The following is a 251,161-nucleotide window of genomic DNA, read 5'->3' on the forward strand; positions in this document are numbered from 1 at the left end:
GTTCTCTGAAAGAGCTGACAGAAACAGAACTTTCAGGATGAAGTCCCAGTTCCAGTGACATCAACACCCTTCTTTGGCCTGCCTAACAATGGCAACCACACTATAATATTTGCAAAAGATTGATCAGATAGGTGCAGTAACCCAAATTCACCTCAAAATCACCTCCCAAAAGACCCTCTAGGAAGTTGCACTCCTGCACCAGCCACTAAGGAACACTTCTGTACAACACAGGAGTGTAGGTTGTGCACACAGAGCTCTGGATGAAGATCAAAAATGGAGACAGCTTGTTCCTAACAGAACAAAGGCAAGACTGTCACTGCCTTTTCAAAGTAACAAGTTAGACAAGTAAGAAGAACTTAAATATCTGAGGCAGGAACAGGACTGTATGGAGGGGAAAAGTGACATATCACCACATTGCCATTTGGAGAGACATCTGTACTTTGCTGCCAGAACTCCTGAGGATTCTTAATTGATACATTTCCATAGCACAGTTCAAAGCTCACATGCCTAAATCACCAGTTATAGACTCTAGGACTGGAAGTCATAAATGCTGGCTTGGACATATGTCTGTTTGAGTTATCTTCTTTGGGATTTTGATATTGGGATTTAAATGTTACCACCACCATCCCAAATGCCTCTGATCAGCATAAAGCTAATTATATGCTGCTATTAAAGGAGATTATATTAGACACTGACAGTTGGAAAGGCCTAATGACCAGATGGATAGAAAAATAAGAAATCAAGCTATGTTGTTCTGTAATAAATTTGCCAGAATTTTTATAGGCATTTTTATCATCAGCTTCATTATTTCATCCTGCCATTAAAAAACCCAAAGAACAAATCCAACAAACAGACAAAAAACCCAAAATCTAAACCTCGAACACAACTGGAAAAAAATCAAGGTAGAAAATGCAATTAAATTTATACTGTCAGCATAATCCATCATTAATCATGCAGGCCAGTCCTGTTCAAAAGGTGAAGATTCTTCTGAATATCCAATGAGAGTTTGGAAACCACAACCTGCAAGAATAGAACAAAACAATCAGGAATTTGTGGCATGTGTGCAAATCCTCAGAGAGAGGGCACTGACAATGGAGCTGCTCCCATCAGGGAGAATAAACTGATTTAATTCCTCCAAGTCCTGCAGGGCTGGGCTGACCACAGTAAGAGAAGCTGAAAGGGACCTCTGGAAGCCCTTGAGTCCAACTTGACTCAAAGGAGAGACAAATTAAAGGTTACTGCTCAGGGCCTGAAGTGATTTTGCATTTCATCAAGTGTGATGGATAAATTTCAGTCAAACAGGTATATCTGAATCTCCTAACAAAAGTCAAAAAAGAAAAAGGGCAAACCCAAATTCCCCCTTTCAGACAGAAAGAAGCCATTCAGACAAGTTAAATTTGGACTCTGCACTGCCTTTTGAAACAGCACCTAACCAAGCAGTGAAATCAACAAACCACTTTGGCAATGATGTGACCCACTGCAAGAATGGGCAAAACTCACAGGAAGGAGGGGGTTTTTCTCACAACTTAAAAAGCTCAAAAGCTGAAAGCCTAGGCTAACCCACAACTCAAAAAAGCTTCAGTGTAAGAAAGAATTAAATAAGTTATTAGTGCAAAGAATACACCAGACAACAGCATTTTTCCAAAGGTAACTGGTCAGGATTTTCCTAGCCAAGCTTGGTTCTCATATTTTACATTCCTTCTCTGTCTGGTCACTGGCACCTCCTCCATTTGTGCATCAGAGATCAAAATCTGTAGCTTGTGTCAACTCGACCTTCAGACCCCCTTTGAGAATTCTGCAGTCAAACCTCTCCCATGTAAATCAACAAAAACCCATCCACACAAACCCTCCAGCTCACTTCAGCTCCATTTTGTTCCCATGATGGAGAAAAGACTCCCCCAGCCTCCTGCTCCCATCACCACCACCCATCATCTCCAGTACTTTGTATTGTGCTCACAATGAGCTGGTTTGGAGATTGATTAATAATCGAAGCAGAGCTGAGGCATTTAATCAATCTGAACAACAGATTATTGCTTTGTGTACCACAAAGAAAGACAGATTATCCTTTTATTATTGATTCTAGCAGCAACACTCCTACCAGCTCCATTGCCTTTATTTCTAAATATTTTTGCTCAGCAAGTTTTCAACTTGCACCAGTCTTAAAGACAAAAAACCAATTGTTGGGGCTTTAAACACATCGAGGAGCTTCCTACCAAAATCCCCCTGTTTCTGCTGGGTGATGCAGTAGGAGCAGCACACATGAACTTATTTGCATTGCCTTCTCTCACAGCAAACACCCTGAGCACACTCACACCTTCCACCACCTCTTCCGTCTCCCCTTGGCTCAGCTAAAATTGCTTCCATCTTCACTCCTAACACACCTCCAGAGGACTGGTTATCATTTACAGCTAACATTTGCATCATGTTCCAAAAGGGTGGCTTGGCACTGAGCTGCCCAGATGGGAAAAGAATAACCAAAATAATTAAATCAAAATTAAAACCAGCTTGAGTTGAGCACAGATTCACAAAATCCCTCAAAACCGTCAAACACCAGCAGATATAAAAGTCTTTATGTCTTTAGACTGAAGTTACTGTTAAAAAACTTCCAAATGTAACACACACTCCCAGCAAGGTGAAAGGAGAACCTCACTTCAGTGCTCACAGAACAGGACTAAGCTGGTGACTTTCCCCTGCTGCCAGAGAAATGAATTAGAAGTAGGCAATTCTTCACTGTAAGTTAGTGAAGAACTGCATCATGCCACTCTAATGAAATAGTTTCTGGTGCTGCATTCAGATTTTTAAGCAGAGATAAAGATTTAAGAGAGAGTTCAGTGGATTAGATGACCTCCTCCTTCAGCCCTGCTTTTTTCTGATTGTGTAAATGCTTTCAAATAAATTATTTACAGGCATTGCACTGGAGATAGGATTTGTTTATTCTCAGATTTACCAGAATGAAATCAATTTTATACAAAACATTTGTGTTAAGAATTTGCTCTTTAACCTTAACTTGAAGGAGAAAACTATTATTCTCTGCTCTAAATCTCTGAATGATGAGCCAAGATGCTAAAGCAGAACTGAGGCAACGATGCCAGTGTGATTTTTCATTGTTGTGACTGGAGACCTTTTGCTGTGTTGACATCAGCACACAGACACTCCAGTCTCTAAGACTGCAACATCTCCTTTCCCACTTGGTAGAGTAAAAACATCATTCCTCATAATTCTTGGGGGAGTTAAATATCCTGGTTTAATCCTGGTTTATCCTAGCCTGTTTGTGTGGTGTCTATTTGCTTTTTCAGAGATCTTTCCTCTTTGGGAGTGACCGGTGAAAATTCATCACTGAATCCTCACAGGTTATCTATCACCTGTGAGAATTCATCACTGGGGCTGAGGTACACCTTCAGCCCCAATACCTGAGCCCTCCTCAGGGGCTGACTCTCCCCTGGAACTGCAGCCCAAGGTGTAATTCATTTAAAAAACCACAATAGTTGTGGATTAAGCAAGACAGTACTAAAAACCTGATCCATCTGGAAATAATAAGGCAGCCAATAAACCCACAGCTTGTATTAATGTAGAATTCTGTGATTTCGTGCACTGTTACACACAGTCACCAAGTCATTGTGCATCACTCTCACACATTACAAACCATGGAATCAACAAGGTTCAGAAAGAACCTAAAGACCACCTGCTCCAACCATATTCCAGCACCACAATCACCCCTGAACTGTGACCCCAAGTGCCACATCCAAACTGAAGTCACACCAAACTAAAATAAATCACTTTTGAACAGAGCAACATCTTCTAACAAGACAGAAGCTGAAGCATGTTCTCTGCCAAGGATGTTATAGTTAAAGGATTATGTATTAGGTTGGCAAAAAAGCCCTAAGAATATTTTAAACCATTTGTAACAGAGAAAAGTATTCCCACCCAGTACATTTTTATATTCACTTCATAATTCTGCCAAAGCACACCCTGAGGAATTCCTCTCTTCCCCATTCTGGTGCAAAGCCATCCTGCAGTGAGGCCAGGCTCTCCCTGCAGACAGAGTCTTTTCCCTTAGAAAATGATTCATCTTAAACTGCTGTTTGTGCAATGCCTGGTTAGTGTCAGATTCCTAACATTCACCTCCAATATCTGACCACTGCCACTCATTTATCCACTTGTTGTTCTTGAAGAGGAGATGGACTCATGTCAGAGTGGACCAAAGCAGGACAGTTTGTTCTGAGTGGCTGCATTCCATTCCCAGAGAAGGAAGGACACAGGGGCAGCCTCCAGGGCTACAGCTCTTCCAGGGACACAAATGGTTGGGACAGATGGAAGTTTGACAAGAGTCTCACAGACACAAAGACACATGTGCTTGGCAGAAAGATTTTGAAATGTAGAATCTGAGGAAGGAATAGAGATGAAAGTAAGTTTTGATATTGAACAGAATTGCTGAGCCACTCTTGCTGGGCCACCAAGAAAGTAAAGAGTATGTTAGTTAGAGGGGGCTTTTATGGCTTAGAGCAAAGGATAAACCCACCCCAAACACAAGATATTTCTACCAAGCAAAAAGATTCCACAGGCAAACAAGTCAGAAAATGTTGCAAGTAGAAAAAAGGTCTCCGAATTTCCCACTGCAAGAAAACTGAAAAACAACTTCTAGCTTAAACTGTAATGTACTGACTTCTAGTGATTGGATAGTGTTGACTGTAATATGGTAATTATAGCAGGTATGACAGGCTAGAGGTGAAAGTTAAGGTATAGACTAGTTCTACTGTGTGAAGATGCTCAGCAAACTAAAGTAAGGAATGCATTGTAACCAAACCCAAAAGGTCTCCAGGCCTGTCTGCAGCTGGAGCTGACAGCAGTGGGCACAGCTCTGTCACCCAGGGCCTGGACTGAAATATTCACATGAACCTGTGGGTCAGAAGTAGTTCACATTTTCGGGTAATCTCATACTGTAAAGGAGTTATCTGGTTCACTAATGACTGCTGGGTGGGGCCAGGGAGGGAGGAGTTCCCATTTATCACAGGAATATTTCTGTAATTTTTCACCAGTTCCACCATTTTAGAGAGCGACATCAACACAAAGAGCACAGATCCCTGCTGCTAAAAGGTTTGTGTAGGACCCTGCTTTGGGCACAGTAAACTTTTATCCTATTCTCATTTTAATCTGCACCACTGTAGGGGTCTCTGCCTAGAGATGGTGACAATACTGAAGCACTACTTAGAACACTGAAGAAGGATTTATTTAATATTTAATGCATGAAGATAATTTTCACTCTTGTGTAAGGTTGAGAATGCTCAATATACCACTTGGATAACAAACTAATCCTAAACAATGGACTTGTCTGCTCCCAGAACTCTGGTTGGCCAAGTCTTCTCTCTGAGTATCTGTAACACAACTGGCATCCTTTTGGAAACTGGAATTGCTTATCTTCTCCCAGTGTTGTCTATACCTGCTTTTAAACTGACTTAGCTTTTTATTTCATCTTTTCTCTGGGGTTCCAACCTCCCATAATCACCTTTTCACCCACTCTTTCCCTTCAGCAGTCTCACTTTCCACCTGTGATTCTGTTTATTGGCAGCCTCAGGAACCTGTCTGGAAAGCATTTTACAGACAAAGCACTCATCACTGCAGATCAGCTGGAAGCTGCATGGATTAACTCAGCTCAGCAGTGAAATCAAGTCAATAAAGCTCCAGAAAGGTCTGCTGCCATTAAACCAGGCTCTGTTCCATACTACCCCAGCTTCTGCCTGGCTGGCAGCCACTCCTGCCTGCTGGAAAAGGCAGCAGAGCAGATTTCTCTGCTGCTCTGCACCTCCAGCCATCTCCCAGCCACTGGTACCAGACCTGCAAGGCCAAACATTTTAAAGACAAAAAGATTTCTTAAGAGTTATTAAAGCACACATTTCTTCTTGTCAGGGGTGTGATGGCCATTTCCATTTGTGTGAGCAGAACCCTCTGGAAGCAGATCTGCTCAGAGCAGAGCTCTCTGCTGGCCCTCAGCACCACAGGCTGCTCTGCTGAGCCAGAGGCATTTGTTCTCAGGAGGCTCCACACTCAGCTCCCACAGCCCCCAGGGGAAAAAAAAAACTGGTTTATGGGGGGTTCCATGCTTTGGCAATTTGTTTCCATTATATATTTGGTTAAAGACCTTTGAGAAGCTGTACTGGAGTATGTAGGAAGGGGAAAATATACTGTTTAAAAAAAAGTGATTTACCATAACCCTCCCAAATGCCTGAATAGTTCAGGGTTTTTCTGTACCAGGCAGTATTTTTTACAAGCTGAATTGGAGAGCTTGAGAGAAAGAAGAACATGAACTAATAGTGAAAAAAATGCCCACATTTCATCTGTGGGTTCAAGTCATTGAACTCTAAGGTGAATTTCCAACTTACCCCAAAACATTAAGATTTCTTTACATTCTGACAAGGGAACAAGTTCTCAGTTTAATCTATGAGAGGTGCCATATAAATTAATTTAAATTATCTAATAAATTCAGGTAATACAAAAAAAATACTCCAGGTATTTTTCAAATCAGAAGAAATTTTGGAGAAATGTTACCGCAAGTGAGAACATATGCTTACTTACCTGGAAGTTTTTTATCTTGACCCCTTTTCCCTCTCTAAATCAAACCAAGCTTCAGAAGAGTCTCTTGAAGGAACTACTGAACAAAAATAAAAAAAAAATCATCATTCTTTATATGGTCAATAAAGTCACTGCAGGGAGCAGACACAAATGGAAGTGAAATTGCCACAGAATGTCCCTTTCAACTGAGAGCAAGCTCAGAAAAACAACATTCTGTGTGGGCAGGAAAAGTGACTTTTTAAGATCCTTATAGAAGGGAAAGTACAAAAAAAAATTGTGATGCCCATGAAGTTTTGAGTATGAATATTTTCAACATTTCTGATGCACTTCCAAGGGATGTTTGCCTCAGGACTGGCATGCCAGGGATAGTGGTGGTAAAAGCAGCACAACACAGAGCTGGAGAGCAGGTTTTGGCCAGGAACACCTGCAGGAACACCAGCCAAAACCAGAGGCCAAATTGCAGCCCCAGTGACCACAGTGAGTGTGTTATGTTGAGGTCCCATTGCAGCCATCAGCCCTGTGACTGTGCAGGACAGGTAAGGTCAGACCCAGCCACAAGTGATGTCCCTCTCACCAAGCACAAACTGGGAGCTGCTTTATCCCCCAACACCCCAGCTCTGAGGCAGCTGCCTACAGCAAATCCTGAGCAAAGACCAAACACAGTCTGGCAGCTGATGGTGCTGGGAAGGTCTTCCACAAGACATTTTTCCCCCTCTGCCTGCCATAACACCAGCATAAAATGAAAAGAACAAACCTTCCATGAGGTTTTAGACTAACTTTTGCCTAGGCAGCACCTCAAACCTGGCACATCTCGTGGGTTTAAGAAGCTGAGTGCTGCAGGTTAAAGCCCCACCAAACCTGTCGGTGCTGGAAAAGAACTCAAAAACTCTGCTAAATACAGCACAGCAAGGCAGAGCTGGCAGCACTCTACAAACATTTTGTGTGCCAGAACACCAACATCAGCCCCTGAGTCAGCTGCACAGCCTGTGCTCCCCTGGCACATGGAGAAACAGCCAGCACCAGGGTGACAGCCTGGGGACCACAGCCACAGCACTGCTGCTGCTGCGCTCACAGCAGCACCTGCAGCCTCAGCAGCTGCCCTGCATGCCCCACCTCAGCCCTGCTGCAGCAGGCACAGCCCAAGGAGGCTGCAGCACACCTTCTGCACCTCCTGCAAGGTGCTTGTGCTCAGCTGGGGCTGGGCTCCTTCTCCAGGAACTGACAGAACCAGAGCTCACAGCCTCCAGCTGCACCAAGGGAAATACAGGGTGGATAGCAGGGAAAACAGAAAGGGTTTTGAACAAACCCAAAGTTCTGGAATGTTCTGCCCAGGGAGGTGATGGAGTCACCATGCCCTGGGTGTGTTTAACAAAGTCTGGATGTGGCACTGGGTACCAGGGTTCAGTTGAGGTGTTGGGGCAGGGTTGGACTCCATGATCTCAAAGGTCTCTTCCAGCCCAGTCATTCTGGGAATTCTGTGAATTCATCCAGCTCGTGCAGCCTGGCACAGCCAGCACCACAGTGTCACTTGCAGAGAGGGCCATGAACTGATGCCATCCACGAGAGGATATCAGCAGGGCGCAGCCCAGCGCCGGCAGCCGCAGGGCGCAGCCCAGCGCCGGCAGCCGCAGGGCGCAGCCCAGCGCCGGCAGCCGCAGGGCGCAGCCCAGCGCCGGCAGCCGCAGGGCGCAGCCCAGCGCCGGCAGCCGCAGGGCGCAGCCCAGCGCCGGCAGCCGCAGGGCAGCCAGAGAGCCACAGCAGCAATTCCCTCTGAACTCCAACAAAACCACAGTTTGTTCTGTTCTACAGAAAGCTCACTTGATCAACCTGCTGTGCACACCTGCACTTCTACAGGAGTTTTATTCTATCTGCTAAACACCTGCACCTTTAGGACTATTTGTGCCTGAAGGCCCTGTAGTAGCAGGGCCAAGAATATCTTGGAAAAAATTTAAATATCACTAAACTAATTCAAATTCATGTGAACACTCACTAAGTAGAACTAAATTGGTTCCAAAATACACTGCTAATAGTTGACAAATCAAATCAAGTATTTGCAACAGGCAAGCTTTCAGCATGTGAATTTTAATTTAAGAAGCACTGGGTTCAAAATGAGAAATCTAGCACAATGTCCATACTCAAAGGTGCCCAAGTGAAAAACAAAACCAAAAAAGTCTTGGAATGCTGTTGATCATTCTGCTCTTTTGAATGTATCTATTTTACACAATTTACAGTTGTTTTATACAGCTTGCAGTAATTCCATATGCATTAGGAGCAATATAAGCTTGAGAATCCAGGTGTACACTAGGTTTTCTAAGTGTGAAAGCAGCAGATTTTCCCATGAACATATATTTTATTTATATAAACAAGTGTTTCATGATACCCAACAACATCTGGTATAAAACGTGCTTCATTATGATGGAGGGAAGTGTGTGTTCTTTATGAAACCCCTAAAACCTGCAGCCAAACAGGCTTCAGCTTGACCTCAGAGGCTGCTCTGAGGAGGGGCTGATCCCATCTTTGTCTGGAACCAACAGAAGTTACATCTCTGACCTCCAACTCCCAGGCACTCCAGACCTCTTAGCTAACTTCCCATTCTAACAATGCCAGACCATATTCCCAATAGGAAATAGAACAGAATGCTTTTTAAGGACACTGCTGGTGCAGCAACACACAGTTCTTAGGTCAGAGGTAACTGCAATTTGAATTACAGAGTTAAGCTGCTAAAGCAGACATCAGTAACAGATGGTGATTTCTAAAGGTGAGGGCTTCAATTCCTAAATCATTCATCACCAGCAAGCTGTAATAAAAAAAAAAAAATTAAAAGTGTGAACTACAGCATGTTTTAGTAAAATCTTCGCAGCAGCTCAGCAGACAGAACTTTGCATAAATGCTGCTCAGTGATGCACACACATTCACATCAGGTGGGCAGGGAGTGGAAAATCAATCCCTGCTTGTTGCACAGATATTTGATGAGTAGCTCAATACCCCGAGCGTGGATCAGATTGCATTGCTTGGTGTTGTAAAGATATTTCTTCTCTGCTCTGTGTCAGATGGCATTATTGATTCAGTTTAGCCAAAGCACTGCACAAGTGCTGCCATCCACCTGTGCCCCTTGAGCTCCAGCTATAGATCTCTACAAGATACCAATCAATGCTTCTATCATGACAATGAGAAAATGACTGCCAAGTAAATAACCTGTTTGTTTGCCCTAACAAGATTTAATGGCACACACTTCACTTCCATGTCTGATTATGAGGAGCTTGAGATAAGAACTTTTTTCTTTTTTTGTTCTCATATCTAATAATTTGAAATAATGCAACTCCAGATCCTTCATATCTGAATGATTTGGTCACCTGTGCTAAAGCCACCACAGGTGTAAGAGCTGCTGATCCTCTGCTGGACCTTAAGGCAGGTGTGTTCCACATGCCAAACACAGCCACCCTGCAGGGACACAGGTGACCTGAGCCAGGGGAGCACGGGACACAGCCAGGGCAGCAGGAACACGGTGCCTGCCATCCCTGCACAGCACAGTCCCCTCTCCCAGTCACTGCTCCCACCTTGCTGCCCTCCTCCATCCCAGCCTGGCTTGATGAGTCCCAAGCAGATGGCTGCTGCTGGTGGGCAGATAAATTATACCCAGCAGAGAGCAGAAAGCTTGGCATCACTGCCATGGTGAAAAACTGGATCCTCAGGAAACAACATTATATATAACTTTACACTGCATCTAAAAAAAAACCCCTAAATTTCTGAGGTTTGCTTTACAAAGCAAGCTAACAGTTTCCTTTCTTGTGCCTGAAGCTTGGCAATCACTCTGTTTCTGAACTGTATTTTTTCATTAGTCTTATGCTTCCAAATATAATCTATTATTTGGCAGCAAAGGCAGCAAAACATTTGTTCCCTCTCAGTACAGCTGCAACCAATTGGATTTTAAAAAATGGTATTGGCTATCCAGCAGTCCTCTATCATGTTGATTTTTCCATGGAAACAGAGTTATATTTTTTTCCCTTTGGGGGGGTGGGTGGTGCTGGGAATAGGATGCAGAAATGCATTTCTAGCTCTCATCCCTCCACACACCAGGCACAGGGACTGGACCAGAGTCCCCAGCTGCAAACTGGGAACTTGAAACTTTTTTCAAGTATATTTGTGCATTATTACCTTTTGTCTTTTCATTCTCAGGTACGAATGCACAAAAGAAGTTCAAACTGTGTCATTATACCTAAATACTCAACACATCTCAGAACTACCCAACCATTCAGTGCCTGCAGCCTTAAAACTGTAACTCCTGAACACACTGCAATAACTGCAATGCCAAATGCAGGCTTTATTTCAAATTAAGAGCTTATAGGTATTACTGAGTAAAAATGAAAATAAACTAAAAATCCAGAACGGGTAGGTAGCAGATGAGGGGACAAGCCCTCACCTGAGCCCCCCTGAGTTAAGGCATTTGCAGGGCTGGGGGCAGGGGAGGTGGGGAGGGAATTCCTCCCTTTCAGAATTGCAGTTCACCTCTGCAAATGAAAACAACACAAAACACAACTGCAGAGAGAATCAAACAGAAGCATATTGATTTACCAAATGTTTCAGAGCTGTAGGACTCATTTATCAAACACAAAAATTTACTTCTGTTTTCAGGCTACATTAGGAAAGGAAAAAAGAATACCCACACAAAACCACATGAACTGCTACCACTGCTTGGTGAGACGAGTTTATCCCACAAGTGTGGAACAGATCAGGAAAGCTGTTCTTGGTCTTTGCCCTCGCATGGATAAACTGATAAACTCACCAGGTTTCTGAAAATTTGGTGATGTTTCCTAACCATAAACCCAATATAACGGAATGAGTACCATGATTTATGCAGGATGTGGGAGGGAGACAGTGATGCTAAATGAAGTTGTACTCTGCTGCTCCAGAACCCAGCTCAGTAACTGCCATTGATTCTTCTGTTTGACTTCATCAATATTTAAGCTACTCAACTTTCACAAACATTTCATAATGTACTTTCTGGTAATTGTTCCCCTTACCTATAATAAATTTTCCTATATATTAAGTTTAATGAGCTACCCAAAGTACTCCCACCAGCTCAAAAACACTAACACAAGCAGGATTTGACAATAGGATTATTTATCAGTCCGTGGGACAAAGAATTAAAAATATATATGGATGAAACATATGCTATCATTTTGAGGGTTTAAAGACAAAAGGAAGTTAAAATAAATAATTGGAACAGCACAAAAGAACAGACACAGATCAGAGAAAATACTCTCAGGGCATCAAAGAGTAATTTATCAGAATAGCACATAATAAATGAAACTCCAGTCATAAGAGCACCAGAGCAGTCTCCCTCCTCAATTCACAACCAGCCCAGTTCTGCAAGGCATCTGTGCAAAAACAAGGCTTTGGGAAAAGGAGACATTCCCCTGGGCCTTCCCCCTCATCTGCTATCCCACCAAGTCAAAATAAATTTTTGCTGCCGTCATCTCCTGGTAGCTCTACAAGTCAGCAGAGACTTGGTTCTCCTGTGAAAGTGAGCAGATTTCCTAAATTTCAACCAGTGGGGGCAGGACAAGCAGGCTGAAGTCATCAGTCTGGCATTAAGGCAACTAAAACTTATCTCTGCTTGACAAGAGTTTGTGTCAGTCATTCCCCAGTGACTTTTCAATCAAGGCAACTGAAGGAGTACTTTAAAAAATAAAAAAAAAATGCTCCAAATCAAGAGAGCCCTGCAGATACAGTTATTTCAGTGGCTGACCCTGTGAAAAGAAGCCTCTAACAGCACCTTTAAAGTCACTTTGAGGAGCACGAGCTGATGTCAGATTTCATCTTTGCTGGAGCAAGGGTGACTCACAGCAGATGCCTCACAACCCAGGCTTGGGACAGCTCTGCCGGGTCCATGTGCATCCCATGGCTGGCTCAGAGGTTTGGAAGCGTGGAAAACCACGAGGTAGAATTCATCATCATCCTAGTTTGGAATAAAACATCAAGGCTTGAAGGGCATTCTCTGCCTTCCACTCCCCAGCAGTGTGACAGACAGACAGACAGGGTTTCATTAAAATTAAGTTACTCCACAGTTTGACAATTTCATGCAGTTAAGGATATACAGTTACAACCTCTTCCCTGGCCTCTTTTCTTCAATTGCCATTTTTGATAGCTCTGTGTCAAAGTATTTTAGAAAGTCATTGTCTAACTTGCCTAATTCAGATCACTCTGCTTTTTGACCTTGCTTCACACTCCACAGCAGAAACACTTCAATTCCAATCATCATGCTGTGCTTATATTCTGAAGTGACAGAACTCAGATGGCAATCAAATCCTCACAGAGTTTTTGAAAACACTTCTTATTTTCTAATGACTTTTCCTGCTCTGCTTGCAGTCCCCATCCTCCACCCCTTCCCAGCACACCTAAACCCTCATGTCCCCTCTCCCAGGACAGCATGAAGGACCCAACAGGTGACAATGCCCAGGCAAGTGGCCTCATAACAAAGTGTTACTGAACATTCAGCAAGCACTTAATTATTCCAGGTTCCAAAATAAATCAAATCCATCCCATTGCAATTTCCCCAGAGAGCCAACATGGCCCCAGCACTGGGGGTGCCTCCAGCATCCTCATTTCTGGACTTGCCCAACACAAATCCCTCGCAGCTCTCACTGCTGACACTCAGTTGCAATCTCTTTGCAACCTTTTCTTGAGTAACAAGCTCCTGTTGTTCCCTTCCACTTCCATCTTCCATCCTCAGGGTTGACTGTTTCACAGAAGCAAACCCAAGGCAGATGTGTCTACCAACAGCACAAATCTGGCACGAGAGAATCACAGAATGGCCTGGCCTGGAAGGGACCTTAAAGATCATCTTGTTACCCACAAAAACCCATGGAAAACAAGGTCATAAACTTCATATTCACATAGCCAGCAGTCCTGCACTCTCTACTACTGCAGATTGCCTTGCCTTCAGGTTTTCTCTACACAAATACTTGAATGGGGATTAGAATATGAAATTGAGCCACATCAGAACACCCTGACTCTGATCTTCCTGCAAAGCCCTGGATGTTCTGGAGAGCTCCTCACTGTGCCCAGAAGGATAATTAATTCTCAGAACACTTACACCAAACAAGAGCTGTTTAAAAAGTAAATAAACAAGGATAATAGTAGGTTCCAAGTAAAATCTTCTCTACTGGTATCTTATTATTGGCACATGTATGGGGCACTTCCAAAGAAATGTTATTTTAGAAACATGGGTTAGCTATAGAAGGATCTCCTTAAATTACAATTAAAATTCTGTTAGAACAGTTAGAGGACCACAGTAACCACTGTTAACTCATACGCTCTTCTGGATTGTTGCATGCAAGTTCACCTAAGTGTTATTGAACTTGAGTTAAAATAGCAGTAGTTTAATAATTTACCTTATTTCACCAGGGGAAAAATCATTTTTGATAAAGCAGCAACTTACAGAAATTTAAGCTACTGGTGGCTGCAAGCAATCACATGAATATATTCAAGCACATGATCAGTCTTCGTTGTATAACAAGCTCCACAGAGATTGTTATTAGTCACAGATAATAATTCCCACTGTTACAGAAAATCTGTGCTCAAAATAGTACCTCCCAAGGAAAAAATTCATTGCAAAGGCAATAAAGCTTGGTATGACAATCCTCAAGTTGGGGAATTGGGAAGGAAAATTGAGAGCTTGCACAAAATCATCTGTCATTGCAGGAAAAGCAGCAAAGCAATCAGATCTTCCAAATTATGTTGCAGATAACATACCACAGTAGGGGGAAAACACCTCTTGTGAACTACAGAAAAATGAGATTTACCTTTTTAAGTTAATTGAATTATAAAACCACGGGTTTAAGCTCACTCAGAATTAATGGGCTCCAGCTTTTGGCTCTAGGAAGTGAGAATTTGATTTTACAGCTTAAATGAAGGACAATTTTAACAGGATAGATTCAGAAGGAAAATCAACACGTTAGATTGCAGATTCATCACTCCCTAGCAACAGGAACAACGCTCAGTGCATCATCTGAGCTGCACCATGCTCCCAGCAGCATGCCTTGATGTGTGAGCTGGTTACACCTCTGTGCTAACTCACATCTCCTTCACAGCTGCACCTTTCCACATCTCACTGCCTCAAGCATGAGAACTCCATCCTTGGAATTACAAACACCAACTTCTCCCACTGATTTCAGGAAAGGGTTACAATATTTTCTTGACTTTAATTAGGTTATATAAAACAAGTGAGTTTCTTCTCTCTTGTAACTAGAACAATTCAACACTAAAATTTTAACCCTATTTAAAATTAGTCCTCTTTCCCCATCTGATACTGAGGAAATAGCTGTAAGCCCCAAATGGTTTGCTTGGCCAAATTGAAATACAAGTCCTGATAATTCACATTTATCAAGTGTCCCTGTCACCAAAATACACCAATAATTAAGCAACTCTTACATTGCCGCAAGAATAAATGCACAGTCTAAAAAGGCTCTTAAATATACCTTCAATTTGGAAGCAATTTATCAGTTCAGATGAAATTCAGTTACAGAAATCCTGATATTTTTCTGGAACTTTACTTTTTACTGTTACTTCCCTAGCAAAAAATGACTTCTTGGCACTTGAAAAAAATAAGTTGGCTAGGTTCTATCAGTAATGCAGAATTACTCATTCCTTTGGATTCAGTGTACTTGTTATGAGTTTCATCAAATGAACTTTTCTGAGATTCATCATGAGGATTTTTATTATGTTTACAGTTACTGAAATAGTTCAGTTTATTACTACTGCTTGCTGTTGAAAGGCTGATATTTCAGTTTAACAGGTCTATCAGTTCTCAAGTTTGTAACACAAATATCAGAATATAATTTTAAGATTCATATTTTTGTACTTATTGGCTTTGCTTATGAGTTTACAGCTTAAAAACAGTGTGGTGTTTGAATCATGAACTGCATATTCAGAATGCACTTATAAAACATGAACATAAAATAAAATAAATGGGACTAGAGCCCTTTTTTTATTAAGAATCAGATACCTCTCTTAGCCCAACCTCATTATCTTGGGTAATATTACTTGTGTCATTGGCTAAAAGATTTTCCAGTTGGCTCTGGTCACATGGGAACATTTCACTGCCAGTCCTGCTGAAGATACTTTTAAAAAGGGATTTAATCCTGTTTGCTTGGCATCAAAACTAGTGGGAAACTAGAACATAACTGGACTTGTGAGTGCAGTAATGTATGACCACAATTATCATTTACACAACTGGGACTCCTGTGTCCCCTTCTCCCCACTATTCCTACCTGACAATCTGATTTTCTCTCTTTATGGTTCTTGTCCCCTCAGCCTGTTCTTGCTGAGCTGCCTGCAGGGAAGCAGAGACAAGTGCAAGGTGTCCCTGCACTGCAGCTCTGAACATGGAATGGGTTGGGGTGGAAAGGGCCTTAAAAATCAGCCCCTTCTCCCCCCTGCCATGGCAGGGGCACCCTGCCTGTCCCAGGGGCTGTCAGCCCTGTCCAGCCTGGCCTTGGGCACTGCCAGGCATCCAGGGACAGCCCCAGCTGCTGTGGGCACCTGTGCCAGGGACTCCCCACCCTCACAGGGAGGAACTGTGCTGGGTTTCTAAATCTGAGCCCTCCTCCTTCAGTTTAAGGCCATTCCCCCTTGCCCTGTCACTCTGGGCCCTTGGCCAAAGTTCCTCTCCACCTCTCCTGGAGCTCCTTCAGGCACTGGAAGGGGCCCTGAGGTCTGCCCAGAGCCTCCTCTCCAGGCTGAGCAGCCCCAGCTCTCTCATCTGGCTGATAAACCATTGTCCATCTTTTTCTTTTCAACATCTCCGTGGGTATTCATTTTTGATGCGATGGTGACACAGGGACACCAATGGCATTACACAGAATTCCCTAAACACCAACTGGCCCTGCCCTAAACCCCTCCTGGCAGGATTAGACAGAATTAGAGGAAGCACATCCTGCTTCAACAACACTTCACCCTCCAAGTGCCACCCACCTGTGCCTGCTGGGAGCTCGGCTGTCCCTGCAGGGGCTCTGCCTGAGTCCAGGACAGCCCTGCGGCAGCTCCTGTCACTCACACAAACAGCCCCATCATGGTGGGAGAAGCAAATGCTGCAAGTTCCATTTTCTAAGAAAACTTTCATAGGCTAAGCAAAAAAAAAAAAAAAAAAAAAAAAAAAAAGCTTGTCATTCCAGTATTAATGACCATTTATGTCTAATTTGGATTTCCCTTGATTTCTCAAGTAAATAATAGCAAGCACTGAGAAATACCTACAAATGACAGAAATGATGATTTTCTAGGAGGAAGGAAGAAGTGGCAATATTTCAGTGGAATGTGTTTTCGAGCTCCTCAAGGTAAATTTCAGGGGAAAAAAGTCTGCTTCCAGGGGCCATCTCTGTACTCTGACAAAAAAGCCTTTACATCTCAGCAGTCCAATACTTTATTATCCTTGCCACAAATACTTTCTAAAAACATCTCCTCCAACATTGTATTCAAACTGAACCATCCTCCTCTAACGGGTAACATTACCTGCCTGATTATAATTTACAATTTTATATCATTCTGGTTTTATAACTCCACTGCTTAAATGCAACTAGAAGCTAATGGCTTCCATTTTATGCAGCTTTTGAAAGAAACATCCAATCCCAGCCAATACAGAATTTCTATATTGCAGTTTTATTTCACTTTCCACTATATGGAGCATCCCTTAGTATTTTTCAAGGTAGTTTAATATCTTCCCTCTGTAGGCTTCTATTTTGTGCTTGTGGAAGAATTACAACCAAACTTGAGAAATGTGTAGGCTTTGGAAATTATTTAAGCTTGGTGTTTCTGAATTACTGTCTCTTTGCACCAATCTCAAATTCTTTCAGTGCTCTTAATGGGGAGAAACAGAGAAACCATTTCCTCTATTTTGCTGCTTTTCTCTCCATAAAAAAAGTATTTTTATTCATGTACTTAAGATCTCCCTTACACCTAAATTAAATTCAATGAAGTCAATAATATTCATTATTCAGACATTATTTTTATAGGACTTGTAGTATCAGTTCTTTTCCAATCTCTATGTGTTGAGATTTTTGGGATACCAGACTGATTCCAAGCATGATTTCTCTCCTCACATTGGGAAATACTTTGCAATTCCAAGGATAATCCCCTCCTGCAGCACCTACAAACACTGAAATTTTCATCAGGGGTCTGCCTAGCCCCTAAAAGGAAAGACTGACATTTTGGGGATTGTTCACTGAAATTCACTTTGGGATATGTTTAAAGTGCTTTTAGGAATAGTAGCACAAAATTTAGCCCAAACCTACCATAATCAGTAGTGAAAGTGTCTTTTTAAAGGATTAACACCATGTGAGACAGTAGAACAACAGAAATAAAGAAATTGTAATGCTGCAAATGCCTCATCGCTCTTTAATGATAAGTTCACAAATCAACTTCCAGTCCAAGCACACCTGGCTGTCCAGTGAGGAGTCCTTGATCTTTGAGAAAAACACAGTTTAAATGCAGTTTACTGAGCAAACAGCTTCAACCATTTGCAAGGAATGCTTTAATTATGATATCTTGCTTGTCACACTGAGTCTCAAATCCCATTAATTATGACAAACATCACTGGTGACAGCTCTCACCTGGCTGAGCTGTCCAACTCCAGTGCATTATTGCCACCCAAACCACTCAGTGCCACCGATCAGCACCAAAGCACCAATGGAATCTACAGCAAGAACACTCAGGGAAAAATGCTCTTAAAATAGAGTGAGAGCAATTTCCCAAGCTTACTGCAACAGCCATTAAAAGCCAGAGCTGCACGTATGAGAAATTATTGGAAAAGATTCTTTTTGGTAAACGCGTTTTTGAAGACTATATCCTTTATCATTTGTTGAAAAATCTGGAAAGGGAAGTAATTCTGTGTAGCTTATTTATGGGCTACATTCACTGATTTTTAGTTTCTTTTTTAACTGTATGAGTAATTCTTTGGCAATGCACCTTCAAAGTTAAAAGGATGAACATTAAATTATGCACAGAACATTTTTGCAAAGACTGCTCGTGCTGCACACAGGAATAAGAATCCACATTTTGAATTTTATTTGGACTCAGGATTTTAAATTGTGGCAGATAACAATCTATTAGCTGCTGAATTTGTAGGTACTCTGCTGGTAAGTGTTTCATTTAATGCCTCTCGCACAGACTCTCCCCATGTCCTGATTTCCATTTAACAGTTTAAAGGAAATTAAGCTCTACAGGTTCTTGTCAGGTGATGTTCAATTCTAGACAGAACCAGCTTCCCTATCAAACCTGTGGCCGTTTATTTTAAGTCCACAGAGGAAAAAACAGGTCTCTGTAGCTTTCTACTGCTGCCCTCATTCTATCACAGGAACCAAAGCCACTGCAGGCTCTGACTGAGCAGCAGTGACAAAGAGCCAGGAGGAGCAGAGCCACGCCAGCCTCACCCACAGGAGAGAGCATGGCAGTGCTGCAGGGCTGCACAGCAACCTGGGTGACTGCAGGGCTTCCACCTGGGGCTCAGCCACCTCGGGGACCCTGCCCCGGGCCCACCTCGGGGACCCTGCCCCGGGCCCACCTCGGGGACCGATACTGAATCAAACATACCTTGGAAACCCACATTGACCCAAGGCCACCTCAGAGACATTGACACCGACCCAAGGCCCCCTCAGAGGCCAACACTGACTTAAACCCACTTCCGAGACCTACACTGACCCAGGGCCACCACCTCAGAGACCTACACTGACCCAGGGCCACCACCTCAGAGACCCACATTGACCTAAGGCCACCTCAGAGACACCGACCTAAACCCACCTCAGAGACAGAGACACAAGGCCACCACAGAGACCCATGGCCACCAAAGAGAGCCACACTGACCCATGGCCACCTCAGAGACGCTGACATTGGCCTAAACCCACCTCAGAGAGCCACACTGACCTGAGGCCACCTCAGAGACACTGACCTAAACCCACCTCAGAAACACAGACACAGAGACACAAGGCCACCTCAGAGACCCACACTGACCTAAATCCACCTCAAAGACCCATGCTGACCCAGGGCCACCACCTCAAAGACACACATTGAGCCTCGGCCACCACCTCAGACCCACGTTGACCTGAGGTCACTACCTCAGAGACCCACGCTGACCCATGGCCACCTCAAAGACACTAACCTAAACCCACCTCAGAAACACAGAGACACAAGGCCACCTCAGGGACCCACATACAGAGACACAAGGCCACCTCAGGGACCCACATACAGAGACACAAGGCCACCTCAGGGACCCACATACAGAGACACAAGGCCACCTCAGGGACCCACAACGACCCAGGGCCACCTCAGGGACCCACAACGACCCAGGGCCACCTCAGGGACCCACAACGACCCAGGGCCACCTTGGACCCACAGTGCTGAGAGCCTCACCAAGGCAGTCCCAGGAAAGATGAAGAGCTGCTCTTGGGCAGGGTTTGGAGCAGCTGCTCAGGCAGAAGGCACAGGAGCTCTGTTGCTCCAGCCCTGCTGCAGGAAGGCTGGGCCAGAGCCAGCTCCAGCAGCAGCAGGATGGGTGCACAGAGCCCTCGGATCGCTCCCAGCCACCAGGGCTGAGCTGGCCAAGTGAAAACCTCATTTCTTGCTCAGCCTGGCAAGCTGGCCTAGCTCTTCATCCCAGCAGAGTTGGAGGAGACTGTGGCAGCTACCAGGGATGGACTCTCATTAAAATCAGTAAGTATTCAATGAGGAAAAGATTTTCCTTTTTAAATCTTTGCACTAAAGGCTGAGGAAAATGTAAAATGAAAATGTAATGTCATTTGAAGACTCGTTGAAAAGAAGTGGAAGATGTCCTGCATGGCTAATGGCACATCACTGAACAGTAAACACTGAGAAGTGACCAGGTATAAATAATCTGAACAAAGCAGAACTCTTCTATTCACACTCTGACAGGGATCATTATAATAATGTACTAATGAGACATCTGCAAACTTTCAGAAACTTCCTTTTCTAGAGATCCTTACAAGCCTGTTAGCTCCAGGGAACACAAAAAGGAATTTTCAGGAAGATGACAGAACCACAGGGCTTCCCACTGGTATAAAACTGGCTGTGGAGCCCCTCCATCAGCCCAGGTGCAGGAGGCCATTTACAGTCAGGATATCTCAGGAGGCACAGGGAACCCTTTGGTGGCTCCTTTTGGTCGCTTGCACCATCTGCAGCACTAATTGGCACCTGTCTTGACAGATTGAAATGAACAAAAGTATTGGAGACTGAGCAGCATTTCAATCATTTCAGAGAGAGAACATTCAAGCCTTTACTGCCAGTCCTGAAAGTTCTTTTACAGCCTCCAGTTTGAGGAGCAAATGTGAAAAACCTAATATTGATGAACCAGATAACTTCATTTTATTAGTTCTTGCCTAAACTGAGAATCACAGGGAGCAAGTTCTGCTTTGTGGGGGATTTTCCTTGACTTTTATTAGAGAATTGATTGGGAATTTGCCAACCTGTCCTGGTGTCTGCAGAGCAAGGATGGGGCTGGGTGCTCTAAGAGAGGCAGGAGAGGGCTGTGAGAGAAAAGATGGAGCCAGGAGGGGTTGGTGCTCTCACAGGAAACAGGAGCAATTTCAAAACCAAAAGCTGACCCAGGGCCTTGGAAATAGGTGAAGACAAAACCTCCATCCGAGAGGGCATTGGGGTCACCCCAGCACTGGGGCTGTGCCATTCCCTCACCAGCAAGGAAAGGTCCAGCACTTGCACCCAAAGTTCAGGATCAAAGAACTGCAAACAGCCTTACAAGGTGCTCTGATGAGCATCTCAGTAATTTATGTTGGTTTTACCTTCATCTGCTTCCAAAGGACAACTGCAGCAGTGATGATATGAATCAATTAAAAATAATACTAAAAAAAACCACTTCACCTTTAATGGATTTTTTGTAAAACATTCAACTTTCCAGACCTGCAATTCTTCCACAAAACAAACATATTGCAACATACCACCTTCAAAGCAAATGGAATGCAAAATCAAATCAAACAATGCCCTTCCTGGCAGCTCTTTGTGAGGCCGTTTCAGGAGGAGAAGAGAAAGCACCTTTAGAGCACCAGAATGCCCAATGAAGACTGTGATGTTCCCAAGCTGACAAGTTTCAGCTGTTTTGTTATAACAGCTGGCACAAGAAGCTGAAATCCCCTGCTCTTCGCTTTTGCCATACAGCAAGATGAGAAAAAAAAAAAAAACAAACTTACTTGTCAAAAAATTCCATTTTTCACAGGGAAAAAAAACAAAACACCAAGACAGACTAAGCTTTCTGTCACATATTTAGCAGTATGAGCACCATTCTTCCTTAATTTAAATTCCTTTTTCTGGTGAACACCTTGCCTGGTAGCTGCAGGACATGATCTCTGACAGCACCACAGAGCCTTTTCATTTCCCAGCAGCCACTTGCAGAGACTGAACCCAAAACACGATCTGGGTCCCTCCACTCAGGTCAGCTGTGAGGAAATATTTGTTTCACCTCAGCCAATGTGTACTTTGGAAGCTGAGAGGGGGAAACAAGAATGAAATGAAGAAGAGTCAGCAGGAGGCACAAGAGGCAAGATTACATTTCCACCTGCATAGGGGTTTGCAGCTAACCCAGCCAGCCCCAAACTGTTCCACTCTGTCTGCATTTCCAAGAGGTTCCCACTGTGCAGAATAACAGCTCCCACCTCCTCCAACACCCACTGAAGTTTGAAAATGAAAGAGAAGGAGTTTTTAAGAACGAGCAATTTTGAAGGAGCACACTGTGCATCCACCTACTGTAAAGAAGAAAGTTGTTTTATCACTGTTGTGATTTCAAGGAGCTGAACACCACCCAGCCCCTCACTGCCTCACCCCCTCCCCAGTGAGAAGGGGGAGAGAGGAGGGGGGAAACCAAAATTTGTGCCTTGAGATAATTTAACAGGACAGAAACAGAAAGGAAATTAATGGTAGAATAATTAGGATATAGAAAACAAGTGGTGCACAGTGAATTGCTCAGCACACACCGAGTGATGCCCAGTCAGTTCTCAGGCAGGTTCCCCCAGCTGAGGCACAGAGCAGGATGCCATGCAGGAAGCAACATCCCCTTAGCCACACAGCCCAGCTCTGGCTCTTCCCTGCCTCTTGCTCTCCCTTCTTTTATGCTCTACCAAAAAAAGCTTATTTCCACTTCCAGCCCTCCTTGCTGCGTGCAGGGGACTGGTGCTGGCCCAGGATGGCTCTGGAGCAGCCCCCGGGATGATGGAGCAGCCCCCGGGATGATGGAGCAGCCCCCGGGATGATGGAGCAGCCCCCGGGATGATGGAGCAGCCCCCGGGATGATGGAGCAGCCCCCGGGATGATGGAGCAGCCCCCGGGATGATGGAGCAGCCCCCGGGATGATGGAGCAGCCCCCGGGATGATGGAGCAGCCCCTGTGCCTGTTGTGGTTCTGGCAGATCCAGGGACATCCTCATCCCTTGGAGACCTGCACAGCGTTGAACAGAACTCACGAGCCAGGGACCAGCACATGCAGTGATTTCTGTCTCCCTGGCACTGCCAGAGCAGCAGCAAACCTCCCAAACGCTTTATTAGGTCTGCGGGATTCCTCACTCGCCCAGGGTGAAATTCCAAAGTGCAGGAGGTGATCCCTGCCCGAGGCACTCGCACCACCCAGGGCAGGCGGCGCGGCAATAGGACCGCGCTGGTCTCAGCATCCCGGGGATACTGGGAGCTCCCAGGAGCGGCTGGGACCAGGCGGGAGGAGAGGAGGAGGAGGAGGAGGAGGAAGGAGAAGGAGCCGGCGCAGGGGGGCTCGGCACGGGTGGTGCAGTGACCGAGCATGGCCGACAGATGGCGCCCGAGGCACGGGCAGCGAGCGAGCCGCAGCTCCGGCACCGCCTAAACCCGGCTTAAACCGGAGCCTAAAAATAACCTCAGCCACAGCTCCATCGCCGCCTAAACTGGGGTTAAAACTCAGCTTAAAAATAACCTCAGCCACAGCTCCATCGCCGCCTGAACTGGGGTTAAAACTCAGCTTAAAAATAACCTCAGCCACAGCTCCATCAGCGCCTAAACCAGAGCCTAAAAATCACCTCTGCAGCAGCTCTGTCACCACCTAAACGCGGCTCAAACCACAGCTCAATCATAGTCCCAGCCCAGCCCAGCCACTGCCTAAACCTGAGCAGTAATGCAGTTATTGGTCCCCAGTTTTAATGCGTGTCTTTCTTGGCCTCAGCTGTGGAGCCCCAAACATCCCCTCCTGAATTAACTCTAATAGCATGCCCCACTCATTAGCCGTAAAAATGAGTTTGGAATTTTAAAAAATCTAAATTATTTCTGTACCTGGGTAACATCTTGTTTGCTATGTAATTATATTTTTTATTAGTTTTTTCAGTTCAATTTATCAGAAGCCTTTCAGTGATCATTTTGGAGGCATCCCTGGACAGAGTTAATTGCTGCACAACTGTATTATTGGCTGTTTCACACCAAGACTCACATCCTGTCTTGTTTTGCTTCTCTTGTTTCTTTGGATATGATAAAGCACCCACAAACATGGTTAACCCCAGGGCTGAAGTATTTAGTTCTGAGCAACTTTAATACAATCAATTATGTTTGAACACAGGGAAGCAGGCAAAGGGGGGAGTTTTAATTACCATTAGTAAGCACAACAGTCCTGATGCACTGTTTGATTACATTTTGCCTGAAATTCCCTCGATATTTCCAGTTCATTACAAAGATATTCGAGTTTCTCTGCATATTAACTATTTCAGTATAGCACTTCAGCACAAGCTTTTAAAACTAATTGTGTTGGGTTCTCCATGAGAAAAGGAGGCAGAGACAGAACCATCTAAAATCAGGAGATGCAAAACAATGATACTTTCATTAAAGAAACAAAATTAATAAATCTGTATTCCATGGACAAACCAGTTGGGTTTTCTCTGCCAGCAGAAAACACAATTCTGAAATAAAAGATGTCAGCAAACCAGTTCTGTTCTGTATTGAACAGAATAAAGAAAACTCTTGTTGCTCATTAGTGTTTAAAACAAAGGCTAAAGGAAATCCCCAAAAAACAGAAGCAAAGAGAAGACCTCAAAATCCTAAAACTCAACCCCTTCCCAATTAAACTCCCAGGGCTAAATCATTACAGTGAATTTAAATTGGGTTTCTCCCAGCCCAAGAACTGTCCTCAGCACTCAGTTGTTGTCCTGCTCACAAATCACCTCTCTGATCAAAAATTCCATCCCACATATCCAAAGCATTTATTTATATTTATTTTACTTTTATTCAAAGCATTCCTCCCTCTCCTAGGTAGACAAAAGGCTTCCATGACAACAGGGATGCCAAAAGTGAGCAGAGCAGATCAGAGCTGCAGTTACAAATGCACCTTCTGACCATTTCAGCTGCCATCAGTTCAAACCTGCAGGCCAAAGGAGAGCCCTGAGCACAGGGATGTGCTCTGGTTGCACACCAGACCCAGCTCCTGGCACCCTCAGGATGTCACTGGGTTAGTGCTGCCTCCAAATCTTCTGGATTTATAAATCTTACCTCCATTAGCTTGATTCCCAACAACCCCAAAGTGCATAACAGTCAAACTCACAGCTTAGCTCTACAGGCAAGATTTGCTTTTACAGATGAAATTTCATCCACATTTATCTTAATTTCTTCATCTAATTTGAAGCCAAACCCTTTGCAGTTCTAGCAACTAAATAAACCCCAACACACTAAAGGGATCAATCCCTTCAACTTTCTCTTCTAAGCTTTTCTTACACCAAATGTTAGATTTAAATATATTTCACAAAGTAAACCATGATTTTTTTACAAGCAGAATTGAACAGCCAGTGCCTGCTATTCCAAAACATTCAAAGACTGGGTGGAAAAACCCAGGAACAATGGAACTTGGAACACCATTCTTTTCTTGGCCATGGCTTGGGGATAGATTTGAGACAAAGCAGATGAGGGACCTGGGGCTCCCAAGCCACCCTGACCAGAGATCACCCTCCCTCCATTCCCTCTGGAAGGCCACTCCTCCTTCACAGAAAACACAGCTGCACTGCAAAAGTGAGCAAAGCACAAAATTAAGGATTAGTAAGTCTTAAACCTGCTCCTAAGTCATCCTCTTGTCTTTTGTGTGTTCCACAGATCCAGAGGTGCCAGTTTAGAGCCATTCTCTGCCCACCCCTCTGCTCCTGGGCTGGGATTGCTCACCCACAGCATTGGGAGGCCCAGCTGCAGCACCTGCCATCCACCCTCAGAAAACACATTTCTGTGCCTCCTGGCCCTCAGAGGATGAGAGCAGCTGGACCCTGGACATCAGGCACTACACTGAAATGGTTATTCTGATGCTATTGATAAATGGGAAATCAGCTCCAGCCCACTCAGAGGCAGCCATTGATAAGGAAGGAGCTGAGCTGAGAGTGACTGACTGAGGGATGCAGCAAAGAGTTAAAACCAGACACAGCACCCTTTGAACTCCACTCCATATGGCTACTCCCACCACAGCAGATGGTGGAGCTACTTGTTTTCTGTTTACTCTTGATGTACTGTTTGCTGTCTCCTGGTAAGAATCACTGTGGCTAAACAGCACAACTGACAGCTGCCCATTGCTGCTGTCCTTTCCTCACAGCTTGCTAGCTTCAAGCTCAAGAACACTGCTGAAGGAGGAGATTGCTCATATGCTGCAGGCTGCCCAATTGCTGCTTTCCCACTTCCCACTCCTCCACAGAGCAGCTTTGCCTGGCTGGATAACCTCCCTGCTTGGGAAGCAAGAGCAGGAGACTCCAGAGGAGCCAAGGTCCACCAGCACTGGATAAAAGGAAATTGTTGTTCAACAGCTCCTCACAACACCCAGTTAGAAGTCCCAAATCATGGTACATTTTATCTTTGGTGTCTTAAAAAACAACATCAAAACCCACACAAGATGCCCAAGTTAAGCCAGTTCAGTTTTATAACTTCAGACGAAGTTATGGCTTTGCAAGTAATTTAGTTACAGCCCAGCCGTGTGCCCCAGGAAAGGCTCTGTACAATTCTACTCTGTGCCTGACTCCTCCTTAAAGATGAGGTTCATATTTAATTCAAGTCTCAGTCACTTCCTTCTCCACCTTAGAAATGACATTTTGGCTGCCAAATATCCCAGGAACACGGCAATGAGCAAGAGCTGTGATAATTCCCAACCTGTACCCAGATAATGGATACAGACATATTTCATGCAGATCACAGAACAGCAAGGTCTTCACTACATTTTCCCTATAATTTATTGCATAAAACAGAGATGAGCCTAGAAAGTGCAGCAAACCCCCACAATCATTTATATAAGATAATGACAACAACGTGCATCCATTTACAAGGTAAAAAGCCATTTCTGGGGATTATTGCAGCCACTATTGACTGAAGTCATTAGCTTTCATTTCTTGGTATGACCCACTGAAAAATGATCCAAATGCCAACACCAAGCTGAAACAAGAGTTATGTACTGCTAAATTATAAAACCATCTCCTTAATACAGAAAAATCAATTCTATAGGCAAGGTGGAAATTTGTGGAAATGCCTATTTGGCAAGAACTAAGAATTATTCAGTCTTTTTGATACTTCCCAGGAGAGTTTAAACTTGTATACTTATTTGAGTTGGTGTAATTCAGCCTGCAGACAAGTGACCCCTACAGCAGTGGCTACACTGGCTCAGCTCTGTCTTTTCTCCCTGAGCTAACTCCTAGGATTCACCCCACAAATCCCAAGATCCTGGGCTGAACTCACTCAAGCAGGGAATTTCACATGGTATCAGTGGGAGATTTTCTATCCTTGGCTGCTTATAGAGTTACAGCAGTTTCACTGTGAAATGCAACCTTTCCAAGAGACATTTCCCCACCTGAACTCCAAGCTGCTCCTTGTCCCAACACCAGGCTCCTGGAGGATCATTCAAGTGTGCTCTAACAACATAAAAGCTTCAGAGTCTAAAAGCTTGAGTCTAAAACACTCACTTGGCTCACAAACAGATTTGCAGATTAGGTTTGCTTGAACCATTTCCAGCACTGGGGAAGATGTGTTGTTGGAAATGCCAATGTTCTGTTACAGGTGTTTTCTCTTCTTTTAGACCTTATTAAAACACTTCAAGCACCCACGTCCCTTATTTTGGTAGTTGTGCTGGGACCACTCTTACAGCTTCCACTGCTCTCTCACACTGTTTATCACGTGTGAATGTTCAGATCTCCAATGGCTCAGTCCCTAAGTTGATCTCTAGACTTGTGCTACATCTGAAGAGCAAACTCCTCAGCACTTACATTTCACCTAAGGAAGAATGAACAAAGTGCAGCATTTGTAGGACCTCAGTTTCCTGCATGCTAATGGACACTGAACCCTGCAGAACTGCTGCCGCTCTGGGCTGAACACTCTCTTTCTGTATTCCAGCAATGTGGGCCATAAACATAATCCCATTTGGACTCTGTGTTAACCTCTGCAATGCCCTGCAATTCCCAGACTGGCAGCCAGGCACACAAACCTGGCACCCTGCTTTGGTTTTCTCTTTGCCACATCAAATGTGAAGCACGGATGGCCCAGCAAGGGCAGGGATGCTCCTGCAGCTGGATGCAGATGCACCTGCAATTCCTGCAGGGGCACAGCGTTTGCTGAAGGATCCGTCACTGCCAGAATTCCTCCAGGTACTTATTCTGAGCTATGCACACTGTCACTGGGAGCTTGTGTTGCCCTGGCAACTATCAAACACATTCTTATGTCCCTGGAGGATTTCTAGTCAATAATGATTTCAGCCCTTTCAAGCTCATTTTTTAAAGTAACTTTTTGGTTAGCTTAATCCCACCCCCAGTTTGTGTATTTATTATTGTCAGCTGGCTGAACAGTTTTGGGAAGTGAAGTTGTTAACTTTAGTTTTCTGTAGACATTCAGAGCAGCACCTCTGAAGAAAGCAGAGATAACAGTGAGAAATAAAACCAGGCAAGGGACCTACTCCACCTTTCACACCAAACCTAGAACCAAACCTAGACCTAGAACCAAACTGAATGAAGGTGAATACTGAGCTCAGATGACAAACACCAACTCCTATTTATGTTTTTTTTCCCTTCAGGTAACTCCTACATGGAGAACAGGAACAGCAAATCAAATTTAATTGCAGAGATAAGGACAGTCATTGAAAACACAAAAGTAAGATGTTAAAAAACAGCTGCAAACTGAGCTAGCCCCAAGATGATTTTGTTTTGATTTTGGAGTTTTGTTATATTTTTGTTTGCGGTTATTTTTATCTTTCTTTTCTTATCATGCTGTCCACAAAAAAAATGTATGTGACTAGTACAATCTGCCTTGTGGTTCTTAAAATGAAAGTATCAAAAACATGCATATGTTTAATTATGTTATTAATCACATGTTTAATTTAATTACTGAATATTAAGAAATATTGGGGGGACATCTAAATTCGGAACAGTTCCCTTCAAGAGAATGTCTTAAAGAAGAGGAATTTACAGTATCTAAAACCACTAGAAGGCAGCCCAGTTATTTTCTTTGGAGCTGGTATTTTTCCTCACAACTAAAGCTTTGCTGCAGAAGAATCTCAGCCAGAAAATACTTTATGGGAAAAGGAAGTCAATTGGTTTTGCAAGCCATAAAGGTCAAAATACTTCTGTGAAATATTCCCTTTGGAAAGCTTGGAAGCAACCTTTTCCTCCAGAATTTTATGACAGCTGGCAAAGCAGGAAGACATATGTTTTTTTGTATTGCCTAAATAAAAGTGACTGATCTGACTTATTAGCACTGATTCTCTCAAGATGCAAAATAGAGTTTCCAGCAATTTTATGCTGTTCTTAATATTCATTAGCAATATCTGCTTTTAGATGAGCAGTATTTATCCTAAACATCTGTTTGCAGGATCAGTTAGAGGATTTACAAGATACACTTCCAAATTTATTAGCTTTCATGGAAAGTATTTTTCAGTCTATTGAAAATGATTAACTGAAGCTTTCAAGGCTACAGAAATAAAAACAAGCACTAAGGTCTGATAAAAGTCATCTTGTAATTATCTGATTCATAAAATAAAGAAGTTCAGCTTCTTAAATTTTGAAATAGCATTTCAGAGTTTTTTTCCCACACACTTTTAAAACCAGGGAAGAGATTATTCTATAGTGTGAAAATAGAATAGTAAATTCATTGTAGCAGATAAAATTATATTTAAAAAATGCTAAATAAATTACACAGACAAAAACAAAAACCTGGTAGAAACTCTTACTAAAATCCCATACGGCTTCCAGAACAGGCAAGACCCCATAATCCTCCTGCAAAACCAGGCTGGGAGAGTGGGACATGCTCAGCCTGGAGAGGAGAATGCCCAGGGAAACCGTGGAGCCTCCTCCAGTGCCTTGAGGGCTTAAAGAGAGGGACTTCCTACACAGGCACAGTGACAGGACAAGGGGACACGCCCTCAAACTGAAAAGGGCAGGTCTAGATCAGAGGTTAGAAGGAAATTGACTCTGAGCCAGTGAGGCCCTGGCACAGATTGGCCAGAGAAATTAGCGGTGCCCCTGGATGTCTGGAAGTGTCCAAGGCCAGGCTGGGAGCACCCCGGGACAGTGGAAGGTATCCCTGACATGGCAAGGGAGTGGGACAAGATATTCCCCAGCATCCCATCCAGCCCAAACCATCCTGTGATTTTATGATAAAAGGAACAAATGAGAAAACCAACAATTAGCTGGGAAACTTTTAAGAGTGGGTCTATGAATTGCCACTCAGAACTCTATAAAATAATCTGGAATCTCCAGAACTTTCCACTGACCCTCCTTGTTCTGGACAGCAGCACAACTCTGGTACCACCAGTGAAGCTGGTTTTGGGTAAGTTCCCACCCACGGACACAAGAACAGCCAAGCATGGTGGGCATGCTGGTGGCACTGAACAGTGCCCCAAAGAGAGGCACATGTGCAAGGGGCTCCAGGGAGGGCAGGAAGGTGCTCAGGAGCCCAGGGAGGGCAGGAAGGTGCTCAGGAACTCCTCCACATCACACACACTTTTCTGCAGCCACCTTCACTCCTTGCTGAGCACAGCCCAGACCCGCAGAGTCCCAAGAACAGGCTTTGGGCAGACACATTTTCTCCAATACTCACAGGCTCCCTGTCAGCACTCACAGAAGGCACCAACATTTTGTGCACATGAAGGCTGCTTGGCTTAAAATACACAGTCAACAGGAACTGGAATGTTATTAATGCCTTCAAAAATAGAAGCTGTTAGACAGTTCCTGATGCAGACTGCCCCACTTTCTCCCTGTTCTATATCATCACTAATACACTAATACAAGTAGTCTCACTTACATGGTTAAGTACAGAACTTTTCTTCCCCTCCCAGGGAGTTTTTTCTACTTCTTTGATACAACCCAGCTGTCTAACACTGGGACACTCTCCTCATAATGGAGCAGCACAACAAACTTGCAAACTTACACAGCAAACCAACACTGCCCTGCAAGACAGGTTCTGTCCAGCTCTTCTTCACCAAGGCTCATCTTAACCCTTTCCTTGTCAGCAGGCTCAGTCCTGAGCACACACACACTGCAATGTAAATGAGGAGATTTCAGTTTTGTTATACTCCAGCAATCCTTAGAAACACTGCAGGTAACCATGAGCAAGTCCAGCAGAATTACCACAGAAGTTCCATAATGAGAAATAAAAGCTTCCCTCCGCAGTGGAATTGCTGGTTCATCACCAGCCACTGACTGCCCTTCTACTTCAGTGGAACAAAACATATTTTTCTCTTCTTCTCGTCTTACTAAACAGGTTTTTACCAGTATTACAGTGCTCCTAGATGAAGTCAAATTACAGGGGTTTGTTTGGTTTTACTTTAGGTAATACATCTAAACAAGAAACTGATGAATAGATCATGCTGTGGTTTGCTTCCAAATGCAAAACACTGCAGCCCACTGTTTTTCCATAACATCCTTCTCTGCTGAAGCCTCCCAGAGCTCCCTGAGACCACTATGACTCACAGATGTTGGACAATTAGCTCAGAGGCTTTCAGGGCAGTGCAGGTCAGCCCAGCATCAGGTACCACCAACCCCAGGGACTTGACCTGAGTTTAGCAATCTCTTGCTGTGCTTTCTATCCTGTACAGATCCCCCAACCAACCAATTTGGGCTTTGCTTCTCCAATTACTCCAATAACCACATATGGGAGAATTAAGAACCAAGCCAAGAGATAGAAAAGGGATAATGATAGAACAGAAGGATAACAGGAAAGTATTGAGGAAAACCAAGACAAAATAGAGTGATTTAACCCACTTTATAATGTGATTTCTGAAGTATAAAATTCTTAAGAATAATTCCTGAGGACAGGAAGGCAGTTGAGGCTGCTGGTCTTTGAATTGCAATGTGCCAAGACAGCTCTTTAATCTCTCAGCCTATCTATAGTAACATTCTGCAGTTCTACAGAGCTAAGCTATTTTTTCCTTTCCTCTCTCTGTTCTTCCCATGCTGTCTAATGCTAATGTGCAGAGCAAGAAATTGACTTCCAGCAAAAATCCAGTTTTGCAATGACTCTGATCCCCTGCCTGCCCTTTCCAAGGATCTCAGTGAGGTTTGCCAGGGCAGGGTCAAACACACTGCACCATCCTGGCCCCCTGTCCCTGGAGGCCTCCAAAAGCAGAGGAAAGCAGAGGAATTATTTCAGCTGGATCTGCACACAGGCCAACTACAGCCAATGTTTTGTGTCAGAGCAGATGCTGCCCCAGCCTTAACAAAAGCTGTGTTAGAAAATGCAGTGTGTCATGGAAATGGGTGTACTCACTGGTTCACCAGACTCTGCATCGAGTGCCATTGAATTAATGCAGGTAACCAGGCAAGAGTTACAGCAAACCAGGAAAACCTCAGTATATTCACAGGGAAAGCAAATGACTCTACTAATAATTTACCCAAATAGAAGAAAAAAAAAAGTCTTGAAATTACCTGATACTACCAAGTTTGTACAGCAACTCATTCACTGACTAGAACTGATCTGGCAAACACAACTCCTATTTTCTGGCCCTTCCCTGGGAACAGAAAGTGAACACAATTCCAGCTCAAATCCCCATGGTCTTTAGCTCTTTTATATGGTTTCACTGTTCTTTGGTATTAAATTCTGAACATTTCTGTGAAAGCCCAGGGGATCCCCCATCCTGCAGAATTTCAGCAGACAGCATTTGCACTGGAGATGGGCCTGTGGGTCCCAAACACAAGAGTTACAGTCCCTAAAGCTGGAAAATTGGCATCTTCCTTCCAGGCACAGCTCCTGCTTATTTGGAGCTACAAAGTCTTGCTCCAAACCATGCAATTACAGGTAAAAAAAAATAATCACAAAATGATTTTGTGCTCTTAAGTCTTCCCTCTCCTCTGAAGGCCTTTATTTAAATGGAAAGCAAAACCAGGTCTCAATATTTAGTACTGAGTGCACTTGGAGAAACTTCAGTAACCAAAAGTGTCAGAGAGGAGATGGATCATTGCAGACAAAATTACACAGCTCATCACTCATCTGTAGACTCAAAATGGAAGGGAGGGGCAGGAATTCCCATCACCTAAGTCACTTCAAAGCAGCCCCCAGCATCATTTTCCAACTCTAACTATGCCCTCCCTCCAATAATGTTATAATATGACTTATTCTCTGCCTCAGCAGCAACACAAACATCAGTTAAAGTACATTCCCAGCAGCCAGTGGTTTTTCAGGTTGGAAGGCATTTCAAGTTCACATGCCTACATTACCCTTTCCTTCTATTCATTATTGTCCTATTGCCAAGATCTTATTTCCACAAATATCTTCAAGCACCTTGCTGACTTTGCCCCATTTCCATCTTCCTTACTGATGGCACATCTAGGAATTCATGCATAGAGCTGGTCGTCCAGATGATGACAGAATCATTTCTTCCAAAATAAACATAAGAACTCTGCCTCCTAAGGTTATTACTTTTATTGGTTCTTATTTGAAAGAAAACAGGGAGAAAAGGGGAATGCAAAAAAAATTCACCATTGTGCTGCTGAAAAGTGTGGCAGTGAAATGCACTGAATAAAAAGCAAATGGAGACAGGAGGATATTTAAAAAGAGGTACCTGTTCAGCAAGTATTTATTCAAACATTAACCTTTTCTGAGAGGGTCATTAGGAGAAGGGAGTGTGTTTCTATATTACTGTATATGGCCTAAAAGATCAAGCTTAGGAAAAGGAAGGAATCTTTATCATGAAAACTGCAGGGAGTTTAAAATATACCCACAGAAAAGAATTTATAATCAGGTAATTCCTCCATATAAGCAGTTCTGATAAAGCAACTTATCTTCACTTCATCAAGTGGTAATCCTTGTGTCTCAAGGGCTAGCTTCCTTAAAATGAAAATTGGATAGAATTCCCTGTTGAGAAATGAATCCATATCCAATGAGCACCATCCTTTTGTATGAATTTAAATCATCAAGCATACAAATTCTTGAATTTCACTTCCTAACTACAGAAATTATTTGTTTCCTTGGAGAGCACACTTCTATGTATTCAGTGTGATGCATTTAATGTTTCTCACATCATGCTTATTTACACCCCAGAAACTGTTTAAATGATGATGCTTTTCCTCCTTTTCCATCTCTGCATCAGCAATGAATACTGAACTGTAAAATCACCTTTTGGGACCTTAATCTGTTGCCAAGGATACTGGGGATATAATTATGATTTTATTGTAGACTAACTGAAAGACTTCTCTTTGTTGCAAGTGCAATTCAGCCTCATCCAGTGTTAATTGCAGCTCCACACCCCCTTTCATCCTGCTATTGCAGAGTGCTAGGAAAATTATACACCAGCACTCCTGAGATTCTGCTTCTGGGTCTGCTCCACCGACTGGGAACCTGCAGCACAAAGGAATGACTTCCTGAAGGTCAAAACTTCTGCTGGAAACCAAAGCAAGTGCCACCCTCATGGGGGCTGATAAAATCCACACACACCTGGCCAAAGGCTGCTTCCACTGTCAGGGCTGGCTCTGGGAGTGCTCAGGAATGCACCTGAGCAAACCCCCCCTGTGTTGCCCAGGTTTCATCAGACAAACTCCACTCCAATACAGGTGCTGTCACTGCTCATGGGCAGCTGGGACCTCCCTGGCCAAAGCTGCCAGCTCCCAGCAGGAAATATCAATTAATTACCTAAGGTTACCCTCCAAAGAATGCAGAACTTGAAGGAAAGCTGAGCCAATTATTGTTGCAATTGTAATGATAAAAAGCAATGGTATGGAGACTCAGTAATGGAGGGAGGGGTGGTGGGGGGTGTTTCCCCTTGCTTGTTGGGTAGAGTTGTCTTTTTTTTACTAATTCTCCAATATTTTTGTGGAATAATACACTATTCCCTTTTCTACAGCTCTGAAGCTTGGTACAAGTCCTGTGGACTCATTCTTCTCCCCACTCTTATTTTATAGCAAAAGAACTCAAATGAGAAGGGGGAAACCTAATTCAAAAAGAAGGAAAAGACCACACATTGAGCTAAGGTGCAATTCAACCCAAATGCATCCATCAAAAAGATGAAAACCATCATACCAGGGGGAAAAAAAAAGTACTACAGGGCTCAAACAACTTGGAGAACTTCAAATTTCAGGCCCTATACTCACTGCCTCAGGGATTTCCTGTCACAGCTGAGGAGCACATCTCCTACAGCTGGCCTAAAAGCAGGTCCAGAGCAGAGTCAGCAGCTCAGGGCACCAGGACATTGCTGTGCCACATTTCAATCCGTGCCCATCCTGCTCTCTGCAGTTCCAGCAATTCAGGGGCACCAGGACATTTCTGTGCCACATTCCAAGCTGTGCCAATCCTGCTCTCTGCAGTGCCACCCATCCTGGTGGCCCTGGCTGATGTGCATCCAGCAGGGCTGTAAGGTGGATTATGGAACAGCTCTAAGCTCTCATGAACTGACTCCAAAAACACTCCTCAATCAACTCAGCCCTGTTTTCCATGGGAACCTCAAAAACCCAAAGAAAATCAGTACTTTCAGATAACATCCACACATAACACCAACCAAGTCTTCTCAAACATTTATTTTTTTTAAGCATTTCACTGCAGAAACTGAGCCGTTTTCTTTCATGCTGTGACAAGTTTAAGGTGTCATCAATGCAGCACCCTCACCTAAGAACAACAAAATAACAACTAGCCCACTAACTCTGGTCAAAAAAAAACACTAAAAACCAAAATACCTTTAGTGCACTCTCACTTTGATTTTTGTTTTCAAATACTTCATTGCTTGCTCTTTGTCCTGAGAATGCTCAGTGTTCCATCACTAGAAGACACTAAACTGAAAGCATTTCTGTTTCCTTTTTCCCAGGACAGAGGCCAGTCACCTTAGCATAAAGCTGGTCCGTGATGCAGGTAAGTGATTTAATTAGCCCTGTGTAAGACACTGCAATAACCAACTCCTTTCCTCCCTCCTAAGCACAGGCTGCTCTTTAACAACAACAAAAATTCTTTGCTCGTTTCACGTTAAGATTTCCTCTGTGTGCGGCCGGCAGAGGGAAGCATCGATTCCCAAATGTGGCCAGGGATGCTGCAGCACAGTCTGAACGTTTCCTGGGGAAGCTCCAATAAGAACTTTCCCCAAACGCTCCCTGAGCTCTGAGTGCCTCTCCAGGACAGCGGAGGTGCCACAAACCCCGCAGGGAGACGATGGAAACACCAAAGCGAGCTGCACTTCCCTGACCAGCGAGGGTGAAGTGAGACAGGATCCACATCAGGCAGCACCTGTGGGGGCAGCAGGACTTGGACATCAATGTTCTATTCAGACCCAGAGTTTGGTTGGTGCTTCTTGATGGTTTTCCTTTACAAGTTCTAAAAGATCACAGTGGTAGTTAGAAGCATTTGAAGAAGCAAATCCCTAACTATTCCATAGTTTCCTGTTCTCATCTTACTTTTATTCCAAGTTGAAGGTATATCATTTTCTTTAAAATTAATTTAAGCAGGGAATTCTGCTTAGGAACCACATGGAGATAAGAACTATTAGAAGGTGCCCTTAACAAAAATCTTGTTTTTTAAAACAAAGCCTGATATTTAACACTGAAAGAAGCACCACTGTAATGGTTCTCTCAGATTTGTGGAAATCCTTTCTGTTCCCAGCATATTGATTTTTGGCTCCTTCACAAGGCCAAACCTTGAAGGGAGGCCCTCACACAAATTTAAAAAAAAATACAAAACAGATTTCAGTGCTAAAAAGCCTCCTGTAACCCATCGTGCCTTCTAATTTTTGGGTTGTATTCATTCCTCTAATTAACATGAGTACCCTCTGCAGCATCTTGTTTGGGAACACTGGAAAAAGCTGAAACAATTTTAGCAGTAATCTGTCTGTTCATCAACCTACCCCCCTGTTTCAGTTCTTTCCCTTCAAATAAAGCAGGGCCAATTCTACCACTTGGAACAGAAAAAACACTGCAATGGCCTCCTTGAGCAGGGCTCTAGAGCAGAAGGGGACACCAAGTGATCTGCAATTTTCTCTAACCTTATTTCTGCCTCAGCTAACAGACAGGTGAGTCCTTGATGGCTCCTTTATTACTCTGCTAATGGACAGTCCCCAAACAGCCCCTTTGGGGTCACAGCCTGCTGCAAACCTTCAATAACAGGACCTGAATCACATTTCAGTGACATTGCCGGTTCAAATGTAATTCTCTTTTGGACTGGGACAGACATTCTCTGCTGGGCATGGCCTCTCCAAGCTCAGACAGCTTCTGGGACATGTGCAACTTAATTGGTTATTAATTGCCCCCATAATATTTGAGATTTTGAAATGCTTTGTCCCAACGACCTCTCCTCCTACAGTTATTGCTGCCAGTCCACAGTCACTTGTTAACTTATATCAGACAGAAAGAAAGACCGGGTTTAAATTAATAAAGCCCGAGCCTTCAGGATGAAGAATTTATTACCAGTGTTGAAAATTGTATATCTGAGGTAATTTCATAAGTAGCCTTCAGAAAACTTGGATTAGGAGAACTTGGAAAAGGCAGAAAGGCAGAGAGAGCCCTGCTGGAGGGGGGACTGAGTCCTTCCAGTGCTTTCTCTGGCACAGCTCAGACACAATGCTGGACTCTTCCCTCCATAAAAATCACTCACTGGCTCGCAATATTTTCAACAATTACCATTTCCAGCTGTGCACAATCATATTTTTAAACAGAATATGCAGTTTTATAATTCATAAATTATTTTTGCAGCTTTTTCCTCTCGTTACCCACTCCTGGATGTCTCCATACAATGCCTGGTTTCCTGCCCCATCATCACTTCCTATCTGACAAAGCTCCAGAGGGCATAAATCACAATGCAATCCCTGAGCCAGTGCTCACAACGTCCTTTCTGCAGGCTCAGGAAGCAATGTGGTGGTTTGGTGTCCCTGACATCCATAACAAACTGAGACATGCAGAAATATAGGATTTATACCTGTGGAAAGACACACAATCAAATCACCTCATCTGTTATTGAATTTTACATCCCTGAAAAGTTGAGATGCTTCCATCCTCTGGATTTTAAAACTGTGGCAAACTCAGGGTCAGACATGAAATGATGACAAATACAGGAATTCATGCAAAGCTCCCAATTCACACTGTTGTCTCTTGCTCTGTGCAGGCCTGTGCTACAGAGGGCTCAGCTGCCCTGCAGGAACACGGATTTCCCTAACACAAGTCTGGGTTTGAGGTCAAGTTGATTCAACCTCAACTTTTTCCATGGCCATGACACATCCCAGTGCCAGGGGCAGAGTATTTCCATTTCCAGGATTCACTCTCACCCCCAAACCAGCATTTCTGTCATTTCACACTGCCACCTCTGCTTCCTAGCACTCTGATGCACTCAGGTTTCAGAGAAGAGACTGTCCAAGCACAGGTCAAGACTTGATTTTATCCCTAGGCACTACAAAACAAAGAAAGAAGGGGAATTATGGAATAGCCCAACTGGGTGGGACTAGAGATGGGAAAAGACTCAACAGTTCCACTTCTGATTTTAGGTTAAGCCTTGTTTCTATTCCCAGCCTCAAAGCCAATAACAGCACTACATCATAGCAGAATTTCTCAAGGACCTCAAATGCAAAGAAAGAGGAGCAGTACAAGAGGAAACTCAGCTGGGGACTAGGACACTGCCTGCCTCTGTCGCTTGAAAAAGCTCTGTCCCCACACAGTCTGTGCTTCCAGCTGATTTCTGCAGTGCAGGAGCATTGCTCTCACTCATGGGCCTATTTCCAAAACTTGCAGCTTAGGAAGGGGCAGGAACTGGGCTGCTGCTTGTACTGTTAAAGGTCCAAACCTGAATTTCTTCAACAGCAACCAATGCTCTCCATGGAGGATAAATCCACGTGGGTACATCACTAACATCTCCTGCTCTTCAAAACAAAGATGCTCTGGTTACCCACAGCTAGCTCCCCCTTCAGAGAGCCACAGCCTCTCCAAAGTTCTGTGTCCTGTCTACAGGTTAAACACAGATTTTAACTGCAATGACTTGGTGCTCTCCAGGTGTCAGAGATCATTTCTAGAGAGCTTTGACTGCACTCTCAGCTCCATCTTCAGTTACCTTCTTGACTTTGCAAATACCCAAAGATGCAATAGTGTCCTGTACCATTAATTTGTGCCTTATTTATATTATGGTTTCAAGGAAAAGAAAAAGTTTATCACTTCATTACATTATGCCACTATTACTGAAAGCATTTGGTGCTTTTCAGCATCATTATGAAAAGCAAGTTCACTTCAAATGGTGTTGCACAGAATCACCAGTGTACAGTGGTGGTGACCCATTTCCCTTGAATGATTATTTCCAGAGCAACAAGCGACAACATTAAATACAACTAAAAAGTCTGGCATGCAACAAAGCTGAATGGAAATAATTAGCAAAGACTCAGCTATTAATAGGTTTTCTTCTGGATAAAATTAAAATAGGAGTGCTGTAGCCTCTAACTCTTGTGAAATCTCCAGGTAACAACAGAGAACTTCAGAGACAGCAGAGCAAGTTGAGGTGGTGGAAAGATCTGGTTTGTTTTTCAGGAGCCTGTTTAAAAATGTTCATAAGAAAGAACCAGAGAAAACAAAGCTCTTGGTTTACTGAGAGCAAAGAGTAATTGTATGTAGAAAATCTGCTTCAGAGAACAGCAGGGAGAGTGATGGAGATCAGATCACCTTCATCACTCAGTGTGACACGTTCCCACTGCTTATTTACTGTTCCACAAGTCACTTGGCAGGGAAAACAAAGTCATCTTGAATTATTTAGAGAACACCAATATAAGCAGATGACAGAGGACAGTTAAAGCCTTCCCCAGATCATGTTACAAATGCTGTGCTGATTCTGACAGCAACCCAGAGGCTTTCTTCACCAAGTTCCTGAACTACCTGTGCTGTACATATTTGCTCTCTTTTTCCATCCCCATTTTCACCCACTTTCCCCCAGAGACCTCAAAGGACAGCCTTTAAAACCTCCCTGCAGATGAGTGGCAATGTAGAGGAGAGCTCCACGGTAGACTCTGCATTGAAACAGCAGAAATTGTCCCTGATACCAGAGACCTCTGTGTGGCAAGGAGGCAAGCACCTCCCTGCAGGAATGATTCCAGAGTTTACACCTTAGATATGAGAACTTGAGCAAAACACTTAGAGAATTCAGGCTTCATGAACTCCTCTGTTCATCATATTAATTATCCTTTTACAGCCTTGGTTTTGTTTTTATCATCTTTCACAACTCCCAGAGCACAAGCTATTTGAAATCTCCACTTACTTATGTTTGAATATGTGTAATCCCAGCATGGAGAAATCAAGGCAAGTTTTGCAATATTTTCCAAGCATCCCAAGCTCCTGCAATGCCACAAATCCAAATAAGACCTTAAAGTGTGTGCAGATTGGATTGCTAAAACACAACTTGATTTTCACAGCCATGTTGGGTTGGAAGCTTTCTGCCCACTCATATTCCATCCAGGCTCAAATACCTTAAAAGAGCACCCTTATTTTTTGGAAGAGGCTAAAAATCTGCTTAGATAGATGGAATGGAAGAGAGATGACTCAAAATAGGAAACAAAAGCCCTTATCTGGTGACCCAGATCTGCTCTGCTAACAGCTGGGAGATCCCATTGCTGTCATGAACATCTGAGTTACTCACTCGATGCACTTATTTGTAATAGAAATAATCCTGAGCAGTTCAGGACTCAGCTCTACACTATCTCATCATCTTGTTGTACTTACACGGAGTAAGTATCCATTACCACTTGGAACACTCATTTAGCTGCTCAACTGACTGCTTAATGAGCTCTGCAAAGGCAAAGCCTTATCTGCAAAAAGCCAGTGTAGGAAGAAGCATGTATGCAGTCCTTTCTCCAAAGCAAAGCATTTGTTCAGACTTAGTGGGAAAATGAATTACAGAGAGCATTCAGGAAAATAGAAATGAAATAAAAGATGAAATGCATATATGTAATACTTACTAATAATGAAAGCAATGTTTTTCCCCACTCACTGAGTATAGTATTGTTAGAATTTTTTCTCTATAAATACCATCAGCCTTTCAAAATTTCTCCCAGGAGTTCGGCCTGCTGCCTCACCCCCACCAAATAAATCCTTCAAGAATTCCATGCAGAAAAAAGGTCCAGTACAGCTTTATTTGGAGTGCTGAATAATGACTCAGTCTGGTCTGAGTTTCAGCTCCAGAATACAGTGGGACATCAGCAGCTGCACTCACTCAGGTTTTAATTAACAGACTGGTCATCATTACATGTTTCAAGGACACTGGCAGTGAGTGCTGAGTACTTCCCTTTCACTCAGCACTCATTCAGAGCTCCATGCAGGACTCCAAAGCACAAACAAACCCAGTACAAACCCTGCCACTGCTGCCAACAGCTGCAAACCACAGCCACCAGCTCAGGGATGCCCACAAGGGATCAAGCAGAACTCAGAATTCCAACTGAGATCACACAGACGTGACTCAATGAACAGCATGACTCAAAGGCCCTCAGCCACACCCTCAGGAACCCAAGTTTAAGAAGTGTTCCATGAACTTTTATTTGTCTGTCAATTGAAAAATATTTTTTTCAAGCAGACTTCGAGTAATTTCCAATGCTTGAAATTAGTTCATGCTTATTTTGCTGCTTAAGAGCTTGCATTTTTAAAAGCAGTAATTCATCTGTATTTATTTTTTCATTAAAACAAAAACATCTCCACTGATCATGCAGCAAACAGAACGCTTAATCCTTCCTCATGTGACAGCATTGCTCAAAGATCTGCTATGCAGCACCCCTTCCATCTGCAAGAACATCCCTGGCACCACTGAAAGCTTCCTCTCAGTCCTGCATATGCACAAGGAGAAGCTGGAAAATGGGTCAAACCCCCAGATTTGTCATTCCAACAGCCCAAACTGAGGTGCCCCCATCCCTCTGCTCAGCCCCGGGCGTGCCCCAGAGCTCTGCTGATGTGTGGTGACACAGCAGCCCCCAAAGGAAGTGTGACAAAAAGCTGCTTCCTGCTCTGTGGCCACGTTATTCATCAGTAACTAACAACAACTTCAGTTTGTCTACACTTGGTTACACATACTGACATATCCCACAAAAAAAAAACCAACCAAAAACCAAACCCTAACAAAAAGAAACCCAGGAAAACTTATGGAAAATCCATATGCTTGCCCTTCCTAGAAATACTTGCTTGCACTGTCCACACAGGTCTGTCTGTGCTTATGACACCTGACAGTCAAGGTATTTTTTCCCCCAATACAGCTCATTTCTCTGCCCTTATGGTGATAAAATCACTGGCAGGTGAGTTGGTGTGACAGTTGTATGCAGTCTCCAAATCACCACTGCCATTTCACATGAGAAAGACAGAACACAGCGAATTTCCTGATGAAATGGGGAAAGTAGCATCAGGTACAAACTGGAAAAGCTCTGAGGCAGTAAGAGTGAAGTGCAGCCAGTTTGTAAAAAGAAGGGCTGGGTGGGAAGCCCACATATTCCCAGGATCCCTGACTCTTCAAAGATGAGGTTTTCCCATTCTTCTGCTATCCCTTGCCTCATCTTCCAGCACAGTTCCCAAAGGCCTGCAGCTGCTGGAAGCAGCAGGAGGTGGAACAGATCTGAAGGGCAAAGCAGCCCTGCCCCACCATGACTAACAGAGCCCAGTGCTGCAGTGCTCTGAGCTTCTACCCAGCACCAGAGAAACAGAAACCAAAAGAAGCAGGTCAGTGATGTCAGGCAGGTACAAACTCTGAGATAAAACCACCTCTGAAACCAGGGAACAATAGGAGGGTAGCAGATTTTTGTTATCAATCAGGTGAATTTCAGCTCATTCAGGGCTGCTGGCTGGGAAGGCAGAGGGAAAATGAGCTCCAGAACATTCCTGAGAAGAGGCAGTGCTGGGCAGGAAGGGAGAACCCAGAAGCACTGAGTGTTTTCTGAGCAGTGCCTCTGCCCCAGGAGCTGCTCACAGCTCCACATCTGAGCACACTCCTGCAAGGCAGCACCCAAGAGCCTCCTAAATGAGCCAGTCCTTTATCAGCACCATGAATAATTCCCACCTTCTCCCAGAGTTACAGGTTGTTCCCATTTGTACAAAGCTTGTATTTGCTTGCTGAATAGAAAGTTCAGCCAAGTTTAAGGTACAGACAGGCAGAAATAAGAACCCTGTACACCTCAATAGCACTTGTGGTCATCAGTGCAAGACTAATTAATACAAGACCTACTTTGGATTCATACCTGGACTTCCATAGAGAACTCTAAACATGATACAGTTGTTTATGAAGACATTGCTATAGCAAAAAACCCCAAACCAAAACCACCAAAGATGCTATGCATGCTAACTACCTGGACCACTTCTTTCTTCAAAAAGATTCTACAACCAAAAAGGTTTGACATCTTTAATAATGAAAGTGTAAGTTTTAGAAGTAGGTATTTCATTTCAAGCATTAGTTTTTGCATATATCTTTTTCTAAGCCATCTTTTTTTAATGCAAAAAAGGAGCTGCCATCATAGGAACTTGTTACAGGCAACTGCTAATGCCCTTGATGTATTTCATTTTAGAGAATCAAGCCCCTCTATTCCTTTGTTCAGTTTTCAGAACAGGATACTTGATTTCGAAAAAGAAGCTCTAAAATTCTCACACTTGTGTCACTAAACCCAGATTAACATAATCTTGGCTGCTGTGCAGCACTTGAAGGCCTCATTAGCTTCAGTTCTCAGTATGTTAGCCTGGGACCTAGCATTAAATAACTGAGTTATTCAATAGTTCTGATAATTATTTCATTGTGTTTCCTGCACTTAATTAGAAATAAACATGCAGAAACCAGCAGCAAAAGGCCCTGAGCTGACAGCCTGAGAAGGAAGCCCTGGAGCTCTGCTCCCAGCTGAGCATTTCCCTCTCCACAGAGTGCTGGGCACTGGGATCTCCAGCATTTGCTTCCTGAACATGCCAGTCACTCCTGACTGTCCTGCTCCTTCTGGGGGACATGGCTGGGTGGATAAAACCCCCCTGCCAGGGCAGCCACCCAGGGAAAGCCCAGGGTCCAAGCACTTGGTCAGGAACACCCAAACACTGATTCCTCCACCTCGGTCGAGTGCCCAGCTGCTCACACACAGTGCTCCTGCTCCTCTAAGCTGAGATGATAACAAGCTTCTTATGCCAGCTTAATATAAGAATATTTATACAGAAGTGTAAGCTTTGGACATAATCTAGCATCACATGGAAGAAATTCCAACAGGCTGCTCCCAAGCAGCTCCTTTTGTCTATTATAGATCACATTAAAAAATAAAATGTACTGGGCAGGTAATCTACAAACAACTGGAAGTTTTTCCTAAGTTATTGTTATTGGGAAAAAATGATGAATATTAATTAATATTATCTACCAATTTATTTACTAATATGAATTTACAATACATCCCCTAAAAAACCTGCAACAACATCCAAAGACTTGGAAAACTGCTATAAAAATGATATACTTCTAGTTTTGGATGTTTTTATCACTGTTTAAACACTGGATGTGTTTATTGAGTAATTTGTTCTTAACTGCTGTTGTGTATGAAAATTATATTTTTGAATACTTGAAAGCTTAATTACTAATCAACAACAGCTATAACACTGTAAATCTGCAAGTTTGGTGTGTTGTGCTCCAGAACAATTACATGATGCAGCTGTGGGGTCCCTCACAAACATAACCTCACCAGAGTGAGCACTGCAAAATGTTTCCTGGAATGGGAAGGACAAGGAAGATCCAAGTTGTTGTTTGTTCACATAAGGAACACGGCAGAGCCAATGAAGTTTTCTCTGCTCTGCAGAATTATCTGCTGGGCAGAATTCTGACTCATAAGCAGCTTGCTGCTATATTTAGCAGCAGAGGAATGTTTATTTGATTACCTCTCCTAGAACAATAAATAAGATTTTCCTGAAATCTGTGGAATGTACTGTTAAGGACTTCAGGGTGTGGGACATAATGAATGCAAAGCCCAAGACCCCCAGTTAACCAAAGAACCAATTATAAAACTTAAAATAACCTCTCAGCTGACGGAAACTGGGAGTTGCTCACACTTAGGTCATCTCCCTCATCTAAACATTCACAGGGCCAAAACATTTTTACCTCGAGTCACCCATGACCAAGAGCCCACGTAACTGCATTGAGGGAGTCGGGGATCTCACTCAGATGAGGCCTCCCAAGCACTCCCAGACCCAAACCTGAGCCTTGCAGCCTGGAATTACTGACATTTCTACCAGAAAGCAAACCTAGAAAGGAATGTTTTAAAAAGGTTCACCAGTCCTGAGCCAGAGCCCTGTGGTGTCACCCTGTGTCCCTCCAGCCAAGCCAAAGGGAATTTTGGGCACTGCTCTGTGTCAAGGCTCATTCTGCCTCCTCCAGCTGAAGCACACTGCAGCCAGGGCTTGTTTAACCAGCTGCCAATGCAAAATAAATAGAGTTTTGTATTGCTAGAAAAGAAACTCCAGGAACACTGTGGCTCCCACAGAAAAAGCCATCATGTTCTGGAAGCTCTAAGCAGATTCCTGGCTATAGAGACTGGCCTGGGACAGGAATCTGGTTATGAAGGAGAGAATAAACAGGTTTGTTAAAGCACAGATTGACTTTGGAAAAATATTTTCAAGAGTTAATTTAACAGGCTAGCCATGGCTAATCAGATCACACTAGGATTAAATTAGTAGAGCACAAAGTATGAAGAGAAATTTGCATCATACTAAGACAATGGGATGTTATTAATTACCTAAAAGTTTCAAACAACTGGTTTGCAACTATGCTAGGCTGATAGACAAAAAAAAGGAAATAACTAACAAAACCACAAATGGCCTTTTGAATTCTTAGGATGACCTAAGGCCATGAGTTTATTTAAAATACAACATTAAGATGCAAAAAGGACCAGAAATAAACAAAAACATTCCTCTTTACTTCAACTGATTGGTCTACATGCAATTAAATCCAGGAAAGCTCTTCTGCTGCCATAAAAGTAGTGGATGCTGATATTTCCCATGCAAGTGAGACAAAAGCCATCCCTTTGCATAATTACCAATGCAGACCAACAGTGGTGCTAAAACAGCCTCCACCACTGCCAGGGGCTCTTCTCAGGCACCCTCAGCTCCCAGGAGCTCCACACAAACACAAAATACATAAACAGTAACCTAACAGCAGAATGGGGGATTAACAGTTATTTCATTATTAAAGTTATTTCATTAGGAGCAGCACACTCACCAGGCTAACAAAACACTTGGAAAATCCTTGCTGGCCACACAAAACTCCCAGGAGATAAAAAAGGAGCTTTTCCTGGCTGAAGCATTATCATTGCTACGTGGACACCTTTCATTAAGTCCTTCCTATTTTCACTTAGGATTTCTTCTTAATGTTTTTCTTTTTTTAATCCTTAAACCACCAAAAAGCCGAGCTCAGGCTGCAATTCTGCTCTTTCCCCTGCCCTGGTTGTGATTCCCAACCTTCTCAGAGCTGTTCTTCAAAACTGGACAAGTCCCTGCAGCCAGGCTGGGGCACTGGGCCAGCTGAGAGCAGAGTCAGGCTCCTGAGCAGGGCTCCAGAAGTGGGAAGGGGCTCCTCACTTCTCTTCCTCACCTGGCCCCCTTCTTGTACCACTGCAGGCATTTCAGAAAACACATGATAGGTAAAAGCAAAGGACTGAGCTAAAACCAGCATTTTTTCAAGGAAGGTAAATCTTAACCCAGATCACTTTTGCAATCCCCTTACAACAGTCACATGAGGGTTTGGTGTGCACAAAAGAAAGCACCAGGATAGGATAACAGGCAGAAACAAAAAAATCAAATTCCTTTTGCAGCAACCTTGGTAGTCTAAAGTAGCACTAAAAACCAAACAAAATTTGAAACAACTTACAGCTAAAAACATTCCATGAGCAGAACTACACATGGAAATTAAAAAAAAAAAGAAACTTTACAACAAAAACTCCAGACCTAAGCAAGCTGTTACCTGCACAGAAGCAGTCCCCAGGGAGTGAAAGGGCCCTGCACCTCAGGTGGTTTAAAACAGGTCCTTAATTAGGGGGTGGGAGGTTCTAATTGGCTTTGGAGGATTTAGAGACAAATCCCCCTAATAACAATGACCATTTCCATCACAGAACCCCAAATTCCAGCAGAGTAAAGAGCCTAGAGAGCTCTGTACCACTTCCACCCCTTTAGAGTGCAGGGAGACCATTCAGTGGGGTCTGGAATGACCTTCTGGTGCAACTGGGACACTCTGACCTTCCCAGAGCCATCAGACACCTTCAGAGGTGACACAGCCACTTAAGCTCCCCCTTACTGCTCCTGGGTCTCTTTCAGAGCCTCTTGGGGACAGTCTCACCTCTCTCCAGCTCTGTGAAGATTACAGTGCTCTCTCTCTCTCTGGATTTTAACTCTCTCTTCTTGCTATGTTCTCCTTGGACAATTTCATCCACAGGTTTCCATACCATTTCTATCCTGGAATTTTAAGACTGTCAAAAACACCATGTTCTTCAAAAAAAATGGATAATAACTATCCCTGCAAATGGAACCTATACTCTCCCACACAAGAAACTTGTATTTTTTGTCCTGTCCTTATCAATGGAATTGTGTCACCTCCCTGTAATAGAATGAGCATCTGCCAGGTGCCTGGGCTGATGTTCCTCCAGAGAGGCCTGCGCAGGAGAGGAGTTTGCACTGGCACCTTTGGATTCATACTAAAGCCTCAATAAAGAACGTGATGACAAAGAGCTCTGACCCAGAAATGGCAATAATATCCACTGATATGGCTGATGAGCTTCACTTCCCATAAACCTATGGACTTTGCCCTCTTTGCACAATTCCCATTGATCCTCAAACACATGGCTGAGAGCTGGGGCAGCCTGGTGCTCAGGGCTGGTCCCTGAGCCAATGTGGCAGCAGGAAAGGATAAAAACCCTGCCAATTTTCACAACATAAACTGTCACATCTCATGAGCCAGAGCACTTGTAGTGGAGAGTTAAAGGTGAGAGAATATTACTGGGAATCTCTCACTGCCACATTTGTGCCAGAGCTGGGGACACTGCAGGTGAGGATTGGCTCAGCAGACTGACCTGGCACAGAACTGGTCTTTTTTTAACCCTTCTTAATTTTGTATCACAAAAACCACTAAGGCAGCTGGACAAATCCACTTTGCAGGTGGGTAAAGTGAGGAAAGCACAAACCACTGGCACCCTGAGAATCATCTCTTACACTAAATCAAGTCTAATGTGTGTTCTCCTGGGCTGAGCCTCCAACTCATCTTCAGCCACTTGTGTGATTAAAAATAGACAATTGTGCATGTGCAGGAGAAGATCAGAGTTAATCTTGCTTCTCAGTATTTTAGCACATGCCCTCTTCATTAATTTATAATAAGGGCTAAGTGGACAAGCAAAGAATTTTGATTATTGCTTTTCACAAGTAAGTTTAGTGTGAGCAATATTTAAGGAACTAACAGACACAAAAGGAAGAATAATTCAGAACAAACCAAACATGTAGAAGAAGAACAGATCCTCATTTTCTGAAGTGTTTTACACAGTCCCATCCTGCTGGAACTGTGCTGGATGACAAGGATGCAGATTTGAATTCAGAGTCAGGTTTTTCCCTCACAAAAGATAAACATGCAGTTGATTTCAGTGAAAGTTACTAAAGACTCTTAAGTAAACCCAAATATTGAGTGATCCAAAATCAACGCAGGGAGTATACCAAAAACATCCCTGCTGAGCATAATTCTTCTCATTCCTCAAAGCTGCAATACCTGCTTTTCAAGCTATTTAACTGTCAGTCATTTAAATAACAATGAAATTATATAATAAAATTAGTTTACATACTGAATAACTGCATCATACCACTGGTTTATCCCCCTTGAAAGAAGCTGTTTAAATAATCCCACTGTTAGCTCCTGTAAAGGGACCCACTTGTAAAATGTGTCCCTTTACTGTCCCCAAAAATGAGCTTTAGTGGAGTTAGCATAGGAAAAGTTAGCAAAGGAAAAACCTTTGGTCCAGATGTGGTTATGGAAGCCCCTCCATACACCCCCAGTAAATTATATGTGCTGCCCACAGGGCAGAAGAGTCAAACACCAAGTAAAAATCCATCTCTTTCTAGTAAGTGCAGCTGAACAGGCAATGACCATGGGTGAACGTTCCACAAGTTTTTTCTTATTCTTCCATTGAACAATTGGAACAAAGATTTCATAACATGATCTTTAGCTTTAATCAGGCCGATTTTTGCCCATCTGCCTGGAAGCTCTTCATTAGCATTACTAATGCCTTCACCATGTGCATTATTTCCATCAAAATGAACTTTATTTCCACCCAGAAATCTGCTTGTTGAAGTAGGGGCTATGCAGAGAGACATTTCAAGCTACTCCACTGAGAATTATTCATTCCCTACACTGTAGAATTCTTATTTGTTAGGGGTTTGTGTCATGTACAGAAATGATAAACACTGGGATAGAGCTTTCTTTATAGACAAAATAAATAAAATAGGAAAGTTCCCAGCCTGATCTTTAAATGCCCAGTTTGGTTCTGTGGTGCTCTGAGTGGCCCTGGACAGCTATAGAAATGTGGTTTATTAAGGAAATTGCTGTGGTATTTAGTTTTTGTGAAAAGCTGTGAAGATGTACAAAAGCAGGATAAACAGAAACATCTCTAGTGCTGAATGTGGTCAAGGGAAGCCTTGGAGTAAATAAAAGGAGTTTATTTGGAGCTGTTCAGTCATGTTTGAGAAGCAAATTGTGCTGTGAGATAGGAACATCAAAAGATGTTTTCTAAACAATTTGGGGAAGATCCCACAGCAAGATAAGCTGAGAATCAGCTGTGGGCTGTGGGGAGATGTGCAGAACAGAGAGGAAAACCTCCAGGAGCCTTCCAGGGGAAAATGCAAGTCCCAGTGTGAAGAAGCAGGTTTTCAGTTTCCTTCTGCAGCACTGCAGGCAATGACAGAACTGCACTGCCAGAGTCACAGAAAACAGAGGTGCTGGGTGCCTAAACCACCAGAGATGACAGAAAAAGAGTGAAAAAGGACTGGCTTTTACTGAGACCTTGAATGCTCTATTTAATCCACAGTTACTGTTGGGATTTGAGTCTAAATCAAAAAGATGTACTATATTGTTAAAAACTGTAAGTAGGGTAGCACATATGAGTAATAATAATTGTGTGTTTAAAAACTGGAATCCAGTGTTTAGTGGCAATGTTAACATTTTTCTTTTTTTTTCTCTCTGTACAGATCATTTCCTGTTCTTTCAGGCTAGGAAGAAAACTCATAAAGCATTATGAGACATAAATGTGTTTTATTAACATTAGGCAGTTGTGTCCCAGAATAAAAAATATTGGGAAAAAATAGAAGTACTAGTGCAAAGAGTTCTGATTATTCTGTGGAATAGGATATTTGAAAGGTAAATGGAAAAAAGAGCATCAATTATTAACTAATTGCCATTACTTCATGTATCAGCAGTTTGCTTAGTTTTTCTTGTGGGAAAAGCCCAAAATCAAGCAAAATAATGTCTTGCATTTTTACATTGTCCTCTGAAATAACCCTGTGCTATTTTTTATACACTCCTTGTTTTTAAAAAGCGTCAATGGAGCAAGAGCTATGTTTTCTTACTGTTCTGTTAAAAACTGGAAACAGAAAATCTTTTGGAAAAGATAAACTTCACTGGGATCTAGAATTATAGACTGAGGGGTCAAAATGGAGAAAAGAGTGACAAGACAATTCACCTGAATCAGTTCACTGCTTCAAGGAGGGGAAATGCTTGTAACGGAGAAGTAACACTTTGGAAAATATCAACCTAAAAACTGAACTGATGGTTTGTTTCATAAGTATTAGGGGAGCCTGGCCTGGGGTAAATTAAAATCTCTAATGATTTTTTTTTCAGATTAAAACAATTATTCAGTTTAATGAAAAAAGTGTCTTAACACAAGTAAACTCCATATTTTTACTGTGTCATTTAATAATGGTAGAGCTTGTCCAGCTTTAGATTTTAGATCAGAGCTGGATTTAGGCAGGTTGAACTGCAGGTTTGCTGTAAGCATAATTACCTCCCCAACATATTCTACATGAAATCTTTCCTGAACAATAGGTGGGGAACTCAACTTCCTCTTCCTACAAGGCAAAACGTGTAAGTGATCTTGGAACTGGAAAGTTCAGAGCCCAATAAATGAGCTGTGTGCAGCCACCTCACAGCTGGTTCAAAACAAACTGCAGCCACTGAGAATTAACCTTGCTCAAGTGCCATCCTGAGCCATTCAAAGGAATGTTCAAACTCAGTTTTAATTACCATTTGTTAAAAGGTTAATGTAAGATGTTTTCATGTACCTTAGAATCACTAACACCCTTTATAAGTGTGTGATAGTAACTTCTTGTGGCCTCATTTACAGAAGCACTGCAGAATGTTCAATTATTGCCTCTAGAAAGGCAGGAAATTATGGGTTAGATTAAATAAAGTTTTAGCAAACAAATAATTCTTGGATTATCAGTGAGTGGATTTTCTGTGGATTTGAGTTTGCAAATAAATTATATTTATTAAGTAGCCTAAGAGAGTATTGTTTAGAAAGCAGGTAGTTTTGTCAACAGAGACTATCTATTCATATGCAATTAATGCTCTTCATTTATTTTAATTGCTTAGCAGTTAATACTTCTAATCCTACTTTCCCACCTGTTAAGATAAGCTATTCAACCTTTTTATTTACCACATTCTCATGCACTGTCAACAAGCTTAGACTGATTTCCATCTGAAGATAAGTTCAGGAATTTTTAAAAATTCCTCAATGTACATCGATTCCAACTAAAACTGCAAAAAGGAGGAGGGGACAGGAGAGTAAAAACTGACTGCAGTGATGACACTGATCAAGAAGAGAGAAAAGCTTCCAGCTCACCAGAACAGGGGAAGGATTGTGGTGTGTTCTCTGTGGTACAGTGGCTGTGCTAATGACATAGAATTTCTGGATGAAAAGCTGGGAATGTACTGCTGGGTGACTTAGCAACATATTTCCTGTTTGTGGTTAAGTTAAATACTGTGTTTTCTCTTCTGGTAGCATACAGAATAATTACTTTTTCCTTTGTTTTTTTTTTTTTTTTTTTTTCCCTCCAGTGCAGTTAGGACAAAGAATACAACACTGTTAACTTTCCTCTTCAGTTCCAGAAATGTGGAGATAGAACAATTCCCAGGGACTGAAAACTGAATCGCTGCTCTGGTGATCTGTCAGCTGCACTTTTGAGGCAGAAGCCTATGCCTTGTCTGGAAAATGGAAATTCTATCTCTGAATCATGAATTCTCACAAATCCAGCACCATTTCCCTTTTGGGATATACCTGGAGCGAGTGCCTCTTGCAACCCTGCATGACTGAACTTTTGGTCTGTTTAGAGGGAGAGTGTTGAGAGCTGTAAGATCTCAAATTGCTGGGCTAGCCAGTCATGCTCAGAGGCCTGTTTCAGTTCAGATATAAAATCATGCACGTTTTGGGGATGCTCAGAATGCCTCATGCTTATCAGTGCCTGATCATTTTGCTGTCAGGCAATTGTGTGATCTCTGAGAGCTGCTGTGGTTGTGTGACAGAAAGGGACTGAGATCACACCTAAGGAGAAATGGCAGCACCTACAGAGCCGTGGCTCTTTGGAGCTCCATGTTTGCAGTGTTGTGAAATGATATTTGTAATGAATAGTTCTGAAATCCATTTGCTTCAGAGATGAAGCCAAGTTAAGAACAGTTTGTACAACTACTCGTTTCCACCCTCAGGCCACACTGTTGCTCTCGGAGCTGAGCCAAAATGCTGCAATGCAGTGTCTGCCTGAATGAGGTTTGTCTGCCTGCCTCAGGCACAGTTGTGGTTTTCTGGAGGGCTTTTTCTCTGTTTCATTTTGAAGTTGAGGGGCTTTTCCCTGTAATTTTTTCCTGATTGGGATAGCTATGTTATTTCTCTTCACTCCTTTTGTTTGGAACTTCCTGCAGAGTTGATATGGTCATAAAGGTCCTCACTTCATACATGGAATATTTGCTTTTCAGTCCTGGAAACTGGAGTGGGGTGGGAGAAGAACACTAAAATGCAGCAGTATGACTAAAAACATTAAAAAAAAACCCAACAGGCTTTAACTTCTGCTGAGGAGGTTGTGAAGTGGATCTAATGGCACTTGATCTATGGCAAGCTTCTCAAAAGCAGGTCTCCAGCAAATCCTGGAGCAATGTTTTGTACAACACAAACAATTTTAAGCCACAGCTGAAATCTGCAAATGGAGACTTGCAAAGCATTTGTAAATCAGAGTTTAAAAAAATGAAATAACTCTGGCAAGCAAGCAGCCATCTGTCCCAGGAGAGCAGGCAAACCCAGGAAGGGAAACGAAGAGCAGCTGTGGGATGACTTCATCACATGATGCAGCTGCAGCCCGATGGTTGCACATCTTTTCTCCATCACTCAGACAAAGGTACATCAATTACAACCTACCAGGAGTAAAACAGCAAATCCACTGTGATGTTTTCAGTGATGTGTGGCATCCCCACACCTGACTTCAGTGGGTTTTTTCATCTTTTGCTAAAATCAGGAATGTGATCTGAGTTCTACTCCACCAAAACTAAATTAACTCAAGGCCTGACTGTACATTTACTCAGTTTTCTCAATTTCTCACACGTGCACTTGCTTTCACTCACACCACAAATTATTTCTGTCATGTTGTGCCAGCTGCTCCTGAATCTTAGAGGTCGGTTAATGTAAAGGTTTTGCTGGAGAACACTTGGCTAGTGCAGCATGAGCAGCATTGTGGCAAATTTAGAACATTTGAGGACAAAAAGTTCTTGAGCGCTTAAGAAGTTATGCTGAACAAATAGTGCTCCAGAATTTGGTTTAAAAACTCTTCAATTTGTGCACAGAGATGCCAGGCTGGTGGAAATTCTTCTCTGTTTTCTCTGAATGTGGACTCACTGAACTTTGTGCTCCAGATACGGGTGCTGCTTAATACAGAAAAATAGAGACAGCAGAGAAAACCCAAAATGGTCATTAGAGCTAATTGAAAAGAAGAAAAGAACAGATTTGAGCATTTCTTTTTAACACACCATTGCTAAACTGGTGCTGTAGAATGATATCCTGTAAACTCTAAAGAGAGGAAGTTGGAAACAACATGACATTGCCTGACATTGCAAACAAGTAACTAAATTAATGATTACTTGATTAATTTTTTCATTACAACTTAGGTATGGTTAAGATGGTATCATAAACTATGTCCAAATAATTATTGCTAAAATCAATAGAAGGAGAAAAAGGAAGATTTATACAGGAAGGAAGAGATGAATCTCTAAGAAAATTTTAGAACAGAGCATCTAGACAGACTGGCCTATTTTATAACCTCCTAACTTCCGTTGCCAAGATTCTACTTTGATTTCAGCACACCTGCCAGTTTCAGAGCTTTTAGAGCTGTCCTTTTATTTGAAAGCTGGTATTGTCAGATTTTATCAACAGGTTTTCAGTGCTTGATTTAAAAGGTATTTCCCCCAGTACTCAGGTAAGCCTCAGAGAGTCACGAGAAATGGAGACCTCCCTGAATCTCAGGTTTGTATCACTGGGTATGTATTAGACAGAGGTCAGAAATTCACTACTCTGTGTTGTTTGCCTTTTGGGCCTCTCTCCTAGAGGGCAATAAACTGATATATTTATATATGAATGTGAACTGCAAAGGATTGCCCTTGTCCCCCCAAAACAACAGATCATAATGGTGTTCATCACTGCTTTCTCAATATAATTTAGCAGGCAAAGATTCAGCTATGACATCACAAAATGTACATTTGTCTTTTAAAAACAGCCACGATATTGATAAGACACATCTATCAGCATGACGCCTTTAATAACCAGACGTGACCCGTGATTTTCCTCTGTCTGTGCTGTTACAGAGCATTCTAAGATTCCTTCAGTTTCCACAGCAAGGGTCGGCCAAAGGGATTCTGGAATCCACAGGAGTGGTTTAAACAGTTTTTCATCGCTGTAATCCATGGGCACGGGTGGATGACTCAGATATGGCTCGGCCTGCAGAAGAGAGAGGCACTTTGAGGCGCTCTAAGCGGCCTCCCAGAACCTGCCGGGAAGTTCCCCAAATACTGGGCATAACAATTTACTAGAGCACGTAGTGACAGGACCTGGCAGAATGGGTTCAAACTGGAAGAGCGAAGGTTTCCATTCGATATTAGAAAGAAATCCGAATAGAAATCCCAATCCTGGGCGGAGGGGCGGCCCTAGCAGAGGCTGCCCAGAGAGCTGCGGCGGCCCCTGGATCGCTGGGCGTGCCCAAGGCTAGGTGGGACGGGCATTGCAGACACCTGTGCTAGCGCAGGTGTCCCGCCCCTGGCAGGACGGGCAGTGCACGGCCCCTCCCACCGCACCGTGCCATAACCCCGGGCCGGGAGGTGGCTGGGCCCTTCCCCGCTCCGGGCCGAGCCGGGGGCGTTCCGAGCGCCCCTCACGGCTGCGCCATTTGCTGCCCGCTGCCGCAGGGCGCACGCGCGCGCCGCCCGCTCAGGCGCGGTGGCTCGGGCGGGCCGTGCGCGTGCGCGGCGTGGCTGGGGGAGCAGCGGAGCCGCCCCGGGCGGAGCGGGCGCGGGCGCTGGGGGCCCATGGGGCCGGTGCGGCCGTGAGCGCTCGGCTCGGCTCGGCTCAGCTCGGCTCTGCCCGGCGGGGGCAGCCCCGCGGAGCCATGGACGGACACGCGGCTCCGGGCGCGGGCGGCGAGGAGCCGCTGAGCTCCGGCAGGATGAACGCGAAGCGCGGCGGGCGCGCCGCGGAAGAGGAGAGCCGGAACAAGCCCAAGCTGGTGAGCGCGCTGGGAGGCGGGCGGGGAACGGCCCCGGCTCGAGCGGCGGCAGCAGCCGGGGGCGCGGGTGCGCCGCTTCTAGCGGGCAGTGGGAGCTTTCCCGGGGATTAAAGGCACCGCGTTCCGGGGTTCCGTGGGGGTTCGGGGGCTCCCGGAGAGGCAGCGCCCAGAAGGGCCGGGCCGCGGTGCCGCTGCACGGGGCCGGGTGGGCGCTGAGCGCGGGTGGCAGCGGAGTTCCCACGCTCGGGAGAGCACAGCGACAGGGACAGCGGCAGGGACAGGGACAGCGCCAGCGCTGCTCCGCAACCTCTGCCCCGCTCGGCGGCCGGAGCCGGGTGCGGCCGGCCCCGGCTGAACCATCCAGAACGCGGTGATCGTGATGCAAACCACGTGCTTGCCAATGGAACCTCTCACTTAATGGGAAAACAATTTCAGAAACTGGGTGGTGTCTTACGGTTTTTTTGAACGTAAATCCTGTTTAGGACTGCAGTTTGCTTATAATGGCTGTGCTCGTTAATTTTTTTCCGACAGACCTGATAAATCAAAATAGTGGTAGAGTTCAAGGCAGCATCGCTGGGTTGTGTCACAGTCTATACATGCTGCAGCAGCAAAACCTGTAATGTGACAGTGTTTACCTTTGGTTGTTTACATTTGTCAGTTGCACGTGTTGAATCGACCCGATTTAGCTCAGTTCTTGCTGTATTTCCAAGAGCAACAGTGTAGCAGACATTTGTAACTCCTTTAGTCTTCTCCTTGGAGAGAGTACTAAAGTTGCAAACTTTATTTAACCTGTTGCAAGGGCTTTCCCCGATGCTGGTAAAACTAAGTCACTGTTGAAGTTCTCCCCCCATGTGTTCCTTTAGTGAGCATAGAGCTTTTAGATAATCAGCCTGACAACTTCGATTTGGGTTCTTGTTGTTTCTTTGGGGGTTTTTCTTGTTTTTTTTTTTTTTTGTTGTTGTTGTTGCTGAACATGAAGGAAGTTAGCGTATGGGGAAGTTGGTAAATATATAACATTGAGGCATAGAAAAGTTACTGAAAGTTGTAATTGTTTCAGAGGATGTCAGTCAGAAGCCTGAATGCCTTGAACTGCCCTTGTATTAAAATTGGCCAAGTGTATCTTGGCAAAGGATAAACAAATGTGTATCTTGTTTTGTTTCATGGTGTTAGTGGAAACAAACTCGTGTTTCCTTGCATAGGATAGACTTTGCATAAACAGCACCTTGGGTGTGTTTATACTACCTCTACTATTTCCTGCTAAAGTACCTAAGAAGGCTGCCTGAAGATTCCTGCAGGGAACTGATTCAAAAATCACTCAGGGAAGTGCTTCTCTTGGTAGCTGTGAACATAAATTTGAATTTTGCTCTAGCAGAATAGAACTCTGTTCTGATAGAAACACATAATTTGAAAAATCAAAGTGAAATGAGCTCAGAATTGGTTTGAGCAGGGTGACTATTTCCATTGCATGGTCTATTCACTTATTTTAGAATCACTACAATAAACTTGCATTGTTCTGTTGAGTGGAAAAAAGAACATTATGCTAATATTTGACTTCATTCACAGCAGTATGCATTTGTTTCTTGAGGGGGTGGATGATTGCAGTCCAGCAGCACCCTGGATCAGAGCAGGGATATGTTGCTCACTCAGAGCCTTCTGAAAGATAGTTTTGCCCTGGGGTAAGTGACTGGCCTTTGGTGATGTAATCGAGTGAGTGGGTTGAGTAGGAAAGCAGATTTTTTTCACTCTGGACGTGACACACCTGACACGAAGAAAGATTTACTTTTGAGGGAGAAAAAGGGCTGGGATTCAGGTGTGCTTTAAATTGAGTTGGGGTGAGTGGGCAGCCAGATTTACCAATGATTGCCATGGGTTTGTTAGGGAAGAACATAGCCTGTAATCAGGGAAAGGTTTCATCCATCATACAGGAGAGTGATCCTAGGAAATTTCGCTGGCTTTAAGTGGAATGAGGAGTTGGTTCTGCTGGGGTGGCAGTATCCCCAGGCACTGGGAGAGCACTCTTGCTTACACCTCATCCCTGGTCTCTTCTTTGTGCAAGATAAAGATGTGTTTGGGCCTTGTGGCAACGAAGCCACGCTGTTTGTGCTGGGCAGAGTTTCACTGAGCTTGTACCCAAAGTTCCTCACAGCTGCGTGTGGAGATTTTCTTGGTTCATCTTTTAACTTCCAATTCATCGAGTTTCAGTGGAGTTGCAGAGATGAATCAAGCTGCACTCCCTGTCATGTGTTGGGTGTAATTCCAGGAGCTCAGTGTGCTGACAGGAGTGTGCCTCCTCCCAAACCTATTTCACACATCCAGGGGAGTGCTGAGCAAGGGCTTGATGGGAGAGGCTGTGCAGCTACACACAGAGGAGAAAGTATTTTTGGTTCCTGGCACAGGAGCTGAAATTAGGCAAATCCTTGGGAAGAAGTCCAGAGGAATGATTTTTTTATGATAAAAATGGCTCTAGGTGACAGAGGGCTAGGAATTGAAGTCGTTATCCTGAGGGAAGGGAAACTAGAATAGAAAGGTGGAAGGTTTTTATTTCCCTGTTCTCTTCATCTGAAACTAAAAGGTGTGCAGTGCTGCTCTGCCTGCAGAAGTGCAGTGCTTTGTTTGGTGGGGTTTTAAGGCAGCAGCCTGTTCAATGGCACTTTTCCTGATGGACAGGAAACAGGACTGGGCTGGTGAGAGAGAATCTGTGCTGGGAAGGAAGACAATGCTTTAAATATTTCTCTGTAAGACAATTGACTATATACACCCACAAGTAATTAAAGGTGGGCTGTATCAGAACTACGAATTCATTTCTTTTCTGCTTTAGGTAGTTGGCAGAGGTGTTCAGGTTTCATGCAATTTGTTGAATGTGACTGAGCTGCACAATGAGAATTTAGTTCCAGTTTTTATAGTAGCAGTGTGTAAACTGGAGTATTTTACTGAAGTTTGATATCACTGTTAAGAGCACCTGGACTCTGCTGCTGAGGGAGTTCTGGGTTGGTGTTTTGGGTTTTTTTTCCCTTTTTTTTTTTTGTGGCTTAAGGACTAGAGGTTGGAGTAAGTGCCTGATATTTTTGTCATCATTTTTGTTTACAGTGAAATGGGCAGAAAAAATCTAGATTGTTTTGGCAACCAATCATCTGATCTCACGTCAGCCCTGAGAATAGGCTGGCAGGAGGTGGCAGAGAGCACTTCAAGGGTTTGGCAACATGCTAATTTGCTTGTTTTAAAGCATGCCTGTTCTGCTAGGGTAAACACACTAAATTAAGGTTGTCAGGGAGATTGCTGGGATTCCTCTGTTGGTTAATGCTTAACTCAGATGTTCTTTGCTCTCCTCCACGCTTCAGTCACATGGGAAATAGATAATTCTGTCAGAGACCTAGGAAATGGGAAGGGCTTGAGAGTGGCAGCTCTGGTTTGACAGAGCTGGGGGAGCTTACCAAGGGCCTGGCAAGTTGAGCATCTTTTTGGTTGGGAAGTTGAAGTCAGACTTTTGTCAGAAGTTCATGGCAGAAGAAGGGGAGACAGAGGTCATAAAAAGGAGCTGGAGAGGAGACTCAAGGGGAAGGTGATTTGAAGGATGAAGAAGTATTTGTTGGTCAGAGGCACTGACATCACTGATGTTGGAGGTTTTCAAGTTCTGAGCCTGGTTAAAGTCTTTAGCATGCTGATGTGAATTTGGTGGGTGACCCTGCATTTTGGGCTGCCCTGAGAGAAAAATGACCAAAGAACCAAACATCTGTTGTTCTGTGAGTCAGCACTTGAGAAAAGGTGCTGTAACAGGGTGCTCTGGGAGTGGTAGAGCACTGCCTAATGAGAAATTAACGTGGCCAGTGGTTTTGGTGTTGTTTTTAATTCCAGTTAATATCTCGTGTCACTGTAGGATTAGCAGAAGCGCGTGGTGGCCAGGACATGCTAACACTCACTGCTTTCCCCCCAGGTTCCCTCCAGGTCTGTGTGGGAGCTGTTCAGTGCAGGATTCTCCACTTCCTACAGACCACATTTCTGAAAGGGGCTGCCTTCTGAGTGTGATGTGGCCTTTAAAGCCAGATTAGGAGAAAGATGATGTGTAACTTGCAAAACCAATTGTTAGGGGGAAGAGAGAGCTCCTTTAATGGGAGAGCAAGTGGATTTGGTGATTCACCCAAGGAGCATCTCATATTTTGTTTTAAGACCAGAACTTGTTTGTGCTTAACACTGAAGTCTTTTAAACCTCGTGAGCTTTGAGAAAAGCTAGGAACTCAGCATTCTGACTAATGTGCCATAACCTGGCATCAAACAGTGGGATAAAAGTTTTTATGAAGTCACTTTAAAACAGAAGTAAGCTGAGTGTGCTTGGGAGAGGTTTCCCAGCTGAGTCGCACCACCCATGTCAATGCAGGAGTGGAGTGATTTAAATTGTGCCTATCAATCCTTGTCAGACAGACTGTGTGCTGCAGGACCCACCAAAAAAAAAAGAAAGGCAGTGTTCTTCTTGCATGACTCCTTTAGATATCTGTGCAGTGCATACGTGAACTATGAGTCAGGTTGGGCAGAGATTTTTGGCAATCAAATCAAATGTCTTAATTTGAAATCACAGTGTCTGTGAGTGAGATCTGTGCATGCCTGCAGAGAGTTCTTGTTTCAAGTGCATGCTTGAGGAAGAGGTGCACCAAATGGCTTGTGTTCTAAAAGAGTCTTGGTATTACTAGGTCAAAGTCTAGATATTCCAGCAAGTGAAGTTGTCCTGGGGTGACTTTATGATGCTCACATTCCCATTGGTCTGTCTAACCCAGAAATAATTTTGCACCTTTAAGACTGTGAGAGCAAAGAGGAGGGAAGAAGAAGCACACAGGCTGGTTCTGAGAGCAAAGAGGAGGGAAGAAGAAGCACACAGGCTGGTTCTGAGAGCAAAGAGGAGGGAAGAAGCACACAGGCTGGTTCTGAGAGCAAAGAGGGGGGAAGAAGAAGCACACAGGCTGGTTCTGAGAGCAAAGAAGGGGCAAGAAGAAGCACACAGTTTTTCTCCCAAATTTGCCCTAAACCAGGACAGAAATTATCAAGGGTGCAACCATTACTGAAGAGTAAAATTCAAGTCTTCTGGAACTTCTGTTGCTTGGAGTTCTCCTGGTCAGGCGCTGCTGCTGACATGGAGGGTAGGGCAGGCCCGGCGCTGATGTTTGGGTGAATACTGGAGCTTTTAATGGGAATTGCTGTTAACACCGTGTGAGGTGATAGAGACAGTGATAAGCCTTTCTGTGGTAGTTAAACTTCCTGAACTACTCCTTGTAAGACAAAGCTGTAGAGCACCTCTGAACACTGCAGGAAGCTTTGCAAACAGAGCAGATTCCACCCAGGCCGGGTGGAAGGCAGCTGTGGGGACTGGCAGTGTGCACAGCAGATGGAAGTGGTGCTTGCTGAGACTGCAGGCAGCATGGTGCTGAATGTTCAAGTGTTCAGGGATCAGCTTTGGTTCTGGGGTCACAGGGTAGCTGTGAAGATGGCCAGTGACACTGGGATTGCTGGTGACCCAGCAGAAGGGAAAGATCTGCCTCTCCCCATGGAGATGACTCCATGATTTCTGCATCATTTGCAGTTCTCTAGAAGTAAACCATACAGCAGTAATGGCTAATAACATCCCTCTGATTCTTTTCATCCTTGTCCAAATTCAGAGTACAACAAGCAATGTCAGTTGCTGCTGGAGTAACTGTCAATTTCAGTTTGTTCTTCATCAGTTTGCTTGTTCAACCTTGAAGCACAAGAAGTTAGGAAATTACTCAAATAAATGGTTTTACCAGTTGCTTACAGATTTTATATCATTATTCCTTAGAATAGGAATTGGCAGTTACTTTGTTTAGGAGGAAATATGGGGTTTTTTTTCTTGAAATCAGCTATGGTGTAGAGCAGATAATTCTGAGAGATTGAAACAATTAAAAAAACCTTCTTTAGTATTTGTGTAGCAGTTGATAAAATTCCAGGTAGACAAAGGTAACTTGTCTTGAACTCGCATATTGGTTTTGTATCCAACTGATGTTCAGATCTTGTCAATGAAATGGCTTTTTGCTGCAGCATTGGAGGAGTGAGCAGCCCAAGGATTGCACCTGTAGCTTCCTGCCAGGTGGATAGGTGGGATGTTGTGTGCACTAACACAGCCTGCAAGGCAAATGTGTTATACCTGGTCACAATAAAATGTATGGGAGAAAGGGGTGCCAGGTCAGGAACTGGGTTTTTTAGGGAGCAGTGTGGGCCCCAGCACTCTCCCTGCTCCCCTTGGTGCTCTGCTGACATCAGTTTTGTGTGGCAGTGGGCCAGACAAGGTCCTGAAATGAACCTGTCAGAACCACTCCTGTGCTATTTGGCTGTCTTTGATTATTTGCTGGAACCAATGACATTGGAATTATGGCACGTTATAACTCCTCCTCCTTGGGTGAATTTGTTTAAAGTTCATCCACCAGTCCCATGGAATTGTGTCTGCTTTTCAGCCCTCCCCTCCTGATCACCTGGTCATGGTGTGATAGCAGCACAGATCTGAGAAGGATCTGCTGTGGCAGTGAGATGATGTTGTGATGTATCTCATGATCTAATCATGGACTCTCCTGGTTTATAGAAATGGAGAAATACCTTGGGAGTTCAGTTCTGGAACAAGCCACACATGGGAATCTTATGGCTTGCTTCAGCTCCTGAAGGTTTTTGGTTCACCTGGGTGTGGTAATATTTGGCCTGAAGGTGTAGTGCAGAGTGTAATGTCACCACACCTTGTGTGTTGTGTAAGGCAGCAATGTTCTGAGGAGTTTCTAAGGGATACAGGCTCCTCCTGTGTCAACAGGAAACCCTTGGAGAGCGAGGCAAGGGCAGTGTCGAGGTGCTTGTGGCAGGCAGCTTTCTTGTCAGGCTCCCTTCCTTGGAGTGATCCTCAGAGAAAGTCATTGGAGACAGGAGGGTATTGGAGAAAGTGATGGATATGGTGAATGTCTGATGTGTCTGCTGCTGCCCGTGTTCTCTGCACAGTGTTACTAGAAATCTTTGCGGTTTGTAACAGTTTAAACTTGTTTCAAAGGCTGAAACTGTTAGTGTAAAAGGGACTGATTAAAAACAATGTCATTGGGAAAGGCACTGCCTTGCATTCCTTGGTGATTTTTTTTTTGTGTGTGTAAATATATATAAACACACTTAGTGCTGCCCTACTTATTGTAGAAATATGACCTTTTTTTATAACAAGACCCCATTAACACATTTAGTTTGTCCCTTTGAGTCAGAATAAATACAGAAGAACTTGCTTGAGGGTTGTGGAGCTTTAGCACTGCTACCTTGCAGTTTAAAGCAAGTTAATAAATAAAAAAAAAATATTTGGGGAATAGTGCTGTAGAATCCCAAGCCCTGGTGCTGCAGGACTGTTGCTCTTCAGCCAGGAGAGCAGCAGCTGTGATTTTAGGTTCCAAAGGCTGAGGGAATTGCAGGATTGGTGGGTGCAGGCTGCTTTGAGGGGACACAGCCTGGTTCTTGGTTCAGGGATTAGCTGGTCAAACATTAATAACTTTGTCCTGGCTGGAGTCACATGAGCAAACTGCTCCATGTGCAGGCATGAAGGTGAGAGGAAATAACCTGAGACCTTCAATGTCCCCGTGGACACCTTTTGGTCACAATTAGTTGGTTATGTGTTCACAGGTGGCTCTCTGTAAATTCAGTTTGGGCTCAGGGATGGTGGAACAAGACAAAATGAGTATTTGGTCAGGAGAAATGTTAGTTCTGCAGTTCCTTACTCCTTCTTAATATGGTAAGAGCTAATGATGGTTGTTATAATGGCCTTTAAGGGTGCCTGTGGTTCAGTGTTTTTAATGAGTGTAGCTTTGTCAGGAACAAATACAAAGCCAACATGAGATTCATTAGATTCTAGCCCCTAATAACAGAATACAAGCTGTTAATTCTTGTGCAGTGTAAAGTTTTCTGCTTTCTTGTCTGCATTTTGGTTCTTCATGTTCTTTCTCTTGCTGTGAATTATTTTTGTCTATTAAATTTGAGTAACTTCTGAAGTACTTTGGTTTCATAATGGAGCTGTGCTGGATGTTTGCATTGGTAATTGTGTGAGTCGAGGAGTAGATGAGAACTTGACAGTTATGAAGAGCTGAAGTGGTTGTGTGTCCCAGCTGTATTAGAACAGGGGAGAATTTCCATAAAGAAGAAACACAGCAGCACATCAGGCTGAGAATATGCCCTGGTGCCATGTATGTTGAATTTTTGTGCCAGCCACAAAGAGGGCCAAGCTCCACAGCTGCCCCAGGGGCTGAGCCCACTGCCATCCTTCAAGCCTGCCCTGCCCCTCCTGGGGAGCCACACAGGAACTTTGCTCTGGTTTGTACACACTGAAGGAAACTGTACAGTAACAAATTCACAGCACTGAGTTATGTTTTCATCCTCCAGTTTATTGTAGCTTGGTGGAGATGTTCCCAAACCAGGAAGGTGAAGAGTGCAGCAGAAGGGTTTGGTAAAGTTTCTGCCTGAAAACCAGAAAAGCAATTTGCATTTTTAATATGCTTTCATATTTAAACTTCAGACAAAGCTTGGGTGGATAGGACAGGCTTCCTAAATCCATTAAGGTTAGTTTATGCTGTTCTGTGATTCAGACTAATGCCTGAATGCCTTCTAAGATAAGCAGTAATCCCATCAGTTAACATTTGATATTTCAAAAGAATTGTTTGGTGAAAAACCTTTATAAGATTCATGTAAGTGTTCTGGGGTAGCCAAAGCACACTGAACACTTAAGATAAGCAATAAAAAGAGATGGTTGATCTCCTTTAGCAGAAAATAACAAAATGTCCATAATCTATGGCAGGTTTCTCTAATTGTCCTGAATTCCAGTTTCTTCTTAATAGGGACCCTCACCTGTGCTGAAGTCAAGTGATACCATGGGATTGTTCATTATGAAGTACAATGTAATTCCTCTCTGTTCACATGGTGCTTCATTTCCTACTTCCCCAAAGGACAAATAATCTTCTGAGGATGCTGTTATAAACAGGAAAGAATAGGGAAGAGAACAGGAAGACCTGGAGTGTGACACAGCAGCTGAACATTGTCCAACCCAATATTCTTTGCCTGTTGAGGTATGTTATGGTCCAAGCCTGTGGAAATGATTTAACCTTGAATTTCAGTTCTGTGAGGAAAAGCCAGAGTTCCCTGCTATGACAGCAGCACTACTCATTTTTCCAAGTTTTAGTATCACATCATTTATTATTAAGGGAGAAAAAAGGGGCTTTACCATTAACTTATGGAAGTGCTGGGATCAAATGCTGCTCTGATTGTGTACTTGCTCTTTACTAGTAGGTCTGTCTTGGAAAACAGACAACATTATTCTGAGAAGCTGTTGACATGATCCCTGTGACTGTGTTCCAAGTCTGCTGAGTACAGACAAAATGAATGTTCTTCACAAGGAATTCCAGCTCCTTTGGCTCACTGCACCCCTTCTGCTGCCAGTTTGTTTGTGGGCTGTGGTTTGGTTGGTTGGATTTTCTTACTACATACAAAACAAGGCAAACAAAGCAGATACACATGTTCTCACTTTCTCAAAGCCCATCAAAGGCAATCTATTCCATTCCCAAGGAACTGCCCAGTATCCAGTGAAGATCCTGCAGCTTGCTGTGGGTGTTCTGCTTTATTTTTAAGTGCATCAGTCCTCTCCCAACAGATGCATTCTGCCGGTTTAACTTCTCAAATGGTTTCGTAGGAAAATCCAAACGCAGTCTGACACTTATTTCAGTGTTTACTGTACCCACAAGAGCAAGAGATGTTCTACACAACCACCAACACACAGAGAAATATCTTACCAAATCCATCTCTGCACAGAACAGCAAGAAAAGTTTGCAGAAGCTGAGCCTCTCCCTTGCAGGGCTGTTGGGCTGTCCTGTGTACACTGTCACAGAGGAAGCAAGTAAGCTGAAATGCAAAAAAGTGTGTAAGTGTTAGAGTGAAGAAATTTCTCAAAGCAGTTTCTGCTTCAATTTATAAGATAATTTCAAACCAGCTCTATCAAGTCAAGTTGCTCCTCTTGAGAGAAAGTACTTAGGTTACAACAAAAGATTAATTTCAGGTGTGTGGTTGTGGTTAAAAGGGTAAAAAGTAGAATTGCAGTTCAGTCGGAGCAAAGGTGACTCTTGTCACGATGAAAAGGTGTCTCTTGAGGAGGTGAGGCATGAAAGGATGGCTGCTCTCACTCCTCTCCACTGACCCACCTCAGAGCTGTGCAACAGCTCCCACTCACTCCCAGCAGCTCCCCAGAGTGTCTCAATGAACAGCTCAGCACCTGCACCCAGGAGGGCCAGAGCAGGGGCCAAAGGTGAGCAGCAATTCAGTGCACATCAAGTGTTGCTCTCAGAAAAATTGCTGTGTGCTGCCCCTGGCATGGAAGCAAAGAGATCAATCCCACTGCTTGTATCTCAGCATAAAACTGAGATCAAGTCTGCATCTACTATGTCAGGAATTGTTTTGACATAGCTTTTCCAGTTTAACTGTTCCAGAATATTTCAAAAGCACTTGACAATAACATTATACTGAAAAAGCAAAAACCAAGTTCCCTAAAAACTCAAAAGCTCAATCAACCACAGTTTTGAAAAGCAAGCAGCAGAGATCCAGTGCTGAGTGTGGTGCTGCTTTGCAGGAAAGCAACTCGGCTCTTTCAAAGTCTAATTTGCAAAAGCTTTAATGGCAAACTGTTGATAGTTTGAAGTGAGGAATGTAGAAGCTGTAGAGCGTTCTGAGGAGAGGCTGTGTTTTTGTGTTGTGAAAATCATGGTGTCTCTAATGAAAAGCATCTGCACCTGCACCATGCACTTTTTCCAGGTGCTCAAATCAATCCTTGCAGGGTGCCCAGGGAGCAGAGCAGGACCCAGCTCCTGGCTGCAGCCAGGGCTGTCTGGGGAGCTCTGCAGCTCCAGCAGGGATGTGAATCCTTGTCTGATACAGCTATTGTGGAGACTTGATGGGAAGTGTTTGGATTTCAGCTGTGGCTCTGGAAAATGCTGGGACTTCCTTCACTTGTCTTTGCACTGGCCAATGCTCCTCAGATCAGTCTAACCTGATCTGAGTGTCCTGCTGCCACCCTTGCCCAGTGTCTCACACAGCAATTTTGTTGGCTTAGACTGACATGGAATTGCTGCTTTTGGAAAAAAAGCTTATAGTTTTCTTCTGGCTTTTAAAGCTTATTTATCAATGAGCACCAAGAAACCATTGTCTGAAAACAGTGATGGCAGTTTTGAGCTTCAAATTATATATATATGTTAAAAAAAAGTTAGGTCAGATGTCTTCCTCAACTCCTTTTGTATCTTCAGTTACAAAGCTGATGAAATTGACTGTTTGTTTACAGTGATTTATTTTCTTTTCAATTTCTGAATGCATTTGCTCTTTTGTAAAACCTCAGCCCCTGGCATTTGTGAGGGAAGTGTCTGATGTGATCCCCATCCTCTGGCATGTGCTCCCTCCCTCCCCTTCGGTTCGGGAGCAGTGCTGAGGCATCTCCCAGCAGGTGATTAAGGATTGGTGCCCTCTGCTGTTAATGATTTACCAGCCTGGCTGACTCTCGGGCTTTATTTAGCACGAGCAATCATCAAACTTCTTTCTGGAGCATTGCTCATTTGTGGATGGTCATTCTCCTGGGGAAAAAGTGGAGAAATTGGGCAAAGCTGGCAGCTTCCCTCTGGGGGGTGGTGCCATCCTGCCCTGACTCAGGGATGCCAACAGTTCTCCATCTGCATTTTGGCAGCCTGTGCTTCCCTCCATGCTCAGGCTCTAGGTTGAGCCTTAATTTAAAACGTTGAATAATGCACATTCAAGGAGTTTGTGAAGCAAGCAGCTGCGAGGCAAACAAGATTTTTTCCATATGGTGTCATATAGCCCAAATGTAAATGTACAACAATAGTAACAAAACCATTGGTATTGCTCAATTCCAGTGTTTTGGAGAAAGCAGATGGATTGCAACAGTCATTTCAAGGTTGTTCTGAAAGCATGGTGAATGCTCCTCGAAGTGTGAAAAATATTATGCTAAAGCAAACATTCGTAATAAAATTAGTAAAAAATATAATTCACAAAATGTCAGGTGTACTTCATCATGGGTAAAGATCTTGAAAGGCCTAAATGAGTGTGTAGTCCTGGTTTCTGCACATCAGCCTTTATATCTGGGTATCTTTTCACCATTTCCTAGGTGCCTTTTCAGATTTAATTCCAAAACTGAATATGTTAACAGATGGTTAAATTGTCTAATGGGAACATTATTCATTCTCTGAAGTGAAGAACAGAGGTTGTAGGAGTGAATTCTATTTTGTGACTAAGACCTAGATTCAAGATGCAGACAACTTTTTGTACTTCAACTATTAACCAGCTTGAGGGTTGTCCCTTTAAACTCCCTGGGTTCAGGTGCTCATATGGGAAGGAAGTTATTCCTTTCCTGCTTGTATGCAAATTAAAAGGTCTTGTCCTTGAGTGGAGCTTTACCGTGGCTTGTGCAGGTGTTGAAGTTGAGGTAAATTTTAGAAAACAGCAGTATCAGCCCAGTTAAAAAACCAAGAAAACAACAGAAAAGCCCATGAAAGTTGAGAGAAGGTCAAGTTTCAGGTTGCTACCCCGAGAGAATGAGCTCTGCTGGGAGCAGGGGGAGCTGCTCCCTGAGCTGGCAGCCTGGCTGCAGGAATGGGTGTTCCAGCACACCTTGGCTTCCTGGACACTGGAGTGAAAATTGCTGATAAGTTTAGAAATTACCCAGCTGATCATTGTTCATTCTGCACGTGGTGATCTGGGAGTTAGTGCTGGTTTCATTTTTGTGGTGAGAGTGAGACTCCTGAGCGTTAACAATTACCATGGGAAAGTAATACTTAAATATAATCAATCCATGTAAATGCACCTCAGCGTACAACTCATGGCCAGCTTAAGTGATTTGGAAGGTTTTATTAAAACACAAGTTAGGAAAAGGTATAAAAAAGTAGCCTTGGTGTGAGTTTTGTATTAAAAGTTGGTGCAATCACCTCAAGTAATTGAATTCTGTGGATGTGACATTGTTGCTGCTGTAGCCTGCATTGTTTGCATGAGGCAGCAGTGATTTCTGCATCAGGAAATGGAGTGACCCACAAATATCTTTCTGCTATTCTCATGTGCAAGATTTCAATTACTTTGAATATTAACTTGGCTGAGACCTTTTGAGATAAAAGCATTGTCTATGCAGGTGCATTAGTATATGCTGTTATTTTTGTGTGATGTACTCTCATGATCTGTCTGCGCTTATAAAAGTAGTCAGATCCACAGAGTAAACTGAGACTGGGAAGAGTGACTAGAAAATGATATTAACTGTTGATGGACTGGGAAGTTTGTGTTTGAAAGGGAGAAGCTCTAACACTTAAATCTTCTAAGTACAGAACTATGTCAGTCAGTAGGAAATAGTTCTCTGGTATAGAAATTCTGAAGAAATTCTGTGGTTTGTGTTGACATTATAACTAGGAGAGAGAGAGATGATCTACAGCTGTCCTAAATTGTATGTGTATTTTAGATATAAACGTTAATTTGATATCCCTTACCTGCAAATGTTTCCCCTGGGATTGTTGTGAAGCCTTTTCCCTTGGGCTGCTCCTGCAAACAGGGACTCAGAGTCTTTAACAAGCCAGGAAGCTGCAGAGTTTTCTGTCCTGTGTTGCTCTGGCTGCCTCATAGATGGCAGAGAGAATAATGCTAGAGGACTACAGAATCTTCAATATCTTAAGTTTCCTTCTAGGGAGGTAAACTACTTTTGGGTTATGTTCTGAAATCAGCCTGGAAGTGCCATTTCTTTGTTAGTACAAGAGACTGTCAGAATTGTGTGAGGGTCTGCGGGTACAGAAGTGCCTTGGCTTTGCCTCCAGCTACTTGCAGTGTCTCTCCTACCTGTTAGATGTGCTGCTTATCTTGAGTGGCTGCTGGCAGCAGTGGAGCTGTGCACCAGAAGGATATCTGGGAAGAGTGCTTGCAGGGTCTGAAAAAAGGCAGTGTGCTATCTTGTTTTAGTATTCTGTTCTTTGCCCAGAGGAGTTTGAGTGACAAATGCAATATAAGTGTAGAGATGGGGTAGATGATCCTGTTCCAGCTTCTGGCAGAGATTGACAGTGCTTAAATGAGAAGGGGAAAAAATGTTCCCATGCAAGTAGCTCCTAATATGTGTGTGGAGTTTGAGAACTTCTTACTTGCCTGGCGGTCTCTTTATTAAAAACAGGGTCAGGCTTGACTTCACTTTTCTCTGCAGTCTCAATTAAAAGGTTTATTTACCAGAGTGGTAAGTGGACATCTTAGTTTTGATTTGAAGATTATAAATGTCATTCTAAGTCCAGATGAGGAGAATACAGGAGAGGTGTAAGGAAGGGCCTTGAGATGTGGCAGTTTGGAAGATGAAAGGTTGGTGTCAACACCTGGAAGTGCAGGTGTCTGTGCTGGATCAGGCTCAGGTGGAGCTGGTTCAGAGCAGCCCATCTGGTGCTGTGCCCTAGATTTGTGACCAAAACAGCACTGGCAAAAAGAGCCCCGGTGCTTCAGCTTTTGCTGAACAGCCCTTCCCAGTCTCCAGAATTTCTGCTTCTTGTGAGCTCCCTCCAGGAGCAGGGTGGGTGGCCTGGAGGTGGGGACACAGCTGGCACAGCTCATCCACAGTGACCAGAGACATTCCAAAACGTATCAGCTCATGCTGGGCAGTAAAGGCAGGCCTGCAGGGTGGGGAGGAGCAGTTTTTCCAAATCATCAGGTGCTCAGAAGCTGGGTATGCATTGGCCTGCTGGTTCCAAATGACGGCTTTTTCATTTGTTTCTTTATTTTGGTTATTCCCATCAGTTATTACATTATCTATATAATCTCAGCCATCAAGTGTTTCTTGCTTTTGTACTTCTGATTGGCTCCAAGATTCTGCTGGGAGGGAATGAGTGGGGACTGACCTGTGAGCTGGGGTCAGTCCTCTCCACTGTCCCACGGACTTCTGAATGCTTCTCAAATTCTGTCCCCCCACAGACCTGAACTCCTATTCATGACTGCTTTGTGTCAGTTGAGCAAAGTTCATGAACCAAATGCTTCCTCAATGATGACTGTTGATATGGGTGTGCAGTATGGGTGGCTTTTTTGGCCATGAATAAGAATGTAACATTGGTGATTGCTGTCAGCAGGATTTTCCTGCTTGGGAAGAAGTGATGGGGAGGGAGGGAGGGTGGTTTGTGCATCATCACTTCAGGGACTTGAGCCAGCTGATCTCCAGGCTGCCCTGACTCAGTGGCCAGCAGCAGTTGGCAGGAGGCTGCAGAGGTTTGGGCACAGGAAGGTGCCTGGGCAGAGCTGAGCTCTGAGCTCAGAGCCCCGTGGTGCTGCTGACGCACTCCTGTCCCTGCACAGTCTGTGTTTGTTTTGGAAACCCTGCTGGGAGCCCTGGCTGCTCCTTTGGGCAGCACTGGGGGTGCTGCAGCTCTGAGGCTTCAGGTGCATCAACTCCATACCCAGAGGATAGGGGGCAATGGGATGCAAGCTTGCTTTTTCACAGAAAAAATGGACATTCCATGTCCATTTGCCTGCAGTTTTTTAGAACACTTAGTGAAATTTCAAATGCTTTTTATGTTCAATTACATGAAATAGACTCCTTTATTCTGAAGCAGTAGGTAACACTGTCTTTTTTTCTTTGATTTGTGTGTGTTGTTTTTTGTTTCTTTTTAATAGAATATTCAAATAAAAACTTTGGCAGATGATGTGGTAAGGTCTTTGTAGCATCTTAATTTGCAATGGTAACTCCACGCTGCATGCTACTTTACTCAATGTTGTGGACAAAATAACATTCTTATAAGGATATTAAGCATTAGATTTCAGGAAAGCATTAGATTTTTTGAGTGACTATTCCTAAAGACCTTAATTTGTGGCTTCATTTGAAGAAGATTAATCATGATTTCTATTTGGAGAAACTTCCTTAAGCACATGTGAAATACTTTAGTAATCCTGTGGCTATGTTGAAACTGTTACTCAACAGTTGAAGTGTTATTTCTCTTGACCTTCTCTTTACCAGTGAATGGGCTGCAGTGGCTCTTCAAAGTTGGTTGCCACATGATTCAAGTGGAACCATTTTGGGTAATAAATGTCCACTGAATGCCAAGGAACAAGTGTGTGTTCAGTAGCACTAACTTGATAAACTGAATACTTTGAAACTGGTATTTTTTCAGAAAGTTGTATCAAAACTGATTTCATTAAAATGATAGCCTTGTATTATATATACACAAAATAAAGCCAGACTGGTTCTTTAGTTCATGATTGTCTGCACATCTGAAATGAGGAAATGGTGTCTGGAAATCACACAGGAGATTGCTTTGTGTCTTTCCAATGATCTCACCAGCAATCTCATTGAACAAATTTGGTGTTAAGGAGTTTCACTTGAAACAGATGACAGTGTGCTGCAGTTGGATCTTAAATGACTTTTTGTGACTGTTGAATGGTCAATATCAAACTGCACTTGGCTACAATTGGCTGCAGTTCAGGCATTGGCATATCCTTGGCCTTTTCACCAGGCTGTGCCCTAATTTGAGTTCCCAAAAGTGTAATTCCAACTATTCTAATAATGTAGAAAAAGGTTTAAAGTTATATTCCTGCTTTGTCAAGGACATTAACAGTATCCTTATAGGTATTGTGCTTCTGTCCACAAATATAAAAATATCTAAGGAAGAAGAAAACCCCTGTACCACCCATCCCTCAAAAAAAAAAAAAAAAAAAAAAAGAAGAAATTCAAAGGGAATGCAGCTTATCTAGGGACACTTTCCTTCACAGATTTAAGGTAATCTTGTAGGATCTCAAAAATAACGACAAAAACAATGAACAAAAAAAAAAAAAAAACCAACCAAAATAACAGAATAATAATCTTTCTTCTCCATACTCTGCAGCTCTTGCTCTAGTGTCTCCACTCTGGACTCACTAATCTAAAATGAATCAAAATTTTTTGCAAATAAATCAAAATTTTTGCAAAAGTCTGTCTCCATCAGACATTTCAGACCTCGTTTTGTTGTAGCCAATATAAATTCTGGTTTACAAGTTTTGGTGGAGATGACAGTGACTGCTCTGAGTGATCCTGGTAACCCTACATAAGCTGCTGTTAGATGAAAGCACATCTTCATAAGGCTGTTGAGTGTCTGAAACAAATACAGGAGTATTTGTGGATGCAAGCAGTTCTGTGAGGAAAATTGCCGTATGCATGATGTTCTCAAATTGAACATACATATGTATGTATATAAAAAATAAAGACAGATAATAAATCAAAAAATTCAGACTTGATTCAGCATGGAGTTCTGTGCTATAAATAGAACAGAAATGGCCTTATTAGGAAGGTGCTGGTTATTTCCAACATTAACCCAGTAACTGAGCATGCTTCCAGCCCAGGAGTGGGGCTTGGTGTCAGCCCTAACCCGAGAGCCCTGGCAGTGTCTGGCCGTGTGTTTAACCATAGGTGCAACCCTTCACCTGCCTTTCTAAAACTCAGCACTAATTCCAGGAGTTCCTCCTCAGAGCTTTGCTTGGAGCATTAATTCCTCTACAAACTTGATTTTACTTCAGCAGGATGTTTTATAAGCCTGATGAACTTGTGAGTACCTCCTTCCCACGCTGCCTTTTTCGGTTGTCCTACAAAGACTTACAGCTCTTCAGGGGAAGGAACCATGGGGGAAGTGGCCATGACCTGTGTGGTACCATATTTATTCACTATCAGGATAATTAGTAATGGGAGAAGATGAGCTGAAGATTTTCAAGTGCTAAGAGTTTAACCTAGCTGTTGCAATTTTGGATCAGTGAGAATTATTTAAATCCCTTTTGCATGTGACCTGTCATGAGTTTACCTTATCTGTTATTATCTTTCTGTGCAAAGTAATCTCTAAACATTAGAGTATTTTTACTTACAGTTCAGTTTAACTCTGCTGCTTGAATTAACTAAAAACATGTGCATTGCTGCCATCCAATTGGCTGCTTTTCTCTATTTCTGCTTATTTTGGAATGTCTTTGCAGCGTGACAGAATCACAAGCTTCAGGAAATCAGCTGTGAAGAAAGAGAAGCCTCTCATTCAGCACCCCATCGACTCTCAGCCTTCCATCAGCGAGATCCCACATGCCCAGGCACTTGTTGATGAGCGCTGCATGAACTTATCAGAGAAAGAAGTTATGGATCTCTTTGAAAAAATGATGGTAAGAGAACTGTCCTGTTCCACTGGGTAGCTCTGCTCTGTTCAGTGGAGCTGTGAATGTCTTTGGAAGGATTGGATAAGTGTTAATTAACTCTTGCTTGATTTGCTCGTTAAGGGATTAGTTTTTAACTTTTCCAAGTAATGGTAATTGAAGGAGACAATAGGTCTGTCGCACAGACACTAAAGTTCTGTGACAAGGCTGCTCACCAGTGCTGACTGCAGGAGCATTGACTGCTCTTAGGTGCCAGTCTGAAATTACTTTGACTTTTAATGGCAAGCCTAGTCATGACTAGTAACGACTGCATTGTATTTCATCTCTTACCAAGTTCAAAGAAGTGTCTTAATAGATTTAATCTAGCAGAGCATTTTGACTTTTAGGCTTGTTTTAAATACATCAGTTGGAACAGTTTCAGCTCTATCCCTTCCACAAGCTGCTAATCCATGTAATAACAGCCCTCTGATTAGATAGTGCAGGAATGGTGTCCACTGTGATAACATTTCATGAAAAACACAGGAACGTCTCAAGAATTGGCACTTCTGCATCAACTTGAGATGTAGAATTGTTGTACTTGTCCTCTGGTTTTACTTCTTGAGCCAAATTTCCCAACTGCTAACTCCCCTTGATGCAGTTTAAATTTTGGGTGAGTCTCAAAAGCAATGAACATTGGAGATGACAGAATTAAATGAGAAAATCATGTAGGGCAAAATCAAACACACACAGATAAACAGGAAAAAGTCACTTCTGTTTGTTCGAAAATTAATTGTTTAACAAAAGTAGCTTAAAAAGAACAAAGACTACTAAAAATCCTGAGATGTGTTCCTGATGTGGTTCTTTGCAGGAGGACATGAACCTGAACGAGGAACGTAAAGCTCCTTTACGAGACAAAGACCTGAGCACCAAACGGGAGATGGTTGTCCAGTACATTTCTGCAACTGCCAAATCCGTAAGTACTCGCTGAGGAAGGAGCCTGGCTTGGAGTCTTGGGCTTTTCAAGCTTGAAACTTGAAATTTTTTATCTGGATTTATCCAAGAATGGTAGGAAAAAAATGAATCTATGTTACTAACACACTTGTGAGAGCTTGCAGCTGCATCAAACTAAATGCAGTTAGTTTGCATTTCACTTGCTGGGCAATGTCAAAACTTGGTCCTTTCTTGGAAACTGTAAGAAATTGCAAATCCAGTGATGTAGAGTCATGGATGGAACCTGAGCATATTTCTGTGCAATTTGTCTTAAGAATTTTTGTTTCCCAAAGTTTCTTGGTGGTTTCAGTAGCAGTCTATGTTCTAGACTCCTTTAGTGAAAGGATGGTCTTAAAACTAGTTCCAAATTACATTTTGAATAAAAAAAATGTTTTGACTTCTCATTGATGTTGATTATTCTCTGCAATTTAGTTGATTGATTAACCTTTCATGCAGAATTTTTCAAGCCTGTCTTCTTTGGGGTGCAAGAAGTGTAAGGAAATTGAAGACTGGATGCACCAACATTTTTGGGGTAGAGAAATAAAATTTCAAGTAGTGAAGAGCTGCAGTTTATTTTCTGCAGTTGAACTTTTGTATTAATTAGTTATAAAATGCAGCAGCAATGCTTTGTGTGTGTTTAAATTGACTATGGCAAATATAGAAATAAGTAAAGATTATGTTGGTGTCTGGCTAAGTGATCTTTAAGCATAGACTGCAAGCAGTACAGTTGACTTGTTGACCTTGAAAATCACCTCTGCAGAGTTAAATTTCAAAAATTAAGATGACAATGACATGCAATTATTATGCAAATGCCTTGCCTGAAACATTATAAACGTCAGTGAGGAGAAGTTTGTGTTATAATGGTGATGAAATGGTAATGAAAGTGGTGATTTAAGTTCTGAGAGGAGTGATGTTCCTGCATGAGTTCATCTTAAAGAAAATCCACAGTCCTTTAGTGTGTGCTGGAAGGAATCCAGTGCTTTAAGCATGGTCCAACTAAATGTACAAATTACTGGAGAATTATTCAAGCTTAGGCAGTGAATGTTATGAACTAGACTGTCCTTGGGAACTGTTAATTATTCTTTGTAAGGTTTTTATCTTCGCTCGATGATCAGTATTAAATCTGGAATTTTTCTTAGTATGCAGAAATGCTTTAGTGAAGCAGTAGAAAGTAGCAGTAGAAATGGAAGTATTTGCATTTTTTTCCCAAAATGTAGTTGAACAATGGTGATGTCTCTCATGTTCACTGCAGTTGAAATGTAGCTGCCTGCAGCCCCGGAACTGTGCAGCTGAGTGAGGAAAGCATGGCTCCCACTGCATGGCTCACTGCTGACCTGTTCATGCATTGCATTGCTCCCCTTGTGTGCTGCAGCATGGGAACCTTCACAGAACTGGGAAGACATTGCCTAAATGTACTAATAATTTAAAACCAAGTCATCCTAAAAGGTCCTCGTACATGAATGTGCACTTTGGGCTTATGTCAGCACCAGTGTGGATATTTTACACATTGCAAAGTGTTTTTCCTAGAGGAAAAACAACTCATGTTAAAGTCTGTGTGCTTCAGTACATCCTTCTTGCAATTGAATCACAGCATTTGAATGGAATCTTTCAGAAATACACATTACCTTTCTGTCGTGTTATCCTAATTTAACTTTGAAATAGCTAGCATCTTGATTGTTAAAAAAAAAGAAATTAAAATACAGAGTTAATTTTAAAATGTTGATTGGGATCTTATGGTGGCGCCCAACCTCATTTTCACTTTTAATTTCATCTTCTGTTTAGTGCAACTACTATTCTGCTCAATGAATTCAAGCCCTACTCAATCTTTACTGCATCATGAATTGTCAAACCTTCCTTTCTTCAGGATTGTCTTCCATGAAAATGCTGGTTGCATTCAAAATGATCTGTCTTTAAATTTCCTACCTTTTTTGTCACAGATAATTATCTGTCTTCCTTTTTTACACTGCAAATACTTGCACCTTCTGCTTAGAGCTCACAAAACACATTTAACAGTTGATGTGACTTTTCTTGCAGTTCATTTCATGTTTGTTTTAATTAGGCTTTTGATCTCCCTCCCTTCATGTGAAAATATCACTCTCATTTGCTGATGTTGTCTTAACCAAATGATTTTCAATTTGGTGCTTCATTTTCTCTGCCTGTGTGCTGTCTGCAGCATGTTGACCATGCTTTTCTGAAACACTTGTCTTCAGAGTTCTGAGAAAGGAACTTTGGGTTTCTCTGGGTGAAGAAAGTTTTCCTTGGCTATGGAGGACATGTAGAAGCTGATGAGCTGGATGCTTTCATGGGAAGTGATTTTCTGTGCTTCTCATTCCTTCTCTCACTTGAAGAGAAAGATTGTTGACCATGGAAATTATACCTGAGAACTGGTGAAGGATTGAAATGCTGTTTCAGAAGTGACCCCGGTGACATTTTGTGCTGTACTGAATAGTTGAACATTGGTGAGAGGAGGAGATAATAGATTAGGAGAGGAGATTGTCTGGTGATGGCAATCCCTTCTTGCCCTTCCAGGGGAAACTTCTTCAGGAAGAGAAGAGTTGCTTGTGAAAGACTTGCAGGGACTTTTATTTCTGAAAGAGTTCTTAAAGGAAAAATGGAAAAGAGTAGAAAATGAAGCAGGTGGAGGCTGAGCAGAGTCAGTCCCACTGAGATCTCAGAGCAGAGCAGTGGTGAGCAGGTGAAGGTGGCTGTGCAGTCAGCTGGCTGCTGGCAGCCTGCAGCAGGTGAGCTGAGCAGGAGAGGCTGCACTGCTGGAGCAGATGTCCCTGCTGCTCCCAGCAGCCTGGGCATTTGTGCAGGGTGACAGAACAGGACACAGCTGTGTGCCTGCCTGCAGTTACCTCTGGGGCAAGGCACCTTTTTGTTCATGAATATAGAGAGATGCTGTTCCATGGTAAAGAGGAGATGGCATTCTGAAAATCACTGTTTAATTATCCATGTAATTAAAAGCATCCATACTGAGCAGTTGAATAAAAATGTCATGTGAGATTTTCTGAAATGCAAGTTGGAGTTATAACTGTAGGCTATGTTTTTGATAATGAAAACTTAATTAAATTCAGTGGTGACATCATCTAAACAGATCAAAAGCTCCCTAATAAAAGCAGTTGTTATACATACAAGGAAGTCACTATGCCATTAGTGTGCTCTCAGTGTCATATGTAAAATATCTGACCTGATAGTTTTAACAACTGGCATTTTAGATCTTTCAAGATGTAGCTGTCAAGACAGGTATTTAGTTATTTGTAGGTAAATGTGTCAAGTGTTGAAGATTCAGCAGCAAAATATAAGAATTTGAGATTGTTGCTCCTCCTGGAGAGCTGCTGTGTTCATGTAGAGAAGCTCTAACCCCTGAACAGATTGATAAAGTAATAAAAGAACGTAACTACTACTAATGATTAAACACTGAAAAATGTGTGTGCAACTACATCCTACTAAGTTCTGTGCTGTGTTTATTTATGTATTATTATTATCTTTTTTACACAATAACCTCTCTTGGCTGACCACTGCATGCAGATAGTCGGAAGTAAAGTTCCGGTGAGTACGAACACGAGAGTTTTGTTTTCTCTTATGAACTCCCCTTTTTAGAGATTAGGCTGGAATAGTTTGGACTTGTATCTGGGTTGTAAAAGTTCAGTGGGCACAACTGAATTCTTGTTTTATCAAAATAATTGTCAACCACCTCAGTCGTGTTGATCTTACCAGTATGAGATCATTGCTTACGCTTTTGAGGGATTTCTTCGAATTTTCAGGAGTCTGATTCCAAATACTTCAAACTTACTGAGCTCATCTCTTCATTAAGAGCAACAAATACCATTTAAGTTTGTCTTGCCTTTTATTGAAGGCAGGCACTTGAAATTTAAAATTGACAATATTTGGCTTGCTTCATTCTGTTTAGGTGGGGAATTTTTTATGTTCTAATTGTTGTTATTCATAGCTTGTCTTGGGAATGCCAACTTCAGCAGATCAATGTGACAATAAGATTGATTTAGAGGATTCAGGAGGTCAATATGTTTAAGATGAGATCACTAAGAGCACAACTTTTATTAAGGACTCATCTACATTTTATGTTGTTTTGATTGAATTCAAATATTATAGATAAATACTTGGGATTTAATTTGTTGGAGTGAGTTCAGCAAGTTTGTTTCCTCGTATATAGGATTTTTTGGGGAATAATTAAATATGGATTTAAAATAGTAGTTAAAAACAAAAATGTTCTTTTAAATTATGGATGGACTTTATTTTTGATTACAGCCAAAACAGGCTTTTCAGGTACAGCAAAGATTTCTACTTAGATCATATTCAGTAATTAAATTCTGTAGTAGAAATAACAGAGAACAATCTATGACTTCAAACTGCCCAATCATCACCTCAGATGTAGTTAGGTTTTTCTCCTACACACTAAATTCTTGTATATTTTTCTCTTGTTTTATTCAGAGTGGCCTTTAAAGAGACTTTTATGTTCACCAGTACTTTTTTAGTTTTGTGCACACTAATTCTTCACGCTAATTAGGTTCTTCATCTAATTGAGGAAAACATCTTCATTGTGCTTATGTATTTAAAAGTATTTGATTTTTGAGGGGACAAATTATTAATTTTCCAGTTCAATGTTTTAAAACCAGTTTCAAAATAATCCCGATGCTGTGTGATTTCCTTTTGCTGGGAATTAGCCTGAACAGCTGCTTTGTAAAGAGGCTGTTTTATAAAGCAAGCTGATATTCCCACAGTGGGTAGGGGGAAATTCTAAGATGTTTTTTTCCCCATGCCTTTGAGTTCAGGGTCTGATAGAGAGCAAGAACAACTCTGCATTAAAAGCATGTTTTTGTGCAAATAACTTGCTAAATACTAAAATAAGAGATGCTGTGCCTGGTGAATGGCTTTGCATATCATTGCTTGAAGAGCTCTTGCACTCCGTGTGCTTCTTCCAGGGTTCATCCTTTAGGACCTGTTTGCTTCTGCCAGCACCTGGAGCTGTTCCCTTCAAGATTTACAGATCCACTGTGATCAGGGAGGAATTTTGGGATGCTCCTGGTAGTGCTGTTGGGTTGTAGAGATGGCAGAGGAGATGTTTCCCTGTTTATGGGAACTTGGGAGCTTGAACTTACTTAAATTTTACATGGGATCCTCAGCACTGGAGGGTCTGCTGTGGGTGCAGGCTCTCATTTGAGTTGGCACCAGGGAATCATTCTCTGCCTTAACTGTAACACTGAATGTGACCAGTCATAAAGGAATTGCTAAGATTTTCATTCTTGAGCATTGGTTTAATCTCTGAACATTCTGATGTGGGACCCAACCCTCCTCAGTTTCTTTCTACTTCAGTTTTGCTTCCATCTTTATTAGGTGTTCTCCTGTAAAACACTTTTCACTGAGACCTTACACCTCAAAGTAAATGAGAAATGTTTGTATTAAAATCTGATCTGTATAAAGACATAGCAATTCTTAAAAAGAGTGTTCCAGTCAAACTCTTTGAATAGGGAAATAAAAGAAGTAGCACCTGGTTCAGCTTTGGAATTAGCATGGCTGAAGGTGAACTGGATTGAGACTGAGACATTGATTGCAGGGAATAACAAAGTAATCCTGGTAAGCTGAAAACTCTCTGAAAGATTTCAAGAATGGAATTTATGAGCTGTCTTGAGTGACCATCCATTTCGAAGGAGGAGGAAGATGAGGAAGAGGAGTTGGTTCCTTATTGCTGTGCAGTTCAAGGTGCTTTTTAAAGATCCAGTGAAGAAATGTGCCTGTCCTGCAGGCAGTGGGAAGGAGCCTTAGCAGAGCACGCTGCCAGTTCTTTCTGAACTGTTGATCTATTTTTAGGGAGTCATGGCTCTTCTGAAAATAAGGCACTAGGCAGAGCAGAGGTGCTTCACCAGTGGCCTGGGTGGCACAGACAGAGGAGGCAGCAAGATCTCACCTTGGTTTAAATATGGAACAAAGAGTAGCAAAGACTTCAGGTTGCCCCAGTCTGAACTGGAGTCTCCTGTGGAGCTTGCAGCAGGCTGGAGTGGAAGGACAACTCATCTCTTGGGAGAAGCCACTGTCTCCCATTCTAGAGTGCTGTTCAGGGTCCAGCTGAACAGGCAGTGGCATTGATAGAAGTTGCCATTGCCTCATCTCTGTACATTTTGTGGCTCTCAGCAGCATTTCTGTTCTCTTCTTTTACCCTTTGGGGAAGGGCTGAAATGACATTTGTGCCCAGCTGGATCTGTACTGTGTAGATGATGTGCACTTTTCTGATTCCCATCCATCCAACGGGTGGGGTAAAGCTGTTCCTTTTTCCTAATTCTTTACCTTATGGTCCTTCAGAGTGATGATTTTTCTGAAATTTGATGATTTTTCATGTATTAATCTGATTTACAATCAGCTCCTACTCCTAGAAATACAACCCCACCCATTTCTTCCTTTTTCTTTTGGTGGAGGAGCATCTCTTTGTTGGGGATGTTGATGATGACTGACTCTAGTCCCTTTACATCTTTCTTACTCATCTTTGCCTTGGCCCTTTGATGTGATGCCCAGCTGAGGGTGCTTTGCCTGTCAGCAAGGAACAGCTTCAAAGCTGACACAGTGCAGAGGACCCTGATGTCTCACTGCAGTCAGTCTGTCCTGGTTTTGTTCTGAATCTGAAAGTACATTGTGAGCACAGTTCTGGTTTGTGCCTGGAATCTGCCTGGGTCACAGCCATTAACTTAAATTTAGCTAAGTCATTTTGTCATCAGCCATACTTGGTGTATTTTTGGAAAATGAATGGAAGAGAGCAAACCAGGAGCTTCATAAGAAGTGAAGCTTTGTGAAAGGGAGACAAAAGATGGAATATTTGTGATGGAAGTGATACAATTAAACCCAAATGCATATAAATCCTCTTCTAGGACAGGCACTTGATACTGCCTTTGCACCCATGACATCTTTATCAGGCTCTCTTCAACAGACCCTTCAGAGCTAAGGAGCTTTAGGAGCTGCAAATGAATCAAAACCACTCTTCTGAGATAAGCCTGCTGCAACTTGTCAGAGCTGTACGAAAGATTAGTTGCACCTTTTGGAAAAATGTTTTGTCTTGTTCAAGAGTTTGAATACTAAAGCTCTAAAAACTGATATTCAGGTATTTAATAGTGAAATACTGTGTAAGTAGTTCTTCTTCTGTAGTGGTACTTCAGCAGGAGGGAGCTCTCTGTCAAATTTCTTGTGATTTTTTTGCAGCTAACAAGATCCCCTAGAGATCTCTATTAAGGGTCAAACATGAACTGTGGTACAGCAAAAATTGGCTCAGGAATTGGCATGAACTGGGGTTTTTTTCTATGTCTCTCTTTATGATTGTTCCCAATACAGTGTTGTGAAGTAGATGTATAATACACTCTCATTAAATATGTTAATACAGCTGAATGATGGAATGAAATTTTGATATTCCATTTTAGTCAAAATGGAAAAGATTCCAGCAAAAATAATTATCCTTGTGATTTAAAACCTGAAGTATTAAACACTGATAACAAATCCAAGTCAAATCAGCTGTCTTGAATACTTGTACTGTGATTTGGAAATTCATATGGAAATGTTAGTCTTCTGTTTTATCATCTGAGCACTGTTTGATCACTCAAACACTCAGCAGCATTCTGCCTTCTGTGCTAGGGGGGACTCAAAAACAGCAAGCACGAATGTACCCTGTCCTCCCAAGAATACATCCATGAACTGCGGTCTGGAATTTCAGATGAAAAACTTCTGAATTGCCTGGAGTCTCTGAGAGTGTCTCTAACCAGCAACCCGGTCAGGTAAGCAGAGCAATTTCTGCAGGAGTTTTCATCATGCTGTTTTTGCTTAGCAGGAGGCTTGTGGGCTTTGGGGGTTTTTGGGAACCAGAGTAATTATGTTCATGCTTGCTGACAGGAGAGCAGTGTTCTCAGCACCCTGGACCAGGAGCAGGGAAATGTTTGCAGCTGTCTGCACTATCTCCTCACCTTTCTCTGTGGCTTTCAGCAGCTTGTACTTGTTGGAACTGTTTGCCTTCATGGCTGATCAGATCTTTTGGGAGGTGAGACCCAGAGTAGAGCCTGTGAAGGGAGGCACAAGCAGTAACAGAAATAGCTTTGCAAGTTCTGCATTTGATTAAGAAATAATTAAAAACATTTTTCTTTTTTTTTTTTTTTCCAGCTGGGTTAACAATTTTGGACATGAAGGTCTTGGGCTCCTTTTGGATGCATTGGAAAAGCTTCTGGACAAGAAACAGTAAGGACCTGGATCATTTGAAGGGAGGGATGGGGAGGTTGTGAGGATCTTCCTTGTGTGATTTTCCTCTTTTCTTTCAAGGCAAGAAAGTATTGATAAGAAGAATCAACATAAACTTATCCAGTGCCTCAAAGCATTTATGAACAATAAAGTAAGTGTTATTTTAAGTTCACGTGTTTTATCATGTTTGGGTTTGAGTTCAACATGTATATAACATGGTAAATGTTGGAGAGGGAAGGCAAGCTTTATCTCCAGTGTTTAGCTCTTGGGGAATGCAGCTCTTAGACTTGGTGTTACTTCTGTTGAGAGTCTTCTTCATGAACCTTCCTGCATTTTTTCTTAGTTTTGTTAAATATTATTGATTTTTGGAAGTAAAATGTTTGATAAAGAGGGGATGATAGCATAAATTCAAGGTAAGAAAATTTGGAAATTAATTACTTGGAAGATTAAAAAAAAAAGCTTTCCAAATTCAGATTTCAGTACAAGTTTGTGAAGATAATATACTTTTTACTGATTTAAATTGAGTAGCATTTGATCTCTTTTTAGCTGCAGTTTTTAAGTTGGTAGGTCATGGGTGAAGGGTTAGGTTAAGTTGCATCTGATTTGTTTCTAGCACAGGTTACTCAGTAAGTAACCTGTGCTAGAGTATCAGTACCTTCTAGAAGCTGATGTGTGAAACCTGTAATTTTACTTTATTCATAGCAAAATCTGAAGTCTTGTATTTATGTATCTTTCCCAGCAAATAAAACTGTATCAAAGTTATTTATAATTACTTTTTGTCAGTTTAGAAAAAGCTCACAGAAGAACTTGTCCAATGAAATGGGAGAAAAGCAGATTTTTCATATTTCTGTGGTGTTTCAGATATAGGCAGAAAATAAAACCTGACTTGTCTTTGGGTGGCTGCTGATTTTGCAAGGTCCTGGTGTCCTCCTGAGCAGCTGAATCTGTTTCTCTGTCAGGAGAAAGCCTCCAGTGCAAGTCTGGGGACCCTGACCTGTGTCCCCAAGCAGTGATGGCCAGGGGATTGGTGGGGTTTTGGTGGAGTGCTGCCAAACCCCTCTAGGAGGGAGGGCTGGGAGAATCCCTCAGGATCTCAGGTTGGGGATGAGTTTCCAAGGCAAGCACAGCCTTTTCACCATGAGCTTTTTCTTTCTGCCAGTACGGTTTGCAAAGGATTCTAGGAGATGAGAGGAGCCTCTTGCTGCTGTCAAGAGCTATTGATCCAAAGCAACCCCACATGATGACTGAGACAGTGAAAATCCTTTCTGCTATCTGCATTGTTGGGGAGGAAAACATGTGAGTGAGATACTGAAGCTTTTTTTGGTGCTCATGAGTTGTTAATTTGGACACAGGTGAGAAAAGTTGTCAGTGAAACAATGGTAACCTCTCTTTAATGGGTTAAGTCTTTAATAATGTGGTTTAAAATTAAAGAGACTTGACCTGTTGTGTTCCCCTAATGCAGTATTAAGTCAGAGAAAAGCAAATGGGCAGAGACCTACACACACTGGCTGAAGTGGGAGGTGTGAAAGGACAAATCACATCTCTAGCACAGGAACCAGGAGTTTACATTTACAGCTGGGCTTTGGAACAGTTCAACTTTTAGCACTTGCCCATGAGATTTTTAAAACAAACATGATCACATGGCATAGGTTTCCTGTAAATTCACCACTGTCTTTATTTACTGAAGATTAAAATGGGCAAACTTCATGTCTTCTATGCAATAAATATATTAAAACATTGATTCCTGAAAGCACAGTTTATTAGAATTATAGATGTTAAACATGTCAACTGATAAGAATCCCTCCCTTTGCACAGTTTGCAAAGGGAGGGAATTTTTCCCCTCATTGGTTGTTTCAGTGCTGAAATAATATAGAGATTTAGTTCCCCCTTTTTCTTATTTCAACATTAATCTGGTAGACATTTCTAACACTGGATTCTTGGATTGTTTTCAGCTTCTGTGGATAAATGCATTTAAACTCTGTCAGAGCACTAAGCCTTGAGTTGTGTGAGCAGGGTGTGTTTAAAATGAGCGAGTTGGCTGGGCTGTGCTCTCCTGACACTTTGTCTTTCTCGTAGCCTGGACAAGCTTTTAGGTGCTATAACCACTGCTGCTGAGAGGCACAGCAGGGAGGAACGTTTCTCCCAGATTGTGGAGGGCCTGGAGAACCACGAGTTCATCCAGCTGCAGGTGAGTTTGTGTGTGTGCTTCAGGGAAAGGCTGAGCACTGTATGGCTTGGTGAGCTTTGATTCACACACAACATCTTTTAGTGCTGTTCATCAGTAAAAAAGGAGAAATAAATTCCACTGGCCTGCTGGTACTAGATTTTCTACTTGTTAGTGGTGGGAGGCCAAGGAACTCACTTCCTGTCCCAAAAACAGGATTAAGAAATCTTGACCCTACTCAAGAAAGTAATGAGTGATATTTCTTTCCTTGGATGCCTGGTGTAAGTTCAAGTTCAGGTAATAAATCTGGTCCTACTGCTGCTACTTTAGGCAGCAGTACCTGTGGCCTCTTAAATATTCAGATATATGCTAATTATGGCAGGTGTGGCATGGGGTGTGCCCATTTTGGGCAGGGTTCCTTTTGGGATGAGGGAAGTGCAGCAGGATTTTATTGGTACTTTTGTCAGCAAGGACTCTGCATTCCTTGTTCTGTGTGTTCAACATGTGCCTTTCACCAGCCACTGGTGCCTCTCTGAGGGTGAGGGTGAGCTTTCCAAGTGGTTTTTATAAAAGAATAAAATCATCTGTGCCAGTATCATGACTTAGATCACATTCATTGCTGCTCATGTGTCCATGGGTAGAGGTTTTTGTGCTCTGTGGGCCCAGAGTTTTGGCTGGCATTGAGATGTGAGGTTTTTTTAGTTGGGATTGGTTGGGTTTTTTTGGTACTGCCGTTTTTGCATAGAGTCCGAGTGGCTGAATATCCAACAAATGATGACTTTGACTTGTGGCCTTCTCATTATACAGTAATTATGCACATTTTGTACTAAAATTTATTTTTCAGCTACCTTGGCTGAAAGATATGGAAAAACGCAGGCAGGGCAGTATCCTTGGGATGCCTTTTCCCAGCCTTGGCTCAAATCCACATCAGCTGTAGCTGCCTTAATGCTGTGTTTACCATCAGCACCTTTTGTTTCAGAGCTGAGGAGTTAATGATGGCCAATAAGTTTCTATAAATGACATTCTAATATTTATAGTGCTATCACTGAAGAATTCATTCTGGAGTTGTCTCCCACTCCATGACCTTGTTGATTTAAGGCCCCCAACAGCCACCACCCCCCATTCCTGCCAGCCTCCCCCTCCCAAAGCTCACTGATGCCTCAGTGAGGGCACAATTGCAGGACTCATTACCTTGTTTCTGACAAAATCCTTCTTTGCTGGGAACGTATTAGCACAAGCCATTAAGGCAGAGTCTCTCTGGCAGAAGCAATCAGAGCAGATGGCACCTCTTCTCTCTATTAATTTCAGCTTGGACATGTGCTTTGGCTTGTTAAGTCATGTCATAGTAGTAAAATAACAAGAATCATTCAAGCAAGCATGATGATACTGCATTATCTGAAGATGCAGCTCTATCAAGAGAGTGCCTTTGAAAAGGGTGTTTTAATAGAAATTTGAGACTCCATAAGGTGTTCTATTAAAGCTAAATAGTGAATGTAATTAAAACAGGAAGGTGCTTTTTATCTGATTTTTTTCCACTGCAGCTATTGATTTTTTTTTTGTCCTACTCTAAAGCTACTTCTATTTGCAGTTAACATCTTTTACCAAACTTGCTATTTCCCTTGAGTCCCATTTTGGTCTTTTAAAGTGGATCAGCACTTTTGGCGTGGTGCTGTTGTCTACCTGTTTTCAAATAAATCAATTAAAGTGCACAGCTGTTCAATTAAAGCATTAGCCACTATCCTGAGACCAGGCATTTTGAACAAGTGCTCTGCAGGAATGGAAAAAACACCTGGTGATGTGTTTAATTTGGGTATGGGTGTTGATTGGGTGGTTCTGATCTGGGGGATTTGAAGTTTTTAGTTACTGTAGAAACAGTTTGCTTTCAAACTGGTGAATGCTGAGGAGAAACAGAGGGAGGTACAGTGGGCACCTTTAGTTTGGGAATAACTAGGGCATGACTTTAGGGTGGATGGCCCTGGCACAGGGTGCCCAGAGCAGCTGGGGCTGCCCCTGGATCCCTGGCAGTGTCCCAGGCCAGGTTGGACAGGGCTGGGAGCAGCCTGGGGCAGTGCAAGGTGTCCCTGCCATGGCAGGGGTGGCACTGGGTGGCCTTTAAGGTCCTTTCCAGCTCAAACCAGTCCATGACATTATTCTGTAATGATCATTCATGTGGTACTCTTTAGATACAGTGGAAGCATCCTGATATGGAAACAGAGCAGTCTTTGATATACTGAAATAAACCCAAGTGTTGGATGTGTGCTTCATGATAAATAATTTCCATCTTGGGTTTTATAATTCCACTGAAAGAGTGACTGAAATTGATTTCCATTCTGTGTTTCTGATTACAGGTGGCATGCATGCAGCTCATCAATGCCCTTGTTACATCTCCTGAGGACCTTGACTTCAGGATACACTTGAGAAATGAGTTTTTACGTTGTGGCCTGAAGAAAATATTGCCTGTAAGTAATTTGTTCCCAGGAGTTGGTTACTGTCCACTGTGAGTGCTGAAGATAACCCAACTGTTTAACCAGGACAGCAGATGGGAAGGATTTGGGGTGCAGAGAGTCAGATTATCAACCCAAATCTGCTTTCAGCCTGCAGAGTTACAAATTCAGGTTCTCCTGAGCTGTAAAAGCCAGAATAGTAGTCAAAACAAGTCAGTGTATTAGAAATGAAATGAGGGGAGCCAAATGCTGCATAAGGAGCTGAAAGCACATGGAGTGCATGTGAATCTGGCTGTGGAACCAATCTTGGATTAACTTTCTTTGTATATGCTGTTCCTGTTGTTTTCTGTGAAATCTGGTTTTCTTTAATCTGCCTGCTGAGAATGCACTGGGACATTTTAAGGAAAAATCAAATCAGAAATTTGTTCTGAGACTGGCTTTATTTGCTGTGGAACATCTGAAAGCCTCAAGAACTCAAGGTTTTTGGGTTTTTTAATCCCTTGAAAGCTATTTTATAGAATCAATAAATGCCATAAAACTTTAAGAATGGGGGGTGGGTTAGGTAGCAAAGAAACTGAATAGTGACAAATCATGATATGATAGAAAACTTGGGAGGGTGTACCAACATCTGCCATGCAGATCTGAGTGTAAAAGCAATTAATATTTGGTGATAACAGTCTATTTTAAGAATGTTGAACAGCTCATGTTTTGAAAAAGGGTCAGGAGGGGGATCCAGAGCTCTGGCTCTTCATCTGTTCAGACCCAGAGCTGCCTTTCAGCACTGGAGCTGGCACAGGCTGCTCCTGGTTTGGGGAGCACACATGGCTGCACCCAGCCAGGACAAATCCAGGCTCCATTTCAGTCATGGAGTGCATTCCCATCAATGGATGGGGAGGAACTTCTATGTGCTTTGGCTGGTTGGAAGCTAAACTTAACTCTGGGAATTAGGACCAGTCCTTGCATTTCTTAAAAGAAAAGCACATTTTCCTCTGCTCCAAATGCTAACTTGTATGGTTTTGGTTTTTTTTCTTCTGTATTTCTTCTTGTCCTGTGGATGCTTTAATGCCATGGTCTAGCTTAAGTGAGGAACAGAAATTATAAACAAATCTTCTTTGCACTTCTTTAAACTTCTTAAGTTCATGTCAATTAATGTTTAAGTAGACTTATTGTGGTTTTTGTAATGGAATTCTGACATTAACAAGCAGGACCTGCTATGTCCCATTAAGAGAAATGGATTCAACTGGAAGTCTTCTTCTTGTTTGTTCTGTAGCTCACACCTGCTCTGTGAGCTGATGTTTTGCCTTCAGTTTTTCTCAGTTGAATCATTATAATAAAAAAACCCCAGACACTGAGTTGCAACTCTTCTTAAGGTTAATGTCTTCTATTTCATCGCGATCCTGTCCTTCGGGGGGGTGATTCTTGCTTTAAAAAAGGAAAAATTAAGATATGCTCTACCTTGAAAAACAGGCCTTGAAAGATAAGGAAAATGACGAGCTTGATATTCAGCTGAGGGTGTTTGATGAGAATAAAGATGAAGACCACTTTGAACTGTCACATCGTCTCAATGACATCAAAGCTGAAATGGAATATCCTTTAAGGAAATGCTGTTGTAACTTGTGTTGTTTCAGAACTTTCTTAAATGGAAATTACAGTGCTCTGTGTGCAGGTTATTTGTCTCAGTTGTATGTCTTACCAGGGGCTTTGTCAAGCAGATTTCTCTCCAGTTGCTTTTTTTGTTGGAAAATATTTGGATAATTAGTGCTTAAATTTGCATGTCAAATGTAAGTCATTGGGAACTGAATTAATTTTTCATCAATAACATTTATTAAGCTAAACTCTGTCTCATAATACATGAAGAGATAAAATTATACCCGTGGAAGATCATAAGTTTGAAGAAAAATGAGTTTTGATAATAAAAGGAAGAAAATTTCTTGCAGGTTCTGAAGCACTACAGATGTGTGCCTTTTCTAGCAGGAAATTTAAAATTACCTAAGTTCAGAGTGGCTGCTTGCAGGTTTTAGGAGGAAGCAGAGGGAGGTAGAGGCAATCAGTCGGAGGATTGTAAAATCCCCTGGCATGTTGCTGTGCAGAACAGATAATTACAAGTGAGGGTCATCTCTAGGAAATGACCAAGATTGACCAGTGTGTGTTTGCCACCAGCCTGGCTGAGCTCAGAGGGGAAGCAAAGCTTTGTGTGAAGTGTTTTTACAGGATTCTAAACCACGGATCTGTGTATGATTGTTCTGATTGATAATGGAACGTGTCCTAATTGATCAACTGGGCACACAAATTCTGTGCACAATCTTAGTGGAGAAATAATATTTACTGCTAAGGATAGGAGTAAAACCCCTCCACACCCCACATGTGGAGGGGTTTTACTTGAACAATGGGAACTGGCTGGGGAGCTGTTTGGGTGGGGTGGCTGTTCTGACTGCAGTGGGGTTTTTTGGGCTTTTGTTGTTTAAGTTTGTAAGTTTTTAAGTACTGTTATTTTCTTAACAATGTTTGCACTGATGTGAGCGAAGTATTTCATCTGCTGTACAACATGTTGAAAGATACTTCTTCTGAAAATTACTTCTTGTCAATTCTCCAACATTTCCTCCTGATCAGGAATGATTACTATGTCCGGTGAGTGCCAGCTGCCAGGCTGGGTGTTTTGGGGGGAGTAGGGGCAAGAACAGAAATTGTGACCCTGGTAAACTGAGTAGGTCATTCCTAAAAAGTCACTCTTTGAGACTGATGTGTTATTTTCCTTTTTGCTCCGTATTAGTATTAAAAAGGTCTTGGTAAATATAGTTGTGTTTATTTCCAAGACTCAAAGCTTAGTCTAACACCTTCATCCCAAAAACCTCTTACTTGTTGGGCACTTTTTCTTTATTCAAGTTTGATATATTCATTGCTTCAAAGAACATGGAAGCTGATAATTAAAAATACTCCCACATGTCTTGGATCTGCTCTTTTCAGTGTCAACTTCTCCTATGTGCAGCATGGTGTCACAGCAAGGTCGAGGCATCACATCCAAAATATTTACAAATAACAATTTGAACTTGGTGCTTCTTCTGGTAGTTGAAATATTCAGATATTAAGAGCTAGTTGCCCCTTTTCCCCAACTGCATAAAGTCTTGTTCATGTTCTTATAGTCTTGTAAATGTTTCCTGTTTTAGACCTCAGTATTACAAGATCATAGAAGAATGTGTGTCTCAGATAGTGCTGCACTGCAGTGGCATGGACCCAGATTTTAAATACAGAGGAAGGATGGACATCAATTTTACACATCTTGTTGGTTTGTACTCTTTAAGCAGTTTTACCTTGTTTTTCTATGTGTTCTTCTGTCTGGACTTAGTCTGGCTGGGAATTTTGTCAGTGTTGTGGAAATATGCATGTCAGCTACAGGTGTGCTTGTGGAGTACCAGACCAAATGCTGTAGTTCCTTTCATGAAATGAGACAGGGTCAAAAATAAAAGTGCCTGTTGCTTTTGTGTCATGGGCTCACAGGGTAATGATGGCTGGAAGCACCTCAGAGCTGTGATAGTGTGACTTGACCTGTGTGTGGTCTTTTAATTCAATTCTAGATGCATGTGTGGACAAGGCTAAAGTAGAAGAGAGTGAGAAGAAAGCAGCAGAATTTTCCAGGAAGGTAAGTGCTGCTCATGGTGTGGAACAGAACCGTGACAGGAGCACAGTCAGCTTGTTTCCCAGCTGAAACTGGGAAGTAGTGGCTCTCACAATTCCACTTGTTGCTCTCCTGTTCTGAAATAATCATAATTAACTAACTTTAGTGCAGGTATAAGCTTAAAAAATGAATGAATGTGCTGTGTTAGCTGCAGTAGTACTGAAGTGCAGGTATTATGGAGGTGGTTATTGAAATAATTCCAAATTTTGGTGTTTCTTGCTGGTCTGGTGTAAGTAGGCATTTCCAGGCCAAATAGCAGAACATGTTCTTGAACATGATGGTTGCAGGTTTAATTTTGAATGAATTTAAGCTTGCTGCAATAGATGTGTACTCGAGTTTGGTTTGAGAAGTCTGCAGTGTTCTCTTGGAGGGAAGACCCTGAACTGAGTGCCTGGTTCTGAGTGGTTCTGTCACTGCCTTATTGGTGGAAGAAATTGTGCTGCTAAAAGTGAACATGTTAGATAGAAAAATGCCTCTGAAAGGGTTAAAAGTGCCTCGATTGCTGCAGCTCTGATGTTGTCCAAAGAATTCCACCAGTGTAGGCTCTGGTGTGGCCACAACTGGACCAACTCTCCTGTGCTGGTTAAATCTTTGCAGTTTGATGAAGAGTTCACAGCTCGACAAGAGGCGCAAGCAGAGCTGCAGAAACGAGAGGAGAAAATCAAGGAACTTGAATCAGAAGTCAAACAGCTCCGGACCCAGGTAATAAAATAATAAAATAATAGCACATTAAGTTCCACAGCTGAAGTGATTTTTTTTTTTTTTGAGGAGGAGTTGAGAAAAAAATTGCCTTAGAGTAACTTGTCTGTCTGGAGTTTGGAATGTCTGGTAAAGGTGGATTGATTTGTTTGGCAGCCAGCATAAGTTATAAGGATAGTTAATGGAGGTAAGACTTTACAAATAGTAATGTTCAACCTGTCCCAGGCACCTGCTTTATTGAGAGAAAACGTTCCTTAGCCTATAAAAATCTTGCATCCATCCTGATTTTTTTCTTTTCCTGCAGGTATTTGTTTATGCTTTCACATTGCTGCTTCTGTATGCTTTGCAGAAAGTTGTTGTTTTGGAAGTGTTTATTTTTAAAGGCTATTGGTTTTTATGTATATTTTTTACTCTTACACTTTTATATAAGACTTTTTTATTTTTTTTTTTAAAGGAGCTTTATGTTTTAGACAGGTCATTTATACCTTTTAGGAACTAACAGATATTATGATTTAGTGCTTTTGCCTCAGTCTGGCTTATTTTGAACTCCTTCAATGCTAGGCAAGGTCTCCTTTTTTGTATTTATTTTTTCTGCCTTAAAGCCTGTGACCTCACTTCCTATTTGGGCATGAAGTGGAGACCCAGACACTCCTGTTCTTACTTCCTTCTTGCCCATTTTGGTGTTTGGTACAGATTCCTACAGGCCAGTGTTACACTGAGATGTGACAGTCTGTTTTAATGAGTTCTCCAGCAATGGTTGCATTGTGACTTGTGAGCCAAAGAAACACATTGTGCCTGTGCAAAGTAAAAAATGTACTTTTAGTCTAATTACTTGTTAATCCTGTTTTATTGATTCTAACACAGTTCAGATTATCCAGACATGACAGGGCACACAGCAGTGCTGACCACTGGTTAATGAACCATGTAATTCTGGTATCTGTTCCCTTTCCTGGTGTTATGCTCCCCACAGAATATGATGGCAGTTATTTTTAGCTGCACTCACCCCTCTGATGGTTTGACATGCTGCTGTTTCTCTTCCTTATTAATTAGTAAGAACTTATTAGAATGGATATTGTGATTGCTGTCTCTTCCTCTCAACAAAGAAGCCCCCCCAGACAGATCCAAAAGGCAGCAGGACAGGTTGTTGCACACCCTTCACCCCTTCAGATGTCAGAATAGCTATGAGCAACTGTGCTCCTGTGACCTCTTCCACTGCAACAGCTGCTCCACTGATTGCTGGGGAAATCTCCCAGCAGCAGAGGAGTGCTGGTAAAATCCAGCGTGGTTATTCCCTTCTCTGATGCCCCAGCTTGCCGGGGTATCCTAAGTGGGATAAATGTTTTGTGCATTGGTAAGAAATAAAATGCTGTTCTGTTCACTTAAATGTTACTGCTACTATTAAATTTTCTTTGAAATTGAAACAATTTGTTTTTATAAAAATGCTAGGTTATTCAGTTTACTTGGCAGCTTTATGGTACGTGGGATAATCTATTGTTATTGTTTCTCATTTAAATAGAACAGTTGCATTTCTCACTTTCTTGAGATGCAGTTGGCTAAAAACCATCCTGGTTGGTTCAGCTTCATATCAGACTGCCTGCTGTCACTGATGAAAGGAATTCCTCTGTTATGTTGCAGGGTCCAGGCCTGACAGAAGTCCCAGCAATACCTCCAGCCCTCCCAAGTGAGAATGTCCCACCATCTCCAGCGCCTTCACTCCCTGGTGGAGCCATCCCTCCTCCTCCTCCCCTCCCTGGTGCAGGAACAATTCCTCCTCCTCCTCCCTTGCCTGGTGGAGCAGCAATTCCTCCACCACCTCCCTTGCCTGGTGGAGTAAGCAATTCCTCCCCCCCCTCCCCTGCCTGGTGGAGCAGCAATTCCTCCCCCCCCTCCCCTGCCAGGTGGAGCAGCAATTCCTCCCCCTCCTCCATTACCTGGTGCATCCCTTCCTCCACCGCCCCCTCCTCTGCCCGGTGCAGCCATCCCACCACCCCCTCCTCTGCCTGGTGTGCCCCCACCACCTCCTCTGCCTGGGGGAGCAGGGCCTCCTCCTCCTCCTCCTCTGCCTGGAGGAGCAGGGCCTCCTCCTCCTCCTCCTCTGCCCGGGGGAGCAGTCCCTCCCCCACCGCCTTTCGGGGGGCCCCCGATGCCACCCCCTCTTGGAGGTGCTCTCTTTGCTCCCTTCCCGGTGGTGCCAGCTCTGCCACACGGGATGAAGGAGAAGAAGAAGTACAAGCTGGAAGTCTCCATGAAGAGAATCAACTGGTCCAAGGTATGCCAGCAGGGGTGGGGGTGATGTTCCTTCCCCTCCTGCTCTGCACTGATAGGCTTGGTACCGTGTGGTGATGGATTTTTACAGCAGGTTCATCTTGGCAGAGCTCATTGTTGTGCCAAGTGTCCCAGGAAGCCAGCTTACCTCCAGTGCATTGTCTCAGCTGCAGTCAACATCCAAAGCAGCTTTGCATCAAGTTGCATATAAACATACATCCATCTCCAAACTGTTTTAAAGCAGCTTTCACACCAACCTAGCAAAGCAAACCAACCTAAGCTTTTTCAATTGGTGACGTTTGATGTTGCTGTGAGTTCGGGGATTGCTGATATCAGGCCCTAATGTCCCTTGTTGATTATTTATCCCAGATATTTATTGTTCTCAATCAGTGATGTGCTGGAGCAGGGCTGTGGCCACTGGGAGGAGCCATGGGACTGCTCAAGGGAAAGGTTCGGGCATCATGAGCTTCCAGTGTCTTAGCTTGATTGTATTTAATCACATTTCATTTTTAAAACCTTCTTAGAATCTAAACATCTCTTGAGCAGTGACGTGCAAGTACAATCTGATCTGCAGGTGAACCCTTAAGGCAGTTCCCAGTTATTCCCTGCCTCTCAGTATATCCAGTCCCTCTAGCAGGAGAAGTTATAGAAACCTCCAGGTGTGTGCTGTGGTGTGTTGATTTAAAACCCCTTTTTGATCACTGTAGCCACTGCTCCTTCCATGTAAATAAAGTAAATAATGGGGTATTAGATAATTTGATCTGTTATCAAGACTAAATCATGGCATCCTGAAGTTGTGGTTTGCAGTATTTTAGTGGTATAACATATACCAGATATGTTGATGTTTGGTGTAGGAAAAAGTCCCAAAATCACCCAACCATCAAGGCAAATGAAAGGACTTTTAGATATTCCATGCTGTGTGGATCCTCTAAATTTGAGTAGTCAAAAGTCTTTGAGGTAACAAAACGGCAGAATAATCCCACCAGTCTTGGAGGAGGAATCCAGAAGGTTGACAGAGAGCCTGTGTGGAAATGGGTGGCATGCCAATTTATAGTCTCTTTTGGCAGAAGAATTAATGCTTCATTGATTTCAAATGATTTGAAAATATTTGGAGATGTGCTAAAACAATCTGAAAGTGTATCTGGTGGCCATAGTTTAAAAACAGGCTTTCAATATATTTAACTAGACTGATATTAAACAGCCTTCCATGTTTTCAGAGTATTAATTTAAATAAACTTTAGAATCAGTTGGAAAATCTTTATTTTTCTGTAATTCTTATAAAATAATTGCATAAAAGGATAAGTGATAACTTCCCTTCTTCCTTGTGGGAGGAGGAATTAAATGTCTTGGGGAGAAAGGACTGGGTCAGGATGCACTGAAGGAGTTTTGTGACTGTGGGACAGACTGCTGTCCTGTAAGCACAGAGAAAAGCAAGCTTTTATTTTATAACACATATTGGTAATTGCAGCCAATTTCCTTGTGATCAGTTCCATTGGGAGTTTGTGGGAATAATTTCTGAAGTGTCTGAGCGCTGGCTGTGACAATGGGAAGGAGCTGCAGATGGACGCTTTGCTGAAGTGCTCTGGGAACAGTGCCAGAGATCTCCTGCCTACTGAGAAAGTGCAAAGTCTGTTTGATCATCACTTTTAAGGAGCCATCATTTGAGGAATAAAATTCTTACTGTTTAATTTAGTCCCTTTTGCTGTAACTGTCTTCCCCATTAGTGTTGGATTAAGGCAGTTTTTTAAAATGTCTTCCCTGGAGCTGCTGCTAAAGCAGGGCTGAAAGGTGGAGGACCAGGAAAATGTGCAGGGAAATTTGAGTGAGGCTGACAAATGCAGTATTGCTCAATTCCCTGCATATCATCTTGAAGCTAAATACCCCTTGGAAATTATTTTCATTTAAACAAATTTATAAGCAATAATTAATAAAATGCTCAAAGCTGTGAGAGGAAAGTATTTTGAAAAAACAGCGTTCTGAGTCATACATGAAGAGTTGTCTTTCAGCTTGTATTGCAGAGTGTTTTCTTCCTTGAGTGAGCTCAGCCTCTGCAAGGTCCCCATGGCCAGTTCATGTCCTGGTTAGTTGTTCCATGCAGGTCTCAGGTAGCAGGGAAAGGGAGTGCTGAAGAGTTGGGATCTCTCTGGAAGGTCATCAGGAGAGAGCCAGAGCACTGTGGAAGCCAGCTGCTGGTATTGGTTCTGTTTGGAAAACTTGCTGAGTGGCAGAAGCACAGTGAAGCCCCTTTGTGGCCAGAGGGCAGCTCAGCTCACCCTGCTGGTGCAGGAACAGCAGGGAGAGAACATTCCAGAACGGGGCTGAACTTCATCAGCCCAGTTCTCACAGAGGTTCTGTAGCATTTGTTTTACTGGGCTGCTGAAAGCACTCCTCATTGACTCTGGAGATGCTGTTTTTCTTGCAGATCGAGCCTCAAGAAATAGGAGAAAACAGCTTTTGGGTAAAAGCTGAAGAAGATAAATTCGAAGACCCGGAGCTGTTTGCAAAATTGGCACTTACCTTTGGAACCCAAATGAAAGGTACATTCCTACTTTGCTCTTTATTGTGCTTTTATTAAGTTTAAAACTGTGTAATGGCAGCTTCTTTTATGCTTTGTGCAATACCATGGAGTTCATTTGATGGTTTTATAGCAGGAAGATGATTTAAAACATATATTAAGCATAACAGTCTATTACAAAAACTGCTCCCCCTTCACTTTGCAGCACGAGGGGAGGAACCTTTTTTGCAATAATACCTTTTAAAAGTGCACTGTATGTAGCAGACAGATGTGAGTTTTCTTTTAATGGAGTTATAATTAAATTTAAGTTCTGATCCTAAAATCATGTTTATTTGCATTATTATTCCTAGCTGAGAATTTCTGGAATAAGAACAGCAGTTCTTACTAACACAGTGTTAAAAAAGATTAATTCAGGAAGGGCTCTCAGAGGACTGTAATGAACTATTTCTTGAGTAGATTCCTTGAGTTATTTCTGAATGTGATTTTTTTCTGTGTGCTTTTGAAACTTCTTCAAAGAGTTGGTCATGGCTGTGTTTTCCATAAGATAGATTCATATTCCTTTCAGTAGTCAGTGAATTTAAACCATTAGAATTCTCCTTTTGCAGCACACCTTGGAAGCACTTTCTGGTCTAAATGTTCAGCTATTCCATGCAGTAATTCAAAAGCATCATTTGCAGTAATTTAACTTTTTTTTCCATGCCCAAGTTGGATTGACTCTTGGTTCCTAGCACTGCAGGGAGGGTAAAATGCTGTGGAGTTGGTCACTTCCTTTGGTGTGCCAGGAAGACTTTAGGGGAAGGAATGCCCAGCAGCAGATGACAGAATGGCCCCTTCTAAATGGAAAGGACAAGCTTCGGCCTTGAGCTGAATTCTTTCTCCAGAAATCTGAAGAAAGGTTTCAGAATTCCTGAAAAGCTTCTTCATTAAAAAAGCTGAAAAAACCCTCTTGAAATGTTGACATAGCTGACAGTTTCCAGTGAGAAGAAATTCTTGTTGACATAGTTGCACAGTTGTAAAACAGGGAACAACAGCAACTCCTCCAATAGCTTGGTGTACTGATAGCCTTGCAGATACTGTTCCTTGTTTTGTTCTCAGTTAATGGCTGTAGAAAACAAGATGCTAGAGCAAAGGATGCACATTAAAAATGCTGCTGCACAGTACTCAGGATATGAAAAACTTACTTGGCTGATTCCTGCAGAAAGGAGGAGTTGTCTGAGTTCAAGGGGTTTTTTTAAACTTGAGAATCTACTGGAAGCTAAAAAGACTCTTGGAGCCTTTGGTTGCAGCACAGATCCCAAGAATTGCATACCAGAAGCAACTTTGATCCTGCAGCTGCCACCTGCAAAGGGAAACAGAATGATGTTCACTGTTCTTCCTCCCCTTTGACCTTAAGCAGCTCCACGATGTCCCAAATGCTGAATTCAGGCATCATCTGGGATCAGATCTCCCTCTTGCTTTATCCCATTCTGTGAGATGGTCTCTGAGGACATTACAGGAGAGTGATGAAAAGCCAAACAGAAATGCATGTGATATTCTCTCAGGAGCACAGTCAGCATTAAAACAAACAAAGGGATGAGTGGAAGCAAACTGACAATTGCCAAAAGCAGTTTGGATGACTTAGTGTTTACAGTCTTGTATTCTGTGGAATTTTGGAATGCCACTGGGAACCGTAACTGAAGTCAAAGAAATAGCAGTGTGCACTTTTATTAAAAATTTGTGGTTCCCTGTAAGTTGCAGCACTGAAATTTGATTAAACCTCTGAATGCTCTTCATGTTCTTTGGTACAATGAGAAAAGCTCTTGGTGAATTTTCTCATGTAACCTAGTTTTGGTTTAGGATACTCCAGAAGTGACTCAGTGTTGGCTGTCCCTGAGCTGCCAGCTGCCTTGCTGTTTGAGTGCTGTCAGTTTTAGAGGAGTGCAGCCAGAGCTGAAGGGGTGTGCTACTTCTGGGGAGAAATAGAGTTGGGAAGCTGAACAATAATTATTGCTTATTGTTAATCCAGTGTAGTTTTACATCTCAGGAAACCTGGGCTACTGCTTTTTGATGGAGTTGGGGGTGTGCATGATTTAATTCTGTAGAAAGCCCTAAAACCCCCAACAACTGAAATTAACAGTTGAAAATAGTAGTGTTCTTGTCAAGAACCTACTTAAATCTTTGAATCACTTAAGCAGGTCATTTTATGTCAAGCACTCTTTTACCAAACTTTGCTTTTGTCCCTTAGCTGATAAGAAATTTTCTCTCTGGCCACCAGCAGAAGGGAGAGCACCAGCAGCTCTGTCATGTCTTCAGCGCTTGCTGGAATATGATGTTAAAAAGCTGCTGTTTAATTTATGGGATGTTAAATCCATGTGGAATTGAAGGCTGAAGTGTCTCCTAGCAGTGCAGGTAAAGGCTGCAGGGCTGTGACCCTGCAGCCAGGCTGTGACACATGCTATCCTCAGGACTGGGACAATACTCAGGGCTGGGCCTGCTGCTATCCAAATCATTTCTCACTGTTTGATTGATGGTCTAATTGCAAAACTCTGTAAAGCAAGTTAATGCCTTCTCCCTAAAGGATCATGTTAATTTCTGCCTCTTGTAATTTAGGTTGTGTATTTTGCCAGTCGAGAATGATAGTAGTGCTCTGAAGAAATTAATTATGTGTACAGTAGGTCTGTAAAGGTAGTAATTAGTACATAATAGTCTGTAACTACTGGGATTGTTCCAATGCAGAATTCATTATCCACCCAGCTTGCCTCAAGGGAGAACTTCTCCATCAGGGTTCTGTTGCTTTACAATTAGACTTTTAAAACACAATTCAACAATCATTTTCATATGTTTTCAAAACTGAAGTAAGATCTTAATAGCTGAGTGGTATTATTCACATTTTGGGAGTTGGAGTGGGAAGGGACAAGAGAAAAGACAAACTACCATGTAAGCTGTAATTGAGCAAAACATGAACAAAACATTCAGGTTTTGGTTTTATATGTATAATGTATATAATGTCTAGAAGATGTATATAAATCATGTGTATGATGAGTATATACTGTGTATCAAGAATATATGGTAGGTCAGTGCACTCAGCTTGAGGGAAAACTCTTTGCATTCATTGGCATTTGGGACTTGTGAATACAAGGAAGCAACAATTAGTGCTTTTAGAAAGTGGCTTTGAATTTGCCATGCTGAGAAGCCCAGATCTGATTCATCAGAGAACTTCAACATTTGCAGGCTTTCAGTGGATCCAGCTGTGGCCAGATTTCCTCTGAGCCAGCTGCATTTGTAGGTGTGAGGCAGCAGGACTGGCTTGATGCAGAAATCTCTGCTGTTAACGTGGCTGTGTTGCACTGGCTCAGCTTCCTGCGCTGCTTTGCCAACAGAAAAAGGAAGAAAAACCTCTGGACTCACCAGGAATTTGCTTCAGGATTGCAAACTGCAGGTGGCTCCCTTGGTCTGCTGATGGTTCAGGCTGAGTTTGTTTGGTTCCCTTCCCTGGCCAGGCTCTCCTTGCAGAAGGCTGGGATCCAAGCAGAGCAGGATCAGCTTTGCAGTGTGGGGTCACCCAGGGCTGTGTGCTGAGGAATTTCATTTCCTTGGCTTGCTCACCTAGGTCATCAGTCTTCATATCTCTTCACACAGAAGTGCAGCAGATTGGTTTGTTTTCATCTCTGGATGTATTTGAAATTGTTGTTTTTCAGCAACAGAATAAATTCAAGTACCATAAAGAAGGAGTGAGTTATTAGTTTACTATTTTTCACTTTCCTTTTCTTCTCCACTGGATTTATCCAGTAGATAAACTCTCAAACTTAAGGGTGAAAAAAGCTTTGCATGGTTTAAACAAACTGCTGCCTGAAATTATTACCATCTAGCATAGATTTATATATGTATATCTCTGTATTTTGATATATTTTATGTACATTTTTAAAATTCTTAGATGGTCTTAGAGTTATTTTAGAGTCTGGGTCTTATTTCCAGAGCATCAGGACCCATGTCATTCCTCACAGGACAAAAGGACTGATATGAGTACAGTGTTCAGAAGGGTCTAAAAGAAAGCAAAAGTTCCATTTAGGAGGTAAAGATTGCAAATATTAGTTCTTAATGTTTTATTTCAAATAGCATTTTAATGCACTCACCTTTCAATAACTTAATCTCCATGTCAAAGGTAGTTTGTAATATGGAGTCACTGAAAACATAATTTATTTTGAAAAAACAGACTATGTAAAATACACGTCCTGTTGGTGTGACCTACTGACTGTAGTTCTTTTCATCATGTAACAGTGAATGAAGAATATCCCAGACTAAAAAATAAAATCTATTTAGACATTTCAGAAGTTAGGCTCAGTGTCAGTTGTGCTGTTTTATTTTTGCCTTCTTTTCCTATAAATTTAATTTATATAACATTTTCAGAATGCTCATGCTGTAGTGTTGGACAGAGGCAGAATTTCCCTGCAGGTCTCAGTGTGGCACTCCTTGATTGTGTCTCTTAGGACTCTGCTCTTAAAACTTTGTGGTAGATTCCTAAGGGGGGAAAATCAAGAGGGATGGGTCAGATGGGTGCAATTTTCCTCTCTCCAGTTTGTTGTTCCTGGAGCCTGCTCTCTTTACATCTGCAGCAGAGTTAGAGTTTTTTCAGAGCATTGTTGTTCCATAAGAGGGTTCTGAGAGAGAAGTTTGGGCATTATCTTAATCAGCATTACAGCAAGAACTGCAATAATTGCACCTTCAGAAAATCAAATCCGAACAGCCTGTGTGTGAATTAAATTGTATTCAGATGAGGAGACAGGTGGGAAATAGTCTGAGGTCTGGGCTGTTTGAAGGCTGCTATCATTATTCATGGATTGCTTGGAGGTACAGCATAATGTATTCCCCACAATTGCTGGAGAAATGGAGTTCATTTCAGAATCAGCATTCTGTCTGTTCTGAATCCAGGTCAGATGCTCTAACGTGGAGGCCATTCCTTCAGTTTTCCTTTAATTGGCAGTGCTTAACCCTTTTGGAGCATCACTGGGACAGGTGAGAGCTCTCTACTGGAGATGTGAGGAGCAGGATCTGAAATGAGGCATCCTGCTGGCTCCTGAGTGACTGCAGTAGTTGTGCAGGTACCAACTGATGATCCTCCTGCCTGCTCAGTGCCACGTGGCACACTGAGATTGGAGGGGCTCTGCTGTGTGTGTGTGTGCCTCCTGCAAGGCCAGCTTTGGGTTAAACAATCTCTGGCACTGAAAAACTCCTGAAAAATATTAGTAACAAAGCCCCTGCTGCTCAGAGTTTCTGCAAGTTTCAATTAGTAATGTCAGAAAGCTTCACCAGAAGAATTTAAAGAGAATTTAAATAGAATTGGAGTGGGGACAGACATGTATTGTCTAAAAAACCTCTTCTATGTATTTATAACAGTGTTGTGACTGAGTTGTCTTAGTAATGTGCTATATTTTAGGTGGTTGCTTACAGAGTTCTTGTATTAAGTTGTACTTCAACTCTGAGAATATGAAAATCTTGAAGAGGAAAGATGGAACAGCAGCTGTGACTATAAAAAAAAAGCCAAGGGAAGGTGAGCTCTCAAGGGCACTGGGTTTTCCTACAAAGGAAACTGGTCCAGTGGGTTTTTTCCAACCTTGAGGTGTTGGAGGTTCCCATTAGGAAAGTGTTTGGATCACTGCTGGTGACACAGACAAATGTTCATTACCCACACATCCAGCAGCCTGGAATTCCAGCCCACTGTGTGATCACTCTGCTAGCAGTTGGTACCTTCTGTGCCTCCTCCATGCTCATTTTTCTCAGGAGCTGGAGCTTTTGTGTGTGTGAGCTTGCTGAGATCCAGCAGGGGAAGAAAGGCAACTCTGCATTCCCAACTGTCTGATTGAGGCTTGGTGATGCAGTGCTCAAATGAAGCCCAGCACTTCTAATGAGGAGCTGAGGACAGAGACACATGTACTGGCACTGCAGAGACAGGGATTGTGTACAAAGACTAATTAGCATGAAATATGAATACATTCATGAAGCAGTCTTGATCTATAATGCTCTTACAGAGAGTATTTTTTTTCCTATGAATTCGATGAAAAAGAAATTCAGAAGTTGAATTGAAAAAAGAATCTGTGTTGAACTGCAAAAAGAAATGAGGTTTGTTTGTTTTTAAACAAATAGAAAATCTATATTCCTGGAATAAAACCCCTTCTGTATGAATAAATAAAGAGATGAGACTGAGAAGAATGCTTTCTCTAATGTCAGAACAGAAAGACTAACCTGCAGAAGATGCTCCTCTTCAAGTATGCAACTACATTTTCATGGGAATTTAGGTTAGACGTCCTAAAAATCTATTTAATGTGAATCTAGTTGGTCTCAACATGAAGTGCTCAAGGCCAGGTTGGATGGAGCTCTGAGCAACTCTAATGGAAGGTGTTCCTGCCCATGGCAGGGCTTGGAACAAGATGATCTTTAAGGTCCCTTCCACCACAAACCATTCAGTGATGATATGATTAAATCATCCCATGGGTCTGACAGCAGTCCTTTGTTCACTGAGCCTTTGGGATTATCCACTGTGGCAATGTTCCTCAAGAGGGGCTTCTCTTTCACATGCAGGAATTGATATCTGTGAATGCCCATGAACTTCACCGAGGATGAGCTGGAGGTCAGGTCTGGGTCTGTGCTCAGTGCAGAATGATTTCATAGCCATTCCTTTTGCCTTCTGCTGGCTTTGGAGCTGTGGATCCATTTTCTGGCAGCTCCCTCAGTGTTGGTCAAGGGAGCTCCAGCTGAGTGTTCCAGTGCAGGTTCTGCAGCTGAACACGGGCTGGGAGTTTGTGACCCAAGTGAAGTAGGGGAAGGATTAAAAGTCTAGAGCCAAGGATGGAGAGAGACCAGCTCCTCACCAGGCCAGTTGGTGCTGACTATTAAATAGCTTGTGCACCAATATTTCACTCTGCTGAAAACTTCCAGCAGAGTTCTAGGAATAACAATGTGTTTGCTTAAATAAATAAAATCCCTCTGTAAACAAAGCCGTGGTTATAAGCAAAATTGATGGTCTTACTTGCAAAGCAGTTCTTTCAAGGCTGCATTAAAGAGCTGCCTCCTGCATCTTTCAGCAGAGCCACATCCTGCACTTCCTCCTAAATCTACTTCGTATCAAAAGAAATAGAATGTGTTGTTTTTTTTTTTTTCCTGCAGAAGCATAAACTGACAAAATGTGTCTGATTCATGGCTTGGTTCCACTTGCTCACTGTGCTGACCTGCAGTGATTCTGTGTTTGTAGAAAAATGATGCCCTCTCCATGGATTTTATGTTTTATGTGCAAAATTGTTTTTTCCTTTCTTATTGCTGACCAAAAAACCCAAAAAAATGTCATCTGCTCTTGACATGGACCATTTCTCTGAGTGATAGTTGCTTCACCTGTAATGCCGTTCCAGGCTGCTTTGGACAGAACAGCTGCTATTGCAAGAATTTCTGCCATTTATATAGAGCAAGGATAGTTCTGTTACCTACATGGGTAAAGGTTCTTTGGAGAAGGAGACATTCAAAAGCTATCTAAAGGATTAAAAGTTAACAATCATGCTATTAAGTTTCTGAATTCATTGAGAAATTGAAAATATTAGGTACATAGGCATTAGTACAGATAATAACAAAAGTATCAGCTTTTTGAATTACTTATTAATCATCTCAAATGCATGTAAAGCTATAATTACAACTCTCTATATTGTGTCTCTTGTGCAACGTGAGGAACTGAAATGTCTCTGAAACTTCTTCCTTTCAGGTGCTTTATTCTGTTCTGTGAGGTGGGAATGTAATTATTGTGGAATACTGCTACTGAATCATTTCCTACTGTGAAAAGGCTTCAAGGCTTTCCAAAAGCAAGAAGGCCACATGGTACCAGTCAGTGTGGAATTAGCATCAAGTTGTATTTTCTGAATGGGAGTGCCTGTGCAGTGAATGTCAAGGTTTTCTTTGGCATTTTTTTTTTTTTGTTGTTTCATTGAGGACTTGGATCATTAGCACAGACACTGCCTTGCTAACGGGTCACTCTAGCCCAAGGTGGCTTGTGTTGGTGGCAGAAAAGGTAAGCAGAGCACAGGTGCTAAATTCAGGCTGTCCAGTGGATCCTGCCTGTGCTGGGGTGAGCAGTGGAGCCTGACGTTGCTGCTGAAGGTGAGACACTGGGAGCTGTGGGTTCTGCTCTATTTTTAGGCTGCTACAATGCAAGCAGTTGAATTTAGCAGCCTGTGGGTCCCCTGGAACTAATGCTGTGATGTGGCAGAAATTTATCTGGTGTGTCTTGAGGGCAGATCATCATTGCCTGGGTGTGTTCACAACACTGTGCCTCAGTTTTCAACATTGGTTTGTGGAGGACTAATTTCCCTACATTTTATCCTTATTTCTATTGATCAGCTATCAAAGCTCTGCTTACCAGTCACCCTCATGGGGTGCTGACTTTTACTACTGAAATTAATGGAATCTATTAAGGCAGATCATTTGCCAATTATTTTTAATATCATCCTTTTATCCTGTGAAGTTCTGCTTTGGCCCTGAGGCCTATGAAAGCTTCTTTTGAGTTCTGCAGGTTCAATATAACAATAAATACCAGCTAACCTTATTTATTTATTTTTTACTCTAAATGGGCAAATAAACAGAAACATAAAATCCAATTTCTTGTGTACTAAGTCAGTGGACATGTAGCATTTTATATGTGATTGTAGGGCAGAGTGTGTAACCAGGGTGGGCTACATTACACTAAAAAGTCAAGCAATTTGGCATTCAATATGTTTATGTATTTTGCATGCATGTTTATTTAAAACCTTGTTGATAGAGCAAGGCTTTAAAAAGGAAGAGAATACTAAAATGTCTGTTTGGACATGTGTGTTTTAGTTAGTGTTTCAATATTTAGTCAGGATTGTTTGATAGAAGAAATCAATTTTTCACTTCATTTTTGCTGACATTTTAGTGTTGTCCATTAAACACCAATAGCTAATAAACTTGACTGTATGAAAGGATTTTTGGATATTGGGAATTTAGCTCCATAATTTGGAAAGTTCCTTTGGAAAATGTGATCCCCATAAGTGTGTTTGTTTGTGAAGGTGAGCTTTTATGGGCATCATCAAGGGGAACAGTAGGTGAACTAATAATTTAAGAGATATCTGGTTATTAGACTTCTCATAGTAATAAAAGAAAATGAGTTTGCTAGAATCTTGGTAAAATATGACAGCAGTTTAATGACTTTTTTCCCTGAGTCTTGATACTTTTTTTTTTTTACTTTTGAAAATTGTATGGATAAGAAACTCATCAGAATCTGGGAAATAATTACAGCTGTCCTGTCTCAGTTTGGTGGTGATGGTGGCCTGATGTCAGAGGAAAAAATACAACTGGGCCATGTGGCTGTTGAAATTAGAACTGCTATTATGGGCAGCATGTTATTGACGTAGGCAAACATCTCTCCCCACGGGAAAGCTGCTGTGAGAGCTCTGCTGGCTCTGACCCTGGGCTGTGCAGAGCTCAGGATCTGCCCCCAGGATCTGCCAGCCCTGGGAGCTACTCCAGCCCCTCCAGAGACAGCCTGGGCATGGTGGCAAAGGGACAAATGGGGGGCACAGTCCTGAGGTTTCTTCATTTCAGTATTCGTGGAGAAAAGCAAAGGCAAGAGGTCATGGAAAAGGCCTCTGGGTTTTATTCCAGCTTCACATCTCCAACACAGTAAATGGGACCCACGGAGGAAATTTGCAGTTTAATCCTTGATTGCCTGCTGTTGTTTGATTTCTAATGTTCATCTGTGTCTCTGTGACCATTTGTGTGTCATGAATTGTTAATATTTGCTTTGACTGTCTCACAGCAAAAGCAGCATCTTCCCCAGGCCAGGCCAGTTGTGGAATCAGCTGGGGGTGTGTTTGGGGTTGGGATGAGCTGGGGCTGTGTTTGGGATTTTTCTGTATGTGCATGGGGAGAGGAGTTGTTTGGGTTGTTGGCTCGTTGTCTTTTTTTGGATTTTTTGTGGCCCAGGCATCTCCTTGATGCTGTTGATAGCAAGCTGAAAGCCATCCCAGTGCAGAGTGGGTAATTAAATTCACTTTAGCTGTACAACTTTGCTGCACAAGTTCTTGCTAGAGATTGACAATTGGACTATTTACAGTCATTTTAGGGCAATTTTAACAGAGCAAGGAATATTTCTTGTGAAATTAATAGTAGTCATTAAATGTGGTGGTCGAATAAAGTAGCAATCAATTATACAAACAATTAATAAGAGTACAGATCCCCTGTTACTTTTTTTCTGCAAAACTAATTTGTAAAACTAAGTTATGATCTTTTTTATTCTTCCACTGAGCATAATTTGTTGGGTTGATGCCACTTCCTTCAGCTTGATTACATTAATTAGGCAAAAAACATACAAGATTGCAAGAGGTTCCATGTTTTTTTCCTCCCTGTTAGTTTTATTTTTTATCTTGAGAGCTCAGTGTAGGATTCACTTTTAGATCAATTGCTTGCTTTGTAATAATTCTTTTTTTATTGCTGTACCAGGTATTGAGCTCTTCTGATTGCAGAAAGGACAGAGTGACAGCAGGAGTGCTTAATTAATTTTGCTTCAGGAATTGGTAACTGAGTGATTTTAGGTGAACTGAAAAATGCCAGGTGGCATTGGGAATAAACATGAGATCCCACAGCTGCTGCCTGAATTGACAGGAGGCGTGGCTGACATCTGCTGATGCTCTTGCATTTCTCTCTGGGTATTTGGGGGAACTGTTTGCTGGCTGTCAAAGTTGGAGCCCAAATGCCAGAGTGAAGCTGGAAGTGCATTTGGATGCCAAAGCACCTTAATCCCAGTCCCTGCAGTTCATGGATTGTGTGGCCCATGTTCTGCAGGACCCAGGAGAGTCTGTGCCTTCAGCTGAGGGAGCTGTGGCCTCTGCCAGAGCCTCTCCTCTGCATGCTCTGCATGCTCTGGGTCACTGCATGCAGGGCTGGGTAGGGAATTGTTCCTCGGTCACTGCTCTGTTGAGCTTCCCCTGTGGCTTCCTCCTTGCTGCCTGCACCAGAGCTCTGCTTCTGCAGGTGTCAAGGGACAGGAGCCGAGGAAATGGCTTTGGGTTGCAACAGGGGAGGTTTGGATTGCATCTCAGGAAAAATGTCTTCACAGGAAGGGTTGTCAAGCATCAACTCAAGCTTCCCCGGGGAAATGGCATCCTGGAGGTGCTCAAAGCCACCAGGGAATGGCATCCTGGAGGTGCTCAAAGCCACCAGGGAATGGCATCCTGGAGGTGCTCAAAGCCACCAGGGAATGGCATCCTGGAGGTGCTCAAAGCCACCAGGGAATGGCATCCTGGAGGTGCTCAAAGCCACCAGGGAATGGCATCCTGGAGGTGCTCATAGCCACCAGGGAATGGCATCCTGGAGGTGCTCAAAGCCACCAGGGAATGGCATCCTGGAGGTGCTCAAAGCCACCTGGATGTGGCATCCTGGAGGTGCTCAAAGCCACCAGGGAATGGCATCCTGGAGGTGCTCAAAGCCACCAGGGAATGGCATCCTGGAGGTGCTCAAAGCCACCTGGCTGTGGCACTTGAGCACACGGTGCTGAAGGTGATGGTGCTGCTTGGACTTGAGGATCTTAGAGGGCTTTTCCAACCTGAGCCATTCCATGAGCCCATGGACAGTCTGCCCTTGTTGGTGATCAGCAGGTTATTGTGCAGGTTGGCCTGAGCACACAGACTTGTCAGAGTTCACTGTGCTGCCTGCAGCCAGAGCTGGGCATGGCCCCTCTGCTCTCCCAGATGTTCCTCTGCTCTCCCAGATGTTCCTCTGCTCTCCCAGGGGGCTGGAGGAAGGTCAGGCTGTGCCCCAGCTGAGCTCCCTGTCCCAGTCCCTGGGGCATTCCAGCTGGGAATGCTGTGGGCACACCAAGGGACACCCTGGGGTGGGTGAGGGAAAAGAAGAACAGCAAATTTGAGACTGCTCTGTGTATGACTTTGCTCCTTCTCCCCCTTTATTTGACTTTTATTCCAATTTCTGAGTGCCTCTAGGACTAGCACAGGAATGGAAGATGATCAGTAGCATTCCAAGATGATCAAGTTAGCAGACTGAGAAGTTTTATTGTGTTGCAACAGAATTTGCTGCACTTTTGTGCTACAAATTACTTTCTAATCTTTTGGTGGCATTCCTAGCTCTTTATTTCATCTTTGTATCCAGTCATATCACATCAGGAGTTTTAAAATTTTTTTTGGGGGGTGGAGGGGGGTAAATTCAATGTAATTCTTACTTTCAGCTGCTCAAGTCTTCTCTTGTGTGTGTAGTTCACATCCCTTGCATGGACACCTAATTTTTTTCTCCTACACTCGTGTAGTAGCCATAGCTCTTCTCTTAGGTGGAGGCAATAACAAAGCAGTTAATTTCTTTTGTATGTTTACTTCTGCTGCCAAATACTGGTAAATGCAATTGGGAAGCCTCTTGCCAGATGGAAATAAGATGAAATTACTTGTTCATTTCCCATGACAATATGAGGATGTTTTTGTTCACTGTGAGAACAGACTTGACAGAAATTGGAGACTTAGGCTCCTGAGAAGGCAGGCTAAAGTTCACCTGAATATCTGCTTTCTCCATGCTGTAATTCAGTGTACTCCTTTTTAGCTCCTTTTAATTTTCATCCTCATCGTATTCATGACTGACAGTTTTTGCTGTTAATTCTTTATTAAAGTTATTCATTGATAATTTAAAGAAAGAAGGGAATTTCATATGAACTAGACACTTCAGCTTATAATAAAATGCTTTAACATCTTCAATATCATTAAATAAAATCATATATATTTCAAAAAATTAGTCATGGCCCCTTCCAATGCTGTTCAGTAGCTAAATTAATGAACAGGTGTAAAATGATAATTTTCAAGAATAATGTATGCTTCCTTTCTTTTACTACAGAAGTACAAAAGTACTGACGGTAGGATTTTTTCCTAATTAAGTCTCTAAAGTATTTCAACCTGTTTTTGTATGTTCTTTGCCATGATTATCATTAGCCCTGCCTAATGTGTTTTAAGCTTCCATAAGGCTCTGTTTGGGGTTTGTGTGCCCTGGCTGGGTTTGCAGGGTTTCAAGCAGGGCACTTGCAGTGGGATTAGAGGAGTTCCCAGCTGGAGCTGCCCATGCACTGGGAAATGTCAGATCAACAGCAAACAATGCCTTGCAGCTTCTTGCATCAGCTTTTTCCCTCCAGCACTGATAAACAAATGTATTATTGCTAACTTAATAGGGCTCTAAATTAGGGAAAAGTAACTTCTGTGGTGCTGGTGTTTGCATCTCTGTTTGCTGGCCTCCAGGAAGAAACTCTGTGTGCTGAAGGGCCTGGCTTCTGCTCTGGCTTTGTTGTGGTGGCTCTCCTTCCCTGTCCCTCTTCTGTCTGAGGTCAGGTACAAAGAAAAGCCCTCCCAAAACCTTGTGCAGCTCTGATGGTGTGAGTGATTGTGCATGAGGGGCTCAGCAGTTGCACTCCCTGCTCCAGACCTCTTCTTCCAGTGCTCTACTGCTTCATCAGCAGAGCTCAGAGAGTGAGGACAATTCCCCTCTGCTGCACCTTTGCTTTTAAACCCTGCCCATTTCTGCCATTTCACCTGGCTGTGGCAGCAGCAGCTCTCGTGCTGTCTGTAGGCCTTGCTTTGGAAACAAGCTGATTTTGAGTGAGGATGTGAGGCAGTGCCACTATCAAAGTGCTGTAATGAACAATCGCAGCGCTGGCTCCGAGGTCTCTATGAAGTAACACAGCTGCTTCAGCTTCCAGACTGATTTTTCATCTTGCTTTTCTGAGCTGCCCTGTGCTGTCTGCTCTAAAATCTTCCTTTCATCTCTCCCTTTGGTTCTGTGGCATCAAACCAAGGAGTGTTTTATCTTTGAACAGGCACTTGTGAAAGGAGAGCCTGACGAGGACGGGAGGTTGGTCAGCTCTGGTGCATTGAGTTCTGCAAAGTATCAAGTTTCTTTTTAATTGAGTTAATTATTTTTCCACGTTCCATAATCCGTGGTTGTGTTACAGTTTAATCACTGCTGAGATGGAATGTGTGAGCACAGCCTCTGGCAGAGGAGGGGATGAGCTTTGGAGAGCTCTCTGATGCTCCATGTCATCTCAAGCATGGCTGAAATGGTGGTGGAAGATTCTAGGAGCTGTCCCATCTAGAAATTTCAGTTGTGTCTCTTTCTGCCCATGAATTTGGGCTTGGTAAGATTGGTGTTGTTGCTGTGTTGTGGCTTTAGTGCAGTCACATAAACATCTGGCTCTGGTGTTTCTTTGGGTTTTGTGAGTTGGCACGAAGTGAACCCCGAAGTCTCATGTGTGGGAAGATAGAACTTTTTTGGAAAGAACATTTCCTCTGGCCTTTTTCAAGTAGAAAAAAATTATTCTAGCCCAGACATCTGCTGTTTGTGAAATGGATGTCTATAGGTAGTGGTGTTGCAGCCCTTCAGGCCTGAACTGTGGTTTGTTATCAATGTGTGATCTGCTGTGGCTTAAGTGCAGTTCCTGATTTTACAGCCAGCAGAGGAGTGCACCTGCACAGGTGAGGAGGGGTGATAAGGGGAGCTCCTTCTGTGCCCTGGACAGGCAGAGTTCCTGCTGTGAATTCTGCCTCAGCTCACCCTCTGTGTGTCTGTTTGTAAAATAATATTTGTTTAAACCCCAAACCACTTTTCCTGTTTTGCTGCTGTAGCAGCTGAATAATCTCATCCCTGTTCTGCACTGGGCTGGTGTGGCACCTTTGCCCTTGAACTCTTGCTCCCAGGGCTGTGTGTCACCTGCTCTTCCTGACTGGTGTCAATTACCACTGCAGGAAGAAAGTTCCCTTTCAGTGAGGTGATTTTGGTAACAAAAACATTCATTACTCTTGTTTTCTTTTAAACAGTGACTTCTGCAGTTCTGATACTTTCCAGAACTCAAGGAGCTGGGTGTGTGTTTTATGCAGGTTTGTCTTTGGTGCTGCCAGCTCCTGAGACAAGTCTGGGACCTGTTTGTGGTGTTCAGAGCTTTAAGGACTCAGTCCTTGGAGCTGTGCAGGGTTTAACTCTTGGGCAGGTCAGGTTGGCAGCAGGTCACTCACCTTGTTGAGTCACACAAGGCCAGGCTCTCTCTGCTGGGACAGAACACAACTTGGAATGATGTTTGTTGCCTGCCCATGGGACAGCTCATTTTTAACCCTTGGGTGGATTTTTGTTTGTGCTGTTGAGCACCTGCTCTTATTGCCTTGTTTAATTGAGCACAATTAGTGCTGAGGGGCTGATTACTGACTGAAGTGACACTTTGGGGTTTTAGAGGGAGCTCGTGGCAGCTGGGTCAGAGCTGGCCTTGCCTGGGCTGGGGGCTCAGGACTGCTACAAGCTCCAGCCAGCAGCTCGTGGCAGGCGTGCAGGGCAGGGGAGAGCAAGGGTTCCTTTGTTGTTCAATCATTTTTTGTTCACTTTTCTCTGATTTAGACTCTTTAGAGGTAGCTGGGGCTGAGGGCACTGCCTGGGACTGGCTCAGGTAGTGCTGGCATGAACATGGCCAAGATTAACTGATTATTCAGGGCTATAAACCCTGCAGAATTCCTTTGTGCCAGGTGTTTTCCTGGTGGTAATGAGTGTGAGGAGACAAATACCTGGTTTCTATATTTTTTTTTATTAAAGAGATTGAGGTTTTATGTTATTCTTCACAGTAAAAATTAACATTTTTTTTTCCTTAGGAAAGAACCTGTAATTAAACCCATGATGGCTCATTACAGTGCAACAAAAAATAGTGCTCAGAGAACAAAACTGTATCCAGTCTGCTTGAAACTTCATCTTAATTTGACTTTCCAGTTTTTCAGTTACTTTTGAATGACTTAAAATATTCATTAAGTTCAATTAATGTTAAGCACATTAAGATTCTATTCCTTCAGTGCCAAATATGTGATATTTAAAAGGAAATAAATCCTTGTTAATGGGTTTACTTAATGCCTAAGAAAATTCTGTAGAAATTGACTGGTTTAAATTATGCAAAAAATCAGCTTATATTTTAGGTGCTCCAATGCCACCCTTCTTTCCATACAATTTCAAGTGCTGAATATCAAGACTAGTGAATCTTGATCATTTAAAAGGAATCACTCTAAAATATACACTGTTTTCTTAGTGTTGCTCTTTACCACTGACAACATACATAATGAATGAAAACATACCTTTGTTCAGGGTGATAAATATCAAATGAATTATGCTGTTGGTTCTGGATGAAGGGCTTACAAATATTATTAATGTTTCAATAGAGGGCACTCATGTGCTTCGAGGTAACACCAGATCCCTGCATTTTGGAAAATGCTTGCAATGAACTGGAGCTGAACTGAAATTTCATGGGGTTAAAATACATAAATATTATTTGATAGTGCTTGGGAAAATTGTTCATTGTCATATTTTTATTTCTTGTTCCTTTCAATTTGGGACATTTGCTTTGTTTGTTTGGATATTTTACAGCAGGTGGGGGCAGTGCAGTCACTTTGCCTTGAACTGATTGTGGAAGATGAATTATTATGGCTTGCTAATGGACTTGCTGTTAGCTGAGATGGAACTGCTGTAATAATGAATAGAATTTAATAAATACCTTCTTTCCAGCCAAAAAGCCTGTGGAAGAATCAGAAGAAAAGAAAGCAGCTCAGTCAAAGAAGAAGATCAAAGAATTGAGAGTTTTGGATGGAAAATCTGCACAAAATTTATGTAAGTGATGTGAAGGGTATTAGGTCAATGTCTAAGTAGCATCTGCACCTCAGTCTTTGTAAATTGACTTTTTTTGTTTACATTTGCAATTGCTTTCTCTAAAAACTGCTAATTTGAACATGAGTCTTTAATCCAGTGGTGTTTAAATACACATTCTGAATTCACTGTGTAACTTGGGAAAAATGAAAAAAAGTCACATGAAAAAATGACTTAATGAGTTCCTGGGGTTTTGTCAGTTAATTCTCTCAATTAACTGACAGAATTAACTGCTCAGGACTGGAAGGGCAATTAAGTGATCACTAATTTGGGCAGAGCATGGTGGCTGGGGGGGTTTGTGGGGTTGGGGGGTTGCTGGGCTGGGGTTTAGGGGCCATTCCAGATGGTTTCTCCTGGTCAGAGCAATGCAGAAATGGAGGTTCAAGGGGAGGGAGATGACCAAATGACCAAACAGGCTGCAGAGGTGCAGGTGCTACTGCTACAGATGGGAACAAACCCAGCCCACTTGTGCCATCTTTGCTTCTTTCCTCCCTAACTATGCAGGCCAATCAATCATTAGGAGTAGCAGAGTCTTTTATTTGAATCAGAAACACCATAAATGTCACTGGTCCAGCTGTGCCCATGGCAGAGAAGTGTATAAATCCACGTGTGGGCATTGTTTAGTGCCACATCCCTGAGCAGAAAATGAACTATGATGGGATAGTTCACAACTGATAGAAAACTCCAAGTTTTGAGAGCATGGAGTCAGGATAATCAGCCCCACTAGTTAGGCTGGATATAAAGCATTTGTTCACAATGTTATGCTGATCCATCTGTTAAGAATTCTTTGTAGTTTACTGAATGGGGCTCTCTTGAGATTTTATAACATTCTGAGATCAAATTGCATTGAGAGCTCCATCTTTGAGGGGTTTGCATTCTGTGTGTCTCTTGTAGAAGTTCAGCATCTTTAAAAGGGGTAGAGTTAGGCATTTTTCTTCCTTTGCCCAGCTCTTCATTGCCACTTTGATGTGGAATCTTTTCTAGAATATCACATCAATGTCATTGACCCAATTGTGCAGCTATTCAAACATGGTTATGGAACCAATAATAATAATAATAATAATAGCTAAATATATCTGTTACTGGCTGGGTAGATCTGCTTAAGTGGGAAGGTAGATGTCATTCATAAAGATTAAACTTTAATGGAAAGTAACATTGCTAGGAGCAGCTGAGGCTGACTTAAAAGTTGAAATTGTTGTCATAGTTCTATTTCTTAGAAAGGAAATTTATTATTAGTCAAACTGCAGCAGTGGGCCTACCTGGTGTTTGTTTATGTGGGAGACTTCTTAACTGTGAAACAACGTGGATGGAGATGTGACTTTTTGAGTTGCTAGGAATGGTTTGCCTTTGTGTATCAATCTTTTCTGACCTTTTTGATTCTGATGATGTGTTACTGGATTTCAGCAATATTTTTGGGTTCCTTCCGTTTGCCTTACGAAGAAATAAAAAATATCATTTTAGAGGTGGATGAGGAGAAGCTGAGTGAATCCTTGATTCAGGTAGGTGAAAATGCCTCTGCTTTTGGTTATGGCTCATTCCCCAAGGAAAATGGCAGGAAGGAGTAAGAATCCAAGTGAGACAGGGCATCAGCTGCAGGTATCAGTTGTGTTCCCTGTTCCATTGATTTCACTTCTGACTATGGCCACAGGTAGCACTAAAAGGGCCTTTCAAAGGCCCTGTTAACAAAAGAATTCCTTGGGATTCCCCCTTCTCAGGGGAAACCTTTGAGAATTCTGGTGTGTCAGCTTGGAAGAGAAGCTGAAGATGGTTCAGGCTGGTGCATAATGAAGCTCCAGGAGGTTTCTTGTGGAAACAGCTCTGCCAGTCTCTAGTGAGAGATGAAACTCCCTGAATGTTTCAGGACACTGCTGCAGCTCCAAACCCATCTGTAAATCTGCTCTCAGGCTGGTTTAGTCTCATTTTGAGCCCCAAATCTCTCAGCTGGAGAGTAGAAAGGATGGAATTCACCTTGTGCACATCCCTCTCTGACTGTCTGATTGCCTCTCCAGGAGGAGAGCACGTGTGCCCATGGCCCCTCGTGGTCTCCGAGGAGGGACAGAGCAGCAGGGAGCCATCAAACCCTAAAAGTCACCAAGATTTAGCACCCCAGCAATGCTGCTGCTGTTTTATTTAACATCATCCACAGATTCCTGCTCCCACACTGGGCCTGGATTTATCCTTTCATCCTTCCCTGTCTCCTGTTTGCACCTTCACCCCCTTCCCCCAAGGTTTTCTGAATTAATTTCTTCTTCCTCTCCTGGGCCTGCAGAATGGTTGTTCTGGGAGCTGTGGTCTAAACTGAGTTGCCTCAGTATTTGAAAATAGGTGCAAAGCCCTGATTTTATTGAGGACTTGGTTTATTGATCAGAGATGTCAGATCAGATGAGGATTAGGGTTAGGAAACCTTCAGGTTTAGGAAAATCAAAAATCAAGGGGGAGGAGCAACCTTGGATAGCTGAAGTGCAGAGCAGTTTCATATTGATCTTCTCTACTACACATTCATTATTGTTTGGATTTCAACTTGTATATAATGTAAATATTTTATATTAAATGCAATTTACACTTTAAAAAAATGCAATATTTTAATGCATTTTAAAAAATGATGCATTAAATGCAAATCTACACTTTTACTGAGTATTTCTTAAAATAAACTATTATTCAATCATAATATAAGTATTTTAAATACTTACCATATCTGTATTTTGACACCCTAAGATCATACAATAACTGACAATTTTCTTTGGGGGCATGAATAAGACTGCCAGCAAACTGAACTTTTTGAGTTCCTGTCTATTTGCCATCCAAAAGAGCTGTACAATTTTGGGTTGTCGACCTTTTTTTACAAGGTATTTTTAAGTGTCCTTTGTGCACAGAAGTTTTGAATATCCTATGATTTTAATTTTCTTTTTTTTGCTACTTCTGTCATGTTTTACACAGACCAGTTATTTCTTGATTGATATTTAATGAGCAAGATGCAACCATTAGGGCAAGAGGAGATTGTAGAGAGACAAAGCTCATTGATGCTGTCAGGCCCTGAAAAATGATACTCTAACCTTTTAATACATTCTTCAGATCACAGGCTGCAGCAGAGCAGCTGATGTCTGTATTAAATAATTGCTGCTTTGATTTGATGTTTATATCAAGTTGGAGCTGCGTAAATAAAATAAACGTCCCCCAATTTCCTGGTGCATTTCCATGTTGTGGTATTTTAAGCGTGTTATTTTTAATATCTCAGGTAGTTTCATGTAACAAATTTGATAGAATGCCTTGTTTGTTTTAGAACCTGGTGAAGAATCTTCCTGAGCAGAAGGAACTCAATGCCTTAGCTGAATTGAAGGATGAATACAACGATCTTGCCGAGCCTGAGCAGTTTGGGGTTGTGGTAAGTATCAGTGCAAGGATGGACTGCAGAGTTCCAGTTTGGCACATAAAAAGAAACAAATGTAAGGATAAAATTCTGCTTTTAGTGTTTTTGAAAGACCTGCAGTAGGAAAGGTTAGTATTTCCTGATGAGTAGGAATCAGAAAATCTCTTTAGTATGCATTAGGCCGGCCTGGGCAGGGCTGTGACCAAGCAGATCATCCTTAGGGGCATTTCCTAGGTGCACCCCTCTGGTTCCTGGGGTTTTCCTGGGAGGAATTGCAGTGCAGCATTAAAAACAACAGGCACTCAGGTGCCAGACCAAACCCTTCGTCTGCCTGTCTTCCCTTGAATGTTTATAGAACAGCTCTGAAGAACCCTCTGCCTTCAAGCAGATCCATTTCCAGGAGCCCACAGAAAATCCAGTTCCCCCTTGGCATTGGCAGCTGATCAATTTGTTCTGTACCAAGACCTGTAAGCAGCTGCAGGAGCTGACATGTGCACATCCACGTTTTCTGTGGATGGAGGCATGCACATTTCAGACATCTGTATTTACACACATAAACCTGCAGGATGGCTCAAGGAGAGGGGTGAACTTGGACTAGAACTGAAATTGCAGCCTGTGTTCTGCTCCTTGCAGTCCTTGCAGTCCCTGGATCTGCTCAAGAGCAGGGCTCCCAGAGTGGCTGGGGCCTCTGGAAGGAATTCCAGCCTTTGCAGGAATTTTTCATCCACGCCTGGGGGTGGGGGTGGGACCCTGGGTTCTGTGCCAGCCCTTGGGAATCACTCTCTGCTCCTGGTCTTCCAAAGACCTCAGGAGTCTTTAGGCAAATGAGCTCCTGTTTTCACTTCCCCTCTCAGCCTAGGAGATTAAAATGATGATGAGAGCCTCTGGAACGTGCTCAGGATTTATCCCCAGCTCCACAGGAGCTACGCTTGCTCTTGCTGGATTTTTAAGGCATTATGTACATTAAAATGCATTAAAACAGAAATAGAGGCCTCTTAAAAGACTTTTTTTTACTAAAAAGCTCTGATTTGAGCATAATTTGGCTGCAGAAGTGGCTTTTGAGTGCCTTTTTTTAAAAATTATTTTTCAGTTGGGGAAGTAACAGAATATGATTTGTCCTAATGAGATTTTTGGAGAGGATTTAGAAAATGAAAGATATCAGTAGGCTAAAGTTTTATTTTAAAAAAACTTTAGCCTATTGATTTCCTTTTCTTTTAATAAATGGCATAGATTTCCAAAAATCTTTAATTTCCAAACAAAGATGAGGAATTTTGGTAGAAGTGGGATACATTAATTAGCCTTACCACAAGAAGTAAAACATGGCCATTTATTCATCAGTAACAATCTAAAAATCCCTATAAATACATATTTGCTGCTTTCTTTGAAGCAATAATAGCATGCATATATATTTAAAATATAGACATATGTATTATCTCTGTAGACACACCAAAACTTACCTATGAATATGTGTGTTGTGATATATGCATATATTATATATTACTTTATATGTACACCTATTTATGGGTATATTCCCCCTACCTAGATTTGTCAAAGTGAGAAATTCCTTGGGTTTTGTGCAGGTTTTTTGCAGTCCATATCTGGAGTGTGTTGGAGGGAAATGCTCAATGGAAGCAGGCAGGCTGGAGGTGTTAGGACAAAGGAAGCCTCTGATGTTTGGGAATTCTGTTCATTTTCCTGCCTAAAATCAGCTAAGAAATCACAATTGTGCATGATAATGACCTTGCTTAAAGGGCTGGGAAGGCATTCCTCTGGTTTACTGCTGTAAATTCCTCAGTGCTTCCCCCTGATCTTTCAACTTGGATCATCCCCTGCTCCCTCCTGCTGACAGAAATAAATCCCCTTCCCACACACCTCCTGCCTTGTCCCAGGTGATATTCCTCCTGCGGATGCTGACCCCATGTCTGGGGCTCCTCCAGGCTGGGATTCCTGCTGGGCTGGAGCTGGCCTGGCCTTTTCCTCTGGGTACTGGAAGAGCCAGAGAAGTCCCTGTATTTCCCAGCAGTGCCAGTGTGCCACGGCCACTGTTCCCCAGATTCCTGGGGAAACACTGACGAGAGCAAGTTGAGAGAGTTTCCAAGTATTTAATGCAACATTAATTAGCAAAAACTGCTTAATCAAACATCTCCAAATGGTGCTGTTTGCCTTGTGAAGGAACCAAGTTTCCTGAAGCTTGTTTGCTTATTCAGCTCTGCCATCTGCTTTAATAAAAACCAGTATTTGCCTGGTGGGTCCTGCACTGGTGCTAAAATGCTGGCTTTGCTTCTGGTTATGATTTCATGGAACTGTCCTTTAAAGTGGAAGAAATGCAGCTGAACCTCAAGTCTTGACTGAAGTTCTTTCTTCCAATGTGTCAAATTAATTTTGGAGTTTCTCAGTAATAGTAATCTTAACCTTGACTTCAGGAATAGAAGACAGACTACCTTAAATAATATTTCAAGTGTGTCCCCTTATTTTTATATAGATTTAGGTGTGTTAATTATTAAGATATGTAAATTGGATAATCACTTTGCCCATCAAATTTAATCACGTTTGGAATAAGTTGCTTAAAATTTGTGTAGAAAAACCACACTTGGTAAAAGATTAACTTATTTGGGAGAACCGATTAACTTAATATTCAGCTGATAGGGAAATGAAAATGAGAACTGCATTTTCATTTAGATGAATGTTCAAATCAATTATATATTCTAATTAGGTATTGGAACTTTTTGAAGTTATATCCGGGGATCAAAAAAGGCACCACAACTTCCTCTAAAGGAAAGTTTGCATTGGTGTTGAAGTAGAGCAAGAAAAATAGGAAAAAAAAATTAGAAAATTTTAAAAATTGAAAAAAAAGAGGAAAAAAAAAAGAAAAAATAGAAAAAAAAATTAAAACAGAAAAAGGAGCTGGATCAACTGTGTGCCACGGACTCAGCTGGGCAGGATGGTACCTGAGTTCTGCACCTAAACCTCGTGTTCAGGAGCTCATTTGTTGTGAGAGGGGAACAGCTGCAGCTTCAGTGAGGAGCTGCATTTCCACTTCAGTGCCAGCTGAACATTTCCAGTGTTACAAAAGCATAAATGTGAGGACTTGTATAAACCTGCACATTCTGTGCCCCTTTTCTTCCTGTGTAACCAGCTCAGCAGTCCTGGCTGGGAGGCAGACGAAGTGAATCGAGAATTGTACAAGTTGATTGCACCTCCATTGCTTTAAAGTCATTCAGGCTTTTAAATTGAATTTATTGGCTGCTTGTTTGGCCTCATTGTAATTTTGTGAGCTGCTGCAGAATTAATCTTCCTAGAATGTTTCCAGGGGAAAAAAAGGCAACTTTAATATAACATAGGTAAGAGGCTAAGTTGTCTGAGTAAGTTGACAAATTTTTATTAGAGGAATGTCAGCTTTTTCGTAGGAAGTGAGGCAAATTTAATTGTGCTTTTTGCCTTTCTCCAATAGCCTTTGATCCTCCTTTTAATACAGGGCTTGAGAATTGAATGATGATAATAAAGCATAAAGAACTGAATAAAGAACTTGATTAGGTAGAGAGTTCAGACAAGACCTTTATGAGAGCCCAGAAGGGGAAATAATGACATGCAGCCCATCACTGACAGTCAGCTGGAAAAGAAATATCCATTCTCTTGCCTCTTTAAGTGTTTGCAGAGGAAGGCAGTGCTTGCTGTCCCATGCACCTGTTGGAATGTTTCGTTTCTTATATAAATAAATATAAATATATATCTATATATGCCTTTGACAGTAATTTTTTTAAAGCCATAAAGAATTTGAGCTTTCCAAGTGAATGTAGGCTTTGCTCCTTACCTAATTCTAGGAGATTGCCCCAAATTCAGGATGGGATCACTCCTTTCTCTGCCACTGAGCATGTGGATTTAGAAACAGGCCCAAAAAAGGGGAAACCAGGGCAGGGTGAGGCAGGAGGAACTAAAATAGCATTTGTGCCCATTTTCTGCTGATACCTAAAGGGAATTCTGTGTATAAAAATCTTCTGGGCTTAAGGAAACAACCCACATGCAAACAGCTCTTAGGAAATTATCAAAATAGTTTTAAATATTATGTAGGTCAGGGAATGGAATTAAAACTTAACTGTTGGCTTGGTGGTCAAAAGCTAATAAATGATCACTGTTCCATGGCACCACCCAGGATTAAAGAAGAAAGGACACTTCTCTCAAGTTTAAGGATTATTCTTCACTAATGTTGATGTCACACTCTCCTGTGGGCTTGCACATGTATTGTTGCACTCTGGTTTTGGGATCTAAAGCTTTTGTCAATTTTTTTTCTGTGCCATTTTGAGTAAAAACAGCAATTTGAGATTGTTCTACAAAAGTTAAAGCAAATTATGTGATTAATTTTAATTTCCATCTACTGCGGATTAGTGTAAGTAGATCCTTTCAAGGCAGATGTTTTCAGTGTGATATTTCTGAAATACAGGATGATTAGAAGAATCATGTTTCAAGACTTTCAATGATTTTGGCTTAGAGAGGCTCAGAGAGAAATTAGTGACAATGGAGATTTATAAAAAAAGATCACTAGTTCTGCTGAGATGCTTCTTTTCTGATCCTTCCCTTTTCCTTGTTCCAGCCTGATCACAGGAATTGTTTGAGACCATCTGGAGCGCCTTCGTGTTTGTGTTCATTTTAGAATGAATTCATTATTATTCAGGCCACTCCAGTCCTTCCTGTGGAAGTTATTGCTGCTGCTTCTGCTGGGAGATAGCACTGGTAGAAAAATCATGGTTCCTCCAAGGACCATGGCCAGATTTTGGCCAACAGAGACAGGAGCACATCAAAATCTTCCTGTTCTGCAAGTCAAGATCTGTGATTTGTCACATAGCAAAGCTTTTCTTGCCAAGTGCTTCAGGAACACCCCTGGTGGTGAATACATTGGGGAAGAAATCTATCTGTACTCTGCCAAGATCAGCTAGATTTGGAATATAACCATTTTTGCAATTAAATGAAAAATTTCAAGTGGTTTAACAATGTTCAGTACATCTTTTTTTCCCTAATTTAAATTCCTCTTGTGTGCTAAGTGGGAGGAAATAACTCTGATCACTTGTGCAAAATACGAAAGGCATTTTGTGACCTAGGCTAGTGAATTTGGTCTGGGGATTTAAATTAATGAGTCAGCATTGTAGATTATTTTCAGTGTCTGCTGTGTTGCAACATCAGGACTGTAACCTCCTTGTCAGGGTTTCCAACCTCCCACCTTTGTATCAGAGCAGGAAGGGATGAGTGCAGTGCTCTCCTTTGCCAAGTGTCTGACACACAGAGGTGCTGGGTGCCTGGGAGCACGAGGCAGGCAGGAGCCGTGGGCTTGCTGGCTGGTGCTGTGTTCTCACAATTAGAATTGGACCTTTTTGAGCTGTTGAGGATTTGAGCTCTCCTGCTAAGCCAGCCTTTGGTGCTTGCAGATGAGCTCGGTGAAGATGCTGCGCGCGCGGCTCAACGGGATCCTGTTCCGGCTGATGTTCGAGGAGCACGTCAACAACATCAAACCCGACATCATGGCCGTGACCCTGGCCTGTGAGGAGCTCAAGAAGAGCGAGAGCTTCAGCAAGCTCCTGGAGCTGGTGCTCTTCCTGGGCAACTACATGAACTCTGGCTCCAGGAATGCTCAGTCTCTGGGCTTCAACATCAGCTTCCTCTGCAAGGTGAGTGCAGCACAGAGTGAGATGCATGGCCCCAAAGCTGGGCAGCTCCTGAAACTCAGCACAGGAGAAGGGCCCAGAGCTGGGGCAGCACCCCAGTGAGGGTCCCTGACTGACTGCACCCCAGTGAGGGTCCCTGACTCACTGCACCCCAGTGAGGGTCCCTGACTCACTGCACCCCAGTGAGGGTCCCTGACTGACTGCACCCAGTGAGGGTCCCTGAGTGCACCCCAGTGGGAGTCCCTGACTGACTGCACCCCAGTGGGAGTCCCTGACTGCACCCTGTCAGAACCCAGGACATCCCTCTGGGAGTCCAGAGTTGCCAGGACCCCTGCCAGGGGGCTCAGAGACCCTGGCACACAGCCCAGAACACCTGTGGGTTCAATTACGAACCATGGAGCAAACTGCCACCTTTACAGGAAGAGATAAAAGCCACAGCAGTTTAGATAATGTAAAAATAAAGTACTCAGAGGGTGTAAATGTAGGTTTTAGGATTTTTGGTGTAGGGGTTTCTGGGGACAAGATGGAGGGATTTGGGCGTGTCTAGCCTTTGTTCTTCTTATATAGTTATATAGTTATAATAACTCCTTTTTCGGACCAGTGACTGTCATTTACTGGACTTTCTGCCCATGATAAGAGATTTTTGTTATGTTTTTTTGAGCCAGCTGTGAGCGAGGTCTGTGTACACATTTCTATGTGCAGAATACACACACCTCATGATGAGGAGTCCTAATGTGATGAATTCACTTTTCAATACAACCAGAGTTTTGTATTGATTTCTTTTTTTTGCTTGTTTCTTGAACAATCTTAAAATTAATTGGCTGTTTACTGGATGCAGTGCTTACATTATGCAGTCTGAAAAAGAAAAAGAGGAGAAAAAAGGCAAGTATTGATCTGGGATAAACGTTTGGTTTGGAAAATAAATGATTTTACAACAGAGCTGGTCATTTTGTACAGAGATCTGGTTGTGTTAAAACTCTTATTAAAACATGATAAAGAAAATGAAAGAAAGCACAATTCCAACCTGCCTGGACTGAGCTGGAAGGCTAATGAGTGAGGAGTAATTGCAAATCCTTAAAAACAGATTATCTCTCTGGATGTTGCACTGCAGTGTATGATGGTATTGGAGATAGAAATGATCTGTAAACAATCTTGGCAGAAGGCAGAGAACTTCATTTTGTTCACATGAGAGACCTCAGCATCAGAGTTCCTGGGATGGATCAGGACTGGCCAGGGGAGCAGCTCCTCCTGTGCCTGCAGCAGAGCATCCCCAGTGCCTGAGCATGGGGTGCCCTGTGAAAACAGAAACACAGCAGGGAGAGTGCTCAGGCTGAGGGGCTGCTGCAGTAACCCTCTGAAGCTGGCTGTGTTTGTTAAATATGTCCAGAGGATCCTGCTGCTTCTTGAACTCCCAGTGCAGCAGGAGCCCCCTCAGGAGCTCCAAAATTCTGCTCTGTGGGAGTGGAGCTGGAAGGAAGGAGGTTTGTTTTAGGGATGTGCAGGTACAGCTGCTGGTCCTGTGGGGCTCAGTTCGAGGGAGGAGCAGGAGCTGAGTTTCCATAAAGCTTTTGCAGCCTTCTGCCTGGATCAATGTCTGTTCATCTGTTAAGTGCTGCTATGCTGCTTTTTGTTCAAAGTGCAAATAGAACAAGACAAGCTGTTTATCCAGGCTGAGCATTGCTGATGAGGGGACATTTATTGTCCAGCAGCCCTTGTTCTGGGAAGGGGGGAAAGACTTCTAGGGTAGGAGAAGGTCTATAATCTCATAAAAATCAATAGAGAGCCTTTTTATAGCCATAATAAAGTGTCACTCCAGTGATGGTTCCCACATAAATTTTTCCTCGCATTGGCTGCCACGTTTATCCCTCACACCTGAGAGCTGCAGCCAGAAGCACCTGGGAGAACCCAACCCCATCCTGGCAGTGGGCTGTGCTGTGATTGGCATGGCTTAAATGCTTTACTCTGTGTAGAGGGAGAGTTTTGTTCTGGTGGTGTTTTCCTGGCTCACAGCATTCACCATCCTTCCTGTGGAACTCTTGATTTGAGTGGTTGGGCTGTGTTGTGCTCTGTGTCCTTTGGCCTTTAATCCTTCCCCAAGCCATGGATCTCATGGTATTGACCCTCAAATTGATGCTTCAGCCTTCAGCTGGAGCTGCTTGCTGTAGCTCCCACTGATCTAGCAATTTATTTCATTTATTTTTAAACTGGGTGCGTTATTTCCAAATTCCATCTCTTGGGCAAAGAAAGGCCCTAGTCTCAAAACCTGTATTTTAATATTTGAACACCACAGTGTTAAAAATTTATCCCGAATCATAGAATGATAGAATATCCTGAGTTGGAAAGGACCCACGAGGTTCATCAAAGTCCAGCTCCTGGTCTTGTAAGCACAGCTTAATAGGCTCTTTTTGCTTTTCTTCCACTTGGCTGGAGTCTGTAGATCAGCTGAAATGAGGCTAAGCTGTTAGGTTCTTTATGAGCCAAGGAATGGTACATCTATTGGGCAAAATTACTGCAAGGAAAAAGGTGAATGTGAAAGTAGTGCATTTATTGCAAAAATTTAAAATAATGATATTTATATAAATGGTATGTATATAAAAGCAATATATATAAAAGTATTATTGAATAGGAGTGTCTATTGAATATGAGTGTGTATTGAATAGGAATATATATTAAACACAAGTTCAGGGTGTGATACAGACAACCACCAAGCTGCCCCTGTCCAGTTCCTACCTTTCATTTCTGTTTTTCTATTTAAATATTATGTGCTAAACTACACTCCAACAGCACCTATCTTGTTTAATTATATCAGTGGGCTTAGGACTTGATTTTTCAAGTACAGATATTGATTCTAAACATCAAGCCGACCTATCTGCATCCATTGTGTTAAAAGTAAAGGTGAATATAGCAGAGACTTGTTTATGATTGGGCCAAAGAAATTAATTTGGCACATTTGTTCAAGTTCTAAATGTTTATTTAGGTATTTATTTAGGTGCTTACCTTTGCTACAAGGTGCTATTGCTGACTCTTATTGTGATGTTGCTCTTGGTGGCAAAACATGTTCCTGTTGTAATTTGAAAGCAAAATAATTTTGTCCATTTAGAAAAAAAAGTGCTTTATCCACTTGATGATGTCAGAGAGATCAAAGGCTGCAAATCCCACTACTGTTGTTCACAGACAAATTGAAATGCAATTTCTTTTTTCCATGCAGATGTTTAGCCAGTAAATCTACGATTTTTTTCCAAGTCAGAGGAACTTCTGTGCATGTAACACAGGAAAGCCCTTTAACTGCACACCATTACTGAGCATTGTTTAGTCTCTAATCTCTGAATTGGGATGAATTAAATTGCTTTCTTAATTGCATAAATACCTTATATTTTTAAAAGCCTGTTTTTCCTCTGCACTCATTTATTCCTAACAGGGTAATCCTTAAAGCTGAAAGGCCTCTATTAAATTGAACATCGATGGCAAGCCTGTCATGAGGATTATAGAATTAGAACTTCAAGTGATTTAGAGAATGAGAAAACAAATAGGAGATTTTACACAAGCATTTATGTATTCTTCTTAAATAAATCCTTTATTTCATTTGTTCTGTATGTTGTAGCTTACTTCTGTGTAAGAACTGTACTAGATGGGTAAAATGCTGTTAAAACAATTCTTTGCAGATGTATTACTAATTCTCTGTCAAGTGAGGTGTGCTCCTCTCAGACTCTTACATGCACCTGCTCTGTCTTGCCTTTGTGAATAAATCTCTGCTCCTGCTGGATCTTCATCAACTCACACATCCCTTCTTCACATCTGCACAGAAATGGGCAAGCTCAGGAGTTTGGTCCTAAATTTGTTCTCTCATCTCTAAAGTCCATGATGCTCCTTTACCTAGACAGGTGCCCTGTGCCATGGCTGGAGCCATAAGGTTATTGGAAATGTGCCACTGGTCCTACGGTCTAACAATTAGCTCAGGTTTTTGTTTTTTTAACTAAAAACCTCATTTCAGCACTTCATGCACTCATGCTGATGGAGAACAGAGTCTTATCACTCCCAAGAATACTGATTTGTTTCAGGCCACTAAAAATGCATCTGCAGTTGAAGGAACATCAAAAATATCCATTAACATGTTACTGCCCATCGTGCAGTTTTCTGCAGCTTTTCATAAATGCAGCTGGGTGCATTGCATTTCCTTCAGCTGCAGGCAGGATTGCCTTTGCTTTGCTGTGATTCTGTGTTCTGGCAAGGCAGGGGGCATTTATTTGGTGCATCTCCATAGAATTGGTCTCCAAATCTTTAGCCTAACGCAGCAGGGCTTGGATTTTGCTCCAAGAAAAAATTGTGGATTTACAGCAAGGAGCTACTTTAGTTTGACTGGTCAGAATGCAAATTCTGAGTGTTAGCATGGTGTCCAGCTATGCAGCACTTCAGGGATTCCTGTGGAGATTTGGCATTTATGGCATTGAAGGAATGCTGTCATTTCAGTTCTGCCTAATCTCTGTCCACAGCTATTTTTTATCTGGGGGATTCTGAACTGGCAATGCTGAAATCTCAGAACTTTATCTCAGATCTTGTTCTCATCAAAATTAATCATTATTTCTTACAATACATCATAGGGTAGATTCCTTCTAGTCCTAAATTATGAAGAATTCAAGAAATTTCATTTTTTAAATAATCTGTTTATTTGCAGGCAACCATGTAGGTAACTTTTTGCTAATGAGTGGAAGTCTGCAATATTCACTTCATTGAAATGTTTTAAGAATTTATTTTTTTCTCTTTGTCTCCTCCTGTGCTCACTTTTTTAGATTCGAGATACAAAATCATCAGATCAGAAAACCACCCTGCTGCATTTCCTGGCAGAAATCTGTGAGGAGAATTACAGGGACATCTTAAAATTCCCTGATGAGCTGCAGCACGTGGAGAGTGCAAGCAAAGGTAAGCAGCAGGCAAAGCACCTGAAGGTAGCAGTTGTTTGCTGTGGCATTAAATGCTCCCAGCATTTCATTTGGGATTGTGGGATTATGTAAGCTGTAAGCATTGATAACCCACGTGGATTGTGCTTCTCTGGTGTTTATTGAGCTGAGAACAAAAAGGGGAAAACAGTAATAGAGCAACTCCTTCTGTAGTAGGCTGGGAAAATAATACAATTTATAGTACAATTAAAATAAAAATTTTAAATTGTATTAAAAATTTTAAATTGTATTAAAATAATACAATTTATTTCAGTGAGGTGCTTGAAAAGTCACAGCTCAGGAGTTGTGCCAGCAGTGCAGGGATGGTGTTGGGTGTCCCATCAAACCTCTGAGGAGGGAGCTCTGAGTGTGCAAGGAGCCTTCACACACAGAGCTCCTCATTTCCACACCTGAGAGAGAACAACAAATAAATAGCTGTGCTAGTTATGCAAATAAATATAAATATTTATTTATGCATTAAATACTTAAATACAAAGTATTATATATATATATATATATTATATATATAATATATATACTATAAATATATATAATAAATATGCATCTTTATTATTTATGCAAGTAAACAGCATGCTCTGGAAGAATCCCAGGCTGCACAGGCCACAGTTAATGGTTATTTTTGGTCAGTCAGCAGTGCAGGCTGGGGATGTGGAGCTGAGTTCACCTGCTGGCCACCTTCTCACGTGGCACAGGCTGTGCTGCTTGGCACCCTCGCTGCTGAGGCAGAAGTAGAAGATTGCACAACTTTTGATTGGTCCATTTCATCAGAATATAAATATAAATATAAATACCTGGGCAGGCACAAGAGTATGAAGGAAAACAGAGGTGAGAAGGAGTTGGATGCACATTTCCACCAGCCCTGTCCAGGTTTTCTCCTGGCATTTTTTGTCTCCTTTTCTCCAGGGCTATCAGTCAGTGTCTCTCCCCAGTGCAGTGATTAGCTGTTGGATACTTTATTAATGAGGCCATCCCTTGCTCTCAGTCTGTGCTCTGGTGTCTGCTGGCAGCAGAGCTCCTGTGTGCCCCAGGCCCTGGGGAGTCCCTCCATCAGCCCAGCTTTGCCATGCTCTCACCTCACACTGCTTCACACTTTGCTGTGTCTGCCTTCATCATGCTTTTATTTTGCTGTTTCTCACACTTTGCATGCACCTTTCAGTGTTTGTTTTCCTGCACACAACCTGTGTTTTATTTGTGTTGGTTCAACGTGTCACTTTGCTGCAGGATGGTTCACTGGCCTGAGTCCTGCTCTGGGGTTTTTGGGGGGTCTCTGCAGGGCTCAGAGATCCTTGTGAGTCCTTTCCAGCTCAGGACATTCTGTGATTGTGAGGACTAACGTATTAATTAAGTTATTTATGCAAGTAGCAGTTTGGCATCTTATCTAAATTCCAAAAATGTTTTCTCCCACTGGATAATTCCTTTCTCGAGGTGACTTTTCATCATCTTCTTCCTTTCTTTGTGAAGTCTTCTGGTTTACCAGGCACTTTTGATGGTCTTTTATGAGTTTTCTTCTGTGGGTGACACTTGACCTCGCAGCTTTGAGATTTTTATAGATGGTTTCAAAGCCTCTGATGTTCTCTAAGTTGACTTGAGGAATTAAACTGGAAGAGTCAGTAAAGTTTAGTTAAGCTGTAGCATCCTAAACAGAGAAAGCATATTAATGGGAGCAAAGCCTCTCATAATTCTGGTGCTCAGAATACATATGAAAAAGATTTTATTGCAGTTCAATTTGGTTCATTCTGTAAGATAAAAGCTGCATTTCCTATAAACAGCACTGACTTCTAGCAGAGCATAAACTGCAGTTTTTAATGACCAAAACTTCTCGTTCAGCCCCTCTTTGCTTTCTGGAGCAAGGCAGATTTTTGGCAGAATAAATGGGATTTGTGCAAGGAGCTTCAGCTGCTCTCCATGGTGCTGCAGGGGTTGGGTGATTGTCAGGTTCATCTGCTCTGCCACACGTGGGGCTTTTCCTGTGCAGGAATTTGAAGTGCTTTGCATGCAGGAGATTTGCACTTCCTATTTGTTGTTTGGGGTTTTATAAACCAGTGGTTTTGGGGACAGACAGTTTATTTTTCCTGTGGGAAGCCTCTTTTGGAATAAATTGGATGGATATGAGGATGCTGGCATCAGTTATTCATAAAATAGGAGGAAATCTCCCAGCCAATATTACCTCTGCATGAATTTTAAATAAGGAAATGTGAGCTGGGCAGGTGAGTGTCACTGCTTGAGATGGATGCTGGTACTCCTTAGTCAGGAGGCAGCCCCGTGGTCTGGGCTGTGCAGAACCTTCCAAATGCTGCACTTGGCATCTGCAGCTTCCTTTCAGCCTTGGCTGCATATTCTCACTTCCATGGAAAGGGAAAAAAAATCCTGTTCAGCTTCATTTTCATATAAGAATAAAGAACCAGCATCTGAACAACAGCTGATTTCTTTTTTTATTTTTGCTTTTTAACAAAGAGCAGATAAAAATGGATTTTAATATGAAAAGGTCAATGGGATTAGATGAACTCCCCATGCATGTACTAAAATCTTCAATAATCTGATATTAGGTATAATAAAATCGTTGATCTTTTTAAAGATGGAAGATCAACCTGCAGCTTTATGAAAACTAAAAATAAATTAGGGAACAGTTTTATTCTGGAAAATACAAGCAAAGGTCAAAATGATTAACTATCAAGAGATCATTGGAAAAACATTTCTTCTTCCTGGAGGCAGGCTGGGAAAGGAAAACCAAGCAAAACTCACAATGCAGTGCATTGTTTGATGGCAGTGATTTCCTTTTCCCCCTTTCTTTTTTCCCCCTTTTCTCCTGTCCTTTGGAACCAGACCCAGCCCTGTTGCCTCATTCACTTCACTTGTTATCCCTCTTGCTGCTTTTCATGGTATTTGCTCTTACCACTTTATAAGCTCAGTTTTTATTAAATTCCTGGAAAATTCCCATTCCCTTTTGGGCTTCAGTCAAATTTCCAAACAAAGCCAAGAGGTACCTTACAAGTCAGATATTTCTAGACAGCCATGTGGTTAAAAGTATTAACTCAGAAAATAAATATATTTTTCAAGTTAACGCTCACCTGAGTGCCAAGCCTCTCAGAAATCATAAAAGTGAAATAGGCAACACAAAATGAAGATGATTAAAATAAGTTAGCCATGGGCTTCATAAAAGCAAGTGAATTTTAAATATTAGGAGGAGCAGTTTTACATCCCAGTTTGTGATTTAGCCATTGTGCCTGTGAATAATAAACCAGAAATGAGCCATAGCTCTGTCTAGCTGTTGGATGTCACATTCCTGATGGAGCTGTTCCTGCTTGGCCTGCCAGCAGTGGCACTCACTGGGCTGTGCAGTGCCACAGCAAACTGAGATTAACTGGGAAAGAGGATATATATATATATATAATCAATATATATATATATATATATCAATATCTGTATTTTTTAGTCTCTTTCAGCAATAATGAGGGGTTTTTGAGCACTTAACACACTGGGTTCTTTGCCTGACATCTAGGTGTGCCACTTGATAGTTCTTTTCAAGTGGTGTTGAAAGTGAAATGAAGTGAAAGGTGCTGGTGGGGGTGAGTGAGGTCTGTGCAGTGGAAATACCAACCCCACAGCACTGATCTGTCACTCACTTGGACACTGGAATTTATTTCATTAATTTGCAAGCATATGGTTCTGATGGTGGAGGCATCTCTCTGGAAAGGCCATTAGCAATTGAAACACTGGGGAATGCAAATATGTGTGTACTTTTTATTATAAACACTGCAATAAAGGATTAATTTTGAGATTTTATACAGGTACTTCACTGTGATTTAATGGCATCATTTTAGAATGGGGGAAATATTTTAAAGCATCCTGTGCCACTGTCACTTTGAAGTGCAGCAATTTAAAACATGCTCATAAGCAGCAGCCGTTTTTCTGTCAGACAAAAGTTTTATAGTTTGTTGCAGCAGAAAAAACCCTGGGTTTTAGCAGAGAGATCTGCAGCATTTCCACCTTTAAAGCACGGCTGAAATTGCTGAAGCAGATTTTGCCCAGTCTGGCAGGTGAGTGGTGGAAAGCAGAAAGCTCCCAGGTGCTTCTTGTGTTCCTGAGCAGGAATTTCTCTCAGGGATCCTTTTGGAGCCTGGCTGAGGCTCTGCATTGCCTCACACTCTGCAGAATGGCTCAGTCACTTCTCCCAGCCCGTGGAGGCTTTGAGGGTTTTTTAGCTGCTGTCTGTGTGTAATAAATGCTGTGGTTGTTGAGTTCTGGAGCTACATTTTGAAGTTATAATTTGGACTCTCCATGAAGCAGCTCTCTGTATGGTTTGCATTTCAGGCTCTGCTCCTCTCCCTGAAGTGCAAGTATCAAGGGCAACATGAAAGAACAGTCCAAATGACTCTCATGGGCTGTTGCTTATGAAAGAAATTAAAGCATTTAAGAATTTCTGGCTGTAGTTAAACCAATTCAGAAGTGAAGATTGCTTTAAATGTCTTAAGTTGTGTAATCCATTTAGAATTCCTTAATACAAGCCTCCAGAGAGAGGCAACAGCTGCAGAATGGCACTTTGTTCTTTCTTCTCCTGCTTATCTGTGGTGGAATTTGCACTTTGGTGCCTGGGAGGAAGGTTCTGGCCCCTCTGGAGTGGCTCAGGCAGCCAGGAATGCCAGGCTCAGCTGGATGAAGTTGCCCAAAATCTCTGTGAGCTTTTCTCTCAGCAGCAGGTTGTGTGACAGCAGCTCTGCTCCTTCTCTGTGCCTTCCTTACTTTGTGTTTACTTGTCTCCTCTGCTTCATTTGCAATTGGTCCTGCACCCCTGCCAGCAGCTCTGCTCCAGCATGCTCATTTAATACATCCTGATTTGGTAATTAGGAGCTCTCCTTTAAAAATCAACTCAACTTCTGAGATCTTGAAAGACATTTGTAATGAAGTCAACATCAAAGTAGGGTGAGTTTCTGGAGTGCTCTGGAGCTGATATCCCACACTGCCAGGAGAGCACTGCAGAGCTCTTCTCACCCAGCAGCTCCAGTGCTCCTGCTTATTCTCCTAAAACTGGGGCATTTGTTTTCTAAAAGATTTGTAGTTGTAGTATGAAAAGTTTTAGTTCAACTGAAAGTTTTAGTTGAACTAAAACTTTTCATACTACATCATTTGTACTGCTACATACTACAACTACTACTTCATTTGTAGTTGTACTATGAAAACTTTTTAGTTCAACTAAATACTTCCCTTCTATGGCATAGTTTGGATAGTGAGTAAATGTGGAAGGTTGGGGGAGAGGCTGCTCCTGCCAAGGGAGAGCAGGAGGGTGGCACACACAGAGAGTGCCTGAGACTGAATCTCTCCTTAAACAGCAAACCAGGAGTGAGTGGGCTTGGTACAAAGGGCTTTTACATGGGAATTGTGCTCAGCTCTCCTGCAGGTGGGCAGCACAGGGACAGCAATGCACAGCTACTCTGCCTCTGTTTGGCCAGGGCAATGAAGTTCTGTAGCAGCCTGGAAAGGTGGAGCACAGCTGGAAAGGTGGATCACAGCTGGAAAGGTGGAGCTCAGCCTGGAAAGGTGGAACACAGCTGGAAGGGTGGAGCACTGCTGTGTCCCTGCCTTCTGCCCCTTCCCCTGCAGGGCTGGGAGCAGGCAGAGCCTCTGCTGGGCAAGGAAACCTCAGCATGCAAATCCAAAGTGGCAATGCACGTCCATGAGTGAAATCTGTCTGTTAAAAATTCTGCTTTGAGGCATCCTCAGATCAAATCCCAGTACCCAGTGATAGGATACAAACAAAACATTGCCATTTGGGCAGACCTGCTCCTGCTCCTCCTCCAAAAGCTGCAAATGTGCAGGGCAGATTCTGTCAGGGAGAAAGTCTGTTCTGCCTGGTGGGTTGGTTGTTAAGCACCAGGACTTTGTGTCAGAAAGCTTTCCCAGTTTTTGGAGGAGGAGGATGGCAGCTCCTCTAGCTGGGTAAGGTGGGAGCTGTTCTTCCCCTTGGACCCTGAAGTGTTTAAACATTTATTGTCTTAACAAACAGAAACTTGCTTGGGATGAATTGAGTGATCAATGCTTGTAATTCCTTCAGATTATGAACTTGTTCATCCATTTCTCTCCCAACTGCCCCTCCTTCCTTTGTGAAAGGCTCTTTCCATCTGCCCTCGGGCAATAAGAAATAAATAGTCATTAGTATGCTTACAATGTAGTTATGGTGCAAATACTGTCTAGACTTAAAAATCCACGGGTTAATTTGCTTGGTGCAGACCTGCTTTTGCTTACTGAAGTAATTGATGTTGTTGGCTTTCCCTTCAGAGTGGTTTCCAGCTGTGGACACGGCCATCCCAGCTCTGCATCATGATCAGAGACCATTTAAATGTCTCATGCAAGAGGCACTGCACCTAATCAGAATGTATCATTTCACCTCTTGTTGTGGGGAGGGCTCTCAGTCTGATGCAATCTTGTTTTAGAGGGGATTAGTCTGACCTTTGGTCCTGTTGCTGTATTAATGTAAATACAAAATGCTTAGCCTGGCTACAGGGACCAGCTAGTGCTCACCATCAGCATGAGATTAACTGCTGGGAGCCTTTCCTGGGGCTGGACTGCTCCAGCAGGCACTCACTAAGCCTTCCTTAGCGTGCAGACTGTGCAGGGCTGTCTCCAAAGTAAGTGGATAGGATTGGTTTGAGGGGTTTTTTCAGAGGAGCAATTAATAATAAGATGAAGGAAATTATTGCCTTCCATGTCAGAATAATATTGTGCCATCTCTGCAGTGGCTGTGATTTTCTACTATAATTAAATAATAATATACAAAACAATCTTTTAATCAGTCCAGGATTTAGTGAGTGGCACTCAGTATTTGTGCAGAGACAATATTGATGGATGGAAGCTCTTGTACTGCTCTGTCCCTGACAGGAATCCTCTGGACACTGCATTATCCCCCATCCCTTTGCCTTCTTCCTGGTAGCTCTGTGTGTTACAGTGACTCTGCAGTGAGCTGAAACACAAATTTAACTTCTGTTCTTGGCTTTTTCCTTTGTGTCATGAACCCTTTTGTCACCAGGGTTTGAGGTCCACACATTCAAGGTGCTGCATTTCTTCCCACCTTGGAGCTGCAGGTGCTGTCTGCAAGCCTCCTTTCCTTAGGGCTGAACTGAGGGTCAGACTGACACCATTTGGCACAGACTGAGAAATTTTGCTGCCTTTCTCCTCTCTTTGGCCTTGAGGATTGGTCCATATATGGGTTTTGGGGTTTATGTGGGTTTTTAGACAGGCTGACTGGGCAGGACACTGCAGCTCCTCCAGGCTGCTTCCCCCCCAGTCTGCATCTGCTCACAGACTTCAAAAATTCCATCCCTGCCTCCTGCCTTTGACTTCCTTCTGAACCTGCTGCCCAAGAATCCACATCATTCCTTCCTGAACTCATTCATCCTCTGCCTCCACTGTTCCCTGTGTCAGCAAATCAGTCTGACTTTGGGATTCTCCAGCTTTCCCATTTCTTGGATGCTGCCTTTCCACCATGGCTGGGAGTCCTCATGCCCTGGGAGGGTGTCTGAGGTGGTTCTTTACTGCTGCTGATTTCTTTTCCTTTGGAAATGACAAAAACAACCAACCTTTTCTCCTTGCTAATACAAGGAAATTAATGGCCAGGCACCCTTTAGGGTGCTTCTCTTTTTTTGGGGTCTGCTCATCCCTGAGTGTTTGGGGGTTACACACAGAGGGCTTTTTCTGGTGGGTTTTGCTTCTGGGGTTTTTTCCTTCATGTTTTCCTCATTTTCTCTACTTGCCTCACGTTCCTGCCTCGACATCAGTTATTTATGTGTTGGATTTGGTTGGTTTTTCTCTCTTGCTGCAACATTAAGTGGAATCATGTTGGAATGGCTGCTGCAGAGAGGCTTTGTCAGTAAGAGCCCTTGCTGCTGAAGGCCAAGTGCTGCCTTTCCTGTCCATTTTTGAGACCAGTTCTGTTAAATGCCTAATTTTCCTGTGGAGTGATGGTCAAATGGAAGGTCTGTCTTTGAAGAGTGCAGGGGACAGGCTGTTCAGGGTGTGCAGTTGGAAATGGATTCAAGGAAATGGCTTTGTGCTGCTGCAAGTAGAATTTATGCTTTCATAAATTAAAACCTTGCAAGAGTTTGAAGGAATTTACATGAATTTCCCTGAAAGTAGAAGGTATTCATGTTGATTCCTTTGCACATTACTGAAGTAGTAAATCTCTAATAAAAGGGTTTATGGGAGGAAATGCAGATATTTTATTAGAGTCTATATATATATGTTCCCTGTTCTGTCATCTTTTGAAATTTGTCTTGCAGAACAACAACTGCATAAATTATTTGAACAGAAACTTGTACATTTGCCTGGGCATGGGGGGGGGGGGGGGAAGTGACCAGAATTGCATATTCTAGAGCATTTTTTTGTTAATTGAGTGTGAGTATAGAAGTTAATTATGGGAAGCACAGCTTTAGGCTGCAGCCTCCTTGCCTGGGTAGAGTTCCTGCTTCCAAAGCCAGGGTGCTCCTGCTCTGGGCCTTTCTGAACTTAGTTTTCCATCCATCTCCATCACAAACTCCAACAGTTATTTGTCATTGCTTGCTGAATTTCTTGGCATTTTTGAATTCCAGACAAAAATAAACTTTTACTCTTGCTTCGTGGTCGTGCATTTAAATATTTTCAAATTGCTAGCAGTTAAACTCTGTGTTATGTTGCCTATTTCCTTACCAGCTGCTGTTCTATGAACAGAATGACCATTTGCATCCTCCTCATTTATTTTTCACTTCCAGCATTTTCCTTCAGCTCTGTTTGTCCCCCTCTGCAACTCCACCACAGCCCATAAAAATATTACAGTAATTCAAGTTCTTCAGTTCAAGCAGAAATGGGTGCTTTCATTATAATATCAAACGATTAAACTAATGCAAGCAGAACCTAAAAGCTTTGATAATTTGTGTTATTCAGAGTGTTTTAGTGGTTGATTTCAAGGTTAACTCTCAAATGTGAATTTAAAAGCTACAAGGATTCTGTGGTCAATATACATTCCCACCCCAGCTGAATTAAGCTTAAAAACTTCCACTGTAATTCTAGGATTACAAGATGAGTAGTTCCTTTGGTACCCGGTATAAAATGGATAAAATTGAAAATAAAGTCAGGATAATGGCTGCTATAAAGGCAGCTCCATTGGTGCCATATGTATTTGAACACGCTGGTGAAATCAGTGTTACAGCTGATGTGAGTCCTCTCTTGGAGAGAACAGAAAATTGATTTTCCTCTGGGAACAGCTCCCTTACTTACCAGATTTTTATTTCCTGGGTGCTGTTTTTCAGGCCATCGTGACCCAATTTCCTTCTGCTCTTTAATCTCATGTATCCACAGCATCTTTTTGGGTTTGGTTTTTTTTTTTTTAATAGCAAGAAAATAGAAAAAGAAACGGTTCTCTGGAAAATACTTAGTGGGACTTTTGGGCAAACTGCTTTCCACTAAACACAATAAAACCTCCTTTTCTTGGCTGCCCTGGGGCAGAGGGGCCTTGGGATTCTCTGCTTTTCCTTAAGAGAGCTGAGTTCTGAGCTGTGCTAGAGGAGACAAAGAGAGGGAGAGAGCCTTGGGTGCCAGAGGCAGCTTTGGCTGGAGAGCAGGAGCTTGGCCAGTTGTTCTTGGGGATAAAAACCAGGATGGGCCCCCTGGCTTGTGCCATAAGTCAGTAATTCCAGTTCAGGCTGGTTTGATTCTCCAGCTGGAGCAGGGGTTTCTGTGCTGAGGCTCTGTCACTTTTCATCCAGGTCTGGGTTCCTTTGTGCTGTGGGGCTGCTTCACCTCCACGTGCTGCTGTCATTTTTTGCTCACAGGATGCATCAATTTGGGGCTGTTTAACCCAAATTGGCAGCACAGTGCTTTCCATTAGATTGGCTTCCCACACAGCAAGCAGGAGCTCTTTGCAGTCCCCTCTTTTATTTTTTAATTAGTGTGCTGTACTCTGAGTCCTTTACTTTGGATTATCAGCAGCGTTTATTATTCAGACCTACCTTTGCTATTACCACAGCTCTGGGCCCCAGAAATCAGAGCAACTTCAGTACAAGAAAAAATATTGAATTTTTCCCTCCATGTCTATTCTTTAAATCATTCCTGTAACAGAAATGTGCCTTAATAAGATCATTCATTTAACCAAGTACATGCATTAAGAAGATGAAATCTCTTTGAACTCCAGTTAGTTTTTAATCTTTGAATTAGATTTAAAAGAAAATTAGAAATAATAATATTAGAAATATTGGAATTTTTACCATAAATTTAAATAGAAATGGAATAATTTGAACTAATGGTAGAATTAAGTGGTGACATTTCAATGTTAAATATGATGATCTGGTATATTACAGTAGATATTTTCAATTTATTTTTATGAAGGGAAGGATTTTTTTACGAGCTGTAATTCAGAAAAATATGAATCTACTTAATGGAACCATTCTCTTTCAGATTATTTGTACTGACATTGTTTTTTCCTCTTTGATCCCCTTTCTGGAATCACTTTATAAACTCTTTTTTTTTTTTTTTCCCCTCAGTTTCAGCCCAGACTCTGAAGAGCAACCTGGATTCCATGAACCAGCAGATCCAGCGCCTGGAGAAGGACCTGGAGAACTTCCCCAAGAGCCAGGACGAGCACGACAAGTTTGTGGAGAAGATGAGCATATCCTTTTGGCACCTCCCACTGCTGCTCTGGGCACTCTCATCCTCTGCTTGGGCATTTGCAGCTCTCCAGAGCTGGGTTCAAGTCTCTTTTCCTGCATTTCTTCTAGAGCAGAGAAGAAGCATCAGTGGGTGTGGGGAATGTGAGCAGGCAGAGAGCTAAAGCCTCAATAATCAGATTTTCAAGGGGTGCCCAGACAGCTTTCCTGAGCAGCCCTGAACTCAGTATGGGGATGGTTTTTCTGTCTGAGAAGAATTATTGATTCCATTTTAGAAAAATGCCAGCAGTAAAGTTGATCCATTTATTATTTTAGCTCCAGAGGTGGTGTTTTTTGAAGGGCAGAGTATTAATTTTGCTAATGGTTTTAAGTTACATTTTTAACATTTTAGAGGAATATTTACATTTGGTTTCACTCTGAAGTGTTTTGTCCTTTAATTTCTGTAGAGAATAGAGACTTTGGGTTCTTTAGGTAAAATCTGGGGGGCACTTTAATCTGATATCTGTCTAGCTTGTTTTTGTATCTCCACCTTTCATTTTGTTCAAAACTTTAAACTAACAAGTCTGCTGAAGGTACAAGAAGCTCACAAAAATGCAGCAAAGACTGAGAAAAAGCCCTTAAAAAAAAAGAAAAAAAGAATTCCCAGGTTTTTATTGTGCTCAATCCCAGCTCTGTGTGGAAACATGGGAGCATCTGGAGTGTGGTGCCACGTCTGGGGCACTTTGTGCATTTCCAGCAGCTCAGATGTTCCTGGCAGGTCTCTCCTTTCTTGCTGCAGCAGAGCTGGTGGGTTTGGGGCTTCCAGGGGAAAGGAGAAGGAGGGGATGGATGTTTAGATCCATTCACAGCTGCTCAGCACCGCTGGCAGGTGGCTGCAATGAAGATTTCTCCCCTCTGCTGTGGCTGTGCTAAGTCAGTTTTTTGCAGGATTTACCATCTGAATGGAGCAGTGACAGAATTTCACAAGCAGATATTTAACATCTCCTCTGGATGGATTTATTTTAAGTTTCTGACAAGGCTGCTGGAAAGCAGCTTAAAGGAGACAACTCCTGACTAAGTGGAAAATTGTTTCTTATTCCTCCCACCTTCCCTTGCACCTTGTCTTGTGTGCCAGGTTCAGACTCGCTGCTGGTAATCACTTTTATCAGTTCTGCTACTAAACAAAGCTCATTATTATTTCCCTGAGCTTCCTTCACATCAGAAAATCTTTCAATATTGTAATTGTTCTGTGCCTTGTCACCCCATCAGAGGCTGAATTCTGACACGTTGGCCCCACTTTTGTTCATAAATTAAACCAATTTATGAAATGCACCTTTACCACTGTTTTTTCTGGTTAAGTTTTACAGTTCTGCTTTCCAGGTTTCAGAAATGATTGTTCAGTTCCATTTTTGTTTTGCTGCCTATGTTTTTACTTAAGGCCATGGTTAGCATCACTCAGATGATTTGGTGAGGAAAAAGAGCCAAGCAGATAATAGTTCACATTTTTCTCTCTGCAGCTTATCCCCTGAATTTCTTAGAGAAGAAAAAGTTTGTCTGACAATGCAAGAAAGTTAAAAAACCAAAAGTGCTGATGTTTCTTTGTGTGGGCAGAAGGAAGAGGAGCCTCTGCAGTGTTTGACAGGGGATTATTGCCAGGGTGCTGGGCAGCCTGGGGGTTGTTGCAGGTGGGTTCCTCCAGGTCGGTTCCTCCCTGCTCTCCCCAGCCCTGCCCTGGGGGCTCTGCAGCAGAGATGGGGCTGGAGCTGGGGCTGCTCCCCTGGGGATTTGTGTTGGCACAATGAGCAGATGGCCTGAGAAGGCTGAGCTTCCACCTCCAAAGTCATCTCCCCTCGCATCCAGGGACCCTCTTGGTTTCTGCTTATCACTGAATTCCTTAAGGCTTTCTGCACTCCCTGGTTTTTATTCGACTGGAGAATCCTTTTGGAGGGTGTAAAAGTGACACCCCGGTCTGCACTGTGTGTTTTTTTGAGTCCTCAGCTGCCTGAAGATTTGTTGGTGATGGCACATCCTGAGATGGGAAAGTTACAGAATTTCAGGCTGAACATCTCTCTGAGTGTTTGAGAAAATCTGAGCTGTCTCAGTAGAGTTTTGGGATGCAGCAATTACAATATTCAAGGCAGAGTTTCTCATTGCTGTCATCAACAAAGCTATTTACCAGTGGTTGTGGATGAGACTCCCTTCAGAGGATAGGAGAGTGATGGATACTGCTTGGAGTGTCAGATTCATGTAGGGGGCCAGTGACAAGAAAAATACCATTCATAATATGGATTTGTAATAATGAAATTAATATTCAAAATACAGAAGCAAATTCTGTCAAACTATTTAAGTAATTTTAATTTTTCTAACTTTTTTTAACAAATAAGCTTTTGGTGCTGTGAGTGACAAGAAGATGAATAGAAATTCTACCTACAATTTCATTTTGGATTTTTTTCTTGCTCAGTTTCTAAGCAAGATAAACTTTTCCCTTCACTTAATCAGTTTTTATTTAGCATATAGAGTTATTCATGTCAGTGCAGTGTGGCTGAAGAAAATAAAGGGATTAAAATAGTCCTTCTGTGAATTTCTTGCTATATTAAATAACTTAGGTGTGATTCCTGAAACAGCTTTTCCATGATCTGACCGTGACTGGAATTGTGTTTTACCTGAAGTTCAATTTGTAAATAATTCAGCTTCAAATGGGAGAGGTTCCTTTTGGAATTAGCCCTGCTGCATGCAGCACTGGGGAGTCTGATTCAACAGTTTAGAAAAGTAATTACAGACTTTGCCAAGTCTGCCTCTCACTCCTTGTTTTATTTCAGTGTTTGTGCCTCTCAGTGAAGATTTTTGCCAAGTGCAGAACTCTGAATTTTGTATTTGTGTGCTGTGAGTGTACCCAGTGATTTCAGTGATGTTCAAACACGGGTGTCTGCTTGGGGGTTGAGAAAAGTATTGACAGTGATGGAGTTCAAATGGAAATGTTATTAGCAAAGATTAAAAACAACTGAATTGAAAAGCAATTTCAGAGGGAACAAATGGGAAGTTGTACTGAGCTAACATTAATATGGATTTAGAACTATAAATACATGAATAATAAATATCGCTTCTTCTCCCTTCCAACACACAAACTGAAGTTTGTTCCTCTAGAAAATAATTAATTCCTCTAGAAATAAATATAAAGTATATAGCTCCTGCTATAGAGAGGAGCTTTGAACGTTGCTCCAAGGGCACATATTTGGTCCCTGGGTTCTTGCTTTTTGTTATCCTGCTCCCTGCACAGGAATCACTCTGGCTGTGCATGTTTTATAAAATACCTGCCATGAATTTATTCCTCCAGTGTGTCCTGCATCAGCCTTAAATGGAGACCTTGTGTGGCTGTTCTGCTTTTCAGCTGATCATTTACCCTCATCAGAGACATTCATGTGCCTCAAGTTATTGAAATCTTGTGCCTCCCAGAGCAATCAGTGCTGCCACGTGGCTTTTCTCACTGATTGCATACATGTGGAGAATTCAAAGCTTTTTTTTAAAGAGTTGTGAAATTAAGGCAATGATGAATGAAAGAGCAAAAATTACTGCAGATAAAAAAAATTCAAAGCACTGTGCATTCATCTTATCATTAAATGGAACAGCAGCAATTTGTGAACTAATTTTAATTTCCAGTAAGGAACACCATTCATTAGGAGAGAATCCTTTTTATGGAATACAAGAGCTGCCTTCCTGGCAGGCATGGATCCTCTCTTGATGTGCATTTATGCTCCCAGTGCTGTCTGACAGCCATGCAGCCTCACAAGCAAACACGAGGGCTCCTTTCCCCTCCTGATGCTTCACTTGTACAGAAGGGATCTGGGGACAGGTCTGGGGGCTGTGATGCAGGGGCAATGTTCAGATGAAAATCAGCTGGAGGTTCTCTTGTGGGAGCTGCAGTCCCTCAGAGCAGCCCCTGGGGAAGGAGCAGACATTCCCAAAGCTTGGATGCTTTGCTCCCCAAGGATCTCAGCAGCCTGAAGGTGGGAGCTGTGCTCCTGCCAGGGAGCAGGACAGCAATTCCAGAGGCAGAGGGAATGGCAGGGGCTCTGCTGGCATCTCCCAGCCCCTGGGATTTCCTGCTGGCTCCTCAGGGAGCTGCCCTAGCTGAGACAGACAGAGCAAAGCACCACGCTCCCTTTTCAGAAGCCTTCAAACTGGTTTTATTAAAGCAGGAATGCTTTTTAGGAATTCTTACAGAACTCCTAAGTTTACACTTACTGGTTAGAAGGGACAAAGTGCTGATGGGAACAGGCAGCTGCAGTTTCCCTTATTTCTCCTCCTTTCTCTCTTGGTTTCTGTGTCAGTGACCTTGGCAGGAAATTCTTTCAGGGGTGAGTGTGGATCTCTTACCCAGCTCCTCTCTGGCTCCCAGAGGTGCCTGTAAAGCCCCTTCCCCAGGGAGCAGTAATTCCCTTCAGGGGGCTGGAGATGCCTTTTCAGGACAGCCTGGTTTGGGGTTTGGAGCCTGGGATGTGCCAGAGTCTTCAGTTCTGCAGGAAAATGTCCATTAATATCCAAATGTGCTCAGACCCAGGGGATTCTCCCAGGTAACCCCCCAGGGAAGCATTTCTGGGAGCTTTTGTAGATGTCCCTACATTTGAGGTAATTACCTGAGTGTGTTTAAATTGTGATTTCCACTGGAGAGACATTTCTCAGGGCTTTGGGAGCTGGGAGAGAAAACCATTCAATGATTTTTAAATTTCAGATCATCTATAAACCTTAGAAGAGTTTCATGTATCTGCCTTTTCTTTCAGTATTTTTATAAAGGCTTTGTTCTCACTAGCTGCAAAAATGACATTTGAGAAGAGTTTATTTCCAAGTGCAACTCTTGACTAAAGGGGAATTATAGTTATTTATCCATAGGAAATGCTTTTCCTAAGTGTTGTGTGTGGGGAGAAGTCTACCTTCCTGCTCCTGGATGGGACATGGGTTTTATTTGCTGTGTTTTAAGTTGCTGCTACATCCCAGAAGGCATCAGAGTGTTTCCTTAGAGTGTTGAGCATTTGTTTAAATTGATTTCTTCTGCTCACAGTTCAAAAGAAGCTCTAAGGGGCAGGAAGCAGAAAGCTGTAGCTGTGTAGGGTGGAACAATGATGAACTCGTTGCAGCTTTAGGATTTGCTGAAGGTCAATAAATTATAATGAGCACCCAGCAGAGGGAGGAAACTTCTATTTGGTATTGATCTTTTAAGACTGTAATTTTTGTTGTTGTTTGCATTTAAGTATGAGAAATTATTTCTTAAAAAATCAACTTGGGATTAATTTAACTTTCTATTAGCTTCATACAGAAAACAACTGTTTTGTTCTAAATTAAAATACTAAGTGGAAGAAAAAGACTGCAGTGTCTGTTGAAGGCACAGCACAGGAAAGTAATGATTTATTTACTGTTGAACCTTTAGTTTTATGAGTTTTATGTTTAAATGGAAAGCATTTTAGGCAATAATTGCAAGCCTTATAATGCTGTACATCTGCTTTGCAATTAATTTTAGTACATAAATTGTTCAAGTTAAAGGAACTTGTTGAAGCAGAGCCTGTATTTAAGTGCCATGAATGCCATTTTTTTTTTTTTTTACCTGCTACAGACTCGTGTCAATTTGAATTTATTGGTAAGAAGTTAATCAGATGTTCTTCTTGCACCACCCATTCTGTGTGGTTTTATGCAGATTGGTTAACATGAGCAAGGAGGAAGTGTCACATGGGTGGTGTGTGCTAAATTCTGCATCTGGGATGCTCTGTTCTGTGTTCTTGCAGCTCTAAGACAGCCAAATGTGAGATTTGAGGATTAGATTTGAGATCCCAGTGATTTGCTGGGCTGTTTGACAGCCCCAGTCTGCGTGTCCCAGATTTGCATTATTTTGTATTGCCCCAAATGCAAGTAAAGCATCCCTAAAATGCACTTTGGAGAAGGCAATTGACAGCGTCTCATCTGCTGGGAGGTTACATTTAAAAACCTTTTATCTCTGAGCACTCCCTGGTATTGAAATGGGGCTGCCAAAGCAGGCAGGGCCCCCTTGCTGGAACTGGTGCTGTGATTCTGAGGAGGGATCCAGGGCCTTCATCAGCCCTGCCAGAAAATCCCCCTCCTCAAAGCCTTCTGATGGTAGATGGGAATTAGTTTGTACAAATAATCTGCTTTTCTTTTCCAAACCAGAGGCTTCTTTGGGCAATTCAGGGCATTGGTGAATAAGCAGAGTTTTCCTTCTCTGTTTCTTGCATTGCTAATTGTTAAAGCTCCTGGCATCTCAGCAGTTTGAATCCTATTGGAGAACTGACCCAGCCAAGTTAAAAATCAGATTACAAGCAATTGGGGCTATGTTTAGTTACTTCTATTCAATTGACATTATTAAGCTTTAGGGGGAAAAACCATCAGTATTTGATGTTGCTGAGCTCAAACGTGGTTTAGTTGTTTGCTTAGTCTGTGGGGAGTGTGTCTCCCCAGCTCACAAACTGATCTGTGTGTGCAGAGCTGCCCTTTCATAGGTAAAAGTTTAAAAATAAGATAATTAATGTTTCAGAAATATGGCCAGGACCTCTTGCAGTTAGAGAGAACAACATCAGAACACATTCTGAAATGTCAGCCCTGAGCAGCCCAGCACCACTCACACACACAGCCCCAGGAGCTGAAATTGCTTGGTTTGTTTCTTTGGAGAGCCTGTTGTTCACTGACAGTTGTGAGAGAACTGTTGTCATTCAATTTGATTTCCACTGAGAAATGGCCCCTGTGGCATTTACTAATCATTTCATTTTCCTGATTTTTCACCCTGGAATAAAATAATAATAATAATAATGCCCCCACTAAAAGAGGTTTGAAATATTTACATGGCTGGTGTCACATTTGGTGTGACTGGATGTTTGTCATGGAAATCAATGGATATAATTGAATTAAAGTGAGGGTAAATGTTCTGATTCTGCTGCAGATAAATGTTCCAGACCTGCAGCTCATTACCCTCGTGTTTGCTGGGGTGTGCAGCAGGTGAATGCTGGGAGTCTTTGGACAAAGTTAACTTATAAAAATATAGTGCTGAAAAAAGGCAAATTATTTTGCTGTTCTAATAGAATGGCTCTCCTTTGCTGGTCATGGCTGAAACCAGTTGTGTTTGGTTTGGTATTTAATACATTAAATGGAAATGCTGCTAATTATTGTCCCAAATAATCATCTCTCTAAATTAGTGGGGGAAAAAAATCAATCAATTTGTCATGATCCCATTGCAAACCTAATTACAGAATTGCTGTGCAGGTTTTTACACTGGCCATTGAAAGGGAAATGCTTTTCCTTCATTTCCTCTTGTGCTTTGAGCATGCATGGTTACTAAGCTGTAACCCTGGTAGAATTAGATGTTTCCCAATTAAAGATGAGTTTAACCTTGTGGAAAAACAACTTTAATCTCCTTCTGCTTGGTCAAGTCCAGTTTCCCTGCTGGGAGGCAGGAGAGCATGAACATTTCTGTGCCGGGAGGTGGCTGAGGAATTCAGGTTTCTGGCAGTTCTCTGCCCTCTGCTTTGTTTATCCTGAGTAAATTCTGAGAGGGATGTGGGAAATCCTGGTGGAAAGGACTGGCAGCCTGTCTTCTGTTCAGTCTGGAGCTTTTAAAAGTCACCAGGAATCACAAGGGCTCCTTGTGGGCTGTGAGGAGTAGCAGGTTTGTCTCGAACCAGAGCACCCCAGCACCATCTCAAACCTTTGTTTTACAGCCTCTTTTTCTCAGCTTTAACGAGCCCTGGTGAGGGCTCTGGGGTGGATGTGGGTGATTCTGTGTGTGTAGGGGTTTAATCACTCCAAATTTGAAATTATCCACAAGGTGCACTGAAATTCTGTATTTGCCTCTGTGGTGCACTAAGCATCCCAAGAATTGTTAGCCAGTTTTTATTGCAGGCCATCAAGTGCTGTTGAGGTATTTCATGTGAATTTTTTAATTTGATGCAGTCTGCACGTTGCTCGGTGAAATGGAATTTGAAAAACTTTAATTTGGTCAGGTCTCATCTGGCAAGATTCCAGATGTTTATTTTTATCATAATGTGAGTTTTTTTTTACAGTACTCTGCTTGGTACCTGGCTTTGTTCCCTTTATTATATCTATGTATTTTAATATCTTTATGTTCATCGTTGGGAAAAGAATTCCACCCAGGCCTGTGTAATTGATCATGAGATATTCCATTCTTTTATGAGCAAAACATGGTGGAAGGCAAGAGGGAGCTGTTAGCAAGGCAGTGTTTCAGTGCTTGACCAGTAATGTGAAAATTGTTGATTTGCTTGGAGACAAGCTCAGCCTCAGACTCCAGGCTGCCTTAAGGGGGTGAGCACAGCAAGAGGAGAGGGAACAAAATGTTCAGCAAGATGAGGGAGCACTCAGGGTCTTCAGGGGCTGGTGAGAAATCCATTTTTATCTGCCTGCTCCAGAGAGGGTCTGGACCAAAATTTAGTCTATCAGCTAAATTACCAGATAAAAAAGAATCAGTAAATAATTCCCACGCAAAAAAGCAAAATATGGAAGGGCTGTGGATCAGGAATCACAACCTAATAGTGAGGAAAAACGCTGGAGAGGTTTTTCTCTACTATAATGGAGAAAAAGAGTGATGGGCTTGTGCATCTAGGAGGATGTGGTTAATGGCAGGATAAATTGTGCTCTGTCTGCTCTGTTATATGAGCTAAAAATGCAGAAAGGCAACACAGCAGGAACTGCAGCATTAACTGCATGTTCCTCATAAAGCAAAATTAATTATTTTGAATATTTGCTGAGGGGGTGTCCTTTATTTTGTGGTGCAGGATGGCTTTTTGGCAGAGTGTTGATGCCATGGTTCAGTGTTTGTGTAGATGCAGAGCCTGAGGAAGGCACCAGTGTCTGGCAGGGTTGGGAGGAGGGCTGGGAGGGTGATGGAACCCCACAGAAATAGCTGTGGGCAGGCCTGGGGCAGGAGAAGTGAAAGCAGCACACACAGAGGCAAAAAACATGGCAGACAAGTGTTAGTAATTCATCTCCATGAAAAATCCTCTGGTTTTCATGGGAATATTGAGCCTGGGAACCAACCTGAAACCCTCAGTGTTTGCATGCCCTCGGTCATGTCTGCTCACAGCTTTTGTGAACTTTCCCAGATGGTGAATTTACCCACTTCAGCTGCATTCTCAGGGTCTGTGGGGACCCATTTTTCCCATTTTTTGTTACCTTACTGCTGCCCCTTAGAGGGGTTTTCTCTCCTTGTTTCCCCCTTACAGAAAGAATTAAATCATTTGTCTTGCCAGACTCAACAGAGCTTTTAAAAGAGCTTTCCACTCCCTTTCCTATCACATAATATTTTTTTTTTTTTTCCCTCTTTGATCCATCTTAAAGCAAAGTGTAAATGCTCACTGTGTTCCAGGTGATAACTCTGGGATTATTTAGGTGTAATCTTTGCTTGGATTGAATTTGAAAAGCACCTAATAATGTGTCATGTTTTACTGCACAATGTTCATTTCTCTTACAACTATTTGATGTCAGTAAAAAAGAAAAAAAAAAAAGAAAAAGACAAATCCCTTTGAAAATGATCCTTTCTATTTTTACTGGTCTGGACTAAGGCAGAGTTTTCATAAAGTTAATAGTTTAAAATACAAGAACTTTGGAGCATTCTCAATGAAAACTGTGTTATGCAAAGCACAATATCCATTTTCTTTGACAGTTTATTTCTACCTTCAGATTTTCATTCCTTTTTCCAAAGGAGAGCCCTGATGTGAGCAGACACAGGATTGTATTGGCTCTTTCCCACTGGGTGCAGTAAGAATTGTGTGAACAGAGGTGTGCAGCTGGCTGTACATTCCCTGGCAGAGGGGAGGAGCAGGAAATTGGTGAATGGCACCAAGGGGAGGCAGGAGGATGTGCAAGAGATGGAGCTGTGGGACAGTCAAGAACTTCCAGTCACTTCTTTTTCTAATTTCTATTTCCTGAAAAACACATGTTCTGTAAATTGTACAGAATGCACTTTTGTACATTGAATTGCTGACTCCAGGTCAGAGATCTCTGTTGGGTTTTTGGTGGAGCTGTGCCCCAGGAGGGAGCTCTGTTCTGTTCTGCACCCTGAGACATCCCTCAGTTGAGCTGCAGAGCTGAGGGAGATCCAGAAAGGACTGGGGACAGGGAGGGAGGAGAGAATGAAAGGAGCCTGTGCTGGCTGGCTGGGGACAGAGAGCTGGGACAGCAGTCTGAGCACATGGAAAATGATACAGGGAAAAAAATCATGTGAAGATCCCACAGAATGGAATTCCATGAGCAGAACTCCACTTCTGTGCATGTAGCAGGGAGTTAATGGCTCCTCGACTGAGAGTCATTGCCTGGGGGAAACTGGGCTTTCATCCTTAAATTTGTGTTAGAGCAAGTTGTCCTGATCACTGAAAGATATTTTTGTCAAGGTCTGTGCTTTATTAGAGTGATAATCCATTAGAAATCCATTCCCTAATTATTGCATGCTGATTTGAAAATCAGAAATTGAAGGGGAAGTGCACTCTGTAAATCCCTGGAGCTGCAGCTTTTAGATACCAAAATCAAAGTGTCCTGAGATTCTGCTTTAGCAAAACTCTTGGTGTTGATGGAGCTGCTTTTTGCCCTCTACAGTTCTCTTTTCCAAACAGAAACATCTTTTTTTAAAGGCTCAAGTGTTTTGGAGGGGAAGGACATCACTGAAAAACCAGAGCTGCCTGTGAGGGAAGGAAATCTGGATTTCAGACCCCATTGCCTGTGAGTCTGCTCTGGCTTTCCCTCTGGCCAGAAGAGTTCTGTAAGGGGTTTTTCAAGTGCCTGTTGTCTGAGAGAGGATTTGGAGGGATCCCTTCACTTTCCTGACTCTCCCTTGGGTTAACCCCAGTCGCTGCTGCCAGGGCTGTTTGTGGTGAGCTTCTAGCAGATCAGGGAGTTATTTTTAATAATTGCCCAAAAACCTGGGACCCTGTCTGGAAAGATGAGTGGAGGGATATTCACCACCTTACTCAGATCATATTTGATGTGTGGTTACACCTGGAAAATAAAGTCATTTTAGTGTAGTCTTTGACTTTCATTTTCTCCTCTCCTAGAGTTTGTGAACGTTTCAATGCAACAGTTGTTTGTGCTAAACAATTCTCAATTTGCTTTTTTTTCCTCTCAGGTGACATAAAATTCCTTTTCCTCCTTGATTTGGAACACCTGGGCTCTTGAAACATGATACAATCAGCAGTTTCTCAGATTTCTCAAAACAAGAAATTGAGGATTTCTGCCATGGCAGCCCCAAAGGAAACCTAAAAATACAGGAGGGAATTTGTCTTTTCTCCTTGCCCAACATTTACCAAAAACTTTCTCTGGCTGAAGTAACCATCAGATGTGATGGAAGCTTGTGAAAAGCAGCTGCAGTGACAGCTCAGGCATTAATTAAAGCCAGCTGAAGTGAGGAAGAGCTGGGTGATCAAAGAGAGGGAGCGTGGCTGCAGCTTCCCTGAAAGATTGAGGGCACACCAAGCTGTAATTGATGTCTGAGGCACCTGATGGTGTGATCCAGAGGTAACAGAGGATTTCTAGGAGTGGCCACCAGGCTTCTGCTGAGATACCTAAAAAGTGATTTTTAACATTGTTAGAGCATGTCAACACTTTTGTTATTTGGAACAGTCACAACTGATTGGAATATAATCTGCAAAACAAATTTTACAGCAGCATTTCATTTGTACAAGCTGCATTTCTGTTGTTTCCTTCTTGTTTTTATTCATCTAAAGAGATTTTTATCTAATTGTTCTCCAGGGAAGGGATGCTACAAATCCTTTACTCTGGCAACATTTTCTGTCTGATCCCTGCTTGGCTATCATGTCCTGTGTTGCCTTCTAATTAATGCAGGAATAGTGATTAATGAATGGTTTGCCACCACAAAATAACAAAGATGTTTGAGTGTGAGAAAAAGCTGCGAATACCACTCTTCACAGTGTTTGGAATGAGTTAAAAATCAGAATATCACAACTGAGAATTAAGAACTGGCTGGTTTTTGTTGTTCTGGTGATGGCATCAGTGGAGATCAAGTGTTGCTTTTGCCAGGATGAAAGGTTTGGTTTGGTTTGGTTTGTTTCAGTGGTTGTGGAGCTTTAAAAAACTCTCTCTTTAAAGAGGGACTGTGGAATTTGGGGATTATTTCTCTGTTACAATAATGGAAAAAAATTTCTGACTTCAGCAACTTTCTTCTTCTTTTTCACAAGTGGTTCAGGTTAATTTAGTTTAATGCCCTGCTCTAATTTTGGAGTGCATTTTTTTATTTTAATAGAGATATGCTCTTGCCTTCTCTCTAGCCTGTGGCTTTAGAAATTTTGTCCTTTGTGTTCTCTTTGGAGAGCCAAGTGTTCTTATTTATTTTTAAAGTTTTCTTCATGCTGCCACAGGAAATTCCTAGTTTTCCCCCTACATCTTGGAGCCAACTTTCCCAGTCTAAAACAGTTCAAGTTTTACATTCTGTGGGGCTTTGCTCCTTGGACTGAATATTTCCAAAGTAGGCCCTTGTTTTTCAGTTTTTGCCCAGAGACTTCCTCTGGGACTTGGAGAGAATTGAGCAGGGATCTTTGTGTCCTCGTGAACAGAAGTATAAATAAAAAAGTAATATTGAAATGATGTTGACAGAAGCTTTCTGCTGTGCATAACAATGTGGTGGAATCGATGGGAATTGTCCTTTCATTGCAGAGGAGTTGGAATGCAGCAAAGTTAGAGACTGGATTGATTGCTCAGAGCTGGGAGGGAGTAAACCCTGACAGATTTCTTTAGTGTTTACCAAGATGAAAGTTTCATGGCCATTTAGGCACAAGTCTGAAAGCTTCATCTTAATTAATGGGGATTAATTGTTATTCTGAGATTTTGGGAGGAGGAGCAGCTCTGAGCCAGGGTTGTTCTTGGATGGTTGTGACTTTTCTGTGCTTCATCCCCACAAACACAAAACCCACTGAAATCCTGGCTTTTTCCAGTGAATGCCAGTGTGTTAGATAATTCTGATAATTAATGATAATTTCAGGTACCATGGAACAAGGAGGAGGCAGAGCCCTCCTTGCTGAGAATGCCCTGCTCCACTGTGCTTGGCTTTGTTTGGGTTTTCCCTGAGCTGTTCTGTCAAACACTGACTGATGAGGTAATTTGCTTTGTAATGAGAAAGAAATTCTCACACTGAGCTTTTGATGGTGTTTTATTGGGGAGTCTTTCAGCTTTCCAGAAGCACATGATTTTGTGTACACTGATAAAGCTGGGCTCCTGCAATGGCCCTTGGCTTCCTTGGGTTCTGATTTGGGTCAAGTGCATTGCTATGAAGATTTCTTCAGGTTTTGGTGGGTTTTTTTTTGTTTTGTTTTTTTGGGGGGGGGTTTTTTGGTTTGTTTTTTTATTTTGTTCTGTTTTGTTTGTGCAAAGGCTTCCAACAGGAGAAAGAGATTGGGGATATAATTGTGATTCATAATTATCTGTGTGTGCTCCAGAAGTCTTGGCTGCTGTGCAGTCACAGAGATGCATTATGGATGGAGGAGTGATGGAATTGTTAGCATGTGTTTACATCCTGAGAGCAGGTGAAAATAGAGCCATCAGTGCCAATGACTTGGTGCTATTAAAGCTGAATTTCTGCCTTCAGTTAACAAGTTCTGTTTGCATAGCCACAGTTCAATTCAAAGAATGCTCCATTATGAATGAGCTGCGAGATCAGAAACTGAGAGCTCTGGTGCATCCTTCATTAGAGATGACACCATTGACTCAAACTTTCTCTTCTAACAAGTTAAAGCAGATATTTAACCTGCTGGTTCCTCCAGCCAGAATCCTGCTCTGCAAGGGCAGGCAAGAAAATGTGGGAAAACCAGGCTTGGGAATCAAGTGCTTTCTGCTACCTTTGAACTTGGTGGTGAAAAGATCTGAGGTTTTTGGTTGGGTTTGGAGTGGTGAGAGTGAAACCAGGCTTAGAGGTTTTAAAGGAGCACTTGGCAAAGCTTCAGCCTCTCTTCAGGGAAGTTGCTGGAATGAAGGGTTGCTGTTACACCAAGTTGACACACCTCAGATTCCTCCCTGATTTTTTTTTTCCATGCAATAATGTTGGCACATCTGGCTGTGCTCCCCTGGATCACTCCACTGCCTGAATCATTTCCAGGGGATGTTTTCAGCTATTATTACCTTAGAAGTAGGGGGGTTGGATGAGGCACACAGAGAGTGGCAGTAACTTTGTTAATATTGCATGCTCTATGACTGGGAACTGTTGTCTCTACAGCTCTGCCTTGTCCTCCTCAAAATGAAGCACAGCTGAAATCCCCAGTTCTCTCCTGGCTGGCCCTGCTCATCTGTCTTGCTGACATCCCTTTGTCTTGCAGGCCATCTGTTAAAGATATTTCCTACTTGCAGTTTGGTCCTTAATAGATAAGAAATAATAATGTTGAAATTACAGTGCCTATTTCCAGAGTGGTGCTTTGGAATCTCTCCTTTCAGGAGCGCTGCTGGGGTTTTTTAGTGCTCACTGTTGGTTTTTGGTACGTGAGGGCAACACCAGTGGAGAGCTGGGAGCTGTCTCCAAGAATAGGCTGCAAATCCGGAATTGTCCAAGTATTTTTTTTTTTTCAGACTTTTCATTCATTTTTGGGTTTGTATCACATGATGTAAGATTGTTTTTCAAGGATCCACTGAATTAATTGGTACATTTCTATGTGTTTCTGTATTGGTGAGCAGTCTGCTGACTCTAAGGCAATTCGTGTTTTTCTGGAATTTTTAGTCTGTGCTCAATAATTCAGTAATGTGCCATTATTACCTATTTAATGTATTCTTGCCATTAAACTTTCATTTCCTTTTGTGCAGTTAAATGTCACTGAAGACTGAACTGCACCAGGTTTCTCTTGAGATGAGCAGCTCAACAGTCCAAGCTGAAATTTGAATCAAGCAGCTTAAACTTGTTTCCAATAAACTGAGAATTAGGTGTTGCCACTGCTGTGGCACTATATAGGCAGAAATTGTTTCAAAATCTTGATTTTTATAAATTAACATCCATCACTGAGTGGGTTTTGGTTTCTAAATGAACTTCAGGAGCTGCCAGCTCTGCTCTTAGGCCAGCAAGGCTTTAGTTGAGGGGATTGCTTGGAAAAGTTGATATTGATACATTTTTCATTTGTACTTTTAAGAACCCATTTTTAACTGTTTATTTATGTTGATTTGTTTATTTATGACTCTCTCTTAGTTAAAATGGGCACATCCAGGTGGGATATTTGGCCCCTTTGCAATGGAGGGTATTTTCAGCTGTGTTGTGCTTGTGCAGGGACACCTTTAGGTGCTCAGCAGCACCCAAGAGCTGCAGAAACACTGAGAACAAAACATCTTCCTGCATTTCCATGCCTTACTCTGCAGTTTGCTGACTGTGTCTGCAGGATCCCTGCTGGCTTTGGTCTAATCTCCAAGAGAAATGGGGTTTTTGTTAGGATTTCTCAGTGTGTCTGTCCCCTGTGTGGTTGGCAGAGCCTGGGATGTCACAGTGGGCTGTGATCAGAAATCAGCAGGCTCAGGAATGAGGGGAGGCTCTGGGGAGAGGCTGGAGCAGAGCTGTGCCCTGTTCTCCACAGAGTTCTCATGGAAGGAGCTGCCAGGGGGAGCAGCCATGGGCTCTGCAGGGTTCTGGAGCCCAGGGAGCCTCTCCTGTCCTTGCTCCTTCCATCAGCAGAGCTGCTGTCACCTGCAGCAGATGTGGTTTGCCCAGTGACTTGTGACTCTGGCTCCAAACAAGCCCACAGAAGAAAAGAGCAGATTAAAATGCACAAAATGCACTTGCTTTGAGGCAAAGAATTATTTCCTTTAGCAGCTTGCACCCTTCCTCTAGTTCCAAAATAATTGTGTTTATATATTTATATATATTTATATATAAAATATAGTTTATATATATAACATAGTTTATATCTATATCTTAATTTTTATATATATTCTAGAGATATTACAGAGATATATATTTATATAGGTTTTTTTTTTCATGTAGGGAGAAAAAAGCACCACATTTTGCTATTTAAAAGCATTATGTCAAACTTTTCATGATGGCTGCTGGGATGAAAGTCAGTCTCAGTCTCATTTCCAGGCTTCCACACTTCCTAAAGAAAACAAACAAGCCTCGTGTTGTTCCGTGGTGTTTTTCTCACTAATAATTTCTCAGAGCTGTTTGTCACTTTGCTGGGATGGGTGGGTGGATATTTCATTTCTGTAAGTTGGGTGAAATTGCAGAGCTGAGGTTGTGCCTCAGAAAGTGAAGCTGATGGAGGCAGCACTGTGAGCCTGGGCAGGAGAGAGCCCACAGAGAGGAATTTTGTGATAAAAGGCAAAGAAAATGAGATGTCCAACTGTGGGACTTTGTCATTGGCAGTTATGCACTTTTTACAAATAAAACCTGTGTGAGAGGGGGGGACAATGGCTCCACTGAGACCACAAAATCTCACAGCAAACTGAATTTCACTGGGTGTTCTCATAGAGCTCTTTTTATAAAATTGTTCATCTCTTCCAATAAAAATGCCCACAGTATTCAAAAGTTTTATAGAGCAAGTTGTGTTCTCTGTCAGTGGCAAATGTTCACCATTGGAAAGGGATCATTTCATGGAAGTGACATGAATAATATTGATTTATAAAATGCTAATATTAATAATAATACTATTAATTTATAAAAGTCATATTTGGAAGCACCTGCACGTTTTGCAGCTGTAACCTTTGTACTGAGAGCTCTTTCCTTGTGTACTGCTTCCTGTATTCACTGTGGTTTTATTTTTATTCTTTCTGCTGCTCTTGAGGCATTTCCTTAACAAACCCTCACAGCTTTGCTGAGAGTGCCCGGGAACAATATGAGAAACTGTCCAACATGCACAACAACATGACAAAACTCTATGAGAATCTGGGAGAATACTTCACCTTTGATCCCAAAGCAATAAGCATAGAAGAATTCTTTGGTGATCTGAGCAACTTCAGAACTCTGTTCTTGGTGAGTAATACCTGCAAAATGTTATGGAGCATTTTTCTTAGAGATTTTTTTTTTTCTCTCAGTTTTAATTCTTTCCTTGTCTCTCTGTTTTTTTCTGTCATGCTTAATTTTGTGTTTTGTTCCATGGCAGGAAATTGGGTGAAGGTTTCCAGAATTATTTAGGTTTTGGTCATGACATATTGTCCTCCAGGGTGTAAGGTGACTGCTCAACTGTGGATAAGGTTGAGCCAAATTTAATTCAACTTTAATATTTTAGCAATGTGATGAATCAGGTTTAATGGACCAGGGCAAACAGTAAGAGTTCACAGTGAAGGAATTTTGTTTTTCTATTAGGGGCAAAAAAGCTTACAAAAAAAGAATTAAGATTTTCTGCAACATTTTGATGCTTGCAAGAAGTTTCCCCAGAGGAAAAATCTGCTGAAATCCCTTTAATCTGTGGGATTTACTTTGGAAAAGCAATAAGTACTGATAAGAACTCAGGAGCAATCAGGTAAGAGTGGGGTGGAGCACATCTCCAGCCATTCCCTGGAGCTTCACTGTCTGAAATTTGTCCTGTTCCCATTCCTGACACCTCCCTGCTCCCTCTCAGGGCTCCCAGCAGCTTCCTTTGGTGTTGTGGTGCTTGGCTGAAGTGTAATTCCAGATATTTTATGGCCATGGATGGCTCATTCCTTCCTGTTTGCCGTTCTTTCATGTTCTTGCTAGAACAAGAACTGTCTGTTGGATCATTCTCCTTTCTTTTCCACCAGCCAGTTCAGTTTAGAGGCTCCAAAGCCTCCAGGTGGCTGCAGTGTCCCAGGAATTCACTCAGGCATTTCCACAGGATTCCCCTTTGCCATGGAACACGAAATTCAGGGCTGGAGAATAGAGAAGAGAGGTGGATTCTCCTGGAGCTGCCAAGTGCACATTGAACTGACAGCAGCAAAAAGGGTGGGAGGGGTTTCTTTTTTCCCCTCTGTTTTTTGTGGGTCTCCTTTTTTCCCCTCTGTTTGTTGTGGGTTTTCTTTTTTCCCCTCTTTGCAATTAAAGATCCACTGGATAATAACATTTAATATTTAGAACTCTTCTGAAGAAGAAATATTTTTCTAGGTATTTAGTCCTTTATTCCATTGAAAGTAAACACAAATTTCCAATGTCCTTGAGGACAACTGCGACCTGATACAGCACCAGGCCCAAAAGGATCAGGCTCTTATCAAATAATGATTAATCAGTTGCCTGGAGCAAGAAGCCAGTTTGTTCTTTTCCATTTTTTGTCTTGCTGTCTCACACTCTGGATGGAGTGACCTGTGATGTTCTCAGGCTGTCACTTTCTCAGGGTTTGTTTGTGTTGGTGGCAGAGGATTTAAAAACATCTCCCAAATCTGGCACGCCTGCATTTGTAAATGAACATAAACTTCCTTTCAGGCTGGTTGTTGTGGAAGTTGTGTGAAATATGCACCTCAGCAGTAGGTTGGAAAATTTTCTTTTTTATTAAAAAGTTTTCCTTTTTTCCTTGAAATTTCCTTTTTTTCTTTTTCATTGAAAAACCCACTTAAATGTTTGAGATTTTGTTTGCTCTGTGGGCTTCCTTTAATGCAGGTGGTCTCAAAGGTGAATTTTGAGTCTAAAAAAACAAAGTTGCTTTTGAAGACGTTTTTGGGTCTAGTTGCATGAATAAATAGAGAGGCTGGTTTTTTTGGAGTGATATTTTTTATCTGGCAGACACTTTTATCAGTGGTGACTGCTCCCCTCACATTTGTATAAATGCAGCTTTTTGAATGAGGAATTACATTTAAAGTCCATTATAAATGTGCTTGGAGGACAAGGGTTCATTGCAGTTTCAGGCAGTGTTTAAGCAGCTGTGAGGAACTCATCAGGTGGCAGAATGAGAGATGGCTTTGGTAGAAGAGCAGTGAAATCAATTGTCCTTTTGTATCAGCTCTGCTGTTGACTGATGGCTGCTGTGTGCCCTGCAGTGCAACATCCACAGTGAGAATCTCCCCAGAATGAGGAGGCACATTAAATGATCAGCAAACTGAACATTTTTTATTGGTGCCCACTTCCCTGGGCTCCAGGATTTTGTAAGATTGATGTCCTGAAGCAGACAGGACAGGACCATCTCTCATGTTGCCTTCACACCAAAGAGCTTTTCCCACAGTGGATTCAGCACCCTGAGTATAAATGTACCTGTAAGACCCTTCCTTCCTCCTAATATTTGTTTGTTTGTTGCTTGCTCCAGAGGAAGTTTCAAGCTCTGGAGTGGTTTTGTGGTGGCTGCTCTGAAGTGTCCCTGGAATGCAGCAGGTCATTTGCTGCAGTAATACAACTCAATGAATCTACAATCCAGAAATAAATACATAATAAACATCTGATTTGCCATGAAATACTCAGTGCATAGTCAGGCTAAATTCCCAGCTTTCAAGCCCATAAATTGTGTTTGTAATTCAGGAGTGGTTTAAAAGAAAGGCTCTATTTATTCATTGTTCTCCCTGGTTATTTGTCTGGGAATACACTTCATCCCTTCTGCCTAAAAAGTAACAGTTCTTTAATGCAGCCTGAAAGATAACAGTTTCCAGCTAGCAGGAAGCTGGGAAAAAAATAAAGAATAATGAGCAAGAAGTATTTTCTTCAGCGAAATTTCCCAAGAGGTGGTACCAAAAGTGAAACCCTGTCCTTATTAACAGGCAATATACAGCAAGCCCTTCCTCCCCCTGCCCAAACCCGAAATACAAACCTTTTGTGAGCTCTCCCAGTTCCCATCTGAGTGTGCACATTCAGCTGGTGCTGAGCAGAGTGGGTTTGAATCATGATCCTGAACAAATCAGGAATTAGGGCTGGGCTAGGAAAGGATGCAGGGAGTGGAATTCACACAGGAGCAGCAGCTCAGTTTATTTCCAAGGGGTTAGTGCTGCTAGGTAAGTGCTTTATTCGTGGTGGAAAACACAAGGATGGCATTTCTCTTGGAAGCTCCCCAAAAGGTGCAAAAATAAATAATAATAAAAGAAATTAAACTGAGTTCAGGTGGCAAGGGTAGAAATAACTGCCTAGCTGGAGTTGGGATTTTGTCCTGCCCCAAGTTGTTTCTCTCTTGAGGTGGCTCTTTGTGCATGGGGGAAAGCACTGGATGCCACATTTCAGGGTAGAGATGCCATTGATTAGGGATTATTTTCAAAAGTTCTAGTGGAGAACATGGTCCAGAGGAAAGCATGAAGTTAAATTTCCTAATCTTTAAAGAAACAGGATTTAAAAGGTTTCTTTCATTTTTTTTTTTTTCTGTTCCGTATTCAGTGCTGGTAGCAGCGAGTCCAACTGAGAAATGTCATTATTTCCAGGCATTATCTTTGGAAGTTTGTAATATTTAAATGAGGATTTTGAATCCTCATTGCGCTCTGAGAGCAAAGCCCAGTTTGGGGTTTTGGCTGAGGCAGAGCTGGAGCTGCTGAGAAGCTCTTGTGGAGCAGAGCCTTCATTGCCTGCCCTGAGTGAGGCCCTGGGCTGGTGCTGAGCCAGCAGAGCCCCTTGCCCAGGTGATGTGTGCTGCTGCACCTGCACTCAAACCTTGCTGGAAACTCTCCTGTTGGAGTGAACCTGACCTCCCTAACACCTCCAGAGCTTTCTTTCACATGTATCACCTTAGCCTCATCATGCTGTTTGTTCCTCTAGCCCATTAAGATAATTTGATAATTGGAATCCGTATTTGTCTTAATTGTGATTCCGGATTGATCACTGCATTATTGCAGCTCCATTTAGTGTGATGCTGGAGTCAATTAGAGCTCATTCACTTCCCCAGGTTGAGATTTGCTTGCTTGGCACGTGTAGGGACGCCAGGCAGGCTGCTGGAGCTGGCTAATCCTGTCAGAGCACAGAGTGGAAGGTGTAAGACACCTCCAGGAACAAACTGCAGCTGTGGGAGCGTGTCCCTGCAGTGTTGTTTTCCCCACATTTGTTATTCCTTTGCAGTGTGGTGCCACACACCCTCTGCAGTGCCTCCTTCCACAGTCCACCAGCCATGTCTTTCAGGGAGTCTGCAAAGTCTTTCCAAGCCAGGCGTTTTTATTTTGTTATTTAATTACATTTTGTCCTTATGTACTGCACTGGGTGTAATTCTCAGAGTCTCTTTTACAATCTGTCAGGAATTTCTACCCTGAAACCTTGAAACCTTTCAGCATGTCACATTCAAGGTCCTGCTATTAAAAAGAGTAATTCAGGGGTTTTTTTGGTTCAGGCTCTTGTATGAGCAGTTCTTACAGACTTACCTTAGGAAGAATTTTTGTTAAGAAGTCTGAAGGCTTGTGCTCACATGATGATGTGCCAAAACACTGATTTGTCTCTTCCTTGAGCAAGAAAGATTGCTTTTGGAACAAAACAATAATTGCCCTGCCCTGGGCTGTGGTTTCTCTTTTAGGGTTGTACCCAAACAGACAACTTTTGTTTTCCTGGGGTTTTCAAGTTGAGTGTTTTGTGTAAAAGCAGTGATACAGCTTTGTTCTTGTGTGTGCTCTTCAGCTCTGGGTCCCTCTCAGGAATAACCTGAACGAGGTGTGAGTGTTTGTTCTGCTATCCAAATATTGATGGACAGGAGCAGGAGAACCAGTCCCAGACCTGTCCACTCCAGGCCATTTAATCATGATTCCAGTTTATTGCACAGGGCACTAATTAGGTGATACCCAGCAGCTTTTCAGTCCTACTGTTAAATTTGCTTAGTAAACACTGCAAAAAAAGATTTGGTGAGTAAAACACTGCAGAGCTCCTGTGCCTGGGCAGTTTTTGGTGGGTTTGCACCCAGCAGCAAACCCCTGTCCCTCCCTGGGCAGGCAGCAGCAGCTCCCCTTGCCAAGCCCAGGACATTTGTGTCCCTGGGGTCTCTGTCCCAGCCTCATCCTCTGCTCAGTGTTCACTGCCACCCAGCAGGAATTCAATTTGTCTGCCCTTGTTTAATGCCAGCTCTTTTCCATGATTTTCATGGGGATAACGATGTATTTTAATGTGTTATCCTCCAAGGAACACCCAGGAAAGATCTCCCTTTTACATGTGCCCTGATTGCTCAATCTGCTGCATTTTAACTCTGAATTTCTGTAGATTAACTTCCAGATAATCTGAGCTGGTCATTCCTGATTTATGGCTGAAGAAGATTATTTTGCTGGAAGTTCAGCTGACATATTTTGCAGTTGCAAGGCAAATTTGGGGAAGGCCTGAGGGATCACAGGCAGCCTCATTATTGGTGCATGACCGCTTTGTAGCCAGCTGCATCTTTAATATCCTGGGAGATTTGTGCATTACAGTTTGTTTTCTTTCTTCTTGTTTTTAATAATTTACCTTCGAGAGTCTATTTACAACCCTGTCGATGTGTGAATATGTTTGTCTGTCAGAACTTAAGAGATGTGCAGAATGCAAGAGATGCATTAATTTTTTATTTGCTTCTTAAGGAAGCCAAGCTGTAAAACTGGCAGTGCTGAGTACCAGAGCTGCACTTCAGTGAATCCTAATAAACACAGGGGGGAACATCAAACTGTGTGCTCCTTCAACTAACTCACTTAAAAAGAGATAATATTCCTTGCTGAATCTCTCTGCTCTGCTAGGAGAGGCAATAATTCAGTTTTGGTTTTATTATAACAAAGCAAGCCCAGGCTCAAACTTTCTCAAACTTTTAATTTGCTGTTGAATTAGCAAAACTGCTTGCCCTTATGCACCAACCAGAATAACAGAGGGTCATGAAAAGCCCATCAATAAAAGGGTTTTATGCATTTAAATATTTCTGTCTGCTGAGATTGACTCGGAAATTATTTCCCTTTTTGCATGCACTTACATGTTTTCAGAAGACAGCATCTAGATGAGGACTTTTCAAAATGTGCTCCAAGGCTGTTGAGAAGGCTTTTATTCTTACCAGAGGATTGCTTCTTTGTCTGATTTCTAGCTGTTAGATTAGTTTAGTTTTAATTGGAGAATAAATTTAGTAGTCCAGTAGATCCCTCTGAACAGTAGAAAGTTCTTTGTCACTGTGGAACTGTATTGCAGTATCAAAATGCTGATTTTTATTCCCTCCTTTAAAAGCAATGCCAATTACAGATTTTTTTTTTTTTTTTTAATTTTTCAAATTGATCTTTACCTTTTGGAGTAATTCAGCAAAAACTACACAGAAAGGGGATCACTGGCATTTGATAGTTGAAAAAAACCCCTGCTAATCAGGAATAGCATTATTCTGTGTTAGGAGAAATCCACTGCAACTCAAATGTTTGGAAGAGAAGAGGTCTGGGGGAATATAAACCATGCCGTGAGAGAAAAATAACCCTTTGCAGTAGAACTGTGGGAAATGAAACTGAAAGGATTGATACAATTCAGGCAGAGCAGATGCTGTAGAAACCACTGAACACCTGAGTCAAAATTCTCTTTATTTACATTAATCATCCGTCAGCTTTGAGAAACTGTGATCAAATTTGTTAGCAATATGAATTTAAATATAAAGTATGCTTATAAATATAGATGAAAATAGATTTATTTTGCTTTCTGCTCTGACTCTGATAGCAGGTGGGAGTATGTTCTTGCCAATGATTTATTTCCAGCTTTCAAGTCTGACTAAATGTGTAGCAGTGACTGACATAACAAATATGGAATGGGTGAGAGCCCAACAGCCTGATGGAGGGGGGAACAGCCAAGTCCATTCCAGGAGGTGGATGGGTGTAGATAAATAAAAAGGGCTACTCTCACACAGTTATCACTATTTTCTTATCTTGCTGTTCTTCAAGAAGATTAAACCTTTATTTTGAATGGCTTTTTGGTTTTTTTTAATCACCACTGGTATCCATTCTGTTTTATGAAGTGCAGTTCTGAATCTTCCTTCAGATAGAACTCATAGAGTTTGGCTCAAGGAGAATTGCCAGATAAAATTCAACTTTAGAGCTTGTTTAGTTCAGTCTGCTGGTAGAAAATGTGATGGGATCTGTGATGTGATCACAGAATGTCAGTGGCTGCTGAGCCACCAGCATGACATTTCATATTTGCTTTCTCTCTGAGACTGGGGGCTTTTCCTCCCATTCCAGCCTGGGAAGCTGCAGCAAAATGAAATCTCTGTCAGGTGGGATTGAACAGGCAGTGACAGAACTGTCCAAAAGCAGAAGGGACAAGGCACTGGGTTTGCCCTTTAGCTGCCTTTTTTCTGGAAGAAAAGGTGTTTGTGCTGTTTGTGCTGCAGCTGGGGCAGGTCCCGGGGCAGGCTGGAGTGAGGCTCTGGGTACCAGCAGAGTCTCTGTAAAACAGGGCTGAAATGTGGTGTTTGACCTCAGGAAACCCCTGAAATGGCACACTGGAAGGTGCTGCCCCTGGCTTGAATGATTTTATGTATTTGGAAGCATTTGGGAGTCTTGGATTTATAATTTGCTCCATAAGTAAGTATATAACCTGTTACCTCAGAGACCTCAGGTATAACTTGTTACCTCAGAGACCTTTTAGTCATAACCTAAAAATTCAGCTGTTTTCCATTTCTGCTCCTGTGTTTTCTGAATTTTAGACATCCAGACTGGCTATTTCACCAAAAAAAAAAAGATGAAATATATTTAAGTTCTAGGACCTGAGTTTCAGCCACTTGTAATTGAATTTCCATCACAGTGGACACTTGGCTTCCTCCCCACTCATCCCTCCTAAGAGCATGGCACAATATTAATATTGCAATCTCAATAGGGAAAATACAAACATATTGCTGCTGGAAAAAAACTTTATTTTTTTCCTTTATCATAAATCCAAAGCTATTTCAGTTTCCTTTGCTCTGGTCAGTAATTCTCACATGTACAAATAATGTGGTGCATTATGTTCTTTCCAAGGTTTCTGAGCGTGCTCCAAGTGTTGGGTCAAGTCCCTGGTTTCTTCTCCTCTCATTTTGTTTCAAACCAGGCTATTTTGGTTCTCCTCAGTGTACAGACACTCACATTCCTTTCCCCTAATGCAGGAGGCATTAAAAGAAAACAACAAAAGGAGAGAATTGGAGGAGAAGACCAAGAGGGCCAAGCTGGCCAAGGAGAAGGCAGAGCGGGAGAGGCTGGAGAGACAGAAGAAGAAGCAGCAGCTGATTGATATGAACAAAGGTAAGGCAGCACTTCTAGCTGGGGGATTATCATTAAAAAAGGCAAAACCAAGTCAGGAGTAACAAACTGAAGGCTATTTCTGATCAATATGAGAAGTGCTTGCTGGCTGCTCTGAAAGCTGGAAGAAGTTCACTTTTCAAAGTGGAGAATTCTGGTTTGTTTCAGCCTACCTGGTCATGTCATTCCATTTCTGCCACTTGATGTGTGTAATGTTCCTTTCCAGGAGTGTTGTTGTCAATTATTGGCTTTTTTGCATTTGTAGCACTTAATTGATTTTTTTTTTCCTTATGGATTGACTTCCAAGAAGAAGTGTCTTCCTTGCTTTGTTGTTAATGTCATTCTGTAAACATCTCTATAACCAAGGTATTGTGGCAATTAATGTCTCTTTTTGGGCTTGGGGGTCTGTGTTAGGATGGATGTTCTCCCAGTAGTCCTATTAGGAGCTGGAAAATCTAGTTGAGCTTGGAGCCTGAGAACAGAGTGACATTTCAGCACGATAAAAAGCAATGTGTTGAGCTTGTCAGCTGGGAGAATATTGTATTTCACAGGAGACCTCTGTGGCTGAGAGTGAGGTAAGAAAGCAGAAGGAGTGGGGTGGGCTTGGTGTATTGATGCTGTGCAGATTTCCAGAAGTTGTAAAATAGAGGCTTTATTCTCTACCTGACTCCAGAAGGCAAGCAGAGGTAAAATTGGATTCAGGCAAGAGATCACTTGCAGTTTTTGTTCCGTTTCTATGAGATTGTGTTAATCTGCTAATCTGACCCAGCAATAGAAACACCTGTCCTTGTTACCCATTGAACAGGCTCAGGGAAAAATGCTGCAGTGCTGCCACAAATCCTGTGATCCTTGGCCTTGCTGGAGCTGGCACTGGCACGGCATGGAATGTTCTGGAGCAGAAATTCCTGTCTGTGGATGACAAACTTTATTATCAGATCATTTAAAGACTAATCTAATTTCAGTATAAGTCCTATTATATTAGTCCTATTTCAGTATAGCTATAAACAAAAGGTAAAATTTAAATACAGGGGATGCATAAATACATTTTCTTTTCTTTGTGAAGTTAAACCAGTGAAGGTTTCTAATGAGACTTTCTAATCCATTTTTTCAGCACATGATTAATATTTTTTTTTTTAACATCTGTCAGAAATGTCCTTGGCAGTGTGGACAGGCACTTTGCTGGGAGTGGGACGAGGAGCAGTTCAATGTCCCTTCAGCACCTCCCCCTGCCAGAGTGCTCAGGGGTTTTATTTCAGTGAGCACACTGCAGGCAGGGTTGGGTGAGCTGCTGAGGAGTGTGGGGAGCTCACTGGAGGCTGCTGTCAGTGCCCTGGGCTGGGCTGCAGGGCTGGAGCTCTCAGTTTGGAGTTCCAGCTGCTGCAGCTGCCTCAGCTCAGCCCTGAGAGCACACCTCCATTTTTCTTCATTTTTCCCTCCCTTTCCAGGCAGGTGAGGGGACCCCACTCTCAGCAGTGGCACAAATCACACTGACAGCATTCTGCTTCCCATCCTGAAAGTCTTCTCCTATTAAATGATACAAGTCAGGTTCCATTTTGCATTGTAGTCCTCTCTCAATGAAAATGCAAATGTCTGAATGTCTTTACATGGCCCAGTGCACCAAAACTGCCATTTAAATTACTAATGTTTGGAAACCTGTGACACAAAGTTAGGTTAAGACTTCTAAAATATTTTTTCCAATTTGTAAATATTTTGAAACACCTATTTCACCTCTTGCAGCTCTGCTGCTGTGGTAGGAGGAGGGCTAAACCTCCATCCCCAGTGGATTCCATGACATTGATATTCAATTGACTATTTTTACCAAATAACTAATTTTTTTCTTGATGCAGCTACTTCTGTGTGCTCATTGCTGCTTATATAAATAGTTTGTGAATTTGTCTAAGTGAATGTGACACAGCAGGCTTAGAGGAATGAGGCAGATGTCCTCTCAAGCTGTCACTTGGACAAGGTGATTTTCACCCAAAGGCTCATTTTAACCTCACCCTCTCTCAGCTTTTCTCTGCATCTCCCAGAGTCAAATTTGACTCAGAGCTGCAGCCTCTGAGGTCAGAGCAATTGGCTTCCTGCATTTGACAGCTTCTTGTGCAGCTCTGTAAAAATGATTTCTTCTGTTTTCTGACTATTCAGTCTTGTGGTCACTGGAGAATCCAGATTAGCTTAGTTATAATTAATTAACTTAAAATTAATATCTGTTTCTTGGTGCAACTATAGAAAGGCACAGTGTGGCCAGAATCAAGAGTTGTTCTGAATATTTCCTAGTGCTGAAGTAACTCAGACTTGGGCAGTGTTTTGAAGCCCACTTTACTCAGTTTGGTGGTTTTGGGCTTTGTGTAACTGAGCTGCCACATAAACACTACATATAAATTGATTAAAAACCTGCTGAGCATTCCAAAATATTTAAAGATAAATGCAAAACTATTTTAAGAGATGCTATAAAAATGAATATTTTAGAAAGTTATGAAGATGGTTAGCATCAGGTGCAAAGCCCAGGTTTCCTGGTGAGGTTTGGAGGCACAGAAAGGTTTCTGCCTTATGCACACACCTGCAGATCTGCAGTTTGACAGCTCAAACCATGGACAATTCTTTCTCCTTATGGGAGAGGAACTGGGAGGAGAAGCCTTTCATGACTCCCATCTGATTCAACATTGCAGAATTCCTGCAGCATTGCCTCTGTGTGCATGCCTGGAGAGAGAGAGGAGAAGAATTGGAGAATTCATCTTCCTGGGAGCTGCCAAGTGTCTGACTGCAATTCTGATGCAAATGTTATTCAATCAGAAACAGTTTTGCTCTTCATTATATCTGATTACCATGGCAATTAAAATCACCTTTCAGCTACCAGGATTCAGATAAAAGATAGAATGAGCTTTCTCAGTCCCAATTAGGTTGAATTAATTGTTTTGCAGACATCTCACCTTTCTCTCTTAATGCAGAGGAAGGTGATGCCAGGGCAGTTCTGTGCTGGAGGCTGATGAATATTCCTGATGGATATCCTGATGGATATCCCTGCCTTCCCTTCCCAAGAACCCCCTTAGAAGATTCCATGGGTTTTTTATTCAGACTGGTGTGTTCTGTTTCCTTGAGCTGGTGTTTGATTCACTGGTGCAGGGTATAATTCCAGGGGTTGCTTTTGCTGCAGTTTTCTGATGATTCTGTGATTTTGTGGTTGGTTTGTCTTCCTTCCACGTCCTTCAGCATCAACAGAAATCCATACTAAGCTTATTACGAGTTACATGTCATTTTGTAAATGTCTTTCTGGATTTCTCTGTTGGCTGCTGATTGTTTGGGGTACCTGGAGTGGTAAATCTTGGCTCTTATTTACATTTTAAAGATTATTAGTTTGTGGTGCTGGAAATCAATGAGGCAAATGTTGAAATTCCTTTGGGAAGTCATTATTTTTCATATTGACATTGGTGTGTTTGAATGTGCTGCACACCTCAAAAATTCACAGAACAAAAACCAGATTGAGCTTTGCATGGTGCTCACAGGTGAGCATCTACAGGTCTGAGTTTTCCTCTTCAAAGCCATTCTGCAGGAATTGCTAAAAACCTTTGTAAGAGCTGCTGGTGCAGAGTTGAAGTGGTCTAGAGGATGGGGTGAGTGTCAGAGTTACTGAGCTGCTGCTAAATGGGTCAGAAACAGCTCAGGAGAAATGCAAATGGATGTGGGCATGGACAGGAAGTTGGGAAGAAATTACAGCTTGAAATTGAATCTCACCTTTAAATGCTTTGCTCTGGAAAAATTTGTTTTTGGTAGTGAAGATGGCCCATAGGGTCCTCCTGATTGAGTTTATTTGGGGCAGAAATTATCAGACTGACAAATCTGTGATTGGGATAATTGCAGGGAAGAAAGCAAAATTGGATTATTTTCTCTTTAAAGTAGGTTTCTTGGGGACTCTTTACTGAACAGTGACAAGTAGTAACTTCAGGAAGTTTTCTATGCAAATTCAGCTTTTCCTTAGAGAAATTACTTGTGTTTCAAAAGCTAGGTACTGTTATTAATGCTGAAAGTAGCCTTAATTTGGTTTATCTCAATGTAACTGCTGTAAAACTGTTGACATTTTGTAGAACTTCCAACGTTAAAAAGCATTTCAGAAATAATAATTATTGATCAGCCTTACTGTAGGGCTGGTTCAGGAATCAGGGTGGGATGGGGTGAGGAGCAGAAGAACCCTTGGCACTGGGTGAGGGCTCTCAGTGATAAGAAAACCCCCTGAATTATCAACAGGTTCCAGTTCCAAACCACAGCCCCCACCAGCTGCTGGGAGGAAAATTAACTCTATCCCAGTCCAAACCATCACCAATATTAAACTAACAAAGAAAGTAAAAAGTTATCAAGAATGTGTAAGAACTCCCCTTTCCTCAAAATATGTTCCCAAAACTCCTTTTTTCCCTAAGATGTAAAAATAAGGAACTTCTAAAAGGGAATTATTAAGCACAATAAGAGCGTTGATGATTTGTTGTGCTCATCACAGAAATGAAAAGTTGCTCAGGACTGGAGCTTAAATGCAGCCTTGGAACTGCAGCAGAGCTTCATTTCCAGGTGTAATTACTGAGGTGTCACGTGGGATTTTTTGGGGTGGGTTTTTTTTTTTTGGTGAGCTGCACAATCTTTCCTTTCCCACACAGAGGCAATCTCTTCACATTTGTTTCAGATAATTCACATTACAGCCTGTTGGAGGGGGGGTCCTGGCAGGAGGCTCCAGGGGCTGTGGATGCCCTCTGGGGGCATCTCAGTGAGGCCACAGCAGACCTTGACCATTGGGACATTTTCTCCCAAGAACTAAAAAAAATGTGCATTTCAAGCATTGTTTTCAATAGCCTGCCTGTACAACAAAGCAGATTTTTTTTTATTCTTCTTCTATTAATTTATTTAAGCCTGAGGTCAGGTTATCACCAACAATACTCCTAATTGGTGTGTAAGCAAGGCTTTGCCTTGTTTTGTAAACTGCCACGAGCTGGGGGTTCACTTCTCAGCCACACTGTCCTAACTTCTTCTCCTCTAATTAAAAAGTAAAGAAGAGGCACGAGACACCACTCTGCTGCAGGCTGCAGAGCAGGACTGCTTCCTGGAGATATTTATTATGCATGCAGAATGAATTTAGCAAATGAATAAAATGCAAATATATGAGGAGAACACAAAAACACGCTTTCCCAAAGACATTGAGAGCTGACCTCTTTAAGTGAATATATTGCAATTAAAAATTCTGGTGCTGGTTGTGAATAAAAAATCCTGTTTAAAAGTTTCTACAGGACACCCATTAGACTTTGAAAAGTGCATAAAAGTTCAAAGCCAAACAGGGTAGTGCAAGATGTGAACAGAAGCATAATTTCAAAACCTTTTGGAGCAGCAGGAGGCAGCATTTGTTACCTAATGAGATACTTGACTGGACTCTTTCAGTAAGGGCCTAAATTTAGGAAAAATTTCCTGTAAAATTCCTGTAAACCTTTGCCCAGATGGCTGTGCAATATCTACAGCTCCTATTAACTTGGGTCAGTTTGCAATCTGTATATTTGTAATAAGGAGTACAAGATGTTTTGCAAGTGCACGTGGAAAATACCTGAAAACAAAAACGTGCCAGCAAAATACATTTGTGAATCTGTACAGGTATTCCTGCAGCAATCAGAGCAGACAGCAGGAAGGGAGGGCAGCAGAACAGCCCAGGAGCAGCAGCACCTTCCCAGCTGTGGCTCTGAGCTGAGAAAAGCAGATCCACTGGAGCCGGACCCTGGGCTGAGCTCTGGGGGAGATTGTGCAGCCCCCAGCTATGCCAGCAGCTGGCACCTGCTGGAACATCATCCTCAGCTTCCATTGGAGCCCTTCTGGTCAACACTGCTGCCTGACAAAGCCCAGGCTGGGCTCAGGGTGCTGGCAGTGCCACCCTGGGGCTGTGCTGCACTCAGAGGTCCCAGCCCCTGCAGGGTTCTTCCCTCTGCTCTGCTGGCCCTGCCCAGCTCCCAGAGCTCAGGAGGAGCTTGTCCTGCATCCCTGCAGTGTCTGCAGCTTGTCCTGCATCCTTCCAGTGGCTGCAGTGTCTGCAGCTTGTCCTGCATCCCTCCAGTGGCTGCAGTGGCTGCAGCTTGTCCTGCATCCCTGCAGTGGCTGCAGTGTGTGCAGCTTTTCCTGCATCCCTCCAGTGGCTGCAGTGTGTGCAGCTTGTCCTGCATCCCTGCAGTGGCTGCAGTGTTTGCAGCTTGTCCTGCATCCCTACAGTGTCTGCAGTGTGTGCAGCTTGTCCTGCATCCCTGCAGTGGCTGCAGTGGCTGCAGCTTGTCCTGCATCCTTCCAGTGGCTGCAGTGTGTGCATCTTGTCCTGCATCCCTGCAGTGGCTGCAGTGTGTGGGAATTGTGCAGCCCCAGGCACTCTGGGTTGGAGTGCACCCCTGGTTACTGACAGGCTGTTCCAGGGTGATTTCTTTCCTGCAGTGCTGTAATCCAGCTGGTGCCCCAGTGCTCCTGGAACCACGGGATCCTGGGGGTTTGTTGCTGTTTCTTTGGTCACCTCTGCAGATTGGAGCTCTTGGGAACTCCCTGTTGGGCTCCTGGCTGGCCTGTGAAGTTACACACATGAATTCAGTTATTTCAGCTGATTTTATTATTCCAAATCTTTTGCACATCAGGTCTCTTCAGCAGTGCAAGGGGTAATAAGATTGTTCTGTGGAAGAAGAATGTGTTTTTGTCTTTGTCATTGCATTAAAAGTGGCCCAAATCTGCTGAGCAGCCCTGGTGTAAGCCCTGGGCCCTGCAGGAGCACGAGCATTTCTAAACTCCCAAAACCACTCCTGAGCCTGGGGCTCCAGACCAGAGGGAACAGAACTGGTGTCAAACCCAGATTCCAGCAAATGGGGCTCGTGGTTGTCACTTCAGTTCATCCCTGGGAATCCTTTTGCAGTCCTCTTTAACCCTGGAGTGAATCTGCCTCTCTGCTAAGGCCAATCAAAGGAAATCACCAATTTTTTTTTGCATGTCTCCACACATTTTCTCTTTTTTAAATGCTTGGGGCCAACTTGGAGAAGAAACAATGAGGAAGAAAATGACTTGTTCCAGATGAAACTCCTGCCCTTGTGTGCAATGAAAGACATCTAAAAGACAAATAATGATTATGAGTTTTGTTTCTGCTGACAGAAATGTTGGAAATAAGTTTTTAGTTTTCAAACTTCTGGCAATTTCTGTCTTTGTTTTTTATTTGTATCTATAAATTGCTGTGGGTGGTATAAAAAAGACAAATGGAGGAGGTAGCTGCTACTGTGTCAAGAACTGCAGCCAGGGAAAGACTGAAATTTCTGTTGAATTTCATTTATCAATTTTAATCAGGGCTCCCTGATTTGCAGTTCTTTGTCCAGTTCCCACTTTACCACCTGAAGACTGTGATAAGGATGCCCTGCTGAGATCAGACCTTGCATGAGTTTTGCTTTGAGGAGTTGAAGATCTCATCACTCTGTCCTACAGCTCCCTCAATAACGTGTTCTATGTTGTGGACTCTGGCATCCCAAAGCCAGGCTGGCTTTTGGCAGTTGCAGTAATTAGCAGGTAGAGCAGCTCACTCAGCAAAAAAGTGGAAGGCTGCATAAACATTCATGAAGTATTGAAGGATTTTTGTCTTTTTTAATGAACTCTGCCAGCTCTTACTTTTAATGAAGATCGAAGAATATTGTAATTTTTCAACACATTAAATATTCTAAGACATTAACTAGTTCTGGGTCTGCAGTCACTGCCATTAAGTGTTTCAGACCAGCTTGATGTGTATTAATTTGGACAAAGTGTATTCACAGACCTTTGGTTTTGAAGGTAAATTTAATACAGAGCCAACAGCAAATCAATGAATAAGCATGGGTAGGGATAAGAAGCACAAAGAAAAACAATTATGTTTACAGTTTAAAGAAAATTCTGGCTTTGGATGTGAGTGGGAATTGAGAAAAACTAATTTGCTTATTTGTTTTGCAGGAGCTCAGTTGTTTGAGGCTTTTAGATGGGATGTAATTAAAGCTGGTATTTCAGAGTCTTGTGCTGGTTCCTGCTCTGCTCCCTTTGCTCTCACTCTGGGTGTGCTGTGTGTGTGGAATGGTTTCAGTTAGGTGGATGTATAATTTAAAGGTTTCAAGTAGTTATTCCAATGATCAGCTTGTGGAAAGTTGAACCAGGTTCTGTTTAAGGTGTGCTCTTACATCAGGTGTGGATTGAGTCTAATAAAGCTGAGTGTAACAGAGAGCCAGGACAGAACAGCTTGTTCATTAATAGGCTGCTTTTAAACTTGAGCATTTGAGAGCTGGATGTACCTCTAACCTCCCACCCCTCGTGTGAGTCAGAAGGTTTTTACCATAATGTCATTTTTTTTTGCATAAAGTAATGATCTTCTCTTTCTCAGATGGGGAAATTTATATGAGTTTGGAGTCTGAGAGATGTGGGTGAAATGTCCACCTGCCTGCTGAGCCTAACCTATATTTTAGTTTTGGGTTATAGCACAGATATGGGAACAGAAAGAGGCATTCATCAGTAGTTTTGTAACCTTTCAGTTCTTTGACCTCTATTTCTCATGCTGCTGAATGCTGCTGTCAACTGTTATTAACAGACTGAAATGCAAAGGAATTTAAAGACTCAAATATATAAAAAGAAATAATTTTTTCCACCCAGATTTCCATAATGCACCATAAATTCCAGCAATTTAAAGGCTGCAAGTTAACCTGGATATGGAAAAAGCAAAATAAAAAATGCAGCAGAAGTAAAATTGAGCTGTTGAGAAATGTTACACCTTTGACTTTCACTGCATGATTATCCCCTCCTCATTCTCTTTATGGCACCTGAAGGCCATCCTTGCTATTGATTGTATAGATAATTCTTCCAAAGATCTAGTGAATCCTGAGTTGGGAGGCATCACATCAAATATTTTCTGTGTACTGCAGTATTGAACTTGCTGCTGTTCAGTGCCATCAGATTCATTGATCAAATTGACCTGGTTCCACCTCAGCAAAGCCTTCGGCTATCCCAGCAGCGAGGCAGCCATCACTCAGCAGCAGCTGCCCGTCTGCATGCTGAGGGTGCCATCAGGAATGCACAGGGGAACATCTCCCAGCTGGAAGAAGGGTTGGCATCACCTCTGCCTGATGGGCACCACCCCCAGCAGGGAGCCAGTGCCCCCTGCCCTGCCAGCAGCCTGGCTCTCAGATGGGCCTGCACCATGGAAACGGGACAGCACTTGGGCTTCTGCTTCCTTCTGAAGTCTGCTCTGAGCTGTACTGATGGAATTTTGCTTTCCTGCTTGCAGAGGGTGATGAGACGGGGGTGATGGACAGTCTGCTGGAGGCCCTGCAGTCGGGAGCAGCTTTCAGGGACCGCAGGAAACGAACGCCGCGAGCGCAAGGTAAGGGAGACTCTGCACTCCTTGGGCCATGGACTGAGCAGCTCCAGCTGGGCTGCAAACACAGCAGCCTGGAGCTCTTTGGCAAAGACTTGCCAGCAGTTTTCACTGGGCTGCTGTTGGGCAGGGAGCTCCTGTGAAAGCCCAGCCCAGTCACAGATCTTTGACCTGCAGCTCCAGGTTACTGTGTGCTCTCAGGGCTCCTGTTGTCTTTGAAATGGCATTTAAACATCCCTGCACTGAGTGTGCTTCATTCTTACAGCTGTAAGTGCCATTAATTCTTTGTGGGTGGTGCCATGATGAGCGTGGCACCTTAACATGGCACCATTAGCTCCTTAACAAACAAGATTGGAGCGTTCAGCTGATCATCATTTCCAAGCACTGCTCTGGGGTGTGTTCTGCTCTGGTAGGAACTTCCAGTGCTTGGAGTCTTCAAAGTAACAATACATTAGGATAGCTTTGTTTTCCTGAGGAAGACATTGGTTTTGGACTCGACTCTGTCCACTTGACTGAGCAATTGCTTCTTCCTGCAAAGCTGGTTTTGAGACAATTGGAGAAGTTAATCAGTGTCAGTGTTTCCTTCATTCACTTCTCTGGTTGTGACGTTCCAGTGGCACACACACACTTTGTGAAATGCATTTACTCTGCTTTCACTTCTCATCAAAGCTCGTGGCAACTGTGTTTTGCAATTTTTCATTTCAAACATGTCTTATAGTAAAAAATGCAGTTTTAAAAATCTACAGTTGAAGTTATTTGGCACAGAATCAAAAGCTTGGTTTGGATTTGTTTGGTAAAAGAGGGTCATGAATAAGCCATGTGAATCTACCTGATCCTCAGTGAGCTGGGGTTAGGTTCATGTTGGCTGATGAGTTTTTTAGAGAAACAGAAGAGTAAAGGCAAATTCTGTTACCCTCTTTAATAGCAAAGGTAGTGTATAGTTATTTTTAATTTGCCATATGCATGATCTTATGAAAAAAACCAAATAATTACTTGATTTGTTCATACTCTGAAATCAAATCCACTACAGCTCCTGGATCATTCTTGATTCAGGGCTTGTTTCTGCTCTCAGATCACATCTGAAAGAAATCCTCAATCAAAATTTGTTTTTTCCCCCGTCTTGAGAAATGTCATTTTGAGAGATGGTTTCTCAGTATTGTGACTTGAGGAGACATTTGTCACCAAGTGGGGACAATGCAAATCTTCCCAGGGACCAGAGGAGATTGCACAGAATCTGCTGCAGCTGAGAAAACAGAGGATGATTTGAACGTGGGGCAAAACCAGGGATTCCTCAGCAAAAACAGGGGACAGAGCTAATTAAAATTCCCTTTGACTGAGCTTCTTTTTTCTGTAGTTACTTTGACTTCTGTGTTTGGAATTTCATTGAGTCAGGTGATGTTCCAGTGGGGCCTGGCTTTTAAATGTAAGGAGCTGGCTGACTTTGGAGAACTCAGTGTGAGAAAAGTGTTTGGAACTCCAGTTCCAGACTCTGGCCAACTGTAAGTGTTCTGTAGGAGGAGAAGGCCGTGAAGTGAAATTTTCAGGGGTAGCTAAGAGTTGAGAATTGGATGCAATAAATGTTAGCACCAGTTAAATATCTCATTGAAACCTTCATGTAAATTTTCTCATGTGGTTTAGAAACATAGGTGACATTTTGTGAGTAACTTGTCTACACACCAAAAAATGTGGCTGTGACATTTCTGAGCAGTGAACTACAGCATGAAAGCCCTGGGACCACATTTACAACCTTCCACAGCTCTCCTTCAAAAAAGGAGCAATGGCTTTTCCCTCCTCGGTGCCACTCTGTCCTGCAGAGTTCCATCCAGTGAGATTGGAATCAACAATCAATTCTGTGCCTCCTCTGGTCCAGTGGAAAGGGGGAAAAAAGGAAATAAAAGAGAAGAGCTTGGGGGATTTCTGGGCTTGCTGGGTTGTGTGGTTGTGATTGGCAAATGGAATAATTCTGTCTGTGGGCAGGGAACAGTGCAGGGATTTTCTGGGCATTGTTAGAGCTGAGCTCCCCTGGAGTCAGCCTGGGTTTGGGACACTCGTGGGGAAAAATTAATAAAGGTGTTGCTATTTCCAAGTTAGACTTGTCCAGCAGAGTTTTGGCTTTGAACTTGTCTTGATTACACATTATGGTCTGAGAGGAAATCCATTAATAGTTTCCTGCCTGTTTGGACACAGATCTCATTTTTCTGTGTCAGTTTGGTTGTAGTTTAGCAAGAAGAAAAAAAACAACTTCTGCTTGTTTACTTTTTGTAGTTTTGCTAATTCCGTGGTAACAGGTGGCCCCTACAGAAAGGCAAAAAATCCCTTTCCAAACTCCTAAAAAAACCCACAAAGGAAATGCCCCCAAAACCACTCAGCACTAACAGTGCATTCACTTTTGTGCACTTTTCATGGGTGTGCTCTAGATCTGTCTTTTTCCAAACTCTCTTATTCTGTTTGCATCTTCTCCTGGTGAAAATTAAAACTAGAGAGGTTTCACACCCTCACAGTGGCTGCAATCAGAAGATCCTGGGAATTTAGATTTTGTTGTGTTTGCTTCCAGTGCTTTCATGAAGGAAATTTAACTCAGAAGGAACAAACTGTAGTTTCACTTCTAGATTTTGGATCAGTTTGGCTGAAACAACTTTGAAAAACAAAACCAAACAAACAAGAAAAAAAAAAATCCTGAGTGTATTCCCTGTGGCTTTAGGTGAGTGGGCTGGACCTGGGAGGGATTAATTAATTTGGATAATGGAGCTCCAATTTCTACAGGCTTACAACAAGGAGTGTCACTCCACCTCTTCAGTTTGCCTTTTTTACAGGGTTTGCTGCTGTACCTTGGAGAATATTTGTGCTTACATGGTCATGCCTTTAAAATAATTTCTTTTAAACTAATTTCCAGTCAGATTCAGACTGGTAAGAGGTGCAGAAGGGAAGAGGGGGACTGCTCAACATTGCAGTACTTCTGCCGGGGAAAATCAAACTGTGAAATGTACAGGTTCAGAAAAATAAAGCCCATTTCAAATATGTTTCAATGCATTATGTTTGTTTGCTAAGCCTGGAAATGAAAAGCTACACTTTAATGGGTTGCATTATGACCCCAGACTTTTCCAGTAAAAATGGTTTTGTTGGCAGGTCATGGAAGTAATAATAATAAATTCCTGCCTCCCTCCTCTAGTTTTACATTTCACTCTTTAGTTTTCTTTCTGCTGTAGATTTCTCAGTGTGCAGAAGCACTGTGTGCTTCCTCTCTCCTGAGCTCAGTGCTCCACTTTAATGTTTCCACTGGATTTTGGGGAGAGAAATTGTCCTTTCAGTGCATTGCTTTGCTTAGAGAGCCTACAAAATAATCATTAGCAATCAGCCTCTGGAAATGTTGGTTCCTCTTCCAGAAATACCCTTGCATTTTACAGGTTTGCCAGTGTTGGGGTAATCAAGAGCAGTGTTAGGTGGCATTTATCCCAGGGTGCCAATAAAATCTGTACCCAGCCCTGCTGCTGCACAATAATCCCTGCCCTTGGTCCTGGCCCTGGGCTCTGAAATTATTAAAAGACCAATTCAGGAATAATTTTTTTCTCTAAATTAGCTTAAGCAAATTTTCTGCACAGAGCTAACTATTCTGCTAAGGCTCTTTTTATTAACTTTCTGAGGTTTTTTGGCGTGGAATTCAATTTCTTTTAGGAATGTTAATAACCAGTGCCCTCTCCCATGTATGCAAACTCTGGCAGCCTCCCTGGGCCGTTTTTTCTGTGCCTCTCTGCTGGGGATGCCGTGCTGCAAGGGAGCTGCAGGAAGCTTCTCCTGCTTTAGATCTGTGTGTTTCTTGAGCATTTCCTCTGCTCTCTCAGCACACATTTTGGATTTGGTTTTAATTCCTGCACCAAAATCAGATCTGTTGCTGCCCTGTCATTATTTCCATGCTAAGAGCACACCTTGAGAATGAAAGGGAGACCCTGAACCTCCCTGGCTCAGTCTCAGCCTCTTTGGTGGCCTTCCACTCCTTGGTTAACCTTTGCAAGAGAAAAAGGAGTTGTGGCTATAGTGTTCCTATTTTTTAAATGATTTTTTGGTAATTTTCATATGGCATTCAGACATTTTAATTTAAAATATGAGTTTAAGTAGGTGGATATTTTTCATTGCATCAGAATTCTAATTGAATTCTTATTGTTTTAGGAATCTTGTGTCTTTTGCTTGGAGATCCAGCAGTGCCTAAAGACTCACTGCTGCTTGTATACCATTCTAAACTAATTTTACCTTTGATTGCATTAACTAAAATCTGGAGGGTTAGTTGGGTTTCTGCCTGCACAGTCCTCATTTACCTGAACACATTCAAATAAAAACCTTCAGTCAAAGCAAATTTGCTTTCCTGAAAGCATTGTCAGTCACTCTGGATGTGTCAGTTGTCTAAATGAGCTGGGTTTTGATGTGCCTGCATCTGTGCACTGGTGAGAATGTCAGAAATGTTCAAATGCCAGGAGGTGGGAGGTGCCCTGAATCTGTGCTCAATAAAATCCCCTTCAGAGGAACAGATCCCTAACATTAAATTCCTGTTATCAAGTTGGAAATACCCATTATGGGCTATCAAAATTTAGTCCTGAGTTTAAAGATCAGTTTATATTTTAAACTTCTTCATCTTTTCAAACATCTGAGCTTTGAGGAGCTGAGTAGAGGCATGTTAGCTATGCAGTTGTGTGGTGGAGGATTTTTGCTTACAGTCAGGTGTTGTGGACTGGTGGGACTCACACAAGATCCAAGTGCTTCAAAATTCCCACATCTGTAATAGCAAGGGCTAAACAAGATCACCAATAATAAATTTACTCATTTTGCTATCATGGCACTATTGTAGACTTAAGTTTGCTTTTTATTTCTAAATATAAATACGAGCACCGTTCAAATTGAATCTCAGCAAGTTACCTGAGTCCTGGGAGCTCCATAAACAGTCCCAAAGCTGTTTAAAAATAGGTGTTTGTGGCATAATCTGTTTTTACTGTGTCTGCATTTTGTCTTATGGCTTTTGTAATTAAAGGAGTCGTTAGAAAATGCATTTTTCCTGTGGCCTGGCATGAAAGGAGCAGCTTTGATATGGGGAGAGTTTACTTGACAGGGGAGGTGCCTCTGCCCATGACAGGGGGTTGGAATTGATGATTTTTTTAGGTCCCTTGCAGCCCAAACCTGAATTTTGTGAGTTTTCAGAGGAATTCCCCTTGCAGGCAGGATGGAGGAGAAGTGGGCAAAAAGGGACTAAAGAGGCTTCAGCCTGCTCAGGCTGGATGCTCCAGGTTTTTGGGTGGACATTCCCTGGAGCAGGCATGGAGTGATGGGGCTCCAGAAACACCTCAGGACCACTGGCTGGACAGAAAGACAGAAATTCAGGAACTCTGTACATTTGCATTACTGCTTTCACCTCTGTAGGTGTGTGACCCTTCTCTGAAGGAGTGCTGGGGATGGATTTGTCGTGTTTGGAATTGATTTGGTGCTCTTGGTGTGCAGGGACTGTTCACGTGCTGACCTAGAGCAGGTCAGGGGTTTGTGAAGGTTTGGGGAGCTCCTCAGCCACAGAGAGATGGGGCTGTGAGCTCTGGGCTTTGGATCCCTCGTGCTGCTTCCTCTGAACCTGAGCTGTTATTTGCCATTTGATGCATTCCCAAAACAAGAGTTTTTCCTGAACAAATGAAAATGTGCCATCAGGTGGCAGAGCCACGTGCAGGTTCTGCTGAATGTCCTTCAGAAAGTCATTGTGCTGTGTAATTGTAACTAATTACCTGAGTTTGGTGTTCACATCAAGCCTTTAATGACTTACCCAGGCTAAGGAGAGCTCTGGACCCCTTGCTTGTGTTCGTGTGCTTCAGAGTGCATTCAGTGCAGTGGGAAAAGTTCTCCCTCTGAAGTTTCAGAGTATTTTTCAAGTTTCAGCATTTTTAAAACTCAGCACTGGTGCTGCTTTACTCACTGAATCGCCCTAACATCCAAGCATATGAAATTTGAAGTTTTTGTGCCTTTTGAAGTACAAACCCTCTGTCCAGAAGTGGTGCTGGGAGTTCCAGGGAGCACTGAGGATTCTTCATCTTCAGCTGGTACCACAGAACTTCTGGGCTTGTGCCAGACATGTGCAGACCTGTGCCAGTTGCTCTTGAAATTGTGTTGTATTTCATTTTAAATTTCCATACCATTTTGTATTTATTTGTATTTATTCCTTTAAAGTTGTTTGTGTCTGTCTGATCACAGGACTCTGCAGGCACCCAGAGCAGCCCTGGAGTCTCTCACAGTGTTTATTGTGGAGCTCCTTCCTCTTAGAGATGCTCTGGCACAGTTGCCTCTGAACCTTCTAAAAGCCCTCAGAAATCCAAAAGCCTTTTTGAACGTCCTGTGTCGTGAAATAGATTTTTACAAATAAAACAAACGAACAAAATTTTTACAAATAAAATGAATAAAGCTTTTCTGGGAACCAGGAATTCTTCCCAGCAAGCAGCCCATCAAAAGGATGATCCAGGAGGAGGCTGCCAAGGTCACAGAGCAGGATTTTGTACGAGTTGGAAGTCACTCACCACTGTGAATTTATTTATTCTTTAATTCACACTGAATCTGAAAACTGCTCTATTTTAATGAGCTGTGTCCTGCTAGATGGGAAGGCCTCCATTTCCAGAGACTGATAGCTGAGCTCTGGCTGCATCTTTATGCAGTAGCTGAAGTTAGAGGAACTTCTTTTACATGCAGAGAAAGGATATTCATGCATTCATTTACCAGCTACATGAGTAGTAATGAACGATATGCAAGGCTAACTTAATTTGCATTTGGCCATTTGAATTTTCTTTGTCAGTGCTGACAGTGTTATCATGCAATTATTGTGAAACACTTCTATTTGAAAAAATTTCTCCCACAGTACTGTTTACTGAGGTAAAGCACATTGGCTTTAATATTTTAATATATATACATAATGAATGGAAAGGGAAGAGATGAAAATCACTGTTGCAGTGTGTGACTTGGGAGGGGATTAATTGAAGTGACATTAGGTCCAAATGGTTATTTTGTAGATAGGGAGGATTTCTGTTCCAGGGTGCAGAATTGGGTCCCCAGCCTCTGGCCCAGGTCCTTCATTGGGGCTGTCCTTGAACTTCATTTGTTTCCTTTCTGCAGAGGCAATATTTACCCTATGGGCTGTGATGTAACAGAGCAAACTGTGAAACTTCTCATTTTCTTCTGGCATTAGCAGGAGAAAATAAGAGAAAAACCCCAAAATCACAGTGCTCAGTTACAGAGTACTGATACCATCTCAGGCAGGCAGTTAGGTCATTTTGTGGGAGGTCAGCATTGCAGTTGCCTCAAGTAATTCTGTTTTCCTGATTTTTTAGTTTCATAATCATAAGAATTTATTTTCCTGATGTTTTAGGTTCACAATTTTTCATTTCATAAGGAATAAATTTGTTTTCCTGATGTTTTTAGTTTCGTAGCCTTCTGAGAGGATAAGCTCAAGGTGCAGCCCAGGTGTGCAGTGGCAGAGGGACAGGTCCAGGCCAGCAGTGCCTTTGGAGCAGCTCTGCAGAGGAGGGACCACATGTGGAATGGCAATGCCACCTGAACTCTGGGCTTAGACCTCTGCTGCTGTTATGGTGCCCACAGAGGTGTGCTACCCAAACCAGAGCTTGGTCTTTATGGCTTATTGCAAGTGGAAAATGTCACCAGTTTTGTGATATCACCTGGTCCTCTTTTGGATTGATTTTGTGCTTCCAGGAATGTGGGGGAAGATCATTTCAGGGAGCTGATTTGTGTATTGGCACGTTGTTGGCACATTTCATCTGTGATTTCTTTTGCATCTTTCTACAAAGCATCTCTGGCCATTTATTCACACTGTGCTGGGTTTAGAAGGCTGCAGGCCTGACTGTGCCTGGCAGTGCCCTGTGTCAGGGTGCACACAGTGGTGAGCTGCAGGCAGGCTGGGATTTCAGGAGAGCTGATGGTGCTTGTGCAGGCTGAGCTGGAGCAGAGGCTGGGCAGAGTCCCAGAATAAAGCAGGGATTTATTTAAGGATCTCCTCAATGGACCCACCTGGGGCAGCACCAGAGCCCAGCCAGGGCTGCACCCAAGATGACCCAAAATGGCCCCAAAATGCCCGGCCGGGCACGGGGTCTCTCCCTGGGATCAGCTCTGCTCCATTCCCACCTTGCAGTTCATTGTCCCAGCCCAGCTTTAGCCCAGGCACTCCCACCCTTGTTTTTCTCTCTCCAGCCCACGGGGTTTGTGCTCCTGGGCTGAGATTGGGATCATTTGTCCTTGGTGCCCAGCTGGAGCAGGAATTGTTTTGTCTCCCTGCTCTGTGCAGAGCTCTCCATCCCCTGATGTGAACCCAGACCCTCACACTAAAGCAGGACAGAACCTGAAAATATAAAAACTAAAACCTGAGGCAACATTGAGACCTGGTCAATCATCATTTCAAAGCCAATTTCCTGTCAGTATCTCCATTGCATTTCTGAAACTGCAGCACAGGTGGTTCATCTCATTATTGCACATTATTGCCTCAACATAATGTAGCTGAGCTGGTACATTTGGAATGTATGGAGCTCCAAAATTGCTCTCACATCCTGAGCACTATCCATGCTGGTTAATTGTAGGACATTTGCACTGCTGGGTTGTTTCAGTTTCAATGCTGCTGTATTTTAAAGGGTGCTGCAATTAGGGTGAAGTTATTTTTAATGATGACTAAAACCAGATGTGAGATATTGATGATGTACATTAATAATAATTCTGATAGTCCTGGTTTTTAGAGGAACTAGTTTCAAATCCCAGCATTGCCTTTATTCTGTAAAATCCAGACAGCAGCCTTGAAAGAGTTGGTTTTATTTAGCCATGCTCAGAACACCCTGCAGAAGGGAACCTTTGATATGGTTTGTTGATCTTCTCAGTAGATCTCTGCATCTTACACAGCTGATTTCTCTTTTGGAGGGGAAAGTGTTATAATAGGCTCTGATATAAGATTTTGTAAGAACATTATCACTAATATATCTATTAGTGTGTGCATTAGCTCATCTCCTTTACCCTCTCATGGAAGTATATAATGTCATAATATTGTTATTTAAAAACTATATACACACTGGATAGTGCCTTCCAGATGGAGGTCTAAAAATAACAGAGATACTAGAGTTCTTCTTCAGATCCACATTTTATTCACTTCTCATTTTATTTCTGATTTCTGTATTTTTTTCTTCCATTTCTTGTTGTATTGGGTATTTCTTCTGTTGGTGGAGAAGATTCTATTTAAATAATTATAAAGAGAGTATATAAAATTTTACAATGCTGTCTATGTGTCTGTAATTCCATGAATATATTACTGGAGTGGAATGTCAGCCTTCCTGCATTTTCCCTACAAATTTAAATTACAAATTAAAATAGACATACCACACTGAAATAGGGAAAATGTTCAGTCATTGTGAGGATGATTTTTTTTCATTTTAAAGGGAACAAGTTTCTAAAATAACATAATAGGGGAAAAAGCCATTATTGGCAGTATTCCCTCAGGAGAGGGAGAAATCATTCAGCTTGGAGGGCCACAGGATTTTCTGTGCTGTGATCAGGTTACATTGTCAGCTCAGCTGGCTTTGGGCTCTGTGAAATTGTGTCCAAACCAGAATGGGATGGAGGGAGGACCCAAAAGGTCCTTATGGCTTCATGGAGCAGAGCTGGAGTCCGAGAGCAGCAGCAAATTCCATCATCGCTGGGGGTTGGTTAAAGTCCAGCAAGGTGTTGAATCAACTATTTGGAAATTTCCTTACAAAATAAACAAAACAAGACAAACCACCCCAAGAAACCCACTACCAAAAAACAGAACAAGAAAACCCACCCAGATCTGATGATTCACTCCTGAGAAAATACATTATCATCCCTGTCAGACACTGCAAAGATGACTGGCAATTTCTTTCCTGGTAAAATCTGTTCATTACAAGATGCTTTTGACAAAAGCTTATTTTATTTTTAAATCTGCTTTACCAGAGTGTAAACCTTGAAGGGAGATTTACTGGAAGTTTCATTTTTTTTTCTCCTAATGGATAACCACTCAGAAGGGAGTTGGAATTGTGTTTATGGAGACTTCTGAATATTTACTTCCTGTTGAAATAATAGAGACACTATTACTAAGGAATGTACATCTCAAAAGGATCTCTCTTCACTGAAGGCAGTCATGGTTTGGTTGAAAGGAGTAGGAGCTCATCATGAGTGAGCAGATATGAATCAATTCTGAGTGAGCAGATATGAATCAATTCTGAGTGAGCAGATATGAATCAATTCTGAGGTGTCCTTAAACTTCTTAGGAAAATCTCTTGAATTTTGTTGTTAAAGAATCAGGAAGGTCTGTAGCACTGAGGGGGGAGGATTGCAGGAGTGGATGAACATTTCTAAAGCAGGTTTGGCATTTTGCTGGAGTTGCATGTGTGCCAAACCCTGGCTGGTAGGGCAGCAGTGAAGGGATGGAGCATCCGCAGACCAAGTGCAACACCAAGCCTGCTCTAGAGGAATTGCTCCTCAGTGCAGGGAGGTGAGGGGATGGATTTGTGGGGAAATTTAGGGACTGTTTGTAGGTTTGATGTGGCTTTTTTGTAGTTGTTCACTTACTCATTTTTTGAGACTATTTAATTTTTTTCTGTTTAAGAGGTTATTGATCTATTTACATGGGCACCCCAGGACATTTCATGTTCAGAGGGCTCTGGGGTTCTGCTCTGCTGGCACCTCCAGGACCATTTCATGTTCAGAGAGCTCTGGGGTTCTGCTCTGCTGGTACCTCCAGGACCATTTCATGTTCAGAGGGCTCTGGGGTTCTGCTCTGCTGGCACCTCCAGGACATTTCATGTTCAGAGGGCTCTGGGGTTCTGCTCTGCTGGCACCTCCAGGAACATTTCATGTTCAGAGAGCTCTGGGGTTCTGCTCTGCTGGCACCCCAGGAACATTTCATGTTCAGAGGGCTCTGGGGTTCTGCTCTGCTGGCACCTCCAGGAACATTTCATGTTCAGAGAGCTCTGGAGTTCTGCTCTGCTGGCACCCCAGGACCATTTCATGTTCAGAGGGCTCTGGGGTTCTGCTCTGCTGGCACCCCAGGACATTTCATGTTCAGAGGGCTCTGGGGTTCTGCTCTGCTGGCACCCCAGGACATTTCATGTTCAGAGGGCTCCCTGGAATGGTCTGCACAGCTCTCTGGCACTGAGCCTTCACGTGCCATCAGGATGGTGTGAATGACCACTGGTGGTTTTTCAGACACTGCCATCCTTGGGAGGGTCTGTTCAAGTGCAATTCCTCTTCCCCAGGATTTTTTCCTTTATTTAAAACATGATATAAAATACAGAAACAATGGAAAATGTGATGTTTATGGGACTGTGTAGCCTTTTGATTTCCACTTTCAATTCTTTTTTCCTGTGCATAGATAACTCACAGAAACCACAGAGTATTCTGAGCTGGAAAGGACCTACAGGGATCATCAAATCCAGGTGTTAAGTGCATGGCCATGCAGGGACTGACCCCTTAACTCTGGTGGTTTTAGCACCTGGCTTTGACCAGCTGAGCTCATCTCTGTTTAGATCTATGTATATTTTTAGGTTTCTTTTTTTTAATGTCTATTTTAGAAAGGGCTTCCCTCAAATAATTGGCATGAGAAGGTTGCATTTGATGGGTTTTTTTAAGAGGAAATCTCTCCCAAGAGCTCTGTGTTACTCTCAGTCCTTCAGGTTGAGTGTAAATACTCTGGGCTCTGGCTTTAGCCTTTTGGAAATGACTCAATATGAATTTACTGTAATGATGGGCTAATTAGTTAAAGTTCACTGAGTTTAGCTAAACACACAGTGTTTGATTTAGAGAGATAAATCTGTGCTCTGTCAACCTTTCCAGGCATAAATAATCCTGCTCCCAACATTATGTGACAGGTAGTCAGGCCTGGGGATGTGCTGCAGAGCAGCTCAGCTCAGCTCTTCACTCTTGACTAGTTATTTATCTCGTGGAGCAGAATCCACCACTGCCAGATGGGAAGTGGGGAGCACCCAAGGAAGCCTCTCCAGCCTTCCTGTCCTCCCTCCATGCAGCAGGAATGGTTTGGAGATGGTGCCTGTACCTCACATGGCTGTGTTTTGGGGTTTGGGTGCTGTAAACCCTCTCTGTGCCCTGTATATTCTGAAATATCTTTATATTTATCTGAAATATTTTTTATGTTTAGAAATGCTCTGTTATTAATAAGACTCTGCAAGCATTTTTAACCTTTTGCATCTTCAGGATATGAGACAACTGCAGAAGATGATTTCAGAAATGTGTTCACAGGTGAGGTGTTCACACTTCAGCAGACAAACCAAAACCCCCAAACCTCCTTTATCTGGTCTGTGGCACCTCTGGGTGTTATTTATTGGAAGGAGAGTGACGAGCTGTGTCTGCTGCAGTTCCAGGCACACAGAAAGATGCCTTTAAATCAAGCATTTACGGGAGCCTGTCCCTGTTGGTGGGGAGATAAAAGTCAGTGGAGCAGGGTGGTGCTGCTGGGGTTGCTGTGCTGGGGGGTGAGCAGGGCCACTGGATAAAAGCAGCTTTTTTGAGGCAGCATCAAAGCCCCCAGCAGCAAAACCCTTTTTGCTCTCAGCTGCTGGAGCAGTCTGACCCAGGAAGAACTTGCTCTTGGCCACAGATGAGAGCAGTTGTTTAAAACAGAGGCAGACAACAAAAGGACCCACAAATGTCATCCTGTACACAGAATTTTCTGACAATTCCTCGTAGAACTCCTGTCATTTTAGCAAATGAATCAATTGGAGGGAGCTCCTGGGAAGAGCCCTTATGGTTTAAGGAGAAAATGGCACTGTCTGGGTTCTGGTTTGCACTGAAAAGGAATGAAAAAATAATAAAAATTAACGTTCAGCAAGTGAACAACTGAACTGGTACAAACCGAAAGCTTTTCCTTAAATCTCGCTGGAGCTGTGAGCAGTGGGGGCTGGGATGTGCTGAGGTGATGGCAGCAGAGCTCCTGGCCGGGGAGCTGCTCCCAGTTTGTCCCAGTGCTGCACTGGGGCCGGGTGGGTACCACTAGGTGGAACCATCCACCCTCCCTTGCTGCCAGCACAGAGCTCACTCAGAGCCTCTGGAAGGGTCTGAGCCAGAGGTTTTGTGTTGGTTTGTGTGTGTCCGTGAGGGAAGGAGGAAATTGCTGCCTGCTTGGCTGAAATTGTTTTTGCTAAAATAGGCAATACAATCTCTCCTCTGTGACCACGGGGATTTTGTGCACTGGCAGTATTGCAGCCTTTGCAGGGTTCTCACCCCAAGGTTTCTGGGTTTGTGTCCCAGTTCTGCCTAAAATCCCCTTTCTTAGTGTATTTATGATCACTGCTCCAAAAATTAAGCCAGGCTTTAATATAGATTTCATTCTTTGCAGGTTTTTGAATGAGTAGTGTCAGTGAAGGAGAGCTCTAGAAATATATTTTTTAAAATCACATTTAGTATTTATATTAAATATATCATATTTACTACTTATATAGTATGTCTATAAATATTTATATATTTATTTATTTCGCTTCTTAGCAACAGAATAAATGGTTTTTCATTAGAAAAACATGAATTCCAAACCATGACTGTGAGTCAGGGGTAAGATTTCTTGGTTTATTCTAATTTTCTGTGTTAGCTTGCATTGTGCTGTATTGCCCACAGTCCTTTCCTACAGTAATTAATTAATCTTTCAGGGCTGTGCTCACTCCAGCTGCAAAGCCCTGACCATTTGCTGGACGTGGGGATCTCTGGTGAAATGATGCAACAGCACTAAAAATAATTGCACCTTGAAACTGGGAACATGTAGGGATGGAAACAGTTTGTCATTGTGCCTTTCCCTTCCTTCACTGCCAGCAATGACTGGAGTAAAAGATAAGCAGAAAAGAGAACTTTTATGGTGAGAATCGTTCCTTATGTCTTATTTTCTCTCTTTTTTTCCCACCTTTGGTGCAGCACTGGGGAAGCTTTGCATGTGGGGACCCACAGAAGGCAGCTGCAGACAGCAGGGGGAAGAGTTTGGTCAAATTGCCACTCTACCAAACATCCATAGAAAAAAAACAAAAACATTTCCATTGCCAATGACAAATCCAAGCTGAAAGTTGGCCTTGCCTGTTGTCATTCATTGCCATTCATATTTGGGAAGCAGACTGCTGTGATAATTGATTTGATGGTCCAGCTTGAGTGGAAGCACTTCTGGGCATAGCAGGCCTCAGAGATGCCAAAAAAGAAGAAAAGGTGGGAATGAAATAATGCACTACTTTCTCCTCAGAGGCATGTGGCCCAGTTTTTGAGAGCAGAAAAACATGCTTTAGAAGAAGAAAGAAAGAAAAAAAACTTAGTAACTCAGTAATAAGTACAAAAATGACCATATAGCCTCAGTCAGATAAAAATAGGCATTCAGAGAGAGACAATAAGTGTACATATTTTACTGGCAGGTGAATAATAGGAGAATGCTGTGGAAATAATCTGATTTTTAACGGACTCTGTCCAAGGGAGTACCTTTCTTGCTTCTTTTTTTTTGTGTGTAACAACAAAAGAGGCTCCCTTTCCTCAAAACACAGACACAAAATCAAAACCACCCAAAAAAACAATGTTTAATTTTTTTTTTTAGGCTTTCCAAAGAGGAATTGATAGTTCAGAAGAAGGGAAGGAAGGCAATTATTGAATTTGAAAGGCAATGGATGTGCTTGGATGATGTGAACTCCCGTTGGGTTTATTTACTTCCAGCCTAGGTGATAATGAGGCTTTTCCCCGCATTTCTGGCCATGGGGCAGTGTTCACCCACAGCCTCCTGCTGCTATGAATAACCCAGGACACTGAGTGCTCCTTGGGGAGAAAAGTAGATTTAAAAACTTTTGTGTTCAGCGCTTGACCTCTTAATCACAAGTGCCAGCAGCCTTTCATCGATTTAAAGACCCAAACAAAACCAGATCGGCCTGAGCCATTGAAACAGGAGCTGCAATCACAACCGGTTTGTCTTCTGAGTGCTGCTTATTTACAGGCAAAACCAGTGAGGTCCCTCAAGTGCTGAACTCTTTGAATTCATGGTCCTGGGTCTTTTATCCAGGCCAAGCAGAAGGGACTGAACTGTGCCAGTAAAGACTGGAAAAGCAGAGCTGGTGGAGGAGCAGGGCTTGGGAGTGTGCTGCTCCAGGCCATCCATGAACAGCACTCTGATTTTCAGGCTTTGAAGGACCTGTCCTGCCTTCATGAGATGGTAGCTGGTGTGAGCACAGAACATCGTCCACACTGAGCAAACAGTCTGTAAAAACATGCTCATTTCTTAGGAGGAAACATCAGGTTTTCTGCTATGTTAGGACTTTTTTGATGAATTGTTCACAGGGGTCCCAGGATGAGGGAAGAGATGAGAAAGTTGACTCCATGTTTCAGAGGACTTGATTTATTATTTTATGATATATATTATATTAAAACTATACTAAAAGAATAGAAGGAAGGATTTCAGCAGAAGGAAGCTAAGAATAGAAAAGGAATGAATGACAAAGGTTTGTCTGTGACCCAGACAGTCTGGACAGCTGGGCTGGGATTGGCCATTGATGAGAAACAACCACAGAGACCAATCCCAGCCCCACCTGCTGCATCCCACAGCAGCAGATAAGAATTGTTTGCATTTTGTTCCTGAGGCTTCTCAGCTTCTCAGGAGGGAAAGATCCTAAGGAAAGAATTTTTCATAGAACATGTCGGTGACACTTTTTAAATTCCTTTTTTTATACATTGGAAGCAGAAGCTCAGAGTTTCATAAGCCATTAAACACCTGACAGTGATATAACCTCTGTGCCTTTCTTCCTTTGAATTCTTCTTGCTTTCTATCTACTTATCTATAAAATTCCTTTTAAAGTATCAAAATACTCCAATGAATTGATGGATAGGAAACATCCCACGTGGCAGGTGTTTGAAGGAGATGCTCTTTGTGCATCTCAGCAGAAGAAAACTTCTCAGAGAAGCCTTGGTTTGGAGTGAAGCTGAAGTTCAGGTGGGATGCTGGTCACAGGTGGGGCAGCAAGGGAATAAATGGAACACTTGAGGAGTTCTGGTGTTTTGGGAATTCATGGAGAGCACTGAAAGTGGCAGCAGGAAGGCTCAGCTGATGGGGAATGCCTGGATTAACCTGACTCTGCATCCCTTGTGCACCCGTGCTGAGTTGGTCTGGATCTGCACACAGATCCATTTCCTTAGGCTCTGAAATGTGTGAATTCTCCCCTGGCTTTGTTGGGAAGTGTGTCCTTCCTTTCAGGGTGCTTTGGAGATATGTGTGACAAATTACTGGAGCTCCTGAGCACACAGATCCTGGTCAGTTCATCTGAGCTGCAGCTTGGGAAGTGCTTCCAGCTGAGCACACTGCAGTAAATATTATTAGACCTTGATTAAAAGATAATTGGGGTAATTTAGATTTTGACTGCAAATTCTGTGTGAGCCATTGTGTTGTAGTGGTAATGATTAGTAATTATTTTATTCTGTTTTCAAACTGGGCAGCACCTCCATGCTTCACCAAGTGCATGCTGCTGCCTCTCAGGCAGAACCCGAGGCCAGAGGAGTTCCAGGGAATGGTGCTGGAGATGTGGAATATTGCAGGAGCTCACTGCCCCCTGTGCACACAGGAGCAGCTGCTGGCCCTGGCAGGGGGAGCCTGGCCCCAAGGAATGGGGGAGCCTTCCCAAACCAAGTGGATTTGGCACTCTGCTGTGTAATTCCCTGATGAGTGAGGGCAGCACGGGTGAAACCCTTGGGAATTCCCTGCTGTGCCATCTCCCTGCCCATGGTGGGGGTTTGTGTGTTCTCAGACCATGGAGAGCTCTGCTCTGGAGGGCACCTCGAGGTCCCCTCATCCAAGCCCTGCTGGAAAAGGGCCACACACCAGGGACTGCTGTCCTGGGTTGACTCTCTGATGCTTTTATCTGCAATCCCCTTGTCCTGCTCATGCTGAACAAACCCCTCCCAAATCTGCCCTGAACCAGGACACCCACCAAGCTCTCCTGGCTGTTTCCAGTAGAAAGAAGTTCCCAGCACTTGTCTGGAGATGTTTAATTGCTGCCACAGTGGATTTGGAGCTCACCCTGGAGGACCTCTGGCCTTTTGTCAGCCCCTGGTGCTGGCAGTGCCTGCTTCCCCTGGGAGCACCCTGAGGAGCTCAGCTGGTTCTGGCTCAGGTTAGGCTGAGCCCACCCTCATTGTCAGGTGTCACAACATGTCAGGAGAGAGCTCCACACTCTGTGAGTGGTTAAATGTGTCTTCTGTGAGTGGCTAAATGTGCCTTGGTGCTGTCACATCACTTCTGATAGTCACATGCAATTGCTGCATCATAAAAGCAGCCAGCCCAAAGCTCTGCTCAAAGCAAGGCAGGGATCAGCACAAAAACACCTGATTTAAAAAGGGAGAAAGCTATTGGAAGGTGACAGCTGGAATTCCAGTGCTTAATCTGTGTAATTAAAACTTTTCTGAGGAGCAGGAAAAGCAGGTTGGACTTAAGGTAGTTTTAGGAGTTAATTAGCAAGGTCTTTTTGAATATTAAGAATGCCTTTGAAGGATAAAGTTTTAAAAAACTAGTTCAGGGCTTTCAAACAGCATAAATTAAGGGAGAAACTTTCTTTTTACACCTCCTCAAGAATGCAGACAGAGTCATCCTCCCTAAGCATGCCATTTCCTTCCATCAGAAATATAATCATAGATCCCCCTCAATGTCTGATCTTCATGAGGATTTATTAGCTTGCTAACAGTGCACTGTGATTTAACTGGAAATAATATTTTAGAGGAGATTTTTTGCACATTCCCCATTGCAAATACTGAAGTCAGTAGCTCTCAGGTCATAAAGTGAGTTTCTTCCAGGGCTGGGTACTGTGATGTGTCACCAATATAGGGAACAGCAGCCTGCACATCTCAAGGTACAGCCACAGAGTTATGGAGTGCTTTGGGCTGTGAGGGAGCTTCAACAGCACCTGAACCATCCCTGTCCCCCCTGCCTTCAGCCCAGTTTGCTCAAAGCCTTTTTCACCCGGCCTTGGACACCCCCAGGGAGGGAGGGGGCATCTCCATCTCCTGGGGCAGCCCAGCCAAGGTCTCAGCACCCCCACCATGAAGAATTCCCTCCCAGAATCCACCCAGCCCTCTCCTGTGCCAGTCTGGAGCTGTTCCCTGCTCCCTGCTCCTGCCACTCCCTGCTCTGGTCACAATTCCCCCCCAGCTCCAGTGCAGCCCCTCCAGGCACTGCAGAGGGCTCTGAGCTCTCCCAGAGCCTTCTCTTAGAAAAGTTCTGCCTTTTTCCAGGGGAGTGCAGCTGCAAACACAGCCCTGCTTCCTCTCACACGGCTCTGGTGGGTTTTGTAAGCATTTGCCAAGAAATAAAACTCTGAAGTACACTGGAAATTTGGGGCCATATCTCTTAAAGCATATGGAGAGTATGGGCTTGCTCTGTTTATATTTTACCTGGGTTTATGCTTTGTTTTGTGAATGCCCTCACTCTCACAGGGAAAAAGAGCTCTGTGTTTCTTTTACAAAGCTATGTGGGCAAAATTTAGGAGATGTGCTTTGCTTTTACTCACTTTTTATTAGTTCTGATGCACTCAGCTCTTAGAGAATTTCTTACCTGTGAGCTGTTTCAAGCAGCTGTTCCAACAGCAGAGTGCATCTCGATATGAAACTAAATTAATTCACCTGGTTTATCACCTGTGGGTTTGGAAAGCAAATCAACCTCAGAATTATCTATCAACAATAAATACATCAGAGCAGGGCACAGGCAGTGAATGGCAGTGAAGCTCTGGTGCTGTCTGCAGAGATGGTTTAAAGAGGAGTGCACTGTTCCTTGGGTGGGAGCTCCAGAGGAGCTGCAGAATTTTGTAATCATTCACAAGGCATTATTTAAGTTTATTTTAGTACAGCATCCAATCCATTGAGTATTTAAACTTCCCAAATTTCCAGATTAAAAATAAAATAAAATTCAACAGGCTTCAAAACCACTTGATGAAGAGTCAAAAAATCCAGGTCTGAAAAGGAAGATGAAGGTATAAATTAGTATTTGAAGTTTTACTTCGGCCCAGTTGTGAATTATGTAGAAATGTTGATTGCTTCATGAATCAGTACTTCTCTTCCTCCTTAAAAATGCATTGTTCTGGAAACTGTAGAAATTCATAAACAGAACTGTCCAAAAGTAAACTGCTCTGCATCTGGACAGGGTTCCTAGTCAGAGGAAACAAATAACAAAAAAAAAACAAAAAAACCCCACCCAAATAACAAGAATAACAGCAAACCCCAAGGCTGAAGTTCATGATAAAGCAATGTAGAAATAGCAGAATGGGGTGGCAGTATTGGCCTTGCAGCAGAAAACTCTCCCAGCCCTGTGTGGGATGGTGTGGGGAGGAGGCACATTCCAGCTGTGCCCCCAGCTGTGCTCAGACACCAGGGTGGGAGTTTGTCCCCCCTGGGAGCTGCAGCCCCAGCCCAGTCTGGCCCCACACACCAGTCCAAAGGATGTTTGGCACCCAGGGAAAGCCTCCATGGTTTGTGGCTGAGGTGTTTGGCAGGAGCAGGGTCAGCATGAAACCGTGGATTCCTTTGTTCAGAGCTGGGGGTTTGTGCTGACACAAAAGGGAAGAGAACCTCGTGCTGGAGCATATGTCACATCTCCTCTCTGTTACACTTCAGCTTCATTAGTTGGGATTTTTGGGGGCCTTTTCTGTGGTAATGTCTGCCTCAGAATGCCAGAGAGTGACTCTGATGCTGGTGGTGTTTGTCAGGGTGCCCTTGCCCAGCTGCAGCAGTTTTCAGCAGGAGTGATGAGGAAATGCTCCGTGGCATGTCACACACAGAGTGCCTCAGACAGCGAGGGAGGGGAGCAGACAAACCTCTGAGGAAAATGCTCCCTGAGCAGGGCTGATGTATTTAAGAACATATTTTAGACAACCTGTCTGCAGTGCAAATTAAACATGCGAGAGGTAAAACACTTTTAACATGAACGTCAAAACATTTTCTCATTCCAAAAGCACCCTGTCTTTTTTATCAGTCACTCCTGATGCTGTGGAAGGGGGAATCTTCAGACCTGGAAAGTCATTTTTGTAGTGCAGAAAATGAGACCAAAAGCTCTGGGTATGTGTGGGTATTATACATAGGTGAATCTGTGTTGGATTCTCTACAGACAAATACATGTGTAAAAAATTCTGGGCTGGCACCAGGATTTCATGGAGCTGTAAAATTTCATACTGACTCAAAGCAGACAGTTCAAGACTGGCTCTGCATGCAGAAAGGACCCAAAATGTCCCATAATTTCTGTGAGAAAGTTGAGATGTAGTTGCAGTGTTTAAACTTTTTTTAGCTGACTTGTAAATTTTCCTGTTAAGATAATCCATACTGCCTGTAGTTTTAGTGTCACATCACATTTATCTCTGACTCTCATCAAGCTTTGGAGAAAATGTTTAAATTGCAAAATAATTTTGTCTTTAAATATTAGCTCAATTTGTCTTTATTCCTCATTTTCTACACAAAAAGGTTCTTGCTGCTATTTCTCTTTTGGGCCATAAAATTCACTAAGCAGAAATGTTCAATTTGTGACGTTCTCCATTCAAGGTATTATTTCCCATCCTTGGTAATCTGACTCCAGCTCAGGTTATTTGTGGGCTTTAGCCAGACTTAGATGAGCACAGAAGTGACCTTAAAAAAACCAAAAAACAATAAACCAAACCCCAAGAGAATATCACCCCAAATGCCATTCTTCTGTTGGGTTTATTTCTCATTTGGCTACAGAGTGGGCAAGGCACTGGCAGCATCTCCTGGCTGAAATATTTCTCTTTTTAACTGTGCTTTCATTTCTTTTATGCAAGCAGGGGTTTAGATCCTGGGACAGGTACAAGATAAATCCTGATTTGTGCATTAAAGGTGGCCTGAGCTGGCCAGTCCCATTTGCAGAGCAGAGATGGAAATTGTCTCTTTTTTCTGACATGTCACTGGTAAATCCTCGGAGCTCACTGAGAGCAATATTTTACAGCAGTGGAAATAGGATTGTTTGCTCAAGGAGGTGTCAGTTGGTGTGAATTTTAAATACATTTCATTTTAAATACCTCCTTGCCAGAGCTCTGCTGGGCTCCTGGGTCAATCCCCACCCCAAGCTCTGAAGTCAGGTTTTAACAAAAGGCTTTTGCAGGTGCCAGAAACTTTCACATGTTCCTTTTTCCTGTGCTGAGCTTCCAGGTGACAAGCTGCTATAAAATGGGTGAAACTGTGCTGAGCAGTGTTAGCAGGTAAACAGCTTTTATTTCTAGTTAATCCAAGTTGTTTTTCTCCACCTTTTTCTGCCTTTAAAAGTGGTAGGAATCATCATTATCCTATAATTAACCCCTTCAGAAGTTGAATGTAAAAGTAATGAGATATTTATTTTTACAGCACAGGGGAAAAACAGATATTCCTGAAGTGAGAAAATGGTTTTATCATCATGAAAACTCTTTTGTTCAATTTCACACAGCTTTAATTAGCGACCTTTCTTGAATAATGGGTTACTCATAGTTGTTCAATTTCAAATTTCAATTTATCTTCACCTCTTTTATTGGCAAGGCAAAGGATGTGAGCGTTCACAAAATGCAGCCAGTGTTTGTCTGTCAAATGGAGTTTCTCCTTCATCAGAAGATGCAAACATCTGAAATATTTTCACTTTTTTATTATCCTCTGATACTTTGTTGTCGATTTTTTTTGCTGAACAGTATGCATATTAAAAACTAGGAAACACTAAATTAATTAAAAAACAATCAAATTAGACAACTCAAAACTAATGATAATTTCCAATGCAGATGAAGAGAAAATTACATTTGTTTTGTGAGTTTGTTTCAGGTGCTAACAGAGCTCAAAGAAACTTTCCCTGTCATAACCCAGTTTCTCCCAAGGACAAGTTTTTCTCAGGTGCAAATAAGGATTTTTGCAGCTGCAGACACCCATTCATATTCACTATAGCTCTGCTAATTCTCATTCTGCTGCTTTTACTGCTGCTCCCTTTAATTCTGCTGCCTGAGCTCCTGTTCGAGTCCCAGGGTGGCAGGAGAGCACCTTTGGCCATTTGAGTTCTTGGTCTTCACAGATATTTGTATTTACTCTCAATTATCTGCTGTTCACAGTCACACATTTGTATCTGAAAATGATATTTTCACCCACTAAAGCCTGAAGCTGCTTTGTTGAGAATAATTAATAATAGTTGCTCACATCTCAGGGCACAAATTCTCAATATTCTCAAAATCCTCAAATTTTAAATATCTCAACCAACATCATTTAAACAGAGATTTTCCAAATAACAAAGGATGATTTTAAGTGAATTCCCCCTTCATTTCCCACTCTGCATCTTCCTCCAAAGTTCAGAAATACCAAGATAACATTTCAGGGCTCTGCTGAGTTTTGCTCTGCCGTGGTGGGTGCAGTGGTGTTGGTGATGAGTTTTAGAGCTGTGGTTCCACTGCTCTGTAAATCTGTGAGGAAAAACCACCTCCCCTGACATTTTCAGTAGTGAAGCAGAGCTCATGATGGCAACCAAAGCACGCTGCTCGTGCTTTAGGTCTGTTGTGTTTCCAGAGTTTCTGGAGCTGGGTTTGTCCTGGCTCTGCAGGCTCTGTCCCGTTTTTATGGCTGCACAATTCACAGTCCAAATACAGAGCAAATTCCTGCAGGTTTCTGACTCTGATGGAGGAAGATCTGTTTGAAGTGATTTCCATGCAGATAAAGCTGCAGTGGTCCTGTGATGTGTGTCATTGTATTCTAACAGATTTTTTAAAGGGCAGTGAGCTGTCTTTAAGGCAGTGTTGATTTTTCAGTGTCGAGGTTATGTTCCAGCCTCAGAATTAATTAATTAAAACCCATCAGTTGGGCTTCAGATCCAGTCTGATTCTTGAAAGAGCTCTTTTAGAGGAAGGTATGATTGTGACCACAGTGAATAAAAATTGCAGTTCTGAAGTGCAGGGTTTGAGGCTTTGGGGGGCTGGAGAGAGGTGGAAAGGAGCCCTTTGGCAGGGCTGAGAGGCAGTGATGGGGCTGTTCCAGGGCCCTGCCTGCTCTGCTTCCAGCACAGATGTGCTGCTCCAGTCAAGGTGACTCAGAGAGGAACCCAGGGGCAGCCTGGCTGTGCCATCCCCTGGCTGGGAAATGCACAAATGGAAATGGACAGGCCGTGGTATTTATGTTTTATAAAGCTGAGCACTTAAAGGCATCCTAATAAACTCCTGAGCAGAGAGCTCTGCTGCTGCTGCTCTGCTGGCAACACATTTCTGATCCTCTGCTTTGGCTTGGGATACCTCTGGGGTTATCCTGGCTTTTGCAGCCTTTGCTCTGCACCTTATTGGCCAATATTTGGGATTTGGGTGTATTTGGCCAATATTTGGGATTTGGGTGGACTTGGCCAATATTTGGGGTCTGTGATGTTCTCACTGAGCGCTGTCAGGGACAATCTATCAGGAAAAAGCCCTTTGGATACAAACACACACCCCAACCCCTCTCTTCCCACAGGGACAGACAGCTCTGGGAGAGTGATACTGGGAGTTTAATATTATCTGTGCCTTAGAGAATTAGAATTATTAGGCAAATCCATATTTTAGGCCAGAGTAAGACATCCCACATTACCAAAACAGACAATTTCATTCCAGGTGCAATGGCAGCAATTTGAAATCAGCCTCCTGCCTCAGCATGGGAAATTTCTGATGTGGTTCGTGCGTGACAGCTCCTTTTTCACTCAGTTATACTCAAAGCACTTAAATTTTCCTAAAGATCTCCAGACAGAAATGTTCAGAAAGCTGTAATTGCATCAACCGTGCACCCACTGCTGACCTTCCAATCTGCTGGAGCTGCACAGGGAAGAGAGCCCAGCTCTGGGGCTGCTGCAGAAACCCCGAGGTCAAACCCTGACTTTTGTTTTCTGGGAACGTGGGCAAGGAGTCCATTTAGCTTAAGTGCCCTTCATGAGAAAGGAGCGAGGTCACAGGTTCTGCTGCTGCTCTGTAGCTGCAGGTGGGTTGCAGAGTGTCACTGCAAAAGAGCTTTATTCTCTCTCGGAACGAGGTATTTTGGTTAAACACACGGCCTCTGCTTTCCTTTGGAAGAGCCGTGCAGGATTCCTGGGGAATGGAGACAAAGCCTTGGCTTTTCTTCTCCTGAAGGTGCTGAGGGTGGGAGATCCATTCTGGGCTTCAGAAGAAGAGCTGGGGACTAATGGCACAGTCATGGAAAATGCCATTTTATCCTAATGCTGAATGGAGGACACAGAGCTGCCTGGAGAAGAGCTCTGTTCCCTTCTGGGGACTGTCTGTGTTGTTCAGTTCTCTGAATTCCAAGAGGTGATTGCAGGTGCAGTGCCTCAGGACTGGCTTGCACGTTGGTATGCATTCAATGTTTTCAGCATAATCCAAATAGCCATATTAATTTGCATTCTATTATTTTATTTACTCTGATATCATGTTTCAGGAAAAAATTATGACTTTATTGGATCATCATCATCTTTTGAAACTCTTCTGCTGTAATTAACCACGCAAAGTAATGAATTCTAAATTACATTTTCAATTACTCGTGACTAAAATTATCTTGAATTTTTTAAAAATTGGGTTTTTCCTCTGGAAAGATTCATTGCTTTCTCGGTGTGGTTGTGCTAGAGCTCTAGATTAGGGTAACTTGATTTTGAAATGTCAAATATAATTTACTGTTAGAAACATAAAGAGTATGCCTGTGTTCTGCAGGAGAAAAAAGCCACTTCAGCATCATTTAATAGTGATGTGTATTTAAAATCAGCTTCTTAGCAGCTGGAGAAAGTCTGGCAGAACAAAGGAAGTTTTTAGGGACCCACTTTTGTATGGATGGATCTGGAACGTGTCTGTGCAGACAGTGCTGGAAATAGAGGACTCTGTTTGGTCACAGATCTCCTGGAAAGAAAAGATTCCATCACTGAGAACTTTCCATGGAATAGGAATGGCTTTGGACAGGTGAGGTTGGCCTGCTGGTCACGGACACCTCGGGCTGGTGTCATGTGTGAGTGGATTTAGATCTCCTGAGGTCCCAGTAAAACAGCCCCAGGGAAGGAGGAGCAGAGGGGAAGGGATTGAAAGAGGAATTTGAACGTGTTGAAGAACTGGCAGGGAGCGTGTTTGAGGGCTGGATTTAGGTGTTACCTGGTATGAGTTAGAGTTACTCCAAGTTTTCATAACAGTCTTCAAAACAAAGAGCTTTATCTGGGAAAAGATAAATGATGGGAAAAGGCTTCCAGTGACAGGGAGTTCCATTTTCCTCATCACTGCAGAAATGTTCTGTGAGCAGTGAGCCCAGCCCTTGCTCCTGGAGCAGGTGTTCTTCCTGCAAGGTTCACATGCACAGTGATCATTTGAATTAAAATATTCGGGGTGGGAGGACTTTTGGGGCAGTCTGACATAAAACTGGTGGGGAATGTTGATCTAAAGGGAGATCTGGGGGAGTGGTTCATCCAAAACCACAACAGCATCACTGCTGGCATCATCTGTCACTCTCACTTCTACTCACTGCGAGGGGACATCGATGGCACAAGTGCCAGCATCTGTCACTCCTCCTGGACCAGCTCTGGCATTTCAAACTGGGCTGGGGAGGGTGGCAGTCCCAGGGGGCTCTGAGGGGGCTGTGACCCCCCAGAAGTGACATTGAGAGGGCTGTCACCCCCTCAAAAGTGACAGTGAGGGAGCTGTTACCCCTCAAATGTGACAGTGAGGGGGCTGTGACCCCTCTAAGGTGACAATGTGACCCCTCAAAGCTGACCGTGAGGGGGCTGTGACCCCCTCAGAGGTGACAATGATGGGGCTGTGACCCCTCTAAGGTGACAATGTGACCCCTCAGAGGTGGCACTGAGGTGGCTGTGACCCCTCAAAGCTGGCACTGAGGAGGCTGTGACCCCTCAGAGGTGGCACTGAGGTGGCTGTGTCCCCTCGAGGTGGCACTAAGGAGGCTGTGACCCCTCAGAGGTGGTGCTGAGGAGGCTGTGACCCCTCAGAGGTGGCACTGAGGTGGCTGTGTCCCCTCGAGGTGGCACTAAGGAGGCTGTGACCCCTCAGAGGTGGTGCTGAGGTGGCTGTGTCCCCTCAGAGGTGGCAGTGCCACCAGAGCTGTGTCCAGAGAAGGTTCTGCCTGTGCCCTGGGCTGGGCTGAGCCCCCTGAAGACCAGAAGTGATTTCCTGCCCCTTTCCCTCTCCTCTTGCCCTGAGCTGGCAGCAGTTGGAGGTCCCAGCCTCTCTTTGCCTGTGAGGTGGCTCCTCCAAAGACTTTTCCAAAGTGACAAAGCAGAATGGGAAGATTGAGGTGGGGAGGGCTTGGAAGGCAAAGCAAAGTTAATTACTTCTGCAAATCCCAGGTTCCTCCTTTGCCACTGAAGACATTCAGCACTTTTCACTGCAGCTTTTAAGTTTTATGTTGAAAATAGCAAAGAAATGGATTTTATGTGTAAAATGGCATCTTTGGGGAGCCCAGAAGTGGTGTAAAGGTAGCATGAAGGACAACTCATTCACCTTTAGCTCCGGGTGCATTCTGCAGCCACTGAATGTGAGCTCTGTGTGCGAGCTCAGAGCTGGCCTGATCCAGCGCAGGGAATGCCAGGGATTAAACACAGCCTGGAAATGTGGGGAGAGGGGCAGAGAAATGGACAGGGGGGGTTTGAGGGTCCCCAGCATGAGGGAAGACATGAGAATCCTGACTCCATGGTTCAGAAGGCTGATTTATTACAATATGATATGATATATAATAATATCATATCATGACATGTCATGACATATCATGACATGTCGTGACATCATGATATGTCACTACATGCCATGGCATGTCATGATATGTCACGACATGTCACGATATGTCAGGATGTGTCAGGACATGTCACGACGTGTCATATGTCATGATATGTCACGACATGTCACAACGTGTCATGATATGTCATATGTCACGACATGTCATGACATGTCATATATGATATGATATGACATATCATGACATGACATATCATGACATATCATGACATATCATGACATATCATAACATTACATGACATTACATGACATTACAATTATATTATTATTATACTATATTGATTATCTTATATTTAATATATTTTTATATTGTATTACTAATACATATCATATCATATCCTAATGCTATACTAAACCTGTACAGAAGAAAGAGAGAGGAGCCATCAGCAGGCTGGGAAGGAATGATAATAAAACCCCACGACTGAGCAGAGTCCTGGCCCCGCTGGCTGGGATTGTCTCATGTGGATTGTTTTTAATTAATGACCAATCAAAGATGCCCCTGTTGCTAAACCACCCCCAGACCCCTTTCTAACCAATCTGATAATTATTGTTTGCAGTTCTTTTCTGAGGCTTCTCAGCTCCTCAGGAGACAAACCCTGGCGAAAGGATTTCCATGCAATGTGTCAGTGACAGGACGAAGCCCTGGCCAGGGCAGAGGTGTCCTGCTGACACCACAGCTGCATTTGGTGACACCTGGGACAGGGCAGAGAGGCTGCAGGAGTCAGAAATGAGGGGCAGAAGGGAAATGCTGTTCTGTCTTTGATCCTCCCCCATCGTTTCTGCAGATGGAAGAAGATCTCCAGGATCTTCTCAGTTTTGTACAGGCGAGTCAAGGCCAACAGCACCAAACCAAGCTGAGCTTTGTAGCTGTTCCTTGGTCTTCCACAGTGATAGATTTTAGGGGTTTTATGGAAAGCAAAGATCAGATTGTGGTGTGGTTTTTGTTCAAGCCCTTATCCAGGCTGGCAGCTGGGCTCAGGGAAGGTTGCTTTGGTCTCCTCCCCTCAGACATGACCTGCAGGGCACCTTCCCAGCCCTCTTGCTTCCCTTGGATGGGAACTCCTGGGATGCTCAGGCTGACACAAACAGCTCTGCCATCACCAAGAGTGGCTTTTTAAGGGCTCAGATTAGCAGCAGCCTCTAAATCCCATTTCCAGCTTAGCCAACTATAAATTTTTGGGAATTTCAGGGAAGCATTAGCCAGGATTTTTCGTTGCAGTCAGGATTCCCTGGAGCTGCCTTTGGAGCTCAGTGTGGCTCTCAGGTGTTCTGGTGTAATCTTTGGCTCAGGGCTCTCAGGATTGCTGCAAACCCGGGTTTGTGGGTTGGTGATTGCAGTGAGGAGAGGCAATGTTCCACCACTGCAGAGCTGCAGTTTTCACTGATTTGAAGGATAAATATCCATGAACACAGGGGATAAAGGCTGAGCAGTCAGGCTGCACCCCAGGGGAAGGAAGGTTCTTCCCCCAGAGGGGTCAGGCACAGGGGAGGCTCCAAGGGATGGGCACAGCCCCAGGTCTGAGCTCCCAGAGCTCCTGGGCTGTGCTCAGTGCAGGGTTAGTGCCCAGTGATCCTGCAGGGAGCAGGGAGTCACACCTGGGCATCCTTCTTGGTCCCTTCCAACTTGAAATATTGTATAACTCTGTGTATAAATAGATTGTCATTGGCTTGTTCTTGGTTTTACACTGTTCCTGCTGCCAGAGACAGCTCTGGGGCAAAAAAAAAAAGGAAAAAAAGGAAAAAAAAGAAAAAAAAAATCAATGCACAGGCTGTAGAGCTTCTGCATCCCCATTTTTCACACCACTGTTAGTTCTAATGTTACTTCCCTGCAGACATGACCTGAAAGCTAAAAAATTTACCTAAAAATCATTTGCTGCATATCATTTTTACTAGGCTGAAATCAGTGGCTCTGTGAAGTTGCACAAAGGCCATTATTTGAGTGCATGACTTTGGCCTGATGGCCCTGGGTGAAGAGATGCCCTGATCTGGAGAGCAGTGTTGTCTTAGAGTGAGCAGCAGTGTTTCCACAAGGTCACTGGGTTAAAATCCTTCCACGTGTTTTCCCATTCCAGCCCTTTTTGGAGGAGTGCTTGAGGGGCTCAGTTTGTCTGTTTGATCAAAGCACAGGGTTAGAGCTCTGCAGATTTTAATGAAGGCCCCTTTTACCTTCTGAACCTTTTACTGTACATATCAAATCTGTTTTTTGCTCTGTTTTCTTTAAAATTAGTTAAATGGATATTCTGCATGATGTTTTCCTTATATATGTAAAATCATTTTATTTTGTCTGAATTATTATCTCAGTTTACTTTGTAATTCCTAAGGGTTATCAGATGATCATTAAATCTTGATTTTCTGTCAGGAAGAATTAATAATCTTGACTTCTGAATGAATTTAGAAGCAATAGGGGATTGGAGTCAAATATTTGAATACCATTTCAGTGTTAAATCAGTAATTCATATTTCAACTTAGGCTTACTGGTAGATAAAAAATAAATTCAATTCATAAATCCTCCTTTGCATTTGAATATTTTATTTTCTTACCCCCACAGCTGGGTGAGGACTGCTGCTTGAGTGTTTAGAAGATATTTTCACACCCATTCCAGCCCAGCATTGATGTAGCCGTGTCATGCATGGCACATGATGCTGTGTTAAAATTCAGCTGTGTGGAGGAAAGGAAGAGCTGGGTTCTGGGTGAATTGGTCAATTGCAGACAAGGAAAGCTCAGGTTGAAGGTAAGGCTTTGCTCTTGTGGCACTGCCTCACCAGGAACTGCCCCTTGAGAGCTGCTGCCTCTCTTTTTGATTGCTTTAAATGGCTGTGCTTTCATTAATTACTTCTTGCCTCACTCCTCAGTCCCAGGGAGCTCTGAAAGAAAAACCAGCACAGCTGCCAACATCTCAGAGGTGTTTGTGCTCTTTTCTTGCTGTGTGGGTTTCTGGGTTCAGGCATCAGTGCCCCAGAGCCCCAGTGTCCCACAGCTTTCTTGTGGCCAGGACTGGCTCTGGAGGACCCAGGGCATTCCCTCACCACTGCTTTGGTTTGGATGGACCAGCACAGGAGGTCCCCTCATCCTCTGTTCCTTTACCTGGCTTGTCTTTAACTGGCATCTGCTGCTGCTCAGCATTTCATGCCTTCTCTGACACTCTAGGAAAATATTTCCTCAGCTCTGCTATTCCCAATTAATTAATTTCTCTGCCTGGTTTTTCCTGCTCTGACAGATTTCTGATCATCTCCTCTAAATGCCACGGATTTCTCCCAGATATATTTGTGTACATCCATGCAGCCATCAGCAGTGGACATATATTCCACATATTATGGATGTGTTTATGGCTTTAGGCTTGGAGTCTTTACAGCATTTTGAACCCATATGTCATCCCGTCTGTCCTTTGAGAATAAATCACATTTCTTGCCTGTATTTTGTTCTTCCTTCTGTGTTTATCCTGAGCTTGAGGACACAATATTCAGCTCTCAGTGAATTTCTGAATCTAAATCATGTTTTACCTTCTGCAGTCCAGCTTCAAAAAGCCACGAACCAAAAGCAAAGATGTGTTGTGAATTCAGTCTGAATAAGTATCTTAAATTCCAGATCTAATAACATGAATTCATTTATTCATTAGGTGGCAATGAATCCTTTTGTGGATAACAAACAGGTTTACTTAGGAGCTACAGGAAAATATTTTGTCAGAAGGTCAAAACCAGTCTGGTTTGCTTCCATGAAAGTAATTTCATCTTGTTCTGTTTTCCTGTTGATTATACAAAATTTTTCTATAAAAATTCTTGTTTATACTTCCTAGAATAAGAGCTGGTTTTAACAACACTTTGTTGATTTATGGCTTTTTTCCCATTTTACCTCTAAGGCAAAGACCCTACCTGAACAAAGGCTTCCTTGGCAGGTGCAGTTTTCAGTGGTGGCTGAAAGTTACTCCACAACTCCAGCAAATATGATCAGACCAATTTATACCAATTTATACGAGTTTACTCTTGCCTTGGAGTTGCCCTGTGCTTTATTTTGTTTCCAATTTTAGCACATGTTATAAAAAGCAAAGCTAAAGTTGCTGGTGCTTCATGTTTCAGACCACGCACACTTGACAGACACCTGTCAATCTCCCGTCCCTGCAGATCCCATCCTTGCTATAATAAGGCCACAAAAAGTAACAAAACAACACCAAAAAAGCCACCACGTCACGAAGCAGTCTGATGGGCTTTTTTCCCCCTTTGGTCTCTTTTAACTCCTGAATTTCCTTCAGTTTTCCGTGCTGACTTTTCTCAGTTAGGCGCTGTTTTCCTCTCACAGACACAGTCACAAATCGGTGACATCCCAGGGATTTGTCAAAACTCGCTGCTTTTCTTGGAATGTCCTTGCTTGCTGTTACAGAGCAGATTCTGCCAGCCCTGTGCTGGAGCCCATCAGCAATCTAATTAATAAATGAAGCAAGCAGAACTGATTTTTCCCAGTCTCCCCCTCCCTCACCCCCCAGCCCAGCTCCCTCTGGGGGTGAATGCTGAAGATGATGATGAGAGCTGATTTAGGGTTCTGGAGACCTGATCCTGGCTGCTGTAGTTGTGAAAATAGTATTAATCATATTTCACGCCTATTAAATTCTGGGCCACTACTGGTAGTTTTGGGAACCCTAGTTCTGCCACATCTTCTGAGTCCTCAGAAAGGGGTGAAGATCCCCTCTCTAAAACTTTGGTTTATTTTTTCAGGGGATGCTGTAGCCCGTGGGCATATGTTAACTATTTTAAGAATGAAGCCAAATAATAGATGTTAATTTATTTTAATTTTGTGCAGTTATTTATGAAGAAGTCTCACTGAAGAGTTCTGGCTTAAGCTTTGAACAGATTAGAAATGATAAATTGGCAAAAAAAAAAAAAAAAAGCCCTTTCCTTTTTGAAAAATATCACTGGAACAGGAGCCTTGGCATTTGGAGCTGCTGAGAGTGTGGATGTAAATACTAATGACAAGCCCAAAATAACCAGTGGTAATAGTTATTATTTCTGAATGCCTCCATGTGCTTGCCAAGCTGAGCTGAGCTGATGGGGTGTGAGGAATGTTTGAGAGGCCTTTGGGGTTCATCTCCTGCAGAGCTGCCCAGCTCCTGGGCACCCCACTCCTTGGGTGGAATAGGGTTTTTATAAATTAAATATAAATTAGGTTTGGGCTGCTGGCTCTTGTTTTACCTCCTGGCTGTGCCCAAGAGCGTTTGACTCAGGTTTTGTGATTTTTGTTGTTGGGTCCTTTCCCAGCCCTTCTCTCCACACGAGCCAGCAAGACCAAGTCCTTGAGCCTCTCTGTAGCCCACAGAGCAGTCACCTGTCTGCAGCTCACCTGAAAGAAAAAGCAGTCAAAACTTCTTCACAGACTGAGTTTTCTTCCTTTCTTCCTTTCTTCTTCCTTTCTTCCTTTCTTCCTTTCTTCTTCCTTTCTTCTTCCTTTCTTCCTTTCTTCCAGAGCCTGTATGACCTGAATTCATTTGGGAGTTTTATATCAAAAGCAGATTTTGCAAAGGCAGGGGATTGGAGACAGAAGAATCAATGATGTAGTGAATTCTCTGAAGATGGGCACTATTATATCACAGCTTAAATATCAGTTCTGTAGGATAAGAATGCATGTCTGCTTCCATCAGCTGTCCATTAGAGGCAGGGAGCTGTTTGGTTGCAGAGGGCAGGCTGGATGATGAAGCCATTTCCAGGGAGGAGGGAGGAGAGCCAGCTTAACTTGGGGCTAAACTACAAGGATTAGACCCAGCCTATGCAGGGCTAAGTGGTTTGCTCAGATGCTGACTCTGTATTTGACCTGGGATTTTTTAAAGACACTTAGTGAGATTTTCAGCACCGCTGGGATGAACAGGAGATAATTCTGCCAGACATCTTTCACTGGGAGAGAGGGAGGGCTGGAAAACCTCCTGCTCCATTCTCATGTGCTCCAGGGGAAATAGGGGTGGAAATAACATTGCTGCTTCCTGTCAGGGGCTGGCTTTGGGAATTTTGGGGTGATGCAGAGATCATCCTGCTCTGCTGGAATAATTTGGACAAGATTTGAGCTTTTGGAAGGATTCCTGCTTGTTCAGAGCAGCTTCTCTGCCCCTCTCAGTGCTGGTACCTCCCCTCCATCCAGCACCACGCTCAGTCTCTTTCTCCTTTTATTCCTCCCTAAATTCCCCTTTCTTTCCTGCAGTGGTTGGATTGTTGTAAAACAGCTTGGGGAAAATCAGATTGTACCTGTGGATTTAACTGCTCTCTAAGTTAAGTGATGTTTTATTTACAAAAATAAGAGTGCTCTGTATTTCCTGCAGGCTTCCAAAGGTATTATTGGGACTTGGTGGGTGTAAATTATTTTTCTCAGTGCCAAATTGGTGTGAAGACCCTCCTTTTTTATTTTTTCTTTTTTAGAAAGCTGATGGGTTGCTGGTGACACAATTTAATATGCAAAGCAGTTTTCTCTCTGTCATGGATCTCACCAGATAGCTCTTGGCAAAGTGCAGTTGGGATAAACCTGTTAAATATCCTCACTCACACAAAAATCGTGAACTCCTCATGGTTACCATTGCCTTGCTTTGTTTTTTGCAAAGATTCTGAAACTTAATATCACATTTCCTTCTTACTCCCTAAAGAGGGGACACTGAGCAGCAGATTGAACCTTTTGTACTTCATCTTGTGCAGCAGAAATAAATCACTGCAAGTGAAATTATTTGAAAAAATCATTTGATTACGAGCAAACTCAGCAGAAACTGAGAAAAAAAGTAACTCAGGGGTGTACAAAGTCAAATACTCTGTAAATGTACATAGATATTTCATAATAAAATCCTGCAGTGTGCTGTTAATGCCTTATTAAAGTTGAGAGGCCTGGTGGTGGCAAATGAGAATGGAATTAATGTTGTCAGCAGCACAAAATACTCCCCAGATCCTCCCTGCCTCGTCTGCAGGGGATGGCCCTGGACCAGGAACATCCAAGGAAAAGTGGAAATTATGTCAGTGCTTAAAAATCTTCCTGAAGGAAGAATTAATATCTTGTGTAATCATGTATTTTCAGAAAATCTAGAATGTGCTGGAGCCATATCTGTGTAATTACCTAAAACCTGACTTCTCTGTTTGAAAAATGCTTTGGGGAAAGGGTTGAAAATGGTTCAATATTACATTTCATTGCTTCTTAAGGGAAAAAAGTTTAGGTTCTTCATTTAGTCAGTCTATCAGAACTTCAATTAATACTAATTTTATTGGGTTTTGAGAACATTTTTAGACCTTTATCTTTCTACTCAGGTTTGAGATGGCAGAGATTGTTTGCATGCTCTGAGAGTGAGTTTAAAATGCTAACATTTACCAGATTTAGTAGTGTCTGAAGTGCTGTCTCAAACTGCAGAACCATAATTGTTTTCAGGTGCTAGTCCAAGCCCAAAGACCCAGCTGTGACCAGGAATGGAGTGAGATCCATTTCCACTGAGTTATTGCAGAGCCTCTGAATTTCCCGGCATCGAGCAAGTGCTCCTTGCTTGTGTCCAGGGAAAGTCAGACATGCTGGGGATCAGCAGTTTGTCTTTTCTCCAGGGACTCTTTGCCTGTCCCAAGGCACAAGTTGGTGTTCCTCTGGAATACACTTTCATCTACATAAATATAACTTATTTTCAATTACCCAGAGCATTTTTGGGTAACTTTTGGAGGGTCCCTCCTGTGCCCAGGTTTGTCCATGTGGGTGAGGATGCAGCAGAGAGAGATGGTATTTTAAAGAGGGGAGGCTCACAGACCTTCCAGCCTGATGCAGATTTTTTGAAGGCACCCTGCTGGACTTTTCCTGTTCAAACTCTTGAATCATTCCCTATTTTAAGGATCTGCTGTGCCCTGAAGGTGTTGTGACATTTTCTAATCCTTCCTGCTGGATTTTGCAGATATTGAGGCTGTCTCATGCTGGGCTGGACTTGGACTGCACCAGGCTTGGGTTTGAATAAGAGCTCAAAACAAACCAAATAAATCAAATTGCAGTTGGCACTTTGACTCTTTTTTACTGGCAATTCAGGAGTATTTAACTGTGTTCTTGTAAAAAAGAATTAAAAGGCATCTGAAAATACTTTGCATAGTTGAGAGTATTTATCTTCCTTGGATTTTCCCCTTCTGGAGTGAGCTGTCATTCCCAGCCCTCTGCAAGCATGCTGGTTTATGAAACAGTTATTTGCCTTCAACTGAGTCAGTGGAACTCTTGGAATATAAGTAGCCAGATCTGCATAGTTTGTGGGGGAAAAAAATCTCTGTAACAAACTTTGTAGTAAACCTTTTGAAAATATTTCATCTACAGTTTGCTTTGCTGCTGAGTAGGAAATTCCAGAATCACAGCTGTGAATTTCATGGAATTAAAACCAGCCCACATTTTAAAAAGTCCCCATCCTCACAGAAAAGTCCCTAGAGATGAGTTTCTGTATCCAAAGCCTAAAAACTTGCAAGTCAAGTTGTTAAGCTGAAATAGAAACTCTCTTTTATTTACTATTTCAGCTTTTTGCTATTTTCTACTGGAATATTAGGAAAATAGGAGGAGTTTGCTGATCTCTTTTTTATTAGGAATATTAGAATATTTGTTATCTTCTACTGGAATATTAGGAAAATAGGAGGAGTTTGCTGATCTCTTTTTGGCTTTGTTTTTCCATTCACGATAAACAGCTGATGAGGCACTTTAAAAGCATCAAAAATGTCTTTTTATTTTCCCCCTGTAAGTTTATATAATTGTTTCCTTGCGTATCCAATGCAAAAGAAATACTTGGACAGCAGGAGGAGTTACCATCAAAGTCTCAGCCCTGTTTTACAGAAAACCCTGTCTGAAACACCTTTTTAAAGAGGACACAAACAAAAAAAGCAACGAGTCCTTTGATCAAAGGTTTAATTCACCCAAGTGGGCTTGGCTGGTGCCCAGTGGACACGCTGCTCTTGGTTGGCTCTGGTTTGGATGGAAAGCAAGCAGAGCCCTGGCTCTGGGAGCTCTGAGAAAGCTCAGGGAAGGGAGGGGTGAGAGAATAAAAGGCCAGGGAGTCACAGAGAGGTGTGAGCTGTTAACACTCTGCCTTTGTTATTCCTGAAGATGAAACCAGTTCAAGCGTGGAGAAATATTCCCCGGGATGAAATAGAAGGAGCTTGTAGTGAAAAGTGTTTGTATCCAGCAAAACATCCTTCTAAAGGACATTACCAGCTTTGGGCAAAAACAGCTGATGGATTCTTGTGATTTTAGTGGCACTGAGGATGTATTTTCCTAATCATTTTATCCAGCAGCAAAATTTGTGTAAGTTCCTACTCTCTCCCAGCCCAGAGAGAAAGTCCTGACTGTTTTCTTTCCCCCAAATTCAGCATTTCCCTGTCTGTAAGGTAAAACCAGTTTTGGAGAGGTGCTGCAAACGAGATCTCTAAATGGGAGCAAAACTGGAAAGAGAAATAATGTTAATTTTGTGGCACAAATCATTCTTTTCCAGCCTGAGGGCACCAGAGAGGCTGTGGGGGACCCTGAATCTCTTCCCTGTGAGGGTGAGGAAGCTCAGCCAGCAGTGCTCACCCTGGCTGGCCAGGCAGGCTCCCTGTGCTCAGCACCTGCTGGAGGCCAGGCTTTGTCCCCAGACTGCTCATTTTGTGTCCTCTTAGGAGTGACCTGTTCTGAGCCCATTCTGAGCCTGTTCTGAGCCTGTTCTGAGCCTGTTCTCTGCCTGTTCCGAGTCCATTCTGAGCCCATTCCGAGCCTGTTCTGAGCTTGTTCTGAAATTATTCTGAGCCCGTTCTCTCCGTTCTGAGCCCATTCTGAGCCTGTTCAGAGCCCATTCCCTGCCTGTTCCAAGCCCGTTCTGAGCCCATTCCAAGCCCATTCCAAGCCCGTTCTGAGCCCGTTCTGAGCCCGTTCTCTGCCCCAGACACAGCTGAGCTCCCCCTGCCTGATCCTTCAGTCCCACCTCAGCCTGAAGAACAATTTTAATCCCAAACTGCTCCTGGTACCCTTGGGGGAGGTGTTGGTGCTGCAGCCCCAGAGAATGGGGATATATTTATTCCCTCTTTACATCCCTGCCTGTTGTGGAGCTGAAGGAGGGGCCTGGTTTGGTCCCTGTGCATCTGGGGAGAAAACACCTGAGTGGATTTGGAGCAGCACATACAATAACCCTCCTCAGATACAGGTGTTGATCAATACAAACACTTTTTGAGCTATTTAGGGACACCTCGTTGCCCTGTCCAAGCATTAACTGCCTCTCTAGTTTTATTCTTTAGATGAACAGAAAGGGTCAAATTCTGCTTTATGTGAGCATGGGGTTCTCACACTGAATCATAATGGAGTTGTCCGTGCTCAGCCAAGAAAGAAATTAGACTCCTAAGTTCTTAAAAGTTATTCTATTTTACCTCAGAGCCTGCCACGTAGAGTCTAAATTACTTTCTTGTATGAATTATTTTAATAAGCAACAGTTTCACATTCACATAACCTGCACATGCAAATAATGCAGATTAAAGTCACTTTCAGGATGGAGTTTATTCTCAGCTGGGGGTGCAGAGAGGTACCAGGTGGTGCTGAGATCATCCTGCCAGGCTGGAGCAGGAGCTTCTCTTTCATGTCCTGTGCTAAAATGGGCACAGACAGCCATGGCCTCTGCCAGCAGGCCATACAGGAGGGATGGAGCTTCAAGTTTTCTCATAGCATATTCAATTCCATTTAAATATTGCAAAATGCTGAATTGTAAATGTTAACCTAGCCATGAATAAGAAATGCTGATATTTTATTTAATAAAAAAAAATTATGGATATTCTGCCTTTATTGTATTATTTAAAATATTTCGTTTTACTTGTAGCCTACAAGTTCTTGCAGAGTGGGTTTTAATATATATATATATATTTATATAGAGAGAGAATATTTCTCTGATGCATAAAAAGTACAGCAGACTGACTTTTGCAGACTGCAGGGAATATTGGCATTGTCTGGGGCTCACAGGGAGCCCGGGGTGCCAGCCTGACTCCCTTAGGGACAGGGGCAGTGGGATCAGGGATGGGAGCTCTGGGGTTCCCTGTGCACCTCACATTCAGACCCTGTCCCTGTCTGTATTCCTTGTCCTGCTCTGGTTCCTCCCAGCCCCCTCCCTTCAGAGCAAGCCCAGGTTGTGGGAGTGGAGCTGAGGTGTCCATAGGGAGCTGGGACGGGACATTTTCAATGTCATTATTGATGGAGAGTACAGTGGATTAGCACCAGGCAGATCTGTTTGAGGTGTGAATTCATGGTCCTTGCAGTGCCACAGGCATTTCCTTGGCAGAGAAATAGCAGGGACAATCCAAACAGGGACCACAGCTTTCACATCAGCAAACCTGTCCTCTCTGACGTGAAGTGCTTTTTGAGTGGAGCCTCTACTTTTACTTTTGGACAAGTACTAAAAGTGTGTGTGTGTAGTCATGGAAGAAGAGTCACAGTCTCTGTGTTTTGAGATTTGCATTCTTTCAGTACTGAAGCAGACAGTAATTTACTCTCTTAAACTTGTTTTACCCTTCTGATTCATCAGCTAAATGTTTTCACTCTGCAGAAGAGGTTACAAATGAGAAGTTCAAGGGAAAAAATATCTGAATAGATGTATTTGTATAGCCAAGGATCTCTCTCTCTTCCCCTTTGTTACTGTTACTTAGTCCTGACCTTGCTGGATTTGACACATTCAATTCTCACGTGTCTTATTCTTTTCTTGGAGTTGTTTTCTGGAGTACTTCCATTTGTCTCATTTGGCTTCAAACAAATCATACAGTCATGTCCTAAATGTTCCACTAGTCAGAATAATTAAGCTGATCAGGTCTGGGAGCACTGGAAGGAAAATAATAGGGTCACTGAAGCATTCAGGCTCTAATGGGAACGGGAGTTCATTCAGATATCAAATCTAATAATTGCTTTACACCTGTACACACACCCCAGTGAGAGAGGGCATGTGAATGGTTTGGTGCTCTCAGGACTGTTTCCAGGGAATATCAGTGCTTCTTCTTAAAACACTAAGTTGTTCTGACTTTTTTCAACTTTGTTCTTGTTTTTATGTATCAGTTGTAGCTCAGCTGATTGCTCATCTTTATGCACAGGGAAATATTTTCACGTGACAATCTCTTATTAAAAGTAGAGTGTGATTAATGTATTGCAAAGCAGATTTAATGGCAATCAGAAAAGTAAGAAGACTATCATCTGAGTTTCACTGCCATCAAACAATTTATTAGCCAATTTAAATGCACTGTATACAATTTAACAGTATTCAAGGGCTGAAACTGAGTCTGCAGGTGATTATGTGCACAGCACAGTAGAAGGATTCCAGGGATATTCACAGCCATGATTGCTCCTTGAAAAAGGCAATTTCAGAAGAATGAGGTAAAAATCAGTATTACTTTGTGAGATTTTATGGGAAATGAAGCAATAATTATAACTCCTCAGTCTGACTAAATCCTGTGGTAAATCTCCATGAATGCCGGCGGTACAGGCTGTCACAAAAATTCGAGAAAATTTTATCACAATCAAGAATAAAAAAATACTGCCTAGGAAAATGACAGCTATTCATAGCAGGTTTCAGTAAATTCCAGCCTCAAATGCTGGTCACAGTGCTGCTTGTTATTGGAGGGGATTTGAACTGATGCAATCGTTCCTCTTCATCTTCTTTTTATTTTCCCACCTTTATAAGTTTACCTCTCAGCTGAGAATTCCAACTGAAAAAGAAATGGAAAATGGCTCTGTGTGTGCCTGCATTGTGCTGACATGAAGGCCTATTTTTCTCTGTAATTTTAAAGGCCAATTACCCTTGGAGGAAAGGAGAAAAATAGATTGATTTGTCTTGTAACCCCTGAGGCAGGCATGTGTTGTCTCCTGCTAAGGCTTTTCCAGTGCAACTCTTGTGGAAGAGCTTTCACTGCACATCCCAAGTGGTGCTATTAACAAAGAAAGCAAAGGCAAATTAAAATATTAAACAGATCATTTAAAGGTTTAAGGAATCTTATCTTTCTGGGCCAGTTCCTTCTTTGTTTTTCGGGTGGTTTGGAAATCTTAAGGCCCGGAGTAGGCAATAGTGAAATTTCCTTTAAAGTGATTACTTGAAAATAGGGTTTACAAATCCATTTGTCATCCTACAAATACTGAACTTCAGCTCTAAATAGGGTAAGTATTTATTTCTTTATTGGAATTACGATACAGATGGCCAATATGCTCACTCTGGGCTGCAGCAGTGTGACTTGCATTGTGCTGCCACGCTGGATTGGCCGTGGTCACAGCTGGATTGAGCTGAGCTGGTAAATGTCATCACACATGCCATTTAGCATTAAAACTTCCCACATTATTCCCTTTTAAAGCAGTTTTGTGTCTAACACACAGGACACAAATAAATGGGTTTTCTACTGATGTTCTGCCTTTTCCTTCGACTCAAAGGCTACAATTAACAGTGCCCAGCAAGCCGGGGCTGAGTGGCAGCACAGAGATTAGACGTGGCTTTGTTCCCTTCTAATCTGAGTAAAACTCTTTTGTGGCAGGGTTTAAATTCCTTAACTCTCTGTATTTTAGTCCTGCTTCTGTGCCACAGCGCTGCTGGGTGTTAACAAATTTATTTGGCAAGTTAAAGAGGATCCACACGGGCACATCTCTTCCCCTTGAGGAGATGTTCACGCGGAATCCTCTGGAAGCTGGAAATGAAGGTGCTGGGTGTTACCTGAATGGCTCCCCAGCTTTGAAGGCAGTCTTCTGAACAGAACACGACACTCCTGACTCCTGCAGATAACTCAGGAGATGTGTTTGTGCTTTTTTCCTGAGGAGGAACCATTCAGCCTTCTGAGACATCCTTTTAAGTGCTGCAGCTCTCCCTAGTGCTTTTTCTTCCTGCTTATTTCTTCTTAAACCTTTTCTTCCCCCCTCAAAGCCTCCCAGATCAATGTATTTGTGAATATCCCAGTAACCAGGAACACATTTTTAACAAATGATGTCTTTATAATTAATGTGTTCAGCTGTGCTGTCTTGATTTGGGGGCTTAAAAAAAAAAAACAAAAAACAAAACAAAAAAAAAAACCCAACAGAAAAAGCCAACACCAAAACCATTTTGTTTCTTTTTGGCCTAAGGGTAAGTTTCTGTTTCTCGATCATAACATTTATAAACTCAGGTTATCACTCAGCTTTCACATGAAAGTCTTGACCTAAACCAAAATAAACCAGGATTTATAGAATTTGACCTTACAGCTCCAGGGTTTGCTTGAAATCTCGATGTTTTCTTTGAAACTGATGCTAAAATAACCTTTTTATCTGGCATTTAACTTTCATTGTCAAGAATTTGAGATTCTGTTTAGCAAAAAAACCCCCAGAAGTCTGAGACCAGGGCTGTTGGATGACTTGGGCTGTTCTCCTTTTTGTTTTGAGAAACATCAAATCCCAGGGAATGCCAGCTGCCCTGCTGGGATGGTGAAGAAGGGCCGAGCTCAGGTTGGGCCAGGCGTGTTTGGGTGGAAAGAGGAGTGGTTTCAATACTTCATGATTAACAGAAAACACATTAACTGTACAGTGTCCCTGCACCCAGCTAGAAAAGTGTTTGATTTGCTTGTTTCATCTGCGGGCAGAGAGGATCTTTTGAAAAGAGCTATTTCAGCCCCTTTCTGCAGGGTTATTTCGGCTGTATTTCTCCCATAACTGATTTTTACCTTATTGCTATTTTTTTTTTCTCTATAGGCCACACATTCTGAAAGATCAATTTGAAATCAAATCTCACAGAGATGGACTGAATCTTAACAGAATTGGGGTTAGGAGAGCCATTTTCTCTCAAAAAGGGTTTTGCTCCAGACAGCAGCAGCAGTTTTGATGCTCTTAATTTCCTGTCCTGGCCTTTTTCTCAGCTGGGATCTGCAGTAATGTCAGAGGGACAGGCCAGCAGTACCACAGGCAGGGTTCAGCTGCTAAAGAGCTGCTGGGTGGGGATGGAGTTCCCTGCTGGCTTACTCTGGGTCAATTCTGCTCCTGCCTGAGGTTCTACCAATTCCATTTTCCAAAAAAAAATAAATGTACCTTTCATTGTGGGGTTCTAAAGGTGATGAAGGTGCCTGCAGTTCATAAAGGAAAATAAGAATAATAAAATAAAACAACAATAATAAACTGAAACTAAAACTATTATTATTAATATTAATAATATTTTAATTTTTTTTAACTTGGATTGTTCCTTCCAGCAGTTGGTAGTGTGCTGGTACAGCAAATGATGAGTTGGCTTCAGTCTTCCCTGTGCTTGGGGAGCTCCAGGAGAAAACTGGAGGCTACCCAGGCTCAAGTGAATTGAATTTCACCTGACTTGTCACCATTTTAATCAGTGACACTGGAAAATATTTGGCTATCCTGATCAGAAAAAAGTGATACTTGTAAAACAAAATTCAGGTTTTGACCTTTTTCTCTAGAGCAAATGCCAATGTCATCATTATCACAGATGAGGTGTTTGGTCCTTGGAGTCACTTTATCCATTTCAAACCCTCTAAAATGAGCCAGTTCCTCATTTTTCATCATTCCCCACCTGTAGGAAATTGTCTTCCTTCTCTGCCTGCTCTCCCTGTTTCACTGCTGCAGTGCTTGGGACTGCAGGAGTATTTTCCCTTTGGTTGCTCATGAAAACAAGATGTGTTTCAGTAGGATTTCCTAGTGAACAAGATTTTACATGAATGAAGAGATAAATGTTTGATGTAAAGGCTTTCATTGATTCCCAGAGGCACGGGCCATACAAATTCTCTTACAGCACGCAGTTCTGTCTCTTTTGCATAGTCAAAACTATTTCAAAAAGATGAAATTTTAAATATTTTATTAACTGCTGAGAGTTCTACCTTCTTGCTGTGATCATTTTCAAGGCAAGTCAAACCGGGACCTCCTTTCTCTGAGCATGGAACAGTTTTTATTATTATTATTATTATTATTATTGTCAGCTGTGGAAAGGTCAATTCTTCCACCTTGGGGAGGTGATTTAGGAGGGGAGAAAGGAGTCAAACAAGGTAGCAAGCCCAAGGTAGCAGTTTGTAACACATTTATAATTTTAATATCAGGGCTGAGAGATAATGATAGAAAAGAACTTTTTTCCTTGTTGCAGAATAATGCAAATTCCAATCAGGTGCCTTTGAGGTATGGTTTTATAGACTCTGTCTCTCCATTATCAGATATCTCAGTGTCATGACCAGCCCGTTGGACTGCACAACATCTCTATTAATACCAGCATTGATTGCTCATAAAAAATAGGGTTTGTAATTAGGAGTGCATAAAGTTACTACCTGGAAGAGTGGATAAGGAGAAGATGAAATGAAAAAGTCACTTAATCTCAGCACTGCAGTTGTGCAAAGTACCATTTATTTTTCTCCTCATGTAACCGAGTTCTGTGTTGATAAAAAGCTGCTGAGTTAATAAATCTGTGGCAGCTATTGAGACTTCTCTTTTAATAACAGAGCTAATGAAGGAGCATTAAGGAGAGGAAAAATAGATTTAGCAGGGTTTATTCCCATCTTGGTGCTGTGCTGAGTGCAAGAAGACTCGAGCAAGGAATTGTTTTATAACAAAGCCCATTTGTTTTTTGCAGGGTCACCATTGCATTCCAGGGTTATGTGTACTAAAAAGGAACAGCTGGTTTGATTCCTCAGCATTTAATTTTATATTGCCTTCATTTTCATTTGATCCAGCTAGCTAAAAGAGGGGAGTTATTTTGTGATATAAAATTCTGCTTTGTTTCCCATTTTAATCCCTCACTCTTCTGCCTTTCACTGCTCTGAGATCCTTTCAGCAGATTGAGAGGCCACTTTGGAGGTCGTGTGCTCACTTCTGGGACAGATCATAATGTCTGTAATGGGAGCAGAGTGGGTGTGCCCTGCTTTTAAGAGAAATGGACTTGTAAGATTAAAGTGAGAAATCCAATTCTCTCCCTGTGGGGTTACCCAGGAGGCCTGGCTGGTACCCACAGAACCTGTGATCCTGGTTCTCAGTCATGTTTGCATGTTTTCAAAGTACACCTCAGCCTTTGGGCAATGATTTCTCATTTCATTTCCACTACTTTTAACTCACTCTGTTTTCCCTCTCCATCCCCCCCTTACGAAAGGAAAGAGTTTCACCATTTATTGATGTTATAGTTGATTTTATGCCAGAATAGTCAGTCATGTTTATGAGCCAGGCTTGCTTTGTGCTGTATTCAATACCGTCTGCACATGAAAAAGGTAAATACAGATGTTGGAGATAACTGAATGTGCATGTTGGAAGTGATAGAAATTTAATGATTTTTCAAAACTCTTGCTCAAGTAACTGAAATGCCAGCTCAGCCCAGTTTCACAAGGCATCAAGATATGAAACCCTTTGTTTTAACTTAATACATACTCTATTAAGAAAATACTTTGCTACTACCTGAAGAAGGAAATTATTTTTTTTTTTTTACAATTTTTTTTCGTGGGTTTGTGTTTGCCTGAAGTCCCAGCCCAGCTTTGCAATTGCATGTTGGTAAAAAAACTGAAGGGAGAAAATCAAAAAAAAAAAATTTAAAAAAACCAACAACCAGCAGTTCTAATACTCTCTTAAGCTGTTTTTAACCTGTGGAGTTGAGGCTGGTGTGATGGGGGCCACTGAGAGCAGTATCAGTGCAGCCTTTGCTCTTGGAGGAGCAGCAGCACATCGGAGTTGATCACTTCCCTTCCCCTGTGCTTTAATTGCCAGCTCTTAGTGACACTGCAACCAGCACGGAGATTTATTCCCATGCAAAACAGATTGACTTAGGGTAATTTGAATACTTTATGCATGGCTGGGTTCATTAGGAGAAGGAGGCAAGGCAGAACTATAAAAAGAACTGATAATCTCGCTAAAGGAGCCGGTAATTCCCGGTGGCACTGCAGCCCCTCACTGAGCAGGGAAGGGGAGGCTGAATTTGCAGCCTCTGTTCTCTGTCCAGGAACAGATCACAGAGATGACCTCCTTTGTCTCCTTTAATTGCCTGCCCACTCTGCTGGGCTAGAGCAGGGCTTGGAGGGGGCTCTGGAGGTCACCTTGGCCACCCCATGCCCAGCCTGGTTCCAGGGGAATGGATGGAATATCTCTGAGGATGGAGCCTCCAGCCTGTCCTGGGGCAGTGCCCAGTGCCCTTCGGAGTCAGGAGGAGTTCCCTGCTGGTCAGTGCCCTGTCAGGAGGAGTTCCCTGCTGGTCACTTGTGCCCTGTCAGGAGGAGTTCCCTGCTGGTCACTTGTGCCCTGTCAGGAGGAGTTCCCTGCTGGTCACTTGTGCCCTGTCAGGAGGAGTTCCCTGCTGGTCACTTGTGCCCTGTCAGGAGGAGTTCCCTGCTGGTCACTTGTGCCCTGTGTTGTGCCTGTGGCCAGCTGGACACCACTGGGCAGAGCCTGGCTGTGGCCCCTTGGCACCATCCCTGCAGGTGCTCACAGCCACTGCTGGATCCCAGTGGATCCCTGCCCCAGCCTGTCCTTTCCCCTGGCACTCAGATTCACCCAAACCCAGCTCACACACCGTGTGGGTACCCCCAGGGGCACTGGGGACCCAGCCCTGTGCCCAGCCCTCAGCGTGGCACTGCCAGGGGCACGGGCTGGGCAGGCAGAGGGAGCTGAGGCTTTGGGAAGAGCTGAGTGCCTGCAGTGGGCCTGGCAGGAGTTTTGTTTCTGAAGGGACTTGGATGCCTTGGGATTGGAGCTTTTCTATTTTCATGTCTTTGTGACCCTGCAGTTCTTTAGTGCATAACTCTGAACCCCATGCACAGTGTGAGCTGCTGCTCTCCCATTTGGGGCACACAGCAATTCCTCTCCAGGCTGGGAACCAAGGACACCTCACTGCCTCAGGGCCTGGGATGGGAACAAAAGGGAGCTGGGGGAGCAAATGTGGGGTCAATGACTTCATTAGCTGGAACATGAACCCCCCATATGCAAATGGACCAAACTTATCAAAGTGTGGAAAGCCATGACCCATGGTCCATTTTGGGTGGGCTTTGTCTGCCCCAAATGTACCTGGAGGCCCTTCAATAAATAGAACTGCTTTTATTCCCTTAATTCTGTTTTTTAGGTAGCCCCAAAAGGCATCACCCTCTTTATGATATCCCAGCCCCTCCTTTGGGACATCCTGGTGCTGCAGCAGTGCAGGGACAGAAATGGTGCAGAGCAGCACCTGAACGAGGCAGGGGGGAAAAGGTCAAAAGGAAGCAGCCATCAAAAAAAAAGAGAAGAAAGAAAAGAAAAAATGTGTGTGGCAGGAAGTCATTGTCAAAAAGAAAGATGCAAACCTGCAGAGCACTGAGTGGGGTTAATCTCCTGCCCCTTTGTGTGTGTGTGTGTTCATGGCTTTAAAATTTTATTGTAAAGGCATTTAGGAGCGTGGCTGGTACTTGGTGATTGTTTTCCTGTGATAGAGACATATTTATTATTCATTGCAATAATTACTGGGTAATATTTTATCCTGAAAGTTGTTCAGGTTGCACAATCAGGAAATGCTTAGGAAGTGGCTGATTTAACTGTTCTATTTTTAACTCTGTACCAAATTACAGGGAGAGGTGTTTGGGCTTTTAGGCTTGGCGCATCTAGGAGGTTTTCACTGGTCAGTGTGTTCTCATGAAACTTGAAATGTATTTTTCCAGAGATTTTGTGCATAAATTATTTATAAAATTTGAAAGATTTTTCCCCAGAATTGTATTTATTATGTTCTGTTTCCAAGGGGACCGTGTTTCAGGATTCTCCCAATGCTTTTATCACCCAGCTTCTCTGATCAAGAAAGTAATTTATTGCTGATTGCAGAACTCTTGAACTCAGTCTGGCAGCTGCAGTGTGAAACTTCTCTGATCCAGTCTCCTACTCACTTATTTACATATCATTGGGAATGATTTTCAGGGCTGTTTGAAAACCTCTTGACATTGCATTATCCGTGTTTCAAATCTTGTGGTGATTTGTTTTTCTCTCTCCTTTTGTTGCAGATAACAAACGAGTGACTTTGGAAAGGTCTCGTTCCCGACACAACGGAGCAATCGCAGCTGTATGATTCTTCTGATGCCAAAGAATTAATGAATTGTTTTATTTACAATGAAATGGATGTGCTTTGGGAAGAGTTCATCATCCAAATTGGCAATGATCGTAAAGGAATGCTGGTATTGATTAAAGAGATGGTGTAAGAATATGTAATTTTAAAGCAGTTGCTAAAAAAAATCCACATACTGTATCTTATTACCCCAACTACCAAGATCTGTAAACAGTGTTAAACAGCAGGGTATATATCTTATTTTCTTATGTTCTTTCTTTTTTTTCCACCCCTTTTGTTTAAGCTGGCAACTCACATGAAAGGAGTTGGGGATTTCTAGGTTATGTTTTATATGGGTAAGAAAATACACTTCTGTGGAAAGAGTACAGCTGTGGATTCCATCTGCGGGTCTGATTTGAACATGAAAGGAAAAATAATAAAATTGTATGTTAATAAATTCAGAGATGAGCTGGTCTACATTATCAGAATCTTTTTTGTAACCATAAAAAAGCAGCACATAGCCCCAGTCAGGTTGCTGAAAACCTTATCTCAGTGTAAAGCCTGGTGGCTTCAGCTGTTTCAGCTGCCAGTAGGATACACCACATGTCGACACCTCTGGTGATGTGGTGAGGTGTAGTCACTTATCACTGCTAAAAAGAAAAAAAAAATTAAATAAAACAGAGCATAGGATTTTTTCCACAATTATCTCAAGGGCAGAATATGTTTTTAACTGTATCTAAGGAGGGATTTTTCTAATTGTGCACTTGTATATTCTTTATAAAGCTATTTGGGGGAAAGTGTGACTGTCCTATTTTGATGATGCTCAAATGCCTGTGTGTAGGTTTTTAGAGACAAGCTACACAAGGAAGTTTTTCAGAACTGCCTCTGAGTTTTTCCTCTGTTTCTCAGGTAAAATACGTAGGGGGTCTCCACTGGTGGGTTTTAGTGCTGAGAGTTTAGCAGCTTCCAACACATTTCCTCCCTGGAGCACTGCCTAGCAGTGACCAAGTCTGATTTTTGGGAAGCTCCCCTGTTCCCCGTGGTGTCCAGGCCCTTGCACTGCAGTTCCTCAGGGGAGCAGCTGCCACTGTCTGTCCTGGCACTCCTGGGGAGCCTCTGTCCCCTTTGTCCCCAGGGCAATGGCCCCTCCTGGAGGGGATGGAGGATTTGGAGTGGAATTCCAGTGGGACTACTGCAGGAGTTGCTGAGCTGTGATGTTTGTAAGGAATCAGGATGCTCTGCAGCTGCTGGCACTTGTTCTCAGATTGTTGATGCTGATCACTGACTGATGGAATTATTGTGGATGCTTTTATTGCCTGGGCTTTGGGGAACCTGGGGGTTCTTTAGTGTCTGTAAAGGCTGTGAGGAAGGTGAGGTGGCAGTGGTTTCTGTGCACAAACTGCTTGCTCTGGAGGCACTTTGCTCCTGGGGCAGTGGATCTTTGCACTACTGCTTGAGCCAAGCACCTTTGTACAGTGGATTCTTTTTGCTTCTCTGCTGAGATCCTCTTGAAACTTTTGGGAATAGTTTGGGATAAATTCCCACGATTACAGACTGCATTGTTGAAAAAAAGATACAGCTCCTTTTCAGTCTAGGATAGAATTGTAATTTTTTTTTTTTTTTTTTTAAGACTGCAGGGGGTTTGCCCATAGCTCTAAACATAGGAATACCACTGAAGCCTAGTGAAATGCTTGCTGTCAACTAAATGCTCTCCCTAAACTGTTTGGGGGCTTTAGGAACAAACTGAAGAGTTGTATGGTACTTCAGGAGAAAAAAAAAAAAAAAAAAAAAAAAAAACATGCAACAGGATTTTGTCTCCTTGTTTATCAGTAGGAACTAAAAAGAATTAAAGAATTCTATCCTGTTTCCTGCAAGGTCAACACCATCCTTGCTGTATTGAAGCCCTGCTTCTTTAAATGGAACTATTAAATTTACACTCATAGAAATGTGCTTAATGTACAAAGCCAGTTTAAAGGATTAGGTTCATAATGTCTATAAAAATCAATAGTGTCTTAGAATTCAGATTTTGAAATTAGCATTTTGCTGGGATTTACAAGTATTGGTTTAATCTCTCTATGTGAAAACTCAAAAGCTCTCCACAGAATCTCTAGACGATAGCAGTAGTTATTAGTGCACAAGGTTTTCATTTCCATGGGTTATCTTTTTTTTTTTTTGAAAGCTCTATGAAAGCTGGCTACAGATTTTCAAGAACCAAATCTTAGGAGAAAAAAAAAAGGCAAATCCAAAATAACAACATCATCTATGCTTCTATTTTACTACTATTTTTTTCATATTTGAAACATTTATATAATTTAATGGACATATCTGTTAGAACGAAAGTGTCTTTCAAAGGAAAACTAGTTTAGAAGATAATTTATGTAAATATAGGGTGCTCGTATTTATGAAGTCTAAAATATTTTCTGAAATTGATGCTGGTCACTTTGTCTTTTGATAGTTTTTCAGTCTATATTAAATTGCAGATATTTTTAATGTTTTTATTATTGATCTAATTTTCAGAAGTGTCACATGTTTATCTAGAAGTGTAGAAGAGTAGCACCTTTTTCAGAAATGCACTTGCCTTATTTTCTAATTTTAAAAAAAATGAAATATATCAGTTAAATTATATTTGTATTCAAAGTAATCCCAGAAAGAAAATCACTGGAGGGTTCGTACATAAATTTCCTGCTAATTATGTTTCACTCTCTGTCCTCTGAGACATGACGTTAACAATATACCAGCACATCTGTTTGCATTCACATTTTACCAGTTACAAGTACTGAGAGGGGTTTTTTTAATGATGTTACACTGTTTACATTTCTTAGTTTATTGACCAGGAAGATAATTTTACCTTTGCGATGAATCCGGCTCAACCTCCGAATGTCAGGGGGATGTGCCAGGTGTGTGCTGAGCCCCTGGCCGTGCACTCAGAAATGGGGAGGCACTGGGCTCCTCCTGCTCCAGTTTCTTGCAGTTTGCTGAGAGAACAGCTCCCCCTGCTCTGCCATGCGTGCTTGTGGGGGTCTGTCCCAGCACAGCTGTGGTGTGTGTGTAAATGGGATTATTTGGCTAAAACCAAAACAGGAGCAGTGCCTCGGAGGGCCCTGGCCAGCAGCTCCAGGGAGCACTGCCAGGAACACTGGCCCTTGTTGTGGTTTCAGCTGACTGTGGTCAATAGGAGCAGTGTGATCTAAAATGATCTGTTCTTCTTGAGAATTGAGATACAAGAGCGTTCCCATAGCTCCCTTCTGTAATATGCAAATAATCATGAATATCTGTATATTTTTGCATTTTTGTGTGTGGTATATGTACTACCTCAGACAAATGCTGTAAAAAACCATAATATTTTCATGGTTTCTACCCAAGCCACAGTTCATTAGTAACCTACTTTAAATTCATCCCACAACACACCAAACTCTGAGAATCTGGCTGAGTTTTAGGTTTGGCTCTGGAAATCCTCCTATAGCTTTTGTTAAGGAAACTTTGCAGCCTCCAGCTTTCACATCCCTCAGGCAAGCCCTGCTTTGATGGGTGGCTTCAGCCCTTCCTACCCTGAGAACGATCTAGCTGGTGAATATTTCAAACAGGTAACAGTTCTGTGGGAGCAACCTTCCCTCTGTGTGTAAATTGCTTTTTTTCCATTCAGCAAAGGCTTGGCTGAGTTCTACTTTGCTGTTTGCCTTCCAAGTGCTGCAAGGTCGGGCAGGACAAGTGCTGAGCAGCGTCCAGCCCACCTCTGATGTGCCATACTGTGTTTGCAAGTTTAAACTCATTTTGAGAGAAGTCTTGTGAGAAACCTCTTCCCCTGCGGTGTCTCCGCACACGCCCGCGCATGCACGCGAAATGTAAATAAAAAATAACTCAAAAAAAAAAGAGAAATTAATCAAAGCAGATGCAGCCAAATGCCTCAGCTTCAGGTGTCTCCAGGTCTCCTAGTGCTGCTTTTGTGCTCCAGGGAGGGAGTGGTGTGAGCCTGTCCTGTGCATCCTGCAGTCCTGCAAGCACCCGCTGGTGTCACGGGGAGAGGGGAAGGAGAAGGATTTGTTCTGTTTGTTCTTGGCGTGCTCTGAGCACTGTTTGAGGTGATACATATGCCACAGAATGTGAACAATAACCTATCACACTTCAGTCAATCTGCTACCACGCACCATTTGATTTCCCTTTTGGAAGTCATAGGACTCCTGATGCCAAAAAAAAAAAAAAAAAAAAAAAAAAGGATCAAAAAAAAAAAAAAGGTGACAAAACTCATGCATTTCTATTTTTTAAACAGCTCTGTGTTTGTATGTAATGTTGAAAATAGGAATTTGATGAAATCACAGCCTGGCCATTGTTAATCCATGTATTCTGAAAACTGTAATAAAGATATACATACCATGATTCTGGTAGATGCACCAATGTTTTACTTGATTCTCATGATTATTTCCTGTTGAGTACCAACACCTCAAAGCTGGGGTTTGCTGTATAAAATTGTCATGCTGAAATTACATTCCATTTTAGCTTACTGTCGTTTTGTGGATTTCTGTCTTTTTTTTCTCTGAGGTGTCCATTCTATTTGACTTGAATTTGGGGAACCAGGTGCCTTTTCTAATGAAGGAGGGCTTTAAAAACCAAATAACCCAAAAAAGTATATAATTAAAAAAAAACCAAAATAAATCATGGTGATACCATTTAATTTTTACAAAAATAACAATAAAAGGGAATCAATGAACAAATCCCATGGGTCCACATTTATTTTAAGAGGCTGGATTTCAGTATAGAATTTCTAAGCAGACAAATAGTCAGACAGCTATTGCTGATGATTTCCAAATTATTTAATTCATTCCCAGAATGATCTTACCAGAACAGAACCTTGACAGACTCTTCCCTTCAAAACTGTTAATGATGTCACCAGAACAGACTGAACTGCACAGCAGTGTAGAGAGATTGGAATTTTACCCACAATTCTAATTGGATCTAACCCTAATGAACATGAGCAGCCATGTTGATACAACTCTCCTTAAGTAACTTTTTATATGTGAGAAAGAAGATGTGCCCAGAGATGGTCAAAGGCACCATATATATATATATATATATATATATATATATATATATATATATATATATATATATAAAAAACATTCCCCCAAACCTTCTGCAAATGCCCACATAAATATTAAATTTTATATAAGCTTTGCTTCTTGAAGCATTATGAATTGTGGGTTTTTTTGATAATGCTGATATCAATGTATGGGTTTATTAAAGTTGTCATTGCTTTCTTTAGCACCCTGTGCATGCTGGTAGAGCATTTGTTGGTTATGACATTAATGTTTTCTCATAATTGCCTGTAAGCAGCTGATTCCCTGCCTTTAAACACTCATTATGTGAAACTTCAAAGTACAATTCATTGTGGTATCAGATGGTTAAAAATTATTTCATCAATTCTTTTTCACAAAATTGGGCACAGGTTCTGTTTGGGATAAAACATTTCCAAGTATCTCCAAGCTCCTGTGAACATCCCCAGGCACCGTGGGAGTGTCTTTGGAAGCCTCCCCATTATATTGGCACATCAGGCAGTGAGTAATCTGCAGTCATTCACTACAGAATAAATTGATTATTGCTTTATTGAGGCAGTCCTGCTCAGTGGGATATTTACAGCACACACTGGTGGAAAAGAGCTCTCTCCAGTAGAGCAGAGTGGGAGATCAGCATCTGACTTCTGAATGGTGAGGGATCAACAAAAGCAGCAAGAGGGAGGGTGATAATCCCCTGTCAGTCTGAGCTCTCAGTCATGCTGGCAAAAATATCCCAAGGAACTTCCTGATTTACACATTTGGAAACGCTGGGAAGCAGCATTTGGAATGACACATCATGCCAGAGAGGACAGGAAGAAATACAGAGGAAGAGCAAAGCCCACACCAAACCAGGTCACAGAGTGATTTGTGACAGGTGGTGCTTGGCCAAGGAATGAAACACGGGAAGGAATCCCAGAGAAAAGCCTGGCCCAGAGAGGCCAAGGGCTGACTCAGGGAGGGGAGGGAGCAGGCTCAGAGCATTTCTCTGCTGGGTTTGAGCACCCAGCACCAGGTGCTGCTCAGCTCCCAGCTGCAGTGCCAGAATTCTGCAATGAGGGTGATGCTGCTGCACAGCCCCAAGTGCTGGGGAGGGCAAAGGGCTCCACTCCCCCCTCAGCCACAACTGCCTTCCAAACATCTAATCTGCACTTTGGAAAGAGTGGCCATGCCCTTCTGGCCTGCTGAGATCTGGTGGCCATCCTCAGCACTGCCCTGACAAAATTCAGTGCAAACTTTCCCTGCAGAATTCAGACCAAAGTCCCATCCCTAAAGAGATCACTGAGGAGCTGCCATAAACTCAGAAAACAAGTTTCTCTAATGCAATACTTTACAATATGGGACGTTTCTAAACTACAAGGTGGAATTAGACACCGAATTTTTAAAAATCTGGAATCAGAAGAAGCTGCTTTGCCCCTGCAGTAGTTCTGCACTCATTGCAAGACTTGCATCCCTGCTGAAGTGAGGGGCTTGGTGCTCTTCTCACGTGGAGTTTTTCCAGAATGTGATAGCCATAAACTGAAGTAGACACAATTCACAAGAGGGGACAAGAACATAACTCTAAATAATTCAGCAGAAACTATTTCAGGTGCTTCTGGGGGCTTTTTGCATCTACCATTGTATTTTCTTCCTAAATAATTTCCTTTTGCTAATCTGACTAGTACAGCAGAGGCCATTTAAAGAAGCACTAAATCACAGGTGGTATAATGCCTTCTACACAAAGGAACAATTTAAAAAGGACAAACCTCATTTCTCTGGGTTTCAGTGTTACCAGGGAAGTGTTACTTGTACCATTCATTTGTGTTTGCCTTGAGCTCACCATGTGTTCTGCCCTGTAAAATCTGAATATTCCTGATTCCTGGACTTGGCAAAGGACTGACACAGCAGATAAAAGGTCCCTTGATCTGCTCCCCTGTGTGGCCCAGTGGGTGATTCAGGCTTGCAGCCATTGCTCTGTGAGCCACACAGGCTCCAGTCTGGGGTCAAGCTTAGCCCTGGGAGGCAAAATTTAAAACACCAACTGCAAAGTAAAGAGAACCTGGAGGGTGACAAAAATGCATCTGTTGGACCCCAGCTCTGATGTCTTGGTCTGGTTGGGCTGCTGGGAAATGCTGGCCTTTCAATAAAGCCTATTTGTGCATATTATTAAGCTATCAGATAGAGAAGTTGTGCCAGGTTTAATTGTAGGTACTGCAAACTGCTGGGATTATTCAGTGCTCAGGGTTTTGCTGTTCCTCACTGATTTCCCCATTATTGGCTTTCAGCTGGACAGACTGATGGACACTTGCACTGAGGTGCATTGATCTGGGAGGTGGGAACTGAAGGAGATGAGCAGGGGAAGCCTTTAATGTAAATTCTTCTGTAAAGCAAAACTATATTTCAGCATGGAGTTCCTTGTATAATCAAGGAAGCAAATTATATAAAACAGATCTTTGATCATGAGGATGTTTTCCATGCAAAGTATGCTGCTTTTCCCACATTAATATCCTGTTTGCTCCTAATGAAGGCAGAGCCTGCAATTTTTGTTACAATCCAGTACCAACACAGTCATCATTTTCTTTCATTTTGATTTTCATCAGATTTCTTTCATGGGGGACCAGTTGCAGGTGCCTGAGTCTAGAAAGGAGCAGGTGTGAAAGATTAGGCACAATCTGATGCCTGATTTAAACCACCAGGTTTCTGTTGAACCTTAGATTTTTTCCACCTGTGAAGCCACTTTTCCTTCCAGTGTGTGGTTTGCCTCAGTTGGTTTGTGTCTCTCCCCACCATTCCAGGGCTGCCCTTTGCAGAGCAGAAAACTGGAGTTCCTGGTGAACATCTGCATTTTCCAACTGGAGAAGCAAGGACTGTCCAGCAGAACAGGTGGGAGGATTTTCTAAAGACACAAAACTCAGCAGGGGGAGCAGATCCTCCAGTTTTCCTGGCAGCACTCACTCCCCTCCTGCAGGCAGGATTCACGCAAGGCAGCCCTGAGGGCCAGGAGGTGCTGTTGGAACACCCTGCCCTTGTCTCTGCCCCTTGGGAATGGCTTTTAGCTGAGCTACCCCCCGAGCAAGGCTCCCTGTGCTGCCCTCCCTGGGCTGCTCTCTCCATGGGCCCTTCTGCAGTGAGATTTTCTCTTCCCCACTCCCCAGAATCACTTGGTGGGTGTGAGCTGGTTCCAGTGGGGACAAACAGCTTTGTGGACCATCCCCTGGGGAGGCAGCACTGACCAGGGCTGGGCTGACAATGGGTTTGTAGCTGCAGCTTGCTGGGAAATGGAGATGGAGCCCTGAACGGGAGGGTTTTCCCTAGTGCAGGGTAAATGTGTGTGGGAGGACAAGGGGACCTGTGCTGCTCTGTCAGGGAGCAGTGGCCAGGGCTGCATCCCTCCCTGCAGGGCTGAGGGAGGCAGAGGTTTGTGTTTTCCTTGTTCCTGGCAGAATGTAAATCCATCGATCTGTGCCCCCCCAGCAGCCTGTGATGGCAATCATTGTTTTGGCCCCAATTCATTTCAACAGTGGAGGAGTTAAAACCCAATCTGTGGACTGTTGGTTTCCTCTCCCCCAGAGGAGAAAGCCCCCTGCCAGAAAACCTCCTGAGAGATGAAATGAATGAAATGAATCTCATTCTGCAGGAGGCAGAGTTAAATTTATCTAAATCCATCTCTGGGCTCACACCTCGAGCTGGGCCCAGCCTCCCTGCAAGAGCCCAGCCCAGGGTTTGATTAAACACTTTCCATGGGGCTGGGTGCAATTTAGAGCAGGAGCTGCTGCACTGAGATGCTGAACACTGTAAACAGTATTTGCATTTTGTTATGAATGTTTTGCATAACTTTAAGGATGTTTTCTTTATCCCCAAGTGGGGCTGGTGAGAGCCCATAATGTGCTGTGAAGTTCCAGGAGCAGACAAATTTGTTGAGCTCAAACAGGCCAGTATCACAGCAGACTAAGAGTGTTCAAGCAAAGAGTGTTTTGCATCAGAAATGAGTGTATATTTGCATTTTTGATGCAAAAAGCCACTTCATCAGCCCTGCAAATAGAGCCCATAACTGAGGCAGTGCAGAATTCTATGAAATTGAAAAGTTGTGTGTAATTTCTGAACAACAAAGTCTGTTTTGCACAGCTCTAACTATAGCTAATATTTAAACCAATTTAATCATCGGTGAACTAAGGTGTCAGGAGCACTCTGAGCTTCTTTATCACTGTAGGTTTCTCATGTCCCTAGCTCTGTGCATTGTGCCTTTTTTTTAAAAAACATTTTTTAATTAAACTTTATCCTGTTTAATTGCTAGGAAAAGAAAAAAGTGCAGAAAGTTTGAGATCTGAATTTTAAATATCCTCGTTTTAGCTCTCAGTTTTATGGGAGCTGCACTGGGGGAATCTCAGCACAGGATTCCTCTGGAAAGCCAAAGTTGAACTTTTTCATCCCAGTCACAGTAAAGGTGCCTGCTCTAGAGCTGGCTTTGGGACTGCACTCTGTGATCACTGCCCCAAGCTCATTAAGAATTCCTGAAATTTATTGCCAAAATCCTGACTTTTGACAATGCTATTGTATCCAGAATGAGTTCTGTTTTCTGGTATTGGGGAGCCACCATAGGCTGGCCCTCTGAGTTGGGTTCTACCTGGAAAAGGGAGTGGCCTCCCTCCCAAAGCAGCTTTTAATCCAGTTAATTGTCACTGGCAGCTGTTAATTCTTGTGCACCAATAAGGTGTAATATCATTTATTTCTCATGCAATCCTTCTTGCTCGTGTTGATTGGTTTTTATCTCAGTGAACTCGTGTCTCCCCTACCCAGAGCCCACCACACATTCAGTCTCACCAGGCTGGCTGCACAATGCAGAGGGAACAGGGATTTTGTGCCAGTGCCAGCTCACCTCCCTGAGCTGAGGGGTGGGATAGGGGTGGGAGCTGGCCAGGACTCCTCCTGCAGGTGGGTGGTTGCCACCTCTCACTGGCTTTCACCGAGAGCTTCCTGCCTGTTCTCAGAAAAAAGAAAAAAAAAAGGGAAAAAAACCCCTAATTTTTTGAAACTGTGTTTATAACAAACCTTGGTTTTCAATATAGGGTCAGAGGAAATGTGATTTTAAGTCAGTAGTGTGGTTGGGCTTTTCTCTTTTTTGCATTGACAATATTCAATTAAAAGGAGATCCTTCTTTCACAGAGTAAGAGAGAGCTACTTATTCCTTCTATAAGCAGAATTTCTTGTGTCAAAGGCTTGAGATATTGTGTAAATACTGTAATTGCAGCATTTCTAGCAAATGTTGTTAGGCTGAGCAGGGGATCTCAGTCAAATGTCAGGATCCTGTCTGTAAGGTATTTCCACTCCTAAGTGTAGTGCAGAATGTCACTGTCATTCCAATTAGTGCAGCTGATTGCTGTTAAATTTGTTTTATTTGACATACTGCAATACTTTGCTTCGAGCCAGACATTCTGTGCACCACACAGAAACACCACATAACAACAACAGACATTAGGGCTGGTGGCAGACAGGACCTCTAAGAATTGTCAAAGAAATCAACTTCCTAACTTTTGCAGCGTTTCAGCTCTGTTTGTGGCAGCAATACTGACAGATCTTTTAGGACAACACAGAGATACAAACCACAGCATTTACATTCATGTGCTCCTGGTTTGCTGGGCAGCAATATTCATTTATTTACTTTGCCAGGCAAGGACATCCATTTCAACACTTCACTCCTTTGTCATTGTACATTTAGTGCCCAGGAAATTGAGAGGATGAAGTTTAAAGGTTCTTAACGTTAGTCCCCCTCTTCTTAAGTGGCCTCTTGTAAGGCTTGGGAGCCCCCAGGGTGGAGCAGTTCCCCTGCCCTGCAGGGATTTTCAGTGGGAGTGCTGAATTTGTCCCGGGGTCAGAGGGCCACTGAATAGTCTGGGTGGGAAGGGACCCTCAGAGACCATCGAGTCAGCTCCTGAGCCTGCAGGGCACCCCAGGGACCCCTCAGAGGATTGTTCAGAGCTGCCAGGGAAGCCTTGGTGAAGTGTCAGTGGCAGGCTGAGAGGGATTTGCAAGGGATTTCCTCTGCAGAGTCCTGAGCTCTGCCCAGGTGATGTTTGATCTTCACCTGATCTTCACCTTCTCCTTTCTGCCATGCAGGGTCTCCACCCCTCTGCCTGCTGCTGGGCAAAGCCTCAGTACCCAAAAGTGCCTTGGGTGCCCTGGGGGAAATATTCAGGGCAGAACTCGAGAGCCCAGGGGTTTGCAGTGAAAGGTTTGCAGTTTTGCAGGAGATGTTCAAGAGTGAAAGGGCTGCAGACTGAGCTGCTCTGCTGTCTGTCTGCCGTTATTGGCCATGCAAATGAAACCAAAGATGTGCTGGCAAGGCACTGGGGATGGCAGAAGAGGAGGGACCCTCCATCAACACTGCCTGTTTTTATTTAAATAAACCTTCCTGTGTCTGCCTGTCAGTCCCACATCCTCCACTGGCCTCCCATCAGGAACATTGATGCATGCCCGACTGAACATTTTACCTTGCTGCAGTGCACTTGTGCTGGAACCAGGGCTCAGCTCATCCCTCTGATGTTGGTGGGAGCAGCAGCAGCAGCAGAGAACAATTGCTGAGCCAAAGGAGCTCCTCACACAAGGAAACACAGCTTTTCTTCCCACATTGACCCAGCAGTGTAATTGCACTGCTAAGGGGACAACTGCCACATTTCCTGTGTGACAGGTTCCTTGGGCTCCCTTTCAGGCACAGCCTGGGCACCATTTCCATTGCAGGGAGCCAGCAAGCTTCAGGAATTCCTGGGTAGCAGGAAATGTCCTGGAGTAGAATGACAGCAAACAGTTTGAGGGATGTGAGAGAGGGAGGCTATTACATACTGAGAATATTTATGTAGGCATATTTGTAAAAATAATCTCAGAAAAAAGCACCTTTCTATGTCTTGAATGTCACAAGAGGAAATTTGCAGAGGTTACACTGCAATCTCTTTAAATGATTCCTGGTATTTTATTTATTACACTGGCATTTGGGGAATTATTATTTTTGTTTTTGCTCGTTGTGGCTTTCAAAGCATGATGGTGCTGTCCACATTTTCAATCAATAGCATGACATTCTCTGGGAGCCAGTGATGGCCAGAATTTCAACCATCACCCTGAAATATCAGCACAGGACTGCTCAGCCAAGGGAAGCATCTCTTCCCTGCTCTCAAATGCTCAAACCAAGCTGCACAAAACAATGGTCCTCTAGGAGACTTGGCTCAAATTAGGACCCAGAAAAGGCTCCCATAGTTCAAAATTAGTTTTACTAAATTCCTGAAAAGGACAGGAGAAGATCTTACAAGCTGCAGAGCTTTTTTCTCCCCATGAGAAGGTACAACTACTGCTCCCATATTTACCTGGCAGTGCTAACAACTAAAGTTAACTAGAAAATTGAAAGGGGGGTGGAATATCCTCAGTCTGCAAGGACAGTACAGAGCTGGAAAGATTCCTGGGCACTGCTGAGTGCACAGAAAAGGCTTTTCCATGCAGCCCCTGAGCCCTGGCATGCCTGAGCCTTGCTTTGAGGCCGAGCCTGTGCAGCAGTGGCAGCAGCAGCCCATGCTCTAGGAGCAGCCAGGGGCTGGGGCAGTGCTCCTGGTGCTTGCAGAGTTCTTTATTTCTATTCCATTTCACCAGGGTGAGGGTGCTCAGAGGCCAGGGGAGGGCAGAGCTGGGCAGCACTGGGGGATATTTGCACAGTGTGCTGCAGCTGCTGCTACAAGGGAAATATAAAATTGTTTAATGGTGCCAGGAGACTCCAGTGAAATGAGAAATCCAAGGCAGACAAGGAATCATCCCTCTGGGAGTAGCAAGAGCTCCCTGCCCAGTGGCACCCAGGGATGTGAGGGTTATGGTTTGCTGCTCCCTCCAGCCATGAGGGGCATGAGCTGGGAGAGCCAGCAGGAGCGCAGGGAGATGAAAGCAAACAAAACCCTTCCTCATGCAGCTGTTCCACAGCTCCTGGTGGCAGTGATATGTGGATGGAGCAGAGCTGCACCAGGAGCTGCTGTAATAGGGGTAATATATCCTGCAGATAAACCCAACAAAACCTCCCACAGAAAGCATGCATGGTCCTCTGGGATTTGGTGCTATAGCTTTATGGACTTTTCAAATGAATATGTATTAAATCTAGCATATTAAATATATGTCTAATTACTTGTATTTTTAGTGGCTGCTGACAGAATTTATCCCAGCAGCTCTATTTACTCATGTATGAGAGGAGAGACTCTATTATCCACTGCTTGCAAAGCCTACATCTGTTTTTGTTCCATTCTGCTGCCACGTAGCTTTAGCAGGGCAAGCAGGAGCCACTTCATTCTGTCAGAACACATAATCATCCCAGGTTAATGCAGAACTCCCCTTCTTTCTCCCAGCATTACCCTTTTACATCCATTGCTCCCTTTGTTTTGGGTCACTGGGCCAGGCTTTCTCTCCTGTTATCAGAGTTTTTCAGTTCACAGCCTGAAGCCCCTCCAGTTGTTAACAGATGTTGCAGGCAGGAGATGTTTAACCACTGCTGTTGCACAGGTAAACAGAGCCAGCGTGGCAGGAGGTGAACAATTGCATTCCCAAACAGAAATGACACACTGAGATGTTTTACTAAGGCTCATCTCACAATTACCTGAGCTTTAGAAAATCTACAGTGTCCCTTTCCATTGTGTGCCTTCAGCTGTCCCTGGGATTTCAGTCCCACTGCCTTTAGAGGCTGCAAGCAGAGGCACCAAATAAATAATATTGCTCTAAACAGTGCACTGAGCAGAACTGTGTATCAGGCCCTTCTGTTCATCAGTCTGAACAGAATTTATATATATATATATATCAGAATTTTGGTAATAAAGTCCTGACCTTTTGGTCAGACTTCATCCATCTGTGATATTAACCAAATTAGTCAGTAGAAAATTAAGAGGAGGGTGTAGATTAAAACTTAAATTCCTGATGAGTTTAGGAGTCTAATCATGGTTTGAGGTTTTAAATCTTGGATCAGAATCTTGAAGCTGAATTGCTGTGTCATATGTCTCAATAATCATCACTATTTTCTCTTAATGCACATCTGAAAAAGATGTATTTCTGCTTCCTGCTATCTCCTTTCATACAACTCGTGGCCCTATCATTTTCTCAGGCTGGGAAAATAATCTTCCCAGAAGCAGGAGGCAGCATTATCCTGGCTGTGTTAGCATTCCTCAGAGTACTCCAGGCTCATGCTTGTGTTTCCCACTCCATGGAATATATTTATTCAACGCCTTTTTTTTTTCCTTGCTGCAAAATGTACAGACAATCCTTTCAACTGCTGAACTGCTGTATTACAAGAGGCCCCAACCAACTGCTTTTACTCTGGCAAGCTGCTGTGCTTGCTGAGTTTCCTGCAGAGCATGATAATGCATGTAAAGCATGGCCAGGAAAAGCCCACTGGGAAGTGCTGCATCCCAGGGACAGCAGCAGAGTGGCTTTGGAAGTGATGCCTGTGCTGAGCCTCTCAGCCCAGGAAGAGGCAGCCTTGAGTGTGAGCTCCTCGTGAGGATGAGGAGATGTAGGGTTTTACACGCTGCAGACAGCCCACTGATCACTGGTGGGTTTGAAGAGAGATAAAAGTTTGAATTTTAAGGGGATGAGCTAGGGCAGGTTTTGTTTCTGCTGGTGGTGTTGCTGCAGTCAGAGAAAACAAAGCTGGTGGCACTGTGGCAGTGCTGTGTCTGCTCTGTAAATATTCTGGAAGTGTTCAAGGCCAGACTGGATGGGGATTTAAGAAGCCTGGAGCAGTGGAAGGTGGCTGTGTCCAGGAAAGGGGGGTTGGATTAGGGGATCTGTAAGGTCCCTGCCAACCCCACCCTTTCACGATTCCTGGAATTTCAAACTCTTGTGCATCCAGTCTGGCACCTTTCACGTTTGTCACCTATGGAGAAATGTGAAATTTAACTGCATTTCTTGAAGCCGAGCTTGGTCTCCTCTTTCCCTGATTTTTGTCATAGCACCTCTAGGAAAAGGCTGGAGGAAAAAGAAGAATTTGCCATTTGTCCTGAGAGCTCTGAGTAAAGGAGAGCAGCCACAGCAGGGCCGTGCTCTGCTCGCTGTCCATCCTCCAGTCCTGTGTCTGTTGTTCCACTAAATCTTTAAACTTCATATGCTAATCTGCTTGATGAAGTATCCACTGTCTTCCTTCCTCCTCCTCATTAAACTGCCAGTAATCTCACCACATTGGATGCATGACCCCTGGGTGTTTGCCCCAGTGAGTTACCAGGGAAGGACTGCTTGTTCTTTAATCCACTCCCATCAAAGTTACAGATTTAGTTCCCCCAGTACAGACAGTGATTCCCATCAGAAGAAGGTGCAGGTAATAATTGCCATTTATTACCTGCAACACAAATCAGGTCTGAATCCTCTGTCTGTGTTGGCATGAAAAATAACCACTACTCACTGGAGCAAAAGGTGATGACCCAGCTAATGGAGTGTCAAAATGAAGCCAGCAAAAAGGAACGACTTTCAAAGTCAATGAAATGGACAAGGAAAAAAAAAAAAAGGTAAATATTTTATATATTTTGGAGGATTAACACTATAGATTTCTTATTTTTTCTTTGCTGTTGTTAATTCAGTCCTGCAGAATCATCTCATCTAAACACAAACATTTTTGTGGGGAACTGTATCATGTTGAGAAAGCTTAAAAATACAGACAACCCCAATATTATTCAGAGAGCTCTTCTACTTCTCTGCTTCTGCCAGACTGCCAGTCCCAGACCTGCCTGTCTCTGGGTGCAGCCAGCCCCCAGATGTGCCAGGCTGTGTGTGACTGCAGGAAACCCCAGCCCTGCTTTGTTTGTTTGGTTGTTTTCAGCCCAACAAACAGGAATAAATGTCACTCCAACCTCTTCTCGGGTAAATGGCTACATCTGTATTTAACATTTTGACCTAGATGCAATTGGCTCTAATCAATCACTAATAACTTTCAATTTAGGCATACAAGAGAATGAGTAAAATGCTGCTGTTCTTTCAAGTATTCCTCGGATAGAGCAGCTTTTATTGGAATTATTCCACAAGAAGCTGTAGTGGCACAGGTCAGTGTCCAGGCTACTCTTTTCAAGAAAACAAAAGAATTAAAGTTTATTGGCTTTATCTGGAAACTATTTCTACCAGCTGTACAAAAGTTTTGTTTGCTACGTGACAGTTTACTACTTTAGCTCCTAACTTGCATCAGTTGGCACATAATGAGATCAAGTGAGAGCTCAGCCTTAAGCTGTCTGTCTGTCATATTATCTGTTCTGCCATGGAATAGGAGCAGGCAGAGCAGCTTGGATAAATCAGCTTTTGCAGTTGTCATTTCCTGCTATGTGGGGACTTTATGGGAGAAATGCATTGTCTGGATTAGGCATGGATTGATAGCTGTGCTCTCCAGGAATGATGAAGAAATACCAGAGATGATCATTATCCACAGAGGCAGCTTCTGCCAGCCAGCCACTGCTTCACCTTCCATGGGAATAACTTTTTTCCATCTCCTTCCAGAGCTGAGCTGGTGTGAGCAGCAGTGAAGAACTCCACTGGTGAGTGCCTTAGTGCAGGGCTGAGCAGCTGCTGGGGCAGAATCCCTAAAGCTCTGCAGTGGCTGGACACAGCTCCTCAGCAGCTTTTGAGGCTGCACGAAGGCAAGATCACATTTCATTCAGCAGGAAGTGGAAGGAAAGGGTAGGAGGAAAAAAAGAAGAATAAAATTCAGTCTCTGCAGAGCAGAGCGAGGTGCTGAATGTGTCACAGGACTGGAGCAAAGGTTGGAACTGGAATGGAAAACGTTGTACAAACCCCAGCCCAGTTTCAGTCCCAAATCAGAGCAGGTGGAGGCTGCTGGTGCTGGGATGGTGGAGTGGGGAGCTCTCCTGTCCTGGCTGGCTGTGGCAGGGCTGCCCAGGGGCAGGAGCAGTGCCTGGCTCGGGAGCCCAGCAGCCACCAGGGAGCCCTGACCTGGGGCTGTGAGCCAGGCCCTGTGGGCTCCCTGCTGAACTGGCACACCCTTTCTAATGCAGCACTTCATTCCTTGTAGAAAACACAGGAAAAAGATCTATTGAAGTACATTTCTCTTCACTTTAAAGCTATTTCATACTGGCACTTCCAGCTTTATACTGATGTATCAGAGCAGATCTTGCAATGTCTCCCTCTCCAGCTGTCCTGCCTTTGAGCCCATCTGTCTGAAGAGCTGGAATTGAAGAACTTCTGTTCTCTTGGCCTCCTGGTGAAGGCAACAAAGGCCACTGAGGAGTTTGTCTGCAGTGGAACCTGCTGATGGTGAGGATGCCTTAGGTTACTAATGCTGTGTCTATTTTGTTATATGAATAGTTATTAATATTGTTATATTGTAATAATATAACATGGAAGTGTGCACCCAGCTCTCCACATTCTGTTTTCACACCTCTGGGACCCAGAAAAGCTGGCTGGACACAGTCCCTGTTCTTTAGAGCACTGGCTCAGGTAAAAACAATTCTTACACACAGAGCAGTGACTCCAAGAAAAATCTGATTTCATAGCTGTCCATAAGAATCCTTTGATTTGAAAATGCTGTTTTTCCATATGAGATAACTGAAGCATGAATATTTCCACCATGGTAAAAGATGAATCAGCTTTCCCCAGGAGCATCTCCAGGCCCACAGCAGTCTGTCAGTCCAGGGCTTTGCTGAGCTGAGCCTGCCACTGCTGCCAGAGTGGGATCTGGTTCTGAGATGGGGCATGTGGGCACTGAGATTAACCTTCCAACTTATCACTTACAAATTAAGCTGGGATTGAACATCAGAGGCATCAAAGTGTTTCTTGCCCGTATCACAAACTGAAGAGATGTTTGTAGTATTCTGACAAGGCACGAATACGAGAATCAAATCAAGCAAAAATTGTAAAGGAGCAATGAAATCAAATGCTGGAGGAGCTGAAAGCTGAAGTGCAGGGATTTGATAGGAGCCCCTTTTGTACTCGTGCAAGAATGAAATAAATACTCTCTGGCAGCATGTGAGGACAGAGTGCTGAGAAGAACACAGGAGGTGATCTCTAACTCAGGATGATGAGATTCCTGACCCCATTTCTCCAAATGCTTGTTGTTCACAGCCCAGGAGCTATTGTTATTTTTGTAATGCAGATGTGAACCAGGTAAAAGTCTTACTTCAATTCATTACTACATTTTCACTGCTCCTCTGGGAGCCCCCTGGAAAGCTGAACTCCCACCTGAAGGCCCCAATATTGCAGGTTCTTCCCCAGGTGTCAGGATTTAAACTCAGCCAAATGCTCTTGGCTTTAACACCCAGTAAATGGAGAGACTTCTGACCCCAGTTACCACCTTCGTGCTGCTCTTGGACTTAACAAGATTCTTGTGTTCTTCTCTTCACAGAATTCTTTCTGGCACCCCTACAGAAGCAGAGCCTGCCCTGTACATTCCAGTCTGAGGTAGGATTTTTTGTTTGTTTACCTAATTCCCACTGAGCCTTTAAAAGGAAGGAACCATATGGATGCTATATATAGGAGTTTTTTCTCTCCAAATAAAGTGCAGCTACCTGTGGACTCAACAAAGCAGCTGTTTAAAGATCACACTAATTTTTGAACAAGGAAAACAAAACGTGACTTCAGGATCTTTGTGCAAGTCAGCAACATCTGTGTTTAATACAGCAATCAGGCAGTGCTTTGTTTTTGCAAAAGTACAGAATTCAGTTTAAACCTTGGGGATTTCAAACAAATCAAATTAAAGATCCAGCCAGGGACTGATGCTTTAGAGATGGATGCTGATGCAGTTTTTTTCACAGAATGCCATTTCAGTTGGGAGGAAGCAGTGAGACACTCCCCTGGTTTGGTGCTTTTTTTGCAAACCTGCACAGGTGACATTGAAACACTGTTCAGGCATTGCTGAGTGCACCCTTCAAGCAGTTTGGGGGGATTTGTCAAACTATTGCATTTATCTCCTGGCAATCAGTAAGCTTGGATGCTCCAAAGGATGAACTTTAGCAATGGACACTTGTGCAAATTCAGCACTAAATAAATGCCAGCACACAGCAAAAATGGATGTGGTTTACGCAGGAATGGCAGAGATAGCATGTGCATGCTAATTATTTTAATTTTCATGCCCTTGTGCTGCATTTTCCCATTTCCCACCCTACTGAAGATGGTCATAATGCCATCATGGTGTAGATGAGGAAATGGACAAATAAAAAGAACAGTTAAATTATTCTTCAATTACAGAATCGTGTTTTTCAGCTCAGTAGCTTCTTTCATATTAAATGTTCCTTTTATTTGCTTGTTGTTAAACAACATTTAAATATTGTGAAAGATTATGAGTTGGGGAAAGTAGCACATTCTTTACATCCCTTCTCTGCTGCTAGAACATTATTGCAAATAAATCAGAATTCACTTTGCTGGTATTTGGTTTAAGGCTTTTTTCTTTAAATTAAAAGAAACATCTTAAGCAAGAGGCTTGCCACCTCCAGAAGAGTTTGCAATATGTAAAGGTTACATTGCAAATAAATAAAACCTCAAATGCAAACTCATCCAGGCTGGGATATCTCTGCTCAGAGCATCCCAGTCCCTCGCTGTGCATTCCAACATGCAGCCCAAAATGTGTTTATTTCCCTGCCTGGTGCTGGGGATCATTTCAAGCCCATTAGGTCAGACCAGGAGAGAGGGATTGTTCAGAGCTCTTGAAACTCCTAAGAAAAAAATTACTATTTTGGTCACACTGAGGCTTTTGCTTCTCCCCCTCCCCATCTGTTTTTGAATGTCTGGATGCTCAGATCTCCCTGTGGGAGGGTGCTGAGGGAGCTGCTCGTCACCGAGTGGTGACACAGAGAGCAAATGGCAGGGGGAGCTCCCCTGCACCCCCAGACAGGGACAGGGACACTGGGCAGGGTTTGGGCTCCTCATTCCCTGCTGGCTCCCAAGCTCCAGCTTTGCTCCCACAGTGCAGCTGGAGTGAAGAGAGTTTAGCACAAGCTTTACATTTCACTTCCCTTGTAATAAATTACTCTGCTGAAATCTGTGGAAACAGGGTGTTGTTTTTAATGGGCAGGAAGGTAAGGTCCATGTTTTCTGGTAGGATTCCCAGAGTCTGAAGTGGGTTTGTGTTGCTGGAATATGCCATTTGAATTTTACCTTTTGTCCTAGAGATTACTGAGAGCAAACTTTCTTTGAGCATGCATCAGCTGAGATGGTTTGGGTTTTTTTTTTTCATTCGTAGCAGCGAAGCAGAATGTTTAGAGAACATTCTTAAAACAGAAATAATGTTAAACAGTAACTGCAGAAATGCCAACCAAAGAGGGGAGCCTCAGGATGGAGTTATTTTTTAATAATATAGGTTAAATAAGATTCCATATTTGACTGGAATTTGATAGAACTCACATTTTTATATCCATATATCACAGTTGTAACCACAAATATATGGAAACAACTTCAGTCTTGTGCACAGAACTGTTCAAAACTTTTTCCAAAAAGCCAAGTCCTTTACAGAAAGCAATTCCCCAAAAAAATGATTGCTCATTTCTTTAACTAACCAAATCAAGCTAAAGCAAATGTTGTAGATGTTTATGTTTTTATTTGAATGTTGATAATGTTTGAATATTAGTTTTGCAGAAGGTATTTTGGTTCATCCAGCTTTCTTGTGTGCTTTTTTATTGTTTTGTGATCTATTTGAATATTATTACCTTTTAATATCTCAACATTGTTAAGATTTTGAGATTTCTCTCAGATTTCCATCCATTTTATTCAAAATGCAAAACTGCTGTTGAATTCCATTCTAACCCAAAGTAAATATTAACTGGAATTTTTCCATTTTTCCAATAAACTCAAGCAATGTGTGATACAACCTTTCTAACACATTCAGAATTTAATTTTGTATACACAACAAACAATACCTTGAGCAGTGGTATTGAGATTTTTTTGTGCAAGTGCTTTTAAGACTTTGGTTTCCTGGAGGTTGCTCACATATAAATCCAAGATGCAAAATTCTAACGATCACTGAACTAAACTGGGTAAAATCATTTAGACATGATCTCAGCTGATTGTCACAATTTGATTCAGTAAATACCAAATGCAAACCTAAAATTTCTTTAGGTTCTGCCATCCTGTCAATACAAACTCGTCCCAGCTTGTGGTGGCAAGGCTCAGTTTTCTCACAGAATGCATTTTTGTGTTCTGATAATGAACCCCTGCTCACTGGGAGGAATTGGAATCTTACAGGGAAGCAAGAATTTGAACAGAAGGCAATTTCTATGCTGCTAAATGTGAAATCATAATGTTTTTGCTACATAAACCAAGCTTATTTCACAGCACAGAAAAAAAATCAAGTGAAAACCATGATCTACTGAGTCGCTGAAGTGAATCAACCTCTTAGAAAGCCGAAGGTGTTCATTTTAAAAACCTGCCTAAATATTTCCTGCCTAGAACTCGTTTTTATATGCAGCGCATCAATGATGGCCGCTCTTCTCAGAGTGGAATTTTCTTTTCTTTTAATTCCTGGGTTGTGGGATGTTTTACAGCCAGTTCTGCAGCACACAAGGATGGGAAGAAAGGCAAGGACAGGAGAGCTTTGCTCAGGAACTTCTGTCCAAGATGCGCCACCCAGTCTTGGAGGTGTCCAAGATGCGCCACCCAATCTTTCATCCGCAGCAAACAAACGCCCAGACCTGCAGGGGGAGGAGGAATTGGCAGCTGGAAAAGCTGCCTGGAGGTCAGCAACAAGGACTGGTAATGTTTTGCCCTCTCATCCACCGCTGGAGTCTGTGCAGGAGGCTTTGGCAGGAGGAAAGGTCCTTCCCCTGGCGGAGCTGGAAGGTGCGGTTGGCAATGCGCGGCAGGAAGGGAACAGCACATCTCTGCAGAGCCTTCAGCAGAGAGCTCACAGGGCCAGCTTTGTGGGGAAAGGAGAGGAAAAGCACCTGGAAAGGAGAGGAAAAGCAGCCCTGAAAGGGGAAGCAGCCTGAAAGGAGAAAAGCAGCCTGTAAGGAGGAAAGCAGCCCTGAAGGAGGAAAAGCAGCCCTGGAAAGGAGAGGAAAAGCAGCCCTGGAAAGGAGAGGAAAAGCAGCCCTGGAAAGGAGATGAAAAAGAGAAGTTGAAAGCGTTGAGTTTGAGTACCGGGGGTTTTCAGCTCACTTAAATTACACCCTGTGCAAAACACGCAAGAGGAGCTGGTTTAAAGCAGATTTCCTCCATCAAGTGCAAGCTTTAACTCCCTAGCTGGGCAGTGAGAGTGTCATGGGCACGACTGTCCCATTCCAGATAAATCAGGATCAGGGGTAGCAGCAATGGGTGGAACCCTGGCGCAGGCTCAGGCCAGAACAAACTCCTTTCCTGAAAAGGTTTCACTCCTGCAAATCAGGAACTCTTTCAGGGTAAATGGGATGAAACAAGCACTGAGATTCTTGTTCACTTGCAGAGAGAGAGCAGTGAGATTCCAGTGCATTTTCAGAGAAACAGTGACTTGTAGAAATGCTCTGCACTCCCTGTGCCCTATTTCTTGTCTGCCTTTAAAACTGTGGATCCCAAGAACACAGAGGGAGCTCAGCAGAGCAGAGGCAGAGGCTGCCTGTGGCAGAATTTGGCCCAGAACACGAGATTTCCATTCTCATCTCCTGTGCTGGAGAGGAAGGTAGGCATTTACTCAAGTCCATAACTTCAGATTAAGAGTTTTTTTGGCCTTGTTAATAATTTTTTTGTTTTACAAATGTTTTGAATTAAACAAGATTACAGGAAAAAAAATCCATTCTAATTCAATCAAATTAAATATAATTAGATTTTATATTAAGTTTTTCAGCATCAAATTCATTACCTTTAGGAGGATTTGTAATATAGTACAAATTGTAGCTCGTAATAAGGGGTTGGAGTAACAGTGAAATGAGTTTTTATTTTATTAGGCTTTACAATTATCAGAGGGATTCATTTCTCCTTTTAAAAGATTTGATCCTTTCCTTGACAAGTCGGTGTTTATGAACGAAACTTTTAAATTTAGTTAGCATCACACCACTCTCAAAATCAATAAATGCAGATTTTTATTATGAACAGTGTTTGTGCTATTTTTAGCCTTATGACATAGAAAAGAAAGAGAAAATTGAGATTGGTTTGCTCCTTTCTGCCCCAGTGGATGAAGCAGAAATTCTCTGTTCCCAAGTGGACTGACCAAGGCACAAATTCCATTTGTTAGGAAAATCTTCCTGTGGTAGCCAGATTTTTAGGATGCAGGCACAAAGCCAGAAGCAGCTGCAGTGGCTGCCTGTGCTGTGTTTGTGCTGCTGATGGGATGAGGTTCAGCTCTGAGCTGGAGCTGGAGCTCAGCTGAAACCCAGGGATTGTGCAGGATTGATTCCAGGGATCCCCTGCAGCTCAAACCAATGGAGGCCATTTCAGGTCACAGCAGCAGCTCTGGGGTGTTCTCAGTGTGCCCCAAGAAACCTGGCTTTGCTGTGCTGGAGAGGGGCTGGGGCTGTGTCAGACCTCTCCTGCCTTGCCCGAATTGTCCTTGCTCCTTGTTCTTCCCAGCCAAGGGCTCTCTGCTCTCCTCTCACTGACCACTCTCTGTTTTCTTGCCCCACTCTTTGTTCTCCTCTCACTGACCATTCTCTGTTTTCTTGCCCCACACTCTCTGTTCTCCTCTCACTGACCATTCTCTGTTTTCTTGCCCTCACTCTCTGTTCTCCTGTCACTGACCCCATTCTCTGTTTTCTTGCCCCTCACTCTCTGTTCTCCTGTCACTGACCATTCTCTGTTTTCTTGCCCCCCACTCTCTGTTCTCCTGTCACTGACCATTCTCTGTTTTCTTGCCCCTCACTCTCTGTTCTCCTCTCACTGACCATTCTCTGTTTTCTTGCCCCTCACTCTCTGTTCTCCTCTCACTGACCCATTCTCTCTTTTCTTGCCCTCACTCTTTATTCTCCTGTCACTGACCATTCTCTGTTTTCTTGCCCCACTCTCTGTTCTCCTGTCACTGACCATTCTCTGTTTTCTTGCCCCTCACTCTCTGTTCTCCTCTCACTGACCATTCTCTGTTTTCTTGCCCCTCACTCTCTGTTCTCCTGTCACTGACCATTCTCTGTTTTCTTGCCCCTCACTCTCTGTTCTCCTGTCACTGACCCCATTCTCTGTTTTCTTGCCCCACACCTCACCTGTGCTGTCCCCTCCCATTTTTTGGCACCTTCCAGGATGCTCCAGACCCTGCAGTGAACCAGAGCCTTTGCCTTTCACTTCTCCTGCTTCTTCCCCTGCACAATCCAACCTTTGCCATGACTTCAGCATTCCATTTTCCAGCTTTGGGGAGATGCTGACCACTGCTCGTTGACCTCAGGTGATCAGGGAGGGTGGATTTCCACTCAGGGCTTTGGCCTATTTCTACAACAGGAACGAATATTTTTACCAATTTTCCCTTGTAGATTCCTTAACTCACCATAAAACACTCCCAAGATTGGATTCATCAGCTCTTGCCAGGCCACAAATTACTGCAGATGAATAATAGATGTTCCCCACTCCTGGCTCTGCCCCTCCTGCCTCAGCCTGGCCCTGCTGCCCGGTGGCTGCTGATGAAAAGCAAACAGCCACCAAGGTGGTGAGTGGCACAAATTCATCATCCATTCCTCCATTCCAGGGATCCCTTGCATTTTTGAAACTATTTTCATTTCTTTTGGAGCCTGGAGACTGCTGAAGTAATAACAGCTTACCCTAGGAGCAGATTTCTTAGTAAACACTATACCTCTGTGAAAAAATAGCTGTTATTGTGCTCCAAAGGAAGCCAAGGAGACAGATTTATTGGATTTGACTTTTTTGGTTGGGTTCTTTTATTTTAGTTGATTGGTTTGTTTTTTTCTGTTTGCTTAGTTTTGCTTAGTTTTTTTAAAATTCCAAATCTGGTTTCTCCATTAAAATAAATAGAATTTGGGGGCATTTTAATCCACCCATTCCAGCATAAATGAGTGTGATTTGCCTTTTCTGGGTAACTGTCATTGTCATTAGAGGTGGCTTTTTGTTCACTGGATGCCTCATAGCACAGATTGCATCTCTGTATCTCACAAGCCAAAATTAGAGTCTACTGAGCAGAACTCTCACCTGTGCTTTAAAATCCCAGATCCTGGTGAGGAGGAGACTCAAAGCTTATTTTGGGACTCCTGTCTCCTGTAGATGAAAGGACTCACTGTCAGTAGCAACTGGAGATCCAAGAAAAGCATTTCTATTTTGAAACCTCCACGGCTGAACACGGATCTGGGAATTTCATGCTTTGGGGATACTTCTGTTACGTGTAAAAATAGGTGAAACTGAATCAATATTATGAAGAAAATGGCATTTTGTCTATAAATGTTAGTGGAAGAGTTTAAATATTTGGTTTCACACTGCTCGAGCGGATCCATTCCATCTCCAAACCGAGCACAGAGGTGGCTGATGGCACAAAAGCAATCAGGGCATTTCAGGCACTCACAATCAGGCTCCTCTTTTCTCCTGGTTGGGCAGCCCCGAGTTTCTTCCCCAAACTCCAGCCCTGATCTGCCAAGGGAGAGGCAGCAGCCCTGCAGTGGCATTGGTGCCATCAATAACAGCTGGTGTCCCTGGCAGGGGACAGCTCACTGCTGCACAGCCCGTGCAGGCTCAACCCTCCAGGATCCAAACCCAACAGTGGCTCATCAACAGCCACAATTGGTACAGCTCCTTGCAGGTCCCAGCTAAAATTCAGTGAGGGTTTGGCAGCAATTCAGTGCCAGCTGTTCTCTGGATTTACTGATGAAGAGACTCTTTGGTGGTGGCACCAAAAGTGTTATCTGGAGGAATTCTCTTTGCTAAATTGGGTGAGAAGGCCACCAGAAGAAAAAAAAAAAAAGTTTGTAATTTTTAATAGTTTTAACATTTTAATAGTTTTAATAATTTTTATATATTTTTTTGTATTTTTATAAGAAATGCAAGTTATTTCTGTCTCTTCTTCTTGCAGCAAGGAGCTCACCAGCAGGCTGCAGAGGAGCCAGAGTGATCTCCAGGACATCTGTGGGTGTCTGAGTGTGCAGCTAAGGCCCTGCCAGCGTGGTGTCAGGTAGGTCTCCATCACGAAATGCCTTTGCCACCTCTGATCAGCTGGGAGAATTCTTTTATTAAGTCTAATTACTACAAGTGCTCCCCACCAAAGCGCCACGATCTCGTTAATTCAATAAAATGTCTGTCTGGATGAGCACAGATCTATTCACAGTCACTATAAAGAAGCAGAGAAGGTATTATAAAAGTATAGATAAAAATGGATAAAAGGCACAGAGAAAGGCACTTCCTTTGCTTGCAGTTTGATCATTCTGAAAGCCCAGAAAAAGATTTCAGGTGGCTTAGATGATGAGAAATCTGGGGAATCTTGGAGTCTTTTGAAGGATCTTCAACCTTTTGATTTTGATGCCAATGTGTGTTTTCTTCTTATTGGTCATTATTATTTTAGGAGAATGTTGGAGACCTGTTACAGCTGGAGTTGTGAGTTATTGCAAGGTTAGAGCAACACGCATATTCTGGATATTTAATGGAGAACCAAAAAGATGACTTAAATTACAGGGGTTCTTGTGAGTTCTTGTCTATCAACCCAGAAAATAATTTCAACCTGTCAGGGAAAAATGAAAACTGGAGTCCTACTCAACAAGGTGCAAAATTGTTGCTTAATGTAATAGTAAATAAGCTTATTTTGCACTGTTATTCAGGATGACTGATTTGCACTGCTATTTAGGATGATTGGTTTCAGCACAAATGAAATATTTTTCAATTTCAGAAAAAAACCCAATCCAAGTATATTTTAGGTCCTTTATACAGATAAAATATCTGGGTGAATAGATGGGTGAGGGAGACTTCCATTGAACTTGTTCCTGGGAAAACAATTTTCTAACAGCAAAGGCAGGTTTCACAGAATCCTGTGGATTTCTGGGGTTGTTTCCAGGGCAGAAATTTTTTAACTGAAAAAGCAGATTGCACAGAAACAGGGAGGGTTTTGGGTGTTTTGAGAATGCATGATTGCTGATATTTGCAGGAGAGCTCCAGGAGCTCATCCCTGACGTGCTCTCATTTTCTTTGCACCAAGACACAAAACTCTGGGAGGTTGGGAAGGCAGGACAGTCGTCAGCTGCCAGGAGGAGCAGAGGATTGTCCAGTTGGCTGGCAGCCCTATTCCACTGCACTAGAAACCCCAGAGGTTCAGCTGGGTGGGAATGCAGCCCCCAGCAGCCTGCTCTCTCCCTGTTTCTATTCCTGCTGGGTTTGGCCAGGGCTCTGATTGCTCCTGCAGCAAAGCTGGCCTTGATGCCCTGGAGAGGCAGAACATGGACTGGCAAATTGAACAACCAAGTGAGACAGCTCTCCTTTCCCTACCCACACAGCCCTGGCACCTGCAGTGTGTCCCTGATTCCTCTTTCTCCCAGCACGGGGACACTTGGGGTGTCAGCAGAGTGAGCTGTCACAGCTGCCAGCATCCCCAAACTCACACTGACAATTTGTGCTCTGCTGATCAAGCCCCTGTGCTCCAAGTCCCTGTGTTTGTTCCAAACCCCTGTGTTCCAGCCCCTGCTATCCAAACAGAGCTGTCCATCCTGTCCCTCACATCTCTGCCCAGGGAGCTGGGCTGTGTTTGGTTGTGCATTCATTTCATCTGAGAATACTCAGGTAGGTCTTTTAGAAAGAGCAGAGCCTAAACGTTTTGATTTCTTACAGAAGTTTTGATTTCATCTCTCATCTCCAGCTTTACAGTGCCTTCCCATTATCAGCACAAAACTTCAAATAACAGAAAGTGTGGAAGCACCTGGGCTGGAATTCCCCAGGAATTTCCGATGTGCTGAGTGATTTAGATCACTGACTCCAGCAGTCTCTTGAGCAATTACACCGCCCTCATCCCTGCAGCTCAGAAGTGCCTCTGTTTCTTTCATGTTTGCTGCTAATACCACTGCACAATGCAAGCAGCCAGTGTGCAGACACACTGCTTTAGCCTCTGCCTCCTCCTGGAGGGAATTTTTCCCCTGATCAAATGAGGAGTTTCTGCTGGCTGTGGTGTCTGGTGCTCTCCCTTTCCCCTGTGTGACCTGCAGCACAACCCTGCTCACCAGGGCCTTTGGGGCTGTGCAAGGGATGAAAGGATCTGCCAAAGGCAGGCACGGACAGCTGGGCAAGGGAAAACACAGGGAGGAATTCCTCTCTGGTCTTAAAATCCTGCCTGAGGTTTATTGCACCTCTGCATAAAGCAGGGATTCCTCGCTGGAGCCCCTGCTGGGGAGTCAGGACCTCGTTTCCCTGCCGTGCATCTCTGGAGGCACAGGCAGAGTTTTCCCTCTGGATGTGGTGCAAGGAGCAGGCTGATTTTAGGAAAAGAGACCACGTCTTTGCTAAGGAAGAGTTTGCTTGCCTGTGCTAAGGAAAGCTTCACCAACTGGTTTTCTGTCAAAAAGTTTTCATTTGAACCTATTCTATTTTGAATCTATCCTGTCTATTCATTTGAATCTCTTCTCTTTTTCTAGGTAATTTTAACATTTCTTGTAAGGAGAACTGAAGGATTTATATTCCCTGCCAGGAGGGAAGGCATGTGCTGCCACTGCAGGTGCCAGCCTGGGCTGCCAGTGAGGCTGAGAGAGCTCTGACCTTTCCCTCTGCCCTCAGCCCTTGGTTCTCCTGCTAACCCAATTAAACCCCTTTCCTAATTGGAGTGCCCCCGATGGGGGTGTGTGACAGCACCAGTGTTTCCAGCATTTGTGCCACAGCTGAAGTTCCCTTTTGCTGCCTCCCAGACCTTCCAGCCAGGGGTGATGAGCTCAGAGAGCAGACCTGGCAGAGAGGCATGAGCAACTGCAGCTGAATCAGTTTCTATCTCCCCTTGATGGCCATTGAAATCCACCCAGACAGAAGCAGAATCACTTTCCATCGTGGGACTCAGAAGTGATTGGGTCTTTGTTGGAAGTGGCCAATTTCTGAAAAGAAAAAAAAAAAGGTTTTTCTCAAATTTGTATCCTATTTTTTTTTCCTACCTGAAAACCAAACACCACTCAGGAGTTTTCAGTCTGTATTCAACAGATATTTAACAGATTAATTTTATGCAGACGCTGGGCAGGTAACAGTCACATTTAACTACTTTTGCTGCCTGGGAGCTGAACCCATCATGACTACCTGAAGGTAAGCCAGGGAGGTGTCCTTGAGAGCCCCAGGACTTTATTGTACTAATTTATTTTACCCAATTCACTAACTGGGGAGATGAAGTACAACAAAGCTGCAATGCCACCAGTTTTGTCAGTCTGTAATTAATTTGTTGTTTCCACAGACAATGGTACCATATTTAATTTTTAGTAGCTCTTTAATTCTTTGTGACCCTAAGAATTTTCTCTCTGCTGACAATACCCTGTAGTTTATTTCTGTTTATTTCTGAGCATTGTTCAGTTTCCTGTTTTGTAATAGAATCCCATTAATTTGTCACTTATTTATACAGAACTCATTACTTATCTTCATTCCTCATCTTTGTGTAGCTCCTGCAAATATACTTTTACTGCATAATCCTCTCATTTGATATTTCATTCAGCACTTTTATGTAACTGACATGACATTTTTCCTTTTCCTGCCTCTGAATCACTGAAGATTTTCTCAAGTGCTTTTGTCCTAAATGTACGTTATGGTCTCCTTAATTTTGTGCTTATTATTGTGTACCCTTCAATCACAGCTTTATAGTTCACTTTATTTTTTGTATTCCTTTTCCAGCTGCAGCGCTTTCTGCTTCCACTCCTGATTTTAACACTCTAATTACTATCCAGACCTGACATTATGTGTTAGATTCCTTTGCTAGATTATTTTATCCACTTTTAATTCTCATTTTTAATTTTGTTCTATCAGTAGTGTTTTCCTCCTGCTCTGACAACTGTGCAGCCTATCCTGATTCTCCCACATCCCTCCTCATCCTGCCCTGTTTCTGCTTCCCTTCCCCACTGCCACCTCCTAGCTGATACCATCTTGATGAATAAATTATCAAGATTGTTCTACAAGAAATCTGTCATGGGGTGGGTGACCTCTGTTAAATCTGAGCTTTAGCTCTGAATTCCAGATCAGCACTGCAGGAGCTGCTCTGATGGAAATGTGTAGGAAGGGGTGGCTGGCAGTTTCTTCTGAGGCCTTCCTGTCTCTGTTCTGCTTTCCCATCCTTCTAGGATTTATCACTTTTAGGACACCCGAAGTGACTTGGAAAATGATTTTTGCCCCATTGTGGCTTGATTGGAGTCAAGTTCAAACAGCTGTGCTCAATACACAGCCTGGGGTACTCTAATATTGAGTGTTAAGGAATAAACACACACGGACACATGAAAAGTGTGTGGGTTTTCCCTCCACCTTTATTCTTTCATGATTAATTGATGATGGAAGTGCCAAATTACAATTATGATAACCACTCCTAGATTTTACTTCAGCCAGGGCAAGGGAGAACTGGAAGCCTCTGTTAAAGCATTCTCTGAATATTTTTTCAAATGTTCTAGATTAAGGGAACACTTGTATTGTTTGGCTTTTATTAACACCTTAAAGGAACTCCTTCAGCAGTGGAACAGAAGTCCCAGCGGTGACACAGTGAACTTTCAAGGTAAAACATTCATTTTAATGTTTTCCATTTTGAAAATGCTGCAGAGATCTCAGACCTTCCATAGTGGAAAGAAACATTAAAAAGCGACAAAGTGAAAACAAAGTGGAAAAAGATGGGTGGAAAATGAAGATTTTCAGTTACCTGGCTTCTCCAGGCTGTGTCTGAGAGCACCAGGATCAGGCTGGTGTTTAACCCCCTGTGCTGCTCTTCCAAGTGGAAAGTTTTCCAGAGAATTTCTGCCTCTGCACCACAGCTCCTCAGCGAGCGGGGCCACCGAGGGGTGAGGATGATGATGGTGATGAGCTCTGGCCTCTGATGATGCCTCAGGTTTAGCTTTTATATTTTTCAGACTCCGTGCTGCTTTAGGGTGTAACTCTGAGCCTTATGTCAGGGTGAGCTCTCTGCACAGGGCAGGCGGGCAGAGCAATCCTTCTCCAGCTTGTCCAAGGACAACTGGGGCAAGCTCCAGGCCCAAAAAAAGGATAAAAAATGGTGAATTGAAGAGAGAAAAACAAGCTGGGTGGAATTCATGACCTAAAGCTGGGATGGGACAATGAACTGCAAGGTGTAAATGGAGCAGAGCTGATCCCAGGGAGAGACCCTGTTACCATTTTGGGGCCATTTTGGGTCTCCTTGGGGGCAGCCCTGGCTGGGCTCTGGTGCTGCCCCAGGTGCATCCATGGAGGAGATCCTTGAATAAATCCCTGCTTTATTCTGTGACTCTGCCCAGCCTCTGCTCCAGCTCAGCCTTCCCTTCCCAAGGCACCAGGCTGGGGCTGTGGTGATTGGGGTGCACTCAGGGAGTTCTGAGCCTGCCCTCAGTGAAACCCCTGCAGGGTGGTCCCAAACCCAATAACTGAGGGGGCTGGGCTGTCTGGAGACCCTCTCTGTGCTGGGGCCATGATGGTGAACAAGACTGTGATTCATTAAGCTCGTTAGTCCAGGTTAGTGCTGCAGGCACGGAGTGCAGCTCCTCTCTGACAATATTTGATTTGTCAAACACACCAAGGGTGGGAATCAGCATTCTCTGCCTCAGAGCTGTGGCTTTCTAAATGCAGGTGGGGCAAGCACAGTGATGTCCCCAGATGGGAAACACCTGCTGTCCCTTCCCAGGCTGAGGAATTCTCAGACTCAAAAGTGGAGGGCAAATCTTCTCTTTTCTTGTACAATGGAAGAGGTTTTTAACATGTTTGTGTGTAAGGAATAAGTGAAAAACTGATAACTGAGTGGATTCCTAGACTGAGAAAGGGCTGGGCAGCAAAGAGTCTTACAGATCTTGATTTGCTTTAAAAACTGTTCTTTAGGCTCTCAATGCATCTGTGGTTTAAGAATTTATTCATTTCTTTTACCTGGGAGTCTAGCAGGCCCTGCAGGTGCCCCAGAGGATGTTTGGGGCACTCAGGTGCTGCAGACACAAAATCTGGATGCAGGAATGGGCTGAGGCAGAGCCATGCAAGTCCTGGTCCATG

The 251,161-nt window shown here is 42.8% G+C and overlaps 1 protein-coding gene and 1 long non-coding RNA gene across 2 annotated transcripts; both read left to right on the forward strand.

Moving 5' to 3' along the window:
- The first annotated feature begins 55,476 nt into the window (after positions 1–55,476).
- On the forward strand, positions 55,477–223,643 carry DIAPH2 (diaphanous related formin 2). The gene is made up of 29 exons (XM_050974361.1): positions 55,477–55,720; positions 71,384–71,416; positions 73,700–73,876; positions 74,715–74,819; positions 78,368–78,388; positions 82,469–82,608; positions 82,988–83,062; positions 83,144–83,213; positions 84,222–84,358; positions 85,139–85,250; positions 87,575–87,685; positions 89,138–89,256; positions 90,182–90,298; positions 90,835–90,953; positions 91,243–91,307; positions 91,941–92,045; positions 93,678–93,867; positions 93,941–94,311; positions 96,730–96,844; positions 113,365–113,466; positions 114,907–115,001; positions 116,783–116,884; positions 122,287–122,526; positions 127,311–127,440; positions 137,984–138,107; positions 154,868–155,033; positions 162,952–163,087; positions 172,362–172,457; positions 219,100–223,643. Exons 1-29 carry the CDS (start codon positions 55,604–55,606, stop codon positions 219,162–219,164), a joined length of 3,555 nt encoding a protein of 1,184 aa, XP_050830318.1. The 5' UTR covers positions 55,477–55,603; the 3' UTR covers positions 219,165–223,643.
- Positions 223,644–236,303: 12,660 nt separating this feature from the next.
- Positions 236,304–247,864, forward strand: LOC127059603 (uncharacterized). The gene is made up of 5 exons (XR_007777574.1): positions 236,304–236,425; positions 237,513–237,568; positions 240,643–240,833; positions 245,067–245,165; positions 247,603–247,864. It is a non-coding gene; the product is annotated as an uncharacterized LOC127059603 (long non-coding RNA).
- The last annotated feature ends 3,297 nt before the right edge of the window (positions 247,865–251,161 follow it).

Source organism: Serinus canaria, chromosome 4A (genome assembly GCF_022539315.1).
Source record: "Serinus canaria isolate serCan28SL12 chromosome 4A, serCan2020, whole genome shotgun sequence".
Classification (NCBI taxonomy): domain Eukaryota; kingdom Metazoa; phylum Chordata; class Aves; order Passeriformes; family Fringillidae; genus Serinus; species Serinus canaria.

Bases quoted from the DNA above. Each gene is read 5' to 3' on its own strand.
- DIAPH2 (XM_050974361.1), top strand. From the start codon at position 55,604: ATGGACGGACACGCGGCTCCGGGCGCGGGCGGCGAGGAGCCGCTGAGC. The intron at 84,359-85,138 runs GTGAGTGAGATA...TCTTTCTCGTAG, and splicing joins ATTGTTGGGGAGGAAAACAT to CCTGGACAAGCTTTTAGGTG. The intron at 89,257-90,181 runs ATATCCTTTAAG...CAATGTTTGCAC, and splicing joins GACATCAAAGCTGAAATGGA to TGATGTGAGCGAAGTATTTC.